At 41.3% G+C, this 206,974-nt stretch overlaps 2 protein-coding genes and 1 long non-coding RNA gene across 14 annotated transcripts; all 3 read right to left on the bottom strand.

Moving 5' to 3' along the window:
• Positions 1–295: 295 nt before the first annotated feature.
• On the bottom strand, positions 296–53,864 carry GMCL1 (germ cell-less 1, spermatogenesis associated). 11 transcript variants are annotated; one of them, XM_074011605.1, is made up of 15 exons: positions 53,428–53,864; positions 44,902–45,025; positions 44,473–44,516; positions 42,762–42,858; positions 41,565–41,662; positions 39,338–39,450; positions 38,391–38,456; positions 34,997–35,081; positions 32,879–32,969; positions 26,993–27,130; positions 21,135–21,204; positions 17,167–17,242; positions 12,400–12,545; positions 10,128–10,215; positions 296–2,777 (listed from the first exon to the last, which is right to left on the bottom strand). In XM_074011605.1, the coding sequence occupies exons 2-15, from the start codon at positions 44,930–44,932 to the stop codon at positions 2,682–2,684; spliced, it is 1,239 nt and encodes a 412-aa protein (XP_073867706.1). In that variant the 5' UTR covers positions 44,933–45,025; positions 53,428–53,864; the 3' UTR covers positions 296–2,681. The 11 variants fall into 11 exon arrangements, 7 of the variants coding, with proteins under 7 accessions (XP_073867706.1, XP_045225090.1, XP_073867710.1 ...); XM_045369155.2 differs by lacking the exon at positions 44,473–44,516; XM_074011609.1 differs by lacking the exon at positions 39,338–39,450.
• Positions 53,865–57,414: 3,550 nt separating this feature from the next.
• ANXA4 (annexin A4) lies at positions 57,415–138,060 on the bottom strand. Its single transcript, XM_005575673.5, has 13 exons — positions 138,019–138,060; positions 103,386–103,440; positions 96,522–96,609; positions 79,989–80,083; positions 77,421–77,534; positions 75,948–76,038; positions 73,313–73,392; positions 71,254–71,310; positions 67,489–67,582; positions 65,017–65,112; positions 64,373–64,431; positions 63,036–63,158; positions 57,415–58,430 (listed from the first exon to the last, which is right to left on the bottom strand). The coding sequence occupies exons 2-13, from the start codon at positions 103,392–103,394 to the stop codon at positions 58,371–58,373; spliced, it is 966 nt and encodes a 321-aa protein (XP_005575730.2). The 5' UTR covers positions 103,395–103,440; positions 138,019–138,060; the 3' UTR covers positions 57,415–58,370.
• A 31,495-nt stretch (positions 138,061–169,555) lies between these two features.
• Positions 169,556–201,078, bottom strand: LOC141408333 (uncharacterized). 2 transcript variants are annotated; one of them, XR_012422303.1, is made up of 3 exons: positions 200,982–201,078; positions 197,324–197,355; positions 192,629–192,850 (listed from the first exon to the last, which is right to left on the bottom strand). It is a non-coding gene; the product is annotated as an uncharacterized lncRNA (long non-coding RNA). The 2 variants fall into 2 exon arrangements; XR_012422302.1 differs by lacking the exons at positions 192,629–192,850; positions 197,324–197,355 and adding an exon at positions 169,556–173,372.
• Positions 201,079–206,974: the final 5,896 nt, after the last annotated feature.

Here is a 206,974-nt window from a genome sequence, read left to right on the forward strand (position 1 = left end):
TCCGCCTCAAAAACAAAACAAAACAAAACAAAACAAAACAAAACAAGTGACTACCACTGTTCTCCACACGGTTTTACCTTTCTTGCTAAGTTTCATGCCAAACCATTTTTTTTTTAAAGGAAAGGTATTCATATCCCTTCTTAATAACTTAGTGTGAAACTCTAGGACATATTTTCTTAAAGACCTCTTCCTTACTGACAAACACAAATCATTCTTAAAATATAAATGTTGTTTTCTAGCCCTAGCATAAAAAAATAGTAGAGGCTGTAAGACAAAAGCTGACAAAACACAAAGCTTTCATAAACCATAGTTTATATAATACTTTAGCTTACACTATTAACACTTTATTGAAAATATTTCTATTGAAAAGAACAAACTCTGCAAACACATAAAAGTATTTGGTAAGAAAACAAAAGCACATCTTTACTACCAATGTGAATTACTAGCTGACAATTATCAATTTCTCAAATAAGAACATTAACCTACTTGTGATTGAAGAATTATCCTGTCTATGGATGACATAAGCAACTTGCCCAGGACAGAACCAATGGATGAAACCACACACAATTCCAATTTGGCCAGTTAACTTATATAAGTGAAATGAAACAGTTAACTTTATTCATTAATATGCTCAAACATTATCTTTACTTCCAAGATTTGCAAAAACTTAATTATCCAAATAATTTAAGTTTGGCATTTATATATATTTCAATACATAAAGGGTAAGGAAACTCTTATACAGTAATGAGATAGAAAGAAAACAACAGCTTCCCATGAAAGAGACCTAATATAGTCAAATATAAAAATAATTAATGTAACCTCTTTTTTTTTTTTTTGAGATGAAGTCTCACTCTGTCGCCCAGGTTGGAGTGCAATGGTGCAATCTCCACTCACTGCAACCTCTGCCTCCCGGGTTCAAGTGATTCTCCTGCCTCAGCCTCCTGAGTAGCTGAGATTACAGGCGTGTGCCACCATGCCCGGCTAATTTTTATTTTGTGTGTTCAATAGAGATGGGGTTTCACCATGTTGGTCATGGCTGGTCTTAAACCCCTGACCTCAAATGATCTGCCTGCCTCGGCCTCCCAAAGTGGCTTACAGGTGTGAGCCACCACACCCGGCTGATGACCAGCTGAAATGTAACCTCTTGATAACAGCCAAATCACTGTATTAGAAACATTTAAATTCCAGCTCTGAGGGTCAAGGGTGAGGCATTTAAAAGGTTCCTTTAAGTTAAACCAAATGGATGAATTTTAAAAGAACAAAAGCAATTTATGAACCTATGGGCATATCATTAAGAAAGAAAAAAATTATTAATAAATTCCAAAAGTTAAAAGGAGTTGGAATAAAAACCTAACTAGAAAGAAAAAAAATTTTGGTTTCAGTTAAGGGGGGTTTTTTGGTCCATTTTATGTAAGAGCTTACTTACTCTTTTTCCAAATGGGCATTTATTATTTGCACAGATACATAAAAATGATTCCCATTTTAAAAACCATAATAAAAATATACATTAACCACAGAAGTACTTACTCTAACTGGAAAGAAAATGAACATGGCTATTCTCAAAACAGTAATAAACACAAAAGGTCAACATATATAAATCACGACAAGTGTACATCTCATTTTTGACAAAAATAAGTTCCATTTTTACATTAATGCTTCATCATCAGGTTCTATATTAGATCCTCTGACCTTATTTACATTTACTATGAAATTTCTATTAGCATGTGTAACTCAAAGGCACTCAATTCTGAGGGTATAAAGTCCTGAGCTTAAGTAGGAAACAAAGTTCCCAACTAAAATTTGAACATAAATAATTCTAAAGATCAGAGAATATTAAAATGTTTAAAACTATAATATCTGGTACATAAATAATTCTAAACCTAATAATAAAGGTGTACAGACTGTCAAAGAAAAGACCATGTAAGGCAAGAAATATACTTGGAATCAAACTGATTTTTCCCTCATTCAAGATCATTTGAAGGTGTGAAGCTAACTTTCATTGTTCTTAAAATCCTAAGAAAGCCTAATTTAAAAAAATAGCAATGACAATGCTTAAGTTTAAAAAAAAGTTTCTCAGTTTAGTCTCCAAAACCAGGAAAAAAATATTTAATGATTAAAAACAAGTGTGAGCTGGAAAGATATTGAACTAAAAGGAGGCATCATAATGAGCAGGTGAAAATATTAAAGGAAAGCTTTAAATGCACCAACTGAAAAGAGCATTTCTAATTGGCCATCCGAATTATTCTTTTAGATTATTTTAGCCAAATAAAAAGAAATTTACAGATGGATAACTGAGGTCCACTAACATAAGGCAGAAAGAAAGTTTAAGCTAAAAATTAAATCTATATTTTGTTGCAGATAAATGTGAGATTTACCTACAGCAATTTTCTACTGATGCTAAATTAAACGCATGAGTTGACATCGCTCCAACAGAAATGGTTTGACAGATATTTTCTTGGCTTTAAAATGTTTTTTCGTATATGCATAGAAATGCAATGAGGATAAGAATAATCTTCTGTATTGTCCGTACAGTTCGTAAGGCCTTTGTCATTGTTAGTCACCTTAGATGTGAATATCAGTAGGGCCATTAAATTAAAACTGGCCTAAAAAGTTTTCAAAGTGCTACTGTTTCCAACCGATGAGATCTTCAGTTTTCTGTATTTTCTGGGTGACGATTATTTTCAATTCTTTTTTTCTGGTGATATATACAAGAAGTTACAGCAGATATATAAGGGGAAGATCAGAAGCCTGCTGTCCAAGTTCATCACCACTTGTTCCTATAAAACAGATTTGTAGATTTAATGACAATTAGATAGCAATAGCTTAAAAATAAAAACAAAAAAACCAAACTGTTGAACTGAGTGAACCAAAGGAGATAGTGTCCTGAGTCTGAGATCCACAACTCCACTCTCCAAATTCCCACCCACTAGCTGTGTGACCTTGTCAAATGCAGCTTCCTCACTGTAAGATGGGGACAATAAGAGTACCTGACTTACAGGAGGATTACATGAGACAATGCACAGGGAGTTTCACAAAGCCAGCTATCTATTGTGTACTCAATAATGGTAGTTGTTTTCATTATTGCAAAAATTTCTATCAAATACTTACATATTTTGTGAACAGATACAATGTCTACAAATACATAAACTTCTCACTTGACTTCAATGTTTTAAACATTTTATTTCCTTTTAAAAAATAATTATTTAAAAAAAATGAGATAGGGTCTTTCTATATTGCCCAAGCTGGCCTTGAACTCCTGGGCTCAAAAGATCTTCCTGCCTCATCCTCCTGCCTCAGCCTCCTGAGTAGCTGGGACTACAGGCAGGTGCCAATGTGCCCGGCTACTTGGCTTTGATTTCTGATGGCCGTTGGGTACAGCAAATCACTGGGATGAGGGTCGGGAGTCATTATCATCACCAAAAAGCAGGGTTCCTACTATTGTTTAAGATTTCCCACTGTCCCTATGACAAACATGTAATTTGTCTCCTGAAACATAAAATGCATTATCATGGAAAAGCAATTTCAGGTTCAGTTACATCAACACACACAAGAATGCTCAGAACTCCCAGAGACAGGAGTTGACACTACACAAATATAACATCCCTGATGCTACAGATCTCTGTTTGGAACCTCATATATCCTTTACTAGAAGCATTTGCTAAACAGAATCAATCCTCAGAGTAAAAGAGGAAACACTAAAATGAGAATTCCTACATTTTAAATGCCTGGCATACACTCTCTGCAATAGTATGCATTAGTTACACTTTATTTATTTTGGGTAAGATACTATTAAACACTGTTTCAATCCAAAGTTTTAATTTTTTACTGAGGCATGTATTCCTGCAAGAGGGACTAAAACTAGAATATTTGAGTGACTGAAGCAGACTCACTGGACACAGCTTCTGTGTTGAGGGAACAAGGAGATAAATTTGAATAAAGAAGGTAGAGAGTACAAATGTCTCTCTCTCACACACACACACACACACACACACAATCTCTCTCTCTCTATATGAGGGAAAGTGGTATTTTAAAAAGACATCAGTGAACAAAATCAGGGGAGGCTATCACCTAGACTGATTGTGCTAACAGTGTCACCAGAGAGGAACGATGCCAAAGCATGGTTGGTCTTCAGATACTTGAGACATCCTGACCTAGTCAAAATTTATATCAATAATCTGGATGAAGGCACATTTACCAAATTTGTTGAGGACAAATGCTTTGATGATATGTATATCTGATGATAAAAATTAAGATTCTGTACCTAATAATTAAAAGCTTCTGAGGAAGATTAGCCTTCTGGTATTTGAATATAGTTAAGATTGAGGCAGGGAAGGGCAGGTCAAAGGGCCAACTCTGGAGAAAGAAGGAAGCCATGTGGATATCATTTGGCTGAATGGACACACCAATTTTTGAATATTAAATTGTATTAATCCCCACTCTCCATTCCCAAACAGGATAGGTTGATCCTAGCTTCATCAAGTGTGTTGCTTCACCTAAAGGTTCAATCTGCATCTGTATTTGCATTGAAGTACCTTTACAGCAAAGTTCTATTGTCATTATTCCACTATGGATGGAAGCTGTGGAGCCCACATATCACAGCAGCAGAGCAGCAGCATCCTCCTAGGTCCCCACTTCTACTTCCAGATAGTTAGTTATTCATCTCTATGTAGAGATCCCTGCTTCTCTGAGGTTTTTGCAACTTATTCTATACTATTCCTCTATTACTTCCCCCACATTCTATCTTATATGTCTAAATTCCAAGATCTACAAATACAACTCACTATTGAATAATCTTTACTTAGTAACTCAAATTCAAACCCTCAACTATTGGCTACTATCTATCCCTTCCTTTCTTTCTTTCTGGGCCACCTCCACTTTCACTCTTACAATTCGGCTTAAAAAAATAAATTTCTGGGTATTTGTTGTTGTTGGTAGTGTTTTTTGTTTGTCTGTTTTTGTCTGGAGACAGGACCTGACTCTGTCACCCAGGCTGGAGTGCGGTGGCATGATCACGGCTTATTGCAGCCTCAGCCTCCCAGGCTCAAGTGATCCTCCTGCCTCAGTTTCTGAGTTGGTGGTACTACAGGCACATGCCACCATGCCTGGCTAATTTTTTAATTTTTTGTATAGACAGGGTTTCGCTATGTTGCCAGGGCTGGTCTTGAACTCCTGGTCTCAAGCAATCCTCTTGCCTCGGCCTCCCAAAGTGCTGGGATTACAGGCATATGCTACTATGCCAAGCCTGCAATTTGGCTTTGATTCCCCATCCCAGCTTTTGAATGTCTCACCAGGTTACCTTTTTTGCCCATCTCTTAAATACCAGTGATCACTAGGGTTCTATCATGCCATATTCTCTACACATTTCCTGAATGTTATCTCATCCAATTATTATTTCTAGTTCAGGCATTACTTGTAAACTCCAAATCCATTTATTAACCAGCCTATCAAATTTTCACCTTGATGTTCTCAAATTAAACGTGCCCTAAACGGAATTCATCATCTCTTCACCATCACCAACACTACGTCATGTTCATTTTCCTTCCTATAATTCAAATCTCAGGTAAAACCACTACTATAAATCAAATTACCCAAATCAGAAAACCATGAACCATCTGACATTTCCTCATGCACACACACGATTAAGAATCAAATTCTCAGTTGCATCACTTTATTTCCAGAACCCATCAATATTTTCATATTCACTGCTACATTCTTTAAGGTTCTCATCACTTTTAATCTGAATTATAGCTATATAATCAATAAATTGTTTTATTGCCATTATCATATCTTGAATCCTTGTTACACATTGCCATCTGAGGGAACCTTCTATAGTGAAAATCCATTTAGCATGGTCTTATAAGACGGACAGTTACAAAATAAATATACAAAATTCACTACCTTTCTTACATTATCAAAAACTATTAGAACAAATGATTCATTTCATATTAGCAATTGAAATGTAAAATACTGGCTGGGCGCAGTGGCTCATGCCTGTAATCCCAGCACTTTGGGAGGCCGAGGACAGCGGATCACAAGGTCAGGAGATTGAGACCATCTTGGCCAACATGGTGAAACCCTGTCTCTACTAAAATACAAAAAAGCGGGGCATGGTGGCATGTGCCTGTAATCCCAGCTACTTGGGAGGCTGAGGCAGGGGAATCGCTTGAACCCAGGAGGCGGAGGTTGCAGTGAGCTAAGATCACGTCACTGCACTCCAGCCTGGCGACAGAACAAGACTCCGTCTCAAAAAAAAATAACAAAATAAAATACTAAACATTATACTTCTAGGAAATAATACAGGAACAATATGGGAAAAACTACAAATTTTAGAGAGAGACATAAGAGAAGACCTAAATAAATGTAGAAAATACCATATTCCAGAAAGGAAGACATCGACTGTCCACAAACTACTCTACATATTTAATCATATAAATTAAAATCCCCACAGGAATTTTTGAAAGGAAACTTAGCAAAATGATTCTATATCCCATACAGGAGAATAATCATGCAAAAAGAACGGAGACATTTTTGAAAAAAGAAAAATGAAGGTGGTTTTGCATTACTAAATATTAATGCATTTTAAAGTTAGCCTAATTAAAACAATGCCTTGTCTTCATAACAAAGAAATCAATAAAACAGAAAGTCCAGAAATGAAAGCAATTTTATAAGTATTTCATGTACAATAAGGCATTTCAAACACACTGATACATCCAGTACATTTCAGATACATCGTCAAATACTCCAAAGTAAAAAATTAAGCCATAAAAAGAACAGAAAAATATATAGATGACTATTTATATAATCCTAGTAAAATGGGGGCCTAAGGGTCACACCAAACAAACAAATAATAAAAGAAAAAGATAGATTGTTTTGAAGGTTGAAAAGACAAATGACAAAAATGTAAAGACTGGGCATGGTGGCTCATGCCTGTAATCCCAGCATTTTGGGAAGCCGAGGCAGATGGATCACTTGAGCCCAGGAATTCCAGACCAGCCTGGGCAACGTGGCAAAACCTCGTCTCTATAAAAAAATACAAAAATATTTAGCTGGGCATGGTGGTGCGAGCCTGTAGTCTCAGCTACTTGTGAGGCCCAGGAGGTGGAGGCTGCAGTGAGCCAAGATTGTACCACCGCACTCCAGCCTGAGTGACAGAGTGACAACCTGTCTCGAAAAAAAAAAAGAGAAAAAGTAAAAACTACAGACTATCACAAATGTTAGTATTTTTAATATATAAAAGCTGTTAAAAATTAGCAAGAAAAAAATGAACATTTTAATAAAAAATTTAACAGAAACAATATAAGCTGTCAGTTTACATGAGATGATGTGTTCAATAAGCATAACAAAACCCAACCATACACTAACCAAAGAAATGAACATTGAAAATTAAGGGCCAGGCGTGGTGGCTCACACCTGTAATCCCAGCACTTTGGGAGGCCAAGGCAGGTGGATCACTTGAGGCCAGAAGTTCAAGATCAGCCTGGCTAACATGGTGAAACCCTATCTCTACTCTAAATACAAAAATTAGTGCACTCCAGCCTGGGTGACAGAGTAAGACTCTGTCTCAAAACAAACAAATAAAAAAGAAATGAAAGTTAAAACAAATATTTGTTTTCACATTTACTACACTGGGATAGAGATGAAAAAGAATGATAAGACACAATATCGGGTATACTCTCCTGTACTGCTGCCGGGGGGGCAGTATCAATTGGACAGTACCTCTGGAGGGCAATTTGTCCATTAGAAAATTGTAGGTACCATGCAACAAGAATTCTACTTGGAATTTATGCCTTTAAAACATCATAAAAACGGACAAAGATATACGTATATTTCCTATAGTATTGAAAAAAATGAGAAACAACTTTATCCAATAAAGAGGAATTATCTAAATTATGGTATAGCCAAAACAACTAATATTATGCAGTTCATAAAAATGATGCTGTGAATATATATTTATTGACAAGAAAAGCTATGTACAACAAAGTGAAAAAAAAAAAGTAGATTACAATTACTACCTCACTGTCTGATGCATCTAGGCTCTCCTGGCCTTGGGCTCTGAAACAGGACTAAGCCTTTCTTCTACTGGGCCCAGGCCAGGTAACCCCACTTTGCCTCTTCCCCAGGCCTGAGTTCTCCCCAACCACTGAGTTGGTTCTCACTATGCGGCCAACAAGTTCTCCCCAACCACTGAGTTGGCCATGAAGGAGACAGAAGACAACACCATACTTGTGTTCACTGTAGATGTCGAGGCCAAAAAGCATAAGATCAAACAGGCTGTGGAGGAGCTCTATGACACCGAGGTGGCCAAGATCAACACCGTGATCAGGGCTGATGGAAAGAAGAAAGTGCATGTTCAACTGGCTCCTGAGCATGCTGCTTTTAGATGCTGCCAAAAAACTGGGATCATCTAAGTTGAATCCAGCTGGTGAATTCTAAATATATATATATTTCACCATTAAAAAAAAGCAGGTTACAAAATAGCTAATCTACTGTGATCCAATTTTGCAAAAAAGATACAGGTGAAGAAAAAACTCAGTAATGTATCTGAGTGGTACATGTATGATTGTTATTTCAGCTGACTTATATTTTCCGTTCTTTCTACAACATCCATAACCTATATGAAACACACAACTCCCAAAGTAAATCTTCCAAACTCCATCCACAGCCCTTATGCCCTGGCTCTAGTTATACTGAACTCTTCCAACCGTCCTACAGTTCCTTGAATGACCCGTGTATTCCCTTGCTTCCATCTTACTCACCGTTTGAGGCTTGGTTCAGGTATGTGTTGACTTTAACACTTTTCCAGGAGACGATGCTTTCCCTGAGCTGTCTTTCTTTCTCCTCCTCCTCCAATAACCACCCCCAACCCTGGCAACTGCTCAGTTATTACAGGTTAGAGTCTTCTCCCTCAAGGTTGCACACTCTGAGCTCATTCTATGATGCTACTTACACTAGTCTATATTAACACAAGCCTGTCTTTATTTCTTCTACTCCTAGCTGAGAACCAAGCACATAGTGGGGACACAAATGTTTGCTGAAGGAACATATGGAATACAACTACTATCTTGGCCTGGTGCATATTTAGGTCTCTGGCTGGGATTGAGCCATGATGGTATTTTTCATGAAGTTTCAGGTAGAAGATAAAGATAGTCATTGTCTATTCAGCTGCAGAGGGTACAAGAAGGACCAACAGAGAATTCTGACGGAGGCAGATTTAAACTTTCTCATTATATATCTGCCTTGAAATGGACATTCCTACCTATTACCTTTCATGTAAGATGGGGGTCGGCTAGAGTTTCAACAATGAGTGGATGACCCTCTGTAAGAATGCTATTAAAAGAAGTTCTCATATAGCATGTGAGGTTACAATGATCACTTCCAGGGTTACTTGCAATGTTAAGGATGTTCTATGATAGTCTCTTCAGTCTGAGGAAAACTACTAACTTTTCATAATTTATGTAAACTATAACAAGTTTTGAATCCTCTAATAAAACATTATGCCCTTTGGAATGATGATTAGTGTTAATAGAATAAACTTCCTCAATATTTTAACAGCTTTCAATTTTACTTTTAAAAATGGTCTACTTTCTCATCATGACACTTTGAAACTTCTCCAAGTGTGTGATGTATGAATAAATAAATGGCTTTGGAGATAATCTGGGGAACAATACAGAGTTTGCCATCTTACGAACCTAATGGGCTAGAGAATAATGCTCTTACGATATTAAGGAGCTTCAGAGACATACAGGATTGTCTTCAAGACGCCTGCTGTGAATGTACAAATAAATGCACTATGTACACAATGGATAAAGCACTTAAGTTCCTAAAATTTTAGGAATGAATTTTAGTGCTGCTGATGATATTCAGGATAAACAATTATTGCCTTATAATCAGCGTTTCCCTGCCCTTCAAACAGTGTTTTCTTTTTTTCTCCCAATTATGCTTCCATTGGGATGGGGTCAGTTATGCATAAGTGAACGTGGTACTTTCATCTTTACCTTCAAAAGGCTTTCAAACCAACTTTTAGGTCAAAATGCCATCACTTTAATGTTAATTCTACTTAAGAATTTTCAAAAGAGGATTCGAAAGACAAATATTATAATGACATACCAGAAGATAACCGAACATACCTGATCCTTTTCAAGTGTAAGTATTTGATAGCCAGTTGTTCTACTACATATTAGTTTTCCACTACTATCAAAAGAAGCCAAACGTAATCTAGGATTTAAAAAAATAAATAAATAAACACAGGATTTTTAAACCACAGATTAAATAAGCCCTTCCTCACTTTCATATTTACTTTTTCCTCTGTTTTTTATTTGATAAAAGACTTTCAGGAAGTCTTTTCAAACTGTAATCTGACTGCATTCAGTGACAAGCCTGTGCTATTACACATATCTGGCCAAGAGAAATAATTTATAAATGTTTTTACTGTGGTAAAATATACATAACATTTATCATTTTAACCATTTTAAAGTATATAGTTCTGTGGCATTAAATATATTTCCACATTGTTCTTTACCCATCTCTAGAACATTTTCATTTTCCCTCGCTGAAGCTCCTTACCCATTAAACACTAACTCCCCACTTTCCCTTCCCTCAGGCCCTGGCAACCACCAGTGTACCCTCTGTACCTATGAATTTGTCTACTCTAGGTACTTCATATGAGTGGAATCTTATAATATTTGTGCTTTTGTGAGTGGCTTATTTCACTTGGCATGTCTTCCAGGTTCATCCATGTTTAGCATGTATCAGAATTTCCTTCCTTTTCAAGGCTAAATAATGTTCTCTTTTATGTATGTACCATATTTTGTTTCTCTAGCATCTGTCAGTGAGCATGTGGGCTGCTTCCACCTTTTGGCTATTGTGAATAACGCTGTTATGAACATAAGTATACAAAAATATCTGTTTAAGCCCCTATTTTCTTTTTTTTTTTTTTTTGAGACGGAGTCTTGCTCTGTCGCCCAGGCTGGAGGGCAGTGGCACAATCTCGGCTCACTGCAAGCTCTGCCTCCCAGGTTCACGCCATTCTCCAGCCTCAGCCTCCCAGGTAGCTGGGACTACAGGTGCCTGTCACCATGCCCAGCTAAGTTTTTTGTATTTTTAGTAGAGGCGGGGTTTCACCGTGTTAGCCAGGATGGTCTCGATCTCCTGACCTTGTGATCCGCCCGCCTCAGCCTCCCAAAGTGCTGGGATTATAGGCGTGAGCCACCGCGCCCAGCCGAAGTCCCTATTTTCAATTCTTCTGGGTCTATACTCAGAAGAGAAATTGCTGGATTGTATGGTAATTCTGTTCAATTTTTTTGAGGAAGCGATATATCATGTTCCATAGTGTCTGTGCCATTTTATATGGCCACGAGCAGTGCACAAGGATTCTAAATACTCCACATCCTTACCAACACCTGTTACTTTTGTTGGTTTTTTTTCTATTCTGTTTTTATTAATAGCCATCCCAATAGGTGTGAAGTGAAAGATCATTGTGGTTTTGGTTTGTATGTCCCTAATTAGTAATGCTGAGCATCTTTTCATGTGTTTTTTAGCCATCTGTATATCTTCTTTGGAGAAATGTTTATGCAAGTCTTTGGCCCATTTTTGAGTTGAGTTTTCTTTTTAAATTATAGAGTTGTAGGAATTTTCTGTATATTCTGGGTATTCATGTCTTGTCAAATGTATGGTTACAAATATCTTCTCTCATTCCCCGGGTTGCCTTTTCACTGTCCTCTGATACATAGGTTTGTGATTTTGATGAAGTCCAATTTTATCTATTGCTTCTTTTGTTGCCTGTGCTTGGGTGTATTATGGAAGAAATCACTGCCAAATCAATCGTTAGGAAGCTTTCCCCCTATGTTTTCTTCCAAGAGTTTAATAGTTTTAGTTCTTATGCTTAGATCTTTGATCCATTTTGAGTTGATTTCTGTATTTGGTGTAAGGTAAGTATAAACATATGACTTTTAAATCATATGTTCATTAAGCTATTGTCCAATTTGTCAGCTTCTGGTATCCTCTCAGAAAAAGATTGCTAGCAACTACTGGGCAAAGTTTAACATATTAAATCCTTTAAAAAGTTAAGGATAATACATGTTTTCCTGGAAACATACCTTGCTACATATTTCAACAGTCTGGACCTTTTATTTGCTAGGAATAGCAACAAGGTGATAACTTCAAGGCTGATATTCCCTATTGGTATATATTCCAGCCTATTCATTCTCCCTGACATACTAGATCTTATGATTCTGATTACTGACAATACATTTCACAGGAATGGAGCCTCGTCATTTCCTACCACTTTCACATATACTGTAGCTTACCAAAGTTCTACTAATGTTGGTGTAAATTATCAAGGTTTTATTTCTTACATTTCCTCTGGAGTGAGGAGGAGTGGGGTGGGGAATCTCACCCTACCTAAATGCTATGCTCCTTCGAGGCTGTAAACTGACAGATCCGCTACATGGCTGATTCAGTGTATTGCGTTTGAAAATGATGTATCGATTGGTGTAAGTTACAAGTAGGTCAAAGCCGAAGTTAAAACCCGTCCAACGCCAGCAGTACTAAAAAATACAAGAAAGAAGACTTACTTCAGTTTATCATATTAGCAAGTCAAAAATAAAAAATTCAAAATGTCTTTTGTCTCTAACTCATTACAAGTATTTCCCTCATGAGTGGCTGACTTTTTGTCAGTGACTTTTTCTTCAGGCTTATCACCCCAAACTATACATATATCTATGCCAGAAAAGCTGCCCTTATGATCATAATTCTCTAAGCTACTTTCCTCTTCATGATCAGTTTCCTTATCTCTTCATACTGCAATTCTACCATAAATAATAATGCTTTTTTTTTTTTTTTGAGATGGAGTCTCACTGTCACTCAGGCTGGAGTGCAGTGGCATTATCTCGGCTCACTGCAACCTCCACTTCCCAGGTTCAAGTGATTCTCCTGCCTCAGGCTCCCAAGTAGCTGGGACTACAGGTGCCTGCCACCATGCCCGGCTAATTTTTGTTGTTATTGTTGTAGTTGTTGTTTTTTGAGACACAGTTTTGCTCTAGTTGCCCAGGCTGGAGTGCAATGGCATGATTTCGGCTCACCACAACCTCCGCCTCCCGGGTTCAAACGATTCTCCTGCCTCAGCCTCCCGAGTAGCTGGGATTACAGGCATGCAACACCACGCCTGGCTAATTTTGTATTTTTAATAGAGACGGGGTTTCTCCATGTTGGTCAGGCTGGTCTCAAACTCCCGACCTCAGGTGATCTGCCCGCCTCAGCCTCCCAAAGTGCTGGGACTATAGGTGAGAGCCACTGCGTCTGGCCTTTTTTTTTTTTTTTTTTTGTATTTTTAGTAGAGACAGGGTTTCACTATGTTGGCCAGGTTGGTCTGGAACTCCTGATCTTGTGATCCGCCCGCCTCAGCCTCCCAAAGTGCTGGGATTACAGGCATAAGCCACTGTGCAAAGCAATAATAAGGCTTTTCGCTGCAACTCTATGTGACTATATAGCTTAGAGCACTAAGAATCTAGATGGGGGTAACTAAGAACCCATTAAAATCTCCTTGCTTTAAAAATACTCTAAAATACCTTAAGTGACACATAACTGGGTTATGTAAATACCATCATGGGGTTCACGAGTTTGTTTATTCTATCAGCTAATAGTTAATGTGAGAGTATCAGATAAGGTGGTGTGACAGAGAGAAGTAGTTAGGGCTTCAAGTGTTTGGCTGACACCCTGGATTGCAATTCAGTATTAACTGATATTTATTGAGCACATATTATATGCCAGGCACTCCTCTAAGCAATGGAATCATAGCAGTAAATAACATACAGTTTCTGCCCTACCAGAGGTGAGGTGATAACTGTAAGGGCAAAGCTTTTTTTTTTTTTTTTTTTTTTTAGAGACAAGGTCTCTCTATATTGCCCAGGCTGAACTCTAACTCCTAGGTTCAAGCAATTTTTCCACCTAATCCTCCCAAGTAGCTGGAACTGCAGGTGCATACCACTGTGCCTGGCTGGAGCAAAGGTTCTGAATAGGTGAGCATGGATAGAGTCCAGTACAAAGAGAGGGAATGGACTAAGAAGCAGGCAGTTCATTTTTCTAATAAGAGGAAAAGCATAGCGCATAGTTATAGATGCAGGTAGACTGGCAGAACTACTGGTAAGAGGATGTACAGATTCTCTTTTCATTGCAGTAGGCAGCAAGGCCATCAGGTAAGAATAAGGGTGAGAGTATTGCCCTTTTGAGGAGAGAAGGTATGAGTTATCTCAGCTAATGGGAGGATCAGTTCACTAGGGAAATACAGACAGATCATGATGCAGCACTAACCTACTTGAAATTCATGGTTACCACATTCGAGTGGAACCTAATGGGGTATGGTGTTTGTCTTTAATCACATTCATCTGTCTGGATGCAAGCATGGAGTGCAACCCTTAACAAGAGTTGGGGTTTAGCCAGGTGAGTTTAACATGTCCAAGAGGAAAAAGAAAAGTTAAAAGAGTATAAGCAAGCGACCAATTTTAAGATGGAACATAAAATATAAGTCAGGCAAAGAAAGAAGTAGAAATGTGGTCAGAAAGGTGATAGGGAAAGGTTGCAAAAATAATGTATTATATAGCCAAATGGGGTTAAAAAATTGTTGGAGTCCAGGTGCTAGAGAGAATGAGCTAGAAAGACGAGGTGGGGTCTGAAAACGGGATGCCTGAAATGGAGATTTTGAAGGTGGTGTAGTAATTAATAATGCAAGGGTATGCTCATGGGAATGGATGCCCGAGGTAGGGTGGAGCACAAGAGCATGGGGGAAGGAAGGTCAAGGAATAGAGATATTGAAATCATCAAGACTGATAATAAGAATAGTGATAAAGAACGGTAATGAGGGCTGGACGTGGTGGCTCACGCCTGTAATCTCAACAATTTGGGAGGCCAAGGTAGGAGGACCACTTGAGCCCAGGAGTTTGAGACCAGCCCGGGCAACTAGTGAGACCTCGTCTTTACAAAAAATTTTAAAAAATTAGCCAGGCGTGGTGGTGCATGCTTGTAGTCCCAGCTGCTTGGGAGGCTCAGGTGGGAGGATCACTTGAGCCCAGGAAGTCAAGGCTTCAGTGAGTCATGATTGTGCCACTGCATTCCAGCCTGGGCAACACAGTGAGACTCTGTCAAAAAAAAAAAAAAAAAAAAAAAAAAAAAAAAAAAAAAAAAGAAAAGAAAAGAAAGGCAGTGAGCTCAGTGAATTATGGCCATAATAAGGGTAGTAGGTGGTATAGTAGAAGCATTTGCTTCAAAGTAACAACAAGATCTGGAAGCAGCAACAAGGAAAAATGTGAACTAAAGAAAACTATTCTTTTATACTCTGAACATCTATCATAATATAAAGGCAAACATAAGCTGGGTATGGTGGCTCACGCCTGTAATCCCGGCACTTTGGGAGGCTAAGGCAGGAGAATCTCTTGAGCCCAGGAATTTGAGACCAGCCTGGGTAGCATAGGGAGACCCCCATCTCTACAAATAGTAAAAAATAAAATTAGCTGGGTGTGGTGGCATGTGTCTGCAGTCTCAGCTACTCCATAGACTGAGGTAGGAGGATTGCTTTCAGTTCAGAGCACTGAGGCTGCAGTGAGCAATGATTGTGCCACTGCACTCCAGCCTGGGCGACACACTGAGACATTGCCAATCAGTAAACCAATGCAAACATAAAACAATCAACTTTTAAAAATTAAAAATAAATAAAGTAAAAATGAGGAAAAGTTTGGGATAGAAATAACCAAATGGGTATCTATATAAGGCTGATTTTTTTGAAAAATAAAAATTATAATTAGTTGGGGGGAAATATTTAAAAATGTAGTTCATGTCCCATTAGTAGATTGTAAAATCAATTGAATAGGATACAATCAGCTGTTTTTCTTTGTTTTGTTTTGTTTTTGAGATGGAGTCTCGCTCTGTCACCAGCCTGGAGCACAGTGGTGTGATCTCAACTCACTGCAACCTCTGCCTTCCGGGTTCAGGCAATTCTCCTGCCTCAGCCTCCCGAGTAGCTGGGACTACAGGTGTGCACCACCACGCCCAGCTAATTTTTGTGTTTTTAGTAGAGATGGGGTTTCACCATGTTGGCCAGGATGGTCTCGATCTCTTGACGGTGTGATCTGCCTGCCTTGGCCTCCCAAAGTGCTGGGATTATAGGCTTGAGCCACCACGCCCAGCCACAGTCAGTTTAAAAAAAAAAAAAAAAATTAAATAGATAGCTGGGCATGGTGGTTCATGCTTGTAATTCCAGCTATTTGGGATGCCGGGATGGGAGGAGTGCTTGAGCCTGGGAGGTAAAGGCTGCAGTGAGCTGTGGTCACACCACTGCACTCCCGATTGGGTGACAGAGGGACAGCCTGTCTCTAAATAAAAAATAACAATAAAAGTATTAAATAGAAAAAAGAATCTCTGGATGCACAGGGGTAAGTATTGTTTTTAAATACTGTTCTTTCACTTATATACATTTATATTGGGTGATAATGAAAAAATATCTTTTTTTTTTTTTTTGAGATGGGGTTTTTCCAGCCAGGCTGGAGTGCAGTGGCATGATCTTGGCTCACTGTAACCTCCGCCTCCCAAGTTCAGGTGATTCTTGTGCCTTACCCTCCCTGTAGCTGGGTTTACAGGCACGCACCACCATGCCTGGCTAACTTTTGTATTTTCAGTAGAGACAGGGTTTCACCATGTTGGCGAGGCTGGTCTTGAACTCTTGGCCTCAAGCGATCTGCCCACCTCAGCCTTCCAAAGTGCTGGGATTACAGGTGTGAGCCACCGTGCCTGGCTGAGAAAAGGTAATTCCTAATGTGGGTAACAATCAATGGATCTGAATGTCCTTGATTTAGGATAACTGTAACACAGAATCACTTTTAAGACTATGTAACAGATCCCTCACAATTTCTTCTTTATCTTAATTTCGGATTGCTAAGGGACCCTCTTCTTGTATCTCTTATCTGAACTCAAAATTTAAGTTCGGCATTCTCATACAAAGCCAAGTAATCAATCACTACTGAGTGTGGTGGCTGTAACACCTTTCCCAGAAGATCATGCTACAGAAAGTATACAAGCTCTTCTGAGGTATGACAGGTGTCATGATTATTACTTACAGGTGCAGGATGTGCTGATAATACAATTTGTATGAGAATATTAACAGTCACAACCCATACTTACTTCACCATCTTTGGCAAGCTTTCTACCACACCTCATGCTATTTCCCTCTAGTTCTTCTTTATTGATTTCTTGAGGCCTAAAAATATACATAAAACATGAACTCTCATAGAAAATATGCAACTAATAATTTAAAAAGAACTATGAGTTAAGGACAGAAAATCTTGCTACCAGATTTAAAAATAAATTTTTGTGGTACAGATAAAAATAACAATGTGTTGATTAAATTTAGTCCATTACCTTTGCTAGATAAAAAAGATTTAATATCTTCTATGTTTCACTTATTGCCCTGACTTCTGGACTACTTTTATTAGGGCTCAGTCAAACCAGAGAAGAGGAAAAGAAAAACTGAAAAATTCTATTTGCCAAAAAAAAAACAAAACAAAAGTCTACTAAGTAAAACAAGTTAAAATCTATTATTTCTGTAAATAAGATGTGACTTGATATCACCTACCACTTAACATTACTTGTTTCACATGCAAACCATTTTTCATGTAGTGTAAGTATGCAAAATCAATATTTAATAGAAAATGTAGAATTTTATCAGTTAAGTCTTTACTTGGTTCCCTAGTTTAAAAACCTTAATAAATTAAGAGAAACACTGTTATCTCAAGTTGTAATAAATATAGTATTATTATTAGCTTCGTAATTCCAAATGATAATAGCAATACAATACATTCATTCATATACTCATTCACAACATGAAGTGCCTAGAAATTGGGTGCAATAAGAGCATATATAATAGATAATAAAATAATGAAACAAATACAATAAATAAATAAGTGTAAATAAGACTAATAAAACATGTCCTTGATATCCAAGAGCTCAGTTTAGTAGGGAATTAGACATAAGTAATAATTATAATACAGTTAATTATAATAACATTAATAGTTTGTGGTTTGTGATGTTAAGAGCATGAAGAAGGTACAGATTTATTGCCCATGGTTAGAGGGGGATCATTAGAGAGTAAATATTATTTGTGCCTGAGTGGAAGCTTGTTGGGTGAGGTGGAGGTGAGGGGTGAATTCTAAGGAGGGCTAAGAGTATTCCAGGCAGAAGAAATAGTGGATAAAAAGGAACTGGAGCATAACAGAAAACCAAATGTAAAGGAATTTAATACAGCTGCAGCATACGAACATAAGAATTTAGTGCACATTTAGTGCAGATGAACATGAAAGGAGATGAAGCTAAACGCATCTGGGATAGAATGCTGACAGTTCCCACAGGTCATGCTAATAAGTTTCAGCTGCTCTTGTAGGTAACTAGTTCCCAAGCATTTATTCTGTAACTTTAAAATTTTTTATTATGAAAAACTGCAAACATATGAAAGCAGAGAAAACAGTGTAATGAGCCAAATTTTCTTACCATCCAGCTTCAATAATTTTGAATACCAATACTATAATCCCTTAACTATCATCAAATATCCCTGGACATATTTAAGTAGAGGAGTGACACAGTTTTATTTCCGTTTTAGAAAGATAACCTTCTTGGCAATGTAAACGAGAGTTTTATGAGGAGAACCCCAGAGGGAGACTTGACATCAGATTATAACCTAGCATCCAGGGAATATAGTGTCTTCCTCACTTTAGCAGTCCTGCAGCAGTGAGCAAATGCTTGGTTTATCTGTTGAACAGAACATTTCCTAAGCGGGAATATAATCATACACAGTTGACCCTTGAACAACAGGTTTGAACTGCTTGGGTCCATTTATACACAGATTTTTCTCAACCAAAATCAGATAAAAAATGCACTATTTGGCCAGGCGCGGTGGCTCATGCCTGTAATTCCAGCACTTTGGGAAGCCGAGGAGGGCGGATCACGAGGTCAGGAGATTGAGACCATCCAGTCTAACATGGTGAAATCCCGTCTCTACTAAAAATACAAAAAAATTAGCTGGGCATGGTGGTGGGCGCTTGTAGTCCCAGTGGCTGGAGAGGCTGAGGCAGGAGAATGGTGTGAACCCGGGAGGCGGAGCTTGCAGTGAGCTGTGACTGCGCCACTGTACTCCAGCCTGGGCGACAGAGACTCCGTCTCAGAAAAAAAAAGAAAAAAAAAAAAAGCAGTATTTGTGGGATGTGAAATCCCACTTGTATATGGAGAGCCAACTTTTTGTATATGTGGGTTTTGCAGGACTAAACAACTGTGGGACTAGAGTATGTGTGGATTTTGGTATACGCAGGGGTCCTGAAACCAATCCCCCCAGAATGACTGTACCTCTTAGGCAAAAAACTAAACACTTATTCTAGTGCAGTATCTTAGATGAGACTCTACATTACCCTCAATAAGGATATGGGTGAGGAAAATCTTGAAAAGTAAAGAACATCCAAAATCTAAAAATTGAATATACAGAAGATATAGGATGATTTATAAGCTACTTCATACACTACAAAAATGCTTTAGTTCTCAATTCCATTAAACATTTCATTGTTACTTCATATACTACATAATGCTTCAGTTCTCAATTTCATTAAATGGCTCATTTTTTGGTTTCAATTTATTATTTGTATTTCAACAATCTTTTTTTCTTATTTATTTTTGGGGCGGAGTTTCGCTTTTGTTGCCCAGGCTGGAGTGCAATGGCACAACCTTGGCTCACCGCAACCTCTACCTCCCAGGTTCAAGCAATTCTCCTGCCTCAGCCTCTTGAGTAGCTGGGATTACAGGCATGTGTCACCACACCCGGTTAATTTTGTATTTTTAGTAGAGACGGGGTTTCTCCATGTTTGTCAGGCTGGTCTCGAACTCCCGACCTCAGGTGATCTGCCCACCTTGGCCCCTCAAAGTGCTGGGATTACAGGTGTGAGCCACTGCGCCCAGCCTCAACAATCTTACTATTATTTATGCTGGATAAATATACCGGAAATATATTTGAAAAAATATATAATTATAATCAAAGCAGAAACTAGGATCCTGGATAATAAAAATCTCATAATCATCATGAATTTATGTAATACTTTCATACACTTACTGTTTGGATGAAAACTTATAATTAGGTCATTACTTAAAAAAATTCTTTGGTATATAAAAATGAGTTCAAAGAGATCAGGGGCAAAAAATTAACTTCAAAGGTCTTTCTGTATACTCAGTCTCTTCATAATACCTATATATTAAGAAGCTAGCAGAAGGATCAAATCACAAATATAAAAGTTCTGTGAATTACAAAACACTATACCTCTTTCCTTTAAGATGAAGAAAGAGCATTAATGTTTTGTGGGGGGAGTCATATGTTTTTGGGGAAAGTATCCATAACCAGATGGTGTTTTTTTGTTTGTTTGTTTTTTATTTTATTTTATTTTATTTTATTTTATTTTATTTTTGAGACAGAGTCTCACTCTATCCCACAGGCTTGGAAGTGCAGTGGAGCAATCTCGGCTCACCGCAAACTCCACTTCCAGGGTTTAGTAGAGACAGGGTTTCATTATGTTGGCCAGGCTGGTCTCAAACTCTTGACCCCAAGTGATCCTCCCACCTCAGCCTCCCAAAGTATTGGGATTACAGGCGTGAGCCACTGTGCCTGGCCTGCATGGTTTTTAAATTAATTTTAGACTTAAAGATCATCAAAACCTATTTATTACATTAATTAGAATTTGACAATACTACCATAAATAAGAAAAAACAGATTTACCTAGACACAAATATAAAAATTGTGTTTTATGAAAGCATTACCTCAAATAATAGTTCAGTATGTCGAAAGAAAATCATATGATACTAAGTGAAACAAGGAATACATGGATTACGTGTTTGATTTTACTAACAAAGCAAATGATATTTCAATAATTGCATTATACTAATTGACCAGAAAGACATTTATAAGACTGATAATGTTGCAAATATATAATAAAAAGTGATAATATGATCTTTACTTCAACAGCTTGAGTTTTCAATACTGTTAATGATTTTTCAACATAACGCATTAAAAAATCCATAGCAAAGATTTTTTAACGAAAAATGATACGTTATAATATACTTACCCCACCTCACTGTCTTGTTCTGCCCGCAGCATAGCAAACCACTGCTGTTTATACACAGAAGAGAGCCATTCTGAAATGTAAGAATAAATTAATAATAAATAACGACTGAAGAACATAAAGGATTTAAACATTCATAGTTGATAAAATTGTTACCATTTCTAAATACAAGTTTAAAATAGCAATTTAAAAATTAGGTAGCTTAGGCCAGGCATGGTGGCTCATGCCTGTAATCCCAGCACTTTGGGAGGCCAAGACAGGTGGATGACCTGAGGTCAGGAGTTCGAGACCAGCCTGACTAACATGGCAAAACCCCATCTCTACTAAAAATACAAAAATTAGCTGGGTGTGGTGGTGGGCGCCTGTAATCCCAACTACTTGGGCGGCAGAGGCAGGAGAATCACTTGAACCCAGAAGGTGGAGGTTGCAGGGAGCCAAAATCATGCCACTGCACTCCAGCCTGGGTGACAGAGTGAGACTCCATCTCAAACAATCAAACAGACAGAAAACAAACAAACAAACAAACGAAACTGGTAGGTAGCTTATATTTTACAAACATACTATAATGGCTTAATGATCTTTAAAGTGGTAAAGGTTATATAGCTTTGTCTCAGGATAGACTGCACTTATATTGCATACATTTAAATTGGGATGTAAATCGTTAGTTAAAAGCATATTCTTGCATTTAATGTTTTCCTTTTCATAGTTCATATTAATTTTTCAATTGTAAAAATCATACCTGAAACTATATTTTTAGTTTTTATAGAAGTACTGACAGAAAATTGAATAATAAACTCTTCAGTTATTAACATCTAAAAAATAACAATTAATTTGTTTTTTGGGAAATCCCTAAATTAGTAGATGAAACATGCACACTCAATAAATAAATAATTCTAGAATATTAGATTTAGATAATATAAAATTAAAATATTTTAAATTATTCTAAATAGAATAAAAATTACAATTATAGACATTCCTATAATAATACACTTTTTTCCCACAAAATAAGCCTGTGTAAGTGGAAATGTTAGTTATTTTAGATAAAAACAGATTAAAAACAAGAGTAGGCCAGGTGAGATGGCTCATGCCTGTAATCCCAAGCACTTTGGGAGGCTGAGGTAGGAGGATCACTTGAGCCCAGGAGTTCCAGACCAGCCTGGGCAACATAGTGAGACCTGATCTCTCCAAAACCACGAAAATTAGGTGGACATAGTGGCGTGTGCCTTTCGTCCCAGCTACTCAGGAGGCTGAAGCAGGAAGATTTCTTGAGCCTGGGAGGTCAAGGCTGCAGCGAGCCCTGGACATGCCAATGCACTCAAAACCTGGGCAACAGAGCAAGACCCTGCCATAAATAAATAAATAAATAAATAAATAAATAAATAAAGAGAAAGAATTGGCTTAGCACTATTTATCTCTCTGCTCTTGTTTATTCCCAACTAGGGTAGTTTTCCTATTTTTTTTAAGTTCTTAAATTATTTTTCAATCTCTGTCTAAAAGAGGGGTAGAAATTAAAGTGCAATTAAAATCTGGATTGTCACTTCCTAGGTCTCTACTTAATAAAAGTAATCAGGTGACTTCCAATGATTTACTGGTGTCTTTCCTTAAAACATCCTATAAATACAAATACTTTTTTTTCTTTTTTTTAGAGAGAGAGACACGGTCTCGCTCTGTGGCCCAGGCTGGAGTCCAGTGGCCCTATCTTGGTAAACTGCAGTCTTGAACTCCTGGGCTCAAGCGATTCTCCTCTCAGCCTCCAGAGGAGCTGGGACTACAGGCGTCTGCCACCATGCCTAGCTAATTTTTCCATTTCTTATGGAGAAGTGGTCTCCTGCTTCAGCCACCTACTGCTGGGATTACAGGAGTGAGCCACCATGTCTGGCCTAAATACACTTTTGAATGTTTCTTTCAGGGTCCTCCAAAATTATATTCTTGATATTATAAGGAATTTAAGTGTCTAGCACAGATAATTTGTCTTCATAGGTAAATACTAGTAGCAACTATTGCATGACTCAGCACACATATACTCGTTTATTTTTTTAAATTCTTTTTTTTTTTTTTTGAGACGGAGTCTCACTCTGTTGCCCAGGCTGGAGTACAGTGGTGCGATCTTGGCTCACTGCAAGCTCCGCCTCCAGGGTTCACACCATTCTCCTGCCTCAGCCTCCTGAGTAGCTGGGACTACAGGCACCCGCCACCACACCTGGCTAATTTTTTGTATTTTTAGTAGAGATGGGGTTTCACCAGGTTAGCCAGGATGGTCTCGATCTCCTGACCTCATGATCCACTGGCCTCAGCCTCCCAAAGTGCTGGGATTACAGGTGTGAGCCACCGCACCTGGCCAAAAATTCTTACATATGTGTATTTAAAGCTGATCACTACCTATTAAAATGCCTGGAGTTTGAAACTCATTGATCTAGAGATGGCATATGGCATTTCATGATTCGTTTGTAAAACTGGAATGAGTTACACATACGTGCATATTCTCAAATATCATGTTAGACGTATCCCACAAATTTTTTGTTTTTTTTGAGACAGAGTCTTGCTCTGTCACCAGGCTGGAGTGCGGTGGCATGATCTAGGTTCACTGCAACTTCCGCCTCCCGGGTTTGAGCGATTCCCCTACCTCAGCCTCCCCAGTTGCTGGGATTATAGGCATGTGCTACCACACCTGATTATTTTTTGTATTTTAGTAGAGACGGAGTTTCACCATGTTGTCCAGGATGGTCTCGATCTCCTTATCTTGTGATCCACCCACCTCCGCCTCCCAAAGTGCTGGGATTACAGGTGTGAGCCACCGCGCCCGGCCAAAAATGTTTTAGAATTTAAATTGCAACAATTTTTGTATAACCTCCTTTAAAACCAAAAGCATTTTAACAAGTTAAAAACATGAGTACATATTTTTGTTTCTCTTGTCATGGCTTAATCCAAAAGAGTAAAAAGTCAAACTTCAAATCTTTCTGGTCATTGGTAGCTCAAGGATTCTAGGTCCCATGTCTTAAAAGCAGCATTCCAAAAGTAAGTCAATGTAACACAAGTTCAAATGCAATGTTAATAGCATTGCAAAAGGAAAAAAAAAAAAGAATCCCTGGTAAAATATGGGATGAAAAGAAGTGAAGCAGGTTCCTTTACACAGAGTTTTCAATATGTTTGTATGCAATCATTTCCAAAAAGGAAGAAACACTAGGCAGAGTTTGCCAGAATCCTTTTTGGCAGAGAGCTACTGTTGGCTGGAAAGATTCTGAAAAAGTGCCTTCAAGAAACTTTGACTAAGTAGACTAAACTTTGACTAAATAGTAATATGTTTCAGCACTTATTTTAAACTTTATCAGACCAAGGTCCAAAACAAAAACTCAAAATAGGGGCTAGGTGCAGTGACTCATGCCTGTAATTCCAGTATTTTGGGAGACTGAGGCGGCAGGATTGCTTAAGACTAGAAGTTTGAGAAGAGCCTGGGTAACATAGCAAGTCTCTGCCTCTACCCGCCTGCCCCTCTCCAGGCCACAGGGCGAAAAAAAAGTGGGCATGTCAAGGTGGTATTTGACAGTGTCATGGATCCGATCTGCAGTTGAGATCTAGTCTACAGCAGTTTTGAATATAAACACAGTATTTTCCCAATGGAATAAGTGAGATACATGAGACTGAATTTATTTAGATTATTTCCCTAGTTTTACACAAAGAATATGGAAAGGGGACCTCTAAAACAATATTATTTGAAAATGTCATGTCTTACATTTACGAACTTTAAAAAGCAAAAAAAGATACTTCCTAATTTGCCCAGCATTTTTTGTTTAAGTGAAGGGAAAAGTGTATCTTCAGGTATACATACAGTCACACGAATCCACTTAAAACTAATATGGCTTATAGCAAAAAACTAAGCCTACAAGTTGAACTACTTTATGAAACACATAAATCAGATGTAGATAATGAAGATGAGTGACCAAACATTTACATAGTGAAAATTCCTACAGAGACAAATAGGAGTACTCTGTATAGAGCATCTAGGTAGAAAATAGTAACACAAAATTACGGAGAAGCCTGGTTCAAAAACGCTTATGTATAATAACATAAAAATCTAGTTCTGAGGCTATTTTCTGAATTTATTACATGGATTTATATACTTTTTCATTTTCAGTAACTTATTTTCACAAAACTGACAATGAGGTAATTGGGTAGAAAGTTGGAACAGAGTGGCAGAAATTGATATAATTGCTGAAGGAAATGAAAAAGAGAAATAACGAACTAAAAGTAGTATAAGAAGTCCCAAGGTTCAAGCTTAGTGTTGAAATGTCAATTTGCAGTGACACCAATACGAGAGCTGTAGAATGCTCTGCAGCAGTACTCAGCACAAAGTAGAGTGCTTGACACAGTTGAATCCTAAAATAAAGTGCTTCTATACAAAGTCCCAATTCAACTTTTAATTAAACATGTTTCTAAATTTTTTACCTAAAGATGGCAAACAGATATACACAAACTCTCCATATTGCCAAATGCCTAACTTTGATTAATGTTAACACGTTTGGCACTATTTCTGAAAAATGATCAAGTTTTAGGTTGATTAATCAAAATAATTTCAACTCATTTCAAATCTAAGATACCTTCCTACTGACAGCATATACCAATCTATCTCAATAATGTGAATTAGGTGGCTTCCTTCTGTCCCTTCACAATGTGATAAATATGTGGTAAATAATAATCTGTAAGATATGGTAACAACGACTGACATCTGCCAGAAAATACAGGATCTAAACTCTTTCTGATTCTATATTGAATAGACTATTTTAGACTAGAAATACTTGTACCCATCTTGCAATCCAAAAATATAAAGCTTATCCACTTGCATCACAGGCACACTTAAATTAAACCACTTTAGAACAAACTTTTCCCCAATCTCTTTCAAAACTCATTTGCAAAAAGCCTTAAAAGGAAGTACAGTTAGAGTGGCATATGTAATTGGCTTTGGCATCTAATATTACATAATTGCTAGGGCCTGGTATTTAACAGATACTAAAACTATTATAGAACTGCTATACTATAAGGAATGTAAAATTCAGAGAATTTGTGATTTAAACAGCATCTATAAACTTGCTGAAGTGATTTTATAAAAATGCACCACTTCCAAATATACCAGAAGAGTTAACTCTAAGTTTTCTTTCCCTTCAATTCCTTTCCAAATAAGTATACAGATTTCAGGAACAATTTAAATCTATAAACATACAGCTACGTCACAATTAAGGTGTCAAAAAAATCACAACTTTTTACACAAATCTATAACTCTAATTATTACTGCAAACATGACATATAAATCTTCAAACAGAAATTCTATTTTCCATTTCTTATATGTATATATAGTACTAAATGGAATTATTCACAAGCACTAGAGATTTAACTTAGAAAGGTAAATCAGTAGTTATTTCAAAAATTTTAAATTATAATTAGCAAAGACACATTTGCTTCAACATGAAGTTTAAGACTTTAGAATAAGGAAAAACCAGAATAAACAAATTTAAGGAGCACTAATAGAAAAATCAGTTATGATCTTTAAATACTTCAAAAGTCATTTTTAAAAGTCTGATCCAAAATCGTGTACTGGTTTACTAAATTAAAGAACATCCATATTACAGAATACTAGATAATCATTTAAATATTCTAGAAAGTATTTAATGAAATATGATATGGGAAAATACTCATGATATGTAAGCATGGAAAATTACCTCTATAGTATGATTCCACTTTGGAATAAACATGTATACCTTTTTGGGATTAATAATAATTTCTACTTCCTTGTTCTATTCTATGATCTATATTACTGTTATAATCAGAAATATATTACTTAAAATTACAAATTCATTATGTTCTCTTACCTGAAGGTACTATAGCATCTTGTTCAATAATTCTTGCAGAGGCCAGATCACTGATAATATATTGTAACCTTAAATGTCTGAATACCGACACAAATGGTTTTCCTTGTTCAGTTTCAAGAAAGGCCATACCTTCAAAATCTATAAAAAACCGTGTAAGTTAAACAGTCATTCTTTTCAAACCTATTATTCTTAAATGTTTTGATGGACAGGAGATACACACATACACTCACGTCTATTAGAATACAAAATAAGGTAGTTTTAAAGTTCTCAAGAATTTTATAAACCTTAGGTTTACAGATAAAAACATAAGGAGATTTATTTTAAAATCCCAGGAAATTAACTTTGGTCCTAATGAAACCCCTGGGCTGGGAATTCAGCTGTTTCTGGGCATTTGGCATTTATAGCTCAGCAAGCTGGGAAAGGAAGGCTTGAGAAAGGTACTTAGGGTTACACACTCTCACCAAAATCCCCCTCCCAGGAACCGAACAGGCCAGTGAAACTCTGGAGCCCAAAAGCCTCACTCAAGGGTAAGGTACACAGGACAAAGACTATCTCTTAATTTCTTTTAACTTTCATTTCAGCTACATGTAATGAACACTAGTTAATATATTAATTCTCTATTGAAATACAAAATAAGAAAGATTACGTATGGCTAGGCGTGGTGGCTCACGCCTGTGATCCCAGCACTCTGGGAGGCTGAGGCTGGCAGACTGTTTATGCCCAGGAGTTGAGAGACCAGCCTGGGCAACATAGTGAGATGCTATCTCTATTAAAATAAAATAAAATAAAACAAAATAAAATAAAAGACAGACATTGTAGCCATAGTTTTGCAACAGTTGGGTAGTATTCAGTTATTATTAAGATAATTCAAGGCTGGGCACGGTGGCTCACACCTGTAATCCTGGCACTTTGAGAGTCTAAGGTGGAAGGATCACTTGAGTCCAGGATGTCTAAGACCAGCCTGGCCAACACTGTGAGACTCCCATCTCTACAAAAAATAAAAATAAAAAAATTAGCGAGGTGTGGTGGCATGTGTCTGCAGACCAGACCCAGCTCCTCAGGAGGCTGAGGTGGAAAGATTGCTTGAGCCCAGGAGTTAGAGCTTGCAGTGAGCTATGATTGTGCCACTGCACTCCAGCCTGTGTGACAGAGCAAGACCCTGTCTCTAAAATAAATAATAATAATAATAATAATGATAATACTGAAAACAGAATAATTCGGCCGGGCGTGGTGGCTCATGCCTGTAATCCCAGCACTTTGGGAGGCCGAGGCGGGTGGATCATGAGGTCAGGAGTTCAAGATCAGCCTGGCCAAGATGGTGAAACCCCATCTCTACTAAAAATACAAAAAGGATTAGCCAGGCGTGGTAGTGGGTGCCTGTAATCCCAGCTACTTGGGAGGCTGAGGCAGAGAACTGCTTAAACCTGGGAGGCAGAGGATGCAGTGAGCCGAGATCATGCCACTGCACTCCAGCCTGGGTGACAGAGTGAAACTTTGTCTCAAAAAAAGAAAAGAAAATAGAATAATTCAAGTTTATGAAGTATATAATTTTTTTTCTTTTAGGGAGAATTTAAGGTTATTCCTAAAAATTACCCTCAGTTACATTCCAGTGTGCTTTCATGAGTCAGAAGGAAAGGTTTAGGGTTACTGCTATCAAACAGGTATTTGTGCATGAGCCCTAGTCTATGTTTTCTGTTAAACGACATACACCCAGGAGAGTATGTACACCCAGTCCTGTTGCTATTAAGGATAAGGAGAAAAACAAGACAGTTGCCATTATAGACTATTATGTCTCAAACCATGCTTCACATAGAATACAGGTTTTCTGTAGACCAAAAGGTGTTCACTAAAATATTTTTTTCCTGAAAATTGTAAAAAGACAGCCAAGTTAATGAAAAGAATTTCCACATTATCTCATATATTTTTTGTATTCCCTTGGCACCTGCTTAGAGTCAGCAAAGCAAACAAGAAAGCAGTAAATTCATTAAAAAAATTTATAGTTAACTTTGCTTATTTATACAACAGGTGTGTGATGGTGGATTTATATCTCTTGCTTTTAAAAATAACAACATTGGTTCTAGTTCACATGTTGAATTAAATGTGCCAATTTCATGGGGTGTGCTGAGAATACCATTTTGTTTTTACAGGTGTTCTGTCACATGAACAAGACATAAAAATCTAATTCTGGATTGTCTCATAGAAATCTGGTGATTATATCTCATGAAGCCTTTTCGTCAAGGCTGTAGAAGAGACTGGCTCATTTACTTCTGTAAGAATTTATAGAACCAAAAAAAATGTTTTAAAGTTGCTTGCTGGACAACATGTGGCCATACTTATTCCATCAGCCAAATTCAATAGCAATCCTTAAGTATAATTGTGTAGAAAACTTTCTAAATTTCTATTGTTTCTTGTAGTCCTGATCCATATAGATCTGAAAAGTCAAAGAATTAAGATAACTTAAAAGAAATATACAAAAATATATGCCGGGTGTGGTGGCTCACGCCTGTAGTCCTAGCACATTGGGAGGCCGAGGCAGGCAGATCATTCGAGGCCAGAAGTTCAAGACCAGCCTGGCCAACATGGCAAAAACCCATCTCTACTAAAAATACAAAATATTAGCTGGGTGTGGTGGCATGCACCTGTAGTCCCAGCTACTTGAGAGGCTGAGGCAGGAGAATTGCTTGAATCTGGGAGGCCGAGGCTGCAGTGAGCCAAGATCACACCACTGCACTTCCAGCCTGGGTGACAGAGCAAGACTCCGTCTCAAAAAAAAAAAAAAAAAAGAAAGAAAGACATACACCAAAATATAATGAGTGAGGGATCACAAGTGATTTTTTCTATCCTATTTCCTAAGTATGCATCTTATTTACAATTTAAAAACTATTGAAAATGACTCTATAAAATCTTCACAGAAAAACAAGAGCATTAGACATACATTTTGGTTTGTGCAATCAATGTCTCCCTGAAAAGTTATGTTGAACTGTAAACTTTCACACCTCAGGGGCTGGGAGGGAGAGCCTCAAGTGGGAAACCAGAAGTGGACCACAACCACAGCTTGCTTCTCTAGTTTCTGCCACTTAGGCTACAGGGCAATTTCTCTTTTGATTGATCGCTGTGGTGGATCTATCTGAAGCACAAATGATCATAAGGTTCTATCAACATTTGCCTAACATCTGCTGTTTCTACTGAGTCCCTCTGTCTTTTTAACTTCTTCTCCATCCTTGTCTCTTTCCGGTTTTCTTTTGTCTTTTTTTTTTTTTTTGAGATGGAGTCTGGCTCTGTCACCCAGGCTGGAGTGCAGTGGCTGGATCTCAGCTCACTGCAAGCTCCGCCTCCGGGGTTTACGCCATTCTCCTGCCTCAGCCTCCCGAGTAGCTGGGACTATAGGCGCCTGCCACCTCGCCCGGCTAGTTTTTTGTGTTTTTTAGTAGAGACGGGGTTTCACCGTGTTAGCCAGAATGGTCTCGATCTCCTGACCTTGTGATCCGCCCGTCTCGGCCTCCCAAAGTGCTGGGATTACAGGCTCGAGCCCCCGCGCCCGGCCCTCTTTCAGTTTTTCTCTCTTTCGTTTATTTAAATGCTTTCCCCTACTATTCTCCTCTATAATTTCCCTAGTCCCTCTTTAATTGCCATAATGTAACATGAAAGTATAATTTAAGATACAAGTTTAGTAATTTTGTTCTTCAAGGAAATCAAGTTATATTTCACTGATATGGTTCTTTACATATTTTTATTTCAAGAGTTTTATAGAAAAATAATTTATCTGGCTCTGAGGTAGGAAATCTAACTACATAAAATAATTCTATAAAATGAATTTAACTAAGCTATAAAGAGCATGAAATTTTAAAATTAAGAACATCTATTCATCAAAAAACATTTTTTTTTTCCTTTTTTTTTTGAGACAGGGTCTCATACTCTGCTGTCCAGGCTGCAGTGCAGTGGTGTGTGGCCATGGCTCACTGCAGCCCCGACCCCCACAGGCTCAGGTGATCCTCCCCCCATGTCAGCCTCCCCAGTAGCTGGGAATATAGACAAGTGCACACCACCATGCCCTGCTAATTCTTTTTTTTTTGAGACAGAGTTTCGCTCGTTGCCCAGGCTGGAGTGCAGTGGCGCAATCTTGGCTCACTGCAACCTCTGCCTTCTGGTTTCAAGCGATTCTCCTCCCTCAGGCTCCCTAGCAGCTGGGATTACAGGCGCCTGCCACCAAGCCCAGCTAATTTTTGTATCTTTAGTAGAGATGGGGTTTCACCATGTTGGCCAGGCTGGTCTCCAACTCCTGACCTTGTGATCTGCCCACCTCAGCCTCCCAAAGTGCTGGAAGTACAAGCACGAGCCTCCGTGCCTGGCTGCCCTGCAAATTCTTTATGTTGCTCAGGCTGTCCTTGAACTCCTGGGCTCAAGTGAGCCTCCTGCCTTGACCTCCCAAAGTGCTGGGATTACAGGCGTGAGCCACGGCACCAACCAAAAAGACATCTTTAATCAATTAAAAAGATAACCTACAAACTGGAAGTGCAGAACATATTTACGACAAAGTATTAGTTATCAGGAATACATAAAGAAAGCCTACAAATCAATAAGAAAAGACAAATGTGACATTACAATAGGGAACATACCTAAACAGATATCTCACAGAAGATGAAACATGTGGCTAATAACCATATTAAGGGTCGTTCAATCTCTTTACTTATAAAGGAAATTAAAATTAAGGCCACAATGTGACATAGTTCCATAACAACTAAAACAAAATGATACATTATCCAGTGGCGTGTTGCCGCTGGCTTATAGGAGCTGACTGTGTACATCTCCTTTTTCACAAAGTGATGTCATGTTGGTAGTTTGCAATCAATCAGCCACGATGGGAAAATTTGTACCATGGGAATTAAAAAATGGTACTAATCAGGGATTGTTTTTTTCAGAGTCAGCTTATTAGCACACCACTATGTAATATATGTTAAGATATATATACTTGGTGCAATAATATATATTTTTAAAGCAAAAGAATAAACACGAAGTTCAAGATAGTGGTTAGGAAAAGTCAGACGGACTCAACAGAAAAGAAGCACATGAGTTAGACTGAAGTTACTGATATTCTAATTCTCCAAGATTAGGTCATAAAGGCTCAACGTATTAAAAATAAACCAAAAAGGTGGCTATAAGCTAAGAAAATCATGAACTAAGGATTATGATTTATCCAGTTCTTTGCACCTGACAGCCATAAAAAATACTTTTTCCAGATATGTTTTAGCAAAGTAAAAAATAACATACATACATTTTAATATACACACACATGTATTTTTTACATTGCATGCCCTTCTTTGTACAGATAAGACCTTATAGCAGTTGATCTTAACCAATTTTAGATCAGTCTCTACTGAGAATCTGATGGAAGGCATGGAAGCTCTCCTCCCACAAATGTATGCAGCAGCACACACACATATCAAATTCTGTAACCACTTTTGGGGGTCAGTGACACATGAAAGCCTATCTATGGCCCCCATGTTAAGAATGGCTGCCTGACAGGGTATAGTTTGTTAGAGAAAACTCAGTGTGGTCAAGACAAATGCAGTCAACAAGATCTGTTGGTGATATAATGGGAAAAACAATCGTTTTGGGGGATCAAGAGTATGGTGACAGTTCAAGGAGTAACAATTCAGATAATGATAGGTAAGGCATTTTTCTTATCTAGCCTTGATTTTCTCACTGTAAATGAGAGGCTGAAGTAGATAACTGCTAAGGTTTTCTCTAAGCTCTAAAATTAAGTCTATAAACAAGTCAGGGCCTGATTTCATTTGATTAATTAATTAATTTATTTTCTGTTCTCACGGAGCCTGATTTTAATAAATTTCCTTTTAAAAGACAAGTTCTCAAAAACTTCAGGCCTACCTTTCCTCTGTTTAGAAAACCAGACATCTGTCTCTGTCAAAAGCTGTTTTAAAGATCCATTCCAAGAAGGCACAAGTTGAAGGAACATCCACTGGGTTAAAAAAATTAAATAAGAAAACAATTATGAAATTTCATCATTTTATGATTTTACATTTTCAGATTGCTTTCACCTTAAAATATAATAGCTAAAAAATTTAACTTCTACTTTACCAGCAATTGCAAAAAAGAAAGTACAACTATTAGATGACATGCTTAAGCACTCAATTTATCACGGCATTATCATAGTCCAATGGCTGGGTGCTGTGGCTCACACCTATAATCCCAGCACTTGGGAGGCCAAGGCGGGCAGATCACTTGAGAGAGGTTTAGACCAGCCTGGGAAACATGGTGAAACCCCACCTCTATGGAAAAAAAAAAAAGGGGCATGGTGGCATGCATCTGGAGTCCCAGCTACTCAAGAGGCTGAGGTGGGAGGACCTTTTGAGCCCTGGAGGTCAAGGTTGCAGTGAGTCATGATTGCACCACTGTGTTCTAGTCTAAGTGACAGAGCGAGACCTTGTCTCGAGGAAAAAAGAAAAAAAAATCACAGTCCAGTGATAAAAATTGGATGTGGGTGCTAAGGAGTAAGCCAATCCTTGAGAAGTCTTTATGGTAACTCACTGGAGATTACTGTATTAAAAAGGTAAAGGTCTAATATGTATATTACATTAGTAATTTTATACTAACTTATTCTACTGACTAACAACTCAATTTCACTAAATACTATATGAGATTATAAAAGCAAGAAATTAACACGGGAAAAAGGAGCTTCTTTGTCTTATTGTTGCTGAGATAATATGCACAGCAGGTAAGAGCAAAAACTTTTAAATCCTGGACCTGGCACTTAAGAGCTGGGCACGTTACCTAATATCTCTGGGCCTTAATTTCTTCATTTGTAAAATGAGCATGATAATATGTTTATCTCATAGGACACTAAAATATTTAATATATATAAATACTTAGAATGGTGCATGGCATGTAAACACCCTGTAAGTATTAGCACTTATCATTACTGGCAAAAAGCAGTTATAACAACAGAAATGAATGCCACTGTGACAACTCACTGTGGGCTGCACCTCCTAGGTTCAGGTGATCCTCCCACCTCAGCCTCCTGAGTAGCTGGGACTACAGGCACAAACACCACACCCAGCTAAGCTTTCGGATTTTTTGTAGACAGGGGTTTTTGCCATGTTACCCAAGCTGATCTTGAACTCTGCGCCGTAAGCAATCTGCCAGCCTGGGCCTCCCAAATTGCTGGGATTACAGGCGTGAGTCACTGTGCCTGACCTCTGCACCAATTTTTTAAAAGACTGGATAGCCCAGATAGTAAAGTTCCTTGAAGAAAAATAGTAACAAAATTTCATCTCTACCATAGGAACAAACAAACAAAGAGTCCCTATGAGATAAGCTAGAAAGTGTCTCAGTCTGAAGTTTCACAACTGTGTTAAATACTCACAACAGTTTTGGGGACAAAAGGGTAAAGGCAGGATTATGCAGTACGAAGAGGGCAATGGACTGGGACTCCCAAGATCCAGTCTCTGCCTCAAGCCTGCTCTGAGTCTCACTATCTACATGAAAGAATAGTGGCTGATCTGCATCTTCAAAGAGTTGTGAAAATAAAATTAGGTTTTTAAAATGTTGAAACTTTTCAAAAGGATGAAGTAAAACATATGCCAGACATGCAAACAAGCCTTTGAAAGAAAAATTTCAACATTGCTTAGAAAAAGTGTGTCTAAAAATACCATCATTAACTGAAGCTCAACTTTGAAAACGTTCCTAAAAATGATATAAAACATTTCTGATTACGTAAATAAATAACAACAACATATTTTTTGTTAAAGAGAAGTCTGGGAAAAAACAGAAAAGTATTCCTAAAATAGAAAAGTACAAAAAATAAAGTTAAAATCACTAATGATACCAAATCCCTAAATATAAAGACTTTTTAATGTTTTGGCCTATTTCCTTTTCCTACATTTATAACCATCCCTGTATTGCTGAACACTGTTTCCAGTTTTTCACCATTATACACAGTGCTGAGGTGACATCCTTGCATAATATGACATCATATTATGTCAGTACCTTTTTTAGAGCGGTGTATATATCCATCTCCACTTGCATCACAAATAAGTTAGATGAACCAATAAGCTGTTTCATGACATTTATACTGAAAAGGATAAATAGAGGGAGTGAGCTTATCTTTAGGCACGGGCTAAAGGATCCTGGTGGAACTAAAAGCTTTGTCTTTCTTTTAAAAAATACGTGGAATTAAAAATGACAGCAGTCCTTCTGCCCAAGACAAAGAATCTTAGAAAACAATCTATCTGGATACAAGGATACTTTTAATTCAGATAGTGTGCTGTGAAAGGTCCTTTTCACACTGATAGGGAAACAAAGAGCTCTGATCTGCTGATTAATCAAGTTAAAGCAAGGTTCCAATAAGAGAATTTTCAGTATGCGCTGATAAAATGACAGCCATCCTCTTTTGCCCTCCACCACCCCACTTCTATGTTTTGTTTTGTTCTTTAAAAAAATGCCAGGCATAGTGGCTCACATCTGTAATCCCAGCACTTTGGGAGGCAGGAGAATCATTTGAAGCCAGACGTTTGAGACCAGCCTGGACAACATGGTGAGACCTTGTGTACCAAAAAAAAAAAAAAAAAAAAAAAAAAAAATTAGCCAATCATGGTGGTGTGCACCTGTAGTCCCAGCTACTTGTAAGGCTGAAGGGGTAGAAGGATCACTTGAGCCCAAGAGGTGGAGGTTGCAGTGAGCCGAGACTGTACCACTGCACTCCAGCCTGGGCAACAGAGCAAGATACTGTCTCCAAAAAAAAAAAAAAAGACATTAGAACAGCTATATCGTCAAAGTAATCTTTAACCTCTAGGCTTAAGAGAATTGCTTAGTCATAAACTATGGTTTTAGTACTATTCAAGAGCATAAGATCAAGAAACACGTGCTATTTAGAGTGAAAATGACATCATCAGTTATTTTGTTTTGTTTTGCTTTTCCTTTGTTCTTTCTTTGAGCCACAAAAAGCCAAGAGAGCATGTGGGTTTTTAAGAGGATCCTGCTCCTTTTTCAAAAAGCTCAATGAGAAATTAGAGTTGTCCCCTTGTATCTGTGGGGGGTTGGTTTCAGAACCCCCTACAAATACCAAAATCCTCTATGCTCAAGGCCCTTATATAAAATAGCACAGTATTTGCATGTAACCTATGCACATCCTCTCATATACTTTAAATCATTTCTAGGTGTTCTTATAGCACTTACAACAATGTAAATGTTATACAATAGTTGTCATACAATATTGGGTTTTTTGTTATCATTTTTTAAAGTTTTTCCCCCAAATCTTTTCAATCAGCAGTTGGTTGAATCCACAAATGGAGAACCCATGGATATGGAGGGTTGACTGTATTAAAGTGTTTCTAATGATTTTCAAATCAAACATTCTACAGTGATTTATTTATGCCTCGATATCACCAGGTGATGAATGTCTCTCACACTTCTCTACCAAATTACCTCGTAAAGGCAAAAGAAAGGAAAAAACCCAGTGATCTAAGTGGTGGTCTAACCATAAAAATAACATTTCTATAAATGGTATCTTGAGAGTTCAAGGAAATTTGAATTCCCTCTATTCTATAATGTATTTAAACACAAAAATGTTTACCTCTCCCCCACCTCAACAACAACAACAACAACAACAAATCAGTACAATCAGTAAAATTCACATCCCGGGAAGCTATGCAATGTTTGACTTTAGTTTTGTACATTTCCATCAGAAAGTCACTTACTCCTGGGCACATTTGTATCCCTGTCTCCAAAGCACCGCTGTCAAGTAAATGCAAGCCAGAAAATGACTGTAATGCCAACCAGCCTTCAAAACTTCACTGCTAGCCAGATTTTCTCAGACCCATCACAAATACCTTAGTCCCATTACTATAAATAAGTTCCCTGACAGCAAGAGACCATGACAAAATCATCTCTGCATCCTTCACAGCCACAAACAGAGTATCTTTACATAATGAACAGTTAGGAAGTACTTGCTGCAGGAATAAATGGATAATATGCGTACTTAATCCAAAAAGCCAAACTAAGCTGGGTGCAGTGGTATGTGCCTATAATCCCTGCTACTTGGAGGCTGAGGTGGGAGGACTGCTTGAGCCCAGGAGTTTGAGTCTAGCCTGGGCAACATAGCAAGGCCCCCATCTCTTTAATAAAGAAAGACTGCTATATAGCTTGGGTGGTGGGCAGTCCTCATTGTCACCGCCATATATCTTGTAGGTTTTTAGAACCCTGGAATCCATTTCTCATGGGTGACTGCGGTCCTATTATTCCAGCTTGGACTACATGGTCCACAGGTGACAGAGAAATCTTGGCCCTCTGGCTCCATCTCCAGGACCTCTGGCTCTGTGCTGTGCTGTGTGCGACCGGGTCCCGCTTGAAGATGAAGGCAGTGCAGTTGACTGTGGGAGCCTCTGCAGCCCCAGCCTGAAGCCTGCATGGGACCCTGTGTGGTGCTAACAGTTTTTTTTAAAGGAAGACTGCTATTTTCTCAAAGAGAGGGGACGTCACTATCTTGCCCAGGATGATCTCGAACTCCTAGATTCAAGCAATCCTCCCAACTTGGCCTCCCAAAGTGCTGGGATTACAGGTCTAGGTTTTCCTAAATCTGCTTTTCTGGTAGAGAAACCCTGAGGACTGATTGGCTTTTGATTGTCTAAAACCATGGCCTGCGAATTCGTAACATTCAGGGACATGGCCATAGACTTCTCTCATCAGGAGTGGGAATACCTTGACCTGGTTCAGAAGACCTTGTACCAGGAGGTGACAGTGAAGAACTATGGTAACTTGGTCTCAATGGGGTCTCACTCACACTGAGGCTGGAGTGCAGTGTCGCAATCACAGCTCACTGCAACCTTGACCTCCATGGCTCAAGCAATCCTCCTGCCTCAGCCTCCAGAGTAGCTGGGATTACAGATTTGAATTCAAGGAGTGAAATAATCAGAGACGGAAAAATGTACATTTATAGGAGCCACACATTTGTTACGCCACATCAGAGAATTCATTCTAGTGAGAAAACCGATCAACATGAAAAGTTTTTGAAGGTTAAAAAAAAAAAAAAAGGCCAAAACAGTTTCTTCAAACTTATTTCTCAATAATAAAGATGATTTTTAAAATATACCTTTTAAATTCTCTAAAAGTCTGGCAAAACCTGAAACTTTTCTATAGTCTTATAACAGTAATGCATTTTTCTATTAAAATTGGTTAAAACGGTAGACATAATATCCATTATATTATTCACAACAAAGAAATAAGTTTGTGTAGCATTTCTTCAGCTTATGGATGTAGTCAAGCCCTTTCATTAAATTGTTTGCTTTTTCATATTTTTGTGTTCTACAAAAATGTTACGTACTTTAACAAATGATAAACAATATTTTAGGATGACTAATTATAAAGTTACTTGAAATTCAAATACCTGAGTTCTTTAAAAAGTTCAACATTCTGGTGAGTCATCAAATTGTTTAGAAGCCATTCAAGGCACCTGAAATTAAAACATATAATTATTATATTATATACCATGTATTTACAATTTATTAAGTAGGACTTATAGTTAAAATCAGAATATTAATCTTGCCAGAACATGCTCAAAACTTTTAACTTAACAATAGGAAATTTAGTATTATTTTTGTCAGTGGATATTATTAAGAGAATATTTCCTTTATATTAATGAGAGCATTTCTAGTTTTAAAACTTCATTTTGAGTTTGTGTTAAATAGTTTATCAAGGGGTCTGCATAGTACTATAACCTTTAAAATCTCAAAACAGGTACTGCAACTTTCAAGAGTTAGAAGGACTGTCAGTCATTGCAATGATATAATGTCTATCAGGCCTACTTCTTAAACAATTTTAATAGAAAATATACTATAAAGTGCAGTGGCATGATCACAGCTCACTGCAGTCTTGAACCTCCTGGGCTCAAAGAATCCTCTGACCTCAGCCTCCAGAATGGCTGGGACCACAGGTGCATGCCACCATGCCTGGCTAATTTTTTAAATTTTTTGTAGAGATGGGGTCTCCCTATGTTGCTCAGGCTGGTCATGATCTCCTGGGCTTAAGTGATCCTTCTGCCTTGGCCTCCCAAATCACTGGGATTACAGGTGTTAGCTACTACACCTGACCAAGAGTGACCAAGGTTTTTATAAGCATATATATAACCCATATGGTCACTGACAAAGGCAATACTTTTGAGGAATTTACTAATTAGTCCAAAAGTTAAAATGGGCTTTTTATTTAACAAAATTCCATTCCCCTATCCTAATTTTCCTTAATTCTTTCCTTCTTATAGCTATACATTCTCTTAAGAAACTAAAGCAACCAAATTCCTAAAGTGGGATAGGAAGAAAAATGAGAAAGGTAACTCACTTTTTCTTTACAGAATCTAATCCATAGGTCCCTGCTGATGTGTAATAGCCACATACAGTTTTCACATTAATTGTTTCCTTCATTGTCTCACCACACTGCTGTATTAAACCGTCCTGTAAATATAAATAAGCACTGGAAAGGCCCATTTCACGTGGGAAAAATTAGCTCTGATATGTGCTTTTACATATTAAAAAGGAAAAAAAAAAGAAGAAAGAAAAGAAAGAAAACTCATTAAGTGCAGCAAACCTAAGTTTTGTGTTTTTTTTTAAACAAGTCCAATAAAAATACTGAAAAAAATTCAGCAAGTATTCAACTAAATACTTGGAATTTGAAAATGGAAGGTGGGGGGAGCAGTCAGGTAGAGATGAATACTGCTATTCTTTTTCTTTTCTATTCTTCCCTCTCTGAGACCTTTGCAAATTTCTTTAGCAGCATTTTGTCTGTTTTGCCATTTCTTTTTAAATTAAGAAGTCTACATAGTCAGTTAACCATGTCATGGGCCTAAACAAATAGTATGCATTAGCAGAAAGTAATTATTAAGTTTAAAATAACTACAATATCTAAGAGACACACCTAAAACAAGTATATTGTTATTTTAAATTATGAACATTAAAGTTTTAACCTAAAATGTTTATATAGGTTTTAAGCGAACTAACTTTAATATATGGAAAGAATACTATTTTCGTTCAAATTTCTGAAATATATTCATCATGCAGGTATATTAAGTTAAAGAGTTAGTAAATCATAAAAGTAACGCCGAAAGTGAATTTAGAACAAAATCAAAAGGACCAGAGTTAGAAAATAAAGTATACTTATTGGAAATAAGTATTGAAAGGATCAAAACATTTTGAAAATCAAATGATCTCAACCAAGGATATTTAGCAAGCTATTAACTAATATTTCAAATGAATCAGTACAAAAATACCACACAAAAGTTAAACAATTTTTTAAGATTAAAATAAAACATTGACTCCATTAGGATTTTCAACTTACCTGGAAATCATTCTAGACTCCTCCCCTTTCCTCTTAACACTTAGTCTGTCACCAAGTCCAGTGGATTATCCCTGAATCTCTCTGCTATCTACTTTTTCCTCTCCAAGCTTATTGCTACTACCCTACTTTCCTCCCTTGGACGACTGCAATAGGTTTTGTCTCTAATGCTGTATTCATCATTCCTTCAATTCATCTTTCACATTGTTACGGAAGTATTCTTTCTAAAACATAACTTCGTCTTTCCCCTGATTAAAATATTCCAAAGGTGCTGTGTACGCTAAACTCAGCAATGTGTAACGGTATTTTCATGATCTGGCTTCTGCCCCTCTCTTCTCCAATCCTTCTTATGTTTATGCAGGAGCCATGTTTCTGTTAGAGTCTTGAATCCTCCACGATTTCACATCGCTAGGTCTTAGTTTATTCTGTTCTGTCTGAAATGCTCTTCCTTCCTCTCTTCCTACTTTGCAATACAAACACACTTTCAACTTTCAAGACTCAATGTGGAAACGTTACTTTCCTCTGTGATACCACCAGGGTGAACTGACCACTTCCTTCTTTATGCATTCACTAAATGCTACAGGATGTTTATTATCATATCTATAATATTGAACAGCTCTTACTTTACCTCTGGGTTTGTATATCAACCCTCCCACCGCTCTCCACACATACATACTATATTGTGAACTTTTTGAAAGTAAGGATTACATCTTAAGTTACCTTTGGATTTCTGTGTCTAGTTTGACACAGTGCTCAATACACTTCGGTTAAATGAACAAATCTGTCATTCTGCCGGTAGATTAAAATACATATATGTGATTTATACACAATTCTTTCAAAACTAAGAGAAATTTAAATAGTAGGAATGCATGTTTATTTGAACCCATGAATGATATTGATTAGTAATCATAAGCCATCTGCTTAAGAGTCAAGTCATTAATGAATAGAAATCTGTAAATGACCTTAGACAAGTAAGTTTTTTCCACATTATAGTCATACTAAGATATCTACACAGAAATGGCCTGCATTCATTTTATGCAGACATCAAGACTCCCTCAGTTATAATAAATTGCTTTTGGTTAGGCATTTTAAATGATTTCTAACAAATGGCATATTTATACGTTTCATTTTTATTTAAAAACTCTAAAAAGCTAAGCTTTATTTTTGTTTTTGGAGTACACACTTTGAGACAAAGATTATTATTCTGAACCTTTCTTTGAATCATGTGCATACTTACCAACTGCAGCAAACAAGCTGCTGCCAAAATGGCAACAACTCGACTGGGCTTTATCAAGACATCATCTCGATACAGTGAACCAAATGCAACCTGCAGTGCTGAAAGCAAGGTACACATGTAGGATGAAATAATATTTATATCTATTACAAGTATTATACAAATAACAATGACGACTGTCTTCACACACAAAGACATTTGTCTAAATGTGGCATGTACACAAAAGGATAACAGAAGTATCTCTTTAATTAAAAACGCTAGTAATCGTTACTGGTTGACACTGTTAATTTAATAACAAGGTTATAAATTTCTGTTTATTCTACCAAATCTAGCTGCATTCTTCTAACATGTAATCTTGACATCAGTGGTCACAACCAAGATGCCTTGGAAGAAGTTTTATAAGATACTCCTGAGTAGACCAATCGTTAAGTACAAATATGCAGACTCAAAGATAATCTTAACCCTGCTGCTTTCAGCACTTCACCACTGAGAAATGTGGTACAGTTCCTGACTCCTGTCCACGCCACACTCATGCCCAGCCCCCACAGTGATCTATGCCTGTCCATCCTTCCTCCACCGCCACTGTTACGAACGTCCCACATAGTTTGCTTTGTAAATATTCTTAACTATTTCTTTGCCTTTGTATTGAGCACCAGGTACTTCCATGTGGACCACCAATGAGGGGAGCAGCAAGAGCACTGGAATGGGAATGAGGAGAGCTGTCGTCTGACATAGGCTCACTAAACTGCTCTGAGATCCAAAGTAAGTCCCTTAACTCCTTTGGGCCTCAGCTTCCTCAACTAAGGATTCTTTTAGCTCTAAAACAATATTACATGATTTATGCCTTTATTGTTCCCAGAAAATAGGGAATAATAAATAAGTATTATTTATCAGATTTTCTACATAATTAAAAAAATGGTCATACTTTTCCTTCCTTCATCCTACGTCTTCCATATCCCAGGTGGGCATATTTACAAAGATAAGTAAACAGACTGATAAGGCCCACATGACAAAACAGATTAGTGACAGGATGGACAGAACTGATAAACTATGGCGTAAATCAACATAAAATTATCACCTTGAGGTGATAAAAGGAGTTTTCTAGACTACAAGGCTAGAAGGAATTATTTAGTTTCTACCAAAAGAATAAGATTATGTTTTTATGATTCTTGCATAATAGTTAATTATTATGGTAGTTACCTTCTACATCAATGTTCTGGTCAGGAATCTCCAGTTCAATAATATTCATGCTGGATTCTTTCCAAGAACCACTGAACATACTAGAAAAGTAGCCAGACTTAAAAAAAAAAAAAAAAAAAGTCAACGATTATCAAGTACTTTCTGTGTCTTCCAAATTATTTTCCCATTTCTAATTCTAAGCAACTATTCTATCCATTAACTAATCTCATCCATTCTATTACTTCAACAGAAAAAGAACTGCCAAATGTCTACAGGAGAAAAGAAATTAAGATACGGACACTAATAGGTGTATCAAAATATACTTTCAGTTTAGTACTATTTTTGACAAAAAACTAAAATTCCTATATTACTATCTAAATTGAATTTCTGTATTTCTATTTGAACCTGGTTAGCTTTTTACTCAAACTGTTGAATCCTTACTGTACACCTGAGTGGCTATAAAGGACCAAACCAGTCCCAAGTCAGCACAAACAGAATGATTCCCAAAGAAATTAGGGAAAATCCAAAATTTAGTTTAATCTAATGAGAAATTTCCAGAATGGACCTGAATTCTTGGAAAGGTATAGAATGAAGTCTTTAGTTATCTGCCAGATAGCACTCCTCATAATTAGAATTATTTTGAAATTGATCAAATATTAACTAATTTATTTAAAAATGTTACTGAGTACTTAGTATGTAGAAGGCACTGTGAATATAGCAATAAACAAAATCAATATTGTTTCTGTCTTCAGGGTGCTTATATTTTAGCATGTGGCTTGAACTATAATCAATACAGCTTCCATGAGAGGTAAAGTTTTAACAGAGGTATTCTCAACCTTAAGTTCACAAAACTGCTTCCAGATATTAAAAAGAAACAATATGAATCATATCCTGAAGTTAAAAGCAATATTCTGATATAGTGTCTGGGCAACATACTTCAAGCCAAAATAAATTTGTTTCAAAAACACATTTTTTTTTTTTTTTTTTGAGATGGAGTCTCGCTCTGTCACCCAGGTTGGAGTGCAGGGGCGCAATCTCGGCTCACTGCAAGCTCTGCCTCCCAGGTTCACGCCATTCTCCTGCCTCAGGCTCCCGAGTAGCTGGGACTACAGGCGCCCGGGGTTTCACGGTGTTAGCCAGGATGGTCTCAATCTCCTGACCTTGTGATCCGCCCATCTCGGCCTCTCAAAGTGCTGGGATTACAGGCGTGAGCCACCGCACCCGGTCTCAAAAACACATTTTAAAACATGATTAAAATGTTAGAGAAGGCAATTCCTTTCCAAATACTTCTACTGAAAAAGTTTATACTATACTGTCTTACCAGTAATTATTCTCAAATGGTAAAGAGGAAAAATATAAGTTCCAAACGATAAAAACTGTTGTTTTATTCCTAGTGCCTAGACCAATATCTGGAATAAAATATTTGGGCCCTTAGAGCAACATTGTATTCTATTTTGAAAACTCTGATTTTTTTTTTTTTTTTTTTTTTTTTAAGACAGAGTCTCGCTCTGTTACCCAGGCTGGAGTGCAGTGGCACGATCTCAGCTCACTGCAACCTCCATCTCCCAGGCTGAAGCAATTCTCCTGTCTCAGCCTCCTGAGTAGCTGGGATTACAGGTGCCCATCACCACGCCGGCTATGAAAGTTCTGAATTTTTAAAGTGGGGTGCAAGTAGTAATATTTTCAGTACAGAAATCGACTTAGTCTATATACTTTTTGGTGTTGTCTTTACCTGGATTTTCCAGGGGAGAACTTTCCACTCACACTCAATGTGAACTACAAAGCAACATTTCAGGTGAGTTTATCCAATTTAAATAACCATAAGCAAAATAAACACATTACGATCTTAACTTTAATGTTAAATATTTTTCCCCAACTATTCCCCTTTTATCAACAGAAGACACTGAAAAAAGCACTTTATGAAGTAATGACAAATACGTAGTATTAGGCTCGTATGATACTGAAATCTCAAAATCTCTTTCTAGACCAAACTTAGTTTTCACTAACAATGCTTACCATTTTTCTTACAGACATTTTACCAAATGAGAGGATTTAACCACTATGGTGTTCATGCAAAAGATTACTGTGAAGTGCAATGAGAAAGAACATGATTTAAGAGTTTAAGTGATTACTCTGTTACTCAAATAGAAAAAATACTTACTTGACATAAATATATTTTGTGTAAGCTCCATTCTTCTCCTAGAGCACAAATCTTAATGTCACTGTTTTCACCATTCAAAAATAATGTTTGATAAATATATTTAGATGTACTCTTTAATTTTTTCCTGTTAAAAGAAATGAAAAAGTCACATATTTATATAAATTGAATGTTTTACTGATTTTGCATATATTTCTAAATACTCCTTTTATTCAATTTCTATTAAATAGAGTCAACTTACCTATTGTGTAAAAGGATAGGGGGAGAGTATATATTCAAATTTTCTTGTGTCTAGAAGAGTACATAAGAAATTAACAATAGTGGTTATCTCTGGGGTCCTCTATGCATGAGAGAGATAGTGGAGAAATGGGGGCGGCATGGGAGGCAGACTTTTCACTACACACATTTTAGCAATTTTGGACTAATTTAATTACCTATTCAATAGATTAAGAAGTTAGCATGTTGATTTTTTTGCTTATTTCCTTATTTAAAAACCAGCACTATGAAGGAACTCAAATAGTGCAATAATCTGCAACTAGGAAATGGAGAACAAGAGTAAACATTTCACTTACCCAAGTAATTTTAAAATGATTTACATTTAATCTTACTTTGGTACCAACCTATTCTTAAACTACTTAAAATGTTTTCTTCCCGCTGGACAAATGGTTTGCAACCTTAGATCAAAGATTTTATTTTCTTATTAGTTTTTTAAATTTATTTATTTATTTATTTCAGATGAAAGGTTTTTAAAAACTGCTCAAAGGAGAAGTCTTAGGGGCCACCAAGGAGAGCTGAGGAGTGAACTGTGAGTATCCCATCTAACTTGAACCAGAGCAGCATCACCTATTATATCTGTAAACATACGGGATTTCTGCACAGATTTAATTTAAAGGAAGAACTTGACTAAAAAAATAAAGTTTGAAAATTATTGCTCAAAATGGTCCAGTAACCAAGAAAAGGCTCTAGGCAGAGGCTGATCAATATCTCAAATTCCTGACCAATTCTGACAGCTTTCCTAGCACATAAAACTTTCAATCTCTCTCTTTTTTTTTTTTTTTTTTTTTTTTTTTTTTGAGACGGAGTCTTGCTCTGTCGCCCAGGCTGGAGTGCAGTGGCCAGATCTCAGCTCACCGCAAGCTCCGCCTCCCGGGTTCACGCCATTCTCCTGCCTCAGCCTCCCGAGTAGCTGGGACTACAGGCGCCTGCCACCTCGCCCGGCTAGTTTTTTTTTTTTTTGTATTTTTTAGTAGAGATGGGGTTTCACTGTGTTAGCCAGGATGGACTCGATCTCCTGATCTCGTGATCCGCCCGTCTCAGCCTCCCAAAGTACTGGGATTACAGGCTTGAGCCACCGCGCCCGGCCCTCAATCTCTTTTTTAAAATGAAGTAATTGTTTCAGATGACATCCTGAACCGGTGAGTTTAACACCTGTGTACTTAACACCTCTTCCTAGCCAACAATAAAAACAGCACATGCCTTAGTGGTAACAGACTTGGGTTTGAGTCCTAGCTGCCCCCCTGTTCAGTTATCACAGCTGTAAAAAGAGGACATTAATAGTACCCACTTCATTGATTATGATAAGAAATCAAGAGACAATGTAGTTTCCAGTTCCTGATAGCAGAATGTACACATGTTGGCTTCCCATCCCTCCCCAAATTACATTAAAGATTAAGAGTACAAAAAGGAATAAGTCCACACCAGGAAAAGGTAAAGGGTAGACTCATCACTTGATGAGAGATTTACACAGATCTGAAGGTTAGAAAATAAATTCAAATGAAAAAGAACAGTGAAAGCCATAGCCAAAAAATACATTATGGAGGGCTAGGATGGAGGCTAAGCTTATCTGCCCGTTAGAACCCTTGGGAGAAAAGTAGGATGAGGTCTCAGGGAAACAAAGGCAGAAGAAAGAAGAGGGGCAGAAAATGGGGAAATTAGTGCCTTCTCCACTCTATGAACACAGATTATAGATAAGGAGAGTACAGATACTGAGGCAAAAATATTCCAAGGCTTTTCTAGAAACAGCACAAAGCTAATGGAAGATCTAAGGCTGTAGTGTAGCTGCTGGTGCCCAGACAAAGCAATCCTCATTCTGAAATTTAAAGAATCTGTGGCCTGTTCACTCCCAATCCATTCACCCTGAGTCATGGTTCCCAAACTCTGTGTGAAATTCACCAGTTCAGGATACCATCTGAACTTAGAGCACCACAGCCAACTCAGAGAGGCATGTGGAATATTTTAAATTTGAAGGAAACACAGTAACACCTTTCAGATACCATGCAATCTGCTATCATTAGGTTGTTTGGCCCTAATTATGAGCTATTTCTTTTGGACTAGGAGTGAAAATTACTAAAACATGAAATGTGCTGTGATCCATGAAAGCTTGGGAAACTCTGCTCTACAAAGCATGCCCCACCTATAACCAAGTTAGTAGTCTTCTTACTCAAAGAAGAGGTACATTGGAAATAGATCTATTTACTCAAAATACCATACACCAGTTACTCATTCTTCAATGTAAGTGGACAAGCAAGGAAGGATCACCCAACATGAGGAAGAGTAAGAGCATATGAGAGACAGAGAGACAAAGAGAGAGACAGAGAGAGAGAGAGAGAGAGAGAGAGAGAGAGAGGGGCTCCCTACATCCCTGGAAACATATAATTCAGGGAAAAGAGAGGAACAAAAAACCCTCTCACTAGTATACCTAGAGATCTGAGATTATTATATTCACCCCGTAGGATGCTATGATAAAGGATGACTCAGAACAAGAAAGAGCTTTTAGAGACTAAAGACATGATTACTGACATTTAAAAAAACAAACAAACCAAAGAATGATTTGTTTTTCCTCCTCATGTTGGGTGATCCTTCCTTGCTTGTCCACTTACATTGAAGAATGAGTAACTGGTGTATGGTATTTTGAGTAAATAGATCTATTTCCAATGTACCTCTTCTTTGAGTAAGAAGACTACTAACTTGGTTATAGGTGGGGCATGCTTTGTAGAGCAGAGGTTCCCAAGCTTTCATGGATCACAGCACATTTCATGTTTTAGTAATTTTCACTCCTAGTCCAAAAGAAATATCTCATAGTTAGGGCCAAACAACCTAATGATAGTAATGAAAAAGTTAAAGGAGATTTCCCAGAACATAAAGCAAAAAGACGAAGAAAAGAAAAAAGAAGAGACAGATGCATAATCCAAGAAATCCAGAATCCAGTTAAGAGGCATCCCAGAAAGAGAAAATAAAGACAAGAGAAAGGAAATTACGGAAGAAATTAATGGGAAAAAATTTCCCAAAACTAAGGTAGTATATGAGTCTTCAGATTATAAGGAACAAGTACGAAGGCCATTAAAAGACCCATACTTAAGCACATTCTAGTTAAATCCCAAAATACCAAAGAAAAATTTCCACAAGTTCCAGAGAGCAAAAATGGTCACCTGAAAAGAGAATTACACCAGGATCAAATTTTTCATCAAGACTGTAGGCCTGAAGACAATGAAGCAGTATCATCAAAGATATGAAGAAAGTTATTTTAGATTTCCATACTCAGACAGAGGATGAATAAAGTAAAAGAGACTAAATTTATATTTAGATATGCACAAATTACCCCTTTTTGCACCCTTTCTTGGAAAAATACTTGAGATGTATTAAATAGTTCCTAAAATGAGTGAGAAAGAAATGCAGGCTACACAAAATAGTGGATTCAATCCTAGAGATGGGGTGAAAGGAAGTCCCAGCATAAGAGCAGACAAATCCAGATTGGAACAGGAGGATGGGAGAGGTCTAGGTTTTAGAGAAGGATTCCATGAAAGTGTGTTTCAAAAGACTTTTCTGTGTTTTTTCAGAAAAATCTGAAGCCATGATGAAGGAATATTGTTACTTTGTCAAGGGTGGGGGAAAGGCCATTATACACTCTAGGACAATAAAAAAGCAATACAAAAGAAGGCGCTGTCCAAATAAGATACAAACAAAAGCAGGGCCTGACTTTAAGCACTTGATGGAATATAAGAAAAGATTACAGGCCGGGCGCGGTGGCTCAAGCCTGTAATCCCAGCACTTTGGGAGGCCGAGGCGGGCGGATCACAAGGTCAGGAGATCGAGATCACAGTGAAACCCCGTCTCTACTAAAAATACAAAAAATTAGCCGGGCGCGGTGGCGGGCGCCTGTAGTCCCAGCTACTCAGGAGGCTGAGGCAGGAGAATGGCGGGAACCCGGGAGGCGGAGCTTGCAGTGAGCCGAGATCGCGCCACTGCACTCCAGCCTGGGCAACAGCGTGAGACTCCGTCTCAAAAAAAAAAAAAAAAAAAAAAAAAAAGAAAAGATTCCATATGACTGTGAGGTTAGAAAAATTTCTCCCTTTGAACAGACAAGGAGTTGTGACATTGGACCCATCAAGTATGATTTATAATCCTAGCACACTACTTAACTCTTCAGAAACAATATTTACATAGTTATAACTATGTAAATGTTGTTTCAATTTTTTAGAGACAAGCTGTGGACAAAACACTCAAGATCTGGTTGTAGAACAGTGTGGGTTTTAACAGTCTTGTAAATGTAAAAGTAAAACATGCAGTTGACAAAGGTATGAGGTGGAAGTTGGGCCTAACAGCTAAAACTTCTCATAAGGTGGTCTGTTGATGTGGGAGGGCACACCAGACAACCTCAGGAAGAATATACTAGGGCCAACACACAAAATTCAACATCTTAATGCTTTCTCTTTTAAATTTTTATTTATTTAGTTTTTGAGACAGGGTCTCACTCTGTTGCCCAGGCTGGAGCGCAGTGGCACAATCTTGGCTCACTACAACCTCTGCCTTCTGAGTTCAGGTAATTCTCCTGCCTCAGCCTCCCAAGTAGCTAGGAATACAGGTGCGCACCACCATGGCTGGCTAATTTTTGTATTTTTTGGTAGAGGCGGGGTTTCACTGTGTTGGTCAGGCTGGTCTCAAACTCCTGGCCTAAAGTGATCTGCTTGCCTTGGTTTCCCAAAGTGCTGGGATTACAGGCGTGAGCCACCGCGCCTGGCCCATCTTAGTGTTTTCTTATACCCTGCATCCGTACTGGGCTGAATAATCCAAGCATCTTCTAGTAATATACACACACTAAACTCTGATATGCATTTTCTGATAAAGGTTTGCTTTAAAAACTTTCCATTCCAGTCTACTTATGTAGTCTAGGAGTTGGTACACTTTTTCTGTAAAGGTCTAGATAGTTAATATCTTTGGCCTTCTGGGCCAAAAGGCTTCCAAATAATTTTGTTGGCATCCTAGTAGGCAGTGTCCTGCTTGCCAGCCTCAGCCTACCACACCTGAGCAAACTTTTCCACCATCCAGTGGGCTACAGCCACACCTCCTTCAACATCATCTGAATCTTAGCTTGGTAAAGGGTTGGGGGCACCTATTTTCCAAATTTGTTCCTTCTGTGGCTATTCTGCCTCAGCCTTAGAAGTACTGACTACTCCATGTATTTTCTAGAGATCTCTTTACCTTAGCATTTTGTCCTCAGTAGTTAATTCTCTGTGCCTTGTTAATAATGTTTATATTAAATTTCCTGTATTCAAATTGCTGTGTGATTTCTCTCCTTCAAATGCACTGTGACGTATATTTCAAGAATTACATTAAATATAAGTGGTCTAACTACTAATTGAAAGGTTAGATTGTCCTGTTGGATAAAAGAAGCAAGACTCAACTATATGCTGTTTACATGATATATATTTTAAATATACACAGGTAAAAAGTGAAAGGAGAGAAAATGAGATATTCAGATATTTATCAAAAGAAAGTGGCTGATGGATACACTACAATCCCAGACTTCACCACTACTCGTTATATGCATGTAAGAAACCTGCACCTGTACCCACTAAATATAAATAAATAAATAAATACATGTATGTGGTAGTGGCTAAATTACTAGGGATAAAGAAGGATGAACATTTTGTTGTGATAAAGGGGCCAATTCATCAAGGAGACATATTTACTGCATGCTTACATGCTAGACATTGTGCATTTGTTTGTTCTCATATTTGTCAAAGCCTAAAAGGCAGGTATTTATATCTCCAATTTACATATAAGGAAAATAAGGCTATTAAGTGCAGAATACAGACAAGAAGTCAGATTTTTTTTTTTTTTTTTTTGAGATGGAGTCTCACTTTGTCACCCAGACTGGAGTGCAGTTGTGCCACCTCGGCTCACTGCAACCTCGCCTCCCAGGTTCAAGCCATTCTTCTGCCTCAGCGTACCAAGTAGCTGGGATTACAGGCGCCCGCCACCACGCCTGGTTAATTTTTATATTTTTAGTAGAGACAGAGTTTCGCCATGTTGGCCAGGCTGGTTTTGAACTCCTGACCTCAGGTGATCTGTTTGCCTCAGTCTCCCAAAGTGCTGGGATTATAGGCATGAGCCACTGCGCCTGGCCAAGAACTCAGAATTTGAACTCTTAAAACTATGCCACAGGTTGGCAACGGTGGCTCACACCTGTAATCCCAACACTTTGGGAGGTCAAGGCAAGAGGATCACTTGAACCCAGGAGTTCAAGGCCAGCCTGGGTGGGCAACAGAGTGAGACCTTGTTTCTACAAATAAAAAAATTAGCTGGGTGTGGTGGTGCATGCCTGTGGTCTCAGCTACACAGAAGGCTGAGGTGGGAGAATCGCCTGAGTCTGTGAGGTCGAGGTGGAGTGAGCCATGATCCCACCACTGCATTCCAGCCTGGGCGACAGAGCGAGACCCTGTCTCAAAAAAGAAAAAAAATTTTCCAAAAAAAAAAAACTATGCTACACTGACTCTTCAAAAAGGTTACAGGGTCAGGCATGGTGGCTCACACCTGTAATCTGAGCACTTTGGGAGGCTGAGGTGGGAGGGTCGCTTCAGCCCAGGTGTTTGAGACCACCCTGGGCAATATAGTGAGACCCCTGTCTCTTTAGAAAAAAACTCCAAAAATCAAATAAACAACAAAAAAAGTTACTGAATAGTATTCACAGTAGGGGTCCATTTTTGTAAATAAATAAAAATATTCATAAAAAAAGGTACAAAAGGTTTTATAAACCAAACTATTGAGTTTTTAATCTATGATTCCTTTTTTACAATATGCAACACTTGTATAGCAAAACCTTTTTGAATCTGCTCATAAAGTTTAATTTTACGCTGGGTGCGCAGTGGCTCACGCCTATAATTCCAGCACTTTGGGAGGATGAGGCCAGCAGATCACCTGAGGTTGGGAGTTTGAGACAAGCTTGGCCAACATGATGAAACCTGTCTCTACTAAAAATAGAAAACATTAGCCAGGCATGGTGGTGCGTGTCTGTAGTCCCAGCTACTCGGGAGGCTGAGGCACAAGAATCGCTTGAACCAGGAAGTGGAGGTTGCAGTGAGTTGAGATCGCACCACTGCACTCCGGCCTGGGTGACAGAGCAAGGCTCTGTCTGAAAAATAAAAAAAGAAAAAGAGGCCGGGCACGGTGGCTCAAGCCTGTAATCCCAGCACTTTAGGAGGCCGAGATGGGCGGATCCCGAGGTCAGGAGATCGAGACCATCCTGGCTAACACGGTGAAACCCCGTCTCTACTAAAAAATACAAAAAACTAGCCAGGCGAGGTGGCGGGTGCCTGTAGTCCCAGCTACTCGGGAGGCTGAGGCAGGAGAATGGCGTAAACCCGGGAGGTGGAGCTTGCAGTGAGCTGAGATCCGGCCACTGCACCCCAGCCTGGGCGACAGAGCAAGACTCCGTCTCAAAAAAAAAAAAAAAAAAAGAAAAAAAGAAAAAGAAATCATTAAAAAAATTTCATCTGTGACCCTACCAAATCACCTTTAAAAACAAAAGCAGAAAAACCAAATTGTTTGTGTAAGAATATATTCTACCCATAAACTACATTCCAATTCCAGGTCACAAGTCAATATTCCATCTTTCAACTCATCAAAAAAAAAAAAAAAAAAAAACAGGTAAGCAAGCTGCAGCAGCACCGCCCTACATACAGTACATCCACGGTCAACGACATCAACTGCTAGAAACTTGCACAAACTCTGTTCCTGGTTAGGAACAAATGTACACTATTGATAAACTTCACCTTTACGATTAACGAGAACTCCTGTGTGCAATTATTTCCCCTCCACTGAGTGGGCGACAGTAAGAGTGCCCATTTCAGAGATTACATTTAGTGTCTGTACTAAAGCAACCGGATGCAAAACAACTTAGTCTGCGGCTACCCACTTGAGAGGGCAAAGGTGGACTGGTAAGGCCAGCCAGTCGGGCGTCTCTAAGGTTTAACGAGACGCGAGCTCGGGCTTGGCGTTTCTCATCCTCATCTTGGGGCTGTAACAACACCCTGGAAGCGTCTGTGGTTAAAAATGCAGAACACCAGGCGTCTCCCAAGGCGCTCCCCCGTCCGCCCGGCATCGGGCCGGCTTCCACATTCACTTGTCAAGGGCACGACCCCTCTTCATAGGCTGGGGAGCGCTGCACCCCGCAAGCGCACCGGGCGCCGGCTCGGCCCCAGGCCCAACAGGTGCGGGTCCGGGTCCGCGCGAGTGCGTGCCCCCACGTACCTTCGAGGGGTGTTGAGGAGCCGCTGCTGCTCGTCCCCCTCCTCCTCATCCTCATCCGTCTCCGAGTCAGGGTGACAGTAGCAGAAGGCCCCGCTGCTCCGCTTGCGCTTGTGGCTGCCCGGACAGTAACAGAAGCCGTGGCCCGCCGCATCGTCTCCAGTGTCCGGCCTCCGGGCCGAGCCCCCCGCCCTGGCACCCTGCGCCTGCTGGGCAAGGGCTCGTCTAGGCTGGCGCAGCACCCGGCTGCTCAACGATCCCATGGGTCACGGCTCCCCGAGACTTCAGGGAGCCCAGAGAAGGGGGTCTCCCGCCATGGCCCGGCCGCCGCCGCCAGCCTTCCCCGAGCGCAGATGCCTACACCGCCACCTTCTCACGCGCAGCCCCAACCGTTGCAGCGGACGCTACAGCCTCCATCCTCCGCCCCGCCCGCAGCTTCTGGTCGCTCCGCGCGCTAGCACCGCAGAACCTCGCCCCCTCGCTTTCGTAACAAAGCGCGCGCCGGCGGGCGCATGCGTGTGGCGAGCCTCCGGAAGGGGCGGGGCAAGGCAGGCGTGCGTGCGTGGCAGGTGGAGCCTGCGCACAACGCGGCGTGCTCGTACGGGCGGGTGTTTTCGGGCCTGCGGTGGGCCTGGCTTCCAACTAACGTGAACTTAGGCGTAGACGCAGTGTTAAGCCGTAGTTCACACACGCCTTTGTAGTGGCAAGACTTGGAACTTCAGTCGCGCATTCTTTCTACAAAGGTGCCTTGAGCCCCCGGTGCTTATGGGCCTGTGCTAAGCAAGTGGCAAAACCCCGAAGCTATTTGGTCTCCTTGCGGGAGCTCGGCGCTTGCTGGGGCCGCGCTCTGCTTTGTTGGGCGTGGCCTCCTGTGAGAGGGGCCCTAGGATGAGGCGCTATGCTGGATTCCTGGGCTTCCTTAACTGTAGCCCTACCCTGCTGTAGACGTGAAAGGAACCCGTTAAGTTATGGGAACGTTCCCGGCACTCCTTTTCTTTCCTATCAAGTGCCAGTGGGATGTCCGAATAGGGTCTGGCACCATGACTGTCCGTACTCAAAAAAGTGCCTTCAGGAGGCCCTAGCAAAATTGACAAGTGTCTGCCTGGAGGAGCTGCTCTTGTGATGGACTCCGGACAGCGAGCGTTCACTCCCTGACTCCCTTCTGTTACTTTTTAAGTAAAATAATAAAAATATTTCTCCTGTGGACCCACCACTAGCTTGAAATTTTATCATACTTGGTTTCATTCTTTTTTTCCTCTCCGCTTTATTGAGGTGTAATCAATGATTCATTCTTTTTAAATAGAACAATACAGATAGGCAGAAGCCCCTGTGTACCTCCTCCATCTCATTCTGTCTCCCTCCCCAGTGGCAATCACTGTGCTGAGAATGTTGTATATTATTATGTCCATGTATGTCCTTATATGCGTACCCATATTTTCTTTTGCATGTTTAGACATATCATGGAATCATAGCTGTACCTCTCACTGTGCACCTTTCTCCTCTCAAAATTATACTCTCGAGATTTGTCCATTTGGTCAATTGCTAGATAATTTTCACTGCTCATTGAATGACTGAACCATATTTGTTTTTACATTCCTTAGTAAGAGGTTATTTCTTTTTTTTTTTTTTTTTTTGAGACGGAGTCTCGCTCTGTCGCCCAGGCTGGAGTGCAGTGGCGCGATCTCGGCTCACTGCAAGCTCCGCCTCCCGGGTTCACGCCATTCTCCTGCCTCAGCCTCCCGAGTAGCTGGGACTACAGGCGCCCGCCACCGCGCCCGGCTAATTTTTTGTATTTTTAGTAGAGACGGGGTTTCACCGTGGTCTCGATCTCCTGACCTTGTGATCCGCCCGCCTCGGCCTCCCAAAGCGCTGGGATTACAGGCGTGAGCCACCGCGCCCGGCCGTGAGAGGTTATTTCTACTTTAACGGCCTTACAGAGCAGCAATGAACATCATGTGCAATGGATTCGCCAAGCCGATTCCCAGAAGTGAATTTGCTGGGAAATTTGCAACTTTGTTAGCTATTACTAAATTGCTCTCTGGGTTGATTGCATCAATGTACCAATTTAGACTCCCATCGGCAGTATACGTAGGGCCCCAGTGGACTAATGTCTGATTCATGTATGAGAAATCTGAACTGAGAGAGGCTAGCCGAGGCAGCTTGGGGTGGAGGTGGGAGGCAGAGAATGATGGCTGCAGAGGGATCAGCTTGCATACACAGAATTTGCCAGCACAAAGAACGTGCAGGTGTTTCCCATGGAGCAGATGTGGACCACCATGAGATAGCTGGGATGGGATCATCTTGGGTCCTGCCCAACAGGTCTGGGAGGAAAGCAATGAACTTCAGCACTGAGAACCTCAAAGAGTCACCAAATTCCTAGAGGCTGAAAAAGGAGTACACATTTGCCTTGCCAAAGGAACCGCAGGTGAGTAGCATGATGAGGCCGACAAAGGAACCCACAAGAATGCCCACAAGAATCAACTTCAGTCTGTCAGAGTCATGCAGGGCTGATCCTCTACCACTACAGCAATGACAGTCAGGTAACAACTTTCCTGCTCCCCTTAACTCTCTGCTCTGCTACAGCCCAGACATGGTAGGTTGGGGCAGGGGAAGAACGTGGAAGGAAACCTAGGTGGAAAAAGAAGAGAAACCCATGGTCACCCTTTCCCCAGAAACCAGCTTCCTACTGGCAGTAGGCCAGAAGTAAGTGAGGGAAGAAGCCTCAAGTATAAATCAAGCTTGGAATTTTGACTGGATGTATTACTTACTAAAATGACACTGTTTTATGACCTTAAGGGACTACACAGTAGGACTTTAAAACCTAAGAGTGAACAGAAAAGTTATGACTCTATTCTCTATCTGAATCTACATCTAAAAGAACTAGGCCCGCTGAATGTCAGTGGACAGTGGGAGGGAAAAACAGTTACTTCATAATTATATCTCAAAGTCATGCTAATTCAATATGACAAAATTTCCTCCAGGGTGACTTTATCCTACCTTCTAGAAATCTTCTGGTGAATAAATGCTATTTGTTTTAAAATTTTGGCCAACCTATGTATCATTTAAACATAAAATTCTACCAAAAAATTCACCATGCTTCCAAAGACAAAATAAAGCTGATTTGGAGATTCTGTGGTCTTCTGGGAAGGCATTGAAATGGCAGTATTATTTCCTGTAAGTAACTGGAGTGACTAAATATTCACATAAGTAGCTTCTACCAGTAGCTGTAGCTTTTATAACAAACAACACAAAACTAAAAAATTCTTATTATTCCACCCAACAAAATACAACGGATGTTATAAAATGAACAAAGAAGGCAAGTATTCTTACTATAAGAATATTAATGTCTTTTATACATTTATGATATTTTATATAAATGGTCTACTTAGAGCAGACAGCATCACTCATTTCCAGAGAATAAGTTCATATATTATTTTATGATACTGAGTAGTGTTTGGCATATGTGAACATTAGCCAGTAGGCACACATAAGACTAAATATGTGATTTTTTTTCTTATATTTTAATTCCTATAGAAACTGAGTAACACAAGTCCTTCAAAAATAGCTCCTTTCAGGGGTCAGGATGAAAAAACCTCAGAAGGTGAAAAGTGGATCAGAGAAAGACTATACCTCATTTTAAAAACACTCCCCTCCCCATCCCTTTAAGATTTGGTTTCTCGCTCTGTCACCCAGGCTGCCATGATCTCGGCTCACTGCAACCTTCGCCTCCTGCCTCCTGGGTTCAAGCAATTCTCCCTGACTCAGCCTCCTGAGTGGCTGGGATTACAGGCACCTGCCACCACAGCCGGCTAATTTTTGTATTTTTAGTAGAGATGCGGTTTCTCCATGTTGGCCAGGCTGGTCTTGAACTCCTGACCTCAGGTAATCCACCCACCTTGGCCTCCCGAAGTGCTGGGATTACTGGCGTGAGCCACTGCCCCCAGCCTAAAGACACCATTTTAAAATTAAAATTATTTTTCCACGTTCATACAAAGTGAACTTTTTAATTAAATCCAAGTACATCTTCAGAATGTTTCTAGAGTTGAAAGGCACAGTGCAAACAGAAATTACTACAATCAACAAAATTGAAAAAGATTTTAAAAAGTATTTTTAGCACAAAAAAGTTTTCTTTATATCAAACTAAATTCAGAACATTACATAATTCCCAGAATACCTAGTTTGAAGCTTATTTGTTTTCTCCATTGACTTGCAAGCTGGATTAAGACATTAAGACTATAATAATATGGAATGTTCGGCATTTATGTTTGGTAACCAGATATATATGGTTTGTATAAGCATACTTCAGAATTTAGTTTGTTCAGATAAATTGGTTTTGGTATACTTTGACTACAGAAAGTGATTTCAACATAAGATGTGATGAAGGAAGTCTCCCATGAAAAACTTAGTAAGGATCAACTAATGCTATGGACAAAACCTAAAAAAAGAGATTTGTAGATGCTTTCAAGGCTTTGACTATGAAATATAGAAAACTGGATGGGCGTTCTTACTAACCAGATGCTTACAATTTCAAATGAAGAAAATACTAGCTACTCTAAAAATTAGATTAGGGGAAAAAGTGATTTTAGAACAGTTTTCCATTTAAAAAATTTTTCACTGAAAAGAAAATATGGAATAATTTAATATATTCAATGTCTGTGAAACACAAAGTATAAAGTAATCTTTTAAAAACATGGAATACATTTTTATTTCTATTTTTAAATCTCCATTTATGTCTTATAAGCTTTGAAATGCAAGTACAGCTTTAAAGCATCATAATGACTAATTATAGGCGAATAATAATACAGACAGTCTATATCCTAGGAGGCAGCTGTAGGCGTTTTAATTGGAAATAAGCATTCTGAGATAATGATAATAGCAGTGTAGAAAAATGAAGTTAAAAAAATTCAAAGTGTGGAGAATCCTCCTGTCCTTCTGGGATTTTTATTTTAATCATCTCCTCCACAGAGAACAAGCAGTACTTTCCTGTAGTCTCCGGATGTGTCACCCTGTTGGATAGGGAAGCAAAGTTAGATAAATAGATTTTGAAACAAAACACACAGTTCAAAGTCATCTAAGCCAACTTTTTCAAGCTTGGCTGGATTTTTCTTAGCTTTAAATTTTTTTTTTGTTATTTCTTATTACAAAGGTAATACTCATTCAGTGTAGAAAATAAAGACAAAAAAGAACACAAAAATCAACCATTATTCCATCATCTAGAGACTACTATTCTTATCATTTTGATGTATGAATGTCCTTCCAGTCTTTTTTCTATATATCTAGATACCCAATGTGATACAACAGTAGTATTCTGTGTTCCGCTTTTTCACTTAACAATATAGCCTATTTCCCTATTTTGTTAATTTTTTTTTTTTTTTTTGAGATGGAGTCTCGTTCTGTTGCCCAGGCTGGAGTGCAGTGGCGTGATCTCAGCTCACTGCAAGTTCCGCCTCCCGGGTTCACGCCATTCTCCTACCTCAGTCTCCAGAGTAGCTGGGACTACAGGCGCCCGCCACCATGCCCAGCTTTTATTTTTGTATTTTTAGTAGAGACGGGGTTTCACCATGTTAGCCAGGATGGTCTCAATCTCCTGACCTCGTGATCCGCCCACCTCGGCCTCCCAAAGTGCTGGGATTACAGGCGTGAGCCACTGTGCCAGACCCCTATTTTGTTAAATATTATTCTACAACATTATTTAATGGTTACAGAATTAATTAATTGTATGCAGGTAAAATAATTTATTTAATCACATCCTCCCTCTCCCTATTGTTGGATATTTATGTTGTTTCAATTTTTCACTATTATAAACACTGCTTCAATAAGCAAATTGTAGTTACATTTTTGTATATTTTCTTAATGATTTATTCTGGATAAATTTTCATAAAATAGGAATTACTGGACTAAATGCATTTTCTTAAGCCTTTTTTTTTTTTTTTTTTTGAGATGGAGTCTCGTTCTGTAGCCCAGGCTAGAGTGCAGTGGTGCAATCTTGGCTCACTGCAACCTCTGCCTCCCAGGTTCAAGCGATTCTCCTGCCTCAGCTGCCTGTGTAGCTGGCACTACAGGTGCACACCACCACGCCTGGCTAATTTTTATATTTTTAATAGAGACGGGGTTTCACCATGTTGGCCAAGTTGTTCTTGAAGTCCTGACCTCAAGTGATCCACCCACCTCAGCCTCCCAAAGTACTGGGATTACTGGTGTGAGCCACTGCACCCAACCTGTTTTCTTAAACATTTTGATATGGGTTACAAAACAGTCTTCCAGAAAGGTTCTATAATTTCTACATAGAAATTTTAGTGGTCATAATATTGATTAATTTTTTAATCTTTTATTTATTTATTTATATTATATTTTTAGAGACAGGGTCTTGCTATATCACCCAGGCTGGAGTACAGTGGTGTGGTCATTGCTCACTGCAGCCTTGAACTCCTGGGCTCAAGCGATCCTCCCATCTCAGCTTCCCAAAATGCTGGGATTATAGGTGTGAGCCACTGCACCTTGCCTAGATTAATTTTTATTAGTCATTCATGGGGACTAGAAAAGATGGAAAATCTCTGTATATAGGTTTCGAAGTTTAATAAATATCTGTTAAACTCAATCTTAATATATCCTTGTTTATACTTTGCCTTACTGATCTGCCAAAGCATAGGATGTATTAAAGTCTCTCACTAGCATAGTAATTCCATTATATGTTTTCTTCTGGAGCCTTGAGTTTCTTATTTATATATTTCAATGCAATATGATTTGGTACTTGAAGTTTCATAACAGTTTAATCTTTGCTGTGAATTGTTGCCTTTGTCAGTATAAAGTGATCCACTCTCTCCTATTTAATACTTTTTCTCCGTAAATTCTTCTTTTTACTAATAGCATAATCTCCACTTTCTTTCTTATATGTTCGCTTTCTTTCCCTGGTGTTTTTCTTTAAGCTTTTTACATGTCACTATCTTTTAGTTGTTTCTTATAAACAGCATGAAGTTGGATTTTATGTTTTTACCTAACTTGAGAGTTTATTTTTATAACTTTTATTTTTATCTTTTGTCATTTTTTTCTATTATTTACATATTTTATTATTCTATTCTGCGTCTTTTGTTTCTTTTGACAACTATTATTGAATGAGCAATGTATTCTTTATTTTTAATCTTTTCTAGTGGTGTGTGTGTATACACACATATATTTACATATTTATATATACAGACATATATACACTAGATTATAGTGTTTTCTTCCCAAGCCAATCAATATATTTGTACTCAATCATTTTAGTGTTGGTATAGTATTATATTGTATGGATTTTCCATAATTTAAGTTATTCCCTATTGATTAATAGTAATAATAATATAAAATTATATACTATAATACCATATTATTGATATAAATATAAATAACATAAAGCAATGTAAATAATATAAATAATGCTATGATGAAGCATTATAATACTTAGTCTACTCTTTTGACATTTCATTAAATAATTTTATTTAAATTCTTTCGGAGACATTTTATTGTGTTAAAAAAATATATAATTTGTCATTTTAACCATTTTCACTGTTCCTTTTACAATGTTATGTAACCATCATCACTGTCTATTTCTAAAACCCTTTCATCACCCCAAACAGAAACTCTGTACCCACTAACCAGTAACTCCCATTCTTTCCTGTCCTTCCAAATTCCTGGTAACCTCTAATCTACTTTCTGTCCCTATGAATCTACCTATTCTACATACTTCATAAAGCAGAATCATACAATATTTGTCCTTTTGTGTCTGATTTATTGCAGTTAGTATATTTTCAAGGTTCATTCATGTATCAAAAACGTCATTCCTTTTTTTCATGACAGCCTACCATTGAATGTCACTGCTTTTTATGTATGTATATATATATTTTATCTAGACATCTGTTGATAGATATTTAGGTTGTTTTCACCCTGTGCCTATTGTTAATAATGTTTATGTTGATGTACAACTAGCTGTTTGAGTTCCTGTTTTCATTTAAGTATATAACTGAGAGTGGAATTGCTGGATCATGTGGTCATCCTATGTTAAAATTTTTTCTTTTTCTTTTTTGGGAAGGGTCTTTACTCAGGCTGGAGTCTTGAAGTGGTACAATCATGGCTCACTGTAGCCGACCTCCCCAGCCTCAGGTGATCCTCCCACCTCAGCTTCCTGAATAGCTGGGACTACAGGCGTGCACCATCACACCCAGCTAATTTTTGTATTTTTTGTAGAGACAGGGTCTCACTATGTTGCCTAGGCTGGTCTTGAACTCCTGGGCTCAAGTGATCCACCCGTCTCGGTCTCCCAAAGTGCTGGGATTACAGGCGTGAGCCACGATGCCTGGTCTATATTAAACTTTTTGAAGAAGTTTGGTGCTTAAAGTTTCTTAACAGACTGTTTTTCACAGTGGCTGCACCACTTTACACTCCTACCAATGGTGCACGAGAGTTCTAGTCTCTCCATATCATCCATAAATCATTTGTCATTTCCTGGGGTTTTTTTATTTTGTTTTTTTCTTGTTTGTAGTATATTTTCCCATAACTTCACTTACTGTCATCCTTGAATCTTAAACTAGTTATACAGTTCAGCTCTGCAAAATCAAGTTACCTAATAGCCTAGCCAGACATAGAAACAAGTTCCTGCATGCCTTGCAGACATGGTAACAAAATCCACAGCTTGGTGGGGCATGGTGGCTCATGCCTGTAATCCCAGCACTTTGGGAGATCACGAGGGGTGGATCACTTGAGGTCAGGAGTTCGAGACCAGCCTAGCAACACAGTGAAACACCATTTCTATAAAAAATACAAAGCTCATGCCTGTAGTCCCAGCTACTCAGGAGGCTGAGGCAGGTGGATCACTTAAACCGAGGAGGTGGAGGTTGCAGTGAGTGGAGATTGTACCACTGCACTCCAGTCTGGGTGACAGAGTGAGACTCCGTCTCAAAAAAAAAAAAAAAAAAAAAAGAGAAAAATCTGCAGTTTAAATCACCTAACTGTCACACCTCTCCAAGCTTTGAGTAAGATTCAGAATATTTAATTCACAGATCAAATGCTAATTTGAAGCTTGCAGTGCAGGCAACCTTAGCTGCTAGGGAAATCTGTCTCACTTTCATGTCCATGAGACTCTTCTGGCATCCTCAAGAAACAAAATCCCAGGAATGCCTGGCTTTCAGGGAGGTGAATCATTTCTCACCACTACCATGCCCTCTTAGGACTCCTAGAAGTCTGGTGCCTGGTAAAGAACAGTAATTCAGGATAACTAAAATGCTTTTCCATGTTCCCAGCAGACCTCAGCTGGCCCTGCATAGGACTCTGGATTCAGTTGTTTATCTTCTATCATAATTAGGTAGACAAGGAAATTGTGGGCTTAAAAGTATTCATTAAAATGTAATCTTTGTCTGGGGTCAACATAAAATAATTACTGTATTTAGAAGGCAAATTTCCAGCTTGTATCCTGGCAAAGGTTTAAATATCTGTGTGAAAGAAGAGAGACTGGAAATATCGGGAGTATCATCTTTAAAGGAAATTATATATACCAAGAAGAGGGGACAAGTGCTAAATGCCGAGGTCAGAGGGGTCCTTTTCTGGATCCTTTCCTCTGGACTGAGGCTGCTGTGACCTACCTTGATGAACGAGTACAGAGACTTTCCATAGAGTCTCTTGAAGTGTGCCCGGATATCCAACATGTCAATTTCTGCTCGAGAAACCATCACTCTGATGAGGGTGTTATCATCGGTGCCCAAGCCCTAAGGAAGAAAACGAAATCCAAACATATACAATAACCTAGCTGTTTTTCAGTGTCTTCTTTAGTCTGCCAAAGCAAGACTAGAGATGACTGTGCTGATGATGTCCTCTGCTCCACTGCTTGGCAGTCCTGAGGAATATCCTCACTCCTCATCATGGTATTCAAGGCTCTCCACAACTCACTTTTCCAGTGCTATATGTTCTGACCACAGGATGCTGTTCCCTGCTTTTCTAGAGCCATAACCTGTGCTGTCCAGACATACCCTGCCACCTGGCTCACCTACGATTCCTTCTCATAGAGTACTATCCTTCCCTCCCCAGCCTTATCACCCCTTCCCCTCACCATGTGAAATCCTCTGATGTAAAACTTTTACATTTGGAAGGTCCTGCTCAATTGGTGTTTTGCACATATTTGTCTAGGCTAGACATTCTTTGAGAGCAAGTTCTACATTTTTTTGTTTTGTTTTGCTTTTTTTTTTTTTGAGACAGAGTCTTACTCTGTCACCCAGGCTGGAGTGCAGTGGTGTGATCTCAGCTCACTGCAACCTCTGCCTCCTGGGTTCCAGTGATTCTCCTGCCTCAGCCTCCCAAGCAGATGGGATTATAGGCGTGAGCCACCATACCTGACTAAGTTTTGTATTTTTGCAGAAACAGGGATTTCACCATGATAGCCAGGCTGGTCTTGAACTCCTGACCTCAAGTAATCCACCCGCCTCAGCCTCCCAAAGTGCTGGGATTACAGGAGCCACCGCACCTGGCCAAAGACTACATTTTGACCTTCCCTGCACCTCCTGTGATTCTCAGCACAGGTGCCTGCAGAGTACGATGGAGGGTTAGGAATATGGGCTCTGGAGCTAGAATGCCAGCTGTTTACCTGGCATTCTAGCTCCATTACTTCCTCACTGAGAATCTTGGGCAAACTGCATATCCTTTCTATGCCTCAGTTTCCTCATCTGTAAATTGGGGGTTAGTAATAGTACCAGCCTCATAGAGCTGTTGTGGGGATATAATTAATCTATTAAAAACAGTGATCCACACATCCTAAGTACTCAGTAAATATCACCTAGTATTATTATTAGCAGGCACTCACTGAAGTATTCCATGAATTGAATTGGATCTTTCAGAGCAAAGTTTGGATAGGGGATATAAGTAAGCTTAAGAAGGTGGACACAAGATAACTCAAATTCATTTACATGCTAAAAATAAGGCCATTTACCTTCATTGATTTATAGAGCTTTTCAGCAAAATACGCAGATTTGTTCCTCATGCACTTTACTGGCAAAGAAAAATAAAAAAGAAGAAATGAAAAGATTACAGATAAGACCCATGAAAAAAGGAAAGTGACAGTTGTTTCCTCTGTTTCTACAAGGTATCAATATTTGCTTTGCCAGGGAAATTTTAGCCAAGCAATGTTTCATGAACATAGGCTATGCTCTATGTATTTTCACAGATAGAAAGTACCCTCGATTTATCATCGAGTTCCTGGAGAAGTAATTGATAAAGTCTATCAAAGCAAAGGGTGGTATTTCATTTCAAAATGAGGATTATTGTATCTGCCATATGAGACAGTTACTAGTTTCTAACCATTCACAGACTTGCAAGCTGCAGCTTGTTTATCTGCACACTATTACCTTTCACGTAGCACATACAAAAGCATAGAAGATATAAAATATATAAACCACGTGGCACAATAGCAATCAGGTTGTATATGATATTTCTTGTTTAAAAACCTGGAATGTACCATGAGTGATTCAAACAACTTTTATCTCTGAAAATAATTCTATATCCCCATATTGCAAGTTGATAATGAGAAGGAAAAATCTATAGACATTTGTTTCTCTACTCCCCCTACCAGCTTACCTATAGCCAGCAGAGCATCTTCAAAGCTACCAGATGTTTCAGATTTAATACTCTGTTCAATATCCTTCTGTGATATCCTTTTGTATTCATCAAACACTGCAAACAATAACAAAATAGTATTATTGGGAAGAAAAAATAGAGGAAACTGAAATTTATGGAGCAAATGAGCATTTTTAACTAGCCTACACTATTTATTCTTCAACATACTTGAGGAGGAAACTAATTAGTAATGTGGGCAAGCACACAGGAGGGAGGTGCAGAGTGGACAAGAAGGAAGAAATGCTGTGATGTTTGGAGGACACCAGTCAAGTCCTTTCCCTTATGTGGGACCCTTGTACATAAAATGGAGATGGCCTCTGGGGACCTTTGCTTTCCTTTCTCATTGTTTCCTTAATAAGCAGAATGTGTCGTTTTGTGTTTTTGTCCTTGGCAATCACCTCCCTGTCATCTCCCTTTTGGCTCAACAAAACTAGAACAATTCAACCCCTTCAAAACTGAGTCACAGTTAATAACAGCTGGTTGCATCTTTTAAAATACTTAAACATAATCACATTTTTTTTTCTAAGTATTTTTGAATGTGGTGAATATGTTTCCCTCTCTTGCTGTCTCCTTCTGGAACCTTCTTAGAGCAGGTATCCATTTTATCTTCCCACCATCGCCTTCTTTGGGGTGCTGCCTCACTTCCATCAATGTGATTTTAACAGGGCTGTCAATCAAGGGACACCATACTCAACAACATACACCACAACCTCTGTCAAACACGTGAGCAGTTCACCCAGTCAGGACCCATTAGAGTCTCTCCTGGGAACTTTTTAATTGAGCAGCTCACGGGGATGGCCAAAAGCACTGCGTCATCTTTGCCCTCAGAGAAACCTGTTAAACTTCCTAGGTGTCACACTCAGAGGTTCTAATTCAGTCAGTCTCAAGTAGGGGGTCAATAATGAGCATTTTAAATAGAAAACAAACTTCAGAAACTCTGCTTTAGAAATAAAATCCATTACTCCCTTCTACTGAGACCCCCAGAACTGCCCTGATTGCTGTTCTTCCTGAAGGTGTTCAGCTCTCTGTATAAATCTGTGAGCTACCAGTATTTTCCATTTTCCCTCTTGTGCCATTCTATATTATTTCATATTTTCTTACTTAAATTGAAGTCAGTGTGTGTGGCTTGGAATCAAAGAACTTAATTGACACATTTCTAAGCCTCAGTTTTCTCCACTGTAAAACGGAGAAAATAATTACTGCCTCACTGGGTGTTGCAAGAAACAATGCTTATAAAATGCTTAACAATGCACCTAGAAAATAGAAAATTATTAACAAAACCATAGTTATTATGAAACCTCACCATTATTGTTGGTTGGTAAGACAATTATGAAGTTTTCCTAACCCAAACAGTGCTTAAAATATTTTCTCCTGGTGGCTTACAAACAGATATTTCATAATTGCCTAACTATTGACTTGCACCCAGAAGTGAAAATGCTTGCAAACGCATTTATGCACTAAATCGGCTTCTGAGGACCTGCAGTTCTTCGAAAATACCACCAGGGGGAGATTCCTATTATTTGTAACCAGGCAAGGGAAGGAAATGAAGCAAGAAGCCGAGTCAGAAGTTCGTGTTTCTGATAGTAGCCCAGGATATTGATTAACAGGAGTAATCACCTGTTTTTTGTCACTGTGAAAAATCTGAAATAATTACAACTTCAGAATGTGTTGTACTTCTCAATTGCTTTATGTTTTCAATTTAACAAACTCATTCTCAAATTTCCCACAGGCTTTGCAAATCAGTGTGTGTGACTAAAAAGGTATGGTGGGTGGGTTTATAAAATTATAATGTATTTAAAGATCTAAATAACTCGTATAAAAGATGAAATATCTTATTAAACCCTTACTGCTGTTTAAAAGAATATAAACCTGACAGCAAATATTCTAAAATTGTCTAGTGTCTTTCCCCCAAATAAGTTAAAATCACATTACAAAGTTTATATTTATCAGAAACAAATCAGAAACATTTCAAATTTGAAATTATCCATTATTCATCTTATACAACGTAACCCCTAAAGAAATCACTTGTATTAGCTTTACAGCTTGGATGGTACACAGGAATAAATATCAACCAACATTGCTATTTTATTGCTACCTGATCTACTACAGATTACTTTCATATGTAACTAAATTAGAATGAAAATACTGGGGCTACTTTAGAAAAGCGACTGACTATGAAGGTCAGTTTCCTAGAAACAAGAATGCCAAGCTTCTATGACTACATGCATTTTTGCTAATTATTCATAATTAATCTTTCAGAAATTAGCTTTCATACACGTCATTGGGCTAATACATTTCCAGGGTGAGAATCTAAGACACTTGGGTACAATCAGTTCTTTGTACCCACTGAAGGAGAAAGGTTATCAATTACTTATGGGCAATACAGCTTTTGCTATCTTTCACACCCTTTCTTTGGGAAATGAAGTGCCTTACCATGCAACAGGTGATTTCGGTTCCGGGAACAGAGAACAGTTAGAAATTTTACCTCGTCTGTCCCCCATTTCTTCTCTCCAGCCTCATACAGGTCCTGAAGCCAAACAAAGCACAAGTCTAAAACTCCAAAAAGGATGTGCCAGGACACAGGCAAATACTTCCAGAAGCTCAAAGAGCTGAGATAGATTAGTTTTATTTTGTTGGTGATGGGGGTGGAAATGGTGGTGGTGAGTGGAAATGACTCAGGGCCCTTCCTCAGGCATAAGGCTGTTGGGACTCTGTCATACCTTTCTGGGAGTCAAGGCAAACACTGGCAGTTCCCTAGCTGCAGACTACATGGTTCTATCTTTTTTTTTTTTTTTGAGACGGAGTCTCGCTGTGTTGCCCAGGCTGGAGTGCAGTGGCCGGATCTCAGCTCACTGCAAGCTCCGCCTCCCGGGTTCACGCCATTCTCCTGCCTCAGCCTCCCGAGTAGCTTACATGGTTCTATCTTAAGAGCTAAAAGAAATGTCCTAGATTTGGGCTGTCCCCTACAGTTGCCACTAACCACATGTGGCTGTTTAAATTTTCATTAAAATTAAATACAATTTAAAATTCAGTTCTTCAGTCACACTAGCCTCATTTCAAGTACCCAGCGGCTACAGGTGGCCAGTAGTCACCCATACAGGACAGTGCAGATGTGGAATGTTCTCATCACTGCGGGGAGTTCTATTGGATAGCCCTGCTCTAGAATGATCTGTGATTTTTCTGAGGCTACAGGTCTCACAGTAGAACCAGGGACCCATTGCCAATTGCTTACATTCCAACCAGGTAGGAATACAAGAAACTGATTCTGCTCAATTTAACTACATTATCGCTGAATTCAGAATTACTGTTCATTTATAATAAGTAGCTGGCCTGTTACATTTCTCAAAAAGATCTTAACTCACACATATTGTTGCTCATTGGGCTTACCTCCATATACTCCCCCATTTTTCCACTTCTTCCTCTGATTCCCTCACTGCTTTAGAATCAATTCACATAATCATAAAAATTTAAGCTGAAAGCGTTCATCTAATTCACCTAATTCAAAAACGTTCATCTTATTCAGCACTTCTGAAACTTGAATCTCAACAGGCTTGTGACTATTTATTTTATGTCAACTTGACCAGGCCATGGGTTACCCAGATTTTTGCTCAAACATTATTCTGGGTGTTTCTGTGAGGGTCTTTGGATGATCCAATATGGAACAGGGGTCCCCATACAATCAGCTGAAAGCTTTTGTTTTCAAGAACAAAAGGGCTGACCTTCCCAAGAGTAAGAGGGAGTCCTCCTGCCTGACTGCCTTGAGCTAGGGCATCCGTTTTTTTCCTGCCTTTGGATGTGAACTGAAACATCAGTTCTTCATGGGTTTCCAGCCTGCCGGCCTTCAGATGGGAACTGCTCCTGGTTGTCAGTCCTTTGGACTCAAACTGGAACAAAATCATGGCTGTCCTGCATCCCCAGCTTGCTGACTCCCTCGGAAGATCCTGATACTTGCCCACCTCCATCCTCTCTCTCTTTCACCCTCCCCCACCACACACATACCCTGTGTGTGTGTGTGTGTGTGTGTGTGTGTGTGTGTGTGTGTGTGTGTGTGTGTGTCTGTGTCTGTCTCTCTGTCTCTCTCTACTGGTTCTGTTCCTCTGCAGAATTCTGACTAATACATTGCTTTAATTAATAAAGCATAGTAGTTGGCTGGGCACGGTGGCTCATGCCTGTAATCATAGCACGTTGAGAGGCCAAGGCAGGTAGATTGCTTGAGCCCAGGAGTTTGAGACCAGCCTGGGCAATATAGCAAAACCCCACCTCTACCAAAAAAATATTCAAAAATTAGTCGGGCATGCTGGCATGTGCCTGTAGTCCAGCTACTCAGGAGTCTGAGACGGGAGGATCACTTGAACCTGGGAGGTGAAGGTTGCAGTGGGCCAAGATTATGCCACTGCACACCAGCCTGGGAGACAGAGCAAGAACCTATCTCAAAAAAAATAAAAAATAAAAAATAAGATACAGGTTAGTGGAAGTGACACTGTGATTTCTGAGGCTAGATCATAAACAATCCTGCAACCGCCATTGGTTCCATTAGAATGCTTGCTTTCTGGGTGCTCCCTTTTGAAACCCAGCTGCTATGCTCCAAGATTCCCAAGCCACACACAGACCTCTATCCCCTCTAATGAAAGCAACAAGTTCTCTTTTGCATAAAACTAAGTTGTTCATACCTTACACACTGAATGGGACCAATCCCTCATTATGGTTATATATTGGTTAAGAATACTGGGTCTATGGCCAGGCGCGGTGGCTCATGCCTATAATCGCTGCACTTTGGGAGGCCATGGCAGGTGGATCATTTGAGGTCGGAGTTCAAGACCAGCCTGGCCAACATGTTGAAAACCTATCTCTACTAAAAATACAAAAACTAGCTGGGTGGTGGTAGCACATCCTGTGATCCCAGCTATTTGGGAGGCTGAGGTGGGAGAATTGCTTGAACCTGGGAGGGGGAGGTTATGGTGAGCTGATATCATGCCACCATACTCCAGTCTGGTCTGGGTGACAGTGAGACCCTGTCTCAAAAAAAAAAAAAAAAAAAAAAGACAGAATACTGGGTCTAGATGCCAATTGGTTCAAATCCTAGCTCTGTCCTTTATTATCTGTCTGAGCTTGAGCAAGGTACTTGACCTCTCTGAGCCTCAGTTTCCCTGCTTGTAAAATGGGGATAGCAATACTTACCTTATGAAGTTATTGCAGATTCAATGACATACTTCATATAGAATTTGGAACAGTGGGCAGGGTGCGATGGCTCATGCCTATAATCCCAGCACTTTGGGAGGCCGAGGCAGGTGGATCACCTGAGATCAGGAGTTCAAGACCAGCCTGGCCAACACGGTGAAAACCTGTCTCCACTAAAAATACAAAAAATTTGCTGGGTATGGTGGCAGGCACCTGTAATCCCAGCTATTTGGGAGGCCGAGGCAGGTGGATCACCTGAGATCAGGAGTTCAAGACCAGCCTGGCCAACACGGTGAAAACCTGTCTCTACTAAAAATACAAAAAATTTGCTGGGTATGGTGGCAGGCACCTGTAATCCCAGCTATTTGGGAGGCTGAGGCAGGAGAATTATTTGAACCCAGGAAGCGGACGTTGCAGTGAGCCAAGATCATGCCATTGCACTCCAGCCTGGGCAACAAGAGTGACATTCCATCTCAAAAGAAAATTTAGAACAGTGTTTGGTATCTGGTAGTGACCCACTTTTTATTAGCTATTAGTGTTATCTGGCCACAGCTGATTAGACCATGGATTGGTTCCAGGACAACCATCACTGGGCTGGGAAACAGAGAGGCAAATGCCTCTTGGGGTTTCCTATTAATTTTACCCAGCAGGGTATACACTGTGCCAGGCTATTTTATATAGGTTCTATCAAATGTCCTCTTTGATGAAGAAAAATGCACAGTGAACAGTCCCTTTCACCTCCAAGGCATTCAGAAGACACTCAGTGGTTCTCCGGGATTGCCACACAATGGTCCTAAGGCTGAGAAACCTGGAACCCAGGAGTGCTTATATAATGATGTCCAGCCCCAGGCACCTCCGCGAGAAACCTGTTATTAAAGGCCATCTGTGGGAATGTTTTTAAAGAACATATCCAAGCCTGGCTAATATACACTGTAATATAAGATGTTGTCCACCCACTAAGGCCTGTCTTATTGGCAAAAGAGAAGAAAACTGGAAGAAAGAAGCTGCAGTTCTACCAACCTGGGCATCCTGTCTCACGAGAGCATCGTCCAGATAATTTCCTTCATCCCTCCCACCCTGAGGATGAGAAAACAAACAAAAAGTAATTTGAGAATATACATGAAGATATGGGGACACCATTAAGATAGCAGGTCTAGAGTAATGAGACAAAATACCATGAGGAGTGGGGCTTCAGACCCAGGGAGGAAGGACAGACATCCTCGAAATGTGCTCACATTATTACCATGGCTCTGATGTGTGCCTAGAGGGCTGAGGCTCAGTGTGGCCCCTAACATTGCATGGGTGCCTTTGCCAATAGAAGGAGAAGGAGAATAAATGCTTCCCAGGGACAGCTCCCTCCACTATCTCCTGGCCTCATCCACACCCCACTCTCCTGTGTCTTCCCAGCTGACTCATGCCTTCCTAACTGGCAAATCTACATTGATCAACCTCTGCCAAAAGGGGGTCGGGGTGTGCTTGTAGTTCCAGCTACTCAAGAGGCTAAGGTGGGAGGATGGCTTGAGGCCAGGAGTTCAAGGCATTGAGCTAAGATGGCACCTGTGAATAGCTGGTCTGGGAAACACAGCAAGACCTTGTATCTTTAAAAAAAAATAAAAGCTGGGGAGGCTGGGAACAGAGGAGAGTCAAGAGAATATGGGACCTATGGTGGGACTTGAGGATCCCATAAAAATGTCCCCCTACCCCTCAGCAACACCAGCTCACAAGAAGGCAGGGTGGAAGCCTCTGAAGAATGCTAACAAGTGACAAAATGGGCTAACTTCCTCTAGTTTGTAGGCTATTTTTATTGTTATACTGTGTCGATATTCTATGGTCTAGGCATGGCTCATCAGAGTGGTAAATATGGGTGGAAAAGAAAAAGTGGGAAAGAAATATGAGACACAGGCAGGTGTTACTAAGTAAATATTGGAGACAAGAACAACGTGAAAATTGGAGATGATTTCTAGGGTTCTGCTTCTTTAAGTGTAGGAGGAACAGCAGCAACATTAACAGAAACAGACAAGTCAGGAAGAAGAGCTGGTTTGAAGGGAAAATGAGTTCCGGTTTAATTCATGAGGACTGGTTTAAGGGGATAGTAGAATATCCATAAGGAAACATCTAAAAAGCAATGTGAAATGAGAGTCTCACGCTCAGGAGGGGGTGAGGCCGGGGATAAAGATGCAGTTGGGAAGTGATGTGAAATGTCTCGAGTCTCCAGCTTCCCTTTTCAGGCACCCCTGCCCCACCTAGCTCAGTCCTGCTTTATTTTCCAGCTGGAATATTCCAGGTAGCTTCGTACCTGGTTGTCCAGCCTCCAGTTCCCGCCACTGTTCATCCTACATGTCACTATTACATTACTCTTCTGAAAGTGCAGCTCCAGTCACATCACTTCCATCATCGTTGTCATCATCACGTCATCTACTGCTCCCAAATCAGTAAGTGTAAACTCCTCCCAACATAGAATTCCCGTTTATCCTCCCACCCTGTTTCCAGAATCACAAGCCCAACTGTTCAGTCAGTTGTTCCCTGAACCCCCTGTTCCCTGCCTTGTTCTTGCTGTTCTCCCTGTCTGGAATACACCCACCCATGTCTCTGCCTCTTGAAATTCTAGTAATCCTCCAAGTCCTCTCTGAACCAGCATCTCTGTCATGAAGGCTTTTCTTTGTTTCCACAACCAAAATTTCTCCTTGAATCTTCTTTTTCCTATGCGCCTCTCCTTTGGCATGTAATCTTTTCATGCCTTCTAGCAACTTGTGTACCTGATGTATTCCCTTATGACAATATATACTGTTAAGGCCCAGGAACTGCCTCTGAATCATCTTCATAACTCTCTATGCACTGAGTGACAGGGGGACCTGGCAGGTATTAGGTACTTGTAAATATCAAATTAAAGTAGAACAAATGGGCATGAAGGATTAGCTAGAGTCTCTGAAGGAGAAATAAGATAAAGGAACAGAGGGGTCCAAGAACAGCACCTGGGGAATATCCACATGTCAGGGACTGAAAGGATGAGAAAGGCTGGCAAAGGGGATAGAGTGGACATTTCAACAAAACCCACCCCCCATCAGAAGCAGTCACTCACAGCTGACAGAGACACCAGCACTCGCTGGAACATGAACGATGTGTCAGAGCGAATGTCATCTTCAAGGCTCCGTCCATATTCTAGCAAGAGAGTGAAATTAGCTACATCAGAATAAAGAGTCTTGCCCAATGTCCTGTCACACTCCAGAGCACTCTGTACCCTCAAGACCAGCCTGCTTATGGAAGCAGCTTATCACCCCACACACAGTTTTTCAAAAACTAAACTCTGGTAAAATGGTCAAGATAAGCTTATCCTGTCACAAGATATTCCTATTTTTGTTTTGTTTCTTTCGAGATGGAAACTCATTCTATTGCCCAGGTTAAGAGTCTGAAGTGCAGTGGCACCATCTCAGCTCACTGCAACCTCTGCCTCCTGGATTCAAGCAATTCTCCTGTCTCAGCCACCCGAGTAGCTGGGATTACAGGTGCGCCCCACCATGCCCGGCTAATTTTTGTATTTTTAGTAGAGATGGGGTTCTGTCATTTTGGCCAGGCTGGTCTTGAACTCCTGACCTCAGGTGATCCACCTGCCTTGGCCTCCCAAAGTTCTGGGATTACAGGCGTAAGCCACTGTACCCAGCCGAGATATTCCCAATTCTTAAAATGTGGGGTTGAAAAAGCTGGAGCTGAAATCCTCCCTCTGTGCTTCCTGCCACCCAGGGGTCTGATCTGAATGTGGTTCTCAGTGATGCAGAGAGAACCTGCTGCTTCACGGATGGAAGGCAACCACATAGGAGCTTCTGAACCCAGCTTTGGGGTGGGGCTGGGGTCGGAGCACCATCAAGGGCAAATCCTAGCATATGCCTTTCTGCCACGTCTCTCACTTGGGAGGTTCTGACAGGTTATCCACAAGAAGCTCCATGGCCAAGTGCAGTGGCTCATGCCTATAATCCTAACACTTTGGGAGCTGAGGAGGGCAGATTGCTTGAGTCCAGGAGTTCGAGACCAGCCTGGGCAACATGGTGAACCCCCATCTCTACAAAAAATACAAAAATTAGCTGGGTATGTTGGCACATGCTTGTAGTCCCAGCTACAGGGGAGGCTGAGGTGGGAGGATCACCTCAACCTGGGGAGGTCAAGGCTGCAGTGAGCCATGCTCATGTCACTGCACTCCAGCCTGGGCCACAGAGTGAGACCCTGTGTCACAAAAAAGGGTGGGGGAGCTTCAGCAAGAAATTAAAAATCACTTCTTTATTAATTTTTAAAAAGCAAAAACAAAAAGAGAAGCTCCAGCCCTTCATAGCCCTCAGGGAAGAAAACCCTCATTGGGCAGATGTGAGGACTGGGTTGCTAAATCCAGACTCCTAAGGTTTAGAATCTCCTGCTCTGAACACTTCCCACAAAGCTCTTATTGTGGTTGTTTTTCTTTCTATAAAGGTAACACATGCTGACCACAGAAGACTTAGGAAAAAACAAATAAGAAAAAGGAAGGGACAAGGCGAGGAACTCCACTGCAATCTAGTCACCCAGAAATAATAATCATTGATAACATTTCTGTAAATATCCTTCCTCATTTTCCCCCATATACACACATTATCTTCATTTATTTAAAAAATAATGTTATTAACTGTGTTAATTTTTTTAAAATGGGATCATAGCATACTATTTTATGGCTTGTCTTTTTCACTTATATGTACTACACCATTTAATAAATATTTTAATAATATTGTTGGCCAGGTGCAGTGGCTCACACCTGTAATCCCAGCACTTTGGGAGGTCGAGGTGGGCAGATTGCTTGGACCCAGGAGTTTGAGACCAGCCTGGGCACCATGGCGAAACCCCATCTTTACAAAAAATACAAAAATTAGCTGGGTGTGGTGGCGCACGCCTGTGGTCCCAGCTACTCAGAAGGCTGCAGTGGGTGGATTGCTGAAGCCCAGGAGGTCGAGGCTGCAGTGAGCTATGATGGGGCCACTGCACTCCAGCCTGGGCAACAGAGTGAGACCCAGTCTCAAAAAAAAGGTTAAATAAAAGAAAAAAAATACTCTTTGATATAAGTTTTAATGACTACATAACAGTTCATTGTGTAAGTGTATCGTATTTTGTTTAGACATTCTGCTACTGTTGGACATTTTTAGCTAATGTAGACAATACTGAATAAACACTGTGAGATCTAAACCTTCGTTCATGTTTAGTTATAGTCTCAGGGCAAAAAGTCAGGCATTTTTTAAAGGCACTTCGTATGTATCACCCTCTGGAGGGCTCTAAGGGGGAGTGAATGGCTGTCATTCTGATTTGGCTGGAGGACATACAGTCCAGTCTGAAGGGAAGAATATGGGCCAGACAGCCCCTCCAGACCATTCCTTGGAATGCTAAGATCTGCTGGTGCCACCACTTTTGAACAAGTACCTTAGATTCTTTGTCTGATAATAAGGAACAACTTTCCAACTTTTAGGGTAATAAAATACTGCACTGGGTAGGCAAAATAGTGTGTCATCTTCACCTGAGAAATCTTAAGAAGCCAACAGACCACCATTTGCCTAAACAGGGATCTCTCTCAAAGCAGAGCTTGGCACCAAGGATCCCTCATGCTCAGTATTCTATGAAAAGTCTAATCAGCAGACAACCACCCGCTGCTACCCTCATTCTCTCATCACAGCGAAACCTCAGCCAGGGCCACTGCGGATGTCACGTACGCTGCTGGTAGGTTTGGCTTATGCGCCGGATCTCCTCAGGGGTCCGGGAGGCCAGGATCTCAATTAGGCAGCCCTCATCAGTGCCAGCTCCCTAAACAAGAAACCAGAGGACAGGGCTATATGAGCCAGTTTACAAAGCTGAGGCCCAGACACAGAAGGAATACAGCCATGAATCTGCAGAGAATAAAGACAATCCACTGTGTTCTAGCAACAGGATTTGTTCACTTTTATTGTCCTGCCTGAAACCCAAAGTGTTTGCCATAATAATTATGAGTAATAACAAACATTTCTAGGTTGTTTACTATGTGTTGGTTACTCCAGGATAGGTACAGTTTCTGCCCTCTGGGAACTTAATTTTTCCTTGACCTCTTCTACTCTCTCCCTCTGAAGGGCAGAATTTTCTGGCAAAGACTTTGTCACCTCTTTGCTTTCCCAGAGCCTGGCCCAGAACCTTCCACAAGTCTGAGTATTTATTGACCTGGTTGAGGAGGATAACTGTACTCCTCGACTTATGATGAGGAGTACAATATACTGAAAATTTTTAAGTAGAACCATCCTAAGTTGGGGACCATTTGTATTTGCATTACATACTTGGTCATTAAAATTCAGCAGACCCAGGCTAGGGCACAGTGGGTAGGTCATCTAGGGAAGCCAAGAACTCTTTCGCCAGTTCTAAGCCTATAGTAGACCTGGAGGCCCCAAGGTGTCAGTCATAAAGTTACATATCTCAAAAGTAGTTAACATGACCACGAAGTCTCTAGAGCTGTACTAAAAGCCACAATTATAATCACTCCCCATTGAGCCACAGGAAGGAGCAAGTGATGCCCTTTTTGGAAAAGAATTTTTAAATGGTCATTGGTATAATGTAATGTTGTTTTCAAGTTGTCATAAATGAAGGAAAATCTCCTATACTTTACACCTGCCATTCTCAGAAGGCCTTGGTCATAGTTTCTTTTTTTTAAAAAAAATTTAACTTTTACTTTAAGTTCAGGGGTACATGTGCAGTTTTGTTATATAGATAAACTTGTATCATGGGGGTTGTTGTACAGATTATTTCATTACCCAGGTATTAAGCCTAGTATCCATTAGTTATTTTTCCTGATCCTCTCCCTCCTCCCACCCTCCATCCTCCAACAGGCCCCAGTGTGTGTTGTTCCCCTCTATGTGTCCATGTGTTTTCCTCATTTAGCTCCCACTTGTGAGTGAAAACATACGGTATTTGATTTTCTGTTCCTGCCTTAGTTTGCTAAGGATAATGACCACCAGCTCCATCCATGTTCCTCCAAAGGACATGATCTTGTTCCTTTTTACAGCTATTCCACGGTGTACATGTACCACATTTTCTTTATGCAGTCTACTATTGATGGGCATTTAGGTTGCTTCCATGTCTTTGTTATTGGGTGACAGTCTCTTAAGAAAGCACATCAGCGTTTGCATCAGCAGCACCAAGAGCACAAGAGGAAGAGCACAGACCTTCATGGCCCTTCGCAGCTCTTGCACGTCATACAGCACCGTGGGCGTCATCATCCCCACAATCACCTGCTCGAAATTGCCACTCAGTTCTGACTTCAGGTCGTCTATCAAGTCCTGCAATGCAAGAAAGTAGCTCCACTTAACTGCGACAGCAAATGAGACCAGCCACTCTCCAGTGTGGTCCAGGGATATCTGGGGTCTCCAAGACCCTTTCAAGGAGCCTGCAAGTCAAACCTATCCTCGGAATAACACTCAGATGTTATTTGCCTTTTCACTGTCATTCTTCCACAAGCATACAGTGGGGTTTTCCTAAGGCTATTTGACATTGTCTGTGCATCAACAACTGTTCAAATACTCTCCCCATTTTCAAGTACATATCTGTACAAGACCAGATTTTCTTCATATACCTCAACCCAAACAACATATCATAACAAATTGAAGTAGAAACAGATATGAGAAGCCATCTGTCTTCCATTAAGCCAGACATTAAAGAGATCTGCAAAATGTAAAACAATGCCAGTCTTCTCACTAAATTTTTTTGTTTTGGGACATATAGCTATTTTTTCATTAAAATGTTATTTATAGTAACATACAATACACTTATTGTTTTTACTAAGTTAACAAATATCTATTTTTAAATGCCCTCAGTTTTAGTTTCTAATAGGGCAAATATCAAAAGATAGAACCCACAAAACCAAAAGTCCTAAAAAATTTAAGAGGTAAAGGAGCCTTGAGGTTAATATGCTTGTAGACACTGATGTAAATGTACTTGCCTACTTAACAATATGTCTTGAATATATTTCCAAGTCAGTATTCACTGATAATCTTTTTAGTAGCTGTGGAGATTTCTATAGATAGGTGCAATATAATTTTTCTTTTTTTTTTTTTTGAGACGGAGTCTCGTTCTGTTGCCCAGGCTGGAGTGCAGTGGCACAATCTCGACCTTACTTGCCTTGGCCTCCCAAAGTGCTAGGATTACAGGTGTGAGCTACTACACCTGGCCTAATTTCTTTAACTAGTCATCTGTTTCTATTTTTCTACTGTTATATACATAAGGCATTTAGTTGTATCTTTGTGATCATTCATGATTATTTCATAAGGCTCAATTCCTAAGATATAATTTCCAAATATAATTATTTGGAAAATGGACCGAATTCTAAACATGTTTATTCACATTTCCTCCTAGAACAGGTCAGAGAGTTTAAGAACCTGTTTAAGATCAACTGACTAAGAAGGAGCTGAATCGCTATTCTCTATTTTTTTTTTTTTTAGATGGAGTCTCACTCTGTTGCCCAGGCTGGAATGCAGTGGCACAATCTCGACTCACTGCAGCCTCCGCCTCCCAGGTTCAAGCAATTCTCCTGCCTCAGCCTCCCAAGTAGCTGGGATTACAGGCAGCCGCCACCACACCCAGCTAATTTTTTTGTATTTTTAGTAGAGATGGGGTTCCACCATGTTGGTCAGGCTGGTCTCAAACTCCTGACCTCAGGTGATCCACTCACCTTGGCCTCCCAAAGTGCTAGGATTACAGGTATGAGCCACCACGCCTGGTCTAATTTCTTTAACTAGTCATCTGTTTCTATTTTTCTATTGTTATATACATAAGGCATTTAGTTGTATCTTTGTGATCATTCATGATTATTTCATAAGGCTCAATTCCTAAGATATAATTTCCAAATATAATTATTTGGAAAATGGACCGAATTCTAAAGATGTTTATTCACATTTCCTCCTAGAACGGGTCAGAGAGTTTAAGAACCTGTTTAAGATCAATTGACTGAGAAGGATCTTAATCGTTCTTCTTTTTTTTTTTTTTTGTTTTTGTTTTTGTTTTTGTTTTTTTTTTGAGGCGGAGTCTCGCTCTGTCGCCCAGGCTGGAGTGCAGTGGCGCGATCTCGGCTCACTGCAAGCTCCGCCTCCCGGGTTCCCGCCATTCTCCTGCCTCAGCCTCCCGAGTAGCTGGGACTACAGGCGCTGCCGCCACGCCCGGCTAATTTTTTTGTATTTTTAGTGGAGACGGGGTTTCATTGTGTTAGCCAGGATGGTCTCGATCTCCTGACCTTGTGATCCGCCCGTCTCGGCCTCCCAAAGTGCTGGGATTACAGGCTTGAGCCACCGCGCCCGGCCTACTTTTTTTTTTTTTTTTCTTCAGATGGAGTCTTGCTCTGTTGCCCAGGCTGGAGTGCAGTGACATGATCTTGGCTCACTGCAACCTCCACCTCCTGGGTTCAAGCAATTCTCCTGCCTCAGCCTACAAAGTAGCTAGGATTACAGGTGCCTGGCACCATGACCAGCTAATTTTTGTATTTTTAAGTAGAGATGGGGTTTCACCATATTGTCCAGGTTGGTCTCAAACTCCTGGCCTCAAGTGATCAGCCTGCCTTGGCCTCCCAAAGTGCTGGGATTACAGGTGTGAACCACCACACCTGGCCTCGAGAACATCTTTAAACAAGACAAAGGATCGATCTTTTAAAACACAGGGTCACTTCAGGATCCTAGATCAGGAAGAGGCCCTGCTTCCTGTTGCTGCCAAGTCAGCCAGACAGAGCAGGAAAGACTGTGGCCTACCCTGCCGATGGTGCTCTTGTAGGCCGTCCTGATCTCCTGGCGCTGGGCGGTGTTGCGGTAGGCAAGGACGCTAATAATGGCGTCTTCATCAGTGCCTGGGGACAGAACAGAGACAGCAGGTGAGTGTGATTGGAGAGAGGAATGAGAAAGCGGGTTCCTCTGTGGACACTGGAGTTACCCAAACACACGCAGAGGACTTTCTAAGAAAAGAGGCCCTTATTCAGAGAGTTTTCTACTTTTTGGGAAACAGATGCTAGGTTTGGGACTTAGCCTCTCCTTTAATTGGCTGTTTACTACTGAACAAAATGGTTAACTTTCTAAACATTAGTTAGTTTCCTTATCTGCAAATGTGAATGATGACAGTGATTTCCTTCGATCGGCTGCTGCAAGTGTTAAACAATATAATTAAATGCGTAGCACTTACTAAACATTTAATAAATGTTGGCTGGAGTAATTATTCTTCCTCTCCTCTAGAATTGTCTTTTTTTTTTTTTTTTTTTTTTTTTTTTTTTTTTTTTTGAGAGGATGTCTTGCTCTGTCGCCCAGGCTGGGTGCAATGGCGTGATCTCAGCTCACTGCAACCTCCACCTCCTGGCTTCAAGTGATTCTCCTGCCTCAGCCTCCTGAGTAGCTGGGATTACAGAGCTGTGCCACCACCCCCAGCTAATTTTTGTATTTTTAGTAGAGGCAGGGTTTCACTATGTTGACCAGGCTGGTCTTGAACTCCTGACCTCAAATGATCTGCCCGCCTCGGCCTCCCAAAGTGCTGGGGTTACAGGTGTGAGACATCGTGCCCAGTCATCTCCTCTCGAATTCTTTTCATGTCTTTTGAATCTCCTATCTCTCTCTTCCATATTCTTGCCTTTTCTTTGTTTTTATCTCTTTATCATCTCCTCTGAGTTTTGAAACAATTCAAACTTGTCTTTTAATTCACCAATTTGGCATTTTGCAGAGTTTAAATTGGCTGTAACTACGTTCACTGTGTTTTAAAATCTGGAACTATGTTTTTCACTTCTAAGCTATCTTTCCTGAACACAAACGGTTCCCTTTTAGAACTGCTGACAAATTACCATGATACAATATCTTACTAAAACTTTAAGCAAAAATTACAAATTAAAAATGTTCTAAGTTTTGCTTGCCTGTTTCTTGCAGCAGCTTTTACAAAGAGACTTTATTCTGATTTTTCGAATTGGTCCCTTATCTTTATAACAGCTGGATGTTCATAAATGTTTGGTGAATCTTCTGTTTCCTCATTGTTTATGCTGTATGGGGGGTTGGGATAGGTTTCAGAAGTGATTCTACTGAAAATATTTCAGGGAGAAGTGAAAAAATACAGCCTCACCTTAGTTATCCTTGGCAAGATTAGAGATAAGATGTGAGTTGTGGGGAGGAAGCTATAGAACTTTAAGTTTACATACCTTGGGGACCTACTTTCTGTTCCTTTTTTTTTTTTTTTTTTTTTTTTTGAGATGGAGTTTCGCTCTGTCACCCAGGCTGGAGTGCAGTGGCACAATCTTGGCTCACTACCTCCGCCTCCCAGGTTCAAGCAATTCTCCTGCCTCAGCCGCCCTAGTAGCTGGGATTACAGGCGCCCACCACCACGCCTGGCTAATTTTTTTTTTGTATTTTTTAGTACAGATGGGGTTTCACCATGTTGGCCAGGCTGGTCTTGAATTCCTGACCTCAGGTGATCCACCTGCCTCAACCTCCCAAAGTGCTGAGATTACAGGCATGAGCCACTATGTCCAGCCGTGTTCCTATTTTTAAAAAGGAGAGGACAATCCATACAACAATGTTTCTCCCTTGGCACTCTCAGCTAGGAGGGGATGTGGAGGGGGCAGAGAGGGTTCATTACCTTTTGTTCTCTCCCTGTTTCTTTGAAAGGGATCACTCTTCTCCCCAGTCAAGTCAAGCTGAAATTCTCAAAATAGACTTGATTTTTTTTTTTTTTTTTTTTTTGAGATGGAGTCTTGCTCTGTGGCCATGCTGGAGTACAGTGGCACCATCTCAGTTCACTGCAACCTCCGCCTCCTGGGTTCAAGCGATTCTCCTGCCTCAGCCTCCCTAGTGCTACCACGCCTAGCTAAATTTTGTGTTTTTAGTAGAGATGGGGTTTCACCTTGTTGGCCAGGATGATCTCGATCTCTTGACCTCGTGATCTGCCCACCTAGGCCTCCCAAAGTGCTGGGATTACAGATGTGAGCCACTGCACCTGGCCAATAGCTTTATTTTTTCACCCTCTCCTTTCCTCTACATTCAAGTCCACTGTCATGAAAAATGTTGCTTTACAGCCTCGTTTGCATTCTTTCCCTCTTTTTATTTCCTACCATAACCACTCCAATTCAAGATTTCAGGGTTTCTTCTTACATAAGTGCAGATGTCTGCTAACGAGTATTCTTAACTCCTGATTGGTCTTCCCAGAGTCTTGCCAGATTCATTTGTGTAAAAAGAAAAACTCACAATGTCCCTCCCCTGCTCAGAAATACACAATGGCTCCCCATCATCTACTGGATTTACTTTAGGCACAGCAGCCTGACATTTGAGACTCTCTACAATATCCCATTCACTATTGTAAACAGCCACATAAAAGGACACTAGGCAGCCAAATTCACGGACTCAGCTCTTGAAATATTGTGCTTTACCCAACTGTGCTGCACTCCATGTTCCCGACCTCCTTCATTACCAGTCTATTGGTTTATATGTCTCCTTAACCCCCTCCATTTAGCATCATGATTCTGGCATATGTTGTTTCCCGGCCAGTGCCTGTGAGACATCCCCCCCTGTCTGTGATTCTTATCGGTGGCTTTCTCAGTAGCACCCCTAGAACCTCCTTCTGGTACCTGCTTTCTCAGAAAGCTCCTGCTTTGCAAGTACCTCCTGCTGATACAGGAGATAGAAAGAAATTGTTTAGGCAGATAGTGAGGGCAGGCTGGGTGTGGGGGCTCACGCCTGTAATCCCAGCACTCTGGGAGGCTGAGGTGGGTGGATCACTTGAGGTCAGGAGTTCAAGACCAGCCTGGCCAACATGGTAAAACCCTGTCTCTTATTTAAAATATAAAAGTTAGCCGGGTATGGTGTTGGGGGCCTGTAATTCCAGCTACTTGGGAGGCAGAGGCATGAGAATCACTTGAACCCGCGAGGTGGAGGTCGCAGTGAGCCGAGATCATGCCAGGGCATTCCACAGCCTGGGTGGCAGAGTAAGGTTCCATCTCAAAAGCAGAAACAAACAAACAAACAAACAAACAAAAAACAGAGAGTGAGGGCAAAAGAGTCCTTGGGAGAACTTCCCTTCTAACAAAAAGCAGCCCCCAAAATCTTTTTTTTTTTTTTTCTAACAAAGAGAAGCCTGAAAGATCAAGCTACAAACGTAGATAAGGAAACTGAAAGCTTGCACAAGGGAATGCTGGCCACTGTGCCAATAGAAAAGGACTACCTGGGGGCCAGGCATGTCCACCATGGAAACTTCATCTTCCCTTTTTTGTTAGCATGTGTACAGTAAGAAAGAAATGTAAGAAAGTACAGCTCAGGCTGAAAATCCACCTGCATAATAAAAGACTGGGGTACCGGCTGCCAGAGATTCGTGCCCTATGCAGATAGCCCACCTGTTTCTAACTGGTTTTTGGTGCCCTGTGTAGATCAGACATCAGCCCTCCCCATCCCCGGCCTCTGCCACAGATCATCTATAAACCCCTCTGCATTTCACTGTGAATTGGCAACCCATTTTTCTGGAATCCCTTTCTGTAGCAGACAGCTAGTCTCTTTCTTTTCCCTATTAAACTTCCACTCTTAACCTCACTCTGTGTGTGTCCACATTCTTGATATCTGTGGTCATGAGACAACAAACCTTGGGTGTCACCCCAGACGAGGCCACTTCACTGCTGCAAGACACTTTTCTGTGTATTTACCATGACTCCCCTAGACCTCAGGACATGCCATTCCACTCATCTGAAACACCTTGTCTCTTAACTCTGTTTATGGAAATTCAATCATCTCCCAAGGTCCATTTTAACTTCTACATCCTCCAAGAAGCTTTGCCTATTGCCCCCAAGTGAAACGTGATCTCTTCTCTCTGAACCCCAGTAGGATCTTATTTGTGCCCCTCCTGTTACTGTTATATTATGAATTAATCACAGTTATTTCTGTGCATGCCTTAGCTATGCTAGCATTCATAGACTATTTGAACACAAGAACTAGGGATTATAATCCTTGTCTCCTCCAACAGTCTGCCTTGCACTGGCCCACACATAACAGGCACTGAAAAAGGATGGTTGTGCCAAATGTCTCCTCACCCTTTATGTTGATAATTCTGAATGTGACCTAGGCTACATTCTGAATTATGGTGTCCTTGTAATACACCAAAGAATTAGGATAAACTGAAAAAAAAGGTGGGTCCTGTACTTTTCTCTTTTTATGAAAAAGGGAAAAGAAGAAGATACATAGATTCAGGACAATGTTCTCTTCAGAGATGGGCAGCAGCATAGAACAGTGGCTTAAACTCCAGCTCGGGAATCAGACATGAGGCAGCTGATCATGCAAAGATGAAAGGAAAACGTTCTAGGAATTACCTAGAATCCTGAATATACCACTTAGTAGTTCTGGGACCATGGGCAAGTTAGCCAACTTCAGTCAGTCTACTTTACCTTCTCAACAGTAAAACAAGCTGCTGTCAGGATTAAAACAGATAACCCATGGAAAGCATCTATCTCTATGTCTGACACATAGTAGAGCTTAATAAACATTTGCTATTATTGCTACTGTTGTTGTTACTGTTAGCAACCTTGAGGCTGAGTAAAATGAACTCTTTTTGAATAGAAAGATGGTCTCACGGTCAAGTGTTTTTACCCTAATCTCAAGGAGATTCTAAATAGCAGCTAAGAACCAGGGGATACTTCTCTGGCCAAAAGTCCACTGAGACAAGGTCTTGGGGGCAGAGGCTAGGCCAGGTAGCTTGTAGTGCACATAGAATCACTGTACCTACCCAGCATGAAGGTGGTGGCCCCCAAGGAGCTAACTGGAGGGTAGCATGTTGGAAGACACTACCAGTGTTATAGGAGGCAAAAATAAATTATTTAGGTAGATATTTAGGGTAAAGTGAGTCCCCAGCAGAAAACTTTCCTTTTAACAAAAAGCAGCTCAAAAATAGCTCCCTTTCTAATCACACACAGTTAAAAAAAATCACTTCTAACAACAAGCAACCTGAAAGTTCAGGCTGTAAAAAACAGATAAGACAGCTTAAGCACAGAAGGAGGGGTGGAAGTCTCCTGGGTAATCGCCAAACTTCACACTTATACAGTGGACCCCAGTAAAACAGTGGGTCTTAATAAGCACATTCCTTTCCCTTTAGGTGCACTAAGATAGAGAAACTAAAAGCAGACTGGGGGGATGCCTGCAGCTGCAAGAAGATGTATGGGAACAGACACAGAAACTCTCCCTCCCAGATAAGCAAGACAAAGAAACACAGACTAAGAGTCAGCCTATGTGGTCAGGGAATGGGATAAGAGCTGATAAAAAAATTCTGCTCTATACAGACAGCACACTTGGTCCCAACTAAACTGTCAGGCCCTAAGAGGATAAGATATCCCCTCCTCATGAGGCCCCTCCTCCCTAGACCATTTATAAAAACCCTGACATTTTTACTACTGCTTAGCAACCTGCTCTAGACCCCTCTCTGTGATTGTTCTGTTCTGTTCTTTTGCCTATTGAACTCCTGCTCCAAACTCACTCTATGTGTGTGTGCATGTCCTCGACCTCAATCTCCTTGGCCATGAGACCAAGAACCTCAGTATTTACCCCAGACAACAAGGCTGCTTCATTTTGAGGGCTCGTCCAGGATTTGAAGGTGACTTAATCAGAATGGTGAGTAAAGGAGCAGACTCTATTTTCACTTCCAAGTTTTCTTGTCCTCCATTTTAATTCTCTCAAATAACTATCAAAAACACCAGGCATCTGACAGCTGATTAAGGAGCCACAAGGGCTGGCCACCAGTCTTGAAGACTCAGATGTGAGGCTTGCCAGGGAGGGCATAGTCAATCCCCTAGTGACCTCAGGGTGCTGGGAATGTTGGCTCTGTCCAAACTAGTTTCTTTTCACAGAAAGCCTGGCTGTCGCTTGGGGCTGGAATAGGTCCTGGAGCAACTGAGAATTTCTGGCCAGGACCACACCCTGGTGTTATTCAAAAGGCTCCTGGACTGACCCCAGCCTCTGACTGCCTGACTGGGTGTCAGCCACAGGATCCCCAAGTTTTCCTGTTGCAAATCTTATTTTCCTCCTTTCCTTTCTGCAGTCACCATGTCTCCCATCCCCTCTCTGTATGAAATGCTGCAGGAATTTTTACAGCCCAGGAAATAATTCAATTAGACAGGCTTAGCAACCACCTTAGTAACCAGGAATACAGTTCAAGGGATTGCTGTTTTTGTGACTTTTTACAGATAGGGGGATTCCATGATCCAGATCTCAAAGGCTATTTAACTCCTAATGATAACACTTCCTGGGGTTGGGTGGAAGGTTACTTTCCCCCCAGTAAATGCCCCTCTGTCTACTTAGACTGTTTCTTTTCCCATGTGAGGAGCCAGCACTGTCCAGTCAAACTGGATAGCCCCTCTATGAGGCGAATTAACTTTCTCCTGTTAGGAGGTGTGCTGTGGGGACAGCTTGCCACAGGTCAGACTTCTCTCTCCGTCCTTTGTTTAAAGAGCATATGGAGGCAAAGTTACTGCCTGGTATTCCACTAGCACACCTAGTAAAATGGGAATCCTCTCCATGAGGAATCTTGTCTGCCCTTTGCTAAAAGTCTCTGGCTTTTCAGTTCTTCTCCCTTTTACATCCCTCTAACAGATATCAAACCTTACGCCCCCTCTGCAAGTGGGAGAGCTCTGCTTTCAGCAGTGAGGAGGAATATGTCCTCCAAAACCAAATTTTAGTCTCAGTACTCTCTCTGTTAGCAGGAAGGCCACCATTTGACCCTTATGTTCTCTGGAGACACCCATTCTGCCTACAACTAGAATGGCATCGAAATAGAAAGGGGATTTTATGTCTGGAAGTTTATTGGAAACACCACCTAAGAGTAAATTCTCTAGTCCGGTCCATAATAGCAGAGTATAAAGCTCAATCCAGTATACTCCCTCCATTAATGGGCCTTGCTCAAATGCAAGAGTTATATAATCTCTCCTGAGACTCATTTATCAAGAAGCCACGTGGGTCACACAGGTCTAGGAGGTCAGAGGGTAATTACCCAATTATTAGGCAGATGACTAAGGTCATACGGGTAAACATGACTAGCCCATTGATTAGGGCCTCTGGTATTATGCTTGGGGGTCACACCTGCAACCATGGGGCTGCAATTATGGTGCTGGGACCTGGGGACCAAGGAGGGAGAACAGCCGGGAGGACGCTCCTACTGTGTCCCCTCCTCCCTGAGTCACATTGAAAAGAACCAGAAGACCGAGGAACACCTCTACTCTTGTCTCTTTTTCAGATGGGTAACAAGCCATCTTCAGCCGGCGCTCCTCTGGAGTGCATTCTGAAGCACTGGGACTCCTTTGACCCTAAAACTTTGAAGAAAAAGCAGCTCATTTTCTTTTGCACAAGGGCGTGGCCTTCTTACTGTCTCTGGAATGAACAGACATAGACAACTGAAGGGAGCCTTGATTTTAATCTTATCCAACAATTAGATCTTTTCTGTAGACAGGAGAGCAAATGGTCCAAGGTGCCCTATGCACAGGCTTTCTTTGCCCTGCGAGACAACCCAGACCTTAGCAAGCACTGCACAATTGACTCAGCTCTCTTAGCAATCATATCAGGCAGGTCTGTGGAGAGTAATTCCCCTAAGTCAGAAGAGCAAGTTTTGGAGGAGCCACTGGGGGCAGCTTCTAAGTGCCCCAGTCCTAGTTTTCCTAATCTGGGGCCCCCTCCAACTGCACCATCAGCTCCTCCAGCTCCACCATCTCCAAAGCTCCCCACTGCCCCGGCTTCACTCCTACCCCTACAAGAAATGCCAGATGGAAGGGGCACCTCTAGGGTACATGTTCCCTTCTCATTACAGGACCGTAGACAAATAAAGGAAGACTTGGGCCGATCTTCTGATGACTGTAATAGGTAGATAGAGACCTTCCAAAATCTAACTCAGGTGTTTGACTTCACATAGAGGGCTGTTATGCTGCTTCTAAGCCAAACCCTCACTGCAGCTGAAAAGCAGGCAGCTCCTGACATTAGAAGGAAGCCACAGAAACACGTTATAGGACCAGATAGTACCTTGGAAGATCTCCTGAAGGTGGCCACCTCAGTCTTTTACCATAGGGACTGGGAGGAGGCCCAGGAGAAAAAGAAAAAGTGACTAAGGCTCAAGTGGCTGCTTTGCAGGCTTGCAGAGTCCAGGATCCTCAGGAAGCAGCCACTAATTGCTACTGGTGTGGCAAGCCAGGGCACTTTGAGAAGAATTGCCCAGGCAACAAGAAAAAGCCACCTTGACCCTGTCCAGCCTGTGGTGGAGACCACTAGATATTAAACTGCCCCTGAAGATGGAGGTCACTAAGTCCAGAACTGGTCTCACAGATGGTCCGGCAGGACTGACAGGTCCCAGGGCTCAAACCCCTGGCTCCAGTGGCTCAGACTGCCATCACTGCTCAGGAGCCCCAGGTGATTCTGGAAATTGAAGAGAGGAGGGTGGGCTTCCTCCTGGATACTGGAGCCAGTCTCTCTGTTCTCTTGTACAATCCAGGCCTCCCCTCTTCCCATAGCACAACCATGGTGGGTGTCTCAGGAAAGACTCTAACCCAATATTTCTCTCAATCCCTTAGCTGTAGTTGGGGGGACTTATTATTTACACTTGCCTTCTTAATTATGCCTGAAAGTTCCACTCCTTTATTAGGTAGAGACATTTTAGCCCACATGGGCCCAGAGTCTTCATGGCCCCAGGACAAACTCTTTGTCTTCCCTTAGTGAAAGCCAATATTAATCCAGAAGTGTGGGCAACTGGAGGAAGAATAGGTCAAGCTAAAACTGCTAGGCCAGTTCAGATCCACCTTAAAAATCCCACTTCTTTCCCTAACCAGAGACAATGTCCTCTAAAGCCAGAGGCCAGAAAAGGGCTAGAAGCTATTATTAATAACCTAAAAATGCAGGGCCTCCTCAGACCCTGTAACAGTCCTTGCAACACCCCTATACTAGGAGCGCAAAAACCCAAGGGGGAATGGAGACTAGTTCAGGACCTCCGCCTCGTTAATGGGCCATAGTCCCAATTCAGCCAGTAGTCCCTAATGCCCACACCTTGCTGACTCAAATACCTGAAGGAACTAAATGGTTTATAGTCCTAGATTTAAAGGATGCCTTTTTCTGCATACTGTTACATCCTGACTCTCAATACCTGTCTGCCTGTAAGGATCCCTCTGGCCAGACTACGCAGTTAACATGGATGGTGCTGCCTCAGAGATTTCAAAACAGCCCTCATTCGTTTGGACAAGCACTGTCAAAGGACCCTTCTAAGTTCTCCTGTCCTCAGCTCAGGGTCTTGCAGTGTGTCGATGACACTTTCCTCTGTGCCCCAGTCAAGGAAGGCTCAGGAAGATGCTAAGACTTGCCTCCATTTCTTAGCTGAAAGGGAGTATAGAGTCTCAAAATCTAAAGCTCAGCTCTCTCAGACTTCAGTAAAGTACCTAGTTCTAGTCTTATCAGAAGGGACCAGAGCACCAGGTGAGGAAAGGATTAGGCCCATTTCCTTTGATAGTTAGGAAAATTCTTGGGCATTAAATGGATTTTGTAAACCGGGAGTACGTGGGTACAGGGAAATGGCTCACCCTTTATACTGCCTCATAAAAGAAACTCAAAACAGTTAAAACTCACCCCTCTCTTTTTTGGGAACCTAAGGCTCAAAAAGCCTTTAACTAGCGAAACCAAGCCTTCCTGGCTAACACGGTGAAACCTCGTCTCTACTAAAAAGACAATAAAATTAGCCGGGCGAGGTGGCGGGTGCCTGTAGTCCCAGCTACTCGGGAGGCTGTGGCAGGAGAATGGCGTAAACCCGGGAGGCGGAGCTTGCAGTGAGCCGAGATCGCGCCACTGCACTCCAGCCTGGGGGACAGAGCGAGACTCCGTCTCAAAAATAACATAACATAACATAACATAACATAACATAACATAACATAACATAACATAACATAACATAACAGCCCGCAGTCTTTCCATGGGGAAAGCATTCAGTCTCTACACAACAAAAAGGAAGGAAATGGCCCTGGAAGTTTTAACTAAGGCTTGAGGTCCAGCTCGACAGCCAGTGAGTTACTTAAGCAAGGAACTTAAAACTTGGTGGCCAAAGGATGGTCAGTCTGCCTCCAAGCAGTTACAGTAGAGGCTTTGCTGGTGCCAGAGGCCACTGGGTTAACCATAGGAAATAACTGTTTAACGCCACACAATGTAACAGGACTGTTGTCCTCTAAGGAAAGTCACTGGCTAATAAACAATTGCCTCCTCAAATACCAAGCTTTGCTGCTAAAGGGATCTGCAGTCCAGCTGAAAACCTACCCTTGCCTGAGCCCAGCCACTTTCTCCCAAAGAAAACTGGAGAACCTAAACATGATTGTGAACAGGTAAGTGGAGCAAACTGGGTAAAACAAATAATAAGAATCACTGTTTGCATTCTCTGTAAAGTTTTAATTAATGAAAAAGGATTTTCTTAAAGAACATTCAGCTCAATTAAAAGTGGATATCCAAGCTATGGTTATACTTAAAAGGCCTTTATATTTTTCTCTTCATAAATCTTCTTTTCCTGGAAAACATTTTTTTCTCAGTCGACTGAATTTTTTTTTTTTTTTTTTAACTGTGTCTTGCCACTCTTGGTCTATCTAGAATGACTTCTGGTGGCCTGGGACTCCTTGGGGAAACAGAAAAGGCGCCACAAATCCCATTTTAGGAAAAAATCTGTTTTCCTCATGGAGCCTCTAGAATTAAAGGTGAATAAATACCTCTCAAAATCTGTCTTTGTCTTCTGGCTATGCTTGCTTATTAGGCCCTGGAAACTGTATTCCTAGTTCTGTTCTTAAAGAACCTCACTCGGAGGCCAATAATCCAACCGGAACATTGGCACGTGCAAAATCTTATAACTACTGGATCTTCTTCCTTTTGTCTGTGTGGTTACATGTGTGCTACTTATGTAATGTCTATTTAAAAAAGGAACTCTAATTAATTGGCCTAAGAAAAATAAGTGCGTAAGTCAAATATTTTTAAGGGAAAAATAAAAGCTGTGGTACCTTTCAGTTCATGTGACTTCAATCTTTAAAAATAAAAAGAGTCTTAGGAATTATTGGTAAAATACAAATGCCTTCAAGGTATAAAAATGTGGTCTAAATTATGCAGCTCAAATATTAGGTTTGCTAAATATTTCAAGGTTGTTGTAAACTGCTTTTTTTCTTTTTCTTTTTTTTTTTTTTTTTGAGACGCAGTCTTGCTCTGTCACCATGACTGGAGTGCGGTGGCGCAAATCTTGGCTCACTGAAACCTTTGACTCCCTGGTTCAAGCGATTCTCCTGCCTCAGCCTCCTGAGTAGCTGGGATTACAGGCATGTGCCACCACACCCAGCTAATTTTTGTATTTTTAGTAGAGACAGGGTTTTACCATGTTGGCCAGGATGGTCTCGATCTCCTGACCTCAGGTGATCCACCTGTTTCAGCCTCCCACAGTGCTGGGATTACAGGCACGAGCCACTGTGCCTGGTCGTAAACTGCTTCTTTAGCCTTTAAAAACTGTCAACTTGCCTGCTTCACAATTGGTAGGACCTGGGAACATATGGAAGTAACCATGCCCCTAACTATGCTGAAAGGAGTCCAACTTTATCTGCATCTAGCACATAATTAAAACAACCTAACAGGTTTTACATTAAAGTTAAAAATTACTATAAGTTACCATTATAACATGTGATTGAAACTACTGAACATGCAATTGCATGCAAAGTGTGTAAAAACAGTAAAAGATGTTTTTATTTAAAGATTATAAGGAGGCATGGAAATGTATATTTTGCTTAAAAATAAAGAATTGTCTTAAAGTAGAAGGTTTAAGCAAATTGTAAAAAAAGTTGTAAAAATTAATCTTGCAAAGAAAACTCTGTATGTGAACATATTAACTAAATCAAAAGGGCATTATATGGTTTTTTTCTGTAAATTAATCACTGAAATAAAAGCACAGCAAGGTTTTCCTAAAGTGCTAATCTACTCTTTAGAAAAACTTGTCAAGGGCTATAACAGGTATGTGAAAATCTCACTTCATGGTCAAACTGGTTAAAATTAAATAGGATTGTCTATAATGTTTCATTTAAAATTAAGGTTAACATTAATAGTAAACTAATGCAAAGGTAAAATTTAACTTTCAACACAGGAGTTTCATGGAATAGAAAAGAATGAATGGTTTTTGCTTTTTCAAATTTCTGGCTCATCATTTTGGCAAAAACAAAAAACTTATGGTAATCTAAAAGTCTATTTCATAATATCAAGTGTTTTAAATTTTAAATATACTTAACAGGCTTCCCAAAGTCAAACTTTAGTCTCAAGGTTGTCTTTCCTAACCCCTGGCTTTTGGGTGCTGCAGAGGACCCCCGAAGCATCTAGAAGAGAGGTAAACAGAATTATTTAACATGTTGAGGAACATAAAATTACCAAAATGATGTCTAATACTCTTCAGGTTATATTTTAGGGGATAATATTAACATGTGTTCCAAAACTGTGTGGGATGTCTGTGGTTCTAGTGTCTGAATGTGTGCTATTACAATTAAGCTTGTTATGTTGGGTTTTTGAAAACCACAAAAATAACCAAATTTCTTTGTTAATTGTATTTCTGACTATCCAAACTGGACATTTTGTCATTTACAGACAATTGTTGTTTTGTTTTAATTCTCTTCAAAAGATGGTTTATAATCAAGCCGTGGGACTTCAGTAAGTTCTCTCCAATGCAGGTTTGTCATGACCAAAAAATGTACAGGACTCATAAAAGGCTAAAATGTTTATCACTATCAAACAAAACAAAAGTTAATGGAATGAACTAAACTAATAGAAAACTAAAGCAATATTCCTCATTTATGCTTAGAACATGGCTAATCCTTATTTTATTTTTTAGAGTCAAAAAAACTTGTCTTTAGCTACAGCCTTTGATAACTAAGCAAAGTGTACTACTATAGGCAAAGTTTGGAGCATGTTTATTTCTCTCTGACTAATTCCTCTAGAATTTAGAAACTAGTTATAAATATTCTTAAATTACAACAATATAGTTGTTTGAATCAGTGCAACAAGAATCCATTTTCTCTTGCAACAAAACACAATCGGAAAAACTGGTTGTTTTACCAAGGCTTTGATTGGAAGGGTCTGTTTCCCTTTAAGGGATCAAGCTTAACTTGCTGAGCCAATAAAAAGCCCTGGGGAAAACTGGCCTCATACCTGTCTACACAGTCTCCACACCGGGTTCCTGACCTGCGGTGTGTAAAGAATGTCACTTTCTAACAGGCCTAGGAACCCCATGCTTCTGGAACCTCAAGAAGGAAAAGAATTTATCCAACTCACAGGTATTTAAAAGTACAAACCCATGGCTGGGCTTGGCTTTAAAAAGTCCTATCTATAATTCCTCATGGAACAAGGTTCCATCAAAGCCAATCTAAAAGGCCTATATAAGGATGATTATTCTTGCTGTACTTTATGCAAATAATTAGGCCAAGTATAGGACTGAAGTCTGTTTTACAAACAGCCCAGTCCTATCATAGATTATTTTTAACAAAAATGAGGACAAGAGAAAGAGAAATTATGTTTTAAAACTTATCATACCTCTGTTATTAACTTCTAGTCTCATTAGTTGTTTTTAAGTCCTTGCCGACATTTTAAACTATCCCTGCTTATTCCTGTCAACCAACCAGCAATCTCTGGCTGCAGTTCAGAGAAAACAGAAAGGCATGGGTGACAGAAAAATCTGGAAACATGTTCTAGTTCTGGGCAATTATCCTACAAATCCTGCCAGGTAAACTATAACCCCAAGGTTTCCCTCTTTTTTGGGAAAGGAAGACCAAGGAAGCTAAATAAAGCCAAGCCCCATATACCCACTTACAACAGCACAACCCATCTGAATGGCTCACGGGTATCATATAAACTCTGTTGTCATGGTTACGGCCTATCGTGCCCCCACTAATAACAGTCGTCTTAATACTCATATTTGGAACCTATATTCTAAACCTCCTTGTAAAGTTTATCTCTTCTCGTCTAGAAACCATCAAGCTTCAGATGGTGCCGCAAATGGAGCCGAAAATGAAACTGCCCTCCTACGAAGGACCCTTAAATCAGCCCCAGGAGGAAGCCCCAGCTGCTGTTCCCCACACAACACCACTCTCCAGCAGGAAGGAGCCAGAAGAAATGTCACCCACTTTCCCCTAGCGGCAGTTAGGGATTCTATTTCTGAGGGGGGAAATACGTTATAGGAGTCAGAAATTATTTAGGTAGACAGTCTACCTAAAAAACTGAGTCGCTGGCAGAAAACTTTCCTTTTAACAAAAAGCAGCTGAAAAATAGCTCCCTTTCTAATCTCATGCAGTTCAAAAAAAGTGCTTCTCTTCTAGCAACAGGCAGCCTGAAAGTTGAGGCTGTAAAACACAGAGAAGATGGCTTGAGCACAGAAAGACAGGGGGAAGTCTCCTGGGTAATCACCAAACTTCACACTTACACAATGGGCCCCAGTAAAACAGTGGGTCTTAATAAGCATATTCCTTTCCCTTTAGGCGCACTAAGATAGAGGAGCTAAAAACAGACTGGGGGGATGTCTGCAGCTGCAAGAAGATGTGTGAGAGCAGACACAGAAACTCTCCCTCCCAGGTAAGCAAGACAAAGAAACACAGACTAAGAGTCCATCTATGTGGTCAGAGAATGGGATAAGAGCTGATAAAAAACTCTGCGCTATAGACGTAGCACACCTGGCCCCAACTAACCATTGGGCCCTAGGAGGCTAAGACATTCCCTCCTCAGGAGCCCCCTCCTCAGTAGCCCGTTTATAAAAATGCTGACAATTTTACTACCACTTGGCAACCTGCTCGGGACCCCTCTCCGTGATGGAGAGCTATTCTTTTCTTTTGCCTATTAAACTCCTGCTCCAAACTCACTCTCTCTGTGTGTGTGTGTGTCTGCAACCTCAATCTCCTTGGCCATGACATCAAAAACCTTGGTATTTACCCCAGACAACAAGGCTGCTTCACCAGCCTTCTCACATTAAATTCCACACATTGCATGTCAGTGCTGTCACAGCTGTGTCTATCACCACAGCAACAAGCAGAGGGACTCAAGACAAGAATGTGGACTTAGCGCTGATGACCCGGAGCTTGAGATGGGATCTGCCTAGTGTGAGCCATGGCTCAGTTTCACTCACTATGTGACTTGGTGAGAGTTACTTGGCCTCTCTGGGTCTCAGTTTCACATGTGTAAAATGGGGCTAAAATGACAATAGGAATAGCTGCTTTCGCTAAATCACAGGTTGTTGCATGTATCCAATGAGATAATGTTTGTCAAAGTGCTTTGTAAATCTATGGCACCATATACATACCAGCACTAATTGGAAAACAAATGCATTTCTAAAATTTAATATGCAGATTCATGATGTTGTAATTCTTTTTTTTTTTTTTTTTTTTTTGAGACAGAGTCTCGCTCTATTGCCCAGGCTGGAGTGCAGTGGCACGATCTCGGCTCACTGCAAGCTCTGCCTCCCGGGTTCACGCCATTCTCCTGTCTCAGCCTCCCGAGTAACTGGGATCACGGGCGCCCGCCACCGCGCCCAGCTAATTTTTTGTATTTTTAGTAGAGATGGGGTTTTACTGTGTTAGCCAGGATGGTCTCGATCTCCTGACCTTGTGATCCGCCCACCTCGGCCTCCCAAAGTGCTGGGATTATAGGCTTGAGCCACCGCTCCCGGCCGATGTTGTAATTCAAAGCAGGTTTAAACAACAGGGGAAATCCATAATGAGTATATTAAATGTATCATTCTTTATTAAAGTGAAGAACTAATGCCCCTCCCCATCCAATCCCCAACTTTTCTCAACTTGTCCCATGTGTTTTCTTTCCCTCCCTCCCTCCTTCTCTTCCTTCTTTCTTTCCTTCTTCCCTTCTTTCCCTCTTTCTTTCTTTCTTTTTTGAGATGGAGTCTCACTCTATCTCCCAGGCTGGAGTGCCATGGTGAGATCTCAGCTCGCTGCAACCTTGCCTCCTGGGTTCAAGTGATTCTCCTGCCTCAGCCTCCCAAGTAGCTGGGATTACAGGTGTGTGCCATCATGCTTGGCTAAATTTTTTATTTTTAGTATAGATGGGATCTTGCTATGTTGGCCAGGTTTGTCTCAAACTTTTGGCCTCAAGTGATTTGCCCACCTCAGCCTCCCAAAGTGCTGAGATTACATGCGTGAGCCACCACACCCAGCCTCCCTTGTGTTTTATTAAAGGAAGACCCACGTGATGGCCAGCAGAAATGGCACCCTCCTGTGTGACCCTGTGATATGCAATGCACGCAGGAGGATTCACTTCTAGCAGGACACTTACCGAGCCCTTTCATGGCCTTCCTCAGGGTCTGGGCATCTTCCACGGCGTTGAATCCTGAAGCAGCTTTGACAGTACCTCCTTTGGTTGCCTGAGCACAAAAGACAGTGATGTTACTGAGAGGCAGCCTCTTACCAACATGGAGTCATCTCATTCGGCAAACATTTGCTAAGCACTAACCATAGCCTAGACAGTATTCTGGGTTCTAGGGATACAGAAGTGACCGTGAAAAATGGAGCTCTTGCTCCCCGGGACTGATGCTCTAGCTCATGGGAGGCAGACAGTGAACAAGCCAACAATTCCCAATTCTATGAACTGCCTGGGGGTGAGCAGTGCTGTGAAGCAGATAGAGAGGTCCTACAGGCCCATTCTGAGGAGTGACATTGAGGTTAAGAGCTGAATGAGATGAAGCAGCTGCCCATGCAAAGACGGAGGCAAGGGTTATGGGCAGAGGAAACAGCTCCTGCAAAGACCCTGAGGCCAGAACTAGTTTGTAGGGAGAGCAGGATAGAGGCCAGTGTGGCTCAAGTTGGTGGGCAAGGAGGGGAGGGGAAGATGAACTACATCACCATGGAATCCTGGTCCCCCCAAAAGGGAAAAATATCAAACCTGAATCCAATCAAGCCTCTAGAGCCAAAAACAAATTTACAGTAAACAGGAGACAGGAGAATGTTAAACCACACCAAAGCGTTGCAGTCAGCAAAATCCAGACTCTGAGACACAGCACTTAACAAACGACCTAGTTTCTTTGACAAACAAATGGCAAGGAGAATTTAAAGAGAGATGGAAGGGAAATACAGTTTAAAAGACATTGAAAAGGAACATCAATGATCATAATGTGAACCTGTAGTACCATAATTTGGATCCTAAATTAAACAGTAAAAAACAAAAGACATTTATGAGACAATGAAAATTTGAACATTGACTTGACATTTGATGACACTAAGGACTTGGTTTTAACATTTTTAGGTATAAGAACGGCATTATGGTGATTTTTCATTTTGAAAAGAGGTTTAATCTACTGAAATAGTTTACAGATGAAATGATAAGATGTCTTGGTTAGCTTCCAAATCACACAGGTGGAGAGAAAGGGGAGGAAGTGGAGATAAAGAAGAAACAGGCCGGACATGGTGACTCACCCCAGCAATCCCAGCACTCTGGGAGGCTGAGGCGGGCGGATCTCTTGAGCCCAGGAGTTTGAGACCAGACTGGGCAACATGGTGAAACCTCATCTCTACAAAAACATACCAAAAAATTGGCTATGCATGGTGGCACAGGCCTGTAGTCCCAGCTACTCAGGATGCTGAGGTGGGAGGATCTCTTGAGCCCAGGAGGTGGAGACTGCAGTGAGCCGAGAGCACACCACTGTGATCCAATCTGGGCGACAGAGTGAGACCCTGTCTCAAAAAAAGACAAAAAACAAGAGTGACGATGAGTTAATAATTATTGACAGGTACACAAAGGGGTTCCTTATAGTATTCTGTTCACTTTCATATATGTTTAAAGTTTTCCATAATAAAAATATTTAAATAAATGAACTAAAAATAAAAAAGAAGGCAATCAGAGAGGTGGGCTGGGACCAGAGCAAGGCAGCCCTTCAAGCCAGGTAAGGAGTTTGTATTTTATTCTAAGTGCAGTGAAAGCCACTGACAGGTTTTGAGCAAGGAGATGGGGACACACGATCTGACTTAACGATTTAAAAGATCCCCTGGGCTGCTGTAGGGAGACGCAGAGACCATTTGAGAGTCTGGGCCAAGATCTGGGGGTGGGATATGAGCTAGACTAGGGTGAAATAGTTAAGATGGAAATAAACAGGAGAACAGACAGCTCAGCACATGTTTTGGAGCAAAGGCGACAGAACTTGCTGATGGACTGACGTGGGAGGTGAGGAAAGAAAAGAATCAAGTATAACTCTAAATCTTTTCCCCTGAGCAGCTGGGTATCATTTACCCAGATGGGGAAAACCGGAGGAAGACTACTAGATTTAGGGTGGCAGTGTGGGGTGGGATTTAGAGGTTCTATGTTGGAAATGTTAAGTTTGGGATGTCCATTAAATATCCCAGTGGAATTGTCAAAAAGACAATTGGTTACACAGTATAAGTCTAGAGGTCACATCCAGCATAATAAAGTTAGGACGCATCAGCATTTGGGTGGCACTTGATGAGATGACCTGGAAAGAAAGTGAAAATAGGGACAGGAACTTAGGATAAGCCTGGGTCTCTCCAACAGTACAGGTCCAAGATGGGAGAGCCCAGAAAGGATGGCTGAGAAGGGGTGGTCCTTGAGCTCATAGGAAATCCAGGATCGAGCACTGTCCAGAGGCTGAGGAAGGAGGGAGTAGCTGGCGCTTGGTCTAAGAAGCTTAGTGGGAAGGAGCATAAGCACTGGAGTGGGGTATGAATCTTACCTTTACCTCTTTCTAGCTGTGTGGCCTGGGACATTTCATTTTTCTCACTTGTATATTGGGAATAATGATAACTCACAGAAACAGGATAATATAGGAATGTACTTAGCACAAAACCCAGAAAAAAGTAAACACTAAAACAAAAACTCAGAATCATCATCATCATCATCATCATCATGAAAGAGGACTTCAGCTGTGCCTCCATAATAAATAAAATAATGAGATTCTTTCATCTATTTCTTGTATTACACCTCCACACAAGCCTATGGGGTAATGCCAAAGCAGAATCTAGGATGGAGCATTTGTACAAGGTGGCAAAAATGGTGTGGAATAGAGTTAAAGTTTTCTGATAATCTAATTGGACCCAAGAATGTAATATGGGCCATCTAAAGGAATGGAGGATTTTTATACCCTTAGTGCAGTTCTCTAGTGAGCCTGACTTGAGCTTACTGCACTAGACCACCCTGGCCTGGACCTCTCAGGCCCATAGTGGCCCACATCAAGCCCGTCCAAGTCCTCAGGTACCCAGGGCATGGGCCTTCTCTGCTGCAAGACCAGGCTTTCATGTCCTGGATATGATAAACATTTAGCACTTGGTCATCACCCTTTTACGTCTGACAGAGGAACGCAGAAATGTATGACATCAACTTCCTTGGGCACTGTTATTGGATGAATTGTATCTCCCCCACAAAAAAGACACATTGAAGTCCTAACCTCCAGCACCTCAGAATGTGACCTTATTTGGAAATAGGGCCGCTGCAGATTAATCAGTTAAGATGAGGTGATACTGGAGTAGGATGGGCCCCTGATCCAATATGACTGGTGTCATTATAAGAAGATGTGGACATGAGAAGACAGAGGTAAAAGGGGCGAGCACCGTAGGACAAAGGCAGAGATGGAAGTTATGCAGCAGCAAGCCAAAGAATAGCTAGGACTGCCAGCAAACCCCCAGAAGCTAGGAAGAGGCCCAAAGGCTTCTGCACAGGTGTGAAAGGGACCACAGCCCTGCTGACACCTTGCTTTGGGTTTCTGGCCTCCAGAACTGTGAGGCAACACATTTCTATTATTCTAAGCCACCCAGTTTGTGCTATTACTTTGTTTTGGCAGCTTCAAGAAACTAACAGAGGTACTTTACTTCTTTTCTTCTATTATATATCAGTAGTAATACGCAAATTGGTGACTTGCTGTCAGAATTCCAACATGGCCTTTGGCCCCAGCATGAGACAGCTTTCTCAGTTGAATGTTTCACAAGGTTCTTTTGGAACTCCCGTATTGAAAAATTTTTGGATGGCATTCAAACACTGCATTCAACTATTAAGCAAACTACATTGCTGAGGGACACTACTGTGGGATTAGGATTAATAGATAATAAGGTGAATCGATAGAGGAATTGGCAAAGGTGGTTCTGTTTACCAGTTAGCATTCTTAGTGACTCTTTTTCTCTAGGAAAAAGATCAAGAAATGTGTTCCCTGTTAGCCCATATTGATTAAATTTCAGAGTATAATATACCATTATCCATTCTGGGAAGACACGGAATTCTGTGCCAAGAGGGCCCATTGTGATAGCAGGCAAAGGAAACAGAGAGGATACAGAAAGGAATGATGAAAATGAATAGATAAAAATAGGTGCCATATCACAATTGATGAAATGTTGTTATTACATTAATAATGAAGAAGATATATGCCAAAAAGAACGGAATACAATACAATGGATACTAATGAGCAAAAAAAGGAATGGAGGAACAAACTACTGATGCAACAACACGGATGAATTGCAAAAGAATATAACGCCCAGAAAAAGAAGTCAGACACAAAATAGTACCTACTCTATGATTCCATTTATAGGATGTTCTAGAACAGGCAAAACTAACTTATGATAACACTCAGAAGAGCAGTTGCATTGCCTGTGTGGAGTGGAGGGTGGGAAGGGGAGTTGATACGAAAGGGGCATGGAGGAGCTTCTAGGAATGATAAAATGTCCTACCTCGATACACGAGTAGGTTATGTGGGTATATACATTTGTCAAAACTTATCGACCAGTAACCTTAAAGGATGTGCATTTCACTATATGCAAATTATATCTCCATAAAACATGTTTTAAAATCTTGAATACAATGATTTAAAAACATATTGTAGAGAATTCAGCAAATTTTTTAAACATTAAGAAGAAAGCAGGGCGCGGTGGCTCATGCCCGTAATCCCAGCACTTTGGGAGGCCAGGGTGGGTGGATCATGAGGTCAGGAGTTCGAGACCATCCTGGCCAACATGGTGAAACCCTGTCTCTACTAAAAATACAAAAAAATTAGTCAGGTGTGGTGGTGGGCACCTGTAATCCCAGCTACTTGGGAGGCTGAGGCAGGGGAATCGCTTGAACCCAGGGCGGAGGTGGTAGTGAGCCGAGATCACGCCACTGCACTCCAGCCTGGGCAACAGATTGAGCCTCTGTCTCAAAAAAACAAAAAAACAAACAAACAAAAAAAAAAATTAAGAAGAAAATTAAAACATAACCACTAGAGTAAATAATTTTAATGATATGAAATGTAATATAAACATTACATTATGTCATTAGCATAGAGAAGAGATAAAGCATAAGATCAGAGTGAATACATAACTTGTTTCCTATTTTCCTGTACTAAGTAGAGGAAAAGAAAGGCTATAAAACTGTTGTTTATCCTCTTATTACTCTTATTGAAAAATCATTATACATATGAGTAAGGTCTAAAATAAAATAATGGCAAATAGTTGGTGTTTCCAATGTTGTGACTGGATAGTGTGGTTTTCTTTTTAAAATGTCCTTTATCTGTCTAATAAATAATAGTCATGATAGAAAAACAGGTTTTAGGAGGAAAGATGAGAGCAACTGAGGTAATTTTCCTAGAGTGGAAAGCACACAAAGAGCCACTTAATTACAGTCTTCATTTGTAGGAAAGCTGTGAGCCTACTGAAGACAGGAAAAGCATCTCATTAATTCTGGGTCCCAGTACCACATCTGGCACAAAGTAGGGGCACCATAAGCATTTCTGAATAAATATTCTCCACGTTGGCTAGACACAGTGGCTCATGCCTGTAATCCCAGCACTTTGGGAGGCCAAGGTGGGAGGATTGCTTGAAGCCAGGAGTTTGAGACCAGCTTGGGCAACATAGCGAGCCCCTCATCCCTATAAAAAATAAAAATAGGCCAGGCTCGGTGGCTCACGCCTGTAATCCCAGCACTTTGGGAGGCTGAGGCGGGTGGATCACGAGGTCAGGAGATCAAGACCATCCTGGCTAACAAGGTGAAACCTCATCTCTACTAAAAGATACAAAAAATTAGCCGGGCCTAGTGGTGGGTGCCTGTAGTCCCAGCTACTCGGGAGGCTGAGGCAGAAGAATGGTGTGAACCGGGAGGCGGAGCTTGCAGTGAGCCGAGATAGCGCTACTGCACTCCAGCCTGGGCAACAGAGGGAGACTCTGTCTAAAATAAGTAAATAAATAAATAAAAATAAATAAATAAAATAAAAAATAAAATAAATAAATATTTTTTAAAAATTCTCCATGGCTAGGGAGAATCAATCAGCAAGAAATTGATTTTAAACTAAAGCATGAGAGATTTGGGGCACACATGAATAAGCCTTTGACTGTCAGAGATCATGAAGAAATTTCTGGAACATCTAATGCAAAAAAAAAAAAAAATTAAGAGTATATTACTCTTTGTTCAGGATAATTCACTTTACACATCCATCTCCCTAAAGGAAGGCAAATCTCAAGCTGGAAGGCTCTCTGGTTCCTTTCTAGGTATAAGATTTCCACTTCTATTATTGCTTCCTCCAGAAGACCATGGACCAGAATTACTTGTCTATTCAGAAACATATTTGGGTGAGAGAAGGCGAGCAGATGGCCAGCCTTAGGTAGAGCCATGTTTTCAGCTAAGAGGCTCAGCTTCCACCTCAGAGCTGAACTGTACAGAACTCTCAAAGGGATTCAATTCGATGCTTGTTCCAAAGATCAGATAACCAAGGTCCAAGGTGTCTGATTACTGTGTAAAGCAAGAGGCGGCCGACACACCCATATTGTTAGGAAATACCCCTCTTCAAGAGCCTCAAATGATGTGGCTACCTCAGAATATGGATAGCAGTCCTCTTCTGGTGGTAGAACCTACAGAATTTTTAGTTTTTCCTTTTTAAATGTTCTAAAATAAACATGTAGTGCCTCTGTAGACAGAAAACTACAACTTGTTTCTATATTCTCAGGATGTTAAAAGAATTCAAATAATTCTCTCTTTGAATCAGTTTTCAAGGTCAAGTTGCTTACCACCCCTAAAAGAAATTTAAATGATGTTTAGAAATAGATCTGCCTTTTCATGTCCTCCTCCCTTCCCTCTATTGAGTAAACAAGGCTTTGTTTAAGCTAACAGTCGCTGCGCCCACATTCTGTACCTGTTAGCAGCTGGCACCAGATAAAGTTGAGGTAGTTCACAACTTACCACGGCCATGACTCTAGGTCAAGATCAGAGTTCAGTCACCCAAGCAGAAGTTCTTCTGTGATAAAAGCAGAGGGGAAATGATTGTGATCAAGGAAATGGCATTAAAATCATTCATCAGGATAACTTGCAGTTTGCATGAAGCTAAGCCATGAGGAAATGACATCCAACTTAATCAAAAGGCCAGTTACTGATTAGCCAAAGATACAAGGAGTGGGCTAGTAATTAGAGAAACTGTTAAAAAAAGTCAACTTTATCATACTGGTAAAATATTTTCCTACCTGTTCTTCTGTTTGGAGATACACACGACAGAAAGGATTCCTATTGTTTTGTTAGGGTAAGGTACCATTACTTGTACTCAAGCTGGACACAGATTCTGAACTGAATGTTATAGCAGACCAGAAGAGGTTCCCCTTTGAGAAAAGAGATAATCCAACTGCATCAGAGGAAAGTACAGCATACCAGCCTCCCCTCCGTGTGTGCATCTGTGTGAGTGTGTTTGTGTGTGTGTGTACGTGTGTGTGTGATGACAGGCCAGCAGCCCAACCAACATGAGAATCTTTTCATTTCCCAATGGCGATTTTTACTGCCACCATTCTAGGATTAAAGATGTTTCTTCCCTTTAAGCTGCAGGCTTATCCACTCAACTTTGTCCTCGGTTTTCAGTACCCCCTCTTTCATCATCATCACACATTTCTTTCAGTTGTTCAGAATGCAAGAAATGTCTTCATTGTAGTCTAGGACTCTTGTGGAGTTCTCATGATATATAAACAGTCCCCTAACGGCAGCCCACCACCTCCTGTTCCCATATCTAAGTCATATGAACAAGGCACCTTCTCTTTTCTTGCTTTTTTTGAGTCAGGGTCTCCCTCCATGTCCAGGCTGGAGTGTAGTGTTGCAATCATAGCCCACTGCAGCCTCAAACTCCTGGACTCAAGCGATCCTCCTGCCTCAGCCTCCCGAGTCACTGGGACTACAGGTGCAAACCACCTGGATAAGGTTCCTTTTCTCAGAATTTAGTTAGATCCTCGATACTCAAAGAGTCATCCGAGAACCAGGAGTACATGCATTCCTGGGAGCTTGTTAAAAATGCAGAATCTGGCTGGGCACGGTGGCTCATGCCTGTAATCCCAGCACTTTGGGAGGCCGAGGCAGGTGGATCATTTGAGGTCAGGAGTTTGAGACCAGCCTGGCCCACATGGTGAAACTCCATCTCTACTAAAAATATAAAAATTAGCTGGGGGGTAGTGGCACACGCCTGTAATTCCAGCTACTTGGGAGGCTGAGGCAGGAGAATCACTTGAGCCTGGGAGGCAGAGGTTGCAGCGAGCCAAGATCATGTCACTGCACTCCAGTCTGGGTAACAGAGTGAGACCCTGTCTCTAAAGAAAGAAAGAAAGAAAAAGCAGAATCTCAGGTCCCTACCCCAGACCTACTCCCAGAATCTGCATTTTTAGAAGATTCCCCAAATATTTGCCTGTACAGTAGTTTGAAAAGCACTGGTCTAGATAATCTGACCAAGCAGCGTGCCTTTTGATGATAACTAAGTCCTTCTTAACCCACCTTATTACCACTTAGGCCTTGTTTGATCACATTTGCTTTTTACCTTCCAGTTTCATTCTTCCTGTTTCCCATCATTCATTGCCGACTGACCCCCTATTACCTGCGGGTTCAACTAAGGGGAGAACCAACTAGTCCTGGGGCACAGCCTGAGCAACGGTGCAGAGGTGGGAATGAGCTGCAGTTTCAGGGATAATGAGGAAATGCGGGCATGACAGCAGAGGGCTCATTCCAGGGAAAGCTCAGAAACAAGGTTGGAAAAGCCAAAGCAAACTGAATGGTATGGGCCTTGCATGCCTGGCTGAGGAGTCTGGCTTTAGAGCATACCACAGGTCATGGGAATACTGTGGAAAGCTTTTTGTTATTTGCAGAGAAGTGCCATAATAAAAGAAAAACTTTAGCAAGGTACTGTACTTTACTATAGGGTAAACTGGAAAGAGAGACTGGAGTGAGGGAGAAGGAGTTAAGAAGGCTTGAGAGATGACTACAGGAACAGATGGGTAGAGGCAAAGGCCTGGGCAGGGTGTGGCACTGAAATATGATATACGGAGGATGTTTGGAAGGCTTTATCAGATGTAGTGACTCATGGACTGTATAGATTTACTCATTCAATCACCAAATGTTCCTAAATGACCTCTCACAACACTTCTCCAGGCACACTTGTTCTGTTGCTAGAGATAATGCAGTGGATAAGACAATGAACCTGCTGTCAAGGCATTTATAGTCTACCAGGAGAGATAAACAACACATTTATTTTTTAATTTTATTTTTTACATAACTAGACATCTTTATCTTTTGACAAATAGTTTTAACAAACGTAATTTTCAAGCTCTTTCCACAATAGAAATCATTACTTGAGCCCCTTATTTCATTTAAAAAAAAAAAAAAGGATTCATTCTGACTTCTCTTTCCTTTCTTTTGGAGGCAGAGTGTTGCTCTGTTGCCCAGGCTGGAGTGCAATGGCACGATCTCGGCTCACTGCAACCTCTGCCTCCCGGGTTCAAGTGATTCTCCTGCCTCAGCCTCCTGAGTAGCTGGGATTACAGGCATGTGCCACCACGCCTGGCTAATTTTGTATTTTTAGTTGAGATGGGGTTTCTCCATGTTGGTCAGGCTGGTCTCGAACTCCCAACCTCAGATGATCCGCCCGCCTTGGCCTCCCAAAGTGCTGGGATTACAGGCGTGAGCCACTGCGCCTAGCCCAACTTCTCTTTCTAAATGCCAGATATACGTCAACCAGGCCTCTTCTGACCCCAGAGACAGCAGACTTGGTGACAGTGCCGATATCTGCTGTAGAGATGCATTGTAATTTGGCTAACTCTAATTAGTTCTGATATTAACAGGCCCAGCATAGGCTGCTAAAACACTTTGACAATTTTAAAATATATTTTTAACTCTTACTTCTAACTTCTACTCAACTTCTTTGCCACCAACAACAAATTTTAGAAGGAATAAATGAGATAATTTCTGATTTTGGCGAGATGATGAAAATATAACAGGATGACAGCACAGAACAAGGATCGGCAAACCACAATAGCTCATGGGTGAAATCCTGCTTTTGTATGACCTACAAGCCAAGAATGTTGTTATATTTTTTTATAATTGACTAAAAAATCAAAAAAATGATATTTTATGACATGTGAAAATTATACAAAATTCAAATTTCAAAGACTTATTGGAACAGTCACACGTGTTTGTTTACATTTTGTCTGTGGCTACTTTCAAGCTACAACAGCAGAAATGAGTAGTTGTGACAGAGACCATGCAGCCCAGGAAGCTAAGAATATTCACTGTCTGGCCCTTCACAGAAAACATTCGCTGACCCCTGACATGGAAGATAACAGGATCAGGTTACCAGGAAGGAGCTGGCCTGGGCAGGGCGATCCAGGAGGCATCTCTGAGTTGACATCTGAACTAAGACCTGAATGAAGGGAAGGGGCTAGCCATTCAAAGTTCTGAAGGAGAACTCTCAGGCAGCTGGAACAGTCAGTGCAAAGGCCCTGAAGCAGAAATGGGCTTACTGTGTTTGAGGGATGGACAAAAGCATTGTGAACAAGGGCAAGAGTGTCATGAGATGAAGATGCAGTCAGGCCATACAATATTGTGCCCTAGAATAAGGAATATACACCTCTTCATCCTCCTGTTCCTGGTACAGAACTCCTAAATCCCTTGGAATTTTCTAAGTGATAAGAACAATAACGGTGAAAGGAGCATATTTTGTTATTCATAACAAGCCCCATTAACCACACCTGAGTTCATGTTAATGAGGGGATGTCTGGAAAGCCACCAGATAACTCTAGGATGGGGGACTGGTTGCTCCAGTAAAAAAACTCTGTGATAGAGAGTTGGAATTTTCAGTCCAACCTCTCATCTCATGGGAGGGGAGAAGGGCTGGAGACTGATTTCATTACCAATGGCCAATGATTTGATCAATCATGCCTATGTAACGAAGACTCCATAAAAACCCAAAGGACGGTGGGAAATAGGGAGTAAAGGGTTTGAAGAGCTTCCAGGTTAGTGAACACATGGAGGTGCGGGGAAGACGGTGCATCTGGAGAGGCCGTGGAAGCTGTGAGCCCCTCCCCACATGCCCCACTCTATGCATTCTTCCATGTGGCTGTTCCCAGACTGTATCCCTTTATTATAAACCGATAATCCAGTAAGTAAACTGTTTTCCTGAGTCCTGTGAGCCATTCTAGCAAATGATGAAAGTCAACAGGGGGTCATGGGAACCTCCGATTTCTAGCCATTCCATCAGAAGCACAGGTGACAGGCTGCACTTGCCACTGGCATCTGAAGTGGGGAGACTTGTGGGACTGATCCCTTAACCCAAGCTTGTCCAACCTGTGGCCCATGGGCCACATGCAGCCCAGGACAGCTTTGAATCTGGCTCAACACAAATGCGTAAACTTTCTTAAAACATATGAGATTTTTTCAATTTTTTTTTTTTTTTTTTTTTTTAAGCTCAGGAGCTATTGTTAGTGTTAGTATATTTTATGTGTGGTCCAAGACAATTCTTCTTCTTCCAATGTGTCCCAGGGAAGTCAAAAGATTGGACACCCCTGCCTTAACCAGTGGGGTCTGTGCTAACTTGATAGTGTCAGAACTGAGTTAAATTGTGGCATACCCAGTTGGTGTCCAAAGAGAACTGAAGAACTGCTTGATGTGGGAACCCCCACCCCGCCTCCTCACCCAATCCACATCTGGTGCTAGAAGTGAAAAAGTGTTAAAGTATAAGGAAAAAATAGTTCGTTTTCCTATACAATCAGTGTCAGAAGTGAGGTTTGCTAGAATGGCCCCGGCTTGCAGGTTTGGGAAGAAAAAGAACGAAAGGGTTAGGGATGAGGAACTTTGATTCCTAGGTGGCCACATGGTCATGAGACAGGCAGGCTGGTGGGCTCCCTATTTTTAAATGGTCTGGGCCAGGCACGGTGGCTCATGCTTGTAATCCCAGCACTTTGGGAGGCTGAGGTGGGTAGATCGCCTGAGGTCAGGAGTTCGAGATCAGCCTGGCCAACATGATGAAACCCCATCTCTAATAAAAATATAAAAATTAAGCTGAGCATGGTGGTGGGTGCCTGTAATCTCAGCTACTCAGGAGGCTGAGGCAGGAGAATCATATGAACCCCCAGAGATGGAGGTTGCAGTGAGCCAAGATTGCACCACTGTACTCCAGCCTGGGCAACAGAGTGAGATTCTGTCTCAATAAATAAATAAATAAATAAAATAATAATAAATAAAATGGCCTGGAAGAAAATGATAGAAGCCTTTCACTCAAGCTCTAACTTATCTAACTCTCAGTCAATTAATAACAAAAGACCCAAGAAGCTTATTAACCACAAGCTCCTATTTCAGGGAGCTGGGAACTTCCCTGGAGCCCTGCATGCATAGCTAGACTTAAAGTCCAACCTACAGTTACCCTTCCTCATTTTAAGGCTCAAAATGAGTGGGGTGGAGATTTAAAATGCTAATGTTGCATATGATGCATGAAGAAGCATGCTGAGCTACTGTGTGAGTGCTAGAAAAGCCTCTCCTATACATGCTCTGATGTAACCCTTTCCCATGGAAAGACCCTATAAAACTAACCCACACACTATCCTCTGAGAGCAGTCTGTTTCTTGTCCTTTCTCAGCACTGGCTCCCTTGTGCACAAGCCAAAACAAACTTTTTCTTTGCTGCTATGTATGGTGATTGCTCTTGATTTCTATCCTGGGTAATTACAAGAACCCAGGGCATTGGTAACAGCTACCCATGGTACAGAGTAGCATACCATGCTGAGATCTGTTAGTAAAGGTAAAAGCTACCCCAAGGAGTTGGCTTACTGGATGCATACGGAAATGCAAACTAGTAAGAAAAGGTGACATATTCAGTCCCTTGCTTATTGTTATCTGTCATAGCTAAAATAAAATTAAGGGAGAGTGCTGGGTCAGACCAAGCTCAGATTTCAGTGAGTCTATGCTCTAGCCACTAATTGCGAAGCCACCCACCAATGGCAAAATTATGCTGAGATTACAGACAATATCACTAAGAACTCTGGTAACCAAGAAGGCAGTTCATGTGGGGTGGAAGGCAAACCATGAAACGATTGAAAACACAGGGTAGAGTGTGAAGAAATTATTATTATTATTATTATTATTATTATTATTTTTTTTTTTTTTGTGATGGAGTCTCGCTCTGTTGCCTAGGCTGGAGTGCAGTAACACGATCTCAGTCGCCCAGGCTGGAGTGCAGTGACGCGATCTCAGTCGCCCAGGCTGGAATGCAGTGACACGATCTCGGCTCACTGCAAGCTCCGCCTCCCGGGTTCACGCCATTCTCCTGCCTCAGCCTCCCGAGTAGCTGGGACTACAGGCGCCTGCCACCACACCCGGCTAATTTTTTGTATTTTTAACAGAGACGGGATTTCACCGTGTTAGCCAGGATGGTCTCGATCTCCTGACCTCGTGATCCGCCCGCCTTGGCCTCCCAAAGTGCTGGGATTACACGTGTGAGCCGCCGCGCCCGGCCAGAAATTATTTCATTTTGTAGATCAGTATCATAAACTTCCTGAAGAACCTTTATTCAAATGTGTTGTGTGAGTAACTAAGTGAGTGACAGTGTCTTAGGTTTTGAACACTGCAGAGTATTCAAAACGCTAGCATTCATGTTTGGGTTGATGCAGGACCCACAGCTCTCCATGGAACAATTGCAGATGTTTCCGGTGGTCCAGAGGCATAGGAGGTTATTCCTGAGAGAACATCCAGCCTGGTGGACTGGAGAAAAGCCACACTAAGGTCTGTTTACCCTGAGAAGGGGGACTGTTCCTCTCCCCTTATAAAAGTCAAGTAGAACACCCCTGATGAAGCAGCTGATATGCTTCATATGCAAACCACACAGGACTGGCTTGATGATCATCGGGGTATCTGTCTGCTGAATATGCCTGTTACCCAGGTCATGGTAAATGCTGCGGTTAAGGGCGCTCCTTTTGGCCGGATGCAGTGGCTCACGCCTGTAATTCCTGCACTTTGGGAGGCCGAGGCAGGCGGATCACCTGAGGTCAGGAGTTTGAAACCAGCCTGGCCAACCTGATGAAACCCCATCTCTACTAAAAATACACGAAATTAGTCAGGCGTGGTGGCAGGCGCCTGTAATCCCAGCTATTCGGGAGGCTGAGGTGGAAGAATCACTTGAACCTGGGAGGTGGAGGTTGCAATGAGCTGAAATTGCACCACTGCTCTCCAACCTGGGCAACAACAGCGAAACTCCATCTCAAAAGAAAAAAAAAAAAAAAAAGGCGGGGGGGCTCCTTTAACATAAACACCTCATATAACCTTACCGCTGCAAAACCAAGGGAGTCTTATTGAATTTCCTCTCTCAGTTTCCCCTTATGGGTCTTACAGATGCTAATAAAAACATGAGGTTAGTTAAGAGAAGAATGGAGAAAGGCACAGAGAGTCAGAGACTCGTCTTAGCAGGGTGGAAATTTTTAAATGGTTATTAACACATAGGGCAGGGTGAGATGGCTCACGCCTGTAACCTCAGCACTTTGGGAGGCAGGGGTGGGCAGATCACTTAAGGTCAGGAGTTCGAGACCAGCCGGGCCAACACAGTGAAATCCTGCCTCTACTAAAAATACCAAAATTAGCAAGGCATGATGGCGCATGCCTGTAATCCCAGCTACTAGGGAGGCTGAGGCACAAGAATCGCTTGAACCTGGGAGGTGGAGGTTGCAGTGAGTTGAGATTGTGCCACTGTACTCCAGCCTGGGTAACAGAGTGAGACTCTGTCTCAAAAAAAAAAAAAAAAAAAAAAAAAAAAAAAAAAGAAAGAAAGAAAGGAGAATAAAACAAATATTGATAAACAAACAAACAAATAAAAGTCATGGGCACAGCTTAAGACCTTCATAGATCCCAGCCAGTCCTTGGTCTGGAGGCCCTGTTTCATGTCATGTGAATGATCCACATGTACCCATATCCCTTGGTAAGTATGATTCATATGCTAATTGGCTGACAACCCTGGCAGATACAGCTTTTCAGAGCAAGGGCCTTCCCTTTGCTTTCATGTAGTTTTGGAATAAATGACAAGTGAGGAGGCAGGGAAGGGGGACACCTCTCCAAAAAAGGCAACCTTTAATATGAACATTCCACTCCTTTCTACCACATCAAGAAGTGGAAAGACACCTTGATCAAAGCCTTCTGGAAATACTGAGAGTCATTATGCAAGGAGCTAGAAATATTTCACTTAAGGAAAAAGAAGGTATCATACTTGAACACTGGATACTTTTAGTCAATTTACTTTGAAACTCGGACAGCACACAGTATAATATACACATTTATATACAGACAGCTGTTGTTTATTTATTAAAGTTTTACTAGTATGAAACAAATTTCTTTTTTTTTGAAACAGAGTCTCGCTCTGTTGCCAGGCTGGAGTGCAGTGGTGTGATCTCTGCTCACTGCAACCTCCGCCTCCCGGGTTCAAGTGATTCTTCTGCCTCAGCCTCCCCAGTAGCTGGGATCACAGGCGCCTGCCACCATGCCCAACTAATTTTTGAATTTTTAGTAGAGATGGGGTTTCACCATGTTTGCCAGGATGGTGTCGATCTCCTGACCTCATGATCTGCCCACCTCGGCCTCCCAAAGTGCTGGTATTACAGGTGTGAGCCACTGTGCCCGGCCACCAAACAAATTTCTAAATAGAGTATAGAAATAAATGCAGAAAATGGTACTCCTCGATTCTTGTTATATCAGATAATATGTATAAAGTCAGTCTACACAAATGCTTATTAGCCTAGAGCCTGGGACCTGGTAAGGCCTCAATAACTCTTGGCACAAGGATGGGGGGAGCAGAAAGAGGAAAGAAATGCACCCCCCAAAACACAATTGCTGTAGGCCTCTCTTAGCTGCACACAATGATAACTCCCAAGGACTGAAAAGCCTTTCTTCTGGAAGCTCCACCTATAACCTTCCCACCTCATTTTCCACCTGCCTCGCAGTGCCATACTCTTAGCAGAGCCTCTGCCCAACATTCTTTGCTACCTCAGCTTCCTTGATTCCTTTGTTCTTTCTCTCTGAAGGCCTTTCCACAATCCATAAGCTGCACATTATGACCAATTCCACAATGACTCAGACTGTGTTGGGGGTTTAAAAGCTCCTTTGCTGCTCATAGATGGGGCGAAATAATTAGCAACTATACCTCAGTTTTTACATTTGTAAAATGCAAACACGCCCCCATTTTGGGGGTGACTCAAATAACTCTAAAAGCATCAGGACTGTTCCAGATGGAAGGATGAAGCCTGAAGGTGATGCACTTTTTAGTGATGTCTTTAAAAACCTAGGCTTGGCCGGGCGTGGTGGCTCACGCCTGTAATCCTAGCACTTTGGGAGGCCGAGGCGGGCGGATCACGAGGTCAGGAGATCGAGACCATCCCAGCTAACACAGTGAAACCCCGTCTCTACTAAAAAAATACAAAAAATTAGCCGGGCGTGGTTGTGGGCGCCTGTAGTCCCAGCTACTCGGGAGGCTGAGGCAGGAGAATGGCGTGAACCTGGGAGGCGGAGCTTGCAGTGAGCTGAGATCGCGCCACTGCACTCCAGCCCGGGCGACAGAGCAAGATTCCGTCTCAAAAAAAAAAAACAAAAAACAAAAAACCTAGGGTTATGAAGAACATGGGTAGGTGAGTACAGCTTCTTAACAGTGTCTGAACTCTACAACTAGGGCTTAGGATAGGGATCTGAAGTTTTAAGACATAGTTTTAGAGCAACTGAAAGATAGTTGGGAATTAAACATATGAGACCTATCTCAATAGCAGTTACCAAAGGGAAAAATAAGTTGTAAATAACTTCAACTTATTTCAACTAAGATTAAATAAATTCATGGAAATAATTTACAATGAATTCATAAAGAAAAAGTAGGTATGTTGAGAATACATCTATACTGGTTTCCAGGATGTCCAGAAGGATAATAATACACTACAACACAAATTGCCCGCTTGTATCTGCCAGAAATGGGCAAGCCAGGTGCTGACTCAAGTAGAAAGTTTCTTATGTTCTTATGGCAGACTGCAGGGATGTGGAACAAGGACTTCTGATTTCAAGTCCTATTTAGTAGGCTATATGTAGAGGCAACGGTATGGTGCATTCTCCTCTCTCACCCAGAATTTGGAAAGCAGGCAAAGTAGATACTTCCCTAAGCATTAGACTAGTAAAATCAGCAAACACCCATCAAAACAAAGATATGCAAACGCATTTTAATGGGAAAGAACAGCTCCTGGGTTGAAGCAGGCTTGCTGGAAGGTATTAGCATGTTTAAAGAAAACTTGTGTCTATCAGCAAAGCAAACTCCATGCAAAACTGGCACAGATGCTCACTTTGAAACATTCATCTAAGCCCTGTCCTACGGAAAGGGTGAAGCCAGTGGTCAGGGTCAGGTATTTCCCCACTGTGAAGATGAATTCTGTCCATCTAATACTCCCTTGTTCCATGGCTGCCAAGCACCTTTTAGACTAGAGTTTGGCTTCCCAAATTAACCTGTCTACAAATATTGGAGCATGAGGATTTTTGCCTAAATAATACATATATATATATATATATATATATATATTTTTTTTTTTTTTTAAGAGACAGGGTCTCACCCTGTTGCCCAGGCTGCAGTGCAGTGGTACAGTCATAGCTCACTGCAGCCTCGAACTCCTTAGCTCAAGAGATCCTGCCGTCTCAGCCTCCTGAGTAGCTGGAACTACAGGCACATGCCACCATGCCCAGCTAATTTTTTTTTTTTTTAAATTTTCTAGAGACAAGGCCTTGCTGCATTGCCCAGGCTGGCCTTGAATTTCTAGGCTCAAGTGATTGCCCGCCTCACCCTCCCAAAGTGCTGGGATTACAGGTGTGAACCACCATGCCTGGCTCCGTATTTCTTAATATAGGTAAATTAGCAACATGTGTGTGTCTGCACGTGTGTGTGTTTGCACATGTGTATGTGCATACAGGTTTAATGAGCCTGGTGAATAGGAACCCTCCCTTTCTTGCCGTGCTGAGAGAGAGTTTCTCTGGGTCTGCTGGATGTTGCATTGTGGTGAATTCACCCCGGTAACTGATGCTCTCCTTCAGACCCCATCACAACTTGGCGGCCTCCATTCAGGTTCCTAACACTGACCCACATCCCAGAACAGGCCACCTGAGCCTACAGTATGAAGGGACCTGCCAGCCTTGTGGCACATTCCTACTGAATCCTCTTCGCTGGAAGATCACATGTGAGTGAGTCATTCACTATTTTTCTTTGGTACATGGTTTCACTTTACAGCCCACAAGGATGACAAATTTAAACCACTGGTCTGCAGATTGCAAAGGGTGTGACTGGGCCCCACCCAAATACTAAAGGCTTTCAAAACCGTCTATGAAATAGGAAAATGACAGTAAATCTCTTTTTTTCCTTTTTTTCTTGGAACTTAGATCCTTCTAAAAGTAAAGGAAGTTTTATTGCAGTGACGGGGTTTGAGTCAAGAGAAATAACATTTTAAACATGTATTCAAAGGCAAGATGTAGAAGCTAAAGGAATGAAAACAAATTTGGAGGCCTGCCTGCTAGGCCATCTGAAGAAAGAATCGATTCCAGCCTAGCACCCAACTAGTAACTTACAGAGGATCTTTTGTCCATATTTTGGCCAGTTATTCACAGGATTGCTGAAGGCAATAATAATCCTTTTAATCCACAAGTAATTCAAAAATACGTATCTTAGGCCTGGTGCAGTGGCTCACACCTGTAATCCCAGCACTTTGGGAGGCTGAGGCGGGCAGATCACCTGAGGTCAGGAGTTCGAGACCAGCCTGACCAACATGAGGAAATCCTGTCTCTACTAAAAATACAAAAATTAGCTGGGTATGGTGGCACGTGCCTGTAATCCCGGCTACCCGGGAGTCTGAGGCAGGAGAATCTCTGGAACCTGGGAGCAGAGGCTGCAGTGAGCTGAGATCACACCACTGCACTCCAGCCTGGGTGACAAAGGAAGACTCCATCTCCAAAAAAAAAAAAAATGTATTTTACGTATAATTTAAAACATCCCACGCCTTCTCTGCCCTTCCCACATCATGCCAAAGCCAGTTTTGCCTAAAAGGCAGGGGAAGGAGGGAAGGAACACTTATTAAATACTCCTCCATGTTATCTTAATCTACTCAATAACCTCTGGGACAATGACTATTATTTCCACTTAACAAGTTAAAAACTGAGACTTAGAAAAGTTGTGTAATTTGCCTGAAAGTCACACAGTTAGCATGCGGCCAGACTGGGATAAAACACCTAGTTTGCCTGATTCGAAAGCCACTAGATACCACAGTAGTGAAAACTGGTTGTGGTGCGTTCTATCTTGTCTTAAGAGGTAGGGCTAAATAGCTACATTTTACAACACTAAGGAAAGTCACAGTGGCCTCAATGGTTGCTGGGAAAGCTGGTTGGGTGCCACATGCTGATAGTTTAATCCTTGCTTTGTTGTATGGTCTTAGTTCCCAGGCTCAAGCTTCGAATACTGCATAAATCAAAGCATATTCTAATAAGCTTTACAAATGTGCAGCTTCCCTAGCTTGTTTCTCTGGGCACCATATCCAACTTGCTTCAGATATAATGAAGCACCAAATATAGTGCTTTAGATTTTCCTAAGTAATTTTTTGTTTTATTTTTACTTTCTGAGTGACCCGTAGTGCCACCTGTGGACTACAGCCTTTGGAATCTTGGTTGGCTGGTTTTTTTTGTTGGTGGCAGGTTTTTTGGTTTTTTGTTTTTTAACTTTTCTTTTGAGATGGGGTCTCACTATGTTGCTCAGGCTGGGCCTGAACTCTTGGGCTCAAGTGGTCAGCCTGCCTCCACCTCCCAAAGTGCTGGGATTATAGGCATAAGCCACTGCACTTGGCCTTCTGCCTTTTAATTGCAGACAAACTAGATGGATTTCTCTCCCCCCAGACCAGTGAGCTCAGAAACAAGAAGCTGATGTGGTGGTAAGTCTGCCGATTGCTATCATGAGACCGACAGGATAGTTGTACTGATGTTTCATATTCATTCACCGACTCATTCAACACACATTATCTGAATGCCTGCCCCATGTCAGGTACCATTTGAGGTACTATACGGCACGCTTTCCTTTCTGCCTGTATACCTTTCATGACAGTATATGATCCCCTATGCCTTGTAAGTTTAAGAGTAACCTGCCATTTAAAAAAATCCTGGAGGCTATGGAGATGACTTGGTTGAACTTCCTGCTGTGAGGACTCTACAATCTTTCGCAGTGGTCCTCTCTCAGCTTCCCGTCACCCTCTCTCTGGTCCTGGGTTCACGCCTCCATAGGTAGGCTTTGCCAGTGCTAAGCAGCGGTAACCATCAGGAGAGCTGGCCTTATATTCCTCGTTCTGTCCTCTAGAGCCAGGGGGACTTTATTTTAAAATAAGGATTTATTGAGCTAGTTGTACTGAACGCTTATGTGTTTTGTCACTATTACATCATTTTGCCCTATTATTGTCCAGTGGACTGGAAATGATAATTTAAGTTTTAGAGAAGTTAAGCATAGTACCCCAGGTCACTCAGTAATAGGTGATAAGAGCTATGTTTTCATAGGTCTGCCTGTCTTTAGAGACCTTTATATATGCTGAATACATGCTATAATATATACTTGCATATACTATATAAAGTATGCATATACTAATGTGTATAATTATATAAATATTATATATGTATATACACATACTTTCAATATATGTATATGTATATATTTACATAATGTGCATAATAAATGCAAAGTGTATATATATAAAGAGTGTATATATATGTGTATAATTAGGTGAAAAGGCAGATGACAATTCTAGAAGCTTTTAGAATAATGATAGAATAAAAACTAAATTGTTACATTTCTTGCTGAGCTAAAACTTTCTCATTCTTCATATCTTTTAACAAGCTGGATGCAAAAAACAAAACAACAACAAAAACCTTCCTCTTCCAGACTTATCTCATGGAAACTGGACCACACTTCGACGGGCAGACAGATGGCCCCGGTCAAACGTATTTAGTACAAGGCTGGTGGCCATTTCAAGAAAGCAGCGCATTTCTAACCCCCACACGCTCTAATTCAGCCGTACAGCCTTTCTGGTGGGAGAACAATGCGGCATGGCTCTGTAATATGTCTCTTTGGGCAGACATATGGTCAGAGTTGTGCCATCTCCAGCTAAAAGGGACATAAAGATTCCACCCAAGCACATTCTGTGGCCCCCACCCCTTAAAACAGGGCCCAGCATCCTGTGTTTAGTGATTAGTGCAGGTAGGGAGGTCATGGCTGATCCAACCACAATAGCAAAGTTCCCAATGTACAGCCTGCTTCAGAGACTACTGATGCATCATGCCTTTGGGGTATCTGAATCCAGTGTCAAAACAGGTTAGATATAATGACCCCATTTGGTTATGTTTATTTTAGCACCAGCAATATTAAGACTATCCAGTATACACCAGTAGGGAGAGAAAGGAATGCCAAAAATAGCTCTTTTCGCTCTTGCTACAAACTGAAAACATTATGGGCTTTCATTCAAAGCCTCAGATGGAGTTGGCACAGCTGCAACATGTGCTTTCCAGCCCTGGATGGCTGTTGCTTATGCTTTTGGAGGCAGCGCCCCTCCAGGCTTAAAGGCACAACTCTTCTTTTGATCACTCAGGGTTGATTTTCCCTGTTTCAGATCAAAATGTGAAGTAAACCATACATAAGAGAGTAATTCTAAGGCTAAAATATAAGTATGCAAAGAAAATGGGAGTAGAAATAGAGGGGAAATTCTTGCCCCCCAGAAAGAGTGCATTTCTGCCAGACTGGATTGTTAGGGTAGAAAAGACTTTAGAGAGCATCCGACCCACCCCTCCACTTCTAGCTAGGAAACAGGCCTATCTACAGGTGAGTGATGGGTTTGCCTTCTGGGCAGTGTGCTTGGTAATAACACGTTAAGTTCTGTCAGCTGACACAAGGTCTGGAAGTTTCTGGCACTGTGGGCAAAAACAAGTTCACCCTGGGATGGGAGATCTATGCCACCCTTCTGATGAGAAAAAGAAGGAAAAGTGCAGGTCTAACTATGGTGTGCCAACTTCCTGGCCTAGTTGCTAATTTTGCATCATGGGCCATTCAGATAAACAGAAACTTTTCCTTCAATGACCACCCCATCCTTCCTCCATAACAAAGTGGTTGGAGCCCTGGAGCACAACCACCTGGATTTATAATCCTCCTAAAGATACCTTCTGACTGGGTGATTTGGACCAAGGTATAGTCTCTTGTGCCTCAGTTTCCTCATGGGTAACATAGAGTTAATAACAATAGTTCCTTTATAAGACTGCAAAAATTAATCAAGTTATTACATCATGTAAGTACTTAGAATGGTGCAGACACTGCGTACTCAACAAATGTTAACTATTCTTCTATTGCTGTTCTTTTCCAAGTAGTCTTTATCACATCTACAGTATTCTAGCATTACCTGTTTAGTGAGCTGTTTAAGGTGGGGTTACCAAATCTACCCACATGAAAAGCATCTGTGGCGTACAGAGTTCAGGCATTCACATTTACCAACAAGTCAAACCAGATTCCTTTGCGGTTCTTCTGGTCACCAAGTCCATAAGGTCCTCAGTTTGTGTCTGTCCTCTGACAAAAGCATTATCCAGTTGTATGAATTCTAAGGCAGCATCTTTCCTCACCAAATTCTCATCCTAGGCCTCTAGTTTCCTGTTTCTAAATTTTAGCAGTGCCTTGCACATAGCGGGCCTGCAAGAAATGCTTGCTGATTAATTGAACTGGCTGCCTCTGAAGCCATAGGACTGACATTAATTGCTATGGCTCCTTGGGCTTCCTGAAGGCCTCATTGCTAGGAAGGACCCTCTCTAGCCTTCCTCAGCCCTCCCCAGGATCTCCTCCTCTCACTTTGTTTCTGAGACCCATCGTATTCTCTAACCAACCATTAGCACAGTATCAAACTCCAGTCACACTGGGGTTTATTTTCCATCCACATTTAATTTTAGACTAGGGGTTTGGATAAGCCTCAAAAGCATTACTCTGGCTAAATGAAGCCAAACAAAGTATTTGTATGAAATGCTAGAACAAACAAAGCTAATATATAGTGCTAGAAAGTGCAAAAGTGGTTGTCTGGGGCCAGTGATTAGGGGCACTGGTGAGGCAGAAGGGATACTAACTGTAGAGGAGCATGAGGCAACATCAAGGGGTGATGAAATGTTCTTTACCTTGATTGGGGTAGTGTACCCAGATACACACATCTGCCAACACTCACTGAACTCCACTCACACCCATTACAATGGCTATTACTCAAAACAGAACAACAGAAAATAACAAATGTTGGTGAAGATGTGGAGAAACTTGAACCCTTGTACACTGCTGGTAAGAAAGTAAAATGGTGCAGCCACCATAAAAACAGTACGGCGGTTCCTCAACAAATTAAAAATAGAATTACCATATAGTCCAACAATTCCTCTTCTAGGTATACATATACCCAAAAGAACAGGAAGCAGGAACTTGAAGAAATGTTTGCACATCCATGTTCACAGCAGCATTACTCACAATTGCCAAAAGTGGAAGCAACGTAAGTGTCCCTCAACAGATAAATGGATAAACACAACATGGTGTGTGGGGTGTGTGTGTGTGTGTGTACACATATGTACATTGGAATATATACAGTAATATTACTCAACCTTACAGAGGAAGGAAATTCTGCCACATGCTGTAACACCGATCAACCTAAGGACACTATGCTAAGTTAAATAAGCCAGTCACAAAAGGATGAATACTACATGAATCCACTTACATGAGGTACTCAAAGTAGTCAGATTCATAGAGACAGAAAGCAGAATGATAATGCTGGGGGAAAGGGAAGAGGGAGTTACAGTTTAATAGCATAGAGTTTTAATTTTACAAGATGAAAAGAGTTCTGTGAATGGATGGTGGTGATGGTTGCAAAACAATGTGAATATACTTAATGTCACTGAACTGTTACATTTAAGAATGTTTAAGATGGTAAAATTTCATGTGTATTTCACCACAATTTTTAAAAGTTGATTTTAAATGTTAACTCCTTAAAAGAAACGACGACTCATCAAACTAATCACTTAAGATGGGTGCATTTTATGGTGGCATAAAACCTAAGTAAGAGGTCAAGTTCTCAACCTAAGTAAGAGGCTCACAGTGGCCTCTCAGGGAAGCATGCTGCTGTTATCCATCACTCAGCAATGCCCACTCTGAGGCAAAATCCAAACCAGTGTAATCCAGGTGGCTTTTGCACAGCATCATGAGTAAAATCATCTCCTCAACTATAATTGTTATTTAAAGAGAAAATGTGTCAAGCATGGTTGGGGTTATATCATGTTTTCTGATCTGTTCTCAGAGTTATTTTAGAATAAAAGTCCCTTGAGGAAACATGAAAGGTCACTTAATTTCATGTTCATCTTTCAGAAACACCATTGGTAAACTATTACAGGTGAGTGTGAAACTAATACTGAAATCCCAACTGGTTGATCACACAGGAACCCCAACACGTTCATCACAAACTACTGGCATTGATCTCCAGTTCTTGTCCATTCTATCACGAGGGATTCTCATTTGTCCATCTGCACTTAGGCCCCTTCAGTCTCTCTTTATGGGTCACAAACTACAGGCCTCCATTTCCCAAGGTCCAAATTCCAAGGTTGGCCAGTAATGTTGGTATCTTTTGTTGTCTTAGCAATCATAAGTCTTGGGGATAAATGAAGAGGACCTTGTCAGAAAAAAACTAAGACCAGGTGTGGTGGCTCACATCTGTAATCCCAGCACTTTGGGAGGCCGAGGTGGGTGGATCACGAGGTCAGGAGTTCAAGACCAGCCTGACCAACATGGTGAAACCCCGTCTCTACTAAAAATACAAAAATTAGCTGGGCATGGTGGTGCACGCCTGTAATCCCAGCTCCTCAGGAGGCTGAGGCAGGAGAATCGCTTGAACCTGGGAGGCGGAGGTTACAGTGAGCCGAGATCACACCACTGCACTCCAGCCTGGGCAACAGAGCGAGACTCCATCTCAAAAAAAAAAAAAAGTACAAGAGGGAAGGGATTTGCAGTGAGTCAGTGATAAAGCCAGACTGTTGTCCTTGTTGGGTTCTATTTGCCTGGAATACAGGCATTATGCAGCCCGGAACTTTCTTTCTGGCTCTAAACATACAACATCAACTACCTTTATTTGCCCATGTGGGGAAAAAACAAAAAGCCTTCTCTTTCCAGATGAACCGGAAAAGCAGCTTCGTTTCCTACACAGATTTCAACTGGCTCCACCTCGGAGATCTGGAAGTGAGCAGAGAGTAAGCACTGCTCTCTTCAAAGTCTCACTTTGTTCTGAGGCCTCCCGCGCCCCGAAGTCATCAAGTTCCAGCTCTCTGGGCAACTCCTCCTCCCCTTGGATCAGCTACTCCCTCTCTGGGCCAGGGCAGGGTTCTGTTCCCAAATCTTTCCAAAATTCAAGCTGACTCTGGCAGAAGAGCACAAAAACAGAACTGTAAAATTCTTGCACAGTGGATTTCTGATTCACGTGAGGAACTCAAGCGATCTTCCCACCTCAGACTCCCAAAGTGCTGGGATTTCAGGGGTGAGCCACTGCACCCAGCTATGTTTTAAGATTGATAAAGATTCTTTACCTTTTGATGAATTGATTTCAATTGATAAGATTGAAAAACAAAGGCATGTTACTGATGTACAATTGAGGAGAGTGGCAGAAGCATTACAGCTGGCACAGTAAAGAACAAGAAATGGAACTGACAAGAGAGTTTGTGAATTTACTTAACTTGGAAAGATGCAGTTTTAAAAGTGAGAGGCTTTTCACTTCAAAGTCAAATTCTTCTAAAAAACATGAATCAGTTTTTTCAATGTGCATGCAAATATTAAAGGAAAATTATTTTAGAGTACTTGATCTAGTTATTGGAAAAATTTTGAAGTATGTTTGAAATGATTTGAGCATGTAAATTGATGTGAAACTGAACATTTCATGAAATCTAAACACAGACAAAATATTTGATGAAAAATTTGCATTTAAATTTGGATGTGCTATCAGTTTAAAATACACATTAGACTGCTACAACACAGCATGAAAAGAAGCCTATAAAATATCTCCTTAATAATGTTTATATTGATTACATGTTGAAATGATAATACTTTAGGTATACTGGGTAAAATAATCTATATGATTAAAGTTAATTTTGCCTGTCTCCTTACTTTTTTGAACGTAATTATTAGATAATTCAAACTTGCATTTGTGGCTTACTTTATGTTTATTTATTTTTAAATTAATTAATTAATTAATTTAATAGAGACGAGGTGTCACTCACTATGTTGCCCAGGCTGGCCTTGAACTCCTGAGCTCAAGCTATCCTCCTACCTTGGCCTCCCAAAGTGGCTCACCAGTGTGAGCCACCACACCAAGCCTCACTTTGTATTTCTACTGCATAGCACTACTCTACACATATTTCATCTTATTTGTTAATAATTGTTATAGGTAATGTTGACTAAACATTTATTATGGTCAGATACTGTTCTGAACACTTCACATGAACACTCAGACTAGCTCTTTAAATCACGCACACAAAAACGTGTTTATTTATCTTCTCAGTGCCTTCATTTCCCCATTTGCTAAAAAAGAAAAAGAAAAACATAACATGCACCTACATCAAAATGCTAGAAAACAAGGGAAAAAAACAAAGCCCCATAATATTTAAAAGAAGAGTCTATCTCTCAAAATAATCCACTGAATTATTCAGAAGAAACACTTAGGAAACTATTAGGCATCCTCAGTGTTTGGTAGAATAACACAGCACTCCAAACAGAGAAGACTGGCTGGCACCAAAATATCACTAAATCCTTTCAGACTACAGATTTTGGCTTAAATATTCCATACTTATCACATCAAGGGCAAGATTCATTTTCTATGACCATCCTCTCCTCCCTCTCTCTATTTAATCAAGTGACAAGATATTTTAGATTTTTAAACCATATGTGCATTCAAAAATGACTTACCAACTCATCTCTAAATATCACCCTTTTCACTACTGTTTGGTTTCAATGAAATTGTTTTTTCATAAACATGGAATCCCCCCTAAAAGAAATGAAGACTAACTGCAGAGGTCATAGAAAATGTAATACTAATACCTCAAAAAATCACACAAAAAAAGATAAAACAGGCCAGGCGCGGTGGCTCATGTCTGTAATCTCAGCACTTTGGGAGGCTGAGGCGGGTGGATCACAAAGTCAGAAGATCGAGGCCATCCTGGCTAACACGGTGAAACCCCATCTGTACTAACAATACAAAAAATTAGCCGGGCGTGGTGGCCGATGCCTGTAGTCCCAGCTACTCCGGAGGCTGAGGCAGGAGAATGGTGTGAACCCAGGAGGCAGAGCTTGCAGTGAGCCGAGCTTGCGCCACTGTACTCCAACCTGGGCAACAGAGTGAGACTCTGTCTCAAAAACAAAAACAAAAAAAATTAATTGTCTTTTTAATATTAATCTTTATTTAATTTTGAATTTTAAAGATAATATGTGTACACGGCAAAAAATAATTATTGTTTGGTTTTGTTTTAGCAACCTCAGGATCTTCTGGTAGTAACAATGAAGTATGCATCCTGGACAGTCAGTGCTGGTTTTATTTGTCACTATTAACCTCTCCTTCCCTCTAGCTATTATTATTATTGTTATTATTAAAGTAACCTGTGTGATCTGATAAACTTGTTTTCCAAATCCTGCAGAATCTAGGTAGAGGTAGAATTTTTCACTGCAGTGTTGAAAATAATGAATCTTTCCACACTTACAAATACAAATGATTAACTTTCATAGAATTTTAGAGACTGGAAAGCCATCAGCAATCATCTATTTCCCCTTTTCATTTTATTTTGTAGATTATTAAATCAACTTTAAACACTGTAAAGGACATTTTTTAAGTCATGTAAACTTACCATCTACTTTCTGTTTATTCCAGTCTTTCAGCATAGTTGTAATCACAGTATGTATATAATTTTGTGTTCTACTCTTCTTAATTTTCTATATTTTATACAATCACCATATTTACTATTTTACTATAGTCTTCTATCAAACTGATATAATTTACTCAATGTCCCTACTACTGGTTGTTCAGATTTTCTATCTCAGAAATATAGTCTTTTTTTTTTTTTTGACAAAGTCTCTCTCTGTCACTGGAGTGCAGTGGTGCTATCTTGGCTCTGCCTCCTGTGTTCAAATGATTCTCCTGCCTCAGCCTCCTGAGGAGCTGGGATTACAGGCGTGCACCACCACACCCGATTAATTTTCAGAATACTTTTAGTAGAGACGGGGTTTCACCATGTTGGCAAGACTGGTCTCGAACTACTGACTTCAGGTGATCTGCCCACCTCAGCCTCCCAAAGTGCTGGGATTACAGGCATGAGCCACTGTGCTTGGCCTATAATCTTTACAATTAGCTTTGTAGATATTTTCTTCTGTTGGCTTATTCCTTGTGATATCTGATAATTATGAACATTCTAATTGTCCTCCAAATTTATAAGGCTATCCAAAGCCCAACCACCCATAAGTTAGCTTGCTTGCTCAATTTCTTTATTCTTAATTTAATATTTAGGCATAAAATGGAATCTTATTAACTTGCCTGATATTTTTTATTTTTTTAAGAAACAGGGTCTCACTCTGTTGCCCAAGCTGGAGTGCAGTAGCACAATCATAGCTCACTGCAGCCTGAAACTTCTGGGCTCAAACAATCCTCCTATCTCAGCCTCTTGAGTAGCTGGGACTACAGGCATGTGCCATCCCTTCCAGCTACTTTTTAAAATTTTTTTGCAGAGATAGAGTCTCCCTATGTTGCCCAGCAGGCTGGTCTCAAGCTTCTGGCCTCAACCAATCCTCCTGCCTCAGCCTCCCAAAGTGCTGCGCTTATAGGTGTAAGCCTCTGTGCTTGGTCTCCTTTTAACCTTAGTAGTAGGGGTCGGGTACGGTAGCTCACGCCTGTAATCCCAGCACTTTGGGAGTTCAAGACGGGCAGACCACTTGAGGTCAGGAGTTCAAGACCAGCCTGGCCAACATAGTGAAACCCTGTCTTGACAAAAAACACAAAAATTACCTGGGCATGGGGGTGCACGCCTGTAATCCCAGCTATGCCAGACGCTGAGGCACAAGAATTGCTTGAACCCAGGAGGCAGAGGTTGCAAATATTTGTTTTCATATTTACTACACTGGGACAGAGATGAAAAAGAATAAGACATAATATTGGGTACACTCTCCCGTACTGCAGGTAGGGACTATAAATTGGACAGTACTTTTTTTTTTTTTTTTTTTTTTTTAATGAGACAAAGTCTCGCTCAGCCACCTAGGCTGGAGTGCAGTGGCATGATCTTGGCTCACTGCAACCTCCTTCCCCTGGGTTCAAGCGATTCTCCTGCCTCAGCCTCCTGAGTAGCTGGGACTACAGGTGTGTGCCACCACGCCCAGCTAATTTTTGCATTTTTTTTTAGTAAAGACCGGATTTCACCACGTTGGCCAGGATGGTCTCAATCTCTCGATCTCGTGATCCACCCACCTTGGCCTCCCAAAGTGCTGGGATTACAGGCATGAGCCACTGTGCCCAGCCCTGGACAGTACTTTTGGAGGGCAATTTGGCCATTAGAAAATTGTATGCACCATGCAACAAGAATTCTACTTCTTGGGATTTATCTTTCAAAATATAACAGAAAAGGCTGGGCGCAGTGGCTCACGCCTGTAATCCCACCACTTTGGGAGGCTGAGGTGGGCAGATCACGAGGTCAGGAGATCGAGACCGTCTTGGCTAACACGGTGAAACCCCGTCTCTACTAAAAAAACAAACAAACAAACAAAAAAACAAAAAACAAAAAATTAGCCGGGCATGGTGGCAAGTGTCTGCAGTCCCGGCTACCAGGGAGGCTGAGGCAGGAGAATGGGGTCAACCTGGGAAGCGGAGCTTGCAGTGAACCAAGATCACGCCACTGCATTCCAGCCTGGGCAACAGAGCGAGATTCCATCTCAAAAAAAAAAAATACACACACACACACACAGGAGTTCAAGGCCAACCTGGACAACAATATGTATATACACATACAGAAAAATGGCTGGGTGTGGTGGCTCACACCTGTAATCCCAGCATTTTGGGAGGCTGAGGCGGGCAGATCACCTGAGGTTAGGAGTTCAAGACTAGCCTAACATGGTGAAATCTCATCTCTACTGAAAATACAAAAAAATTAGCCAGGCATGGTGGCGCATGCCTGTAGTCCCAGCTACTCGGGAAGCTGAGGCAGAAGAATTGCTTGAACTTGGGAGGCGGAGGTTGTAGTGAGCCGAGATGGTCCACTGCACTCCAGCCTGGGGAACAGAGCGAGACTCTGTCTCAAAAAAAAAAAAAATTAATTAATTAATGTAATTTAATAAGTAGTAGGAACACTGACTCTTCCTTTTTTTTAAACTTGTATTCTTCTTTGGGAATTATTGGTGCATATGTTTTGTCCATTTTTAGGATCTTGGTGCTTTACTGACATATACATTATGCATATATTATAAATTTTAATATTTTATACCAAAAATTAATTTTAAGTATGTTTCCAATTTAATATTCTTCTTTTAGTTTTGCATAGTCAAAATTTGGGAGAAAAAATTTAAATTATACCTGTCCATCTTTTCCTCTGTATTCCTCCTTATTATATTTCAATAGTTAGAAAAGTCTCTTTTTCATTGAAATGTTGGTAACTGTTGAGGTGGGTGATGAATAGTTACATGGCGGTTCATTTTGCTATTCTCTCACTTGGGTGTATATTGGAAAATGTTCATAATAAAAGCTTTTTTTTTTAATGCTAGTCCAGGGAAACAGTAGAAGTGGAGAAGGAACAAAGAAATCTCTGTAACTGGCTGTGATCAGTAATAAAAACTTTTTTAAAAAACCATCTCTTCCTCATTGCTAGAAAAATCATCCTATTTTATTTCTACTAGTTTTTCTCCCACCCCTTTCATCTTACAGTTGAGGAAAGGCACCCATGAGGTTAAAAAGTAACCAGCTGACTCTGTGACTCATCTTCCCCCTACTAAACTTAGCCACCACCCTTTCTTTTTTAGGCAAAGCAAAAACACCCCAAGGCAGGGCTATTTGGAAAGGGCTAGGATTCAATTAAAGAAAGCTGGGCTGGTAGCTTCCAAGCGACTGGTGTTTTATTCCTACAAACTTACACCAACCCTAACCCACACGGTAAGGCCGGGGATGCGCTGATAAACCTAATAGCCAGCTCTCCAAGGAAAGGACACCCTGATGTGTAGCCACTTCTTTGGTGTAAATCTTTGCACCCTGACCAATTTCAAGTTACTATTGTGATGTCACTGAACTGGGAGTTGGGAGTAGATGGGCAGCAGCACCCCATTACACATTAATACTAGTCTCACCACACAGATATAATAGACACAAATACCTTCAGGAGCATAGATAATGGCAAAAGGGAACTTAAGAACTACGAAATGATGAATTGTTTTAAATACAAATTACTTACAAATATTCATATTTCAATATAACTTATTTACTCATTAGTTCATATAATTTAATTTTAAATCACAGCTGGCTATATTTAACAATCAGCTTGCAAAACCTCTAAAAATTTAACAGTCAGCTCTCAGGGCCTGATACAAGGACAATTTAGCACATCACTGGGAGATAGAAGAATAACAAAAACAAGATTTTTTTTTCAATCATGGTAACATATATATAGCAAAATTTACCATTTTAACCATTAAAAAAATTTTTTTGAGATAGGGTTGCCCAGGCTGGAGTGCAGTGGTGTGATCTCAGCTCACTTGAGTCTTGACCTTCCTGGCTCAAGCGATCCTCCTATTTCAGCCTCCCAAGTAGCTGGGACTACAGGTGCAGGCCACCATGCCTGGCTAATTTTTGTAGAGACAGGGTTTTGCCATGTTGTCCAGGCTGGTCTTCAACTCCTGAGCTCAAGTGATCCTCCAGCCTCAGCCTCCCAAAGTGTCGGGATTACAGGTGTGAGCCACTGTGCCTGGCCTATTATGACCATTTTAAAGTGTACAATTCAGTGGCATTAAGTACATTCACAATGTCTTGCAACAATCATCACCATCCATTCCTAGAACTCTTCCATCGTTCCAAACAGAAACTCTGAACATGTGAAACAGTAACCCCCTCACCTCAGCCCTTGGTAATAACCTCTATTCCACTATCTGTCTCTATGAGTTTGACTATGGTAGGTACCTCATATAAGTGGAATCATATAACATTATCCTTCTGTGTCTGGATTATTTCACTTAGCATAATGTTTTCAAGGTTTGTCCATGTTGTACCATGTATTAGAATTTCATTCCTTTTAAAGTGAAACCAAAATTTCAAGACCAACATTTAGAGCCACCATCAGTATACAATTAACCAGGCCTGGAGGGAAGATGCATTGACCTCACTCCACCTTCTCACTTCTTTTGGAACAAGCCCAGCCTAGAGTCACCAAAATACAGAAGGCTAGGTGAATCCCTCTATGCAAAACACAGCCAGAGGGGAAGGCCGGGGACAGCCTTAGGTGGGAGCACAAAAGAACCTGGAAAGGATAGGATGTGTGTGGCAGGCATGATAAAATCCTATTATGTCATCTTTTCAATGAACCCAGATCAGTATCATTTGTTCTAAAAGTGTGGTTTCCAGACCAACAGCATGACCATCACCTGGGACCTTGTTCAAAGTGCAATTCTTAGGCCCAACCCTAGATCTACAGAATCCTAAACTCTGGGAATGGGATCCAGCAGTTTGGGTTTTAAGAAGCCTCCAGGCCATGCATGATAGCTTGTGCCTGTAATCTCAGCTATTGGGAGGCTGAGGTGGGAGAATCCCTGAGCCCAGGAGTTTGAGGCCAGTCTGGGTAACATACCAAGACCATCATCTCTAAAAACTAAAAATAAATAAATAATCTTTGTCAAGTGCAAGAATCCCGCCAAGTGATTCTGATACATTCTGAGGTTTGAGAACCCTGGTTTTATAGTAATAATTCTAGACTCAAACTATTGATGTCTAAAAGGTCCCCAAACCACCCCGTGAGCATTTCATAAGTATAGATTGCCAGTCATGACTTTACATCAAGTATGAGGAAATGGGAACAGATATAAGTTATGTTAATGGGGGATGTTATAATACCCTTTTTTTTTTTTCTTTGAGATAGAGTCTTGCTCTGTTGCCCAGGCTGGAGTACAGTGGCGCAATCTCGGCTTCACTGCAAGCTCCACCTCCCGGGTTCACACCATTCTCCTGCCTCAGCCTCCCAAGTAGCTGGGACTACAGGCGCCTGCCACCTCGCTCGGCTAATTTTTTTTTTGTATTTTTTAGTAGTGACGGGGTTTCACCGTGTTAGCCAGGATGGTCTCGATCTCCTGACCTCGTGATCTACCCGTCTCGGCCTCCCAAAGTGCTGGGATTACAGGCGTGAGCCACCACGCCCGGCCATTATAATACTTTTAAAACACTTGCATAAACATGACTTAGGAAATATTGTGTTTGCCAAAGATTATTTAAACAGCAGAGTTCTCAAAACCATCCACTGCAAACATGCATTACTCCTGGTAGGCCAGATCTGGTATTCTATGATATCTGTGAAACTCCAAATTAAATTATCTTCCCACAGATGGGTGCTGGCATAGGCTGTCAATGAAGATCATTCAGGTTTAGAATCCAGAACTAGAACCAAGTTCCAGTCCCTGTTCTGCCCTCCAGATTTAACCCCACCTATGAGAGCTGGTTTATTTTGGCATAAAATTGGGACAGTAGCAGTTCCTGCAATGCACAGACTTTTTTGCAAAAATCAGCAATAATTTCAACTTCCATTACACTTTCCTTCTTCCTTAGGAGCAGCTTCTTTCTGTTTAGAGAGTGGGTTTGGTAAACCAGGAAGGTGGGGCTAGCCCCAGCAGGAGATAATAAGTGGTCCAAGGCAACCCCATTTGAACAGCCATGAATGGGTTAGGAGTGGCCATGTGACCCACTTCTGACCAAAAAGAAATAAGGATAAACCTGCTAAGATGCTTTGAAGTTCCTCCAGGCTAAAAAGACAGAGTCAGCCAGCCAAATTCCCCCTTTCTCCTGGCCCTGGATGTTGTCAGGACACGATGTCTGGAGCTATGGCTTCAAAACGATTCTACTTAATATAGATTGTATAGCATCTGTCTAGCTTGTTATATGAGGAAAGTTCTCAAATTCAAAAGTACACAAAAGTCATGTGGGGAGCAGTTAAAATACAGATTTTTGGTGACTACCCTGGAGATCTTGGGTGGGCCCCAGAGACTTCATTTAATCAAGTTTAAATAAGCAACCCTGGCATTCTCCTCATAAGAATCAGTCCAGGCCCTGTTTCTTACACAAGTGGTTTTCAGTCCCCAGTTCCAAAACCGCCACTCGCTATGTGTGCAGGCACTCACAGTCCTTACTTAAAATTTATTTTGCCCCTATCATGTGCGAGGTATGGCAGGAGAAAGATGGAGGGGGACATGATCTTGCCCTCCCAAGGATCCCAAGGATCTTGCTTCTCCCAAGAGAAACAGAACAGGTATATAACTAGTCTAAGGACAAAGCGGCATGTGAGAACTATTACGAATTGCAGGGTAGAGGAAGATGGACAATGTACCTCTAAGAAATTCAAAGAGCTCTCATGTGACTTAGGCTTTGAACAATAATGCGATTTCAATAGGGAAAGAATTTTCCAGGCAGAGAAAACAGTAAAAGCAAATCTCCCGCTATGATTATGAACATTGAGACTTATTTGGAAAAGAGTAGTTAGTTTGGAGTTGAGTGGGAGTTTAAGGACACCATGAAGGGAGCAAGAGCTACAAAAGTAATTTTCAAAACTGGATCATTTTTGTGGCAGGCCAGGACTAGAGGGTGGACTAGATTTTCTAGGCCATGGGAAACTGTCCATTCACACTGCACACTTGTAGCAAGGCCCGAGTATGTGCTCAGCAGCACTGTGCTAGCCAGAGGGGGCTGCTGGTCCTTGCCCTCAGTGGAGCTCAAACCTGAAGAGAGGAGGCAGGTATGTGATCAGACATAGTAAGGTGTGAACATTCCCATGCTGGGGAAATCACAGAGTCAGGAGTGTGTAGGAGAGGCCCCTGACCCAGATTATATCAGGGAAGGAGACCGTGTCTAAGATGAACATTGGAGGTCTGGACAGGCTAAGCAGGGAAGCAAGGAGCCATGTTTCTCCAAGGCTAAATCTCTGCCTTGGTTTCCTTCCTGTTACCCAGCACTTTCATTTTATCTGAAAACATTTATTACATAACTTTACCAGGCACTGGGGCAGATGCAAAGGGAAGTAGGGATTTATATCCCAGGCCAGCAGTTCCTTACATGGGATCCTTGGACCCTCTAAGACCTATCCCTCAATACTCATCTGGCCTGTCTCCCATACACCTACAGAATGGATTTAGTTTCTAAGGGACCTCCATCTCCACCTCTGGGACTTGCCTGCCATAACAGACATGCCATTCCTTCAGTGTGCTTTGGCCTAGCTTTCTCATCTCCATGACTGTGCATAAGCCCTTCTTCTCTAGCCCTGGCTCAATATAAAGCTTCCTCCTCCAGGAAGCCTTCTCTGACCACTAATGATACAGTTAGGTGTACCTCTTCTGTTACTCCATGGCAGTCTGCACATATCTGTCAAATTATTATACTAATCATACAGTCCTATGACTTTTGAATCATTGACTTACTTATCCCCCTAAGTCAATGTGTTTCATTCTTGAATCTCTAGTGCCCGTCACTTATATATAAAGAAATGCACCTTTGCCCATTTGGCAGAGGCCACTGACCTCCTGCCTAGCTCTCGAAGACTCTACCCCAAGGTTCTGAGCTGTCTCCCCTCCCTTCAGATGCTGCCCTAAGTCTTGCTCCCACGAGGATGGGCCACCAGAGTCATGATGCAGCACATTGTCCTGCTTCAGCCTCTGCTCCCCACTCCTCACCTGGACCCCCTGGATACTCAGAATGACCTAGATCAATATCAAGTTCATCTTGGACAAGTGGTTTGGACTTAGACTCTCCTTCCCCTCTGAAAGAATTCAGCCCCATGGCTTAATCTCCCAGCCCTGTCTTTTTCAGCTGATTTCCCTTTTTATTTATTTATTTATTTATTTATTTATTTATTTATTTATTTATTTTTTGAGACAGGGTCTCATTCTGTCATCTAGGTTGGAGTTCAGTGGCATGATCTTGGCTCACTGCAACCTCTGCCTCCAAGGTCCAAGTAACCTCCCACCTCAGTCTCCCAGTAGCTGGGACTATAGGCGCATGCCACCATGCTTGGCCAATTGTTTTATATTTTTGATAGAGAAATGGTTTCGCCCAGGCTGGTCTCGAACCCCTGAGCTCAGGCAATCCACCTATTTCAGCCTGGGATTACAAGCATGAGCCACTGCACCTGGCCTGATTCCCCCACTTTTAACCCATTAGACAGAGTGGTAAAGCATAGGATATAGTCATACTGACAAGTTCAAATCCTGGCTATGCCGCTCGTCAGTGTGCAACTTTGAGCAAATTACTCAACCCCTTTGTGCCTCTGTTTCCTCATCTTACATTGGCAATGATAATACTAGTACCCACCTACTATGGGTGAAAATTTAGTGAAATATCATACCAGATGTCTGGCACAGGGTCAGGATCATAGAAGACACTTGGTGAACATTAGCTATCAATGTCTCCAGCAGAGACAGGCAGGTCTTTCACAGACTAAGACACAGTCTGGCTGAAGATAGGGTTCCAGGCTCCAAAGTCAAGGTCAGGCCCCTCAGTGCCCATGGCCATTGATATCACCAGAAGAAATTTCTCTGACAAAGGCTCCTGCCCCAGAAGGTCTACCTAGTTTACGGGCCCTGATTTATTCCATCTACCTCCTGTCTCTGCTTCTGCAGCAAAAGACACCCTGGAATCAATCAGACCATTTAAAAACAGAGCTAGGCCAGGTGCCGTGGCTCATGCTTGTCATCCCAGCACTTTGGGAGGCTGAAGCAGACAGATGGCTTGACTCCAGGAGTTTGAAACCAGCCTGGGAAATGTGGTGAAACTCTGTCTCTACAAAAAATACAAAACATTAGCTGGGCGTGGCAGTGCATGCCTATAGTTCCAGCCACCTGGGAGGCTACGGTGGAAGAGTTGCCTGCACTTTGGGAGGCTGAGGCAGGCAGATCACGAGGTCAGGGGTTTCCACCCTGGCAAACATGGTGAAACCCCGTCTCCACTAAAAACACAAAAATTAGCCTGGCATGGTGGCGTGAGCCTGTATTCCCGGCTACTTGGGAAGCTGAGGCAGGAGAATCACTTGAACCTGTGAGGCAGAGGTTGCAGTGAGCAGTGGGTGACAGAGCAAGACTCTGCCTCAAAAACAAACAAACAAACAAACAAAAGAACTATCCTTGAGAAGGAAGCTTTTAGCATTTACCACATTACCTAGAGTTTATACATAATGACCAAAATCTAAGTTTCCTTGGAAAGGTGATATGTTTTTATTAGTGCTTTATTCAATTTATGAAGTATGCACATATTCATATAAGTGTTTCTAAAACATAGTTTCTCTGTCGGGCATGGTGGCTTACACCTGCAATCCCAGAACTTTGGGAGGCTGAGGCGAGCGGATTGTCTGAAGTCAGGAGTTCGAGACCAGCCTTGGCAACATGGTGAAACCCCACCTCTACTAAAAACACAAAAATTAGCTGGGTGTGGTGGTGGACGCCTGTAGTCCCAGGTACTCAGGAGGCTGAGGCAGGAGAATCGCCTGAACCTGGGAGGCAAAGTTTGCAGTGAGCTGAGATGGCGCCATTGCACTCCAGCCTGGGTGACAAGGAGAGCCTCTGTCTCAAAACATTAAAAAAAAAAAAAAAAAAAAAAGCATAGTTTCTCAAAGTGAGGCCCGAATCACAGTCATCCAGGGAGCTGCTTAAATAAGCAGAATCTGCATGTTGTATAAGCTTCCTGGGTGATTTTGATGCACCCTGAAGTTTGGGAACTATAGCTTTAGAAGTTACCTGAGCTTAACCTGCTAACCCTTTCCAGCTCCATCAGAAAAGGGCTGTGGACCTCTGCCTAACCACCTCTAGTGAGAGAGCTCTCGCCAACATCAAGGCTGCCCAGTCTGTGGGTTTTAAAAGCCACTTCTTCAGATTCAACCAGAGCCTATCACCCAGCTCTGCCAAACACCTCGAAGAGCGAGTTTATTCCCTTGTCCACACGTCAAACACCTCTGGCATTTAGGGCTGCTGGCTAGCATGCACCCCCCACACTCACTGCAAACTTCTCTCTCTTTTTTTTCTTTTTATTTAGAGACAGGATCTCACTCTGTCACCCAGGCTGGAGTGCAGTGGCACAATCATAGCTCACTGCAGTCTCAAACTCCTGGGCTCAAGGGATCGTCCTACCTCAGGCTCCCAAGTAGCTGGGACAACAGGTGCACTCCCTTTCCAGCTGAAACAGTTCTAGTTCATCCAACCCCATTTCACATCAGCTTGACAAGAAGAAAATAAGAAAAAGAAAAACATTTGTTCAAGATTTAGTTAACAACCTACGAAGCCACAACTCCAAATTACTATGAACCAAGCACTGATGGAGTTATGGTAGGGCGGAGAGGATAAGAGAACAGGCTTTTGGGCCGGGCGCGGTGGCTCAAGCCTGTAATCCCAGCACTTTGGGAGGCCGAGTCGGGCGGATCACGAGGTCAGGAAATCGAGACCAGCCTGGCTAACACGGTGAAACCCCGTCTCTACTAAAAAAATACAAAAAACTAGCTGGGAGAGGTAGCAGGCGCCTGTAGTCCCAGTTACTCAGGAGACTGAGGCAGGAGAATGGCGTAAACCTGGGAGGCGGAGCTTGCGGTGAGCTGAGATCCGGCCACTGCACTCCAGCCTGGGCCACAGAGCCAGACTCCGTCTCAAAAAAAAAAAAAAAAAAAAAAGAGAACAGGCTTTTGTATCCTGGCAGCTGGATTTAAGCTTTAGTTCACAAATGGTCTGAACTTGACCAAGGATGATGATATGGAACCTTAGGATCCTCAGCTGTAAACCAATGTTAATAACCCCACTGCAGGTTGAAGTGAAGATTAGATAAGACAGTCTAAGATGAGTGTTATTAAAAGTTGCTCCAGGGAGGACACTGCAGTGTCTATCAAACTGCCTCCATACGTAGCCCTAATTGCAGTGAAAACAAACCCTCAAGGGCTAGGTTTGGACCAAATCGCAGCCCAAATCCCAAGCAAAATGTTTTCCAGGTTTCTTGTTTTAGATTTAAAAGGTATATAATTTTTGGATTCTACTTCAAAATATATCTGTGATTGTTTTAGTATAAAAAGTGTTTTTAATCTGAAATATTTGTGTAAAAATGACAAAGAAAATCTCCTCCTCTTGCTTTTGTTTGTTTGCTTGCTTGTTTGTTTATCACCCAGGCTGGAGTGCAGTGGTGTGATCATAACTCACTGTGGCCTTGAACTCCTGGGCTTAAGCGACTCTCCCTCTCCAGCCTCCCAAGTAGATGGGACTACAGGTGGGCGTTACCATGCCCAGCTAATTTTTAAACTTTTTGTAGAGATGGGGTCTTGCTATGTTGTCCAGGCCTCCCCACTGCTTGTTTATTCTGGAACTTCAGGTACTCCCTGGCACACTGCCCACCATCCCCAGTGCCTGCCACTCATCTTGATCTCCCTCGGAGAAAAGCAGGCTTAGTCTACAATCAGATAATAAGTGAGCTCAGGAAAACAAAAGAGTGGCTGGACATAAACAAAGAAACATGCCACTGGACATGAGCCTGGGGATGACCAGGAGACTCACCCTTTAAATACTAAGGCCTGGAGTGGTACACGGCTTGACTGTGCGGGTTACCCTCTAAATTGCTTGCAGAGAAAAATGATCCCTAACCAAATGCAAGAACATCCAGGAGGGAAATTCATAGAAGCCCTTGATCCAGTAGCTGTGTGCCTGTGCCTGTGCCTGTCTACGTGTGAGTGGGGGCAGGGGTGTACTTGCGTCTATATCCTCAATCAACAGAAATCTGACATGAGCTGAATGAGGATGGCCTTGGCCTGATAGGGCTCTGGGGAGTCAGCAGTTCTTGGGTCACTGGGGTTATCCATTTTCTTATTCCTGTCCACTTCCTCTCCTACTTGCTCTTCCATCTGTGTCTGAGAATTCCCTGGCAACGAAAAACCTAGGGTTTGGATGCTGGGCATGGTGGCTCATGCCTGTAATCCCAGCACTTTGGGAGGCTGAGGCAGGTGGATCACCTGAGGTCAGGAATTCAAGACCAGCCTGGCCAACATGGCAAAACCCCGTCTGTACTAAAAATACAAAAAAATAGCCGGGCACAGTGTCGGGTGCCTGTAGTCCCAGCTACTCGCGAAGCTGAGGCAGGAGAATGGCGTGAACCCGGAAGGCAGAACTTGCAGTGAGCCGAGATCGAGCCACTGCACTCCAGCCTGGGCGACAGAGCAAGACTCCATCTCAAAAAAAAAAAAAAAAAAAAATCTGGGGTTTGATTATCAATAGTTACCAGTTACCTCCTGAGTAGCTGGGACTATAGGCACGTGGTGGCATGCACGTGTAGTCTCAGCTACTCAGGAGGTTGAGGTGGGTGAAACACCTGAGCCTGGGAGACAGCGTGAGCTGTATCCAGGCACTGCACTCCAGCCTGGGCTTCAGAAGTGACACTGCGTCTCAAAACAAAACAAAAAATTAAAGGGCAAACAGTAGGGAATGGAAAGGGGTGGTGGGGTGTCATGGACTGGTGGGCAGGAGAATGGATAACTTGGAGAGCGCCACCCTATCTATCCTTCCCACTGTCAGCAGGAGAGAGCAGATGCCGAGTTCCAAGAAAAGCACGAGTTATGCAGGACCCACTCTGCTCTATCAGCTCAGAAGACTTGCATTGACCCGGGGGGCACTTCTGCCGGCAAATTGTTGAGAAGCAATCCTCTTTGGCCCCAAAGTCTCCAGCTGGTCAAAGTCATGACAAACTGGTGAGACTGAGCCACCAGCCAACTCAAGTCATGGACCCTATAATGATCAGACTCCGATGTGCCGGGCACTGTGCCGAGGGCATTAGACACACAAGAAGGTAAGACAATAGTAAGGATCTAGGAGAAAGGAATAAGTTTCTTAAATGGAGTAAAGAAAGAATCAAAAAGTAAACTGTAAGAGGTGTTAGGCGCAGTTAGTTACGGTCAAGATTATCTCGGTCCTTTCTTTTTGATGCCGGAGTCCAGCACACGGACCGAATAAATAGCTGCCGTGGTCTCTGATCCGCGTCCTGAGCTGTGTAAGCGGCCCTGGATGTCTGGATGGTGCCAGTGGTTAGGCGCCGCACTCGCCTCCCTCTCGCCCACCCGGAGCGAGTCCCGGGCCCGCTGGCCCCTTCCACCCTGTGGCCGCCCGGGCTTGCCCGCAAGCCGGCGCCGAGCACCCACTCTAGGGCGCAGCGCGGAGCCGGGCATCCCCGCGAAACCCTCCCGGGCCATGTTCCCCGTTCCCCGAGCCCAGGACCCCCGGCCCGGAGCCCCTTTACCCCTCATACCGAGGCCGGGCTGCGCTCCTCCTCTGCGGCTGCGGAGGTCACACCCTGCTGAGGGCCAGACGGCGGGTCTTATCCGGGACGGATCCGCCCCGCTTTGGGGTGGAGACTGAGCCCGAGTTCCTGGTTTTTCCTCTGCCCACGAGACCGGAAAATCCCTCTCTAGGCGAAGCGCACCTGGGGCCCCGGGCCGGGACAGCAGCGCCCGGCGCTCTCTGAGGGGCGGGCCTCGACCCTCGGCGGGTCCGCCCTCCACACGTGCCCGCGCCCCAGGCCGGCCGGATCCCCCGGCCTCGCCCCCTGCCCGGATTGGATAATGCCGCCAGTACCGCCAGCCCCGCTCCTGGTCCCGCAGGGTGGGAGCAGTTGGATTCTCGGGGTCCCCGTGTCCTGGGCGCTCCACACCCTCGGAGGGCCGAGCCCGGGCCACCTCGCCAGTTCCTCCCTGCGCCTGCCGCGCCCATCTCCGCGCGGAGCCGCAGTCCCGCCTCGAATCCACGCTTCCCCCAACCCCGGAAAACCGTTTCTCTCCCAACGGCAGGCTAGTGCTGAGCCCGTGGCCGGAAAAGTAGAAAGTGAAATCTGAAGGGTACTTTTCATTTCCCTCTTTTACAGGAAAACACATTCCCAAAAGTTTCCAGCACTTCCCTCTTCCCTGTGCGCCCAGCAGGCCGGGAAAGCTTTGGAGTAGGAGTTAGGAGCAGCTCCGGATCTTTCTCTATACTCCTGTGAGTGACTGAGGTTTAGACACTGTCCGTGGCTCCCAGGTTCGACTTGGCGCGGCGCTCATCCCTTGTAATAGTGTTGTGTTTTTATATCTGCTTCCCCTGCTGGACACAGCCTCTTGAAGCCACCAACTAGGGCTAGGTCGTCTTAGCACCCATGCCCAGCACCGATTCCACCACGTAGTGAATGCTTGCAGAATGAATCCGTTGAGTCTATAGGCACATTCAATTTTTTTAAAAAACAGAGAATAGCCCGTTTGGGGAGTGTTTTCTATCCGACACATCAAAATATAAGTGGTTAATGGCACCCTTAAAGCTGGAGAGGTAACATTAAATTATTTCATTAAGATGTAATTTTAAAAGGTGGTTTAATATGGTTTAGAGCATGGGTTTTAGGATCAGACTGATTTGGATACTAAAACTGGTTCTGCCTCTTTTGTCTGCATGTGATAACTTAAATTAAGGCTGGGAACGGTGGCTCACGCCTGTAATCCCAGCACTTTGGGAGGCCAGGGCAAGTGGATCGCTTGAGCCCAGGAGTTCGAGACCAGCCTGGCCAACGTGGTGAAATCCCATATCAAAACACACACACACACACACACACACACACACACACACAAATTAGCTGGGTGTGGTGGCATGCGCCTGTAGTCCCAGCTATTCAGTAGGATGAGGTGGAAGAAACCCCCAAGCCGGAGAGGTGGAGGCTGCAGTGAGCTGAGACTGCGCCACCGCACACCGGCCTGGGCAACAGAGCGAGACACTGTCACGGAAAAAAAAAGAAAAAATAAGTAAAATAACTAGCCGGGCGCGTAGCCACGCCTGTAGTCCCAGCTACTGGCCAGGCTGAAGCAGGAGGATCACTCTAAGCCCAGGAGGTCAATGTTGCAGTGAGCTATGACTGCACCACTGCACTCCAGCCTGGGCGACAGAGTGAGACCTTGTCTCAAAACAAAAACAAAAACAAAACAAAACAAAAAATTAAAGGGCAAACAGTAGGAAGAAATGAAATACAGATAATTCATTTCCTCAGCAAGATTAGAGAGACACTGCATCCCTTACAAGCAACAGTTAGTCTGGGTGAGGTGGCTCAGACTATAATCCCAACACTTTGGGAGGCCCAGGTGGTTGCTTGAGGCCGGGAGTTTGGGAGACTAGCCTAGGCTACATGGTGAAAACTTGTCTCTAAAAAAAAAGAAAGAAAAAATTAGGCTACACGAAAAAAATAAAGGTTAGGAATGAAGCAGACGCTGTTGGCACCGCGCTCAAATAATCTTTACTAGGTGGGTGCGTCCAGCCCCAGCTCACTGCCCCCTCACTGCCCGCTTCTGCCGATATTTGCGCTCAGACCAGACTGGGGAAGCCACAGCCAGAGGCTAACTTTTTTAGGGTATAAAAGATGTGACTTCCTTGCTGCATTGGATAATACTTTTTAAATATTGGGAGATTATTTGCCATTTTTTGTGCTATTCACAATGTAACAGCTACAAATATGATACAATTAAAAATGTTAATAGTAAAAAAATAAATAAATAAATTAGATGATGGAGTATAATCCAGTGCAGAGATTCAGAAGATGCTCAGAGGACATTGAATAATAGCTTTTCAATTACATTAGGGAAATCCCCAGGGTTGAGAAACCTTGAACTTGGCTGAGTTTGGATTTTGAACATTTATTTGACCATATTTATTATAAACAAATCAAGATAATGCAAATGAATTATTCCCTTGTGAAGTTTTGTTGTTTAAACAAAAAGGAAATATTTCTTTATAAATAAATGACCTGTCACCACTTAAAAAAAAAAAAAAAGGCCAGGAATAAATCTGCGGTACCCTTCATATGCCAGAGCTCCCATGGGATCAGACTGAGGCTAAACTTCATCAAAAATTTGCCCAGTTTCTCCCTCTGGCCTATCCTATTTCCCTCACTTACCTAGAGGCTTCCCTCGAGAATACGCTCACTACAGCACTTGCACTAGAATCCCAGGATCAGGCTCTGTTTCTAGGAAACCTGATCTAAGAGTATTAAAAAAATTAATATAATTGTAGAAATTCAACTCCAAGAAGCCTTTAAATTAAAGACAGGGCTGGGTGCTGTGGCTCACGCCTGTAAACCAGCACGTTGGAACGCCGCAGTGGGAGGATGGTTTGAGGTCAGGAGTTTGAGACCAGTCTGGGCAACATAATGAGACTCTCTCCCCCACCCACCATGTCTCCTAAAAAAAAGAAAACTAGCCAAGCCTAGTGACACACACCTCTAGTCCCAGCTACTGGGGAGGCTGAGGCAGGAAGATCACTTGAGCCCAGGGTTTGAAGCTGCAGTGAGCTATGCCCCTGCACTCCAGCCTGGGTGACAGAGTGAAACTCTGTCCCCCGCGCCCCACCCCGCAAAAAAAACCCACACTTTTTTAAATTAAAAAAAAAATTTAAATCTCACAAGGACAAGGGAATAAAAGAGGAAAAATAATAAGAGTTTGGAACCTGGAAAGCACGCGGACAGGCGACAACTGACTTAACAGACCTGAGAAAGCCGACTTCCAAACCAGGAGTAGGGAAAACCAAGAAACAACATGACAGTGGGATTTCTTGGGATAGGAGAGTTTGCTGCACTGGATGCGTTTGAAAGTGGGTGTGTAGGTGAGACTAAACCCAGGACGATTTCTTGTAAGTCTGTACAAGAAGCAGTGAGCCTCCCCAACACTGCACAGTGGCCACTGCTCCTCTTCCGCCAGGGCGGATGATTGGACGCATGTCCTCTGAAGAATCATGCAGGGCTCTCTGGAATGGGGACACCAGATGTAGTCGAGGTGTTCTGGTTGTCTAAGTTTGCCTAAAAACCACCCCAACACTTGAAGATGACTTAAAACAATGACCATTATATCTCATGATTTTCTGGTTCTGAATTTGAACTGAGCAATTCTTCTGTTCCACCTGGCATCAAGAAAGATCACTGGTGTTATCCAGCTGGCAGATGGGCCAGTCTGGAGAACTCACATATTGGGTACCATGATAAGAAGAGCTGGAAGGTTGGTCTCGACTGGCACTGTCAACTAGAGCATCTACACATGCCCTCTTCACATGGCAGGCTAAGGGTCAGATTTCCTTCATGGAGGCTCAGGGTTTCCAGAAAGGATACTCCAAGACATCCAGGCAGAAGTTACAAGGCTTCTTCTTATGCAGGCTTGGAAGCTGATGAATGTTATTTCTGTTGCATTCTATAAGTCATGCCTGTCACTAGGGCCAGCCTAGATTCGAGGGAAGGGGATTAGGCTCCATCTCTGAGTGGGGAGGGGTGGGAGGGTGCAAAGAATTTGCAGCCATCTTTCATCAAGGCCAAGAGATGAACACAAGACTAGGGCTACTGTACTGAAATTGAAGAGCCACATGAAACTTAAGATGATGTCTACTGAGCTGCTTGGTATTCTTCCCACTTGGCTCCTAGAACTCTGGCAGCCAGGACCAAACTCACTAGGATGGGGAGTTTGGAATACTCTTCTCTGGGGAATCTAAGAGAAAAGACCTGAAAAAATGTAATAATTTGCGCAATGAAACTGGAGGAACCTGTTAGTCAACTCACCCTTGTCAAGCCCCACCCACTTACACACGCACTCAGAGCTTCCAGGCAGCTTTGCAGATCTCACTCTTAGGGTTGTGAGATAAAATACAGGACACTTAGTTAAATTTGATTTTCAGTGAAACACCAAGTAATGTTTTACTAAAATATAAAATACTCATGTACTATAAGTATGTCCAAAATATTACATGAGACATACTTATACTAAAAATTATTCATTGTTTATCTAAAATTCAAATTTAACCAGATGTCCTGTCTTTTTTTTCTTTCTTTTTGTTGCTAAATCTGGCACACTTAAGTAAGAGCAGGCAGCTGAAAGTCATCACAATGTAAGGGAAGGATCTGACATTAAAGACAGAGCCCAAAACATGCTAACAGGAAAAATGAGACAAGGAAGAAAAAGAGTATATGGGGAGAAGAAAACTGAGAAATCTATTATTGATCTTCTCTGAGAAAGATCAAACAGAACAGAAAAGCTGGGCGCGATGACATGAGCCTGTAGCCCCTGCTACTTGGTAGGCTGAGGCAGGAAGACCACTTGAGCCCAGGAGTTTGCGGCTATAGCGTGCTATGACCACACCTGTGAACAGACACTGCACTCTAGCCTGGGTGACATAGCGAGACACTATCTCAATAAGTAAACAAATAAATACTCTAAAAAAGGAACACTCATAGAACCAAATACAGCTCTTTTAAATTAAAAATACAATAGCAAAAATGAAAAACTCAGTAGAATGTTAAGAAGATAAAGTTAGAAAATATCCTAGAATGCACAGACAAAAGGCAAAGAGAAGGGGAAGAAATAAGAAAAAATAAGAAGATTAGAAAGCCAGCCCTGGACATCTGGGAAACGGGGTAAGAAATGAATTATTCAATTGTATATTTTGAGAAATAAAGAGCATGCATTTCCACATTGAAAGTGCAATGGACAAACCAGAACCACACCAAGGCACATTGTGATAAAACTTCAGAAGACTGAGGACATAGAGAAGATCTTACAAGTACCCAGGAGGAAATAAGGTTTCACATAAAGGATCCAGAATCAGAATGGCATCTGATTTCCCAGTAGCAACGCATAAAACTGAAAGACAGTGGAATAATGTCTTTAAAATGCTGAGAATAGACCGGGTGCAGTGGCTCACACCTGTAATCCCAGCACTCTGAGAGGCCAAAGTGAGTGGATCACTTGAGGACAGGAGTTCAAGACCACCCTGGCCAACATGGTGAAACCTCATCTCTACTAAAAAATACAAAAATTAGCTGGGCATTGTGGTGGGTGCCTGTAATCCCAGATACTCAGGAGGCTGAAGCATGAGAATCACTTGAACCTGGAAAGTGGAGGTTTCAGTGAGTCAAGATGGCACCACTGCACTCCAGCCTAAGTGATGGAGCGAGACTCTGTATCTAAATAAATTAAATAAATAAATAAATAAAATGCTGAGATAAAATTATTTCTAACATAGATTCTCATACCCACACAAATTAGCAGTCAAATGTGGGGGTAAATATATTTCAGACACGTACAATTTCAAAATATTTATCTCCCATGTATCTTTTCTTAAGACGTTTTCAGATGGTGAAAGCTTTTCCACCTAAACAAGGACATAAACCCATAAACTTTTTTCTAAAAAAAAGGGAATAGCAGAATGAACAACTGAGAATTGAAAGATGGGGAAGGGTAATTAGTTAATACTATAGTTATGAACTTCTAATTTTTCTTAACTCTAGAGTACAGCTAGAGTTACTTACTATATGCACTTACTATGTGCCAGTCAGTATTCTAGGTGGTTTAAATATACGATATTAATGAGTTAATCCTCACACGGCTCTATGAGTTAGATACTCTCATAGAGTAGGTGTCAAGAAGTATTACTATTAACGGCATACAATCATTTATTAATTCAACAAGTTGCATTAAACTTCCTACTGCAGATTGTATTTTTCAGAATTGCTGCAACAATATGTTCAGTCCCATGTGCTCTTCCAAAACCCTGCCCCCAACCTCAATCAAGAGGTGGCATCTAAGTCCTTTCACCTTGAACCCAGGTAGGCTTCATAGATGGATTTCTGTGACTGCACATCTAAAGTAATGCTATGGGACTTTCAAAACTGGGTCTTAAAAGGAGACCTGGTCATCTAGCTCTAGGCATCAGTTAGCTCTCTTGCTCAGAACATGTGCCTTTGGAGTGTATAAGTACAGCAGCCCTGAAACCACCATGTTGCAGAGATCATGTAAATAGACTCCGTGAAAATAAAGAAAGAGTCAAGGAACTTTGACTGTTTCATTCCCCAGCAGTTTGAATTTTCCCAGTCCCAGTGCCACGCATGTGAATAAGGAAGCCTTCAAGGCCATTCCAGTACAATCTGTGTCTCATGGTAGCCAGGTGACACATTCTAAGTGGGAACCAACTAGCTGAGCCCAATCACCAGAATCATGAGAGACAATAATAAATGACTGTGGTTGTTTCACACCCCTGAATTTTGAGTGTTATTTTTTGGAGCGATAGACAAGAAGAACACTTCCAGGGAAAATTGGGTTTTAGCCTAGACTTCTGAATCTCCTCTCTAAATACTCACTGAAATGGCCCAACACATGTAAATAGGGGATTTTTTTTCCCAGAGTGGCAAGTCTTCCCTCTGATACTGCAGTTGAGTCCAAAGCTCATACTGCTTATTGCACAACAGCCAATAAGTTGAGAGACAAGGTGTTGAGGCAAGGAAGATGACTTTGTTTCAGGGAGCCAGTAAACAAGATGATAGTGGACTAGTGTCCTAAAGCACCCTAAGTTGATAGATTTTTAGGCTCTTTCATGTTGGGGGAAAGGGGAACAGGGAAGGAGTTAAAGTCCAGAGGTGACTGGTGACCACAGACATCTGGGCATCAACAGGGGTCCAAGGAGGTTGCAAATCTTCTTTGTTCATAGTTAACTGCTTGTCAGATCCACCCTTTTCCTATAAATCTTTAAGATAGCATTGTTACTTGTGTACATACTTCCTTACCTCCTCAGAAGTCTGTTTCAAAAGACAGATAGTCATTGGTTCTACAGTTAAACTATAAAATAAATTATTTCCATGATTAGCTTGGCCTACATGTAGGAATAAACAAAAGCAGTTAGCTTGTGAGGTTAGAAGCAAGATGAAGTCAGCTATGTTAGATTTTTCTCACTGTTACAATTCCCCAGTATCAAAGGTTCCTTCCATAATCTTGTGGAGTTGGGGACAACAGAATGTTTTCTCTCATTTGGCTACTTTCCACTGGGCAGGGTTGACAAGGGGTGACTGTGGAATGAAACTATTTGACCTGGCTAAGGAAATATTCCTTAATGCTCCTTTTAGGAGCAATGATTATAGGCATCTCCTTTCTTGTTTCTGCAGTTTTTGAGCTAGGAGGGGCCCTCTAGTAGTGTCAACTTGAGTATAGTGTACCCACAGTTTTATTCCAACAAACTTCACTGATGAGTGGGTATTCAGCAACATCTCAAACAGTCCCATTCACTTGTTCCTTCCAGGTTTTTAGGAGGACCTGATCTCCCAGTTGAAAAGGATTTAGGGCTATGTCTGTGGAATGAGTTAATATTTCACTGGGCTCAATTTCAGCCCACTTTGGGGAGCCACTCTAATCCATGACAGGGCAACCAGCAATGCCTTATTCCAAGTCAAATTAGTTTCTTGACATATTTTAGCAATGTTTCTTTTTAGGTATGGTTCATCTTTTCAGTTTTTCCCATCAATCATGATCTCCAAGGTGACAATCTAAAAGTTGCAGGAAGGGGCAAATCACAGTTTCCCTTGGCACTCCTATAACCATTATTGTCCTGTTTGAACCAGGGGTACATGGGTGTTGACTACAGAATATATGGCTCCTGCATCAGTAAGAATGTAAATAAGTTTGTTCCCTACTGTCAATTGTACCTGGACACCTGAGGGGAAATGACAACAGATTGGCTAAACGTATATATTTAGCATGTTACAGGAGGGGCTATAAATATCCATGAAGGACACACATGTATTGAACATGTATTGAACATGCATGTAACATATGATCCATGTTTACCTTGGGGTAGAGGCTTAACATTTAAATTTAACCAAACCAGTCTAGAAATAGGCCAGTCCCATTAAACAGCTGTGTCTCATTTTGGGAGATGGCATTGCAGGTGGGAAAATAATAAACACTCAAAAAAAATGGACAAGGCTAGAATCTAATACCAGGTGTACTATAGTTTTCTTCTGAAATATAATTTTTCTCTTCAGTCCTGTATTTCTATCAAAGACAAGTCAAAGTAGAATAAATTTATTTGCAAAATAAGTTTTAGTTTTATAATACTTGGCCTGATTATTTGCCTAAAGTGCAGCAAGAATAATTATTTGCTGCACTTTAGGCCCGTTTTAAAAAATTGGCTTTGCTGGGACTTGTTTTTTCACAAGGAATTTCAAATTAGACTCGTTAAAAGCCTCCAGCCCAGCCAAGGATTTAACTGTGCCTGCAGATACCTGTATGAATTGGGTGAATTCCTCTCTTCTCAAGATTCCAAAATAACTTGGGGTTCTTAAGCCTGTCAGAAAGTGACATTTTTTTACTTAGTACAGGTCAGGAACTTTGTAAAGAAATCACACAGCCATGGTATAAGGCCAGTCTTTCCAAGGAGCTTTTTATCAGCTCTGTAAACTCAATATCAATTCTTCAAACCAGTCTGAGCATATCTTTAAAAATGTCATTCTAGTCAAACTCTTGGTAAAATAACCAGTGTCTCCATCTGTGTCCTTTTGTAGAAGAAAACAGACTTAGTCAAACAACTATATTGCCATAAATTAAGAATACTCACAAACAGTTTCCAAATGCTGAATAAATCAGGTGGAGAGAAAGAAATATGCTGCAAATTTTGGTCACAAGAGTAAACTTTACTCAATTATTAAACACTGTATATAGTTTAAAAGAAAAAAGTTTTCTTGACGTTGAAAAACAAAGCAAAAAGAATCATCAATGTTTCATACAAGAAAGTTAAAAAATCATTTTAGTCCTCTATTAATTCAGTCCCATGTAATTAATTCTTATTTTGCTTGATGCCAAGCTAGAAATCCTCATTAATGCATCAACTTTTCAATTAGAGTCTGGGGATTTTTTTCTCTAGTCCAAATGGCACAATCTCCAAAGTTATCAGAAATCTGCATTCAAGAGTACCTGTCAGAGTACTTTTCATGAAGTCCCCTAAAGAAGCAAGTTTTGGATTATACCTTTTTTAGAAGAATAAGTGTAAAACAATTAATTGTAAATGACAAAAGTCTTAGAATAGCCATAAAGGCAATTGACATGGAAATTTGGCTATTTCTGTGGTATACAACAATTTTACATAAAAATCATAATTATTACTGATAACATACACTAAGACACTTAAGAATTTTAAGAATCTCATATAATTTTGGAACTCAGATTAATAACACATTTTATATTAATAAATATAACCCAAAGAAAGTTAAACATCATTTTATATTTGACAATGCTTCCTATATAATTTTAACATACTAATTAAGTCTAATATGTCTCTCTTAGACTTTCAGAGGACTTAATAGCTAAAAAATTAGTTGAGGGTTAAAAGGCTAAGTTAAGAATTTCAAATTTAATTTTGGAAAGTTTATTAAATATTGAAGCTTTAAAACACTTGAGATCAGCCTGGGCAACATGGCAAGACCCCATCTCTAAAAAATAAAAATAAAAAATTAGCTGGGCATGAGGGTGCATGACTATGATCCCAGCTACTTGGTTGAGGTAAAAGGATTGCTTGAACTGAGAAGGTCAAGGCTGCAGTGAGCCATGTTCATGTCACTGTACTGCAGCCTGGGTGTCAGAGTGAAACCATGTCTAAAAAAATAAATTAATAAAATAAAACACTTGGGATCACAGGTCACTGTGAAATAGCTGTCATTCATTTAGCCAAAGTGATCATTTAAAGATTTCAAAAAGCAAAGACCTTTACTCTTTGACAGAGAGGAGAATCAGTTCCCAATCATGAGACCTAATAAAGATAGCATGAGGCCAACTAAATCGGTCTCCCTGTCTCTCTCTCCCTTCTTTTTCCTGCAGTTTACTCAAATGGTAAACAAAAATCTTTTATTATCTTATTAGTATTACACAAAATTTTTGCTCAAAAGAGAAAACCAAATTTTACCTTTGTATAGTGCATTATTCATATTAAAGTTACTTTAAATAAACCTTATACACAAATCTATCTAATTTCAATCAGTTTGACCATAAGGTAAGATTTTCATAAATCTTTTATAACCTTTTACAATTTTCCATTAAAAAGCAGATCAGTGCCCTAAGAAAACCTTGTTATTCCTACACAGTGCTCAGACAATGGCCTTGCATCAGTGTGCTTTTGATATTAATGTTTAATTGATAGAGAAACTTTGAACGAATTTTATCCCTCAAAATCAGCCCCTATAACCTCATACACCCACCTCTTCCATGTTAGTGCCTGGGCCTAGAGGGATTAACAAGTTTTAATTTCTGGATATGTGCCTCAGAAGCGCAATTCATTTTGATTGTCACCTTCTGCCTAGTCTGAAGACAAGGCTTTGATTCGTGTCAATGTTTAAGATTTAGCAGGAGTCAGTGACTTTTTCAGACCTGGGAGTCAAAGCTCTGTAACATAACACCACAAAGACTTTAAAAGCAATACAGAAAGTTACATGGATGTAAAAACTTTAATTCTTTTATGTTTCAGTTTCCTAAGGAATCAAAAACTTAGTAATGATAACAAGGAATTGTCTTGGTAAAACATAAAATGTGTTTTACAGGTCAGTTACCAAAAGGTAAAGAAAGACCATCTGCAGTGTGATTGCTTCTCCTTATGGGAAACCCATTTAGATAACCTGGAACTCAAACCTGATGAAAAGATACTTGACTTAATCAGACACAGGAAGAGTGTGTCCTGGGTCATGAGTAAAATTTCTTGGTTACATGAAACGATTTAGACATATCAAGAAAAGCCAAGGGTATAGAATCAAGTTATACTGGAGGAAAATGTCCCTTTTTTTTAGATCTTTAAGGTAAGATATTTTAGCATCAGACCACAACCTAGTTAGAAGTGCAGGAAAAAATTTACAGGAGCTGCTAAAAAAGTTTAAGGAGAGAGTTAACATTTCAGGCCTTCTCAAGGGGAGAAAAAGCTAAAAGCAGCAAGATACAACAAAAGTTGAACTTCTGATATATGAACTGATAAGTTTTCAAAAAGAAACAAGTTACAGAGTTAAAAATCATTATCTCTTATAATTTTATTTAGAGAAAATTAATACCTTAAGGAAATCTTGTTCTAAAATAGGAGACAAAGTTTAGAAAGATTATTATGTTTCCTTTGATTATAACCAATTTAATCACATACAAAATCCCTTTTATAAATTCTCTTTTCTTTATAAACTTCCTTACCAAAAATACATCTTCATATCCATAACTTGCTTCACAGTTCTCTTTCCTATTTACTGCTTCCTTTCTGCTCCTTTCATAAATAACTTAGAAATAATCTTCAAATTATGTAAAATTATTCTTTTTCTCAATAAGAACACAACTTTAGATCTTTCTTATATTCTCTCATCAAAAAAACACATCTTACCTTGATACACTTTCTATAGAGAATTATATATTAACTAGAATTCTTATTTTTAGTAACCTTAAATTTTAGTAAAAACCTAAGAAGCAAGAAATCTTGAACTATCAGATATTAGTATTTTCTAGGTGAAACTACTCCACAATTTTTAGAAACTTATGCTACCATATCATAACCTTTTCTTAATTGAAAATGACCCAGGTAGCTAATGAGCATCCAAAATAATTTTAAGATTTTAAATTACAAAAAAGTTTACCTGCAAGTATTTATTCTATTCATATTCACTGAATTTATTCATTGTTAGCAGTTTATCTAGATTACTTCTGAAAACTGAGATGTTAGACAGAGCTAGTCATCATTTCATGTTATTTTTTGTTTGTTTGTTTGAGATGGAGTCTCATTCTGCTGCCCAGGCCGGAGTGCAGTGGTGCGATCTCAGTTCACTGCAACCTCCACCTCCCAGGTTCAAGCAATTCTACTGCCTCAGCCTCCTGAGTAGCTGGAACTACAGGCACGTGCCATCACACCCAGCTAATTTTTGTGTTTGTAGTAGAGACAGGGTTTTGCCATGTTGGCCAGGCTGATCTCGAACTCCCGATCTCAGGTGATCTGCCTGCCTTGGCCTCCCAAAGTGCTGGGATTACAGGCGTGAGGCACCGCGCCTGGCTCTGTTATTTTCTTGTTAACCATTTTTTACAGCCTGTGAATATCAGATGTTCATCTAAGTAATAACCTTAAAGTTAAACATATGGGTCTGGGCGCAGTGGTGCACACCTGTGAATTCCAGCACTTTGGGAGGCTGAGGCGGGCAAATTGGTTGAGCTCAGGAGTTTGAGACCAGCCTGGGCAACATGGTGAAAACCCCGTCTTCACACACACACACATACAGAAATTAGCCAGGAGGTGTAGTGAGCACCTGTAGTCCAGCTACTCAGGATGCTAAGGTGGGAGGATTGCCTGAGGCCAGGACGTCAAGAGTTAGCTAAGATCATGCCACTGCACTCCAGCCTGGGCAACAGAGTGAGACTCTGTCTCAAAAACACCATGAAAAAGTTAAATGCATGGGTACTTTTGCCAATAACCCACAAGATACAGCTGTTTTCATTATACCAACAATATTAAATGAGTCTTACTTGTCAAAAAAGTCACATAAAAATCATTCTATTTTTGGCAGAGTTTATAGGTTTATCACCTTTCTGCCAAACCCTAGCACCTTAAAATATCTAGCAAAGCAAATATAAAATAATCAGTATATTCAGACAAAAATGTATGATGACAATTCTGAAGACATTTCTATTTTTATTTTACTGATAACTTTAAGACTAGTTTATTTATTAAAGATTTACTTAAGTCATGTGAACTTGAAAGTATTTGAACTTATTTATTTAATCTATGAGGACTCATTTACTTATAAGCCAATTCAGTACCATGCTAGACCATCAACGGTGAGTTTTATCTCAACACCAGCAGGTTACTAACAACCGATTCAAAGCAGGCAGAAAAGGAAAGAAAGAGATAGAGAGCTTTAGAAGTCCCTACTTAACTCTATAGTTGCAGGTTAACCATTTGAGCTTTGACTTTTTCTTACTGTAATTTGCCCATTAGTTTTTAAATGTGCACAAAAATGGTCGTAATATATAACCAGCTGAACTTCCAGAAAACCTGGTATGCTTTGGAACTTTTCCATGTTTTAAAATATGTAAGCCAGGGGCCCATGGATTTTTCGGCTCCTTTTATGTTACGGGAAGGGAGAACAGAGAGGGGTTAAGGTCTAGAGGTGATTGGTGACCACAGACATCTGGGCATCAGCAGGGGTCCGAAGAGGTTGTGAAACTTCTTTGTTCATGGTCAAATGCTTGTCAGGTCCACCGTATTGCTATAAATCGTTAAGACAGCATTGTTTAAATGTTGTGTGCATACTTCCTTATCTCCTCAGGGGTCTGTTTCAAAACAGAGGTAATTATTAGTTCTACAGTTAAACTATAATCTAAATTCTTTCCATGATTAGCTTAGCCTACATGTAGGAACACACGAAGGCTGTTAGCTTGTGAGGTTAGAAGCACGATGGAGTCAGCTATGTTCGATTTCTCTCACTGTTACAATATTGGCAATGGCAGTCTCCGGAGGATGGCCAGGCCACATCTAGTCTGGCTGTAGTCCCAGCTACTTGGGAGGCTGAGGCAGGAGAATGGCATGAACCCAGGAGACGGAGCTTGCAGTGAGCCGAGTTCGTGCCACTGCACTCCAGCCTGGGTGACAGAGCAAGACTCCATCTCAAAAAAAAAAAAAAAAGTCACAGATCATGGTCTCCGAGGAAAAGGTGACACCCACAGCTTCCTCCACATCCAACCTAGGCCTCTAAATAATGTAAGGCATAGCAAGGCAACTGATAAGCAACATGCCTTTGATCAGCACAACTTCTTGACTGGGGTCCGCTTTTGGCGCTGTAATAATGGTTTTTTTTTTTTTTTCTTTTTTAGAGATGGATTTTTGCTCTTATTGCCCAGGCTGGAGTGCAATGGTGTGATCTCGACTCACTGCAACTTCTGCCTCCTGGGTTCTGGTGATTCTCTTACCTCAGCCTCCCGAGTAGCTGGGATTATAGGCATGTGCCACCACGCCTGGCTAATTTTGTATTTTTAGTAGAGACGGGGTTTCTCCATGTTGGTCAGGCTGGCCTCGAACCCCCAACCTCAGGTGATTCGCCCACCTCGGCCTCCCAAAGTGCTGGGATTACAGGCCTGAGCCACCGCGCCCGGCCGGCACTGTAACAGTCTTTACTCGATGAACTCTACTGCTGTTTGGGAAGAGGCATTGCCCGGTTTATGTCACTTCTAGATATCAGATATTAGATATTCTCAGAACTTCTCGTTTACCTCATCTACAGACACAGTGAACAACACCCCCAAACCCACTCCCATCAAGGGTAAAACCTAATATTCTACAGAACATGTAACTAAGAAATAGCATCAGCATTTGGTATTTCTGTTTTTTCCTGCCCCAAAAGAGTGGCATCTTTTCTTTCCTTCCCCAAAACCTGTTTTGCTTACCATGCACTGCTGCAGCTCAACAAAAAGAGGAACCTTATTTGACCACAGGGAGGTTAATCATTTGCGTTATATCAGTATAAACTTCAGCATAGTTTGACAGTCAAATATGCATTTGCAGACCATTGCTTCTGAGGAAGTGTCCTACCCTACCCTTTACTCTACTCAGATGCCTGACAGCTGACCAGGAGGGCAGTTTTTATTCAATTATTGGCTTTATAAAAAACATCTGTTCTTTGAGGTTGTGCCCTTCTGCTGCTGAGCTGCAGCTCATATTCAAGCATCATCAAACCAAGCCATCATTATGAAAATAAACTCTGATCACAGGGGTCAACATGGTCTCATTTGTTTTCACAAATACTCTAGGTGGATGTGGATCGCCCTGAAGTGACTGCAGTTAAGTTGGCTATTTTCAAAAACAAAGCAGCTGCGAATAGTCCAGCGTGAGAGTCAGCATCATCACTCAGCAATTTCATACAGGTTTTTGTAGTAGAGCTTTCAGCTTGAGCTAAGTTTGTGGCCACTGCTAAGTTGGAGCAAGTCTGGGTAGGTCTGGCAGATGGATGGAAAAAGTCCACCAGAGGTCGGAGAAGCCTCATGCAAGAAGGGAAGGGAGCCAGTTGCGCTGAAGTTAATTAACAAAGACCTGGTCGTTGCGGGAAACTCCACACCCCAAGAATAAAACTAGGACCCAGCCTCCAGGAAATAAGTCTCAAACATTGAGTGGGATGGAACCAGGCCCTACGTTGTTACCTTCTGCATCCTGGTAGACACAGGGAGGCCTACTGGTGGCTACAACAGACTCATGAATTTTAATATAAATAGTGACATTGTGGCTTTTGGCTTCTCGGGGCCAGCACTCCTCAGGGCCAGCACTTCAAACCCATCGACCTAAAAGGCAGCTTTGGGGAACTGTTGATGGAGACGTAATTTTGCCTTACCCAGCAGCACTTCCCTGTCATCACTACTGGATGGAGAAAGCGAATATATGACATTAGTAGTGCCTCGTCCCTTTCCTACGTTGGCAGTGGGCCTTGCTAATGGGCCATTATCGAGCAATCCCTAAGCAGCAGAGATGACTGCAGCTGTTAGATCAGTTTACCAATCTTCCATTCAGTAAGGAGACAACACACCCAGACAGACAGTTTCTCACAGTGCAGCTGGCAGCATGAGCATTATGTTTACGTAGGTTCTCATTTACCTCCAAGTCGCATAGGGGCCATGCGGAGGCAGGCCCAGGTGGATACTGAGCAGACAGTGGATCTATGTCACAGCTGAAGAACATTGAACCTTAGAAACCCGCATCTTAGAAGGAGACTGCTCACAAATCTGCTTGTCCTTCTGAGTTTTTTTGTTTTGTTTTTTGGTGTTCTTTTTGTTGTTGTTGTTGTTGTTGTTATTGTTGTTGTTGTGAAGATGGAATTTCATTCTTGTTGCCCAGGCTGGAGTGCAATGGTGCAACGTCGTCTCACTGCAACCTCTGCCTCCCGGGTTCAAGCAATTCTCCTGCCTCAACCTTCCAAATAGCTGGGATTATAGGTATGCACCACCACGCCCAGCTAATTTTTGTATTTTTAGTAGAGATGGGGTTTCCTCATGTTGGCCAGGCTGGTCTTGAACTCCTGACCTCAGGTGATCCACCCGCCTTGACCTCCCAGAGTGCTGGGATTACAGGTGTGAACCAACGTGCTCAGCCCTCCTGGGTTTAAAAAACAGATTTTTTTTTTTTTAAATAAAGGTAGAGGTGGGGTCTCACTATGTTGTCCAGGGTGGTCTCAAACTCCTGGCCTCAAGCGATCCTCCCACCTTGGCCTCCCAAAGTGCTGGGATTACAGGTGTGAGCCATCGTGCCTGGCCCCTCCCTGGAGAATGTAAGCAAATCTCCAGGGAATAAAGGGCACGGTCTCTAGCTCTGTTACCCTGGAATATCTCAGGAAGAGGCATCTCCAAATCTCTTTGCGGAGAGTCACTATCTTTATCTTTCCAAGACTGTCTGTTATACAAGTATCTGTGAACAAAACTGTCAGTGCCTTTTGCTCAGAAGGTGTCCAGAAACACAAAAGCCATGGGGAATTATCTCCCAACAATTATAACATCTTTTTATAAACTGAACACAGTATGTTTTATTCACACCCCAGTAATCAAAACTAACTTTAATATGATGAAAATGTCACTGTATATCACTTTGTGTGAAATATAAAAATCCATGAACAGCGTATAAAAATAATGACTATGAAGTGATATCATTCCGGAAGTTCTTAACTCTATCCCGGGATTTCTTGAGAATAGCATTGTTGACATTTTGGGCTGGATGTTTCTTTGCTGTGGGGTGGCTGTCCTGGCATTGGAGGATGTTAGGCAGCACTCCTGCTTATCCAGTAGACACCTATAGCACTATCCCTAAGCCGTGCCAAAAATGTCTCCAGACATTGCCAAACATGCCCTGGGAGGCAAAATCACTTCCCATTGAGAACCACTGCTCTCTGCTACTCTCTTCTCATATAGTCATGCTTTAAGAATAAATTGTCAAACATCAAATGCCTAGGAATAAATCAATGGAAGTTGTATAAGACCACTACGCTGAAAATTACAAGACATTATTGAGGGCCATGCACAGTGGCTCACATCTGTAATCCCAGCACTTTGGGAGGCTGAGTCACTTGAGGTGAGAAGATAGAGACCAGCCTGGCCAACTAAAAATGTAAAAATTAGCTCTACATGGTGGCTTGCAACTGTAGTCCCAGTTACTCGGGAAGCTGGGGCACGAGAATCGCTTGAACCTGGGCGGTGGAGGTTGCAGTGAGCTGAGATCATGCCACTGCACTCCAGCCTGGGCAACATAGCAGACTCCATCTCAAAAAAGAAAAATATTATTGAGAAAAATACAGAAGATCTAATGGAGGAAGATACTTATGATTCGATATTGTAAATATGTAATGCTCCCAAATTGATCTATAAGTTCAAATGATCCAGATCATCTCATCAAGGGTTTGAGTTACATATGTAGAAACTGACAAACTGATCCTAAAATTTAGACCAAAATGCAAACGGCCAAAAATAGCAAAGTCTATCTTGAAGAAAAAGATTAATGCCAGAGATGTAAAACTATCAATACTCAATAATATGACACTTAAAGTCGGTGTGGTATTCATACAAAGATAAACAAAGAGACATGGAATGAAAGACAGAGGGCGGAAACAGACCCTCACCTCTATGGTCATCTGATTTATGACAAAGGTGGCAGTGTAGTGAGGAAAAGACAGACTTTTCTGTAAATGATGCTAGATCAATTGGATATCATATGAAAAAATAATGAATCTTGATACCTATTTAAATAAGAATGAATTACAGATAGATTGGCAATTCAAACATGAAAAGAAAAACAAATTTTTAGAAGAATACATAGGTTAATATCTTCATGACCTTGTGGTAGGTAAAGGTTTGATTTCTTAAACAGGACATAAAAAAGACTAACCATAAAGAAAAATAAATAAATTTATTTATATTAAACTTAAGAATTTCTCCTCATCAAGACATTAAGAGAGTAAACAAGACTTAGAGTAGGATAAGATATTTACAATATATGTATCAAAAAAGGGCTCATAGCAAGATCATATCGAGGAGCAATGAAGTAAAAGCACTATGGAGCAAAAGCATGAGAGGAAGAGGATATTTACATATTGCCTTATTATATATTTATTAACTACAAAAGAAATAATACGGTAACTGCACAGTGGAGACACAAGACAGATACCACCTTAACCAACTGATCCAAGCTAATTTTACCAGTGATAAAGTATATCAACATTATGTTCTTCCTGATATCATGAACTGAGAAGGATACGTTATTTCTTGCAAAGATGCATAACCTGAGGGTTTCCTTTAGACTAATACAAATTGAGTGCGTTTTACAAACTAACTGGCCAGTACTCTTCAAAAACGTTAATGTCATGAAGGACAGACTGAAGAGCTTCAGGTTAATGGAGACTTAAAGAGACATGACAAGTAAATACAATGCATAATGCTGGCTTGATTCCTGGTCCAGAAAAAGATATTAGCAAGCCAACCGATAAAATTTTAATAAGCTCCGAAGATAGATACAAATGTTAATTTCTTGATTTTGAGATTAACTACAGTTATGTAAGGTATCAAGATATCAAGCCAGATGAAGGAAACATAAGATTTTTTGTATGCTTTTTGCTAAGGTCTAAAATTATCTCAAAATGAAAAGCTAAAAATAAAGAAAAAATTAAATTTTTGTAAAGTGCCTGTTCACATATTTTGCAGTAAATTGGTAAAAGACTTAAACAGCACTTTACAAAAGAGAATATCCAAATAGCCAATACAGCACATAAAAAAAAAAAAAAAGCTCAACTTGGTTAGTCTTCAGGGCAATGCAAATCAAAACCTGGTGAGATACTACTGCACACACCAGAATGTCCAAAATGAGAAAGACTAGTTATACCAAATGTTATCATATTGGAGCAACTGCTACTCTATACACTGCTGGTGGGGATTTAAACTGATAGAACCACACTGAGAAACAGTTTGGCAGTATCGATTTCGGCTGAACAAATGTGTATCCTATGACCCAGCAATGTGTAACCATGTTCATGAAAAGACATTTGCAAAGAATTTTATAGCAGCATTATTTGTAATAACCAATAACTGAAATAATTTACATATCCATCGATAGTGAAACAAGCCTAGGCACAGTGGCTCATGTCTGTAATCCCAGAACTTTTGGAAGCCAAGGTGGGAGGATTGCTTTAGCCCAGGAGTTCGAGGCCAGCCTGGGCAACATAGGGAGAGCCAGTGTCTAAAAAGATTAGCTGTGTGTGGTGGTGCACACCTGTAGTCCCAGCTACTCGGGAAGCTGAGGTGGGAGGATCACTTGAGCCCAGAAGTTCTAGGCTGCGGTGAGCCAGGATTGTGCCACTGTACTCCAGCCTGGGTGACAGAGCAAGACCCTGTATATATACACACACACACACACACACACATATACATATATATACACATGTATATATATTTGCATGTGTGTGTGTGCAATGAATAGATTGTGGCATAGTCACATAATGGAATACAATACAGCAAGAGAAATATCAAACTACAAGTACACACCACAACATGATGCCTTTCTCAAAATATTGTGTGATGAAAGCCAGGCACACAACAGTACTTCTTGTTTTATTTTATTGATGGAAAATTCAAAAGCAGGTGCAATTCATCTATGGTTTTAAAAGTCAGGATAATGGTCACCCTTGGAGTGACTAGAAAGGTTTCTGGAGTTCTGATAATATTCTGTTTCTTGATCTAAGCACCGATTACATGGTTGTGTTCACTTTTTGCAAATTCATTGAGCTGTATGTTTCTCTGTATGTATGTTATGCTTCCATTAAAAGTTTATATTAAAGAAGTCAACCTTTTAGGATAAATCATTGCATTTTTCTAGCATAGTAATAAAGACACAGCTAGTATAAGCTGACAAATCAGTTAAGCTCCTGAGCTGAAGAATGCTTGGATTGGCCCTGTATTAGTCTGTTTTCACACACTATAAAGACCACCCAAGACTGGGTAATTTATAAAGAAAAGAGGTTTCATTGACTCACAGTTCTGAATGGCTGGGGAGGCCTTAGGAAACTTACAATTATGGCAGAAGGTGAAATGGAAGCAAGGTGTGTCTTACCTGTTGGCAGGAGAGAGTGAGGGAGGATGTGCCACTTTTAAACCATCAGATCATATGAACTCACACCACAGGGGAAACTGCCCCCATGATCCAGTTACCTCCAGGTCCCTCCCTCGACACCTGGGGATTACAATTCGAGACGAGATTTGGGTGGGGACACCCAAGAGCACCCAGAGCAAAACCGTATCAGTCTCTTCAGGAAAAATTATTTTCAAAACACACAATTTATCTCACTGAATAGCTTTGATAATTTTCTCAGCTGCATCCTAACAACAGCATAGTGAAAAAAATGTCACAAGAACCAAATCATGAAGCAAGAACTAAACATATTTTACAGAATTCTGTGCATTTATATATGTGAAAGAAAAATTAATAAAATGCCAGGGAAAATGAGCTGGTTCTTAAAATGCCATTGTTTTCCTTAAAAATAAATGATCGCTTGATTTTTCTAGGAAAATACAAAACAGAGGCTGTGAGTGATCAAGAGTCGCATTTAGCCTCTTACTGTGCACATTAGCCTGAAGGCCACACACTCCGTTCACCCACTGTTTGCTCTTCTCTGAGCCTTGAGCCTCTTCAGCTCATAGGAATTGACTTTGAAGGTGGACAAGACCATGTACCAGTGTGATGGAAGTGTTCTGTGTCCTAACTGGGGCGGCGGCTACACTGGTATATATATTTATTAAACTCACTGAATCGTACACTTAAGGCACACGTTTAAATACACTTAAAGGCACACATTTGAAGTGTATGGTATATTTATTTGGGGCACCATTCATATATTTAAATATATATTTATATTTAAATAAATATACAATAAATATATAAATAAATATATCATATTTATATATAAATAAATAATCTTATATATTTATATATTTAAATATATGGTATATTTATTTGGGGCATCATTTAGATATAGTTAAATGTATAAATAATGCCTCAAAAAGATGCTAAAATGATTAACGCTAAATGATAGATATTAATATATATGTTAATACGTTATATCTTTGTAAATACCTATATGTCACCTTGAGTCAGAATTTATTAAATTGACATCCATTATATTATCAGTAAGACCTCCTGGCATTTCTCAGGTGGATGTCAGGAAGCTGAGCTCCGTGTGGTCTTGACCTGTGTCACCCGGGTTTAAACATCGGCTGACTGCAGAAGTCAAAGGGAGAAGAAAAGGAGACAGGCTGTGCATGAACTTGACGAGTGCCGTGAAACTGTTATTCCACTCAATAAAATTTCTTGACGGGATGAGCAGGTATTTTCAAATCGCATAATGATGAAGCTGGGATCCGCTAAACGTTCCACACGGACAGCCCCTGCAGCCCAGCTTCCTTTCTCAAATTCCATCATCAGGAAAGGGTTTCCAGTACCTAGGCAAGGACGCCATCTAGTGGCAAAAGAAGCAACCACAGGGCGAGAGCAGGGTGGCCGAAGGAGCTTTTTTCTTGCTCCAGCTTGTCTTTCTTTCTTTGCCTTTTTACAGAACTAAGGTCTGTCGGCAAAAGGTAATTCTCCTCCAGTGGACTGCCGGTGGTGGGTTAGTCACCCACCAAAGGGCATGAAAGGATCTTCTGAAAGATGCTTTGACACTGAAGAGAATTGAGGGGGCTCTTTAGAAGGGACAGAGTCAGACATGAACTCTCCCCTAGCCAGGACAGTAATGGTGACAGCTGGGGACACAGGGCTGCAATTAGCCGAAACAGCCTGACGAATTTGTACTAATTAGAAAAAGTCTTCTTTTAGATGGGTGGATGAAGCCCCCGGGTGCACGGCTTGGTAAATGGCATACTGGCTGTATTTCAGCGGACCTCCCTGCTTCTGCCAGGAACAGTGGACAACCTGCACGACCATGTGCTGCAGCCCTTAGGCAGCAATAGTACCTTCTCCTGGCACCTCATTTGCCCACAGCAAACACCAATTTCTAGGAGATGGGGCACAAGATGGGTACAGCCACCCTCAAATGGATCCTTAAGGTATTTGGATAGCCGTTGTTGCATATGGATATCCATTTCTTTTCTTTTCTTTTTTCTTTTTCTTTCTTTTTTTTTTTTTTTTTTGAGATAGAGTTTCGCTCTTGTTGTCCGGGCTTGAGTGCAATGGTGCGATCTCCGCTCACTGCACCCTCCGCCTCCTGGGTTCAAGTGATTCTCCTGCCTCAGCCCCCCGAGGAGCTGGGATTACAGGCATGCGCCACTGCGCCCGGCTAATTTTGTGTATTTTTAGTAGAGATGGGGTTTCACCATGTTGGCCAGGCTGGTCTTGAACTACTGACCTCAGGTGATCCGCCCGCCTCGGCCTCCCAAAGTTCTGGGATTACAGGTGTGAGCCACCGTGCCCGGCCCCATTTCAACTGTTCAGAAGTGTTTAGTTTTCAGGCCTAGGTTTTGAAAGCCTCTTTCAGCTGAAACGGAATAAGAATAGGAGCTTCTCATGTAGTGTCTTTAGGAAAATAGCGTCACAGGCTGGGTGCAGTGAGGGGTGCATGCCTGTAATCCCAGCACTTTGGGAGGCCAAGGTGAGAGGATGACTTGAGCCCAGGAGTTTGAGATCAGCCTGGGGAATATAGCAAGACCCTGTCTCTATTGGAAGAAAGAAAACAAAATAAAATAGCATCACACAGCTGTGTCATAGAAGACTGTAGTGTAGGATTGGACATCCAAAGTTATAGATAAAGAGCATAAGAAATTTTATATCATAAAATTTATGGATAGACAAAAGACGCATTGTAGAACTAAAGGAAAATGTTTGTTCATTTAGCAAATATTTCATAAGTCCCCTGGTTGGAGACATTGGGCTAGGAAGAGAGAACAATAGTGACTGGAACAAGAGTCCCTCTGCTTGCAGGGCAGAATCCCTGGTCGTCACCACATCCTGTGCCCTAGAAAATGCCTGCTCTCCTCCCCTAGTCCACAGTTCAAAAAGCTTGTCTTTTTGTGAAGCCTTCTGGAGTTGAGGAGTTTCTTCATATCACTTTGGAAAGCATCTTTTAGCACATCTTATTATAGTTACTGCGTATTTATTTAGTAGTTTTTACCTCCCCCTGAATCAGCTTTTGGTTTGTTGAATTTCTCTATTGTTTTTTTTTTGTTTGTTTGTTTTCTATTTCATTGGTATTTTCTTTATTATTTCCTTCATTTTATATATATATATATATATATATATATATATATATTTTTTTTTTTTTTTTTTTTTTTTTTTTTTGAGGCAGAGTCTTCTGTCGCCCAGGCAGGAGTGCAGTGGCACGATTTTGGCTCACTGCAACCTATGCCTCCCAGGTTCAAGCGATTCTCCCGCCTCAGCCTCCCTAGTAGTTGGGACTACAGGAGCGTGCCACCACATCCGGCTAATTTTTTTTTTTTCTGTATTTTTAGTAGAGATGGGGTTTCACCGTGTTAGCCACGATGGTCTTGATCTTCCGACCTTGTGATCCGCCCACCTTGGCTCCCAAAGTGCTGGGATTACAGGCATGAGCCATCATGCCTGGCCTATTTCCTTCATTATACTTTCTTTAGGTTTACTCTTCATTCTTTTTCTAGTGTCTTTAGTTGAACTTTGACCCATTTATTTATGTTTGCTATTTTTTATTGTAGTTAAATACATATAACATAAAATTTGCCATTTTAAACATTTTGATGTGTATAAATTCAGTGGCATGAATTAAATTCACAATGTTGTGCAACTATCATCACTATTTCTAAAATTTTTCATCACCCCCAACGGAAAGTCTGTATCCATTAAGCAGTAAATTCCCATTCTTACCTCCCCCGAGACCCAGGTAACCTCTGATCTCCTTTCTGTCTCGATGAATCTGCCTGTTCCTGATATTTTATACGAGTAGAATCATATAATATTTGTCCTTTTGTGTCTGCCTTATTTCACTTAATGTAATGTTTTTAAGGCTCATCCATGTTGCAGCATGTGTCAGAGCTTTACTGCTTTATATGGCTGAATAATATTCCATCGAATATACATACCATATTCTTATCCATTCATCTGTTGACGGACACTAAGGGCGGTTTCCACTTTTTGGCTATGGTGAATAATGCTGCCATGAACACTGGCACGCAAGCATGAGTTTGAGTCTCTGTTTTAAATTCTTTTGAGTATATGCCTATAATTATGTCTTTACATCACTGCTACTTCCAATAGATCACAGACCTTTAAGGTTGGTCTCGTTTATTTTTACATCCCCAGGCTTAGCACAGGCCAAATACACAGTAGGAATGGGTGTGAGTTTGGTAAATAAATGAATAATGATAACAATATTTTACATCCGTGAATCACTTTGAAGTTTATAAAACACTGATCATATTTTTTTGTTTGATCTTCCCAATGACCCCTGTGAGGTACTTAGGAGAGTCTGATATTATTATTTCCATTTTATAGAAGAGGATAGCCAAGGTAAAAGCATCAGTGTAGAAGTCACTTGGGATTCAAATCTAAATCTTTCACCTTCTCGTTCAATTCCATTTTCATCCTAACTTGCTGTTTCTCCTGTTATTTCTTTTTTTTTTTTTGAGACGGAGTCTCGCTCTGTCGCCCAGGCTGGAGTGCAGTGGCCGGATCTCGGGTTCACGCCATTCTCCTGCCTCAGCCTCCCGAGTAGCTGGGACTACAGGCGCCCACCACCTCGCCCGGCTAGTTTTTTGTATTTTTTAGTAGAGACGGGGTTTCACCGTATTAGCCAGGATAGTCTCGATCTCCTGACCTCGTGATCCGCCTGTCTTGGCCTCCCAAAGTGCTGGGATTACAGGCTTGAGCCACCGCACCCGGCCTCTCCTGTTATTTCTGACAAAAATTATTGGTGAAAATATCCATTCCTACTGAAAATTAATTGCAGGAATATAATAAAGATTTTTCTATAAAAGAGCCAGAGGAGACTGGGGAGGTCTTGATTCGTCCTTATTGTCTAGTCAAATGGCTGCTGTACCTGGAGTTTAAACAATCCAGAGTAACCTTTTTTTTTTTTTTTTTGAGACAAGGTCTCACTGTGTTGCCCAGGCTGGAATGCAGTGGCACAATCACAGCTCACTGCAGCTTCTACCTCCCAGGCTGAAGCCATCCTCACCTCAGCCTCCCGAGTATCTGGGACTACAGGCATGTGCCACCGTGCCTGGTTAACTTTTCAATTTTTTTTTGTTGAGACAGGGTCTTGCCAGCCTTGTCTCCAACTCCTGGGCTCAAACAATCCTCCTCCTGCCTCAGTCTCCCAAAGTGCTGGGATTGCAGGCATGAGCCACCACGGCCAGCCAGAGCGATCTTTTAACATCATGGATTTGCTCATGTTATTGCTGCTCTACCTGAAACCTTCCAATGCCTTTGCAGTGCTTCCAGGGTAAATAACAAAATCCTTAACAGCCCTACCCACCCTGTAGAGTCTAGCTTTTGAGATCTAGACTCCAATCCCAACAGGAACTAGACAATTCGCTTAAATGAGCAAACCGGCTGGGGAAGAGATGAAAGACAGCAGCTGGCTCTTGGCTGCAGTGGTGGGAACTGACAAAGAATGGCCGGGCTGTGGCAGCTTGGAGAGTCCATGCCACATCGGAAGCAGAAGCCAGGGCTTGATTTATTGCCACGAGGGGCATGCAGGCCTGGAGTGGCCAGACCTCCCAACTTTCTTAGAGGAGCAGAAATCTGTATATTTTGTGTGACATCTATACATTTTTAATAACGGCAATGAATTCAAATTTAAAAATCAGTTGGGCCAACACTTAGGTGAGAATCAGAGGAAACAGAACAGGCCGGTCGTTGCCCACAGAAGATGAAGACGTCAGCCCTTTCCTCTGCATGTCTCTCCTGGCTCACCCCCAGTCCCTCTGTACTCTGGCCACACCAGTTATCTTCTAGGACCTCGTATGCAGTAGTTCTCAACCCTGCGTGCACACAGCAATCACTGGGCACCGGGAAGAAAAAGAAAAGTGGTATTTGGACCCCTCCTCTGGGTACGTCTTTAATGATGTTCACATGTAGGCAGATTGAGAATGTCTAATTACCAGCTGGGCTTCTGCCTCCAGCTGTGCCCTCCTCTGGTCAATTTCCCATACTGCAGCAAGAGGAATCTTTTAAAAACATAAATCTGATCAAGTCACTTCCCTACTCAAAATCTTCCACGGCTGCTCCCTGCCATCAGGATACATAACTTTGCACTCTTGGTAGGTCCTTCGTGCTGCATCCTCCGCAGAGCCCTCCGTCCTCACCTCTTCCCCTCACCACCTCTGCTCCTCCCCACTCTGAATGCACTTTGCTTCAGCGCCCCTGAATTTCTTAAAGTTCCAAGGATGCACTGTGCTCCTTCACCCATGAACTTTTGAACATGCACAGTTGGCAAAGCCTGTGTGAAAGTGATCACCAAGGCACTAATGGAGTGAGAGGAGGGACCGGGGGATTTGAAGCGGTGTGAAGAGGTAGCCAACACTAGTACTATCTTCAAAAAGAGGAAAACTGAAGGCAGAGATTACAATTAGTATTGCTTGTTTCCCTCTCCCCAGCCCTCCAAGGGCCAAGTCCTGAGCATATGAAACAAATTCTGAATCAAATCGGAATTACATTCTCAGGAAATAGTCTCTAGTCTGCTGCTTATTTGGAGGGGGAGCTCATTCCTAATCTGATTGAGAGTCAATTGAGTAGCACTAATAACCTATATATTCACCCAAAATGCCAGTATTTATTGATCATTTACTGGTTGCCTGGCACGTTGGAACTGTAATGACAACCAGAGAACTTATTGCCAATTGGTAAAGACTTGGCCAGGCACAGTGGCTGATGTCAGTAATCCTAGCACTTTGGGAGGCCAAGGTGGGACGATCACTTAAGCAGGAGTTTGAGACCAGCCTGGGCAACACAGTGAGACCCCATCTCTACTAAAATTACAAAATTTAATAATTTCTAATTAATAATGTTTGTGTAATTAATAATACAAAAAATAATTTTAGGCAGGGCACGGTTACTCATGCCTGTAATCCCAGCATTTTGGGAGGCCGAGATGGGCAGATCACTTGAGGTCAGGAGTTTGAGACCAGCCTGGCCAACATGGTGAAACCCTGTCTCTACCAAAAATACAAAAATTAGCCAGGTGTGGTGGTGCGCACCTGTAATCTCAGCTACTCAGTAGGCTGAGGCACAAGAATCACTTGAACCCAGGAGGCAGAGGTTGCAATGAGCCGAGATCACGCCACTGCACTCTAGCCTGGGCAACAGAGCAAGACTCCATCTCAAAAAAATAATAATAATTTTTTTTTTTTTTTTTGAGACAGAGTCTTGCTCTGCCGCCCAGGCTGGAGTGCAATGGCCGGATCTCAGCTCACTGCAAGCTCCGCCTCCCGGGTTCACGCCATTCTCCTGCCTCAGCCTCCCGAGTAGCTGGGACTACAGGCGCCCGCCACCTCGCCCGGCTAGTTTTTTGTATTTTTAAGTAGAGACGGGGTTTCACCGTGTTAGCCAGGATGGTCTCGATCTCCTGACCTCGTGATCCGCCCGTCTCGGCCTCCCAAAGTGCTGGGATTACAGGCTTGAGCCACCGTGCCTGGCCAAAAAATAATAATTTTTAAAAATTACCCTGATGTTGTGGTACATTCTGGTAGTCCTGGCTATTCAGGAGGCTGAAAGCAGGAGGCTCTCTTGAGCCCAGGAGGCTGCAATGTGCTATGGTTGCACTATCACACTCCATCCTGGGTGCAGAGCGAGACCCTGCCTCAAAAAAAAAAAAAAAAAAAAAAAGACTGGAAAATAGTCAATGGTTAGAAAACTGTAAAAATGGGGGTGTGGCAAGGTCAGGAGTTCAATACCAGCCTGGTCAATATAGTGAAACCCTGTCTCTACTAAAAATACAAAAACTAAGCTGGGTGTGGTGGCAGGCACCTGTAATCCCAGCTACTTGGGAAAATGAGGCGGCAGAATCGCTTGAACCTAGGAGGTGGAGGTTGCAGTGAGCTGAGATTATGCCACTGCTCTCCAGCCTGGGTGACAGTGCAAGACTCCATCTCAAAAAAAAAAAAAATGGGGGTGTGAGAGGGTAGCTAGCTCGAGACTTGGAATATCAGGAAAAGCTTTACAAGAGACTCTGGAAGGACAAGCAGAAGCCATGCTGTGTATGCATCTGTGTATGCATCTGTGTATGCACGTATGTGTATGCATGTATGTGTGTGCATGTGCATGTGTGTGCGTGTATGTGTGTATGCATGTATGTGTGTATGTGTATGCGTGTGTGTGTGCATGCATATGTGTGTGCATGTATATGTGTGCATGTATATGTGTGCATGTGTGTGCATGTGTGTGTGCATGTGTGTGCATGTGTGTGTGCATGTGTGCACGTGTGTGTGTGCATGCATATGTATACATGTGTGCATGTTTGTGCATGCATGTATGTGTGTATGTGTATGCGTGTGTGAGTGTATGTATGTGTGTGTGCATGCATGTGTGTATGCATGTATGTGTGTGCATGTGTGTGTATGCATGTGTGTGTGTGTGTGTGTATGCATGCATATGTATACGTGTGTGCATGTTTGTGTATGCATGTGTGTGCCGTGGATAGGGTTGGTGGGAGACAAGGAAACCCCAAGCCACAAGCAGCAGCAGGTATAAAGCCCTGGAGCCAAGGAAGGCATGACAGTTTCTGGAAAGTGTAAGTAATTCCACAAGTCTGAACCCGAGTGATTCTATGACCTCTTCCAGTGACCTCAAATTCTGGCTAAGCATTTCCCAAATGTAGCTGAAATAGTATCTACTTGAGAAAGTTGAATATAATTTAGTTCCTGGCTGGTGCATTACATCCCCCGAAGAATCTCTTAGGAGATGGTCGGGTAAAGAAGGAAGGGTGAAACGACAGACATCCAGAAGATGGGGGTGCCATTTATACTGCAATCCGTCTCCCAGTGGCAGCCTTCTGTGGGAACTCTGACCAGCTGGGGGTACCTTTCCACACCAGCTCAAGCTTTTATCTAGCAAATCTGGGGTCCTCACTTCTGTTATGCAGACAGGAAGCAAGGTTCTCCTGGGGTTACACAGCAGGAACTTGACATTTGGATAATGTGATTGATGAGTTCTGTCCTCCCACAGCGAAGTCCCATGGTGAGAGAGGGCTCTAGAAGCCAAGTAGCCAGGGACTTTCCAAACCAAACATCTGCTATGAAATGTAGAACGCACTGAGCTATGCCTGACCTAGCTAGACAAACAGCCTTGGGGCATCAAGCATCTCCCTAGCCAGGGTTTCACCATTAAAACTATTCCTTTTAATTCTAGCTTTCTTACTTAGAGGACCCCTGCTGAAACATTCTAGAGGGAAGGGAGTGCATAAGTTGTGTACATCTCTTAGTTTGCCTGTCATCTGGTAGAAGGCCAAGACCCATAGGGATCCAGGCACATTCTAGTTTAGTCCGTGCCTGAGACAAGCAAACTGGATAAGGTACAGTCCCAGGCATCAGGAGGGCTCAGGGCACCTGCTGCGGAGGCAAGGCTTTGTGTGGAGGGGTCACAGGGAACAACATATTCCAAAGAAGATGAAACGAAGAAAAACAAAGTTTCCAGTTAGACACGTGGTGTTAAAGAGGAAATGGCGGTAACAGAAAGATGCAGCGTCGGGTAATTCCAGAAATGAAAAGGATGGGACATCAGGCCTTTCTGCTTCAACTCAAAGTCAGATCCCTTGAACTTACAAAATAATATTGGCTGATACCCTGGAGAGAGAGGCCTTTGTTACCCTCATTTATGATGCAGGAATAATGATCAAATGCCACCTGCTTGTGTCGATGAGCCAGGCCTAACAATTAAAGGGTGGGCGCCAGGATGGGCTTTGGGAGCGTGGGATGAAAGGCACTGGATGAGAACAAAGGGGCCATGGTGGGAGTGTTCCAGCACCAGCCTCAGTTTTCTGCACAGAAGCCTCCTGCCACCTCAATGCCAGCTTTGAAGACGTAGCCCGGCAAAGAAAACCAAGAAGCCAAACAAAATGCATATGGATGCTTTCAAATGGGCATGTTCCTATTCAGTGGGCATGAATTGGAGAGTATTCATCTTTAGCCACCTCCTGCATCCTCAGGGCGTCAGCTCCTCCTTCCAGGACCACTGAAGGGATGGATCCCACACCCCGGCCCCTCTGCCACATGACGCTGCTTTACTGTCTCCCCTGCACTTCCCTCGTTTCTTGATTGGTTTCTCTGGTTATCATGTTTTGTCTTGACACAGCGTGATGCCGGGGAGCAGAGGTTGGACGGTGTTCTCCTCCACACACTGCTTGGCCAGTAGTAGGCAGGCAACAAACAGTTGAATTGATGACTCAGAAAAACTTAACAATCTCCAACTCTGTCATCTCTTTTGGTAAACCTACTGGACAATTCCATTTAAATGTATGATACTTACTTCAAACTCCACATGAACAAAACACAACTCTTTTGGTTCTTGCCCTCCCCTGTGGCTAATGACCAAGTCAAAAAAGTTGAGTCATTTTCCATCCTGAGCTCTTCACCTGGATTCCTGGAGCAGCCTCGTAACTATTCCGCTGCCCTCCTGTTGTGCCGTCTCTCAGACCCGTTCTCCCGAGTGACCTTCTCAAAACGAGCTTGAGCATGTCACACCACTGCTTGAAACCCTTTGGGAGCTCCCTGTTGCCCTCACATAAAGACTAAATGTTTTAGCCTGACAAATAAGGCCTTCCCTGACGTGGCTCTCGCCCGTCTCTCTAGCCCACTCCACACATCTCGGCTCAAGTCAGCCTGAGCTGCTCGCAGTTCCTCGAGTGTAGCTGCTGCTACATTCACCCTCTGCCTCTCTTCTTATCTTTCTGGTGAATCCCTTTTTTCCTGCTTCACCTGTTCTATGAATACTTTTTTTGACCAATATTGTATTTCTCAGGACTCTTGACTTTAAGGGACAGAAACCCAACACAAACAAGCTTCAGTTAAAAGAGGATGTATTAACTCATATAAGTAAGGACTAGACGGAGCCACCACAGGAATGGCTACATCCAGACACTCAAACAATGCTGTCAGCTCTCTCGCTCTCTCTCTCTCTCTCTCTCTCTCTCTCTCACACACACACACACACACACACTCATATGTACACGTATTTTGGCTTCTTATTATGAGTTGGTCTCATCCTTTCTCGCTAGGGGAGACTGTACTCACAGGCAACTCTAGACTTACATACAGTTTGATAACCCCAGGAGAGAGGGAGGCTTCTTTCTCCCAGGCTCAGGTTATTAAAATTATGGGAAAGGCTAACAGTAACCTGACTGGTGACATGTGCCCAGCACTTGGCCCATGACTGAGGGACAGCGTTGTTATTGACCATGCCTTGGACCCTCTTTCTTGACCTAGGAAGAAAGAATGGGTATTCCTCTTGTCAGAGAGCGGCTGTCAGATAAAAGAGGGAGTCTGTTATCACATAAAGAGGGTAGACCACTGATGTCTCCTTCTTACCCCTCCCTCCACCTCCATTCATGTTCCCACTGCCCTCTGCGCATAGGCACAGAAGGGGACAAAACAGATTTTGGAGTCAGATAGACATAGAGCCAGTTACTGGCTTTATAGTAACTATGTGACTTTGGGGATGTTTTAAGCCTCTTAGTGCCTCTGCGTTTGCATCTGTACAATGTTTTAGGGATGTGTTGTGAGGGTTAAAAACCTAGGCAAAGTATCTGGCACATAGTAGGTACTATGGCAGTCATAACAATCATATTTGACCATCTCCCTTTTCTAAACCATGATTTGGCCAGGCGTGATGGCTCATGCCTATAATCCCAGCACTTTGGGAGGCCAAGGTGGGAGGATCACTTGAGGCCAGGAGTTCCAGACTAGCCTGACCAACATGGTAAAACCCTATCTCTACTAAAAACACAAAAATTAGCCAGGCATGGTGGTGTGTGCCTGTGATCCCAGCTACTTGGGAGGCTGAGGTGAGAATCACTTGAACCCAGGAGGTGGAGGTTGCAGTGAGAGGAGATGGTGCCACTGCACTCCAGCCTGGGTGACAGAGTGAAACTCCATCTCAAATAAAATAAAATAAAATAAAATAAAATAAAAATAAACCATTATCTGCTTGAGGCAGGGCCTTATTTTAGGCAAAATTTAACTGATTATAAGAGCAGGGCTCAAATATATGATGGATTGATTTCTGTCCACTGAAACAGGATGATACTGAAAGATAAGGCAACTTTTGCAGATGAGGGAGGCATTTAGTCCTGTCTTCTTCAATCTTGGCTTTATGATATTGGCCCATTGCCATTATGTAGTCTTCTGTTTCAAGCTCTCCAAAGCATCTCCACATCTGTTACTTGACTTCACTGTGTCACCCTGGAGGGAGGACCTTGCATTAGGCTTCATGAACAGATCTGATGAGGGATTCACAAGACACAAGGTTAACCAAGAATGGGCAGCAGGGAGCGCTGTGGACAAGCCCCGGGAAAGCCAAGGGAAAAACTGCAGAGGTTCTGAACCTACACCTGCCCAACGTCCTGCTGACTGACTCAGACACCTCCGGACCTGGGTGTCTGGCCATTGATCGGTTACATGCTGAAGCATGCTTGCCTCCCAGGGCATCCCATCACAAGTTAGGTCCCAGCTCTGGGATCTGGCCCAACGCAGGCCCTCTCCCATGTATAGGAGCTGTGGGGAAAACACAGGAGGTTAATGGGAGCCCGGCCGGGATCCCAGGAAATAAAGCGCTGAGGTTTGATACACTGATGGGCACACTGTGGACAGCAGGCTGGCTGGTCTGGGGCAGGTGGAGTGTTATGTGAGGTTTCGGTCATGTGCCTTCGCCAAAGCCTCAGTCTCTTATACTCTTACGCTTCCTCCGGCGTCGGTTGCCGGGAGTAGGTGCTTGTACTCTACAGAGTCGTTTATATCTGAAATCCTGCATGGATGCATTTGGTCCTCACCGCATTCTTCCTCCCTTTCGGAAACTGTAGGCTCCCCTCCTTTGGAGAAGGTCACTTCTCCACTCCATGGGGTTCTAGTGCGGCTGCCAATCACCATGCGCTCACATCTCCACCCTGACCCCACCCCCCAGCCCACCCAGGCACCGGAGGTGGGAAAGAGCTAGAGCTTGTCAGAAGGTAGACCTTGAAGGAGAAGAGCCTCCCAGTAGGGAGATCAGGAATGTGCTCAAAAATCCAGGCTCAGATGTCTTCAAAAGCCTGGAGAGATGTCACCCACCAGGCACTGCGGTCTTTGGCAACTCATGTGGGACAGAGGTATAGACTAAAGAATGTTCTGCCCCATTCTTTTGTGAAGGACAGAGTAGGGGAGAGTAGAGCTCGTTTCATATTTGAATTTCCCTTTCTCCTCTTCACAGCAGGGTCTGATGTTCCTCCATCAGGTGGAATTTGTGCTGCAGGGTAGACAGCGAAAGCTGCTGAGACACAACCTTTTCCCCCCTTTCTTTCTTTGTTTTTGTGAAAGGCAAAACTCCTCAAAGTCCTAAACTGTTAAGAGAGTTAGGCGCCCCGGGAGGAGAGGGGAGAGCGGTGATGCCTTCAGGGCAGCAGCAGAAGCAATGGAAGGATGGATGAGAAACCCTGCAAAGGGGAGAGAACGCTGGAGTCTGTGAAGAGTGGAGAGCTGAGACCCAGCTCACCATGTTACAGGTTGTGTGTTGCTGGATCCAGCAGGTAACAGCTTGCTGGAATGAATGTTAAAGTCTCAAGAGTTCTACAAACTGGTTGACTTTACTTTTTAAATTGGCTTTATTGAGGTGTACAATTTACATACTTGGAAGCAGCTATGGTAGAAATGTTTTTACACCATGGAGATTGACACATGCCACAATTCAGGGCTTTCTCTTTGCCCCAAAGCCAGCTGCTAAACGTTTACCAACACACCATCGAACGTACGAGTGGTTTCTTCCAATCTTAGCATCCACATATCGCGTCTTCCTTGGGGAGAATGAGTGATAGGAATGGGAGAGAGAGGGCCAGAAAGTGTGTTACACCGATAGCACTCCCCTGAAAATGGAGCGGAAGTTCTTCATGGAAACAAATAATGGAGATAGAAGGGCTCCCTCTACCTTCCTTCCTTCCTTTACATTTTCTTTTTTTACTTCATAATAATGACTATACTGAAGATTTCAGGAAACAATAGGAGGCAGCAGAGTGGTGGTTGAGAGTAAGGCTTTGTAGTCAGATGGCATTTGGGTTCCCACGGCAGCTCTGCCACTCTCTGGCTATGTGGTGTTGTACAAAGTGGAGCAAGGGCAGAGTGGGAAATCTCCTGATGTGTATTTAGGGTAGAAGCCAGTCCACTCTGGTCAGCTGAGCTCTGTCGGGGATCTTCATTGGCCACAAAGAGTCCTCTTTTCATCCTCTCTGAGCCACTGCAATGAATGAATGGTGGTAGGCGCCCACAAACCTGGTGCACAAAATGTGGATAGGATTTAGGTGATATCTTGACAACTCAAGCAGAACCCAGGCTTCAACAGTCCAAGCAGATGTTGTCTCCTTCTTCTAGGCACATCTGAAAACAAAATGCCAAACGGGAGGTCCTGTCGCTAACGTTGGTCATCCGGTTCTTTATAAGGGAGTGGGTAGATCCCATGGTCTGTCTGAATGTCACTTTCCTTATCCATAGAGTAGAAATGACAGGATAGCCTCATTATCTTTTGTGAATCCATATTAAAAGGCCAAGAACCATTGCAAATTTGTTACTGAGACTTTCTGGAGTTCCCCAGTTGGATCCAATTAGCATCATTACTGAGGTGGTTGCCTCCCCTAGGCTGAAAGAAAAATGCCACCGTTAACCTTTAATCATTCACAACAAACCCAAAGGAAAAGTCCTTTGCCCAGGTCCTAATAGGGCTATTAAAGCTATTTTCCTATTCAGCTGCTTAGACTTGGGGCGAATAACCCGGTAATTTTCTACTGCTCCCCACAGAATGTAAAGGATCAAGAGTGAACTCTCCCAACTAATGCGCTTTAGGGCAGGGGCCAGATTTTACCTTCTTGTCTCTTGGTTTGCTTCCGCCCCCCATTTTTCTCTTTTGGTTGTTTTATTTTAGTGTGAGGGGTGTGTGTTTGTGTGTGTGTGGTGGGGGGCATTGGGGAAGATTGAGTTGTGTGTGGTGTGTCTGTAGGTATGTGTGTGGTCTGTTCAGTGGAAGACTTTGGAAGCACACAATAGTTACACATGGTGTCTAAAACCCCCCAGGAAAAGCAGCGACCAAGAGAATGAAGATAAAAAAATAAAAATAAATTGAGACAAAATAGACAGCACATACAAAAATCCTAGGTATAAAAACTAAGTGTTTTCTCAATTTCTTGCTCTCCTTTTTCCTTTTTGCTGCAGTAGAGATCCCCCCATGCCCCACATTTCTCTATGTCTCTTTTCTCTCTCTGTGCCCTCATTAACTCAACCTCCTTAACACTTCCAAAACCAGAAATCATTGTCCTGACACCGTCCCCTACACCCTTCAAGTCCTATTTCTCTGTCTGAATTCCCCAATCTGTTTTCAGGTTCTACTTTAGGTCAGCTGCCCATACAAACAAACACAACCCAAAAAACTATATAGCAGAACCTTTTCTTATTTTCTTAATTGGCTTTATTGAGGTACAGTTTACATACTACAAACTCATTCATTTTAAGTGTTCAGTTTAATTCATTTTGACAAATCTATATAGTCATATAACCACCACCACAATCAAGGTGTAGAACATTTCCTTCATTCCAAAAAGTTCTTACCTCCACTCCCAAGCCCAGGAAACTACAAATATCACTATAGTTTTGCCTTTTCTAAAATGCCATATGAATGGATTTATACAGTAGGTAGTCTTTGATGCCTGGCTTCTTAGCACACTGCTTTTGAGATTTATCTATGCAATTACATGTATCAGTAGCTTATTCATTTTTACTGCTGAGAAATATTGCATTAAATAGACACATCACAATTGTTTGTTTATCCTTTCACCAGTAGATGGACATTTGGGTTGTTTCTTGGCTCACTGCAACCTCTGCCTCCTGGGTTCAAATGGTTCTCCTGCCTCAGCCTCCCAAGTAGCTGGGATTACAGGCGTGCGTTACTATGCCTGACTAATTTTGTATTTTTAATAGAGACGGAGTTTCACCATGTTGACCAGGCTGGTCTCAAACTCCTGATCTCAAGTGATCTGCCCACCCTGGCTTCCCAAAGTGCTGAGATTACAGGTGTGAGCAACTGTGCCTGGCCAGTTTGGGCTATTATTAATTAAGTGCTCTGAATATTCACATATGGGTTTTTGTGTGGATGTATTTTCATTTCTCTGTGGAGTAGAATTTTATTTTATTTCTAGGAGGAGAGTTGCCGGGTTGTATAGTAAGTGTAGTTTAACTTTATAAAACACTGGATAAACTTTTTTCCAAAGAGGTTGTACCATTTTCATTTCCACCAGCAATGTATGAGAATTCCAGTTGCTCCATGTCATTGCCAACACTTTGTATTGTCAGTTAAAAAATGTTAGTCTGTAGTATTTGTAGTATTACCTCATTGTCCTTTTACTTTGTATTTCTCAGGTGACTAATGTGGAGTATATTTTCACGGGGTTATTTGCCTTAAGTATATCTTCTTTGGTAAATTATCTGTTCGCTTTTTTTTTTTACCCATTGAAAAATTGACTCATTTGTCTTCTTATAATTGATTTGTAAGAGTTATTTATATATTCTGGATGCAAGACCTTTATCTGATACATATTTTGCCTATGAAAAAAATCTGAAATACAGACAAAGAGTCATGCATAAGGATTACCATATCAATGTTACTTATAATTGTGATGAAATTGGAAACAAGTTACAATAAAAGGAAAACTTCATTTCTTTATGATTCAAAGGGATATTTTACAGCCATTTAATGATATAAAAAAATTACAGACACGGAAATCTACTTTTAATATAAATTTAAGCAGAAAGTAAAATTACATATAATATCAGCAATGCATTTAAAAAGCCTGGAAGTGGGCCGGGCATGGTGGCTCATGCCTGTAATCCCAGCACTTTGGGAAGCCGAGGTGGGCAGATCATGAGGTCAGGAGTTCGAGACCAGCCTGGCCAATATGGTGAAACCCCATCTCTACTAAAAATACAAAATTAGCCAGGCGTGGTAGCACATGCCTGTAATCTCAGCTACTCAGGAGGCCGAGGCAGGAGAATTGCTTGAACCTGGGAGGCGGAGGTTGCGGTGAGCCAAGTTCACGCCATTGTACTCTAGCCTGGGCAACAAGAGCAAAATTCTGTCTCAAAAAAAGAAAAAAAAAGCCTGGAAGTGAATGTCACCATAATAACTGATACCATCTATGTGGTAAGATTATGGCTGGTGTTTAAATTATCTATTGTTTGTCAAAATTTATACAGCAGGCATGCTTTAGTTAAAAAGGGGGAAAATGTCATAAATAATTAAATGGTTGAAGCAGTGCTTGGCGCTTCCCTTACAAGCACACCTGGCTTGCAGCATGATTCGTGATACTATTAATAACAAAGTGAATTGGTTAATTGCATAACAGACCACCCCAAAGCTTTGAACTATAATTCCAGCTCTTCCCTTGAACTCCAGGCAGTTTTTCTGAAATGGGTTTCAGAGTTATGAGTTACCTAGCGAGGTTGCCATGTGCATTCCTGGGACGCGGCTTCCCGTGTATGTACTCTGAAATGTGCAAAAGTTCTTGATGTTACGTTCAGTGACTTGTGAAGATCATCTTGAGAAGTCAGGAATGCCTTGAATACTTAGAAGACAGAGTCTCTGTGCCTCTGCTGATAGAAAACAATGACCAAAGAGAACACAGACGCAGAGGGCTGCAGGCAAAGCAATGCCGGCAGTTAATGAGAAAAGCCTTTGTTTGAGGAAAATATTGGCACTAAGAAGAAAGGTGGGAATGGAAAGAGGAAATGGAGGAAGAATAGAGAGGCTAAGCAAACAGGTCAGACTTCCAGGAAGTAAACTTTATAGATGCATTTTGCACATAAAGTCTTATCCTGTAAATAATTTGTATCCTTTCCTCATTTTAATTTCTAACTCTAAAGTCATTTCTGTTGCCCTCTGAAGACTGTCAGGAGGATACAATTACTATTGGGTTTATTGAGAGGAAAAAATTTAAGGAACTTAAGATGCTTCTATAGGGATTTCTCTCATACGAAGGCAATTTCTTAAAGCAACATGTTTTGCGAGGGTCAGTGATTTGGTTCATATCAAAGCATCTTTGAACCTGGTCAGTTACTTTACCTAAAGCAGACACACTATGTATTTTTGCTGACGAGTGACCTAAGAGACAAAGAAATAATATTCAAATTATTATTCAGAAGATATAGTAGAGGTTTTTTTTTTTTTTTAAGTTTGGTAGCCAATTAAAATCTAACCAAATTTTTTCTTTGAAACTTGATGAGATGGAAGTGCAAAGGGCCAAGAATAATCAATACAACCTTGAAGAACAAGATAGGAGGTTTCTTTACTATATATTTGGATGTATTGTAAATAATTTTGACATGAGGATAGACAAATTGACCAATGAAATAGAACAGAAATATCAGAAAGAGATTCATGCTTATAAGGATATTTTGTTTATGACAAAGGAGGCACTGTGAAGTGCTAAAGAGAGTCTTTTCAATAGATGGTTCTGGAACAACTGGATAATTATGAGGAAGAGAAAACCTGACCCCTACCTCATGCCATGCATGAATATTCACTATAGATGTATCATAGACTTAAATGTGAAAGGCGACACAATAAAGCTTCTAGAAGACAATATAGGAGAAGAGCTTCAGGACTTTAAGGGAGGAAAGACTAATTAACAAACACTAATCATAAAAGATCAGTATGTTTAAGTATATTAAAATTAAAATGTCATTAAAGGTAAGGAGAGACTTCTTAAATAGGGTACAAAAAGAGCTAATCATAAAAAGATTGATAAGTCTGAAATTAATTTGACATTTAAATTTAACACTAATATTAAGAACTTCTATTCATTAAAAGATACAGAAAATGGAAAAGATATTTGCACTATCTGTAGCCTACAAAGAGTCCACATATGAAATACATAAAGAAATTCTACAAACCAGTAAGAAAAGACAATCAACTAAAGGAAAAATGGGGGAAAAAGGATACATAATAGACCATAGACATATGAAAAAATTCTTAATATTAGGATACTAATAATAAGAAATTGAAAATAAAACCAAAACCCCGGACAGAATTACATGCCCAACATAGTGAGTAAAATTAAAAAGACCAATACTGCCACATGCTGGTGAGGAAATGCACAACAGATACTCTTGCGTGCTGCTAGAGGAGTGTGGATTGGTACAACACTTTTTGTTTTACAATTTTAAAAAATTTATTGTTTTATTTCAATAGGTTTTTAGGGAACAAGTGGTGTTTGGTTACATACATAAGTTCTTTAGTGGTGATTTCTAAGATTTTGGTGCACCCATTGCCTGAGCAGTGTACACTGTGCACTGTACCCAATGTGTAGCCTTTTATCCCTCACTCTCCTCCCAACCTTTCCCCCAAATCCCCAAAGTCCATTGTATCATTCTTATGTCTTTGCATCCTCATAGCTTAGCTCCCACTTATGAGTGAGAACATGTGATGTTTGGTTTTCCATTCCTGAGTTACTTAGAGTAACAGTTTCCAATTCCATCCAGGTTACTGCAAATGCTATTATTTTGTTCCTTTTTATGGCTGAGTAGTATTCCATGGGATATATGTATATATCCTACACTTGTTGATTGATGGGCATTTGGGCTGGTTCCAATTTTTTGCAATTGCACATTGTGCTGCTATAAACATGCATGTGCAAGTATCTTTTTTGTATAATGACTTCTTTTCCTCTGGGTAGATACCTAGTAGTGGGGTTGCTGGATCAAATGGTAGATCTATTTTTAGTTCTTTAAGGAATCTACACACCGTTTTCCACAGTGGTTGTGCTAGTTTACATTCCCACCAACAGTGTGAAAGTGTTCCCATTTCACCACATCCACACCAACATCTATTATTTTTTAATTTCTGATTACGGCCATTCTTGCAGGAGTAAGGTGGTATCGCATTGTGGTTTGGATTTGCGTTGCCCTGATCGTTAGTGATGTTGAGCATTTTTCCATATGCGTGTTGGCCGTGTGTGTATCTTCTTTTCAGAATTGTCTATTCATGTCCTTAACCCATTTTTTGATAGAATTGCTTATTTTGTTCTTGCTAATTTGTTTGAGTTCATTGTAGATTCTGGATATTAGTCCTTTGTTGGATGTATAGATTGTGAAGATTTTCTCCCACTCTGTGAGTTGTCTGTTTAGTCTGCTGATTATTTCTTTTGCTGTGCAGAAGCTTTTTAGTTTAATTAAGTCCCATCTATTTATCTTTGTTTTTATTGCATTTGCTTTTGGGTTCTTGGTCATGAAGTCTTTTCCCAAGCCAATGTCTAGAAGGGTTTCTCCGATGTTATCTTCTAGAATGTTTATGCTTTCAGGTCTTAGATTTAAGTCTCTGATCCATCTTGAGTTGATTTTTGTATGAGGTGAGAGATGAGGATCCAGTTTCATTCTTCTGCATGTGGCTTGCCAATTATCCCAGCACCATTTGTTGAATAGGGTGTCCTTTCCCCACTTTAAGTTTTTGTTTGCTTTGTAGATGATACATTGGCTGTAGTATTTGGCTTTATTTCTGGGCTATTTATTCTGTTCCACTGGTCTATCTACCTATTTTTATACCAGTGGTACAACACTTTGGAAAAAATTTTTATCATATTTATCAAAGTTGAAGTTACATATAACTTACAATTCAACAACCCCATTCATAGGAATATACCCAACAGAAATAGGTACACATGTTCTCTAAGAGACATATACATGAATGTTCAGAGCAGCTCTATTTTTAATTATCTCAAACTAGAAACTGGCTTAAAGTCTGTCAACTTAAGAATGAATAAACAAAGAGTGGTATGCTCCAAAAATAAAAAAGTATGTTGAGCAAAGAGTAACAACAGCGACACGTAACACTCTATTTTTTTTTTTTTTTTTGAGATGGAGTCTTGCTTTATCACCCAGGCTGGAATGCAGTGGTGCTATCTTGACTCACTGCAACCTCCATCTGGGGTGCAGGCAATTCTCCTGCCTCAACCTCCTGAGTAGCTGGGATTATAGGCACATGTGACCATTCCCGGCTGATTTTTGTATTTTTAGTAGAGACAGGGTTTCACCATGTTGACCAGGCTGGTTTCGAACTCCTGGCCTCAAATGATCTGCCTGCCCGCAGTCCGGGCACAAAGAAGCTGACTTCCAGTACACAGGCACCCTCAATTGTTGGAGGACCGTCTTCAGAGAGGAAAGGGGCAAAGCTTTCTTCAAGGGCATGTGGTCCTCAGAAACAGGGACCTGCTGGTCCTGCAGGATGAGCTGAAGAAAATCACCTAAATGCATCTGTCTCCCCAGTAAAAGAACCGAGAGACTCATGAAGAATACTTTCTCTCTCTTTCTTTCTCTCTTTCTTTCTTCTCCCAGGCTCAAATGATCCTCCCACCTCAGCCTCCCGAGTAGCCAGGATTATAGGCAGGTGCCACCAGCCTGGCTAATTTTTGTGTTTTTTGTAGAGACAGGTTTTCGCCATGGACAGGCTTAAAATACTTAACTGTTACAGACTACTGCCCGAAAAATTCTAATCGTCTTTATCCTGGCCAGTTCGTTCTGTAGAGGGTTGTGGAAGGCTCTAGAAAAGAAGCCCATTGTGATCACGTTTCACCATTGGCACTTGATGCCACGTATTGATCACTGAGAAGAAGGGGGGAATCATGACATCATTGTGGGCCCAAGCAGGAGTCAGCTCCACTACTCAGACCTGGAGTCCTGATGCTTGTAGGTCCTGAGTTGTGTTTAAGTATTTATTTAAAGCAAAAGAATCGTGTCTCCCATTTGTGCCTAGGTGCTAGCACCTCTTTTGCACAGTGGACTATTTGCAATTATGTTCTATGTTGGGCACTCTGCTGCAAAATACTGAAAACAGAACATGGGGGCGAGAAAACCATGTTGTGAGTCCATAAGAATAAATACTGTGTAACTTCATTTATATGAAGTGAGGTTCCAGAAATGCAGGCATGGTCCAATATTAGGAATTGTACCAGCTGGGTATGATGGCTCATGCCTGTAATCCCAGCACTTTGGGAGGCCATGGCGGGTGGATCACCTGAGGTCAGGAGTTTGAGACCAGCCTGGCCAATCTGGTGAAACCCCATCACTATTAAAAATACAAAAATTAGCCAGGCATGGTGGCAGGCACCTGTGATCCCAGCTACTTGGGAGGCTGAGGCAGGAGAATTGCTTGAACCTGGGAGGCAGAGGTTGTAGTGAGCCGAGATCAAACCACTGCACCCCAACCTGGGTGACGGAGTGAGACTCCCCCACCAAGAAAAAAAAGGAATTGTACCAATGTACTACTATATTAACAAATCAAAGGAAAAAGTGTAATAATCACACTAGATACTGAAATGCCATTTAGCAAAATTGAACATTCATTCCTGATTTAACAAACAAACCAAAATCAAAACAAAAACCAGAGTCTTAGTATCTTAGAAAAAGCTAGATTATTTTTGCATTATAAAAATTCAGCATCATACTTTAATCTCCATTAAAGTAAGAAAGAACATATTATGCTTTTTCTTTTTTGTTCACGCTACACAAATGTATATATTTTTTAATAAAAAATTTTAATTAAAAAAATTAACATGTACCATATAGCACTTTGAGGAAGTATGTGTTTTATTTTGTTTTGTTTTGTTTTTTGAGACAAAGTCTTGCTCTGTTACCTGGGCTGGAGTCCAATGGCATGATCTCGGCTCACTGCAACCTACACCTCCTGGGTTCAAGCAATTGGCCCGTCTCAGCCTCCCAAGTAGCTGGGACTACAGGTGCCCGGCACCATGCCTGGCTAATATTTGTATTTTTATTTTTTATTTTATTTTATTTTTTTTTTTTGAGACGGAGTCTCACGCTGTTGCCCAGGCTGGAGTGCAGTGGCGCGATCTCGGCTCACTGCAAGCTCCGCCTCCTGGGTTCACGCCATTCTCCTGCCTCAGCCTCCTGAGTAGCTAGGACTACAGGCGCCCGCCACCGCGCCCGGCTAATTTTTTGTATTTTTAGTAGAGACGGGGTTTCACTGTGGTCTCGATCTCCTGACCTTGTGATCCGCCCGCCTCGGCCTCCCAAAGTGCTGGGATTACAGGCTTGAGCCACCGCGCCCGGCCAATATTTGTATTTTTAATAGAGACAGGGTCTCACCCTGTTGGCCAGGCTGGTCTCGAACTCCTGACCTCAACTGATCCACTTGCTTTGGCCTCCCAAAGTGCTAGGATTACAGGCATGAGCCACCACTCCTGGCCAGAAGTGTGTGCTTAAAAGACATGTAAGAATATATCATAAAATCAAAAGTGCTAATATGTTAACAACTACAAAATTTTTAGATTATAAGGACACTCCAATTCCAAATTGTAGAACAGAGATTCTGGCTACAAGCAGGATGATTACTGTGGCTTACACTTTGGGGTGAACTGGGACTCTCGGAGCCATCCCAAAGTGATGGTGTGCCAACAAACGAACGATTTTATTATATAAGCAACACATATTCATTGTAGAAAAAGTAGAGACTAGCAAGAAGCGAAACAATAAAAAGGAAGCCCTATAATCCCACGACCTATTAGGTAACCATCAGTCACTTTTTCTTTCTTTCTTTTTTTGAGACAGCGTCTCGCTCTGTCACCCAAGCTGGAGTGCAGAGGCATGATCTTGGCTCACTGCAGCCCCGACCTATTGGGCTTGAGTGATCCTCCCACCTCAGCCTCTCAAGTTGCTGCGACCACAGTCGCACACCACCACGCTCAACTAATTTTTTAATTTTTTTGTAGAAATAGTGGGTAGTCTCTCTATGTCGTCCAGGCTGGTCTCAAATTCCCGGCCTCCAGTGATCCTCCTCCCTCAGCCTCCAAAAGTCCTGGAATTACAGGCCCATCAGTAACCTTTTTTTTTTTTTTTGAGACGGAGTCTTGCTCTGTCGCCCAGGCTGGAGTGCAGTGGCCAGATCTCAGCTCACTGCAAGCTCTGCCTCCCGGGTTTATGCTGTTCTCCTGCCTCAGCCTCCCGAGTAGCTGGGACCACAGACACCCGCCACCTCGCCCGGCTAGTTTTTTGTATTTTTTAGTAGAGATGGGGTTTCACCGTGTTAGCCAGGATGGTCTCGATCTCCTGACCTCGTGATCCGCCTGTCTCGGCCTCCCAAAGTGCTGGGATTACAGGCTTGAGCCACCGCGCCCGGCCATCAGTAACCTTTTAAAGTAAGATATTATACTTTCATAATGTTTTGGAAATCCTAACCAGTACGATTAAGTAAGAAAATAATTTAAGAGTTAAAATTACCTCTTAAGGTAAGGAGGATTTATTATTTAAATGGTATCAAATAATTACTAGAAACCTGATGAAAATAGGCCAAAAAGAAATGTTAGGAATCTGGGGGAGATTGCAAAAACAGCTACAATCTTTTGCAGCTCTTCTCAGAAATGAAGTATATTTCTTCACACTATGAGCTCAACCATGTGACTTTCTTTAGAACAATGGGACATTAGCAAACATGATGCAAGCAGAAGCTTGAAAAATATTCGTGTGTTGGAACTTGCCCTCTTTTACCATTTTAAGAGACTGTGACCACTGCTCTGTGAATAAGCCTAGGTAAGCCCATGGCATGATGAGAAGCACGTAGCCTCTTCATCCCTGTTGCTCCTGACACAGAACCAACTACCAGACATCTGAGTGAAGCCACTCCCATCTATCAAGGCCAATGAAAATGCCAGTTTTCTGCAGAAATAAACCGAGTAGGCCCAGACCAGAAGAACTGCCAGTTGACCCACAGAGTTGAGAAATAACGTTTCTTATTTTAAGACACTAAGTATTGGGTGGTTTATTTTGCCAGAAAAGCTAACAGAAATTATAAGAGAATTGTAGTTAAGTAGTTGGTTACTTTTTGCATAATTACTGTACAAAATGGCTAGTTAGAAAATACAATGAAAGAAAAGATCTCATTTAAATAGCAACACTATCATCAATTTGTCTGAAAATAAACTTAACAGGAAATAGGCAGGACCATGTAAAGAAAATATAAAATCTCTATTAAGGGGTATTAATTCTGGCTGAATTTAATCTGTCAACTCAATGTGGTCCCAATAAAAATTTTAAAAAATGTATTTTCAACATTTTACAAGAAAATATTGGGTTCATCTGTAGAAATAAACAAGAAAGAGTAGCCAGGAAGAAAATCTCAACAGAAAGATATTAGGGGAGGGGAGGCAGTTAGATTAAATATTTAAATGCATTTTGAAGTTACAAGAATTAAAACATTTAAGCTGGGTGGGGTGGCACGCACCTGTAGTCCCAGCTACTTGGGAGGCTGAGGCAGGAGGATGGCTTAAATCCAGCCTGAGCAATATAGCAAGACTCCATCACTAAAATAAGTAAATAAGTTAAAAAAAAACCTAGTTTGATTCTAGCAAAGATTTAGATAGATAACAGAATAAAATAGGAAATCCAGAAATAAACTAAAATGAGAATTTAGTAGATGGTAATGGTGACATTTCTAATCCATGAGAGGAAAGATGAATTATTCAGAAACCAGTGTTGAGACTATGACAGGACTATGTGGGAGAAAAAAGAGTCAAGCTGTATAACTCCTCTTCCTTCATTAAAGTAAATTCCAGCAAGGGTATGATGTAAAATGTTAAAATGAAACTCTAAAAGTACTAGCAATAAAAAAGTCAGACACAAAAGGCCACAGATTGTGATTCTATTTCTATGAATGTCTTGGGAATCCATAGAGACAAAGTAGATTAGTGGTTGCCAGGGACTGGGGGGACATGAAAATGGGGAGTGATCACTTAATGGGTAGAAGAGTTCTTTTGTGGGTGATGAAAAAAATGTAAAATTAGATAATGGTAAAGATTGCACAACTGTGAATATACTGAAATCACTGAATTGCATACTTTAAAAGGGTACATTTTATATGTGAATTGTATTTTAATAACACTCTTTTTTTTTTTTTTTTAAAAAAAAAAGGAAGCCAGAGGCGAAAGAGTCCATAGGAGGCTCTGACCCACATAGCGAGGTCGGGAAGGTTGTCTACAGAGGGAACAGGAGGACAGGGCCTGAAAAGGTGTTTCATGGCAGTGGATGTTTTACAGGTGAGAAAAGGGGCAGGGAAATTAACTCTCTTGGCTCTGATTACCCCGTGTCTCTGTCTCTCTCCAGGGCTTAAGAACTTTGCATGCACTGGACAATAATTTTGAATTTAATGAAAGGTTTTTGAGTAAAATAAATGCTAGAAGAAAACATGGGTGAGTTTATTTATAATATTGTTATGAAGACTTTGTAAACACGGCACAAAACCCAGAAACTATATAGAAAATGATTGGTAAGTTTGCTTAGAAATGAAGTTTTATATTTAAAAACAATATACATATGATTATAGTTTTATAGTTATATTTTAAAAGAATTTTGTCTTTAGAGATACACACTGAAAATACTTATGGATGAAATGATGATGTCTAGGCTCTGCTTCAAAATAATTTTTTATTAAGAGACAGGGTCTCACTCTGTCACCCATGCTGGAGTACAGTGGTACAATCACAGCTCACTTAACCTCCAACTCTTGGGCTCAAGTGATCCTCCCTCTTCAGCCTCCCGAGTAGCTGAGACTACAGGTGCACACCACCACACTTGGCTAATTTTTTAGAGATGGAGTCTCACTATATTGCCCAGGCTGGTCTCCAACTCCTGGCTTTAAGTGACCCACCCACCTCTGCCTCCCAAGTGCTGGGATTACAAGTGTGAGCCACCATGCCTAGCCCTCAAAATAATTTGAGGTGTGGTGGAGATTAAACTTGGTAATGGGTACGCAGAGTACTCTTTTCTCCACTTTTTAAATATATTTGATTTATGTATTTTTATATTTTAGATTTTTTCCATAACAAAAAGTAAAAAATAGGCCAGGCGCGGTGGCTCACACCTGTAATCCCAGCAGTTTGGGAAGCTGAGGCAGGCAGATCATTTGAGGTCAGGAGTTCAATACCAGCCTGGCCAACATGGCAAAACCCTGTCTCTACTAAAAACACAAAAAAATGACCCGTGGGTGGTGGCGCACACCTGTAATCCCAGCTACTCAGGAGGCTGAGGCAGAGAATTGCTTGAACCCAGGAGGTGGAGGCTGTAGTGAGCTGAGATCGTGCCACTGCACTCCAGCCTGGGTGACAGAGTGAGACCTTATCTCAAAAAAATGCATAAATAAAATAAAAAGTAAACAGCAAGAAGAAAGATCTATGTACAAAGTAAAAAGATAAATACACTGGGAACAGATATTTGCAACATAAGATATTAAAAGATCTAATTTCTTAATTTATTAAGAATGCATACAAAGTGCTAAGAAAAAACAGAGAAAACAGTGGGTAAAGATATCAACAGGTGGAACAATAAAAAAGAAAAAGTCGCCAATAAATCTGTGAAACGGTGACCAGCCTTACTCATACATGCAAAGGAAAACAATAACCAGACTCCTCTTCCGTGGAGTAAACTGGCAACATGAAGAGGCTGGATAGTAAGCAGGATTGGTGAGGCTGGGGGAAGTGTGGCTGGACCTACTTGCTGTGGTGGGAGTGAAGGTATCACCTTTTAGAAGGACGATTTCAGAATATCTGTCTGCAAATTTAAAATACATACCTCCATACAGTGAATATAATATTATTCAGCCTTAAAAGGAAGGAATTTCTGATACATGCTGTAACATGAATGAAACTTTACAACATTATGCTAAGTGAAATAAGCCAGTCACAAAAAGACAAATTATTCCACTTTTACAAGGTATCCAGAGTAGTCAAAATCATACAGATAGAAAATAGAATGGTGTTTGCTAGCAGGAGGGACAGGGAGGGCAGTGGGGAAAATGGGGAGTTCATGTTGACTGGGTATAGAGTTTCAGTCCAAGATGAGGAAAAGAGTTCTGGAGATGGCTGGTGGTGAGGGTTGCGCAACAATATGAATGTACTTAAAACCACTCACCTGTACACTGAAAAAATGATTAAGACAGTAATTTTTAGGTATGTTTTGCCACGATTAAAAAAAAAATTAGGCCAGGCACAGTGGCTCACTCCTGTAATCCCAGCACTTTGGGAGGCTGAGGCAGGTGGATCACTTGAGGTCAGGAGTTCGAGACCAACCTGGCCAACATGGTGAAACCTATCTCTACTAAAAATACAAAAAAATTAGCCGGATGTGGTGGCAGGCACCTGTAATCCCAGCTACTCTGGAGGCTGAGGCAGGAGAATCACTTGAACGTGGGAGGGAGAGGTTGCAGTCAGCTGAGATCATACCACTGCATTCCAGCCTGGGTGACAGAGTGGGACTCTGTCTCAAAAAAAGAAAAGAAAGAAAGAGAGAGAGAAAGAAAGAAAGAAAGAAAGAAAGAAAGAAAGAAAGAAAGAAAGAAAGAAAGAAAGAAAGAAAGAAGAGAGAGAGAGAGAAAGAAAGAGAGAGAGAGAAAGAAAGAGAGAGAAAGAAAGAAAGGGAAAGAAAGAAGAAAGGGAGGGAGGGAAGGAGGGAGGGAGGGAGGGAGGAAGGAAGGAAGGAAGGAAGGAAGGAAGGAAGGAAGACCCCTTGACCAAGTGATTCCACTGCCAAACATTTACCTTAGGTTACCGAAGAAAAAAACATGCCAAGTATGTTCATTTCTATCGCTGTAACAACAAAATCTTCAAACAACTTAAATGCCCAACAATGGTGAATTCACAAAATAATTATGTAATACCATATATATAGCACACTACTCCGTAGAGATTTTGAAAAGGTGGTTTGAGCTCTGAGATATATGACTATGTAATCAAGGCCATAGCATGCCACAGAATGTGTACTGTACGACCCATGTGTATGCATTTCTAAAAGTGTGTGTGTGTTGTGTATGTATGTGATAAATTATGAGTAATTTCTATATAATCGTAACATATTTTTCTGCAGTCACAAATAAAGTGTTAATAGTGGGAAGAGTATGGATGGTGGCAGTGATAGTAAGACTTTTTAAAACTTTTTGTAGTGCTTGGACTTTTTACTTTATTTGAATGTAATTATTTTTATTTATTTATTTAGAGACAGCCTTGCTCTGTCACCCAAGCTAGAGTGCAGTGGTGCCATAGCTCACTGTAGCCTCCAACTCCTGGGCTCAAGAGATCCTCCCATCTCAGCCTCCTGGGCAGCTGGGACTATAAGCATGCTTCACCACATCCGGCATTTTTAATTTTTTAAGTTTAAAATAAAAATGTGACATTTCGTATTCAAAGGCTGTGAGCTTTGTCATGGTTTACAAGATGTGTTTCCATTTGGATGTTTTATCTAACCGCTTTCTTTTAAAAAAAATTACATTTCCTTCTGCTACCTTGTCTACAATCATAATGTTAAATCTTCTTTTTGTCTTTCTATACATTTCTTCAGTTTTCCCTCTCTCCTTCCATTCTCTCTGGGTGCTCACTTTGCTAATTGAACTAACTGCCTGTGGCTGTTATATACTGCATTGGGACATCTTTGGAATGGCTGCCTTCCTGCTGGGGTGACTAAATTCCCTGGAGGTCACCGTCTTCAGGCTTTTTATAGCACTCCTTGTTCTGGTACCCGCACAGCATGTGCTGAAAATTTTTTCTTGGTCATGATGGACCCTCTTCCTTTGAAAGCCTCAAAGCTGCAGTCTTGGATTCTTTGTTCCTGGCACCTCAACCTGCACCTCTTTTTTAACCCTCAGTTTTTAGGAGTATCAAGTCCACCTCAAGTGGTAAGCCTAAATTTGTTTTGTTGTTGTTGTTGTTTGTTTGTTTGTGTTTTGAGACAGGGTCTCACTGTCATCTAGGCTGGAATACAGTGGCACGATCATAGCTCACTGCAGCCTGGGTTCAAGCAATCCTCCCTCCTCAATCTCCTGAGTAGCTGAGACTACAGGTTCACACCACCACGCCTGGCTTGTTTATTTCTCATTTTTTGTAGAATGAGGTCTCACTGTGTTGCCAGGGCTGGTCTTGAACTCCTGGGCTCAAGTGATCCTCCCACCTGGGTCTCCAAAGTGCTGGGATTACAGGTGTGAGCCACTGCACCTGGCCCTAAGTTTCTTACTATGTGGGTGGCCTCTAACTTTTCACATGTGCTTTCCACATCTTTGATCTTTTAACTCCCTTCTCCGAGTGCACAAAATAGAGAAAACAGCCCTGGAAGGTGGGGCAAGGAGACCAAAGTTTAACCCGGCTCTGCCACCAGTTTACTGAGTGGCTCTAGGCCCAGGTCCTCCTCTATGTCGTGAACACAAGTGCTAGACCCCGCCCCACACACTCCCACTGCCAGTGCTGGCGCTTGGCAAAGACCATTACACCCTCCTCTTTACCTATGATTATAGCTTCAGTTGTCCCCCTCACCCGAATCTTTCCTTCAATCCATCAGCCTTTTAAGATATTAATATAGTCTATTTTCCAGGCTTTGTTGTTTAGCTCTTGTTCCACCTTTCCTGCCTCATTCTCTTATTTCCTTTTGATTCTTTCAAACAGTATTCCAAAACATAAAAATAAACCTTGTAGGCCGGGCGCGGTGGCTCACGCCTGTAATCGCAGCACTTCGGGAGGCTGAGGCGGGCGGATCACGAGGTCAGGAGATCGAGGCCATCCTGGCTAACACGGTGAAACCTCATCTCCACTAAATACACAAAAAATTAGCCGGGCGAGGTGGCGGGAGGTTACTCGGGAGCTACTCGGGAAGGCTGAGGCAGGAGAATGGCGTGAACCCGGGAGGCGGAGCTTGCGGTGAGCCGAGATGGCGCCACTGCACTCCAGCCTGGGCGACAGAGCGAGACTCCGTCTCAAAAAATAAAAATAAAAATAAACCTTGTTTCTTTCTACTTCTTCTTCCCCCTTTTCATTGAAATTACAACTCAAAACCACCACTCTCTCACAGAGCTTTATGAATGAGTAGTTGTATCACCATCTTGAGAAGCAGAGACAAAGCTTGGTAGCGCAGGAAGGACACAAGCCTTAGAGTGACAAGGGCCAGAATTGAATCCTAGCAGTCCCCCTCATGATCGAGTCTCAGTTCCTTCATCTGTATAATGGAGACAATAACAGTTTACACTTCTCCATCGCACAGTCCCGCCGTGCCCCACCTAGTCAGAGCCAACAACGCAGCTTGTCACCAGGATCCATTCGCTCCATAGGTGACACTCCTGCCCCCAGGCCCTCTGGTCATCCCTCTCTGCCGCCCTAGGCTCCCACTCTCTGCACCTCATGGCTCTCCCCACTCTGTTCCAGCCTTCTCAATGAATCAAAGCTCCCTGCGGAGAAACACAGGGGGAAGAGGCCAGCCAAGGAAATGGCGTGAGTCGAAGGGCAGTTTTTTAGCTCCATAAATTTCTGCGTGTGGGGACTTCCTAGAAAGCTGGTCTTCATCTTCCATCTGCTATAGACTGAATGTTTGTGCCCCGCAAAATTCCGACGGTTAAAATCCCAATCCTCAAGGTGATGGTATTAGGAGGCGGAGCCTTTGGGAGGGAATTCCTGAATGAGCAGAGCCCTCGTGAATGAGATTAGTGCTCATCTTTGAGAGACTCAGAAGAGCTTCCTTGCCCCTTCAGTCATGTGAGGACAGAGCAAGGTGATGACATCTATGAACCAGAAAGCAGGCCACATCAGACTCTGAATCTGCCAGTGCCTTGATCCTGGACTTCTCAGCCTCCAGATCTGTGAGAAATAAATTTCTGTTGTTTTTAAACCACCCAATCTATAGTATTCTTGTTTTCTTTTTTTTTTGAAATGGGGTCTCACTGTGTTGCCCAGGCCAGCCTCAAACTCCTGGGCTTAAGGGATCCTCCCATCTCAGCCTTTCAAAATGCTCAGGTTATAGGAATGAACCACCTTGCCCGGCCCCTGAGCCACCACACCTGGCCCCAGGCATCTTTGATGTTACCATTATTAATGTTTAGGGCACCATAAACTGTGCCCATATAGAATAGCAAGCTTAATTAATAAATATTATATACTGACTGCTCCACTGCTCAGACTCAACAATGTTGACATTAGGCCAATTAATAACCCTACAATGGCCTCTCAGTGTTCAAGTGAAAGGAAGAGTCATGCGCATCTCTCATTTTTGAATCCGAAGCTAGAAATGATTAAGCTTAGTAAGGAAGGTGTGTCAAAAGCCAAGACAGGCCAAAAGCTAGGCTTCTTGTGCCAAACAGAGAGCCAAGTTGTGAATGCAAAGGAAAAATTCTTGAAGGAAATTAAAAGTGCTACTCCGTTGAACGCAAGTATGATAAGAAGGTGAAACAGCCTCGGTATGGAGAAAGTTTCAGTGGGCTGGATAGAAGATCAAACCAGCAACAACATTCCCTTCATCCAAAGCCTAGCCTAGAGTAAAGCACTAACTCTTTTCAATTCTGTGAAGGCTGGGAGAGGTGAGGAAGCTGTAGAACAAAAGTCTGAGGCTAGCAGAGGTTGCTGCATGAGATTTAAGGCAAGAAGCCATCTCTATAACATAAAAGTGCAAGGTGAAGCAGCAAGTGCTGATGGAGAAGCTGCAGCAAGTTATCCAGAAGATCTAGCTAAGATCATAGATGAAGGTGGCTACACTGAACAATAGCTTTTCAATGGAGATGAAACAGCCTTCTACTGGAAGAAGATGCCATCTAGGACTTTTGTAGCTAGAGAGAAGTCAATGTCTAGCTTCAAAGCTTCAAAGGACAGGGAACTCTCTTCTTAGTGACTAAGGCAGCTGGTGACTTTAAGTTGAACACGGTGCTCATTTACCATTCTGGAAATCCTAGGGCCCTTAAGAATTATGCTAAATCTACTCTGCCTGTGCTGTATAAATGGAGCAACAAAGCCTGGATGACAGCACATCTGTTTATAGCATGGATTACTGAATAATGTAAGCCCACTGTTGAGACTTACTGCTCAAAAAACAAACAAACAAAAATATTCCTGCTCCTTGACAATGCACCTAGTTACCCAAGAACTCTGATGGAGATGTACAAGGAGCTGAATGTTGTTTTCATGCCTGCTAACACAACATCCATTCTGTTGCCCGTGGATCAAGGAGTGATTTTTGACTTTCGAGGCTTGTTATTTAAGAAATACATTTGTAAGGCTACAGCTGCCATAGATAGTGATTCCTCTGATGGATCTGGGCAAAGGAAATTGAAAACCCTCTGGAAAGGATTCACCATTCTAGATGTTATTATAAAACCATCAACATTAACAGAGTTTGGAGGAAGCTGATTTTAACCCTTGTGGATGACTGCAGGGTTTGAGACTTCAATGGAGGAAGTCACTGCAGATGTGGTGAAAATAGCAAGAGAACTGGAATTAGAAGTGGTACCTGAAGATGTGACTGAATTGCTGCAATCTCATGATCAAACTTGAACAGATGAGGAATTGCTTTCTATGGATGAGCAAAGAAAGTGATTTCTTGAGATGGAAGCTACTTCTGGTGAAGGTGCCGTGAACAGTGTTGAAATGACAAGAAACAATTGAGAATGTTCCATAACTTAGTTGATAAAGCATCAGCAGGGTTTGAGAGGATTGAATCCAATTTTGAAAGGAGTTTTACTGTGGGCAAAATGCTATCAAACAGCATCTCACAATACAGAGAAATCTTTTGTGGGAGGAAGAGTCAATAAATGTGGCAAACTTCATTGTATTATTTTAAGAAATTGCCACAGCCACCCAATCTTCCGCAGCCACCACCCTGGTCAGTCAGCAGTCACCAGTGTTAAGATAAGATCCACCCCTAGCAAAAAGATTTTAACTCACTAAAGGCTCAGATGACAGTTAACATTTTTTTTTTAACCAATAAAGTATTTTTAAATTAAGGTATGTACTTTTTTTTAGACATAATGCTATTGCACACTTCATAGACTGCAGTATAGTGTAAACATAACCTTTCTATGCACTGGGAAACCAAAAAATCTGTGTGACATGCTTATTCCAAATATTTGTTTTATTGCAGTGGTCTGGATCAAAACCCACATAACCTCTGAGACATGCCTTTTTCTCAGAGGTAGGATTGCTGTTTGATTGGAGATTAATCTTACAGGGTAAGGAAACTCATGCTTTCAGTCCATTGTCGGAAAGGCCTCTCCCAAGGGGATGCCAGCTCTCCCCAGCCTGGTTTCTCCTCCACTTCGTTGCTTCCATTCAATCACTGTCAAGAAGAGCATGTGGGTGTTGTTGTATTTCACACTCATGGGTTGCCGTTCTATGTTGCTTATTACAACACTTTGCACAACTTCTTTTTGCTCCCTCATCTCCAAAAATAGCAAATGACACTGCTTGCCCAGATTTTCCACCTGAGTTTGTTTTTCATTTTTGAGGGAAATCAGCACGGGTGCTGAGTGCTGCCTCAGCACCAAATAAATACTGGTATGAACCCCAGGACAAAGTCAAAGGTTATGCTCGTCTGCAGTGCAGCTGCAAATCTGCCTTGATTCTCAGCGTGAGAAGAACGGATGCTGTTTGTGGTGTGAGTACTATATATGGAAATAGCTTGAATGTGCCTGGATTTCTGCATTAAATATGTTCCTGGAATTTAATGTGTACTTTTTTTTTTCTTTTTTGAGACAGAGTCTTGCTCTGTCACCCAAGCTGGAGTGCAGTGGTGCAATCATGACTTTCTGCAACCTCGCCTCCTGGGCTCAAGTGATACTGCCACCTCTCAGCCTCCTTAGTAGCTGGGGCTGCCGGCGTGCACCACCATGCCAGCTAATTTTTGTACTTTTTGTAGAGATGAGGTTTCGCCTTGTTGCCCAAGCTGGTTAAATTTATCTTATAACAGGCTGGGCATGGTGGCTCACACCTTTAATCCCAGCACTTTGGGAGGCCGAGGCAGGTGGATCACTTGAACCCAGGAGTTTGAGACCAGCCTGGGCAACATAGCAAGACCCCATCTCTGAAATAATTTAAAATTTAATAATAAATAAATAAATTTATCTTATAACAAAGTCAAGCTTACCCAGAACGACTGGTGTCTTAGTCCATCTGGGCTGCCATAGACTGGGTATTTTATAAAAAATAGAAATCTATAGTTTACAGTTCTGGATCAAAGTCAAGGCACCAACAGATGTGGTGTCTGATGAGGGCTCACTTTCTGCTTCACAGGGTATCTTCCTGCTGTGTTCTCACATTGTGGAAGGGGCAAACAAGCGCCCTTGGTTCTCTCTCACAAGGCAGTCATCCCATTCACTCCATTCACTTTAGGGCCTCATCACCTCCTCAGACCCCACTTCTTAATACTATTGCATTGGGAATTAAATATGAATGTTGCAGGGGTTGAGGGGAGACACAAACATTCAGACCATAGCAACTGGTAAACAGTGTTTCCACGATCATCAGATACGTTGGAATAGGGAGACCTACTTTTTAAATAAACCATGTGTAACCTGGTTTTTCCAGGCCACAGTAGCCAGGAGATTTAAGTGGAGTTTAGGACCACTGAGAACTCTCTGGCAGCTTCACGGGTGTGTGACCTGTATGAGTGTCCAGAGGTCTGCATTCAGAAGGGCCTGGTGCTTGGTTTAATGCTCAGCTGTCACAATCATGAAATTCTTAACTCTAAAACCAGGAGCCTGTGTTGTCATTTTGCACTGGGCCCTGCAAATATTGTTTCCCTATAGCTACTTCCTCTTGTTAAACCTAACCCCAAATATGTCCAGGAACCCCCTAGGGGTGGGTGTCACAGATGTCGATGAAACCACTCAGTAACCTACTTTGTGCATGCTTCATTTCCTTCCTCTCCTGCCCCCACAGACACTGTGGCCCCGACATGTGGCTGTCCTTGGGGACCTGCAGGCAGGGTGCCATGTCCTCTGGAATCCCCAGAGGCCTGAAGACATGCTGCATGTTCCTGCAGAAGTGCTCCTGGCTCTCCTTGTTAAACATCTTATCTCTTGACCCCAAAGCCCATCTGCTTGCGCCCCAGCGTCTCACTGAGCTTAACATGGAAACGTGCTCCTCATTGCCTGCTTATGGCCCTGTCCCTCTCTCAGACCCTAGACAGCGACCTGTTACCTCCCCTGTCTTCCTGGCCAGCTGCTCCTTCTCGGGCCTTCCCTTCTCCCCTTCCAGCCACTTTCCTCCCCAGGGAGCTTAGAGTTTCCCTTTGAAGTCCTCACTAAACACAGATGAGGACTCTTCAAAGAACTGCACCGACCAATTCTATGTTCTTCAGAACTGCATTGCAGGCATCTATTAATAGGAGCAACAAAAAAGGGGAGGTTCACTAGGCAAATAAATTTGGGAAACAGTGCATATTAGATGCTCTTCTTGGAGATTTAACTAGTTACTATCAGGTATGTTGAAAGTTCAGGGAAGAATCTATTTAACCTAATATAACCCAGTGTTTCCTAAATTGGGCATTAAATTGGGCATTGAACACTCTGACTATCCCTCCCCACACCTCACACACACATTAGCAGTATGCAGATTGTATTCTTGGGTGAAACACACTTAGAGTATAATAAAATGAATTGATACAAACCAATTCTGAACATAATTCAATATTGCTTTGAGGATTCATGAGACGCTGGCATTTATCTTTTGATCTCCGGACAAATGGAAATTAAGCATACTCCAGATGATATTTAAAATATACTAAAGACATTTAGCCTTACCTAGAGCTAGGCACATTGTAAATATTCAGTATATACTTGTGGAATTACTGAATTTATGGAAATCCTTTGGGTCTCAGTTTCATATACTTAGAGGAACTGGATTAGTTGGTCTCTGACATCACTTAATAAACATCAAGTGTCTTTTAAGTTAGTCACTGAGGTGTGAAGACTAGGTTCCTCTCCCAAAAGATAGCCTAGTAGAAAACAGCCAATACACAAATGTAATATTGTTACAGGAAATACATATACTGTTATGGAACTGTAGAGGAGGTAATAGCATTGAGTCTTAAAAAATAAGTAGGCGTTCATTAGGATGAAATGATACAGGGAAAAGGAATTCCAAACCAAGTGCACAGCACAAACCAGTAAATGAAGACCTAAGGCACTGAATCTTTCAGGGACACTTATAGGCCTAAATCCCTTGACTTTATAAATGTCATGGTAAATTGCATAATGCAAATCACCATGCCCAAATTCATATTTTATAACGCCGTATGTTAGATCTCCTGACTGTGGTTTCACCTGAGGCAATCTTCTGAAATTTTCTTTAACAAACTGAAGAGTTGTCTGGGCATGGTGGCTCACGCCTGTAATCCCAGCACTTTGGGAGGCCAAAGTGGGTGGATCACTTGAGGTCAGGAGTTTAAGACCAGCCTGGCCCACATGGGGAAACCCTGTCTCTACAAAAATACAAAAATTAGCTGGGCATGATGGCAAGTGCCTATAATCCCAGCTACTTGGGAGGCTGAGGCGGGAAAATCTCTTGAACCCGGGAGGCAGAGGTTGTAGTGAGCCAACATCACGCCACTGCACTCCAGCTTGGGCGACAGAGCGAGACTCCATCTCAAAACAAACAAACAAACAAAAACCAAAAAACCTGAAGTTACTGAATAGTAACCAATCCCCCTTCACTTCAAGACAGATGCCAGGAAGCCCAGCCACAATGGCCAGGCAGCTCTAGTCCTGCCAGCTGCTCCTATGCTGCTAACTTCTGTCCTGGTAGTGTGAGGTCTGGGCTGCTCAGAAGGCTCACTCCAGTCCTCCTGTCCAAGGCCTTTTCTAATTGTGTTCCACAGCTCTCTGGGTTTCAGTGGGTTCTGTGGCTAGTTCTAAAGAAATAACCTATAGGCGTGCATATGTGCATATGCGTGTGTGCGTGCGTGCATGCGTGTGTGTGTGTGAAATCACTGAGGGTTCTCATATTTTAACTTTGAGCCTATCATTTTGATGCAGTTCATTCCTGTCTTCTGTCTCCAAAGTAAACTCCCATCTTTATACTGTGGTAGTGCATCTGTTTTTCAGTGTAAAGACTGTAGCAGGGGCCAGACGCAGTGGCTCATCCCCATAATCCCAGCACTTTGGGAGGCTGAGGCGGGCGGATTACTTGGGGTCAGGAGTTCGAGACCAACCTGTCCAACATGGTGAAATCCTGAATCCCGTCTCTACTAAAAATACAAAAATTAGCTGGGCATGGAGGTGGGTGCCTGTAATCCCAGCTACTTGAGAGACTGAGGCAGGAGAATCACTTGAACCCGGGAGGAAGAGATTGCAGTGAGCCCAGATAGTGCCACTGCACTCCAGCCTGGATGACAAAGAGGCTCTGTTTAAGAAAAAAAAAAAAAAAAAAAAGATTGTACCAGGAAGAGAAAGGTACACGTGGTGGTTCTCCAAGGCAGAATATCTGTACACTTGATATTACTGCTACCCACATAACGAATATTAAAAGGGAAGAAAGACTGTTGCCACAGCCTTCATCTCTAGAATTCACTTATACATATGATTTACCATTTTTGTTACTTCTTGGTTATTTCAGGATGTTTCTTCCCAATAAGAACCCAGGATAAATTCTGAGTATTAGTTGCTTTGTTTTACAAACAGTACTACAGCACTAAAACATGGTGCTTAATAAAGCAACTGGTGATGCCCTGGCATAGGTGGAGTTTGTGATCAAGGCCTATTGTTACTCAGGAGAGGTGACATGCGATGGGTAAATGTTTTGCAGAAATTACCTTTAAATGAACTCCTCAGCATGCATTGTCACCTAAAAAAGAATAAGGTTTTAAGGGGATGGACCAATAAAGGGCTAATCTTAGATGTCTGAAAATCATTTGAAAAATGTAGAATATTTGCTTAGGCTGGAGAGGGTATCCCAGAGGTAAGTGTGTAGGAATTGCACAAACAGGGTGGAGCCACTAAATAGACGAAAAGACTGGGCTGGGCACAGTGACTCATGCCTGTAATCCCAGCACTTTGGGAGGCCGAGGCGGGTGGATCACTTGAGGTCAGGAGTTCGAGACCAGCCTAGTCAATATGGTGAAACTCCGTCTTTACTAAAAATCCAAAAATTAGCCAGGCATGGTGGTGCGTGCCTGTACCCAGCTACTTGGGAGGCTGAGGCAGGAGAATCGCTTGATCCCAGGACGTGGAGGCTGCAGTGAGCCGAGATAGTGGCATTGCATTCCAGCCTGGGCAACAGAGTGAGACTCTGTCTGAAGTAAATAAATAAATAAATAGATAAATAAATAACAAATAAATAGGAAGGACAAATTTTGAGAGACACCTGAATTCTGTTTCAGCTGACCATGCTGAAAGTTCCTTAAATTTTAATTTTGATTAAATGTGTTTAACATCCAAATAATACTATGTACAGTTCACATGGCAGAGTACTACACAGCTGTAAAAAACAATAAGGAATATATGGAGTGATCCTTAGACTTTATGGCTAGTGAAAACAAAACAAGGTAGAAAAAATTGTCTATAGTATGTTACTGTTCATCTAAAAAGAGAGAATTTGCTATATGAAAATGTTTGCTTATTTTTTTAATGAAAGACTATGCCATATAACTTTATTTCTTAAAAAAGACTTTGTTGGGAAGTAGACAGGTTAGAGGGCCTGGGATAGAAGTCACACTCCTCTGAATGTGCCTGGTGTTGTAGATTTGACTTTGGAAACTTGTAATCATTTTACATAATTATAAAATATTTTTAATTGAAAAGCAATCCCTATAAAACAAAATCAAAATGAAACAAATGAACTGAAATGTACACTCTGAGTTGATGGAATAACCACACAGGAAGGAACTACTTCAAGTGACTTTAATTTGATTTTCATTATTATGGTATGCCCTAAAGCCAAAAAGAACTACATAACAACCTTAAATGTATTTCAATAGTCATATTGTTAGTGGTGGGTGTTAGAACAGTTATTGTAAGACAGTTGCATTTTTTTGTGAAATAAAGCAAATAAGTAATTTTATTGATGTCTTTGAGAATTGGGATTTTCAATAAGGAGAAAAAATATAAATGTGAGAATGACGAGGTTGAAAAAACATCTCGTAGTCTTGTTTGAAATGTCATATTGGCTGGGCATGGTGGCTCATGTCTGCAATCCCAGCACTTTGCGAGGCCAAGGCAGGAAGATCACTTGAGGCCAGAAATTTGAGACCAGCCTGGGCAACATAGTAAGACCCTGTCTCTACAAAAATAAAAAAATTAGTCAGATATGGTGGTGTATGCCTATAATCCCAGCTACTCAGGAGGCTGGGGCAGGAGGATCACTTGAACCCAGGAGTTCAAGGCTGCAGTGGACTATGGTCAAGCCACTGCACTCCAGCCTGAGTGACAAAGTGAGACTCTGTCTCCAAAAGAAAAAAAAAAGAAAAAAAAAAGAAAAGAAAAAGAAAATGTCATATGAACTCACAATATATTTTAAAAGAAGAAGAAGAGAAAGAAGAGGAAGAAGAAGAAAGGAAGAAGGAGAACTTCCTAATGCTTTCTACTAAAAAGCCCTAGAAACTATGATCAACCTAGTAGGCTGACAACCCTGCAGCCCCGAGTTTGGTCTCTAAATGTCATTTCCCATTGAAAGGAACCAGGACTCTTTGGAGAAATGGCCAATTCCTGATCTGGGGCAGAAAATACATGAGTTGAATATGGAATGTAAGAGATCTTGTCATATTAGAAATCAAGCAAATAAGTCAGATCATGTCAAAAAGACTTGGAAGCCAAGTTGAATATTAATAAAAATAACAATGGTGATTGATTGAAACACATCAAATATTTTTAAATCCATTAGTGCATCATAATACTTAAAACGAAACAAAACAGCTCATTGGTCTTCCTAGGCAGATGCTTGTGAACCAACTCATTGTTTTGAATTTCATAAGTAATGTAGCATTTATTTTACATTTTCTGTGCTTCAGCATAACCAAATCATTGATAAGGGGATATTTCTCTTTATAAAAGTATTCCAGCTAATAATTAAAGGAGCAACGAGAGATTAAAAGATCACCATTTAGAATTGCAAATGAATTAACAGATCTAGACGCTTATCATCAGTGGCTGCTGATGTCACAATTTCTCACTATTTGTATTTCTCACTATTCTCCTAGTGAGAAATACAGAACATCACTCACAAAGCATTCCTTCCCAAGGAATCACACATAAGCGTTATCACAGGAAATATAGGGGAAAGAGGAACTTGTTAAATATACCATAATGCAATTTTTAAAAATTCAGACTGGGAAATTCTATACGACAAATAACACAGCACCTTCAACAAATAAATAATGAAAGGGAAACTTACAGCCTAAAAGAGATTTAAGAAACACATCTAACCATGGCGATGTGTGGACCCCACATCCTGACTTGAGCAAGCTCAAATTACAAATTTATGACACAAATGGGAAAATTTAAATAATGACTGCATATTAGATGATATTAGAGAATCAATATTAATTTCTTAAGTGGGATAAAAGTATTGTGGGTATATTTTCAAAATGCTCTTATGTTTTAGAGATGCACACTGACGTGTTTATGGACTCAATGATATGATGTCAGGCATTTGCATTTGTTCCACAAGAATCTGGAAGAATGGGTGGTAGGAAGATAGGAGGATAGATGATATAAGATTAGATATAAAATTGATAGTTGTTGGCTGGGAGCGGCGGCTCACACCTGTAATTCCAGCACTTTGGGAGGCTGAGGTAACTAGAAAGCACAATGGATCAAAAATCAGACAGAGACTTGGGGACATCTTCAAGATTATCCAGCCCCATTCCCTCTTTTGATGCATGAACCATCTCTACACCATCCCTAAAGGTCATTGCCCATATTCCGCAGGACTGCCTTCAGTCCATTCCACTTTTGATAGCTTTGCCTGTAAGAAATTTCTTTCTTTTTTCTCCCCTCCCCCAAAAAATGTTTTTTGTTTTTGTTTTTTGTTTTTTTTTTTTTTTTTTTGAGACAAGGTCTTGCTCTGTCACCTAGGCTGGAGTACAGTGGAGCGATCTCAGTTCACTTCAACTTCTGCCTCCTGGGTTCAAGCGATTCTCTTGTCTCAGCCTCCTGACTAGCTGGGACCACAGATGTGTGCCACTATTCCCAGCTAATTATTTTTATTTATTTTTAGTAGAGACGGGTCTCACCATGTTGCCCAGGCTGGTCTCAAACTCCTGAGCTCAAGCGATCTGCCCACCTTGGCTTCCCAAAGTGCTGGGATTACAGGCATGAGCCACCACACCTAGCCAGAATGTCTTTCTTATATTGAACAGAAAATCTGTCTCCTTGTATCCTTTTCTACACACCAATTAGAGCCGTAATCCTTCCTTATACAACAGCCTCTCAAATATTTGAAAACAAGCTCTCCCCTGTCCCTCTCACCCTCACCGCTCACGCAAGTGTCTTGAGCTCCAGCCTGCACAGCGCTGCTCCTCTCCGTTGTTTCACACACTCGTGACTTTGGTTCTCTGCCATCCTCTGCTCTGATCTCAGGAAAGTGTGACTTTAAGTTATGTGCTCTGGAATAAAGGCATCTGGGTGTGTCCTGACAAATGCAGAGAACAGCAGGGTTATCACCTCCCTTCTACCAGTGACCGCATTTCTGGTTACCATGGTCCAGAGCCCATGTGCACAAACTTGCAAGAGCTGATAGTTAAATGTTCAAGAATTTTCTGAGCTAGTTGTCAAATGCAGTTCTAAGTAAAAGTTAAATTATGCTGGGCATGGTGGCTAATGTATCCCAGCCCTCTGGGAGGCCAAGTCCAGAGGATTGCTTGAGCCCAGGAATTCACACCAGTCTGGGCAATATAGTGAGACTCCATCTCTACAGAAAATTTTAAAAAGTATTAGCCAAGCATGGTGGGGCACATCTGTGGTCTCAGCTATCCAAGAGGCTGAGGTGGGAGGAGCGCTTGAGCCTGGGAGATTGAGGCTGCAGTGAGCTGAGATCACGCCACTGTACTCCAGCCTGGGTAACAGAGCAAGACCCTGTCTCAAAAAAAATAACAATAATTTTAAAAATTAAAGTTAAATTACATAAGCCTACAATTAGATATCTTAAAAACAAAGGTAATAAGTAATTAAAATATTACTTCCTAATAATTTTACTGCTTTTTATTATTATCTCTCCTCTTGAGGTTAATCACATCTACTGCGTCTGTGTGGCGAAAATACCACATAATGGCATGCTATCGCACGTCTCTTCCAAACTCTGAGTTCAGTGTCACAAGGTCAATACCTTGACATTGGCCAAGGTGAGAGTATTTACACTACAGAGATTGGTCAGAGCTATAAATCAAAGTCCCTCCTTCTCTCCGCCCCCAACCCAGGGCCAGTTGTTAAATATTTACCACACCACTGGATACAGCCTAAAATCTTAGTTTTTTTGGCAAACACATTACACTTCTGACTCATATTGAGTTAAGGCTCTTAGTTACCACTAAAGCAAGTATTACTTATTCTCACTAACATATTTAATTCCTTAGACCTCATATTAATCGCTCTTAAATTTCATCCTTTTAGATTCAGTCTATGGATTTTCGTTCTGCCATTCAAGTATTCATATTCCCCCTAACTTCAGGTTGCCTGTAAATCTGATGAGCACGCCTTCTGTGTATTTATTCTGAAAGCATTTATGAGGAGACAGTGAAGGACACAGCCTGGGACTCACCACTGCATGCTTCTTCACAGTTTGTTACCCAGCACCTGTGTGCGCAATGGACTGGTTTCTAATTCATTCAGAGTGCCAGAATTCAGTTTATATTTCTCTGACTTGTCCAAAAGAATATTACTAAAAAAAAACTTTATTAAATGTCTGATAACAAAATATTCTATGTGTATGGGCATTCCCTGAGGTCCTGGGCTGGTAACTCTGTCAAATAGAAGAGATAAATTAGCCCTGACTTGTTCTTAGTGAACTCATCTGGATCTTAATCATTCCTTTTTTATCTAGTACCTGAAACTGTTCCTCTAATAACCCCCCTTCTAGACTGTGGCCTAAGGTTGAGATTACAGACCATTATCTACATTTTTTCTGGCTCTGCTTTCTCTTTCTGAAAATCAGAATACTCCACTGTTGCCAGTGCTCTGGAATCCCTCGTATTTTCTATGATGCCCCAAATATCCCTGACAATTGTTTGGTGATCCCACAACAATGTTTTCTCAGGACCCTAAGACATCATTCTTCAAAACTGGGGACTCGAAATAGCTGGAGCAGCTTTGGACTCTTTCTCACTCTATTATTCCATCTTGGGCTTCTATCTTCGCTTACCAAAGTTTATGCTCTTTCTCTATTTCTCCTCACCTTACTCATCCCATGTGGAGAAAAAAATGTCCTTGTCCCAAAAGTTAGAAACAGAAGAGAATTGAAGATCTCTGTTTTCACTATGCCCCCCACTGACACTGGCCCTACATTCTACTTGATGGGTTTTTATTTATTTTTTATTTATTTTTGTTTTTTTGAGACAGAGTCTTGCTCTGTTGCTCAGCCTGGAGTACAGTGGCACAAACATGGCTCACTACAGTCTCAACCTCCTGATTTCTAGTAATCCTCCCACTGGAGCCTCCTGAGTAGATGGGACTACAGGTGCACCCGACTCCACCACGCCTGGCTAATTTTTGTATTTTTTGTAGAGATGGGATCTCACTGTGTTGCCCAGGCTGGTCTTATAGGCATGAGCCACTGCACTCAGCCATACCTGGCATTATTCCTCGAACTTTACTACAGAGATTGTAACACCCAAATTACATCCATCACATAATCTGATAGTTTCAGAATAACGTGAACTTATTTGGAGTTTTAGCCTTTCTGACGCAACTGTGTCCCACGTGCATTCGGGCAGATGTAATGGCAATTTGATGGTAGGATAGATATTTGATAAGAGATTCCTTTCATGAGTTGTGACACCACATCCTTGTTTGAATTTGCAACAAACTCCCTACTTTCTAAAGTGAAGCATGGTATAGAGTAGTCTTAAGCTTTTCAATTAATTGGACTTGAGAGTTTTCATCTTAAAATTTTTGAGAAAAACTGTAAATACTTCTGAGCTCGCAAATCACAATCAAGGAGATCCACAAAAATGAAAGAATTCAGTATATTTAGGAGCTTTTCTCTTTAATTTTACGTAGCTGATCTTGAACATAAAACAACTTCTTAAAACAATCAACTCTTGTTATGCGGCATTCTCTTACCTGGAACTCTAAATTGCCCTTATGCATAGTTCCAAAAAAATGTGAACAATGTTTGCGGGTTTTAATCCAGAGGCCCTGAGCTAAGAGATAATGAAATCTAGGTTCACCACCACTTTGTACTGCCATAACCAGTTGTGCATTCCGGGACAAACCCTCTTGCCTTTTTTGTTCACATCTAAATGTTGTCGTAAGTTCCATCCAAATCCAAGAAAACAGAGTAATACATTACCCAGCTATCTTTCTAAGGGCTCTTGCCTGTCTCCATATACTCTCTAGTAGACGTGTGAGTGTGCAGGTATGTATGGAGGGACAGACTGAAAAACAGTCTCAGTTGGGAGTCTTGGTAGGAAAAGGAAAAGGAGGAGGAGGAGGAAGAAGAAGACAGCGCATATCATTCCTCTTTGGTTTCTCAGAAGAGGTAATTTCAAAACAAAACTAAGCCAACCTATCAAAACAAGATAATGACAAGGGAGAAAGTAAAGGTTTTTGATCAAATTCATTTCACAATCATTCTTCCTGTCCCCACAAAGCTATCTGAACTGAGATCTTATTAGCAGACTCCATTTCCAGTAAACATCACTCAGTTAGAACAAAAACGGGAAGCTCCCACATGTAGCGGCTGGAAGGAGTCCCAGATGCAGGAAGAGGTTTGTATGACATCATCCAGAGTTATGCAGTAGGAGAGTCTGCAGATTAGAAAAATATAGTTCACCTAAGAGTTCTTTTCACTAGGAACTTTTAGCCAGCATTTAGCAGGCCTAAGTTTGTTAGAATATATGTTTATTGATATATGTGTGTTTATTTAACCCATACGTAGAAATGTATATATCTCTTGGAAATTATTTAAATGCTAAGGAAAACTTTATTCCAGTCTCTCTGTGTGTATAAACACTTAAAAGACCAGAAAAAAATATAGACAAATACTATTATCCTTCTGTATGTAGAAAAATTTTGTTCCGGTTTTAAACAATAACATGGTTGTTTTAGTAAAAATGATACATGCTTATTGTAAAATATTAAACAAATTAGAAAAGCACAAAAAAGATCATAAAAATCATCTGACTTCTCAAGACAGAAATAAACACTGACAGAATTTTGGTAAGAACTCTGCAGACCTTTCTCATGCCTGGAGATAGATGTTCACTCTCACATGAGTGGCATGTTCTTGATTTGCTGCATTGTATTTCTCCTTACTCCTCAATAATGTCGTTCATCTCTGTAAATGTCACCAAATATAGGTATGTCACGTGACTTAAGGACCTCATGGTTTTCCATTTTATTTTGTTTCATATTTTGACATACTTAGTCAATCCCATATGAAAAAAAATACAGTTGTTGAGAAAGAACTTGTTAAGCTTCAAAAGAACCATTATGTAAAGAATGTAAAGTTATTTAAAGAAACTCATTTACACAAGAATCTGGTTTAATTGTCTCTACTCCAAAAGCTTGAAATAGTGTATGTAGACAGTGAGATACTGTAAACACGTAAAAGGGTATTTTTATTATTACTGAACCATTAAATAAAATTAAATGTTTTAAAAAGCAAGGATGAATCATAAAGTAAAACTCAATAGATTCCACAACATAGAAGAAATGTAAAATATCATAAAGAAAATTTTAAAAAATTTATTGAAACAAATGGAAATTGACATACAACATATGAAAACCTACGGGATACAGCAAAAGCAGTGCTAAGAGGGGAGTTTATATCAATAAACACCTACATCAAAAAAGTAGGAAGGTTTCAAATAAATGATCTAAAGATGCCCTCAAGGAACCAGAACAGAGAGAACAGGCCAGGCATGGTGGCTCACTCCTGTAATACCAGCACTTTGGGAGGCTGAGGCAGGAGGATGGCTTGAGCCCAGGAGTTTGAGACCAGCCTGGGCAACACAGGGAGACCCTGTCTCTACAAAACATTAAAAAAAAAAATTAGCCAGACACAGTGGTGCACACTTGTGGTCCCAGCTACTTAGGAGGCTGAAGTGGGAGGATCACTTGAGCCCAGAAGTTCAAGGCTGCAATAAGCCATCACAGAGCCATTGTACTCCAGCCTGGGCAACAGCACAAGACCCTGACTCGAAGGAAAAAGAAAAAAAAAAGCAAGAACAATCCAAACTCCAAATTAGCAGAAGAAAATAAATAATAAAAAATTAAATGAAATACAGACTTAAAAAATAATACAAAAGATCAATGAAATGAAAAGTCATCTTTCTGAAAAAGTAAGCAAAATTGATAAATTGCTAGCTAGATTAACCATGAAAAAGGAGAGAAGACACAAATAAATAAAATCAGAAATGGTCCGGGAACAGTGGCTCATACCTGTAATTCCAGCACTTTGGGAGGCCGAGGTGGGTGGATCATGAGGTCAGGAGTTTGAGACCAGCCTGACCAACATGGTGAAACCCTGTCTCTACTAAAAATACAAAAATTAGCCAGGCATGGTGGTGCACACCTGTAATCCCATCTACTCGGGAGGCTAAGGCAGGAGAATTGCTTGAATCCGGGAAGCGGAGGTTGCAGTGAGCCGAGATTGCACCACAGCACTTCAGCCTGGGTGACAGAGCGAGACTCTGTCTCAAAAAAAAAATAAAAAAATAAAAAAATAAAAAAATCAGAAATGAAAAAGGAGACATTATAACTGATACCACAGAAATACAAAAGATCATCAGAAACTATTATGAACAACTATATACTAACAGACTGGAAAACCTAGAGGAAATGGACAAATTCTTGGACACATACAGCCTACCAAGGTTGAATCAGAAAAATATTGAAAACCTGGCCGGGCGCGGTGGCTCAAGCCTGTAATCCCAGCACTTTGGGAGGCCGAGGTGGGCGGATCACGAGGTCAGGAGATCGAGACCATCCTGGCTAACCCAGTGAAACCCCGTCTCTACTAAAAAATACAAAAAAAAAAAAACCTAGCCGGGCGAGGTGGCGGGCGCCTGTAGTCCCAGCTACTCGGGAGGCTGAGGCAGGAGAATGGCGTAAGCCCGGGAGGCGGAGCTGGCAGTGAGCTGAGATCCGGCCACTGCACTCCAGCCTGGGCGACAGAGCCAGACTCCGTCTCAAAAAAAAAAAAAAAAAAAAAAGAAAGAAAGAAAACCTGAACAGACCGATAATGAGTAGTGAGATTAAATCAGTAATAAAATGTCTCTCAACAAAGAAAAGTCCAGGACCAGATGGCT

Source organism: Macaca fascicularis, chromosome 13 (genome assembly GCF_037993035.2).
Source record: "Macaca fascicularis isolate 582-1 chromosome 13, T2T-MFA8v1.1".
NCBI classification, from domain to species: domain Eukaryota; kingdom Metazoa; phylum Chordata; class Mammalia; order Primates; family Cercopithecidae; genus Macaca; species Macaca fascicularis.

What these genes read in the sequence shown, in the direction of transcription:
- GMCL1 (XM_045369155.2), bottom strand. Translation starts at nt 53,687, where the DNA reads ATGGGATCGTTGAGCAGCCGGGTGCTGCGCCAGCCTAGACGAGCCCTT. An exon ending in GTTTTCTAAACAGAGGAAAG is followed by an intron (nt 27,131 to 32,878) that starts GTAGGCCTGAAG and finishes GGTTTTTTATAG; the next exon opens with ATTTTGAAGGTATGGCCTTT. An exon ending in AGATGCTATAGTACCTTCAG is followed by an intron (nt 21,205 to 26,992) that starts GTAAGAGAACAT and finishes CTTACATTTCAG; the next exon opens with AATGGCTCTCTTCTGTGTAT.
- ANXA4 (XM_005575673.5), bottom strand. An exon ending in AAGCCAAACCTACCAGCAGC is followed by an intron (nt 73,393 to 75,947) that starts GTACGTGACATC and finishes CTCTCTTGCTAG; the next exon opens with AATATGGACGGAGCCTTGAA. An exon ending in AGATGCTCTGCTGGCTATAG is followed by an intron (nt 64,432 to 65,016) that starts GTAAGCTGGTAG and finishes TTTCTTTGCCAG; the next exon opens with TAAAGTGCATGAGGAACAAA.